Raw genomic sequence first — 288,358 nt, forward strand, 5'->3', positions numbered from 1 at the left:
ATCTCCCGGCCTGACGCCATTCTTTATTGGGATTTTGTTGCTTTCTTTATGGAGGTCTACGGTGGCTGTGGAACCGCTATAGATATCTTTCAGTATTTTTACATACGGCTCGCCTACACTCTGATTCCGTAATGCCTCCGTGACTGCTGAGGTTTCAACTGAATCAAACGCTTTCTCGTAATCAATGAAAGCTCTATATAAGAGTTTGTTATATTCCGCACATTTCTCTATCACCTGATTGATAGTGTGAATATGGTCTATTATTGAGTAGCCTTTACGGAATCCTGCCTGGTCCTTTGCTTGACAGAAGTCTAAGGTGTTCTTGATTCTATTTCCGATTACCTTAGTAAATAGTTTGTAGGAAGCTGACAGTAAGCTGATCAGTCTATAATTTTTCAAGTACTTGGTGTCCAATTTCTGAAGGATTAGGATTATGTTAGCGTTCTTCCAAGATTCCGGTACGATCGAGGTCATGACACATTGTGTATCCAGGGTGGGCAGTCTTTCTAGAACAATGTGCCCACCATCCTTGAAAAATCTGCTGCTACCTGATCCTCCCCAGCTGCCTTCCCCCTTTGCATAGCTCCCAAGGCTTTCTTTACTTCTTCCGGCGTTACCTGTGGAATTTCGAATTCCTTTTAGATTATTCTCTCTTCCATTATCGTAGTGGGTGCCACTGGTACTGTTTAAATCTCTATAGAACTCCTCAGCCACTTGAACTATCTTATCTATATTAGTAATAATATTGCCGGCTTTGTCTCTTAACGCATACATCTGATTCTTGCCAACTCCTAGATTCTTGTTCACTGCTTTTAGGCTTCCTCCGTTCCTGAGAGCATGTTAAATTCTATCCATATTATACATCCTTACGTCAGCTGTCTTACGCTTGTTGATTAACTTAGGAAGTTCTACCAGTTCTATTCTAGCTGTAGGGTTAGAGGCTTTCATAGATTAGCGTTTCTTGATCAGATCTCTCGTCTCCTGCGATAGTTTACTGGTATCCTGTTTAACGGAGTTACCACCGACTTCCATTGCACATTCCTTAATGATGCTCATACGATTGCTTCAACACTAAGATCCTCTTCCGGAGTTAAAGCCGAATACCTGTTCTGTAGCTTGATCTGGAATTCCTCTATTTTCCCTCATACCGCTAACTCATTGAACGGTTTCTTATGTACCAGTTTCTTCCGTTCCCTCCTCAGGTCTAGGGTAATTAGAGTTCTTACCATCCTATGGTCACTGCAGCGCACCTTGCGGAGCACGTCCACATCTTGTATGATGCCAGGGTTAGCGCAGAGTATGAAGTCTATTTTATTTCTAGTCTCGCCGTTCGGGCTCCTCCACGTCCACTTTCGGCTATCCGTCTTGCGAAAGAAGGCATTCATTTCCGCATGTTATTCTGTTCTGCAAAGTCTACTAATTGCTCTCCCCTGCTATTCTTAGTGCCTATGCCGTATTCCCCCACTGCCTTGTCTCCAGCCTGCTTCTTGCCTGCCTTGGCATTGAAGTCGCCCATCAGTATAGTGTATTTTCTTTTCACTCTAGCCTTCACCGATTCCACGTCTTCATAGAAGCTTTCGACTTCCTGGTCATCAACAACTGGATGTAGGGGCGTAGACCTGTACAACCTTCATTTTGCACCTCTTATTAAGTTTCACAACAAGACCTGCCACCCTCTCGTTAATGCTATAGAATTCCTGTATGTTACCAGCTATATTCTTATTAATCAGGAATCCGACTCCTAGTCTTACCGCTAAGCCCCGGTAGCACAGGACGTGCTCGCTTTTTAGCACTGTATATGCTTCTTTTGGCCTCCTAACTTCACTGAGCCCAATTATATCCCATTTACTGCTCTCTAATTCCTCCAATAGCACTGGTAGACTCGCCTCCCTAGATAATGTTCTAGCGTTAAACGTTGCCAGGTTCATATTCCAATGGCGGCCTGTCCGGAGCCAGGGATTCTTAGCAGCCTCTGCTGCGTCGCAGGTCTGACCGCTGCCGTGGACATTTGCTTTGCAGCTGCTAGGGACTAAGGGCGACGGTTTGATTGTTGTGTCCATATAGGAGGTTGTGGCCAAGTACTGCACCAGGGTGGCCAATCCTGCTCTGGTGAGGGAGTGCGTTACCGGTTCTGGTCACCGAGATCAGGCCACACTCCAGGCCTGTTTATGCGATTTTATCAACAGGCGGATTTTTTTCTTTCTTTTTTAATCCGGTGGAAAATTGCGCGGCACCGGTATTCGAACCCCGGACCTCTTGCACGCGAGGCGTGTGTTCTACCTCTACGCCACCGCTGCACCCACTTCCATGAGATGCTCAGGCGCCGGAGCGCGCAAATGGCGGACGCTGTGACCGGTCTATGCATGGTAGAAAAGCCGGAAAAGGGGTTTCTTTTTCACGTCAAATTACAATCCGGCGCTATTATGTCTGTAGGTTGTGTGTAAGTCATACTTTACAATTTTTCCAGGTATTTTAGCCTGAGAAAGTCAATTAGTTCAGTGGCTTCCTTGCACCACATTATGGGTGTGGGTATGAGTGGTTCGAAAATACTTTGCTGGAACGATGTCCGACGCCGCATTTTCTTCGACACAGGGGCCCTTAACGCTTTGGTATTCAATCTGCCACTTTTTACCAGGTACGTCTCAGTGCTCTTGTGGCACTGACTTATACTGATAGTCACGTGTTATCCTGCAAAGCGCGAAAAATCGTGCGGTGCTCGAAACAAGACAAATACACAAGCTCGCCGGCTCACGCGCGAAATCGTCATCGCAAGTGCATGGCGCAGCCAAAACGGCCCCCGCTTTTCAAAAAGCAAAAAAGAAAAAAAGACGCCGCAAGTGACGAGAGTGTCAAGTTGGCAGTGAAGCCCACCTCCTGAAAGCATGGGTTCGCGACAATTCAAAATATTGATATCTCTGCTATTTCGCAACCAATTTGAAAAATGCTTGCAATAGAACGCTCCTTAGAGGGAACGTAACAACCTGCAGCGCATAACCTAAATTTTTGCTATGTGGCCTGGTGAGGGTCCCATGAAAAACCTTTTCGAAGAAGAATAAAGTTGCCTTTTAGGCCATTTTGAACGCACCACCTAGACTTTAAATCTCACAAAAATAAACCCCTTCAAATTCGTCTTCACTTCCCTTGGCTACAGCCAAAGTCGCCTTGCATTACTGCAATGTTAGCAGCGCCACGATGCTTCTATTTCAATGTTGAATTTTTGTTGTATTGCAAGGTTTCTTGTGCCATTGTTTTTAACAAGATTGTGTGGTAGGCATGACGCGCTTTTTGGCCTCTGCGATTGCGTCCGTGTACTCCCGTAGCTGCTCGAAGAGGTGGGTGCGCACCCCTCTGGACGTGCTGGGCGGAGGACGTGGCTCGATGCATTGCTTTTCTGGCCTCGGACGACGCGTCCTTCGTCACTGGAAGCACGATGCCCGTCGACGGAGGAATGCTGCTCACATCCAGCCTTTCGGGAGCATGGAAAGTTCTGCATGGCTTCAGCGCTGAACAGGCACCGTCAAATGGCATAAGTAGTAACAAAAAGGAAAAACGATAGCTTGCTGGTGTGGGCTGATCAAGTGTGTCAAACTGTTCGCAACTTTTCCGCCCGTGTGAACCTCACGAAACGAGACAGAAGCTTGAGCTAATGACACGTAAGTACAACGTGAGCAGGCGGAGACCGACCGGTGAACGAAGCCTCCTAGATCCGCCTGCTGCGCGCACTTGGCATGTCACACAAGCTAGTCGCAAGAACGAGGCGAACAGATAGGCCTGATTTTTGCTTGTCAATCATATGAAGCGAACAGGTAATGAGGTCAAGGAAAGCCATAGGGGAAATTATTTCTAGTTTCCATTGACGTGTAGAAATGATAAGCTAAAGGGAAATGAAAGTGGGCGAAAAAACAAAATGCCACCGCTGGGATCCGAACCAATTGCAGTACCAGTGCTGTACGCGTGCACTGCAGTACCTGTGCTACGGCGGCGGCTGTTCCCACGCCTATATTTTCGAGTATTTACGTATGTGTAGGCGATAAAACCCGCAAGTGTTAGCGAACGCCACTGAAGGTCATGGCAGTGTTTGTGGAACATCCTTTCGACAAATGGCGTCATGTACCACGTCAACTTCATGAGCCAGCAGCTGACCAATAAACCCTCGTGTGCGTCGTGCTAACTTGATGCCTTCATTGTCACAGACATTAAAATCGTGTCAACTAATGGCCAATAAATGCTGACTGCAATAAATAATAGAAAGAAGAATGGAATCGTAGAATCGTAGAATAGAATTAATAAAATTGTAGAGAACAATTAGACATCTGAAGATAAATTCATATCGCTTATAAAGATAACCTAGTTAGCCAAATGATATGTGTTCGCGACCAAACCAGACATGCGTGTCATCTGCAGCTATGGCACAGTGAAAACGAAGTAATTGAATTTTCATAGTTAGAATGGTGGTGGCAGCTGGTGCCACTATTTTAAGTGTCGATGCATTGAAACATCATCATCATCCTATATTTCTGTCGACTGCAGGACAAAGGCCCCTCCAAACGATCTCCAATTACTTCTGTCTTGCGCTAGTTGATTCCAACTTGCGCCTGCAAACTTCCTAATTTCATCACCCCACGTTATTTTCTGCAGCCCTAGACTAGTCTTCTTTTCCATTGGCACCCATTCTTTAACTCTATTGGGCCACCACTTATCTACCTTAAGCATTACATAACTTGATCCTGCTCCATTCTTTTGTCTTAATGCCAACTGTAGACAATCGACTATCCACGTTTGCTACCTGATCCACACCGCCTGTCTGGTGACGTTACGCTAAACATTGCTCTCTCTATCACTCTTCGCGCGGTCCTTGTTCTCGAGCTTCTTTGTTAACCTCCACGTTCCTGCTTCATATGTTAGCACCAGTAGAACGCAATGACTCTACACTTTTCATTTCACCGACAGTGGTAAGCTCCCAGTCTGTATTTGGCGATGCCTGATCTATGCACTCCAGCCTATTTTCATTGTTCTATAAGTTTCCTTTTCATCGTCTGGGTCCCCTGTGACTAAGTAACGTAGAATAGGGAGTCCCTTGCGAACTTAAAGCTACTTCTGTACAAAACGCTAATACGTCCTAAGCTTGAATACGCCTCTTCTGTCTTGGACCATGGCTTAGATTTAGATTACATAACAAATGGAATAGAATCTATACAAAATCGTAGGGCATGTTTCATTTTTACAATCTATTCTCGGACATCAAGCGTAACATCTATGTAGGGTACTTTAAACCCCCTCTCCTCTCATCCCGTAGGAAGTTAGCCCGCTTATCAGTGCCATGCACACAATTTATTACTATGATCTCGAATTGAAAAGTGAATTTTTGTCCGAACCTGCATGCACATCATCTCGTACTGACCATCACCATAAATTGAGCGTTCCACATTGTCACACGAACCTATTTTTCATTCATTTATTCCTAAAACTACCAATGAATGAATCATCTGCCGGCCTCAATTGTTAACATAACCGGTACATCTGCTTTTAGAACTACTATTGAAGAACACTCTTGTTAATCGGCACCTTTTATTTATTTTTATTAATATTAGAATAAGAATGGGCTGGGGTGTGTTTGGCAGGCATTGTCAGATCATGAACAACAGGTTGCCATTATCCCTCAAGAGAAAAGTGTATAACAGCTGTGTCTTACCAGTACTCACCTACGGGGCAGAAACCTGGAGGCTTACGAAAAGGGTTCTACTTCTATTGAGGACGACGCAACGAGCTATGGAAGGAAGAATGATGGGTGTAACGTTAAGGGATAAGAAAAGAGCAGATTGGGTGAGGGAACAAACGCGAGTTAATGACATCTTAGTTGAAATCAAGAAAAAGAAATGGGCATGGACAGGACATTTAATGAGGCGGGAAGATAACCGATGGTCATTAAGAGTTACGGACTGGATACCAAGGGAAGGGAAGCGTAGCAGGGGGCGGCGGAAAGTTATGTGGGTGGATGAGATTAAGAAGTTTGCAGGGACAACATGGCCACAATTGGTACATGACCGGAGTAGTTGGAGAAATATAGAAGAGGCCTTTGCACTGCAGTGGGAGCAACCAGGCTGATTATTATTATTATTATTATTATTGTTATACCCTATGATCTGTACATGCTCTGTATTTCGCTACACTCCCTTCTGTAACGCGTTCGGGCCTTGGAGGTACAATAAATAAATAAATAAATAAATAAATAAATAAATAAATAAATAAATAAATAAATAAACGGACCCCAGACAGCCTCTGGAGGCTGACTTGGCTCGTGAATTTTTGTTCACGAGAATCTGACTAATGACAATATGGAAGCCGCTTTAAATGTCAGATCGAAGGCGTTCGGGACAGGGCTGCGGGCACCATCCATACTACATACCAGCAGGTTCCTTGATAAGTTCTTCCGCCTTGCTGGCATACTGGCTTAGGCATTGCACTGCTAAGCCAAAGGTTGCGGGATCGAATTCCGGCCACTACGGCTCAATTTCGATGGGGGCTAAATGCAAGAACGCCGGCGTAGCCTGTATTTGGTGCCCGCAAAAGAACCGCAGATGGTCAAAATCAATCGGAAGTCCCCCACCACGGCGTGCCTCATAATAATATCGTGTTTTTAACATGTAAGACCTCGGAATTATTTTTCCCTTTATGAAATCGTCCACCTTCTTTAGCATTGCGACCAAGCTCGGAGAGCTTGCAAATGTTCTTTCGCTCTGCGCGTTGGTGGCATAGCTTCTTTGTTCACGTCGGGGTCAACTATAGGCGACGAGCCATGAACTCGCTGAAAAATTCCCCAGCACCCATCTCACGGTTAAGGCAGAGAAACACCCCGATGCCAGAAGCCGGGCTCTTGTCTCACGCTGCACATCGCGCCATCGAGGGGTCCACCTGTGGCGTGCATTCGGTTCCCGCCCGGGCACTACTTGAAGCACTGATGCTCGAAGCATTGCCGGAAGAAGGTCGGATTACTTGCATGACAAACTGCAATGCCCTGGTAGCTAAATAAAAATTTTTGCAGAAAATACTTTTCATTATAACATTGAAACAAAATTTGGTATTGCGAAATTAAAGCCGAGCAGTAGTGAAGCCATATCTGTATAGTACATATTTTAAGGCCACTTGCGAGGCACCAGTCCAGAAATCTGCAGGAGAAACGCATTGGCGTTACAGGTAAGATCGGCCTGAACTGCTAGACAGACGCTTTCGAGAAGTTCAACTGGTACGCCAGTGTGTTTCATAGCACATCTTTAGGACTTGTATCTCCAAAGTGGTGCTACTGTTAGGATTTCTGCCAACCATACATGACTTCACGACTGCTCGTCTCAAATTTCGTATTTTTACCATGCGTCTCAAAAAGGAAATAAATATAGTTATTGAACCTTCCTTATTAGCTATAGAGAAATGGCGATTGTTGATGGAGGTAATTCACTTTCTTTTGCTGAAATGGATCTGAAAAGGAGGAACCATAACATCGGTAACAACAAAGCTTTAAACATATCTGTGTGAAATAAAAGCTGTTGGTATTTCACAACAGGATCCTACAGGCAACCAAATTATGAGCGATCTTTGTCGTCTGTAAGTGTGCAAAGTGTGGCGCACAAAGGACACGGAGAAGAGAAAGGACGATACACACGAGGGCCCTCGTATGTGTCTCACTGTTCTTTCTCGTGTGCGTGTACTTGATGCGCAGCACTGTACATGCCAACAAGAGGCCCAAGTCGACACCTCTGTCGTCTGCATAGAGCGGACGTAGTAGTAATGCTTTCTCTTATTATTTCGCGTTTTCTTTTGCTGCAACAGCATTGTGCAGCTCTTTCATTAAAGGGGGAGCTTTAATTTCCCATTTCTTTTTCTTGATTTCAACTAAGTTGTGATTAACTCGCGTTTGTTCCCTCACCCAATCTGCTCTCTTCTTATCCCCCCTTAACGTTACACCTATCATTCTTCTTTCCATAGCTCGTTGGTTCGTCCTCAATTCCAGTAGAACCCTTTTCGTAAGCCTCCAGGTTTCTCCACCGTATGTGAGTGCTGGTAAGACACAGCTGTTATACACCTTTCTCTTGAGGGATAATGGCAACCTGTTGTTCATGATCTGAGAAAGCCTGCCACGTGGCGTCACTTTATTTTTTTGTTGACTTTCACTGGAGACAGCGCCAAACAGAGTGTCGAAGCGCAGGAGCAACGTGCTTCGTACTGAAGCATTGAGAATGTGTTCTTTCTAAAAGGCGACAGCAGGAAAACGAGCAGCTGGCAGTTCTCGTCAGGCAGAGGGCGAGAGGTAGCGGCGTCGGGACCCTGGTGCGGCATGAAGCGTGAGCGTCACGGGCCGCGAGGGCTTAAGTAACCGAATGAAGGGACAAGCAGCGACCCTTCATGCCTTGCTTTAGGTATGCGAAAGAACCGTCGCTTTGTGCAAAAAGAATTCGGTCACATCTGCATTATGTGACTAAATAGGTATCGTAAACGTCGCTGTTACTTATCATCATCATCATCAGCCTGGTTACGCCCACTGCAGGGCAAAAGGCCTATCCCATACTTCTCCAACAACCCCGGTCATGTACTAATTGTGGCCATGTCGTCCCTGCAAACTTCTTAATCTCATCCGCCCACCTAACTTTCTGCCGCCCCCTGCTACACTTCCCTGCCCTTGGAATCCAGTCCGTAACCCTTAATGACCATCGGTTATCTTCCCTCCTCATTACATGTCCTGCCCATGCCCATTTCTTTTTTTTGATTTCAACTAAGATGTCATTAACTCGCGTTTGCTCCCTCACCCAATCTCCTCTTTTCTTATCCCTTAACGTTACACCCATCATTCTTGCCATAGCTCGTTGCGTCGTCCTTAATTGAAGTAGAACCCTTGTCGTAATGCTCCAGGTTTCTGCCCCGTAGGAGAGTACTGCTAAGACACAGCTATTATACACTTTTCTCTTCAGGGATAATGACAACCTGCTGTTCACGATCTGAGAATGCCTGCCAAACCCACCCCAGCCCACTCTTATTCTTCTGATTATTTCCGTCTCATGATCCGGATCCACCGTCACTACCTGCCCTAAGTAGATGTATTCCCTTACCACTTCCAGTGCCTCGCTACCTATTGTAAATTGCTGTTGTCTTCCGAGACTGTTAAACATTAGTTTAATTTTCTGCAGATTAATTTTTAGACCCACTCTTCTGCTGTGCCTCTCCAGGTCAATGAGCATGCATTGCAATTGGTCCCCTGAGTTACTAAGCAAGGCAATATCATCAGCGAATCGCAAGTTACTAAGGTATTCTCCATTACCTTTTATCCCCAATTCTTCCCAATCCAGGTCTCTGAATACTTCCTGTAAACACGCTGTGAATAGCATTGGGCATAGGGTTTAACAATAATAATAATAATAGTCGTCATCATCAGCCTGGTTACGGCCACTGCAGTGCAAAGGCCTCTTCTATATTTCTCCAACTACTCCGGTCACGTAGTAATTGTGGCCATGTCGTCCCGGCAAACTTCTTAATCTCATCCGCCCACCTAACTTTCTGCCGCCCCTTGCTACGCTTCCCTTCCCTTGGAATCCAGTCCGTAACTCTTAATGACCATCGGTTATCTTCCTCCCTCATTACATGTCCTGCCCATGCCTGCCCATACTTATAAAGACTTCTCCAATACACTGCTAGACACCAGCGTGGGATCTCGCATAAAATGTGCCATATGGAAAATCTGGTGTTTATTTCATAAAAATACTTCGCAATGTGTCACCGATTGATAGACTCGTGCAATTGCTATCACTTAGCATCTCACTGAAGTCACAACGCGAGAATGATGTGGACATGTTGCGTTGTGCGATACAAATTATTGGTCACGTACAGCAAACAAACATAATGGACTCTAGGTTTTGAGGCTTTCTGTGGATCTTCTGAGTTGAGCAAACACTCGGGTACAAAGCGCGACAGGTCCTGGATAAAAGAGCAGGAAGCACTGTGGTCGCCCACGTCTTTTTGCACTTTCACCTGGAAGAAAGCAATTTACCGTCGCTGTCGGATCGTTCGCATTGTTTTGGTGCGAGGCGGCGAAACACCTCTCGCAAGGCACGAGCGTCGTGTGCTTAGAAGGCGAGTTGCTTGGCCTTTCCGAACAGGTGCAACCAGCGTCACAGCACGCCCGCGTACGCGGCTCCTCCGGGCAGAAGCGCGCCGAGAAATCGTGCGTAACGCCGGAGCAGCTGCGGGCTGCCCGTCACGTGGCCGCCTCCTCGACGTGCCTTTGTGTCGTCGTGGCGCGCAAGCTTCTCCCTGCCGCGGCAAGTGGCGCTTTCACACGGGTCAAAATCGCTATGTGACACGGATGAGCGGTCTCTAAGGATCGGGTCAACGACGTCGCGGCGTACCGCGCTGGAATACTCCCTCGCGTCGACAGCAGCGACAAGCATTTTGTTTACATGGGCGCCGCAGACTCTACAAGCTTCCCGGCACCCACTGTGCGACGCTCCTTCGAATCGAACAACTCCGGTGAGCAACGTTTCACGCACCACGTGTTCGCACGGCGTGACCGCATGGGGCCACGCCTGCGCTTATCGGGGAAGAGAAGTGACGTGTGCAATCTTCGCGCTTCACTTAAAGCATTGTTGCTTTGCTATAATGCCTTAAAATGGCCTGGAACCTGAACGCGAAATTCCTACTACAGCCTTAAACACGCGAATAAGTGGTCCTATGTGGACTACCGCCACAGCTCTCAACCGTTACAAAAATGTCAATTTCAACGACACAAATGTCAACTACTTTCAGACTCTTCCTTTCATAGTGTTACGGAGATGTTCGATTTAGGGAATTAAATGAATTTCCATAATTAGTTATTGTATTGGTCGCTGATAACACAAAAGAGCCTCGCTTCCCATTTACATACGCATTTCTAAATGCATTTTCTCAAAGCATATAACTACCTTTGCCTTTGACTACCCGTTGTATTCGCAAAGCAATGCTCAACGATGTCTGGATCGATCATACATTCGAACCTTGCTACAGCTCTGCTACTGTAAGCAACGTGGCGATCAACTCTGTTGAAAAATTGTTGTTACGTTATAGCATCGTAAGCAGTTCGTAATTCCAACATTACGGAAATTCAATAAACAATAATATCTAGAAATTAGCGGCGATGAAACTCTCATGATCTATTATATAGGAATCTAAAAAATCGGTTGGATGAAATACAATTCCACTGTTGACTTTAAAGAAGCACACGCAGTTTCTGTCAGAACGTCAATTGAGTAAATCGAACATGTTTTAGTGCCACAGGAGCACATATTATATGTGGCCATATATACGTTCTGGGGATACTGGCACCACTAAAAAATAAAAAATAAACATAAGCGCTACTCCGTTTACAGATAAATGTAAATACAGTAATGTTTTACCGGCGAAGCCAACCATTCGGTGCTAAAATAGCAGATCTACTTTTCGGACGTAAAATAGATTGAAATAATATTCGCAACCACAAAGAAAAATATACACGCTGTTGCACGTACATCGAATGTGTGTGCAGTAGTGTGCAATGACTGGACAGACAGACACAGCTGTTCTAAAGACAGAGTTGGCGAAGCGCCCTAAAATTATTAGCCTTCTCACTATCTTTATGTCTGAGCAAACTACGAATTAAAAATACAAATTATTAATTTATCAGGGTTGTGTTCGTCATCCTTGCCTTTGTATGAAGTCTTGTTTTCGCGCTACCAAGAATGGAAAATGGACTCGACCACCTAATCACCCTCCTTCCTAAGTAAATGAGTAATTTGCGTTTTCATTTTTCATAAACTAACCCTGGGCTCTTGTTCGCCCTAAATTCCGTGGGCGTGTGCTGCAAAAAAAAAAAAACCGCAATGTCTTTGGCATCCTTTGCAACAGGTCTTGGGCTTGTGCAACTCACGTGAAAATAAAGTTAGCTTTGCCAAACTCATCATCATCATCATCAGCCTGGTTACGCCCACTGCAGGGCAAAGGCCTCTCTCATACTTCTCCAACAACCCCGGTCATGTACTAATTGTGGCCATGTCGTCCCTGCAAACAGCTTAATCTCATCTGCCCACCTAACTTTCTGCCGCCCCCTGCTACGCTTCCCTTCCCTTGGAATCCAGTCCGTAACCCTGAATGGCCATCGGTTATCTTCCCTCCTCATTACATGTCCTGCCCATACCCGTTTCATTTTCTTTATTTCAACTAAGATGTCATTAACACGCGTTTGTTTCCTCACCAAATCTGGTCTTTTCTTATCCCTTAACGTTACACCCATCATTCTTTCCATAGCTCGTTGCGTCGTCCTCAATTGAAGTAGAACCCTTGTCGTAAGGCTCCAGATTTCTGCCCCGTACGTGAGTACTGGTAAGACACAGCTATTATACAGTTTTCTTTTGAGGGATAATGACAACCTGCTGTTCATGATCTGAGAATGCCTGCCAAGCCCACCCCAGCCCATTCTTATTCTTCTGATTATTTCCGTCTCATGATCCGGATCCGCCATCACTACCTGCCCTAAGTAGATGTATTCCCTTACCACTTCCAGTGCCTCGCTACCTATTGTATATTGCTGTTGTCTTCCGACACTGTTAAACATTAGTTTAGTTTTCTGCAGATTAATTTTTAGACCCACTCTTCTGCTTTGCCTCTCCAGGTCAATGAGCGTGCATTGCAATTGGTCCCCTGAGTTACTAAGCAAGGCAATATCATTAGCGAATCGCAAGTTACTACGGTATTCTCCCTTACCTTTTATCCCGAATTCTTCCCAATCCAGGTCTCTGAATACTTCCTGTAAACACGCTGTGAATAGCATTGGAGAGATCGTATCTCCCTGCCTGACGCCTTTCTTTATTGGGATTTTGTTGCTGTCTTATGGAGGACTATGGTGGTTGTGGAGCCGCTATAGATATCGTTCAGTATTTTTACATCCGGCTCGTCTACACCCTGATTCCGTAATGCCTCCATGATTGCTGAGGTTTCGACAGAATCGAACGCTTCCTCGTAATCAATGAAAGCTATATATAAGGGTTGGTTATATTCCGCACATTTCTCTATCACCTGATTGATAGTGTGAATATGGTCTGTTGTTGAGTAGCCTTTACGGAATCCTGCCTGGTCCTTTGCTTGACAGAAGTCTAAGGTATTCCTGATTCTATTTGTGATTACCTTAGTAAATAGTTGGTAGGCAACTCACAGTATGCTAATCGGTCTCTAATTTTTCAAGTCCTTGGCGTCCCCTTTCTTGTGGATTAGGATTATGTTAGCGTTCTTCCAAGATTCCGGTACGCTCGAGGTCATGAGGCATTACGTATACAGGGTGGCCAGTTTCTCTAGAACAATCTGCCCACCATCCTTCAACAAATATGCTGTTACCTGATCCTCCCCAGCTACCTTCCCTTTTGCATAGCTCCCAAGGCTTTCTTTACTTCTTCCGGCGTTACCTGTGGGATTTCGAATTCCTCTAGACTATTCTGTCTTTCATTATCGTCGTGGGTGCCACTGGTACTTTATAAATCTCTATATAACTCCTCAGCCACTTGAACTATCTCATCCATATTAGTAATGATATTGCCAAACTCAATTGGAGCTAAACTGTCCGACTTGGCGACAATGCGTGGATGGCGATTAGGGCCGTTTGATTTGCTTTGCCGTAGTCCTTAAGAAGTTAAGGAATGAAATAGATGAGGCGCATGAAGACGCAGAGAGCCTACCGCTGACGCAAATGGACTGGTGCCTGCTCATTCGAGTGCAAATTAATTTATTTATTTCAGAATACAGCCGGCCATTGCTTGGCCCAAGCAGGAATGAATATACATGCTTACCTAACCAAGAGAATAAAATTTATACAATATTAGCAGCACACGTATATCCAACAAATAAACCAAAAAAATAAAACTATACAATATTAGCAACACACGGATACCAAAAGAATAAACCAACAGAATAAAATTATAAAATATTAGCAGCGAACAGATACAAAACACATTTTATCAGGAAAGTAGACGAAGTAACGCATCAGAAAAATTTTGTGAGGAAAAAACAGATGCCGCTAACGAATTCCAATCTTTCACTGTTCTAGGGAAAAAACTGTATTTAAAAATGTTAGTGTTGGCGAATAGGGGAGCAAGTGAATGTTCATAAACGCCCCGAGTCCTTGGCACTAAAGGACGCATAATGCACTCTGGAAGCTGGAGCTTATTTTTTTCTGTTAAACTATTGAACAAGAATATCAATCTATTAATCTTTCTGCGGGTTTCTAGTGTATGAATGTTATTTGAGATCATTAACTGCGAGGGAGAGTCTTCCCTTTTGTATTTTCCGTATATAAACCTAACCGCTTTCCTATTGACTTTTTCAAGGATCATTATATCTTTTTTCGTGTATGGGTCCCGCACTACTAAAGCATATTCAAGTAAAGACCGTACACAGGTTTCGTAAGCCAATTTTTTATGTGTGTAGGGGCAGTTTTTAGCTTTCTTCGTAAAACCCATAGCTTTCGAAATGCAGCTGTAGAAATATTAGTAATATGAGCCGACCATTTTAACTTATCGTCAAGTGTTATACCTAAATATTTCTATTTCTCAACTTCCAAAATCATTTAGCAAAGCAATGAAGGGGGCTAGTTGGTGAACGTTCATGGTTATATTGCGCTCAGTTTTACACAGACGATATAAGTGAAGAACGGGACGTGGACTGACTTGCGCTACGTCCGTCCACGTCCCGTCCTTCACTTATATCGTCTGTGTAAAACTGAGCGCAATATAACCATGAACGTTCCAAAATCATGTTGCCGCGAAGAAAGTAAGGAAGCAAACTGGGAGACGTTTTTCTAGTTATACGTAAGAGAACAGTTTTTTCACTATTAAGTTCCATAGCGCATTTCAGACACCATTCTTCAATGGCAAAAACTGCTTTTTGTACAGAGCTGTGGTCATGTTCTGATAAAACTTGTTTAAACACAACACAGTTGTCTTCGAATAACTTAACAGAGACATCTTCAGGAACAACCGTAACTAAATCATTTACATATATTAAAAACAACAGGGGTCCCAGCACACTTCCCTGAGGAACTCCTGAATTAACATTAACAACGCTAGAAGCGGTGTTATTAATTTCCACATATTGCCGTCTGTCTGTAAGGTAGGCTTGAATCCATCGAATGATAAAAGATGGTGTGCCCATACATTCCAACTTATAGAGAAGTTTGTCATGTAGCACCTTATCAAAGGCCTTGCTAAAATCAAAGAACACCACGTCCGTTTTCCCGGACATATCAAGCACCCGCGCAAATTCATGTACAGACAAAACAGTTTGAGTAACTGTGGATAACCCCTGCCTAAACCCGTGCTGATTATCAGACAAAAGATTATGATCGCTCAGGAACTTTCGCAGTAACCGGCTACAATATGTTCCAACATCTTACAGCAACTGTATGTTATGGAAACAGGCCGATAATTTGAAACTGACAATCGATCACCTTTTTTATATACAGGAGCCACACGTGCTATTTTCAAATCTCAAGGAATTTTTCCATTTGCTAATGAGAGTTTAAAGATGTCTGTGAGGCAACCTGATATTTGTTCTGCGTAACGCCTCAAAAATACATTCGGAAGACCATCGGGTCCAGCGGATATTTCAGTGTCCAGTTTCAAAAGCATCGCCAGGCACCCTCACGAGTAACTTCAATGCCATCCTCTGGTGGAGCCACTGCTTTTATTTCATATTCATCTAATTCTGAAAACACCTCGTAGAAATACTGATTAAAATTCTCACCTATTTCGGCAGCATCAGTGATAGTCGTGTCCCTAACTTTTATCTTAGTAAGTGCATCTTTGGGCTCACTCAAGTGCTGCCAAGATTTCTGCGGATCAGTCTTTAGAAACTCTGCTAATATGTGCGAAAAATATTTAGTCCTGGCGCAGCTCACTTTTGATAATAGGTCACCTTTGATTTCTATAAACAGTGGCGTTGACGTCCCCAGCTTCTTACGATATCTCTTAAGTCTACGCTTAATGTGTATAATTTCACAAATAATCCAAGGATGTTTCCGCTTTTTAAGTATTTTTCCGTTTGCAACGTATATTGTCACGTGGTGCTGACGTTGAATAACACAGTAGCAATACTGTGAACGACAAAACAAACTTTTATTGGGCGAACCTGTGCCCAAAAAACAGGCTACACTTATAGCACAACGATAGCGGCGAACACCCTCGGCGATCGTCGAAAATCTGATCAGCGGGTCAAGCGCGTCGGCTTTTATACAACAGTCGTCGAATGTTCCAGTCTAATCGTTGGGACCCGCATGCCTTCCACAAAGTTCTACAACATTCGAGTCACGCGATGAAATCAGATAACACAAGGTTCGGCGACAACAGACAGCCGGGTAGAAGCACCGATAACTTTCCAGAAACGTCGGATACATGAAGGCGCGTCCCTCGCTGTGCGATTACAGTTGTTAAGCGGCGAAACGTGGTCGACCGATAGAGATAAGCACACGTGTCAATACCCCCCTCTTAAAAAGCATCGACCCGATGCTGCAAACAAACGAAGTTAATAAACAAAAGCACTCATAGCCAAGAAAAGAACAAAAATAACGAAGTTCGTCAGCGTCCGTAAAAGGGTTTAAGGCGCACCACGTGGATCACTTCAGATCGTGCGCGGCGCCGCTGTGAATGCGAAATGCCGTCTGGCACGACCTCATAGTCCAGAGCGCCAATACGTCGGATGACCTTGTACGGTCCGAAATAGCGTCGGAGTAGTTTCTCACTGAGTCCTCGTCGGCGTATCAGGGTCCAGACCCAAACACGGTCGCCAGGCTGGTACTCGACGAAGCGTCGTCGGAGGCTGTAGTGTCGGCTGTCGGTCCTCTGCTGGCTCTTGATTCGCAGGCGGGCGAGCTGTCGGGCTTCTTCGGCGCGCTGGAGATAGCTAGCGACGTCAACATTCTCTTCGTCAGTTACGTGCGGCAGCATGGAGTCAAGCGTCGTCGTCGGGTTCCTGCCGTAAACCAGCTTAAACGGCGTGATCTGTGTTGTTTTTTGCACCGCCGTGTTGTACGCAAAGGTTACGTACGGCTGGATCGCGTCCCACGTCTTGTCTTCGACGTCGACGTACATTGCTAGCATGTCGGCGAGGGTCTTGTTCAGGCGCTCCGTGAGACCATTCGTCTGCGGATGGTATGCAGTTATCCTCCTGTGGCTTGTCTGGCTGTACTGCAGAATGGCTTGGGTGAGCTCTGCTGTAAAAGCCGTTCCTCTGTCGGTGATGAGGACTTCTGGGGCACCATGTCGCAGCAGGATGTTCTCGACGAAAAATTTCGCCACTTCGGCTGCGCTGCCTTTTGGTAGAGGTTTAGTTTCAGCAAAGCGGGTGAGATAGTCCGTCGCCACGACGATCCACTTATTCCCGGATGTTGATATCGGAAACGGCCCCAACAAATCCATCCCAATCTGCTGGAATGGTCGGCGAGGAGGTTCGATCGGCTGTATTAATCCTGCTGGCCTTGTCGGTGGTGTCTTGCGTCGTTGACAGTCTCCGCATGTCTTGACGTAACGGGCGACGTCGGCGGTCAGACGCGCCCAGTAATACCTTTCCTGTATTGTCGACAGCGTCCGGGAGAATCCCAGGTGCCCAGCGGTTGGATCGTCGTGTAGGGCGTGCAGTATTTCTGGACGCAGCGCTGACGGTACAACAAGAGGGTAGCTGGCGCGGACTGGTGAGAAGTTCTTCTTCACGAGCAGGTTGTTTTGTAGCGTGAACGACGACAACCCGCGCTTAAATGCCCTAGGGACAACGTCGGTGTTTCCTTCCAAATACTCGACGAGGCCTTTTAGCTCCGGGTCTGCTCGTTGCTGTTTAGTGAAGTCTTCCGCGCTTATTATCCCAAGGAAGGCGTCGTCGTTCTCGTCGTCTCGCGGCGGGGGATCGATGGGGGCGCGCGATAAGCAGTCGGCGTCGGAGTGTTTTCTTCCGGACTTGTATATTACCGTGACGTCATATTCTTGTAGTCTGAGGCTCCACCGCGCCAGCCGTCCTGAAGGGTCCTTTAAGTTAGCTAGCCAACACAATGCATGATGGTCACTGACGACTTTGAATGGCCTGCCATAGAGGTAAGGGCGGAATTTAGCTATAGCCCAAATGATGGCGAGGCATTCCTTTTCAGTCGTAGAATAGTTGCTTTCCGCTTTTGATAGCGACCGGCTAGCATACGATATCACCCTTTCAAGTCCTTCTTTCCTCTGGACTAGGACGGCACCGAGTCCTAGGCTACTGGCGTCAGTGTGGATTTCGGTATCGGCGTCCTCGTCGAAGTGTGCAAGTACCGGCGGCGACTGCATGCATCGTTTGAGTTCTTGAAATGCCTTGGCCTGCGGCGTTTCCCACTTGAACGCGACATCACATTTGGTTAGATGTGTTAGCGGCTCCGCGATGCGTGAGAAGTCCTTGACAAATCGCCTATAGTAGGCACACATGCCAAGGAATCTGCGCACTGCCTTCTTGTCGGTTGGCTGCGGGAACTTTGCGATGGCAGCTGTCTTCTGTGGGTCGGGGCGTACTCCTGATTTGCTGATCACGTGGCCTAGGAACAAAAGCTCATCGTAAGCGAAGCGGCACTTTTCCGGCTTCAGAGTGAGCCCTGATGACTTGATGGCTTCTAACACTGTCGCAAGCCGCCTAAGGTGATCGTCGAAATTTCCGGCGAAGACAACGACGTCATCCAGGTAAACAAGGCACGTCTGCCACTTCAGTCCGGCTAACACCGTGTCCATGACGCGCTGAAACGTTGCAGGCGCCGAGCACAGTCCGAATGGCATGACCTTGAACTCGTAGAGGCCGTCTGGCGTGATGAAGGCAGTCTTTTCGCGATCTCTTTCGTCGACTTCTATTTGCCAGTAGCCAGACTTGAGGTCCATCGACGAGAAGTATTTAGCGTTGCAGAGCCGATCCAATGCGTCGTCTATCCGTGGAAGGGGGTACACATCCTTCTTCGTGATCTTGTTCAGTCGGCGATAATCGACGCAGAAGCGTAGGGTTCCGTCCTTTTTCTTTACCAGGACTACAGGAGAGGCCCACGGGCTTTTCGACGGCTGGATGATGTCGTCGCGCAGCATTTCGTCGACTTGTTGCCTAATAGCTTCACGTTCTCGCGTCGAAACTCGGTAAGGGCTCTGGCGGAGTGGTCGAGCGCTCTCTTCGGTTATTATGCGATGCTTTGCAACTGGTGTTTGTCGAATCCTCGAAGACGTCGAAAAGCAGTCTTTGTATCGTCGGAGAAGACTTCTGATCTGTTGCTGCTTACTCATAGGAAGACTTGGATTCACGTCGAAGTCTGGTTCGGGGACAATGCTCATCGGTGTAGATGCGGCTGAATCCGAGAGGACAAAGGCATTGCTGGTTTCCACAATTTCCTCGATGTATGCGATTGTCGTGCCCTTGTTGATGTGCTTGAACTCTTGGCTGAAGTTGGTTAGCATAACTTCCACTTGCCCTCCGTGGAGTCGAGCGATCCCTCTTGCGACGCAAATTTCACGGTCGAGCAGTAGAGCAGCAGGTCGCCCTCGATGACGCCTTCTACGTCAGCGGGTGTTTCAGTGCCGACGGAAATAATAATGCTGACGCGCGGCGGGATGCTCACTTGATCTTCGAGCACACTCAAGGCGTGGCGACTACGACAGCTCTCCGGCGGTATCGCTTCATCTTGTGACAGCGTTATCGATTTCGACTTCAGGTCGATGACTGCGCCATGTTGATTCAGGAAGTCCATGCCGAGAATGACGTCTCGTGAACACTGTTGGAGGACAACGAAGGTGGCAGGGTAAGTCCGGTCATGAACGGTAATTCTTGCCGTGCAGATCCCAGTCGGCCTAATCAGGTGTCCTCCAGCGGTGCGAATTTGAGGGCCTTCCCATGCAGTCTTAACTTTCCTCAACTGGGCGGCGATGGGTCCACTCATGACGGAGTAATTGGCTCCTGTGTCTACTAAGGCGGTGACTGCGTGGCCGTCGAGAAGCACGTCGAGGTCGGTGGTTCTTTGTCTTGCGTTACAGTTAGGTCTCGGCGTCGGATCACGGCTGCGTCGTGTTGAACTGAAGCTGGAAAGTCGCGTCGTCAAGTCGTCTTTCGTCAGTGTAGTCTTGGCTTCCTGACTTCGTCGGGACGGCGGCGTGTCGTCATTAGGTCGTTGAGATGGTTTCTTCGTCGTCTTCGTCGTCGGCGGCGGAGGATCTTCGTCAGTATGACGAACACCAACCGCACCTCCATCGGTTGCTGCTTTTAGTTTTCCGGATACGGGCTCGCTGACCGGCCCCGGGCTGGGCCAGTGTATGGTCGGCGCAGCTGCGACAGGTAGCGGCCTGGTGATGGCGAACGCGACGGTCGTCGAGAGCTCCACTGAGTAGCGGCGAGGTAGTCGGCGATATCGCGAGGGCGTTCACCTCGCTGCGGGCGCGGAGCATTGACGGCGAAACCTCGCAGTCCCATCTCCCGGTATGGGCATCGGCGATACACATGGCCGGCTTCTCCGCAGTGATAGCAGAGCTGACGGTGGTCGGGGGCTCGCCAAATGTCCGTCTTCCTCGCGTAGGTGCGCTGGGCGACGGGTGGGCGTGCTGGCGGCGGCGGCGGCGGACGACGGAATTGCGTCGTTGTGGGGCCCTGGCGTGGTCGCGGAGGGGACCTTGACGGCGTGCGACGGCGGCGTAGGTCATCGCTTCTGGCTGGGGCTGCGGTAATCGAGGTTGCACCTCAGGAACCCCAAGCGATCGCTGAACCTCATCTTTCACGATGCCAGCGATCGAAGCTACTTGAGGCTGCGACGAAGGCAGGACCTTGCGCAGTTCTTCGCGCACAATGGCCCTGATGGTCTCTTGAAGGTCGTCCGAACCCAGTCCTTGGATGGCATACTGCGGCGTGTACCCCTGGCCGTTATATTGCCGGGCGCGCATCTCCAGAGTTTTCTCGATCGTCGATGCCTCTACAGAAAACTCAGCCACAGTCTTCGGTGGGTTAAGTATAAGTCCGGCGAAAAGGTCTTGCTTGACGCCGCGCATCAGGAAGCGAACGTTTTTCTCCTCCGACATTTCCGGGTCGGCGTGCCGGAAAAGACGGGCCATCTCCTCCGTGAAGATCGCGATCGTCTCGTTTGGCAGCTGCACTCTGGTTTCTAGTAGAGCTTGGGCTCGCTCTTTTCGCACGACGCTTGTAAACGTGTGCAAGAAGCCGCTTCGGAAAAGGTCCCACGTCGTTAAGGTGGCTTCCCGATTCTCGAACCACGTCCTGGCGGCGTCTTCCAATGCGAAATAGACATGCCGAAGCTTGTCGTCGCTGTCCCAACTGTTAAACTTAGCGACCCTCTCATACCTTTCGAGCCAGGTTTCCGGGTCCTCGAATGTTGATCCGCGGAACGTCGGAGGTTCCCTGGGCTGCTGCAGCACAATGGGGGACGCTGGGGCTACCATTGGGGTTGCCTTGTCCACAATCTTCTTGGTCTTCTCAGGTAGAAGTCCGTGCTCCGGGGGCAGCTGTTGAAGACGGCGGCTTGCTCGATGCTCCGGGACTACGTTGGTGTTCTCTTTGCGGTCCGGGCTTGGATCACGGCTTGTCGGGGGCGTCCGGTACATGAACGAAAAGCACCTCCACCAGATGTCACGTGGTGGTGACGTTGAATAACACAGTAGCAATACTGTGAACGACAAAACAAACTTTTATTGGGCGAACCTGTGCCCAAAAAACAGGCTACACTTATAGCACAACGATAGCGGCGAACACCCTCGGCGATCGTCGAAAATCTGATCAGCGGGTCAAGCGCGTCGGCTTTTATACAACAGTCGTCGAATGTTCCAGACTAATCGTTGGGACCCGCATGCCTTCCACAAAGTTCTACAACATTCGAGTCACGCGATGAAATCAGATAACACAAGGTTCGGCGACAACAGACAGCCGGGTAGAAGCATCGATAACTTTCCAGAAACGTCAGATACATGAAGGCGCGTCCCTCGCTGTGCGATTACAGTTGTTAAGCGGCGAAACGTGGTCGGCCGATAGAGATAAGCACACGTGTCAATATTTTATGCAATGCCTAAGCACATTAGCGAACCATTGCCAAGACCTTTCCGCATCATCACATGTAATCCCAATATTTTCTTCAATATAGTCAATAATCGCCTCATCGTCAGCTCTACTAAATTGCTTAACTGTAGCGACATCAAGTGCATGGGCTTTTCATTTTTCAACCTTCCAGGAAAAAGAAAATAACTTATGGTCAGATATGCCGGTTTCAATTGTAACAGCTCCTTCTTTATATCCTTCACTAATGAACAGCAGGTCAAGAATTCATGTTCCGCGAGTACATTCAGTAACTATTTGGTCAAGACCAAGGGCAAGCGTAACATCAAGGATTCTATCGCTCGTATGCGATAATCCAAAACACAGATTGTTCCAATTTAATAAAGGCAAATTAAAGTCACCCGTTACAATCACATTCTTATTTCGTAATAACAACACGCGATCATACAATTTACTCAAAAAGCTTTCATCAGCGTCTGGAACACGATAAACTGCACACAAATGAAACGCCGTTTCCTTCACTTTGATTTTCAAAAAAGCCTTTCATGCTCAGCAATCTGGCTTCCTACGTCAACATCGACAAAGGATTTAACAACCACAGCAATACCACCCCCTCTAGATCCTCGGTTCCACTGATATAACTGACAACCTGGTGGGATAACCTGTTGCGTGGTAGCTTAAGAATGCCGTGAGTTTAGTGACAATTTTTAAATATGTCTAAACTTTTACTTAAGGTGTGTGCAATAGAAGTCGGTGGTAACTCCGTTAGACAGGATACCAGTAAGCTATCGCAGGAGACGAAAGATCTGATCAACAAACGCCAATGTATGAAAGCCTCTAACGCTACAGCTAGAGTAGAACTGGCAGAACTTTCGAAGTTAATCACCAAGCGCAAGACAGCTGACACAAGGAAGTATAATGTGGACAGAATTGAACATGCTCTCAGGAACGGAGGAAGCCTAAAAGCAGTGAAGAAGAAACTAGGAATTGGCAAGAATCAGACGTATGCGTTATGAGACAAACCGGCAATATCATTACTAATATGGACGAGATAGTTCAAGTGGCTGAGGAGTTCTATAGAGATTTATACAGTACCAGTGGCACCCACGACGATAATGGAAGAGCGAATATTCCAGAGGAATTCGAAATCCCACAGGTAACGCCGGAAGAAGTAAAGAAAGCCTTGGCAACTATGCAAAGGGGGAAGGCAGCTGGGGAGGATCAGGAAACAGCAGATTTATTGAAAGATGGCGGGTAGATTGTTCTAGAGAAATTGGCCACCCTGTATACGCAATGCCTCATGACCTCGAGCATACCGGAATCTTGGATGAACGCTAACATAATCCAAATCCATAAGAAAGGGGACGCCAAAGACTTGAAAAATTATAGACCGATCAGCTTACTGTCAGTTGCCTAGCAACTATTTACTAAGGTAATCACAAATAGATTCAGGAACACCTTAGACTTCTGTGAAGCAAAGGACCAGGCAGGATTCCGTAAAGGCTGCTCAAGAATAGACCATATTCACACTATCAATCAGGTGATAGAGAAATGTGCGGAATATAACCAACCCTTATATATAGCTTTCATTGATTACGAGAAAGCGTTTCATTCATTTGAAACCTCAGCAGCCATGGAGGCATTACGGAATCAGGGTGTAGACGAGCTGTATGTAAAAATACTGAAAGATATGTATAGCGGCTCCACAGCCAGCGTAGACCTCCATAAAGAAAGCAAAAAAATCCCAATAAAGAAAGGCGTCAGGCAGGGACATACGATCTCTCCAATGCTATTCACAGCGTGTTTACAGGAGGTATTCAGAAACTTGAATTGGGAAGAATTGGGGATAAGAGTTAATGGAGAATACGTTAGTAAGTTGCGATTCAGTGATGATATTACCTTGCTTAGTAACTCTGGGGCCAATTGCAATGCATGGTCACTGGCCTGGATAGGCAATGCAGAAGGGTGGGTCTTAAAATTATTCTGCAGAAAACTAAAGCAATGTTTAACAGTCTCGGGAGAGAACAGCAGTTTACGATAGGTAGCGAGGCCGTGGAAGTGGTAAGGGAATACATCTACTTTCGGGAGGTAGTGACTGCGGATCCGGATCATGAGGCTGAAATAATCAGAAGAATAAGAAGGGGCTGGGGTGCGCTTGGCAGGCATTCTCGAATCATGAACACCAGGCGGCCATTATCCCTCAAAAGAAAACTGTATAACAGCTGCGTCTTACTAGTACTCGCCTGCGGGGCAGAAACCTGGAGGCTTACGACAAGGGTTCTACTTCAATTGAGGACGACACCACCAGCTATGGAAAGAAGAATACATTATGCAAAACAGAAGTGAGGCGTGCAGACAGGACACAAGAGTAGAGAAGTGGACAACACGACCGCCGACTATCAATTCAAGGGAGCACCGAGGCGAAAAAAGAAAGAAGACACAAAACACATCCGCGCAAGCTCAGGAATGGTAACACCACGTGTCAGTCGGGTACGCCGGCACGTGTACCCGACTGCCACGTGGTGTTAACATTCCTGAGCTTGCGCAGATGAGTTTTGTGTTTTCTTTCTTTTTTCGCCTCAGTGCTCCCTTCAATTGATAGTCGGCGTTCGTGTTGTCCACTTCTCTACTCTTGTGTCCTTTCTGCACGCCTCACTTCGTTTTTGCATCATGATTCTTTACCAACTAGCTCAGCTTTCTGTCGTTCTAAGGAAAGAAGAATGATGGGCGTAACGTTAAGGCATAAGAAAAGAGCAGATTGAGTGAAGGAAAAAACGTGAGATAATGATGCCTTAGTGGAAATAAAGAAAAGGAAACGGGTATGGGCAGGACATGTAATGAGGAGGGAAGATACCCGATGGTCATTAAGGATTACGGACTGGGTTTCATGAGAAGAGAAGCGTAGCAGGGGCGGCAGAAAGTTAGGTAGGCGGATGAGATTAAGAAGTTTGCAGGGACAACATGGCCAGAATTAGCACGGGACTGGGGCAGTCGGAAAAGTATGGGAGAGGTCTTTTCCCTGCAGTGGGCGCAACTAGGCTGATGATGATGATGATGATGATGATGATGATGATATATGCAATGTAACCAAAAGTCATAGACTCAGTTAACATAACGGTATAGCTTGCTGTATGAGGTTCGTCCCACATCTTAGGATAATGAAGTCTATGATTTCGATGGACGCACATCACTGCATGATCAATTCTGTCTCTGCATGATTTTTTTGCGCAACGTCTATAGAACCAGGCCTATCAAAAGTGCAGAGCAGTCATTCGGGCAAGTGGACTTGGAAAAGCTGAAGTGGGAAGCAAAAATTGGACCTGACTTCATTATTTACACTAACACAGCATTGTGTAGGACCAGTGCTCAATTTTCATCTTATTTAACTATTCCACTAGATTGACTGCTATTTCGAATACTTTCAGAGCACACAACAATGCCTTGTGGCTTTTTGCCTTCACACAAATGCGGTGTTCTAAGTTTTGGAGGTTCCTCTAATCAATCCTCTGCATTTAGCTGCTTTTTGTTACAACATAAAAAGGTTACACCAGCCTCCTCACGTTGCAGTTGAAAGCATTACAAACAGCTTCATTTTCTTTTCTTCTTCTTTCTTTATTTGTTCCCATTGCTAAAATACAATGACGCGGGCTTCGTAATCTATAGCGGCTACCATGTCTGAGACTTCTCATACACTTTTTATCTGTATCCTTTGCCACATGTAGTACGCTTAGAAATTTTTTTCGAGTGTGCTGCGCTGCTTCTATTTAAGTCACGTGGAAAGCGATGGCACCAGAGAAATGGTCCTTTTGTTACACTTGAGCTACATATCAGCTGTATGGCATAGCACCATTCTACAACACATTCCCATGAAGGCCTAGATAATTGTTATATTGTACCAAAATAATAATGATATATAAAACCATGTGCAGGAATTACACAAACTTAATTCCGTTTCGCTTTCCCTCTTTCAATTTATAATGTGTGTTTTATCTGTCTTGTTTCTCTTTACCATCATTGTGTATGTATTACTGTTATTTCTTGCAGATAAGTGAAACTGCATTTCTGCTATTTCTTTTGTGACTACTCCGTCGTTGACTGTGATGAGTTATTGTATGAATGAACTTGCAATTTGTATTTCTATCTTGCCTTATTTTTTCTGTGCGTTACATTGTACGCTCGGAATGTGTAATTTTAAATGTGACCATGTATTATATGCCTTTTTCGTCGTTATGTAACTGCCCCGTGTAGGGGGTGCTACGGCTCTTTCAACCTGTAATTGATGACAGTTTTTGCTGCAGGTTTCCAGTGTCGTGTACTGTTACGGGACACAAATAAAGACATTATTATTATTATTATTATTATTATTATTATTATTATTATTATTATTATTATTATTATTATTATTATTATTGAACACACCCGAAAAATCCATTCCGCAGTGCTAGTCAGCACCTTCCCACAGAGCTGTCCTGGAACAGTGGCATCCCCACCACACTAGGGGCAGAACTGTCACCTTCTGCTTCACACTCTTGCCCAAGCTCTACACGACACACAAGACACACTCATGTATGCTTTCATCGGGCGGCCATGACAAAAAGAGACAGAGAGTGTGTGATGAATACAGAGGAAACACAATAAATAATTGTTACATTATGTTATAATTGCTCAAAGGAGCAGCACTCTTACATGCATGATGTAGTAAATATAGTTACATTATGCTTACTGTTAAAGTGGATTGACCAAGTCTGGGATGTTTAGCATGCCATGCTCGCTGACATGTTTCATGAAATCCTGGGCCTTATGCGTCGGCATAGAGAGGCCAGATGGGAAGCCCAGTACTAGGCGCGGTTGTAAGCACTGGTCCCTCCTTGCTAACAGATGCCCTCAGGTGGCATCAACCGTGGAGGTGGGACTCAGACCGGCACATCAAAGCGTCGGGCGATGCTGCTGGACACAGCGCTGACACGTCTTATTTTCGGAAACCCGTCTGCTTGCGCCTATCACGCAACCACGTGCTTTTACGAATGACCATCTTTCTCTTTTTGGTGTCATATTCCCTTAATGAGGTTTTCTTTGTCATGACGCTTTCGTTCATTGGTAAACAGCTTGTCGATCCTTTTGTAGAAGTGTGTTTGCCTGAGCCAAGTAGTCACAGGGGACCTGGATCATGAGGAAAACACCAAATAAGAATGGATTGGAGTACCCAGGTCTGTTATCTTATAAAAGTACACAATCAGTGTATTCATTGCAAGCTGCTGGGCTGAAACTTAGTGGATAACACATAAACTTGAAAACAACCAGGACCGTGCAATGCGTGGTGGATTATACTACGGCAGGTTTATTGAATGCAGCAAAGGAATGCAGCGGACATACTTGTTGAGAATAACATAAGTTGAGTCGTACAGGTCATGCAATGGAAAGGGCTGACAACCGGCACTTTTAACAGTATATCTGCCAATGGGAGGGAAACATGGTCGAGGTCAGTAGAGACCATAGTAGCATGGTACTATTAAGAAATCTTCAGGCATATTTTGGCGTTGGTTGACACAAGGCATGATAGCTAAAGATCTCTATTACCTTATAGTTTCCGTAGAAGAAAACCTACTGTTTGCATAAAAATGAGTAATCTGGGTTTCAATTTGTGCAAACTTTATCACAACTCTGTTCTTTTTCATTTGCTTGAATAAGTTTTTGGCTGTACCGTCGGTTTCCTACTCATCATCGTCTTTCATTGTTTCCAGTTTCCTAAGCAACACTTTCTTTGCCGCTTCCTGGGGTATGACATTTGTAATTTTCTTGCCATATATATTTTTGACACTTGAGCCACTGGGTATGCAAAAACATAGACAACCTGCTGCTGGCTAATGTCCGGCGTAGCAGACAACTTCGGGAAAGGAGACGTGATCCTCGGTATGGGCTCATTCTTGGCTTATCCCCCAGAATGGGTGCACCACTGTTACACAAGCGGTACGAAGCCTTCGATGCATTTATATATACATTTCTCCGTGTATACATCTCTTAAGAAGCCAGCAGACAATGTCACCAAGGACAACACAGGGGAAATTACTTGTATTTGCCAACTGAACTAATGAAATGGTAAATAAATGGGCATGAACGTGGATGAAAAACAACTTGCCGCGTGTGGGGAACTATTCCACGTGTTCGCATTACGATGCTCTGCTCAAGGAGCTACCGCGGCACCGTTCTTCCATCCACTTTCTTGGGTATTTATGTTGTGCTACTAAGACTAACCTTGCAAGTGTTCACCAGTGCCACCACTCACAATCTTTGCCGGCGGAACATCCTTCCTGCTGCAGACGTCGCGAGCACGTGATTTTTTTGGGTGAAGGCAACTGTTCAATAAACCCACAACCCGAAGGCATCATTGTTGCTGGATTTGAGACCCTCGTTATGGAATGAACGAGAAGAAAAAAGTCGACCGAGGGGCCCGACCTTTATTAATCATATCATAAGAAGCCAACGAACAATGGCACCAAGGACAACATAGTGTAAATTACTTGCACTTACTAATTGACTTAAAGAAATAGGTAGAGCATCTCACACGTAATGCGGAGCCGTGGGATCGCTCCACACCTGCGGCAAGTGTTCTTTCTTCATCCACTTTCATTTCCAATAATTTATCATTTCTTTAATTCAATTAGTAGGTACAAGCAATTTCCCCTATGTTGCCCTTGGTGTCATGGCTGGCTTCTTCTGATGTGATTAAGAAAAATCGGGTCCCTTGGTTAACCCCCTTACTTCCAGTTCCTTACATAACGAGGGTATTAAATGCGAGAACATTGATGCCTTCAGGAAGCATGTGTGAGTTTATTTACGAATTGCCGTCACCCAAAATGATCACCTGCTCGTGACTCCTGCGGCAGAAAGAATGTTCCACATCCTTATACGAAGCCGTGGGATCATTCTTCACCTGGGGCAAGTTGTTTTTTCATCCACTTTCATTTCCAATAATTCATAATTTCCTTAACTCACCTAATAACTACAAACGAGAAGAAAGGGGGTTAACCGAGGGGCCCGATTTTATTAGTGATATCATGAGTAGCCAACAAGCACTGACACCAAGCTCAACATAGGGGAAATTACTTGTGCTTAATAAATGGAATGAAGAAACGATAAATTATAGGAAATTAAAGTGGACGAAAAAACAACTTGCCGCAGGTGGGAACCGAACCCACAACCTTCGCATTTCGCGTGCGATGCTATACCAATTGAGCTACCGCGGCGCTGTTTCCCCATCCACTTTCTTAGGTATTTATGTGTACTAGTAGAACCCTGGGAGTGTTAGCCAGCGCCACCACTGACATACCTTGGCGGCGGACGTGGAACGTCCTTGTTACCGCAGGCGTCAAGAGAACGTGATCTTTTTTTGGGTGAAGGCAGCTGGTCAATAAGCCCACATACACTAGCTGAAGGCATCAATGTTGCCGGATTCAAGATTTATCGTTTCTTCATTCCATTTATTGAGCACAAGTAATTTCTCCTATGTTGTCCTTGGTGTCAGTGTTTGTTGGCTACTCATGACATGACTAATAAAATCGGGCCCCTTGGTTAACCCCCTTTCTTCTCGTTTATTACATAACGAGGGTCTAGAATCCGGCAACATTGCTGCCTTCAGGTAGCATATGTGGGTTTATTGACCAGTTGCCGTCACGCAAAAAAAGATCACGTTCTCGTGACGCCTGCGGCAACAAGGACGTTCCACGTCCGCCGCCAAGATCTGTGAGTGGTGGCGCTGGCTAACACTCCCAGGGTTCTACTAGTACACTAAATACCCAAGAAAGTGGATGGGGAAACAGCGCCGCGGTAGCTCAATTGGTATAGCATCCAACGCAAAATTCGAAGGTTGTGGGTTCGGTTCCCACCTGCGGAAAGGTTTTTTTCATCACTTTAATTTCCATTCATTTGTCGTTTATTCATTCCATTTATTGAGCACAAGTGATTTCCTCTATGTTTCCTTGGTGTCAGTGTTTGTTGGCTACTCTTAACAGCTACAAGTAATTTCCCCTATGTGGTCCTTGGGGTCATTGTTTGTCGGCTTCTTATGATATTGTTACGTGTGGAAAGACACAGACGAAAGAGGGTATTTAGTATTTACAGGCTATTTACACTGGAGCCAGGCAGCCAGGCCGACACTCGCTCGCGCCCAGGGCACCGACCAACTTCATTGTCGTTCTCGCGGCGGCTCGTCTCGTGAGCATCGCCGATGATGTCGTAATGCAACCCCCCCCCCCCCCCCCGGCGGCAAAAGCACCGTCACGGCGCTGTTAAATATCCGAGGCGCGTCGAGAGTTGTAGGGCTTGAGTCGGGTGACGTGGACAATGTCACTGGTTGGCACAGCGGAGGACGTGGTGGGCTTGGCTAGAATGATTTCATATGTGACATCGGTCACTTTGCGGAGCACGCGATATGGGCCTGTGTAACAGGAAAGCACTTTTTCAAAAAGGCTGACTTTACGCGATGGTGACCAAAGCAACAAGAGGGTGCCGGGCACAAAATGGACATCACGGTGACGGAGGCCGTAGCGTTGCTTCTGTTTGTCTTGAGACGCTTGTAGACGGGCGCGCGCAAGTTGGCGAGCATGGTCAGCATGGGCTATTGCATCAAGGGATAACCGCTAGTTGAAGCTGTGGCGGATAGAAGCACAGTGTCCAGTGGTAGCGTCCGTTCGCGGCCATACAAGAGGTAAAACGGGGCCAGCAGTTTCCAGATGGGAAGAGTTGTACGCAAAGGTAATAATGTAAGGTAGAGCCAGGTTCCAGTCACGGTAGTCGTCTGAAACTTATTTGGATAGCATGTCTGTAAGGGTGCGGTTAAAATGCTCAGTGAGGCCGTTCATCTGGGGTGGTAGGAGGTGGTAAATTTATGCTGTACTGAGCAGGCATACATGATGTCGTCGATGACTTTGGCCAAAAACGTACGGACATGGTGTGTTAGCAATTGACGCGGAGCACTATGCATCAAAATGATATCATGTAGGAGGAAGTCTGCAACATCACTTGCGCAACTGGTCGGAAGAGCACGGGTTACGGCGTAGCGGATCGCGTAGTCCACCGCGACTGCAACCCAGTTGTTTTCTGATGTAGATTACGGAAATGGGCCGAGAAGGTCTACGCCGACACATTGGAAGGGCTCGGCAGGGATGTCGAGCGGCTGCAGATAGCCAGCGGGGAGCTGGGAAGGCTTCTTGCGTCGTTGGCAAAGTTCACAAGCGGCGACGTAACGTCGTACGGAACAGTCAAGGGCCGGCCTGAAAAAACGATGACGTGCACGGTCATAGGTTCAAGACACGCCGAGGTGTCCTGCCGTTGGTGCGTCGTCAAGTTCTTCTAGAACGGTGGAGCGGAGGTGCTTAGGTATTACAAGTAGGAACTCAGAGCCGTCCGGATGAAGGTTACGACGGTACAGAGTACCGTCACGGAGTACGAAGAGGCGTAGAGCAGCATCGGCTGCTCTACGGTCTCTGTGTTACAAAGTCTCTGTGATACAGAGAATACGCAAGCAGCACTGGTAATATTGGGGGAGTCAGAGTCGTCAACAGGGTAACGCGACAAGCTTCATCGTCTTGGTCCAGGCGGCCAGACTCGTACACCACAGAATATTAAAATCCTTCTAACCTCAAAGCTCATCGACCAAGCTGGCCTGTAGGATCTTTTCGCGATGAGAGCCAGCAGAGAGCATGATGGTCATTGACTACGGAAAAAGAGTGACCGTAAAGGTAAGGACGGAACTTCGCAGCCACCCAGCGACAACAGCTAAGCATTCTCGTTCCGTAATGGAATAGTTGCGCTCCGCTGGTGCTAGGAGGTGGCTCGCATAAGCAATAACACCATCCAGGCCAGGCTGATGCTGGGCTAAGACGGCACCTGCGCCATGACCGCTGGCATCTGCACGCAATTTTGTAGGGGCATCAGGGTCGAAGTGGGCGAGAATGGGTGGTGAATCTAGAAGAGTGACGAGACGAGAGAAGGCGGCGGCTTCTGCAGTACAACTCGAGAATTGTACGCTTTCTTCAAAAGATTAGTGAGGGGTCTAGCAATTGTCGAAAAATCTGGAACAAAACGACGAAAATACGAGCATAACCCTACAAAACTTCGAACGTTTGCGGCTGTCTTCGGAACCCCAAACTCTCGGACAGCGCGAGTTTCATCAGGATCATGCTGTACTACGGAAGCGTCAACGAGATGGCCCAGAAGTGTAATTTGGCGGTGGCCAAAACGACATGTGGACGAGTTAAGTTGCAGCTTCGCCTTTCAAAATACATCAAGTATAGTTTTTAGACGCTCAAGGTGAGTGTCGAACGTTGGCGAGAAGACGATGACCTCGTCAAGGTAGCAGAGGCATGTGGACCATTTGAAACCTTCGAGCAAGGAGTCCATCATACGCTCAAAGGTGGCAGGGGCGTTCTATAATCCAAACGGCATTACTTTAAATTGGTATAGGCTATCAGGTGTGATGAACACGGTTCTTTCTCTGTCCATATCGTCAACATCAACGCCAGGATCCCGAACGAAGATCAATAGACGAGAAATAGCTGGAACCGTGCAGACAGTCAAGGGCGCCATCTATACGCGGGAGCAGGCAGACGTCCTTCTTAGTAATATTGTTCAGATGACGGTAGTTACACAGAAGTGTAACGTGCGATCCTTCTTCTTAACCAACGCCACAGGTGACGCCCAGGGACTCGAAGAAGGCTCAATGATGTTTTTATCTAGCATTTTGTTGACTTCACTTTGAATTACTTGGCGTTCCGATGCAGAAACTCGATACGGTCGTCGGCGAATAGGCGTAGCATCGCCAGTAAGAATCCGATGCTTGACCGCGAGCGTCTGGCCTAAAGGGCGATCGTCGAAGTCGAAAATATCTTGGTAGGACAATAATACTTGGCAAAGGTTTTCAGCCTGTGCAGAGGACAGGTCCATCGCAACCATTTTCTTTATGTTGGGATCGGCGCACGAAGCTGCCGCGAGGGGCATGCTAAGCTCGCGGAAGCTCATTACTTTTTGAAGTGAGATCGGGATGCCTTAGAACACGCACCTATAAAGCGAGATACAAGAAGGAACAAGAAGCATGTACTTGCTGCGGTAAAGCTAGGGAAGCGACGGAGCATGTCTTATTAGAATGTGAAGACGTCTACCAGCGGTCGATTTAGGCACCACTGGCCTCCTTGAAGCACTTGGGTTCAGTGGCAGCAGTGGTAAAGCAAACATGTCCGCAATAGGCATTAGTAAGAGGCGATTGGAGGATTGGTGGAAGAAAAGTAGAGAAACGACTAAAGACGGAGACGTACAAAAGCACAGTTCGCAATAGGGGTTCAGAAAATTTGGGCGTGGTAGTTCATAGTGTTTTTTCTTTTTTCATTGTTTAACCTAGGTAGGAGATTAGGCAGTATAATAGCAAGATCTTGGTGGCGCAACCCACCACCCGGTTCCAAAGGGGACGCTCATAACATCCATCCATCCATCCATCCATCCATCCATCCAACCATCGGTCGATAGCGCTGCCACATGATGGTCGCCGAGACAATCAACGGTGGCAAAGCAAACACCGTGCGGTAGAATTTGCTTTGCCAATCCAAAGTTAAAGACAGGCATGCGATTGCGGTTTGCTGTAATATTATACTGTAAAGCGCGGTACCATCATCCTGTATTGCAATGTCGGGCAGAGGAGTGACGAGCTACTCGCCATCAGGAACTGGTGGGAAATACTCCAGTTCAATGTAGGCTATTGACTTTGGCGGCAGGCGAAGAAAGCCGGTGGGGCGTAAGCGGCAGTGAGGTGCGTAAACATTTTCTACGAGCATCGACAGCTCAAGGCGAAGGGTACTGGAAGAGCAGTCAATAAAAGCAGAATGCGCGGAGAGAAAATGGAGGCTGAGAATGAGGTCGTGGGGGCAATGAGCAATTACGGTGTTGAGGACATGAGTGTGGCGGCCGGCGATCTTGACACGTGCCGTACGCATGCCGATGTACCGCCATCCGCAACGCGGACGACGCGTGCCGACGATGGGGTGAGGGGCTTCTTCAGTCGATGTCGGAAGGCAGCACTCATAATAGAAAGATGTGCTCCTGTATCGATGAGTGCCGTGACAGGATAGCCTTCAAAGTCAAGGTCAAGAAGGTTTTGGTTCGTACGTAACGTGAGCAGAGGATTTGAGGGCAGGGTCGACAACGCATCTCGACCTCCAGAAGCTGCAGCGCCTAGTTTTCCGGCTGGGTCTGGGAGGCGATAGGCGGCGAAGAGAAGCGACGGGGTTGGGGCGAACGAGACTGATGTCGTCGAGGTGAGGGCGAGCGGCTGTACCGGTGGTTCGGAGCAGGAGCATGAGCGGCAGTGTATTCATGGCGGGTGGTATAGGGAACGGAAGCTTCAAAGGTGCGGGAATGAGCGGCGGTGTATGTCCGATGCGGTGGTGGCCATCGGCTGCGGCAGTGACAAGCGACGTGGCCGATGCGGCAGCAGTGGATGCAGATCGGCCTGTCATCATGGGTACGCAATTCGAACGGGTTGCATCGAGATGTGGCAGAAAAGGACTGCCAGGTTAGAGGAGGGCCGCTAGAGAACTGGGGAACGCTGGGTGGAGACGTGGAACACACGGAGTTCAGACCCATGTTCTCAAATTCCTGTCTGACGACGGCCTGAATCATCGCAATGGTGGTTGCTGGCGGATCCGGAGGCGTCGTGGAGAAATCTGGCGAACAGACGGCTTCGAGTTCGCGGCGAACAATACAGGAGGCGTCATCACAGGTGGTGGTCTGGCGCGGTCGACCCTCACATGTCGACGTAGCAGTAGTGTTGGGTAGCCGCGCAAAATGGTGTGAGATACGGCGGCTCTTCGGTTGTTCAAGGCGACAGCATTTTTTTATCATGGCGTCGATGGTCGTGACGTTCCCGAAAACAAGCAAGTTGAAAGCGTCGTCGGCGGTGCCTTTTAGCACATGTGCCACTTTGTCTGCTTTGGCCACATTATCGTCAGTTTTGCGGCATAGAGCCAAGACGTCGATGATGTAGGAAACGTACGGCTCTGTAGATGATCAAACGCGAGACGCAAGAGCCTTTCTCACGGCAACCTTGCGCCCAATGGGGTCGCCAAACAGTTCCCGTACCTTTTCTTTGAAATTGTCCTAACTGGTTATCTCGTCGTCATGCGTTTGGTGCCACACGCGTGGGGTGCCACCGAGATAAAAGATGTCATTGGCGAGCGTAATCCTTGAGTCCCACCTGTTATTAAGACTGGCGTTTTATAGAGCTTGATCCATTCGTCAACATCATGTCCCTCCAGGCCTGAGAACACACCTGGGTCGCGTTGTGAGGCAATTGTGACGGTTGGAGCAGTCGGACAAGCCGAAGCCGCTGCAAAGGCGGGCTGCTCAGCGGGAGGCATGGTGAAAAGCTCGATGTGTCGACCACTTCGGAGTTCTGTGGCGAGGACGGGGATCGCTAACCTCCACCAGAATGTTACGCGTGGAAAGACACAGATGAAATATGCTATTTACAGGCTGTTTTCACTGGAGCCAGGCAGCCAGCTCGACACTCGCTCACGGCAAGGGCACCGACCAACGTCATCATCGTTCCCGCGGCGGCTCGTCTCTTGAGCGTCGTTCGATGATATCGTAATATCATTAACCCTTTTCTGCACAATTCTTTTGTTTCCTAAAAATGTTATTCGAGGAGTTATATGGAAGCATAAAAGTAGCTGTACTCCCATGGAAACTAACTTTAGCGAATATCTGTGGTTTGGATTTGCAGAAAAAGTGTATGTTGCATATTTGCAACAACGTGCAAATAAAGAAGTTGAAAATGAAAGATAGGGCTTAGTGCGATTCATACTCGGATGTTTATTTGCGCGTGACGATCATTGGTGCACGTATGTTTTAGTGTGAAACAAAAAGAAGCAATTGTTTTTGTTTGTGCCGCACAGGTGGCTCCCACACTTCGTGCAGTATGTCATGCAGATCCCCGTGCAGCCAGGAAACAATGCAGTGTTTTCGGTTAGTGTCAAAACTTAGAGCACAGACGTGAGCTTTTGCCGGTGACGACGAGACACGGCAGCGTGCGGATGGACCGCATCCTTTTGAAAAAAAAAAGGATATTCGGCCAGAAAACAGTTTGCACACATATAGTATCGAGACGGACTTACCTTCTTCGTTGTCGTCACTGGAAAGGTCGCTGCCTTCACTGTCAGGAGGAATTGCTTGGCCGCAAAAGTGTTTGGGAAGCATTTCACTTTTCCGAAGAAAGTAAACTATGTACACGTTGTTGCATTTGCGCAACATAGCAAGGTTCCGTCTGCAGAAACAAATTATTCCACGATTACAAAGTTTTTTTGAATCTACAGAGTCAGCAGGATGTGGAGCTTAGCGTAAGGATTTTTTTGCGCTTTGTCTTATGGAGAAATCCATTTACAATTGGCAAAACTTAACTGTATGACTGCTCGCGGGCGCGTGCAGCCTCCGCCACGTTTGTTTTGCTAGAAGATGCGAAGGATGAGCACAGATGGCAGCACAAGGCACCATATTTTTAGACGAATGTTGCGGAAATGTAACAACGAGTACAGGCAGCTCCAAACGGACTTTGCTTCTATTTTTAACGCCATTCATCGGAATGTTGCGTAAATTCAACCAGGCGCAGTAAAGGGTTAATAAAAGTCGGGCCTCTCGGTAAACCCCTTTCTTCTGGTTCTGAGCATACACCTGTCAGTACTGGACCTAGGCATGCTTACTCACGTTGCCTTGCTGCAGACTACCTCAAGATTGGCCACTATTAGTTGGAGCACATGCTGGGATTAGGAATCGTGCATCAATTTTCCAGCCCATGAGCATGTCCATTACACATGTTACCCAAGAAGACTCCAGTTGAAAGACATTTGAAAGTGAGCTACCAGTGTTTGACGCCAGCGTCACCGACCGCTACCCAGTGCCACAGATTGAAGACTGCAGCAACACTCTAGGGAGCTGCTGTCTTCTCCAAAACCTCTCATTTCCTCCTCTCGGGAAAATTTCCTTCTTGAGAAGCATCACACATTGCCTTCAGCTCGGACACAGAGAGCTAACAGCTACAGGCAATGAAGCTGTGCTCATCTGGTTTGATACTGCTGCAACCTCACCAACTCGTACAAATTTTGCGGCATCTAAATTTCAATACTGTTCTGGATCAGCGTATTTCATCGTGATAACCCTTACAGTGCATCAAAACGAGGGTGCATGAGAAGGGCACCTCATTGTAGCGGGTGTCCCAGTTAACTTGGACCAAGATAAAAAAAAAAAACACCAAGAGCTCTAGAGAAATCGTACGGACTGCACAGTAGCCGTAGTCGTGTGTAATTACCGCCAGCATTTTTTTCATCATGCAGTATTGATTGTTATTGCTTTTAATTAGTTAACTGTTCTATTATTGCTTGATTCGCAAATATATAAATTTCAAAGTTGTAGGGCACCTCAAATAACCTCCGAATCAAGCATTTGTATCGTGCTCAGCTTTGTATTGTTGGTTTTCCCGAGAAGCAAAAGCGCGCGTGGCATCCAAAATACGAAATAGATAAGCGGTCGCGCGTCGCTACTTCAATACTCCCATGCGAATTGCCAAGGATGCAGAGCTTTACTAGCGCTGGCAGCTCGATACAGGGCTTCACGCTATGTGATGGTCGCGGAATCATGAGAACACGCCGTTGATTCATTGATAAGCGTAGCGGTTTTGTAGTGGAGGTGGGGGCGATTTCGAAGGCGGGAAACCATGACGGCGTACTTGGGACTGTAATTTTGCGCACTCATCTTGTTAAATAGGCGCAGCTGGAACGTATGTTCCTTTTGTTCCCTTTAGCAATAGGAACAAACCTTGCGCAAGCTTTGTCCATCTAATGCCTTTTGGCAGATCTTAATGGCCAGCATATGCTCTTGTCGATACATAAATCATTTTTGATTTACGTGGTAGTGCGTAGATAATAGACAGTTTTAGAATAGCGTTTGTCGCCTTACGTACATTAAACGCAAGCACCTTTGCGGGACGTTACGGTGCGAGTCCTTTCAAGTCGTTTAGTTTAGCGCACGGAAACACAAACTAAAGGAAATGTTATAAAACAGGGCGCCGTCTTGTGCCTCGTGCTAAACGTGTCGAAGCCAAGACGGTTCATTACCAACCATCTTGCTGTTGCTATGTGGAAGCGTCTCGTTAGGTGTACGGGCGCCAGAATCGCCGAACGATCTGAGAAAATGGCCGTGCTATCCGCTCATGACTAACCTTTCAGGTGAGTTTAGAGAAAGCGAAAGCTCATTGCAATAGTTACTGGCGATCAACGCGAGTGAGAGCATAGCCATCACGAGAATTCACGCTGAAGCGGGAGCCATGGGTGACGCCATGTTCGACAGCTTTATTTCTTAGTGTCTGTAAACATTACGGACGTTCAACTCACCAAATAGGGTACGTTATCATAACGTGCGTAAACCGAACCGCAGAAACCCAATATCACCCGCCGTGGTTGCTCAGTGGCTATGGTGTTGGGCTGCTGAGCACGAGGTCGCGGGATCGAATCCCGGCCACGGCGGCCGCATTTCGATGGGGGCGAAATGCGAAAACACCCGTGTACTTAGATTTAGGTGCACGTTAAAGAACCCCGGGTGGTCGAAATTTCCGGAGTCCTCCACTACGGCGTGCCTCATAATCAGAAAGTGGTTTTGGCACGTAAAACCCCATAATTTAATTTTTTTTTTTAGAAACCCAATAACTTTCGGAGCATGCGCAGTTTCTTTCTACGTACGTAAAACCGTCTAATACACAGTTTTAGTTTAGAGTTTGCGACCGAACGTAAAGGCATTACGTACGTAAAGAAATAGGGTGGTCCTCATCGCGCATGCTCGCAACGTTATTGGGTTTCTGCGGTTTACGCGCGCTATGATAACGATGATAACGTACGTTATTTCGCGTGTTTGACGTTCGTAATGTTTACGGACGCTAAGAAATAGAGTTGCCGAACATGGCGGCACCCATGGCTCCCGCTTCAGCGTGAATTCTCGTGATGGCTAAGCTCTCACTCGCGTTGATAGCCCGTAACTATTCTAATGATCTTCCGTTTTCTCTGAACTCCACTGAAAGGTTAGTTATCAGCGCCTAGCGCGTCCATTTTCTGAGATCGTTCAGCGAGTCTCGCGCACCTAGGCCTAACGCGATGCGTCCGCATGGCAACAGCAAGGTGGTTGCTAATGAATCGTCTTGGCTTGGATACGCTTGGCACGATGCACCAGACCGCGCCCTATTTTATAACCTCTTCTTTGCGTTTGCGTTTCATACGCTAAACTAAAGACTTGAAAGGACTCGCGCACCGCAACGTCCCGCAAATGTGCTTACGTTTAACGCACGTAAGGCGACAAACGCTATTCTAAAGCTGTCTAATAGCGGGAGATCTCAACGGCAATACGCCAGTGACCTGCCCTTCAAGAAGACAGTCATGCCCTTCACGAATGATCAGAAGGCTGTGCCTGGCTCTAGGGGTGGCGCACGGCGACAAGAGCAAGGCAACCAATCTATTCCGGATGTGGCATTGTGGAGGACGCCCTATTCAGTCATCAATACTTAGAACGCTAAAATTATTTATTAAATAAATTATAGGGGTTTACGTGTCAAAACCACGACCTCATTATGAGTGGTGTCGTAGTGGAGGACTCGGGTAACTTGGACCACCTGGGGTTCTTTAACCTGTACCTAAATATAAGCACATGAGTGTATGCGCATTTCACTCCTATCGAAATGCGGCCGCCGGGGCCGGGATTCGATCCCGTGACCTCGTGCTTAGCAGCCCAACACCATTAACACTAAGCAACCACGGCGCGTTAACACTTCGAACGTACGATGTCCTCTGCGAGACGGGTAGCTTCTCAAGAAAGCCACGCAGAGGTGCTATTCTGGACATTCCGCCATTTTCTTTGATGCGTGACGTGGACGCGACGCGAATAAAATGGCGCTGATGGCCCCTTTTTGCTTTCATAACGTGACGACAACTTGACGTTTTGCCTAAGAAACTGAAATGATGGTACGGAATGTAGGGTTATCGGTAAAGCAAAACAGTTTTCCTCCTCAGTAAAACATAAAGCAGCTAGCTCAAAGCCTACGATTACTCCATCGAAAACGCTTCTCGCTTCCGTCGTCTGCTGCGTACAAGCCTCGTATGCTTCGTTAGCTAGGGGCGCTATTCTCGACACGCATGGCGGCTGCACGGCCGCCATTATCCGCCATGTTGACTCTCTGATTGGCTGTGGCGAGCTCACGTGCCTTGAAATTTGTGCCGGGAAACAGAAGTTTTCTGAAATGTCATTTTGCATTTTCATCAAGATGACGAAACGTGACGTGGAGCTGCAAATTTTATGGACTAATACATTTTTTTGGTCCTTGGCAGATATATTGTGATGTTAGCGCTTCAAAAAGAATGTGAGCGGTAGCGTGCAGAAGCCAGTGCAATGCATCTGCAATTGCGCGAATATGTGGTGGCGATCCAACATATGCGCCATGCCAGCTTGCTGATTGGCTGAAGGAACATCTCTTGAGGAGCGTCACAGGAAGGGCTGTTCCGTAAACGTCATTTTGACGCTGCGTGACGTTGCCCTGGGCCGCCATTGCTGAGATTTCCCACCATAATTTTTGCTGCGACGAGCCGCGCGAATTATGCTAATGAGCAGCCATATGCAATGACAGCCGAGAAGAATGCGTATCGCCACATTTTCCCCGCTGTTTGGCGCCACGCAAATATTTTGGTAAGAAAATTAAATTATGGGGTTTTCCGTGCCAAAACCACTTTCTGATTATGAGGCACGCCGTAGTGGAGCACTCCGGAAATTTTGACCACCTGGGGTTCTTTAACGTGTATCTAAATATAAGTACACGGGTGTTTTCTCATTTCGCCCCCATCGAAATGCGGCCACCGTGGCCGGGATTCGATCCCGCGACCTTGTGCTCAGCAGCCTAACACCATAGCCACTGAGCCACCACAGCAGGTAAATATTTTGTTCATAACGCGCGCTCATAGTATTTCAATCGCTCTCAGGTAGTGTTGGCATTTGTGTTTGGGGCCATCATTTTTTAAAAGAACGCGTTTATACGAAATTAATATTGGTTGAACATAGCAAACTTTCGGCAATGTTGTCCACTTTTCACTGCTGCATTTGTATTATAATCAAGAATAATGCCGTTTCACACAACCAAAAGTTATGACAACGGCCTCTTTCTAATTTATAAAAAGAAATGTACGCAAGGCGGCGCCTTGAAGTTTCCTCCCGCGGTGCGAGTAACCAGCGAAATGAGCAAGAGATGGCAGCGCCAGCGCTTGCGTCGCGCTAGTGAATATCTCTGGCGCGCGCAACGCTATCGGTGATATTCGGCCGTTTCTCAGCCAGCCGAGTCGGGCCGAGTCACTTGCGTTTCACGACATAGCGAAAACGTGGCCTAGAACGTGCGCGCATCACCACTGGTAGGTCGCGTATGTTCGCTCAAGCAAGAAAACAAGCGCGTTGGTGCCAACATGCGATGAATCATTCCATTTTCCGGGGACACGCATCCTAGCTATTGAAGCAGACGACGGAAGCGAGGTGCGTTTTCGACGGAATAATCATATGCTTTCAGATAGCTGCTTTATTTTTACTGCGGAGGAAAACTGTTTTGCTTTACTGCAACGCTACATTGTGTGCCTTCATTTCAGTTTCTTAGGCGAAACTTCAAGTTGGCGTCACGTTACGTAAGCAAAACTGGGCCACCAGCGCCATGTTGTTTGCGTCGAATAGCGCCCTAGGGGCGCTATTCTGGGGCCGAATCTTATAACGGTTCGGAATGCGAACCGTTCGCTTCGCCGCTTACGTCACTATATGTGCCACTCCCATGCCGGCGGTGGAAGAAGGGGAGGACGTGACCAATAGATGAGAGGGTGCCACCCCTGAAGTGTACGTCATTATATGAACAGTTAATCGAGGAATTGCATAATGTTTCTGCTTGCTAAATAAATGTAAAATATAAATTAAATATTATACGCCAAGTTCTGAAGTATAAACGTGTGGTGCCGGGCGTTTACGCAATGCAGAAGTAATTTATTAATGTCATTCTTTTTTTATTCTCAGCCCACAGGTGGTATCGCAAGCGTAAATGAGTTAAAGCTATGTCGTCTGCTACCAGGAGCTCGCACGATGCACGCAACAGGAACGCACTGCCGGCACTTCTCAAGTAGCGAGCGCGACAAAACCGTGAACTGGTTCTTAGGGACCCCTTTACTAGCCGACTATATCAATTTTCCATCTTTTTTCGCCCTTCGTCATCGGCTCGGACATGACTCGCTCGCCGCCGCGCTGCCGCTGTCCCTGCGATAAGCCCTACGGCACGTCGCGTGATAAAAGCAATGGAACTTGAAATCGAACATTACGATACACGGGCCCCGCATTGGCTGCGCGAAGTCAAATCGAAGAGTGTGGTGCTGACGGTGCGCGCTGTGCCGTAAAATTGAGTAACGAAGTGCGGCACTCCCGAACCAAAGAAAAAGAAGGCAGCCAAATAAGAGATCTCCGCAATATCTTCCCGTCCTGACTGTATAGTTTTATTAGCCGAACGAAGGAAGTGCTGAACCAGCCTAGGTTGAACCCTTCTGATTGCTGAACGGCGATCTGCGAGCTATTCACGCTGGCGATAGCACTGAGAATTCGATCTCACCATGCAAATATCTCCTTGGCATTGGCTTTGAAGCTGAGGTCACGGAAAAGCTGACCCAGCCCTTCAACCGGCCAACACAGTAATTGCGAGAGCAACTTTGTGGACAGTGTCGGCAGCAGAGATCTAGGTCACTCCGATGAATGCTTCACGTCCGACCGACCTCTGGGAGCTGCAGGCCGGTGGCGATGAACCGCACGCGCAATATTCCTTCCTCTGCGTGGAATGGCCACTCGTACGCTTGCACCCGAGTCCCCTCCATTTGATAGCGTAGCCTGCAAAAGGTTTACTTAGAAAGCCAGCAAGGGCGGTGCAACTCATTATCCGTCACTTCTTCGAACGCGTATCGCGCTTCCAGCCGTGGTCAACACCGAAAGAGGAACGCCAAGCAAGCGACGAAGGCAAGTAATAGCCTCCGAAGCAACCAACGCACGCGCGCGCTAGGCCCGCGTGTCTCCGGGGTCGCGCGACCGGCGCGCGCGGCCAGGGTCACAAGCCAAAGCCAAGCCACAGCAACGGAACCCAAAGCGGACTACCCCTTCGCCGGTTCCTACGACCGGTTCGCTTTGAAGATGATTGACACATGCGTGACGTATTCAAAAATTGCGATACCGCCCCGCTGCCTCTGACGACCTGTGACGTATGAAAATTTCGGCCAATCAGGTGAGGCCAAAGGAACGGTTCCCTAACCGAACCGTTATAAGATTCGGCCCCAAGGACATTTCGCCATTTTCTTCGAGGCGTGACGCAGACGCGACGCGTTCAAAATGGCGCTGGTGGCCCAGTTTTGCTTACGTAACGTGACGCCAACTTGACGTTTCGCCTAAGAAACTGAAATGAAGGCACACAATGTAGCGTTGCAGTAAAGCAAAACAGTTTTCCTCCGCAGTAAAAATAAAGCAGCTATCTGAAAGCATATGATTATTCCGTCGAAAACGTACCTCGCTTCCGTCGTCTGCTGCGTACAAGCCGTCGTCTGCTTCAATAGCTAGGATGCGTGTCCCCGGAAAATGGAATGAGTCATCCTGCGTTCGTGCCAACGCGCTTGTTTTCTACCTCGAGGCAACGTAGACGACCGATCAGTGGTGATGAGCATACGTTTTAGGCCGCGTTACCGCTATCTCGCGAAACGCAAGTGACTCAGCCCGATTCGGCTGGCTGAGAAACAACCGAATATCACCGACAGCTTTGCGCGCGCCAGAGATATCCGCTAGCACGACGCAAGCGCCGGCGCGGCCATCTCTTGTTCAGTTCACTGGTTACTCGCACCGCGGGAGAAATCTTCAAGACGCCGCCTTGCGTACATTCCTTTCTATAAATTGAAAAAGACACCATTGTCATAACTTCGATTATGCAAAAAGGCATCAATCTTGATTACAATACAAACGCAGCAGTGAAAAGTGGACAACGTTACAGAAAGTTTGCTATGTTCAACCAGTATTATTTCGTATAAACGCGTTCTTTAAAAATATAATGGGCCAAAACAAAAATGGCAACACCACCCGAGAGCGATGAAAATACTATGTGTACGCGTTATGAACAAAATATTTTCATGGCGTCAAGCGACGGGGAAAACGTGCCACTACGCATTCCTCTCTGCCGCCATTCCATATGGCTGCTCATTAGCATAATTCGCGTGGATCGTCGCGCTACAAATTATTGCAAAAAATCTGTGCAATGGCAGCCCAGCGCAACGTCACACAACGTCAAACTGACGCTTACGAAACGGCCCTTCCTCTGACGCAGCATATTCCTTCAGCCAATCAGCGAGCTGACATGACGGCTATCTTGGATCACCACCACATATCCGCCATATTGCAGATGCAATGCAGTTTCCCCACCACGCCTTCCCCGTCGTTTGGCGCCATGAAAATGTTTTGTTCATATCGCTGCATCTGGCTTCCGTACGCTACCGCTCACATTCTTTTTGAAGCGCTAACGTCGTAATATAGCTGCCAAGCACCAAAAAATGTATCAGCCGATAAAATTTGTAGCTCCACGTCACGTTTCGTCATCTTCATGAAAACGCAAAATTGGGTTTCGCAAAACTTCCGTTTCCCGGCACGAATTTCAAGGCACGTGAGCTCCCCTGCCAATCAGAGAGCCAACATGACGGATAATGGCGGCCGTGCAGCCGCCATGCGTGTCGAGAATAGCGCCCAAGGATGCGTGTTCCAGGGAAACGGAATGAGCCATCGTACGTTCGCGCCAATGCGCTTGTTTTCTTCCTTGAGACAACGCACGTGACCTACCAGAGGGGAGGCGCGCACGTTCTAGGCCACGTTATCGCTATCTCGCGAAACGGAAGTTACTCAGCCCGACTCGGCTGGCTGAGAAAGGCCGAACACAGAATAAAGAACCAACTTTAGAGAAGGGAAACTGTAGCTTCCGCAGTGTGTCGAAAATAAGCAGCGGCAGCGCATGGAACTTACTTAGGTGGACGCCAGATCGCGCTGCTCTACCAGGAAGCGGAAGTCTTTTTTTTTTTTGGAGCGAAATCTAATATGGCCGCTTTTTGCCGGTAGTGTACGCTGGTACGCGCCCTGCTTGCCCTGCCGGCTATGCAGCATGCCTCAATGCCTTGGCTGCCACGTAGCTGGTGCGTTCTAATTGCCAGGAGACCAAAGAGCCTCTACTGAAGCCAATACAAACAAGCCACGAGTGAAGGAACAGAACGTGCGACTTTAGTGGCAGAAGGCAAGCAGTGTACATTCTCGTGGAATAGCAAAAATTGAATTTCCATGTCGAGATACGCTAGAATCATTGACGCGAGCTCGTAAACGGCTCACCGTCGTCATCGCACATGGCGATCTGGTAACGAGCGACAACCAGCGGCGCAAGTAGATTGGACAGAGTGTCCGACCTCTTTGTAGCGGCAGTCGCCGTTAAAGATGAGCAACTTGCATTGCGATGCTATCTGTTGATGCAGGCATTCCGCTGCCGCAGCCAACACTGCGACATGAACTACTCGGCATTTTAGCGTTGACTCCTTTCCAACCCGCACGTTTTTTTCTTTCGGAGGCCGCTGATGTGTAGCTCACAATTCGTGTCCCACTTTGTCTCAATATGGACAAGTCGCTTTCGTGGGCATCACCTTCATCAGCCACATTTGCGGGCCTTTCCACCCATGTGGCTATCAACTTCATACACGTCGGACCATGTAAGCCCGTATGCTGGCCTCCGTTTGTGCTTAATCGCAGCCGAGAAAGGCCACAGGTGCCATTCTCCCACGGCTACAACAAGAAAGGGTGAACGGAGAGCACTAATCACGGTGTGTAAATTGGGAGTCTATGTCGCTGTGCAGACTGCAGGATCAAATGCTCACTTCCAGAGACTGCTTCAAAATGCAACTGACCAGGCCGCCATATTCTAAAAACATAACACGGCGACCGTAACCACGTGAAATAACAGCAAAATTAAAGAGCAATCAATTATCGCATGAGGTTATGACAATACATTATACATTGGCTACGAACCATATGGCAACAGTGAGCATTCACATACACAGGTTTTTTAGGATTCATTCAGCCGCCTATTTACAGACATAATGCTTGCCTTCGTCGCATGTGGTGGTCTGGTAACGATCACCAACCAGCGGTACAAACAGATTGGACCGAGCGTCGCACCTGTTTGAACCGACAGTTGCCGTTGAAGATGTCGAGATGTGCATAACAAACACTTCAGAAGTAATTTTACTGTTCTCCGCACTAAACAATAGCAATTCCTGCGATGCTGATAACATTAAAATCAAGCCTGTGAAATTTCTAATAGATATAATCGCTCCAGTACTAGCCCATATTTATAATATATGCCTTTCTACCGGTGTGTTCCCGTATAAAATGCAGATGGCAAAAGTAGTTGCATTGTTTAAGAAAGGTGACAAAACTGCCTTACCTAATTATAGATCTATTCTCCCTATATTTTCAAAGTGCTTGGAAAAAATAATTTTTTGCAGAATATCAGACTTTCTGGACAAGCACAACTTGATAACTAAGCATCAGTACGCTTTCCGGAAAAATATGTCAACACAGCTAGCTTTGCTTGAACAGAAAGAACTAATTCTAAATAATTTTGAGAAACGTTTGCTAACATTGGGAGAATTTGTCGATTTTTCAAAAGCCTTCGATTCTATAAATCATGATCTCTTGCTTAGTAAGTTAAACCACTACAGTATACGCGGCAATGCACTTGACTTGATTAGGTCGTATCTTAGTCATAGAAAGCAGTTTGTACAAGTAAATAGCTTTAAATCTGAAGTTCGGCCGGTCAATGTAGGTGTACCCCAGGGCAGTATTTTAGGGCCCCTCCTCTTTAATATCTTTATTAATGATTTAGTAAACATTGATGTTGATACGCGTTACGTTGTCTATGCTGATGACACTACGTTATTCTTTTCATCTAACCGCCCTGCGGAAATGATTTTAAGAGCTAATGCAGTTTTGAATAAACTATACACATGGTCATTTGACTACGGTTTGACTATCAATTCACAAAAAACTAAGGCGGTGTTATTTCGCGCTAAGAATATACAAATTACTCTAGAGGAAGATTTGCTAATGAACAATTCTAAAATTGAACTTGTACACTCGGTAAAATCGCTAGGTGTATTTTTTTATCATACTATGACGTGGCAGAGCCATATAGATTTTCTTGCTAGTAAGCTTTCACAAATCACTGGAATATTTTATTCCTTGAACTATTTTCCGCGTTCTATTAAGTGCTTGTTATATAATTCACTTTTTCTCAGCCATTTAAGTTATTGTTGTTCTGTCTGGGCTTCTGACACAAATATCAACAGGCTGTACATACTGCAAAAGAAGGCTCTTCGCGCTATTTGCAATAAACCATACGATTTCCCTTCAGCTTATTTATTTCATAAACTTAACACACCGAAAGTACAGGCCCTTTTAAAGTATCGTTTAGTGCTTGCGTATAAAAATGAACAGAAAAAGAACATAAACTACATTACTTTTATGGCTAGCTTAAAGCTACACGAAACTCCATACAGCACAAGAAAGCCAGAGTACTGGCACGTACCAAAATCGCGCACAAACTATGGATCACAAATGCTGTGCTCCAGGCTACCTCGGTTATTAAACGATCTTATTGTTAATAAAATTGATATTGCAACTTGTTCTCCTCCTGATATTCTTGATTTTTTCTCTCATATGTGAGTTGTACAATGCCTATGTGCTTTTAAAGTGCAGTGAGATTTCGTGTTTTTGCTTGCTTGCTCACATCTTGCTTTTGTTGTATTTTTTTTCCTCGCCTGATTTGCGATGTGTATGCATGATATGTTGTAATGCTTGAATATATAAGTACTTGGGAAAACTGTATTTCCGCTCTGCTGCTCCCTTATTTTCTTTTTGTATTAAGGGTATTTGGGGCTGGTCAAGCTGCTACGAGCAGCTTTTTTCCCCACTTTACCCCCGCAAAGCTGTATTTAGTTTTTGTGGAAATAAAGCATACATACATACATACATACATACATGAGCAACTTCCTTTGCGAAGCAATCGGGTGACGCAGGCATCTGCTGCCGCAACCAACACAGCGACATGGACTACCCGGCTTTTAAGCGTTCACTCTTTTCCAACCTGTACCTTTATTTTCTTTTGGAGGCCGCTAATGTCTGGCTCACACTTTGTGTCCCACATCGTCTCAATGTGGACGAGTCGCTTTCATGGGCATCACCTTCATCAGCTACTTTTGCGGGCCTTTCCACCTATACGGCTATCAACTTCATACACTTCAACCATGTAAGCACGTATGCTGATCTTGGTTTTGAGCAAATCATGGCCGATGTAGGCCACAGGCACTATTTGCCCATGGCTGCAGCACGAAAGAACGAACGGGGAGCCGTCAGTTATGGTGTGTGTTGTTAAGGACGGCCCGCTGAGGTGCAAGTTTTGCCAACCACTTGGGACAGCGGCGTCCACTTTTCCTGGAAAGCCACCGTCATACTCTAGGCAAACGGCGTCACTAAGTCTACTGTGTACCAAGGACAATGCGCTCCGTTCGCCACTCAGCGTCGCGGGATTGCCGAGATCAGTTCGGCGAACCAGGCTTTGTGACGGAACACGCCACCGCCGATCCGCTCTGCTTTGAGCAAGGGAGGTCCCGAGGGAACGTAGTTGGAGGCCCCTTCCCACACACTGTTCCTGAAGTAAGTCCCGAGTTCTGCGAATACCGTCTAGCCTCGGTCGGGGACCGTGAACCTGTGCGGAAGTGTGTGTGCGTGTAAGCCCTCTCGCAAAGAGGCGGCTCGTCTACTGGTCGAACGTTTCCCTCACCTAGGGATCGAGGGAGGACCGAGTGTTCATAAACCGCTGCTGTGCGGCTGCTCAGAGTACTTTCTCTCGCAGTCATGCTAGACTGATGAACTGCAACGTCCTTCTGTAGATACTGTAAATAAACCCACATTCCTAGTTCTCGATGAGAATCAGTCCTTCCCTTCAACATCATCCTCAGCGTGGATAAGTTGGACGACGGCATGGGCCAGCTACCATCTAATTCATGCCCTACTCCAATCTCGACAACTGGTTACGAGCGGTGGGATTGACCTCCCAATCCTCACAGTGTATACTGGGAGTCTATGTCGCTGTGCGGACTGCAGGAGCAAATGCTTACCTCGAGAGACTTCTTACCAATGCAAGTGATCAGGCCGCCTCATCCGAGAGACGTAACACGGCTACCACAACCAAGTGGGGCAGCGAAACAAGATTCTGCAATCAATTACATCAGTGTAGCTTGCGCAAAGACCCAGGCTATCGAGGAAGAAGAGCAATCATCAACGAGACTAGGAATATGGAAATTGAGAATGCTTGCATTCAAGAGAGAAGCCACTCTGCTCTGCAAGCATTGAAGGCTAAAAACATAAATAAAGTAATATGGTGCATAGCACACGGTGCGTAGGTTAATGCAAGACACATGCCGATGCTGCATGCTGTTTCAGGAGAGGAATTGTGCATAACATAAACTAGAAGATACTGCTACAGATATGTTAGGTTACTAGACAGTGATTGGTTTAAGTATCAGGGAGGAATCGGTTGACCTTTATGTTTGGATGAGGAAGAATGATCTCTAACGAGAATGGGCAATGAAAAAGCCTACATTTATAGAAGAAAAATTACACTTGGCACAAATGGAATCGACATGGCCAGGAAGCTGATAAAGGGCAAACTGACGGAACTCTTTTAGCCAGCGTCGTCCGTGCTTGGTTAAAAGTTGCATGTGCATCTGAACACGGAGAATTTCTAGAAAGTCCTTTTTGAGTTACCTGGATGACTCGGCCAAATGTTCGTGCTGGTGGAATGGCGTGTGTGTGTGAGAAAAATTTTATTGTAATGAGGTCCGGAGGCTCGACTTCTTAAGCCAAGGCGGGCCGCGCCCACGTTGGCACTGTCAAGCCAAGCCTTTCAGCGGCATCATGGGCCCTCTGGACTGCCCTTAGTTGGTCCTCAAACAATGGGCTTTGAATAATTTTCTCCCACTGTGTCCATTCTTCAACGAGGTTGGGGAGAGTCGCGGGATACCCCGCCAGCATATGTCTGATTCCAATGAAGCCATTACAATCGTTGCCGTCCATCTTAGTCTCCCTCTCTGGATATATTTTATTAATGGTGTACTGTGTGGGATATGTACCTGTTTTTAATAAGCGCAGTGAGACTGCCTGAGCCCTGTTCACTTTTGAATGTGGCAATGGGAATTTTCTGCGCCCTAAATAGTAATGTTTGGTAACGTCATTGTATGTTATTAAATGATCTCTAGATTTCCTGGTTTGATGGTGAACGACTCGGTTGTGACTGTCACGGTTAGCAAATCCTCGTGCCACGTCATGAGCAACCTCACTGAGGTTTACCCGAGTCTCCTCCACTTTCCCCATATGTGCAGGAAACTATCGGATTTCCGTTCTCATAATCCCAATGTTTTCAAAAAGTTTACCTGCAACTACGTAGCATTTATCAAAACACTTTACAGCGGATTTCGAATCACTGTAAATGCAGGCCCACTTATTACTCCTGACGGCTAGAGCAATTGCCGCTTGTTCCGCCACCATGGGGTCCTTGGTAAAAATAGTGAGAGCGTCTTGCATCTTCCTTTGATAATTTGATACAATTGCCGTATATGCTTCTTTACCTGTCACCGAGGCAGCATCAACTATAGCTGCCAGTTGGTTCTGCTGCTCTATTTCCTGCAAGAGTGCTTTAGCTCTTGCCTTTCTCCTTTCGACATTATATCCTGGATGTATGTTTCTGGGGAGAGGGTTGGTTCTGATCTTGTTCCTAACTTCAGTCCTTAATTCTACTTCAGCCTCTATTGGGCTGCTTGATGTATTCAGTTCTGCGCCTATTGCCTGTAATATGTTCCTGCCAGCTCGTGACTTTGTCAATCTTTCGTGTTGCGCTAGCTGTTGGGCCTCCGCGATTTCTTCCATTGTGTTGTGCACCCCTAGACTCATGAGTTTGTCGGTTGCAGCGTTACTGGGTATCCCTAGGGCTACTTTAACGAGCTTCCTGAGCATCACAGTAAGTTTGTTTAATTCTGCCTGCTTCCATTTGAATAATCCAGCCAAATAAGTGAAATGACAGAGAGCAAAGGCGTGTATTAGCCTCAAAGCGCTGTCTTCGCCTAAGCCTGGTAATTCTCCTTAGTAACCAAATGGCTTCATCTGTTTTATTCGAGATATGTTGTGCTGTTCTATAGTTAGCATTGTTTCCGCCTATGTGAAACCCAAGAACCTTGATTTTTCAACTAGCCTAATTGCGGATCCTTCATGAGTGTATAAGCACACTCTTGGCTCATCTTCCGGAATGTAACCTCTTGGTTTACGACCTTTTGCGATGTTTAATGACTAAGAGTTCTGATATGACTGCCGAGCATTTCAATCCCATGTCTTTCGTGTGTTCTCTACAACATACAAACTTTCCTGTAATCTGGTCTCTGTCTGTCCTACATTACCCTTGTCACTCCATATGGTTATGTCGTCGGCGTATATCACATAATGTATACCCTCAAGTTTCTCCAGATTTCTTGCAACCTTGCACATTGGTAAATTGAATAGCATGGGTGAGAGCACAGCCCCTTGTGGGGCGCCCCTATTTCCCAAATTCTTAGCTTCTGATTTAAGCTCACCCAGCATGAGTTGTGCAATTCCATTTCTAAGAAATTCCTTAATCATGTTAAAAAGTCTTTTACCTAAGCCCATCTCCGAGAGAACGTCAAGTATTGCCTTATGCTTTATACGACCAAAATCTTTTTCCACATCCAATCCCAAAAGAGGTTTCGTATGCGCTGGGCTGGCCTGTATAAGTTGGTGTTTGATCAACAGCAAAGCATCCTGAGTTGACAGCCCGGGACGAAAGCTGATGAAGTTGTATGGGAGGTTGTCGTTCTGCTCAACGTATTTCGTGAGTCGATTTAAGTTGACATGTTCCATAGTTTTGCCTAGATATGACTTTAAGGAAATAGGACGGAGGTTGTCCAGAGTGAGTTGTTTGCCTGGCTTTGGTATGAGGATAGCATTAGCCACCCTCCATTCTTCTGAGTATACCCCTTTCTCCAACATTCATTGAAGTGCTCAGTTAGATAAGAAATTGATTCATCATCTAGATTTGTTAATGTCTTGCAATTCCGTCAGGTCCAGCCGCCGATCTACCATCAAGACTGTGCAGAGCCGCCCTCATTTCACTCTCAGTGAAGTCCCGGTCAAGTTTTTCACATCTGCCTCCCCTATATTCGGGGCTCTCGTCTCCTTCGTTTGGTTGTTTAAGTGGGAGATATTTGGCTGCGAGACTATCCATGATTCCCTCTCTGGTTTATCTTGGCTTTCCTGATAAACTAACTTAGCTATAGCTGTTCTATTGCTTGTCCTTGTTTCATTCTCTTTGAGCAAGCGCTTGATGAGGTTCCAGCTACCTCCATGCTTGAGTCTACCATCAGCCGAATTACAGATCTCATCCCACTGTTGCTTCACGAGGGTCTTCGAATGATCATCAATTTCTCTGTTTAATTGTGCAATTTTTTTCCTTAGCCTTCTGTTAAGTCTGCATTTTCAATCTCTGTAATATAGCCTGTTTGGCCTTAATCAGACGCGCCAGCCTGATGTCCATAACTTGAATATTTTCCTCTGTCCTGATTTCTTTAGTGGCCTCTTTGACGTCCTCTCTGAGCTGGATGACCCATGTCTGAAGGGGCGCCTGCTCGGCATCTAGAGGCTCCACTTTCCTTCTGTTCTCCCTGATTTTTCTGAACTGATCCCAATCAGTGAATTTGAAGATTCTAGTTTCCTGTCTTGGTATGCGTATGGTTATGTGTATGATGTAATGATCGCTGCCGAGATCCAAGTTTAAATTTTCCCAATTGGCACCTCTTGAATTGTTTACAAAAGTAAGATCTGGTGTGGAGTCCCTGCTTGTGGACGTGCCACAACGGGTGGGATACGCCGGATCATTAATGAAGCATAACCCCAGATCAATGGCCAGACTCCATAGCTCCTCTCCCTTCTTCGTGTTCCAATTGTATCCCCATGTGTTATAGGGAGCATTAAAGTCCCCTCCAATAAGGAGCGGGGAGTTTTTGGCAACCGAAAGCACCTTATTGAAGAGTGCTCTTAACCTCTGCCTCATGTCGTTAGGACTGCTGTAAATATTCAAGCAGAAGATGCTCTGCTTCTTACCTCTGTTCCTTTTAAGTATTATCTCAACTAGATAAATTCAAACCTGGAATGTCTAAGGTGAATATCATGCTCAATGTATGGCAACTTTTTGTCAATGATGGTCGCCAACCCCCTCCCCATTTTTTTTGTCTCTACATATAACTTTGTACCCAGTAAGAATAATTTCGTCCGCTAAGGTTTCCTGCAGCATAATTACCTTTGGACTGACCTCAGATGACCTGATCACCTGTTGCAGTGCTGCTTTTTTGTGTTGGAACCCACGACAATTCCATTGCCACAAGTTACATCCATGATTACTGTCCATTGTTATTAGGTGAGGCTGCCTTTCTTATACCCGCTATTTTCCTCTTTGTGATGGCCCCCGACAATCCAGGAATGGACTTTATACTATCCGCCTCCGATGGCAGATACTCATCGTCGTCATCCCCTCACGCCTCCATTTTCCTAAGTCTTTGATCCACCGTTAGCCTCCATTTCCACAATTTGTCCACATTAAAGTTGGTCGTTTCCACTGTCTCTCTTATCGCTTTAATTGCCTCTTTTATTTCTCCGAGGGCTGAGATGACTGAATCATCCTCGGAACTCACCACTCTCTTTTTAGGGCAGGGGAGCTGGATTCCCCTGGATCGTTGCTTTTGCTTACAGGTCTATCTATTTCTACTCTAGCAGGGCTCGACTGCTCTTTTTTACGAAGCTCTACTACCTGCCTGGTCAATTCTTCATTAGCTTTTCTTAAAGAAGTTACTTCTTTAATTAATTGCTCTATTTTGGCATCATTGTCGTCACCCACAGCCGCTGAGGCGCCCCCAGCAACCCTCGTAATATCTTTGACTTTGTCAGTCCAGGTGGTTCCTGACGTCGTCTTCTCGCCAGGTATTGAGTCCCTTTGCACGAAGCGCACCTGCGCTTCCCTTGACTTGGAGCGTCTTCTCTCCCTAGATAGAGAACGGTGCCTGGATCTGGTGCGAATGCTGGAGCGTGAGTGCTCCCTGTCCTCGGGGCGACGGTTGGGCGCCAGCTGTTGCGCCTCCGACTGCGCTCTTGTTGACGACCGAGTCCTGTTGCGCTCTCTTCGACCGAGTCGTACGACGTAAGGGACTTGAAATCTTTGCTTACAAAACTTGTCGCGGGTAGGGTGATCGCCTTCACAAAATTTACACCTAGGTACACACACATGTTCATCTCCTGGGTTACGAGTTCCACATCCCCCTGCACTGAACAAAGTCAGGTGTTGGACACACATCAAAGCGGTGCCCGACCCTTGCGCAGGTGAAGCACACGTCGAATTGTTTCGTATAAAGGTAGCATCTCACTAGTGTGGATCCATACCTGACAAAATTGGGCACTTTGAGTCCATCGAAAAGTACTATGACCGATTCCGACGTCTTCATGCGCTTAGCAGCCAGCGCAAGCGGGTTCAAGTCATGCACAATATTTCTTGTTATCATAGCTTGGGAGTCTCTGATGCCCACTCTTCGGATGACGCCTTTGCATGTGGCATGTGGTGCCACTTCGTATACATTTACCTAGTATTCCGCTTCCATAATCTTGACAGACTTGATTCTAACGTACTTCGCAGCATGTTCGGGCTTAGGTGTGCTGACTACGATGACATTTTGAGTGAAGATCGGGCAGACAACATCTGCACGGGCCTCCTCTTCCATTAGGCCGGACGCCTCGATGACTGCGGAACCAATCGTGGTGGTGCTCACCTTGTTCAAATTGAGCCCTCCTCGAGGCCGTATAATGATCTTTGTGTGCTCCTCAGGCAGTGGAGGCATCCTCGAAGCTTTGATAATCCGATTCTTAACCATTCCACCGACGGCAGTTTTCTTGATGCCATGCTCTCGCTGATTACGTGGCAATCTGCTCTCCTCCTCCACAGCATTTGTGCTAGCTTGTGCTTTTCGGCCAGCCACTACTTGCCAGCCGAAGTTGTCCTGAGCATTGTTTCTTTCATTTCCAGCAAAATCTTCATCTTCCATGTCTGTATCTGCCATGCCTGCGGGCAGGTGGGCTTACTAGGCCCAACAAAGGCCCTACTCCTCACTAAGCTTAGCTCCGCTAAGCTCAAGTCGGCGTCTAGGAGCAGAAAAGGTTCCGTAAAATTGTGAAAATACGAGCCCCATCTCGAATCTTGGTGTCAGTCGATTCGCCGTCGCTTCGCGGATCCAGTGGTATGCTTCTATTCGTTGTACTCTCAAAATTGGCGAGCGAAGCATGGAAAAAAACTGAGCCGATGCTTCCACGTCTGCACTTCTCGGCGCTTCCTGGTGGAATGGTGGCTGAAGCTCTTTTCAGTCTTGACACAGTCCTCTGCAGACTGGATATCTCGTCCAAATTCTTCTGCATGCGATTTTTTGTTCGTGGTGTAAAAGCCTTGCAAATTCGGCTCCAGCTCCTTCCTGCTGATGTGTTGATAGGGGCTGCTGTGATGACCAAGATGTGCTTGGCACAGACTCTATTGGGGCAGAACGGTGACACATGAGATACAGCACAGATTAGCCAAACTCATGTGTGTTTTCTTTTATGTTCGAACCAATTATACTGAACCATAAATATGAACAAACATTCATATCTGCTGCAAACAGCAAGCCATTACAGCATATATAACGCATATTTATTTCTTAACCATGTGATGATTACCTTGCAGCAGTAGCCAACGTCCACACAATGGCCTTGTTGTAGCAGGCAGCAGCTTCTGTTTAGTGCGTGGAGTGTGTGGCTTTATACTGATGCCGTCCTCATTACTGCATGTTGGGAACAGAAATTTTGGCTGAATCCGCAATGGAAAAAGCACACAATTTTGCAATATGAAATGTAAAAAGGTGTGACATATATATTGTAATGGTTTGCGACTACAGAAAACATGGAAATGTACACTGTCTGTTCTAGGGTGCTTAAGCAGGATGTTAAATAAATATTGCTATTGTCCATAAAATTGATGTCTCCCTAACTAGAAAGCATGCCAACAGTTGAAGCATTATTAAGATCATAAATGAGAACATTTGTGCGTTCATTTGTACACTAGAAGAGATCACACTGCTGGTTTCACAAGCAAATGCATTAAAGCCACGAAACTATTAGAACTGATGCATTACTTGTTTTTTGCACGAACGTGATGCACCGCGTCACTACTGCAAAAATAAATGCCGTACGGTAAACCAAACTGAACAGAAACAACATTTGGAACGAACAAGTAGAAATATGGGTGAATTATCATGCAACTGTTTAATACGTTACATTCTGTGCTTTCACTTTATTTTACCAAAGGATTATTCGGTTTCGTGGACGAAAGAAGTTGCCGGCGGACTTGAAAAAAAGTTTTATATGTATATTGTTAAGGCTACCGAGTCACCTATGGCCACGGCTACAATAAGATGAAAAATGAGACGCGCGTTCCGGTATCGCACTTTCTTTCCTGATTGTGTGTATAACGACAGCCTCGCAAGTAAATGTTTATTCAGGAAACACCAACTGAGACCCTGACTGCCCATATGTAATGCAGGATCTAGTTCGTTAACTTGTCCCCGCCTGTAAGTTAATGAGACGGATATTATACAACGATTCAGGCAGCGGTGTTAAACGACTCAGCGTCATTGCCGTTGTCAGCCGCAGCAGAATCCAGCTCCCGTTTCGATGCAGACCTGTTCCGAATGGCTCAAGACTTCAAGGCGCCGCCTTCCGTACATTCCTTTTTTATAAATTAAAAAGGCGCCGTTGTCATAACTTTCGATTGTGCGATAAGGCCCTAATCTTGATTACAATAGAAACGCAGTAGCGCAAAGTGAACAGTTGCCGAAAGTTTGCTATGTTCAACCAATATTATTTCATATAAACGGGTTCTTTTAAAAAATGATGGCCCAAAACACACATTGCAACACCACCCGAGAGTGATGCAAATACTATGAGCACGCGTTATGAAAAAAAAAAAAGGATTTTCATGGCGCCAAACGATGGGTAAAATGTCGCGATACGCATTCCTCCCGGCCACCATTGCCCAAGGCTGCTCATTAGCATAATTCGCGCGGATCGTCGCACCACAAATTATGGCGGAAAATCTCTGCAATGGCGGCCCAGCGCAACGTCACGCTGCGTCAGATTGACGCTTACGAAATGGCCCTCCCTGTGACGCGACAGGGCTAGGAGGCTTGACCTCCCGGTCCCAACATGGGACTAGCCAGGCAGGTAGCAACACCTTGCACAGGACAAGAATAAAGTTTTTTCCTCCTCCTTCTTCCTGTGACGCTCCCCACAGCATATTCCTTCACCCAATCAGCGAGCTGGCATGGCGGCTATCTTGGATCGCCACTACATATTCGCGTAATTGCAGAGGCATTGCACTGGCTTTTGTGCGCTACCGCTCACTTTATTTTTGAAGCGCTAACGTCGTAATATAGGTGCCAAGAACAACAAAAAAATATATTAGTCCATAAAATTTGCTGATCCGCGTCACATTTCCTCATCTTCTTGAAAACACAAAATTGAATTTTGCGAAACTTCCGTTTCCCGGCACAAATTTTAAGGCGCGTGAGCTCTCCACAGCCAATCAGAGAGTCAACATGGCAGATAATGGCGGCCGTGCAGCCACCATGCGTGTCGAGAATAGCGCCCCAGGACTGCGGCCGTAGTTCAGGAAGCGGGAAGGAATGTTTTCGCTGCTAAACCCTCACGGTAGTTTGCGCGATGCCAGTGCAGAGGACGGAACTTATAGGTCATCAGTGTGGAGGATAAACGAAAAATCATATGCACCCGTATTATGTACATCTTCAATAAAAACTTCCGAGGTGTTGAAAACAACTTGACTTTGCAAATTGTATTTTCCCGAATTGTGATGAAGAACCGGCCTTTCTCACTCGCGTGCTTTGGACGGATGGTGCTGTCTTCAGAAACCCACAAGTTAATCTTCACAACGTGCACTACTGGAGTGATAGGAATTCCCACTAGCTGGCAGAAACACATCAACACCAGTGGTCGTTTATTGCGTGGTGCCGTATATTTGATGACAACATCATCGGACCCATATTATTTGACAACACGCTAACGACGCCACGCTGCGTCGGTGACATCCTCAAGGGCCCCGTGAACGACATCAGTTGCAACGTTCCACTTGCGCAACTTCGGAACAACTGGTTTCAACGCGATGGTGCTCCTGCGTATAGGAGTAGCCAGTCTCGAGCGTAGCTCTTCAAGCTTTTTCCTGGACAGTGCAATGGCCGGCACGGACCTGTACCCTGGCCTGCAAGGTCGCCGGACATGACAACGCCGTTTTTCTTCGTGTAGGGCTACGTGAAAGATCGCGTGTTTAGCAGCGAAAGGACCACACGGGACGCCCTAAAGCAAAAATAAGCAGAGTCTGCCGGGAGATACCAACGTCATTGGTCAAAGAGGCAAGAGCATAAGTGTTCAACAGAAGCAAGTACTGTATTGCTTGAGATGGTGACCTGTTTGGTTACGTGCTATAAGTGGCAGTGGAAAATTTTATTTTTATTTATTTCACAATAACCCTAAGGCCCTCTAGGGAGGGTATTACATAGGGTAAAGGTTACATCGGTGAGGAAAACAGTGCGTAAATGTAAATACAATAGAAAAACAAAACTGGGGCAAAGTAATTACAGTGCATCAACGTATAAATAGAAAAAACCAAGAAATAAAATATAAAGATAGTTATCAGTACAGCAACTGTAAATGATTTGTACAAACTATGAAAACGTCGTGGAGGCTTTGGTTGTCGGCGCATTAAAAAAAACAGTTTAGAAAACAGAGAGCGAAACGTGGTGTATTAGGTATGCATGGTACTGCGTAGAGCATCTGTAAATTTCTAGGCATTTGTTTCCGTGACAATGTGCGGTGGCAGATTATTCCACTCTTTCGAGGTGCGAAGTATAAATGACACCAAATGCGAGGGAATGACACATGATGAATTTGACATTGCAAGAATGATCCTGACACGGAAAAATGGCTGAGGGTTCACACATGAACTCATTATGAAGAGATGCGTGATAGTAAAGCTTATGGAATATTGTGAAACGAGATATATTACGGCGAAGGGACAAGGCTTCAAGCTCGGCGCGATTTTTTAGTGCTGTTACACTGGTTTCCCGTGAATAATCTGAAAAGATGAAGCGTACAGCACAGATATGCAGAGCCTCTAAGTCAGTTATTAGGTATGTCTATTGGGGATACCATATGGCTGACGCGTACACTATTTTAGGGCGTATTAGTGTTGTGTATGCCAATTTGCGTAAGTGTACGGGAGCATGTTTGAGGTTATGTTTAAGGGAACCAAGCGAACGGTTTGCAGAAGCGAGGATATAGTTAATGTGATTATTCCACGTCAAGTTAGGGGTTAGGTGTACGCCAAGATATTTGTAGCTAGAAAACTTGTTCAACAAGGTTATCGTTTAGAATGTAAGCTGTTGATGTACGGGGTGCTTGATTAGTAAAAGACACGAATTTAGTTTTTGCAAGATTTAGAGGCATTAGCCAAGTTGAACACCATACGTTTATTGGGTTTAGGTAAGATTGAAAAATGTCATGATAACAGTTAGAGTGAATATTACGATATATGACGCAATCATCAGCAAATAGTCTGATAATGGATTGGATGCCGTCTGGTAGATCATTAATATAATTTAGAAAAAGTAGGGGCCCAAGCACACTTCCCTGTGGTACACCAGATGCTACGGGGACTAGAGATGAGTTGTGTTCTTAAACGATGCAAATTGCATCCTGTTAGAAAGAAAGTATTTTATCCATTTGACAACAGTAGAGTCAATGTTCAGCTGTGGAAGTTTGCGAAAAAGTCGACGATGAGGCACACGGTCGAATGCTTTTGAATAATCTAGGAACACGGCATCTACTTGAATTCCGGTGTCTATTGATGAATGCATGTCGTGAATAAAGCCAGCGAGCTGAGTGTCACGTCAATAGCCTCTGCGAAAACCATGCTGTTGCTTAAATATGTGGTTATGTTCTTCAAGGTAGTTAATGACCTGGGAGTGTATAATATGTTCGACTAACCGAAATAACCTACTAACCGAAATAACCGCTCAATACTCGTATAAAACGTGACTAACGCACCTTCATGATGTTACCTTGTCTGTAAGGACAGGGTAACATCATGAGTAACATGGTAACATCATGGTAACAGGGTAAAAAAAGCTTGCGATAAAGAGAAAATTGCTTAAAAAACTGCTTTGTTTTGCCTCTTTTCCGGCGTTAAAGCGCCAGAAAGGCTAAATGTCTAAACCGGTTGCCCTTTGGGTGTATTTTTGTGGGCCGCTGTCACGCCTTACGTGCTTTTGGTTTATTTTTTATTGAAATAAACGCCTGAGCAGCTCTTTTCTGTTCTTCCGAGAGCTGCCTTATTTCCTTTTTCGTGCTCTGTAGCGCACTGTTTCTTTTAACTTTGATTGAATTTCTTTTGTAGCTTTCTTCAATGATACACGAAGGTTAAAGCTATCCCGAGTGCCTCATGCTCGAACAAAACATTCTTGTGTCCACAGATGTTGACGCTTATCGCACCATGCTAGTTGGGTCGCGAAACCTTTCGAGCCATCCTCCACGGTGAAGTCGTGTACAATGTGGCGATAAACGAATGCAGCCGTACGCCTGTATATCCTTCAAAAGTTGCTTAGAGGCGCTTGAGTAGCAGCGCGCGAGCGCGCATCTATTTGATATATCGCGGGCTTTTGTTTCTTTTATCAGCCTGCTCCCTTGGTTGACTAAAGTCCAACGTTGCCGTTATTTTGTTGGAGATTACTTTCGTAAATATTTTATGTAATACTGGGAATAAGCTAATGGGCCTATATTTTTTTAGTTCTTTAACGTCACCCTTTTTGTGGATTAGTATAATGTTTGCGTTCTTCCAGTTTTCTGGGACCCTAGCAGTCGATGGACACTTCGTTTAGAGAGCCGCCAGTTTTTCTAGCATTATGTCTCCTCGATCTTTGATTAAATCGACTGTTATTCCATCCTCTCCTCCCCCTTTTCCGTGTTTCATGCCTTCCAAGGCCTTTCTGACCTGATCTCTAGTTATAGGAGAAATTTCTGTGTACTGTTCATTATTGTTTCGAATAGAGTACGCCTGAGTCCTCTGGGTACTGTACAGGTCAGTATAGAATTCTTCCGCTGCTTTTATTATACTGTCGGGATTGCTGATGGTGTTGCCCTGCTTATTATGCAAAGCATACATCTTGGTTTGTCCTATGCCAAGTTTCCTTCTCGTTGATTTCAGGCTGCGTCCAATTTTTACAGCTTTTTAAATCTTTCTCATGTTATAGTTTATAATATCCCTTATTTTCGCTTTGTTGATCAGTCTTGACACTTCTGCGAGTTCTATCTTATCTCTTGAGTTGGGAACTTTACTTCTTTGTCATTTCTTTATTAGGTGATTTGTTACTTGGGAGAACTTGCCTACTGGTTGCCTTGGTGCCTTGCCTACCACTTCATTTGCTGCCTCTGAAGCCAGCCTCGTTACGGTTTCATTCATTACCTCTATGTTATCATCATCATCTCTTTGTTCTAAGGGTGCATATTTGTTTGCATGTACCAGCCTAAATTTGTCTGCTTTAACCTTTACTGCCTCTAAGTTAACCTATTTTTTCTTGACCAATTTCACCCTTTTTCTGTTCAAAATGAGGTGAATCCTAGCCCTCACTAGCCTATGATCACTGCACTTTATCCCAGGGGCGTAGCCAGGGGGGGGGCGCTTATGGGGTTCAGCCCCCCCCGAAATTTTTTCGTGCTGTCAATGCACCGCCGACCAAAGCGACGCCCGGTGCCGGAAATCATTCTGGATTTTGTTTAGAATGTCTTTCTGGCGCTCGAAAAGACATTTAACCGCGAAGATTGTGAACTTGGGCTGAATTTCGCGGGAACGCCCATACACCTCGAGTCACATAACGCCAAGCAGTCCCATCCGAGCGCAAAGTTTCAAGGGCCTTTTGATAGCGAGCGGGCTCGCCGCCGCATCTCGCTGAGGCCGCATAATCTATGGAGCGCATGAATATCAATTGCGAAACTTTATGGGTATAAATCTCATAAGCTCTTGATGTGAAAGGTGCATTGACATTTTCAAAGTTGTGCTTTAGATTTTCAATTGCGGAACTTTGTGGGTTTAATGTTGTTATAAAAATTTGACGCCAAAGGTCCATTGACTTTCCTAAAGTCTTACATCGGAACATACAACGAGACAAGCCAAATCAACACACTAGCAGACAAGTTGAGCAAGTACGCAGCGAGGTCCAATGAGACGAAGCGTTGTGGTGGTTGATTCGTGTCGTCATGTCGCATAAAAAAATATCGACATTTTTTTAACCTACGCCAGAACATCCATGTCAAGGCGTTAGCGCCAGCCAAAGTAACTACGTTCTTATTTTTGTTCTACTTTGACTTGTATTCGCGAGGACACATTGAGTCTCTTCAATTTTTTTTCTCGCTACCCTACCCGCGGGGTGCCAGAGCCAGTCAGAGCGCATACGTACGTTTTTCTCGTATGGCCCCGACCACCGCGCGGCGCACTTCGGTGCGCGTTCGGTTTGCTCTGGCCGAGTGGATTTTCGCCTGGCAGAGTTTTGGACGCTTTCTGACTAGCAGACGAGAAAAAAAAACAATGGTCGCCCGCCACCATCCCTAAGGGGACTCGAAGGATTGCACCGCGTTCGCTTCAGCGGAACCTCTCCGGAAAGTCTTGTTTCGCCGGTGTAGGATACTGAGCAGTATGCGTATGGTTCTCAGTGGGCCAAGCGTCTCATGTTTTCTTCGGTATTCCTTGCGTAGCCCCATTACGTGCCCAAAGTAGGCATTCGATTCTGGCCAACACACTTTCCTATGCGTCCTTTCTTTATCATTTCGGTGCCCCCGCCCCACAGAAGAAAAAAAAATACATTGTTGCGGCGCAGCTAATGCCGCATGGTGGAAGTTCGATTTTGTTGCTTCTTTTGCGGAATCTGCGACGGGACGCTTCGGTTGCCGGATACGTTTATTATATTACTGCGATAGCAATTACATGGACACTCCAGGTGCATTCCTGCCGTCGCCGTCGTCCTCATGTTTCGTATAAAGTCCAAGGGTGATAACATCGTGACCGCGCGCTGCATACTGTATGTGCGAGTGAAAGCGTAGAAGAGGAGGTGGAATGGGTCTGCCTACGATGGTGACTGTCTTGTGTGCGCAAAGTAGAAAAGCGGAGAGCAAGCGCGCCGCCTTCCGTCGCGCGCGATACATCGGGGGGAGTGGATGGAATGAGGGCGGAATCTAGGATTCTGTGAATCTATGATTGCTCAACATGTTTATTTGCCTTGTTTGACGCATTATATACAGTTAGATTTTCTTACATACACAGACTCATTGGAGACGTATCATCATCATCATCATCATCATCATCATCATCATCAGCCTAGTTACGCCCACTGCAGGGCAAAGGCCTCTCCCATACTTCTCCAACTACCCCGGTCATGTACTAATTGTGGCCATGTTGTCCCTGCAAACGTCTTAATGTCATCCGCCCACCTAACTTTCTGCCGCCCCCTACTACGCTTTCCTTCCCTTGGAATCCAGTCCGTAACCCTTAATGACGATCGGTTATCTTCCCTCCTCATTACATGTCCGGCCCATGCCCATTTCTTTTTCTTGATTTCAACTAAGATGTCATTTACCCGCGTTTGTTCCCTCACCCAATCTGCTCTTTTCTTATCCCTTAACGTTACACCTATCATTCTTCTTTCCATGGCTCGTTGCGTCGTCCTCAATTTCAGCAGAACCCTTTTCGTAAGCCTCCAGGTTTCTGCCCCGTAGGTGAGTACTGGTAAGACACAGCTGTTATACACTTTCCTCTTGAGGGATAGTGGCAACCTGCTGTTCATGATTTGAGAATGCCTGCCAAACGCACCCCAGCCCATTCTTATTCTTCTGGTTATTTCAGTCTCATGATCCGGATCCGTGGTCACTACCTGCCCTAAGTAGATGTATTCCCTTACCACTTCCAGTGCCTCGCTACCTATCGTAAACTGCTGTTCTCTTCCGAGACTGTTAAACATTACTTTAGTTTTCTGTAGATTAATTTTCAGACCCACCCTTCTGCTTTGCCTCTCCAGGTCAGTGAGCATGCATTGCAATTAGTCTCCTGAGTTACTAAGCAAGGCAATATCATCAGCGAATCGCAAGTTGCTAAGGTATTCTCCATCAACTTTTATCCCCACTTCTTCCCACTCCAGGTCTCTGAATACCTTCGGTAAACACGCTGTGAATAGCATTGGAGATATCGTATCTCCCTGTCTGCCGCCTTTCTTTATTGGGATTAGATTGCTTTCTTTGTGGAGGATTACGGTGGCTGTGGAACCGCTATAGATAGCTTCCAGTATCTTTACATATGGCTCATCTACACCCTGATTCCGTAGTCCCTCCATGACTGCTGAGGTTTCGACTGAATCAAATGCTTTTTCGTAATCAATGAAGGCTATATATAAGGGTTGGTTATATTTCGCACATTTCTCTATCACCTGATTAATAGTGTGAATATGGTCTATTGTTGAGTAGCCTTTACGGAATCCTGCCTGGTCCTTTGGTTGACAGAAGTCTAAGGTATTCCTGATTCTATTTGCGATTACCTTAGTAAATACTTTGTAGGCAACGGACAGTAAGCAGATCGGTCTATAGTTTTTGAAGTCTTTGGCGTCCCCTTTCTTATGGATTAGAATTATGTTAGCGTTCTTCCAAGATTCCGGTACGTTCGAGTTCATGAGGCATTGTGTATACAGGGCGGCCAACCTTTCTAGGACAGTGTTCCCACCATCCTTCAACAAATCTGCTGTTACCTGATCCTCCCCAGCTGCCTTCCCCCTTTGCATAGCTCCCAAGGCGTTCTTTACCTCTTCCGGTGTTACTTGTGGGATTTCAAGTTCCTCTAGACTATTCTCTCTCGCCTTATCGTCGTGGGTGTTACTGGCCCTGTATAAATCTCTATAAAACTCTTCAGCCACTTGAACTATCTCATCCATATTAGTAACGATATTGCCGGCTTTGTCTCTTAACGCACACATCTGATTCTTGCCTATTGCTAGTTTCTTCTTTACTGCTTTTAGGCTTCCTCCGTTCCTGAGAGCCTGTTCAATTCTATCCATATTATAGTTCCTTATGTCCGCTGTCTTACGCTTGTTGATTAACTTAGAAAGTTCTGCCAGTTCTATTCTAGCTGTAGGGTTAGAGGCTTTCATACATTGGCGTTTCTTGATCAAATCTTTCGTCTCCTGCGATAGCTTACTGGTTTCCTGTTTAACGGCGTTATCACCGACTTCTATTGCGCACTCCTTAATGATGCCCATAAGATTGTCGTTCATTGCTTCAACACTATGGTCCTCTTCCTGGGTTAAAGCCTGTTAATACCTGTTCTGTAGCTTGATCCGGAATTCCTCTAGTTTCCCTGTTACCGCTAACTCATTGATTGGTGTCTTATATACCAGTTTCTTCCGTTCCCTCCTCAAGTCAAGGCTAATTCGAGTTCTTACCATCCTATGGTCACTGCAGCGCACCTTGCCGAGCACGTCTACATCTTGTATGATGCCAGGGTTCGCGCAGAGTATAAAGTCGATTTCATTTCTAGTCTCACCATTCGGGGTCCTCCATGTCCACTTTCGGCTAACCCGCTTGCGGAAAAAGGTATTCATTATCCGCATATTATTCTGTTCTGCAAACTCTACTAATAACTCTCCTCTGCTATTCCTAGAGCCTATGCCATATTCCCCCACTGACTTGTCTCCGGCCTGCTTCTTGCCTACCCTGGCATTGAAATCGCCCATCAGTATACTGTATTTTGTTTTGACTTTACCCATCGCCGATTCCACGTCTTCATAGAAGCTTTCGACTTCCTGGTCATCATGACTAGATGTAGGGGCGTAGACCTGTATAACCTTCATTTTGTACCTCTTATTAAGTTTTACAACAAGACATGTCACCCTCTCGTTAATGCTATAGAATTCCTGTATGTTACCAGCTATGTTCTTATTAATCAGGAATCCGACTCCTAGTTCTCGTCTCTCTGCTAGGCCCCGGTAGCACAAGACGTGCCCGCTTTTTAGCACTGTATATGCTTCTTTTGGCCTCCTAACTTCACTGAGCCCTATTATATGCCACTTACTGCCCTCTAATTCCTCCAATAGCACTGCTAGACTCGCCTCACTAGATAACGTTCTAGCGTTAAACGTTGCCAGGTTCATATTCCAATGGCGGCCTGTCCGGAGCCAGGCATTCTTAGCACCCTCTGCAGCGTCGCAGGTCTGAGCGCCGCCGTGGTCAGTTGCTTCGCAGCTGCTGGGGACTGAGGGCCGGGGTTTGATTGTTGTGTTCATATAGGAGGTTGTGGCCAAGTACTGCACCAGGGTGGCCAATCCTGCTCTGGTGAGAGAGTGCGTTACCGGTTTTGGTCACCGGGATCAGGCCGCACTCCAGGCCTGTTTGTGCAATTTTCTCAACACACGGTTGTTGTTTTTTTCTGGTATTTTCCGGTGGAGAATACTGCGGTCCGGGATTTAATCACGGTCCTCTTGCACGGGAGGCGGATACTGTACCGTCCCCGCAGGAGTTAAATTTAAAAATAAATTGTGGACTTTTACGTGACAAAACCACTTTCTGATTATGAGGCACGCCGTAGTGGAGGACTCCGGAAATTTCGACCACCTGAGGTTCTTTAACGTGCACCTAAATCTAAGTACACGGGTGTTTTCGCATTTCGCCCCTATCGAAATGCGGCCGCCGTGGCCGGGATCCGATCCCGCGACCTCGTGCTCAGCAGTCTAACACCATAGCCACTGAGTAACCACGGCGGGTCCCGCAGGAGTTGTACGCCTCATTTAATATACAGTGGTGCCCTATTTGATCCGTCAAGGTGGACCAATCTGAGCTCGGTTATACCGCACGGTTGGCACTCGGCTAGAGAACCTGGTATATATGACCTGCACATGTGAGGCCATACATATTTGAAGATATATATCTTTCTTGTTTTTTTTAGGAGGGTTCCCGTACAGTGATAAAATAAAGGAAAAGACATTAAAAGAAAGAAAAAAGAAAGAAAAAGGGGCGAAAAAAAAGGAACATAACAGGTGATTTGAACTCGTGACCCTTCGATGTTGCCCGAAAAGATAGCTCAGTCGGTTGGCTCGTCAGGCCACAGGCTACTTTAAAGCGCCACAGCTCCTGCTCCGAGCATGACACTTACGTGGAAAGGGACTCATGTCCGCGATAGTCATACTTTCTTGGAAAGATGGCCGCCCGAGGAGAAGAGTGAACTCGAGTGGCTTTAGAGACTAGGAAAACTGCCTTAAAATATTTAGACTTGAGGGACAGCTTCGTTATGAAACGATAGCAGGGCAATCAGAACTCGAATACGACGAGAGAAATTATTGAGACGTGGAAAATTCCCTTGAAATAAATATGGTTTGCGAGACAAATGCTTGTAAGTATTGAACCTCTTAAAAGATGAGGGGGAAATATGCGCTCACCGAGAGGTCATCGTCTGCACGGGACCACCACCAGGCACCTTACTGAGATGGGGGTGGCTCTGTGGGCCGGACACAAAGCCTCCCCTCTCCGCCGTCCAAGAGCGGAAAACGCGCTTTCCGATCGCTCAAGGTTGCGCGGACACAGTGTAACTCTGGCGTCTAGGAGAAGCTTAACCAGGTGCGATGGCGGCACGCATAGCGTGGGAAGCTAGCCGCCAGAATAACAATCTCAAGGACTGCTGCTGATGAGGGCGAAATACCTTCGTGTAATTATAATAACCCTAATAGGACTACTTTCGAAAGAAAAAAGAAAAAAAAGAGAAAAGAAAAAAAAGGAAACGGCCCAGAGGGCTAACTAGGAGAGCTATGACTGATAGTTCTCACTCTCTCTCTCTCTCTCTCTCTCTCTCTCTCTATATATATATATATATATATATATATATATATATATATATATATATATATATATATTCATCTCATCTATGGAATTGCATCATGCGCGCGCTGTTGCTTTGTCTCTGCGTGTAGTAGTTAAGAGAGCCAGTTTATGGGCGGAGAAGACGGAAGGAAAGGAAAGCAAAAACTGCAGCGCTGTGGTTTTAAAGCGCACCCGTGGTAGAGAAACGGAAGGCGATATAAGCGTGCGTAGCCATGATACGCACACGACAAACTGCCTTAAAATATTTAGACTTGAGGGAAAGCTTCGGTAACAAACGGTAGCACGGCAATCAGCACTCGAATATAATTATAACCCCATTATTAATTGTAAATATTCATCTCATCTATGGGATCTAATGCGCGCGCTGTTGCTTTGTCTCTGCGTGTAGTAGTTAAGAGAGCCAGTTTAAGGGCGGAGAAGAAGGAAGGAAAGGAAACTCTCTGAAGCAAAATTGCAGCGCCGTGGTTTTAAAGCGCACCCGTGGTAGAGAAACGGAAGGCGATATAAGCGTACGTGGCCATGGTACGCACCCGACAAACTGCCTTAAAATATTTAGAATTGAGGGAAAGCTTCGTTAACAAACTATAACACGGCAATCAGAACTCGAATACGACGAGAGAAATTATTGAGACGTGGAAAATTCCCTTGAAATAAATATGGTTTGCGAGACAAATGCTTGTAAGTATTGAACCTCTTAAAAGATGAGGGGGAAATATGCGCTCACCGAGAGGTCATCGTCTGCACGGGACCACCACCAGGCACCTTACTGAGATGGGAGTGGCTCTGTGGGCCGGACACAAAGCCTCCCTTCTCCGCCGGCCAAGAGGGGAAAGCGCGCTTTCCGATCGCTCAAGGTTGCGCGGACATAGTGTAACTAGCGTATAGGAGAAGCTTAACCAGGTGCGATGGCGGCACGCATAGCGTGGGAAGCTAGCCGCCAGAATAACAATCTCAAGGACTGCTGCTGACGAGGGCGAAATACCTTCGTGTAATTATAATAACCCTAATAGGACTACTTTCGAAAAAAAAGAAAAAAAAAGAGAAAAGAAAAAAAAAAGGAAACGGCCCAGAGGGCTAACTACGAGAGCTATGACTGATAGTTCTCACTCTCTCTCTCTCTCTCTCTCTCTATATATATATATATATATATATATATATATATATATATATACATATATATATATATATATATATATATATATATATATATATATATATATATATATATAGGGGTTTTCTTCAAAGTTCAGCACGCAGGACCCGACGTAGCATACGCAGGAAAGAGACGACGAACTTTTTGGAAGACTTCTTTTACTTAACGTTTTCGGCTGGTGGACCAGCCTTCGTCAGAGTAGAGTACTCTGACGAAGGCTGGTCCACCAGCCGAAAACGTTAAGTAAAAGAAGTCTTCCAAAAAGTTCGTCGTCTCTTTCCTGCGTATATATATATATATATATATATATATATATTCATCTCATCTATGGAATTGCATCATGCGCGCGCTGTTGCTTTGTCTCCGCGTGTAGTAGTTAGGAGAGCCAGTTTAAGGGCGGAGAAGACTGAAGGAAAGTAAAGCAAAAACTGCAGCGCCGTGGTTTTAAAGCGCACCCGTGGTAGAGAAACGGAAGGCGATATAAGCGTGCGTAGCCATGATACGCACACGACAAACTGCCTTAAAATATTTAGACTTGAGGGAAAGCTTCGGTAACAAACGATAGCACAGCAATCAGCACTCGAATATAATTATAACCCCATTAATAAGTGTAAATATTCATCTCATCTATGGGATCTAATGCGCGCGCTGTTGCTTTGTCTCTGCGTGTAGTAGTTAAGAGAGCCAGTTTAAGGGCGGAGAAGAAGGAAGGAAAGGAAAGTCTCTGAAGCAAAATTGCAGCGCCGTGGTTTTAAAGCGCACCCGTGGTAGAGAAACGGAAGGCGATATAAGCGTACGTGGCCATGGTACGCACCCGACAAACTGCCTTAAAATATTTAGAATTGAGGGAAAGCTTCGTTAACAAACTATAACACGGCAATCAGAACTCGAATACGACGAGAGAAATTATTGAGACGTGGAAAATTCCCTTGAAATAAATATGGTTTGCGAGACAAATGCTTGTAAGTATTGAACCTCTTAAAAGATGAGGGGGAAATATGCGCTCACCGAGAGGTCATCGTCTGCACGGGACCACCACCAGGCACCTTACTCAGATGGGGGTGGCAAATATCTTGTTGCGAGGTTTTGTGTATACATGCAGTGAACTTTGTTTCCAGTGACACTTTTTTGTCCTTTGCCAAGCCGTATTTTCGCATTTGTATATCCCATTGTATCTTTGCATTTCTAATGTACGAGGGCGAGTCAAATGAAAGTGAGGCTGCCCTAACCGCGCAATAATGGTTCGGTTCATTATCTGCGAGGCATGCGCGTAGGAGAGCGGCATGTCTCATTTACAAAAGTGACACGCAGTTGTGAGGATAACTATTCTTTAATGCTCTCATACACTGGGTTGAATATGGTTGCGTGACATAATGGACACTTCAAAAGTTGAACAGCTGGGTGTCGCGAAGTTTTTAAAGCTGAAGGTGTTTGCCAAAAAGAAATTAATCGCCGTGTGGCTGCCGTGTACGTTGAACATTGCATTTCATTGGCCACTGTGAAGCGTTGGAGCAAAGGGTTCAAAGAAAGACGGGAATTTGCAAACACATTCCAAGACTGGGCCAAAACCATCGTGCGATCAGTCCCCACACAATTTCAAAGGTTGATGAGCTGATGAGACAAGAACGGAGGATAAGCATCGATGAATTGGCAGACCGCCTGAACGTCAGTCACGGTTCGGTTCACGCCATAATTCATGAAAACCTCGGTTATCGGCTCTTGTGTGCGCAATGGATCCCCAAGATTTTGATCCACCGCGAGAAGACGGAGAAGTTTCGCGCTGCCTTGACTCGTCTGATCCGGTATCACAATGAGGATGACGACTTCTTGTCTGCAATTGCGATCGGGGACGAACCATGATTCCACTACTACGAGCCTGAAACACAACGGCAAAGCTTACAGTGGAAACATTCGAATTTACCACGGCCAAAGAACGCAAAGGCCGTCATTTCCGCCGGGAAGGTGTTGACTTTTTTTTGATCGTCAGGGGCCATTACTGATAGAATTTGTTAGATCTTGAGAGACTATCAATTATTTCCGATATTGTGAAACGCGGGAACGGCAGCGTGTCGCAATCAAGAATAAACAACGTCGAAAATGGACGAATGGGGTCATCTTGTTCCACGATAATGCCTGTCCCCACTTCCACATTTTGGGGCAACCGAAAAAACAGCTCAAGGGAACCAGATTCGTGCCGGACGATGACGTGAAAGAGTCAGCTACAGACATTTTGAAGCAGCAACCCAAGGAGTTTTATAAGAAGGGAATCACGCAACTCGTTAGCAATGGAACAAACGTCTAAATTCTCATGAAGACAACTTTTAAATAAAGTGCCCCATTTGTCACATATTCAAATTGGCTCACATTCATTTCACTTGCCCTCGTATATCTTGCAGAACTCCTGCTTTTTATACGCGTTCTCTGTCGCGACTATAACTTCGGTGCAATTACTCACGATACACGACATGGGAGAGCTGCTCCTGCGTAATACATTCGAACAAACGACAGCGTCATTGAGATTTTTCACTGGCTATTGCTTATATACAAGAATGTAAACACGTTTCTTGGTTGACAAAGTTTCATTAACATATTTGTCCTCAACTTGTTCATTTCATCGCCTTTTCATTTTTCATATCAGTGGCATGCACTGCTTTCCTGGTTTCGAACTGATATAGTTCTAAAGTTCGTGCGATATTTTCTTTACTTAATAAATAGACAAAAAATATGGAAGCATTGATATCAGTTATTTTGGGCACAATTTTTGGTACATACGAGTATTCTTTTATGAAAAAATACAAATTTTACTTGTTTTTGGCAGTGCGTAGCGTTCAAGAATTCGTTTGCAGCATCTTTGGCAATGGCAATGCAGTTATTATTCATGTATTTGATCCCTCGACAAATTGCTTAAAAGGAAGCTTTAGCTCGGGCCCAATCCGACGCGGCCTATTCAAATACATGTAAAACGCAGAAACGCTTTTCTGAGATAATCCTGCTAATCGCTTTTATTGAAATTTGTTGCATTTGAGAGAGAAAGTTAAATCCTAGTCTGTTGGAAACAGAACTTCAATTTAGGGCGTGAATTTTGTTTGTAATATTTTGAAAAATTCGAAAGTGCGAAAAGAAAACACAGAAGCACGACGTTTACAAACTAATAGCTTTGAATCAAAAACAGATATTGCGGTCCTGTAAACGGCATCTATTATAACAGTCAAAGCGGACAAGTTTGCTCTGTCAATTTGTATCTTACGTGAATTGGTTACGTTGTGTACAAGGGTTCTGCAAAAGCCGTATTTCTACAATACTAAATTTTTATGAGGTTCATGTGTAACATATCTATTCTGTCCGACGTAGATGTACTATTAGATGCAATTTACAGAATCGTGATATCATTTTTCATTGTTGAGTCACAGAGTTTTAAACTTGATAGTTTCGTTTTCTAAAATTTTTCGATCTTGGCCAATTTTTAATAAAGGATTGACCACCTAAACGAAAAATTCGAAACCAGCAGTCACTAGAATTAAACTTTTTCTTTTAAATGCAACAAACCTCGTAAAATTTGGTGCAGTGGTTGCAGGGAAAAATGATTTCCCCTTCTACATGTATTTAAATAGGAGCACTCGAGCTAAAGCTTCCTCTTAAGGAGGAGGCCGAGCTGCAACGTGAGCCCCCCCCGAACGAAATTTCTGGCTACGCCACTGCTCCTGTCCCTTAAAAACGAAAGGAAGACTCGTTCGGAGACCTGTACAACATGTTTACACACTTGAAGGTTGCTTCCAATGATGAGAAGAAAACGTTTCGCGGCCGGAAGCTAGTGAAACTCATGGGAGCGTACAAGACGACAAGACGGCGGGCTCCAAAGGCGCGCGCGCGCTAAAGAAAGCAATAAAGAGAAGATAAAAAAATAGGAATCTTGATTTCGTTCGCATCGAACTAAGTTGTCTCCTCTCGTTTCTGCGACAACAACCTTACTTGGAGCATTGCTGTGAGAACTATAAGTAGCTTCGCAGTAGCATTGCACATGTACCCTCTGACCACGCCATAGACATGTTTCTGTAGATACTAGAGGCTTGCCACAATCAGCATAACTTTGACATCTAGAGGAACTGGGCGCAAATTCACGTGTATCAATGTCCGCTCCATTGAGAGGCTGTGTATTTGTGTGCGATATAGTTATAGCACTTATTATGGCAGAAGAACAGAATACATAAAACAACAAAATCAATTTGTTTCTGAAAAGCTGCTTTTTTGCCACTTATATGCAGCAAAGTAAGACTTCAGGAAGCACAACTATGGCTTGGGCGCATCTTTGCGCATTGTATAGGAAGTAGAGGTGGGCGATTGTTAATTTTTTCCAGACACAAATCGAACAAAATAAGTAAGTAAAAATATTGCAGAGTAACACGACGACATTAGTACTTGTGGTAGCAATATTTATTTCCATATATTTAGGTACTACATATTAACCAACTAGTGCAAAAGAGAGCTAACTATTGAGGACAGAGGATAAGTTTTAAATGCAAGACTACTAATTGTTATATTAAAAAAAAAACTACCTGAATAGTCTATCAGCAACTTTAGAGCCTCGTTGCGAAGAAGCTCTCCAAGAAAGAATAGCTGCTACATGGAGAGCTTCCAAAAGTGCACAATAAGTTGTTTCCAAAAAACACGAAGGTTGTAGAAAAAGTAAACCTAACGAAGGTTTTGCGGACACTTGTAGAATGACTTGCAAGGAAAACGGCACAGACCTGTCGCATAAAAGATAAATCTGCTAGATATAATCTACATATCTGTATATGGCTTTTTATCAAAAAATGCTAATTAGTCAAGAATCGTCCAGCAGAACTTATTGTTGGGCTAGTTGGTGCATGTTACTGAAGTTCTATAGCGCCAAACAGACGACAGACATTGAGGTCACACATCACACGTCGTCCGTGTCTCTTCTTGTGTCGTCTGTTTGGCGCTAAAGTACTGACGTAGTCAAGAATCAGTAGGGAGTATCTTGATTTCGCACATTACATGCTCATCCTGCCGCGCCACTGGTGTTTGCACAAAAAGTATGTACTCGGACACTAATAACAAGACGGCCGAATTCCTTGCACATGCAAGGCCCTCACATCCCTGAGTATATGACTGCAGACTTTGCTTAATCTAGAAATACGCCTCAGGATTTCTGCTGTCCACACCTATGTCCACAGGAAAAAAATGAAGAGGGCCCGAAATTTGCGGTCATGAGAACAGTGCATAAGCGCGTCCACATTTCCCGACAGCGCACATGTACGCATGTAACTTTTAAGCTGTTCCTTATATTGCCCTCACCGATTATAAATACCTTCATAGCACAGAAATCACTTCTGAAAAACACACAAGATACGTGAACGAGGCAGAAGGGCCGGAACCCTGACTCGGCCGCAACGCTTATGCACGGTTCACGTCAGAGCACATGCATATTGCATAAAACGAACACTTATACGCGTAACACCACTGTGACACATTGCACGTACACATCACAGTACACTTACACTTCGTAAAAGTAAAAACCCTAGCGCTCCAATGTTCTGTACGTGTTCGCGCTCACCAGTGCGCATCACAGCCCGTAAAACAGCTGACACGAAGCAAGACACAAACAGCACATTACGAAAGACTGCGATGACACGGTAATGAAGCTCATCGCTACACATCGTGTCATCACATCTCAAACACAAACCAGCACTGCACAAACATACAATCTTCGTATCGATGAAGCGCGCACACACAACACCTACGAACACCATACGCTGAGGTGGGCGATCCCAAGTTTCATTGTGGCGCGTACCGAACATTTGTCATGCTTAGAATGCAGGTGTATGCGATGGCCTTCGCGTTTATAATGCACACGCAGAAAAGAACCTAAAACACACGAGATCGGCGGCTTCATTCCTTCCGACCCTCGCGTAAACATAAGACACATCAGTCTGTTTCCTTTGGCGATTGCACATACTGAAGTGGTGAGGAAGGGTACAACGGCTAGCTGCGTTTGACAAATATCTTTAGGTGCTGAATAGCTCTTGCAACGATCACAATAAACCAGACAAAAAACAAACTGCCGCTGCAGCCTAGGGGCCTAGGCCTCGCGCTCCGCTTCGCTTCTAACCAGCGCCATGTTTGTGCGGTCGCCACACGGAGGCAAAAGTTCGCGACCGCCTCTCGTGACGTCAGTTCGGCCATTACTGGCCGACCGTTCGCTTGCTGTGCGGCTTGCGGCGATGGGCGGCTCGAGCGTAAATCGGCCCTAAGGGTTGCGGTGTAGGAGGGTAGACGGAGCTCCACTGGGTTGTCCACCTCTGGCTGGTGCTGCGTTTTCTGTACACTATAGTTTTCTGTGTGTGCTATGGACGTGCCGGGTTGTTACTTTACAATTGCTAGTAAGTACCGTGGGGCTTGGCACTTTCAGGGGCCCAGGAAGTTCGCGCTTGCGCGAGTAAGAGTGCGTGCGCGAGAGAAAATTTGTGGGATTTTGCTCCTTCTGCCTAGGCACTACGGAGGAGTTTCATAGCGCGTGCTCTCTTAGTTGCAGGTAGAAGTCGCTGGGCGCGGTATACTGAACTTAGCGTCGCAAGTCGGTGGCTGAACGTAACTATATTTATTCAATCGTGTTTTTTGGTAACTGAAACCACGTGCCATTATTTCGCATTATTGGCGGCGCCTCAAGGACACCAAATCGGCAACTGGGACACCAAAGCTAGAACGAGGACTGGTCCGTGGGTCGGCGCTCGGCGAGGCATGCACGGCCGCAACCCACGGGCCGCCCTGCTTCCAGCTTTGATGCCCCTGCTACCGTTTGGATGCCAAGGAGATCCTGCGCCACCTGCTTTATTATAAGCTCAGGTGCTCTCCTGAGGCATCCGTTTGCTGGTTACATGTGCTCTCCGGGAGCAGTTCTTGTAAAAATGTAATCTATCATCGTGACGAAAAAGGCGACGCGCGACTTATACAATACCAGTGAGAACCTTGGCCCTTCAGACACAGCGATCACGAAATGGGGCATCCCTTCCCACGGCCTCACCACGCGGGCAGCCAGCGGCGAAGCGTAAACAAACTCAACCGCACTTAGCAATGCCGTCATTGTCTAGGGGACAAACGCATACTACACGTGCTAATAAGCCTCCTCCGTAGTGCCTAGTCTGAGTCACATATTCAAGAAGCAAAGGCCCCCAGAATTAATCTCTCGGATACGCTCTTACTCGCGCCTGCGCCGACACGTCGAGCACCACGAGAAACACCACGATCCGCTGTGCCTACTAGCAATTGTAAAGAATGCTGCCAGGTTGCGGCATTGCAATTGCTAGTAAGTACAACGGGGCGTCGCACTTCCGGAGGCGCCGCACGTTGCTACCAGTTTGCCTTACGATGGAGAGGGCGAGCGCCAAGCGAGAAGGATGGAGGAACTACGGAAGTGGCGTTAAACCGAGCGCGAGTCTAAGCTCCTGGAGAATTTTGTGTGGCCGTGAAGGTAAAGCAACGCGGGCGGAGCTTTTGCAGATGTGTTACCACGCCAACTAGTCTGTCAGCGTTTGACAGTGCTTTTGGTTGCTCGGGACAGACGGTGAATCGACGCAGCTTCCACGTGCTACGGTTACGCGTTTGCCGAGACGCGGAAGTCAAAAGTCTTAAAATAAGTAAACTTTTACATTCATTGGTGCGTTTTGTCTTACTTAACTGTTGCTAATAAGATGTGTATGTTTTCTGTTACCCAGCTTAAACTAACGTGGATGAAAACACACGACTCTTTTGAAAAGCGCTCCCACTTGTGCGCGCTTGGCCTCCGTAGCTTTCCCTTCATAGCCACAGAAAATTGTCTGCTAGTGTTTCTCATTATGTGCCTCGATGCCACACTTCTACGCATAGTGGTGACAAGTCTGGCTACGCTGCCATATGTTGTCGGAACACTTAAAGGCGCCTTATGATGGCCAGGGGGAATTTAGGTTCTGTGCTCGCTGGCAGTCTAGAGATTTTATTTACCGCAGTATGTAGGATTACGTGCATTGCAATATGTGCAGCTCACCTTAAAAACAGGTTGAACACTTACAGTAAAGCAATACTAGAATAAGTTTCAAGCCCAGCGGATAACTAGGGCGCCTATAAGGTAAAACTATTTCAAACTCTTCTATTTCAATTCTTCAATCAGCGCTCCAAGATTGGTCAAAGCGTTTTTGGCCTGTCCGTCATGCCACATAACGAAAACCGCGATAGAACCCAATCTGACACGGCGCGTACACACTCATTATGCATGATTCGACCGAACAAAAGAAAAATAACGATTTATGATTGGACACCTCTTTGCCTTTAACCCTCTGCTTTTGGTCAAAAGGTTTCAGGCTTCACCGAGGCACCTGTCTGTCGACTTCACGCCAGAAAAGTGCGAAACCTAATTACGCCAAAGTGACGTGTACGCATAAAAGATACATTAATATGGCGAAAAAAACTGGATTTTTTCTGAATAGCCAGAAGCTGCCCCATTCCGAAACGAATAGAAGATGGTTGCCGCCGATCACTCCGGCACTGGCTACTCGCCCCTGCCGGAGAGCATGGGTTTATTTGTGCAAAGCAAAACCTTCTGCCTGACCATATAACGTCATCGAGCCCTTTCGGCTCGTATACGACATCGCTCTGCCAACTCTTCTTTGTTGAGGATCAGCTTTAGCGGCATTTTTAAGTGTCCGTTGCATACAGCCGCGATTTTAGGCAAGCCACCCCAAACTAAGTAAAGGAAAGCGGACCAATCGCAGACGCCCGCATCTCCCTCCTCACTCGCCCGGCCCCAACGAAACCCTGTCCACTTGAGTGCGCGCCTCCCCTCTTATCAGCTAATTACATAAGAAAAACCGATCAATGCAGGTAATGTTATTCGCTTTGAAAGCAATCAAAAGTGACCTCGTTTAATCAAGGAGAGCGTTTGATTGGGCTGTTCGGGCAACGCTGCGGGTTACCGCCCGATGCTTGCGTCTGCGGTTACGTAAATTTGACTTCAAGAGATATAAATAAAAACCTATATGGAATAGTTTTACGTTATCGGGCTCCTTATCGCTTTTTGCTGCGCTTTCACTAACAACTTTGTTTCAAATAGAAAGTTGGCACCTGTGGTGTACGCTAGAAGGTTTGGGCCTTGCCCTTCGAAAACACTGACGCATCTTTCGACCCTAAAATATTAGCTGCGTCATGCTGGGAAAATATATAGGAGAAAACAAGGTGAATAATTACAGCAGCGTTACCAATTCCTAAATTTACGGTATTCATCGAGATAGAACTTGTCCGTGTGAAAGGTAAGAATGATAAAAAGCACGTGGTCTGAAACATTCTTACATTCGGCGAGACACACTATGCGAGTCTCCAGAAAAATAACTCGAGCACACGGCTTCGGTCACGGCCCTCGCCGCCGAATTTCAAAGCAGGCAAAAACGGTCGTGTAGTTAGGCACCCCAGGTGGCCAAAATTATTGCGAAGTCCCTCGCAACGAATAATATTCACATCGTGGTTCTGGCTCGTTCAAACACATTCTGTTTAATAAGTGGAAAGCAAAAGCACAATAAATATAGTGCCTATATATTTCGCTGAAGAAACATTTTTCTTAGTTCTAAAATGCAATGACCCGTGATGAGCACAACAATTTGAGAAAGAGAAACATAGTGACACAACTCACTAAAAGAAAGGACTGTTTATTGCCAAAATATACGCGGGGATCGTTTTTAGGCTTTCTGAAATTTTTGAAAATCGTGTCTTTCATATAACATACTTTTAGTCACTGACGTGTACTGCTCAGATAGGGGGACATTACTTGAACAACAAATAAAAAAACCTCCTTTTAATAATTTTTTTAAAAATCCGCTAATGAACTTTTTTATTTTACGGCAAACATTGTAATTTGCGAATTATAGCAGGTTAGTTTGCAAGGCGTATCCACTTCGAAGGAATTTCAGAATTACACCAGATTGGAGATGTGCGCCATCAAACTAGCCATAAAAATGCCCTGCTGTTCCATTTAATTTTTTAGCAAAATGCTATTTTGTGCATTGAAACACAAACTCACTGGAACGCCCATTTATTTCGTATCACACTTTGGGAAATATCTCGAGACTGGGGGTCATCGTGGAGATTCATTACAATTGGATTCGTCTTTCCTATCTAGCCTACAATTAGTAAATTGCAATATGTACGGTAAGTTATTAAGTATTAGCTAATTAGTGAACGCTTGTCACTCTTGGAATACATGTTTTGATTTCTCGTGCTATTATTGTCCGACTTTTCGAATAATCCAGCTCAAAGACTAGAAGCCTGCTATGGGCCTATGGCGTTATTTAAATATTCCGGATAACTTAGCATTGGTCACCCCGTATAGCTGTCACTTCAGTTAAACCAGCCAACCTGAAAACCAAGTGTAGTTAAAGACAGCTCACCAAAACGTTCAGGCTGCCCGAAGCCACTGGAGGCCATGTACAAAAACTCGAGAGCATTGGCAAAGCAAAGCTCAAATTTATATGCCTATTATGAACATCGAAGCAGATGGCTTTAAGTTTACGCCTGCAGTGGTTTTACTTCCATATTCCATCTTCCTCGTTACATCGGGCTGGTACAATCAGTGCAAGTATAAATGCTGACGCATGACAAGACAAAATTGTCCAAGGACATTTTCCTGACATTAGGATGCTCGGTGTATTGGATTGTTGGAAATGATACATTTATTTTGAACAGGCTTCTCATCACCTTGATTAAGCGAATTTGATTAGACGGCAAACGCCCAGTGCATCAGAAAATTTCCCCAGACCGTTTCACATGAAAACATCAACTTAAATATCATGGCTCAGATGAAGAAGGTTCTTGTCGACATTTTGTTTCGTTCTGGGTCGCGGGGAAATAGAGGGTGTTCCACTTAAATTTGGCCAAATATTAAAAATATGCGAATGCCACGTAGGTGGACAGAATGAAAATAATGTTGTTTGCCATGGCTCGAAGATACTGAAATTATTTTGTTGTATTCCATTTCAATACATAATTTCTCATAATTAATTCATCATCTTCTCAATTATTATACTTAAATGAAAAGTGTCAACGAGAAAATTTAGAGCGACGTTAGAAGCTCTAAATAAAGCTTTCTATTATATTTCCACATTTCTATACGTGCTCCACGAACGTGTTCTACCGATCGTGAAAAACACTTGGTGGTCAAAATTAATGCGCATTCCCCGCGTGCCTCATAATGCAACAATGCCTCCTTTGCCTCCGTAATGCATAATACCTGCTTTGCGAATACACGCAAAGTGCTTCGAGCGGCAATTTTGTATGCATTTCTCTCACGCTCTAAAAAGCACTTTTATGTAGCACGCATGAGCCACCGAAAGCAGTATCAGGAGATTTTCATGTTGCCCTACAATCTTCTGTGACACATCAACTATAATAATTGACAAGTTGATCAATTACCTCAGACTAATTATCTAATTAGGGGCCATATCACGTAAAACTATTCCAATATGTTTTTATTCCAATCCCCTGACGTCAAATTTGCGTAGCCACCGACGCAAGCACCGGGCGGTCACCCACAGGGTTGTCTGAACAGACCATTCAAACGCTCTCCTCGTTCATAGGAGGTCACTTTGCTTGAAAAACGAATAACATTGCGTACACTGAGTGGTTTGTTGTATCTAATTGGCTGACAAGAGGCGAGGAGCACGCTCAAGGGGAAGGGATTTGATGGGGCCTAGCCAGTGCACTGAAAAAAGGGTGGTGCCGGCGTCTGTGATTGGTCCGCTTTCCCTTACTTAGCTTGCGGTGGCTCGTTGAAAGCCGCGGCGGCATGCAACGGAACCTTAAGAGTTACGCTAAAACGGATCCCAGCAAGGAAGAGTTGGCAGAATGAGGTCGTAAACGTGCCCAAAGGGCTCGAAAACGTTACATGGCAACGCAATAAGTTTTATTGTACGCTAATAAACCCAGGCTCTCCGGCAGGTGCCAGCATCCAGCGCCTGAACGATCAGCAGCAGCCATCTTTTATTCCCTTCGGAACGGGGCAGCCTGTGGCTAGTCAGAAGAAAATTTAGTTTTGTTCGGCATAATAATGCATTTTTAACGCGAACACGTCACTTTGACGCGGTGAGTTTTCGCGGTTTTGTGACGTCGCGTGACAGGCAGGTGAAGTGGGTGCTGACCGAAAACTCTTGACCCATAGCCGGGGGCCAATGGCGAAAAGGCGTCGAATCAGAAATAACTGTTTTTCTTTTTTCGGCCAAATCATGCATAATCAGTGTGTACACATCATATTAGATGGAGAGCTATCGCGGTTTTCGTGACGTCGCGTGACAGACAAGTGAAGTGGGGGTGGTGCAAAAAAGTTTTTGACCAATCGCGGAGGGCTGATAGCAGAATTGGAACAGAAAAGTTTGGAATAATTTTACTTTATAGCACCCTAGGTGTAATGCAAGAAATAATGTGAATATATCCAAGCGACGGCGCACAACAATACGATGGTTCTGCGCAGCTACGTAGGATTTGCATACTTTTAATGTTTGGGCCAAGTTAAGCGAAACAGCCTTTATAGGAAATCTGTGTCGTTTTCCCGTTTAGCTGGTGCACAATGGGGCGCATCAAACGGGCATGATGGTTATATTTAGCGATAAAATTGTCAAGCACCTTTCATCTCCCGTCGCGAGCCCGGAAAGTCAACTTGGCAAACATGTCCGCAGCAATGTGGAATTTGCAACCACCAACGCGGAAACACGATCGAGCGCGGCGCACTGACGCGCACATGCACAGCCGTTGCAGCGACTCCTGCACCATACGGCGTGGTGCGGGCCTTGTCAAAGGGCGCCACCACCCGGCGGGAGTGGCGCTGACATCGAGGCACCCCAGAGTCGACCGAGCCCTAAGTGGTCGTCAAGGGCCGGGCGGAACAAGTCTTCGGCGTGATCTTGGCCTGCCCAGGAGACTCCAGAAGAGGAACGAGGATAAGGGGAAAATGAATAGTATGAATAGCACATTCTCAAACTGCTTGAAATAATACTGTGCATTTGCTTACAGTGCCTAACCATTTATTCCAATGGTACTTTACGCCTTACAATAAAAGAGAAACGGGCTTAAAACAAAGAGACTAAAGAATACCCCACGGGAAGCCACAAGACACAATCAAAGCATTTTTAAAGCATTCTACGTGCCATGCAGAGAAAGGGCACACATAGGCTTGCACGTTACCCGCGTTCCCCAAGCGTCTGTGTAACATCGTTGGTCGGTGGATAAGCAGAAAGCGTAAGTATTATTTTTGACTCAGATTATGCCCATCGCTTACGCCTAATTAAGGCTCAAATATACTTCTCAAGCATTGCGTATTCCAAACAACGGGCAAGAACGGTAACTGCTAACATGGAGCCGTTGTGCAAATCAAGCCATCTTTAGACTGATTAAAGATGTTTTCGCTCTGTCACTTGTACGATGCCGTTGCATGTGGCGCGGATTCTCGCGCCGGTCAAAGGCCCGGAATCGTGCTGCACATCGGAAACGTTTCGCGCTCCTCTGCGTGCATTGATCTGCTCTGGGGCGTCAGGCGTGCGTTCAACCATGCACCCGAAGCAAATGCGGAACTGGCGTGACCGCCCCGCGTTACTCAGCGTTGACGACACTCACTCGCGACGGCGGGATTACTATGGTTACCAGAGCTGCTTCCTCTCGTTGACTTTCCCTGCGGTGCTCACCTTTCTTCTGCTCAGCATGTTTCCGTGCGGGATTGTTGCAGGAGTTTTGTGGTTTTTGCAGTCCATTAATATATTGTTTTCTTTCGCTCTGGCGTTCGAGGCGGCTGACATAACTGCTGAGTCGCGAAAATAGGTACGCGTGGCCTTGAAGCCCCTCGCAGAGGCATTACGGCCGCGAACGCCAATTGCCTTGTTTCGATGTGCAGTATTTTTTATCGAAATAGGCCTTGGAGCCGTCCCTCAATAAATACATTTTGTCATCATCATCATTGAAATTCCAGTCGTTTGAGTGCGATAGCAATTATTCGGATGCTCGAGGTGCATTTGCCCCGGCGCCGTTGGCAGTGGAGTCGCCGTTGTCGTGCTTCTCTACTATCGGCATTACATGCGCGGCCAGGCGTGGAGGAAGGCGCGAAGCGTGCTTGGCCCCGAGAGCGACGAGGTCACGTGGCTCAGTGGGCTGTGTCAGAAGAGCTGGTGCGGGCATTGCGCGCGCATAGGTGGTACACGCACAGCAGCTGTGTGCACCACGATGCAGCGAAAGATGCATCGTTGTTTCTTCGCACGCTGGCCGTCGCATTTCCTTCGCTCTTGCGGCGCGACTCGTGCTACGCCGCTGACACGCTTTTCATCGCGCCAGCGTTGTGCGACACCTTCGTCGCAATGTGACACCCTGCTATCGCTTTTAATAATTCTCCATGGGGCGAAACTGACATTTTTCTTCTTCTTGCATATGGCCAGTGTTTGTCTGTAACGTTCGCTTAATACGCATCTTTAAATATACCTGTCTGCTATATTTACATGCGTTTCTATGCTTGGCCAACGAGAAAGCCGTCCGCCCCGCAATAAGAAGACCGCTTTCGAGGCGGCGGCGAATGAGTTCGCGCTGCCTCCAGCGCGGAGATCTCGCCGTCGCAGATCGCCTTCGAAGCGTCTCTCTTCAACGCGAACTCAGCGGAATTCAGCGCGTAGAAGCACCCTTTGGCGGCATCGCAGATGTCTTTCAAGGTGCGGTCCACGCTGCGTTGCCATATGAAGCCGCCGCCTGAGCACATTTGTTCGTTGTTCATAATGGACGGCGCAGATGGTGAGGCGCTAAAGAGCGATGACGGCTTACATAGATCGGATCCTCATCTGCGCACTTGGTGCCGCCAGCTGCAGTACTTTGCTTGCGTCATCAGTGCTCATTTCGTTCCGTCCTTACCAGTTCGTGCCAGCGCTGCCGTTGGTGCTGGCCTGATCAACTTTCATAACTTGATAATGACACCAGGCTGTATAAAGATGAGTAAGTGGAGCAATGCTTACGCATACTTAGACTACTCCCAAGGGTGTTTCTGCGTGAATTCCTTTTGATTAGGTTACATCAAAACAGCACCAGGAAAAGATTGACGCATTCTCTCCTCTACGGGTTCATTTCTTAAACAGGCGAAAATTACTTACACCACAAACCACGACACTCACGTAGCCTATTGAAAGAAATCCGGAAATTAACATTTTATCACTTTTTATGAGGGCGCAAGTTGCGACTTGGAAGTAGAAGCCGAGATATGATGTCTACTTATGAGCAATCCTATGAATAGCACCACTGTCGGGAAATGCGTGCACAAAATCTGCATTAGCGTTCCAGTTAAGATCAGCCTTTCTGCTAAAGCGAGGCTATCGAGGGCTTGTGTGAAGCGGATGTCCAGAAACTGTAAAAATTGTTCTGCAGTATTAGTGTAGTTTTCTGTACTGACGTAGTAGTTCTGCGGAAACCCGCAAGGTGGAGAGAAGTAATTAATGAAGGAAAAATCGGGTGGATGTCTGATTTTCTTTTATTAATTACGTCTCTTCAACTTGCGGGTTTCGGCAGAACTACTACGTCAAACTCTTGCCTTTGCTTCGTGTGTTGTCGACAAATGCGACTTCGTCCTGCCATCTGCTAGCCGCCTGGCTAGCTCAGATGGTAGAGCGGCTACCCCGGAAAGACGGTGGTCCGTGGCTCGAGTCCCGGACCAGGACGAATTTTCCTTCAACTCTGAGGCTTTTCTTTCGAGGAACCCGTAGGGGTTTCTTTTGTAGCGATTGCTACGAACGGGCGGATGTCTAATTTTCCCTTTATTAGTTTTCTGTACTATATTCATGAGGAACTCATCATTGATAGTTCGTCCCGATTTAGCTGTTATACTATGGGACCTTATATTCTGTAATATATCGGTCTTTGCATTATACGAATTATTGCATTATTGTTTATAAATGAAGAAATAAATTTTGTGGTTATAATGAAGTTCTGTTGAAAGAAGTGCGCGTGGTGCCATGGGAGCGTGCAACGTAGTGGGAGCATCGCTCTTGTGAAACAAAACTGAATCGATTATTGAGTAAAACTTGTGTTTGCAAGCTATTCACAAATTGAATGAAATAAAAATAGTTTTTAAAAGAATTCTATACGCTCTCAAATTCGAAACAACGCGCAATATTGCGTGAATCGCTTTTTCCACATTCTCTCATTTAGGGCTTTATCATGCTGAAGCGAAGGAGTGCGCTGAAAAAAATGAGCCCGGTGCTGATGTGTGAAGGAATCTAGCTATGTCATAAAAATTTTGGTGAACATTATAAACAGTGCTTATTTGCGCACACCCCTATTACAAGAACAAATGGCGTATTCTCCGAATCGGCGACATGTACGGAGCCGGCACTTGGATTACATTCATGATAATCCGTATGCTGCGTTCGCTTGAAAGTACTTTATTTGCAAGAAGTTTCTGAAATTGTTTAAGCGTGGAAACACGAAAGATTATTAGTAGAGTCCATTGCAAAAAAGTGAAAAGTATATTTGTCCACTGGAAAGCGACTTTTCACAAGTATGAGGCACAAGCATGGTATATTAAAAGAAAAAGAAAATGTTTGCAGCATGTGATAAACAAGACACTACATATGAAGCATATCTGATGGCTCTGCTGCCTAGGTCCTTGTTACAGCAGTACGCAAAAAGACCTGTGCGTGCACGCGTCATTGCTTATAGGTGAAAAAGTTTGATTACGACCACTGGAAGAAATGTTACAAATCTAGGTTCCTACAAGCGCGCCGCTTCTAGGAACTTCTTGCTGCTCCACTGGCCACTCAAGGCACATTGCCTGTATTCGCGGGCTTCTATCACGCTCGGAAAGACACTTTTCTGTAGCAACAGAGAGCTGTATGAGGAGTATTTATGTGCTGCTCTACGATTTTTTCATTGCCACTTTTCATGTAATTATATTATTTGGTAAGGTTATTAATTAATATAGACTAATTATCTAATTAGGCGGAATGCAAAAATATATTCTGCGCATTTCCAAGCGACGACAAAAAACACCACCTTAGTTCTGTCCACCTACGTGGCATTTACGATTTTGCAATGTTTGGTGCAAGGTACGTGGGACGCCCTATATATATATATATATATATATATATATATATATATATATATATATATATATATATATATATGTGTGTGTGTGTGTGTGTGTGTGTGTGTGTGTGTGTGTGTGTGTGTGTGTGTGTGTGTGAGTGTGTGTGTACATTACCAAACGTTACCACTATGTGTCAGTGCTTCGGAACTCACCTCCACTTATCCGCAAACTGGCATTTCAAACATTTGTTCGCCCTCGACCTGAGTTCGCCGCTCCAGTCTGGTCTCTACACCATAATTAATTAACATGCTGGAATCAATCAAAAAATAGAGCCGCACGTTCCATTTCTCGGAATTATGACTACCATTTTAGCGTGACTCAAATAAAGATTCACCTTTCACTTCAGCTTCTAAGTAATCGTCACGAAATAGCCATTTTGTCGTTATTTAATAAATACGTCCACCACACTAACAAACGTTGCCTACACCTAGAGACGTCATCGCACACGTCGCACAGATTGCACAATCATCATAGCTTCATGCGCATCTATGGCAAAACAGAAGCATTTAACTCGCCTGCAATTCCCCGTGCCGTTCGGCTCTGGAATAGCCTCCCCGACAACATAGTTGCGGAAACTGATCGCGAAAAATTCAGGCACTCACTCAACTCGCTTGCCCTTTGGTAACCTTTGATATCACACTTACTGTTCTGTGTTGTATTTCCTACCTTTTTCTTGCACTGCTATACGTTTGTTACAAACTTATATAATTGTTTTTTATTGTACTCATATACACCAATATGCAGCTATTATGTTTCTCTAACTTTTTGGCTCTGCACTGGGCTGGCGTTTGTTTTTAATTATTATTATTATTGTTGTTACTAGATTGTGCGTACTTATTTGATTCTATGCCCATGTAGGGGCCTTACAAGGTTCTTTACAAATAATATAAATATATATATATATATATATATATATATATATATATATATATATATATATATATATATATATATATATATATATATATATATATATATATATATATATATATATATATATATATATATATTATACCATGATGTTTAAGGGATTGTAGGTGCCCACAATGGCGTGAGAAATCGGCACTAGATCACACACAGTAGTTTTCTGCCGCAGACTCGAGCGGCCGCGCGCGGGCGCGGACAGTGACGCAGGCAATGCGCCGCACGTGCGAGCTCCAAAGCAGCGCGCATCTTCAGTTCTAAAGACATCAGATACTGCAACCACTATTACGGAGGTTTTAGAGCACGATAGGGAATAACAACAAATGCAGCATAATGGCACACAGGAACGTTGAAAGAAAGGGGAAAGTACGATACAAGGTTGGTAGAGAAAATATTTCCTTTTCTGCAGCTGGAACGACCTATGCTTATATGTTGTTAATACATGCGTTTGGGCTTCTCGTGCACCGTCGGAATGTAGCGTCAGCGCGGCCAAATCGCCACCGTCGTGGCAGCTCACCGTGCGATGAACCCTTTAGTAGTTGAAAACAGCGGAATGCTGCAAAACGTTCTTCGCTGCCAATACGATAGTGAGCTCAACTCTGCAAAGCAGATCAATGCCTGATGAATAAATTGTTGCGCTAACAGGAAAATAAACAAAAAGAATCAGTTCAAATTAAGCTCTCGACCTATCGTTTCTTACTTGCCCTCTTAAGCTTCTATTTTCCTGTTAGCGCAACGATGTATTCATTAGATCTCAACCAACTCGCTCAGCAACAAGTTCTACTCAGAGCAATGTTTATATAAAAAGAAGAATGAATAACATTAGTTGCTAAAATTAATCATTAACATCAAAACCTTTAAGCTGCGCGCTACAAGTTAACTTTCTCAAAGGAGTGCGTGTGCTCACCAGAGTGGATCGCTTTCACGCCACGAAACTGAGAAAAGCACCAGCGTGGGCGAGCGGCGGCGATCGCGCCCCGCATTCTTCGGCCGGAGGTGACGTCACCGCTCCAACCGCTGCCAGAAGTGAACCCGTTCACTTCTCAACTACGCGTTACGAAGCACAGCAGGCGAGCAGTTTAGGCGGAACAATCGCAATTTTCTGAAAAAAAAAAAAAAACACTTCTTGTGGGAAATACATACGACCAGCCTCAACTACCTCACGTTGCGTACTAAGGCTGTAATTCATTCACACATTTCAATTTGCCTGCTGATCGGCCATACAGCTCATCTGAATTTCACTAAACTTGATTTGGGTGGCAGTTGTAGTCCCGTGGCAGCGGGCCTGCACTTGCCAACGTAGTCTAGCGCGAAGGCAGTGCCCACACATTCCAACTTTTCGTGGGAAGATAGCTGTCCCTTTACCAAATATACCAAACTGGTTTCACCAAACCAGTTGCCTCGTTTAACTGGACGCCGGGGAACGGACTAGGGGCCTCGTGGAAAGCATGAAAATTAAATAGCCAAAATTGAGTGATTAGTAATAATTTGCAACAATCATAATTATTGCTGTTAAACTGTTCCCATACACCACCGAATGTGATCTCGGTATCAAGTACACATCCCTAAGACACTGGCAAACGTTGCAGATAATGGCAGTATAGAGGGTTCGGGGTTTCCCTAGGTCCCTATTAACGTTGCGCTCTTAAGGCTTTGCCCACTCATAAATAACCCTATTATCTCTAAATTTCAACTTCGTGGAACGTTGAGTTATTTTAGGACGCAAGGGCGAAATTCCTACGTGGTTCGTAAAATAACTTCATAAAGCGCGACACGTTTATAAAATTTGTTCCGATTATAGAGCAGAATTTACGATGCAAGGTACACAACTTAGTTAAAATTATTCGTGTACACCAAGTATAACCCTAATAATGTCCAGCTTAAACATACCTAATTAATTTGTCTCAAAATAGCACGTTTATCCTTCCTTTATAGGTTCTTTCACCAGTGAAAACTACGCGATGATTTCATTTCCCCGCCGCACCATACCTTTCACAACTTATCGATCATGTTTATAAGGTAGGCATTGGTGCATTCGGTAATAATCCATAATTTCAATCATTCCTGCCTCGCACGTCGCGATAGTAAACTGATATTAGCGCCGATACAATCAGTAACAACTAATATTACCACGATGTATTAACATTACATTAATTAGCAGGAGCATTGTAAGTGCGCCTCTAATCAAGTTCGGGTACAAATTTCCGTTGTTGTTTCTTCTGCATTAGATTTTTTTTTTGCGCGAGCTGTACCCACTTCACATTTTAATGCCCTTGGTCCCTGAAGGCAACTGAAACAAATAATTACATTTGCACCAGAGACGTACTCAATCAACGCAATGCAAACTTGTTTTCTTTATCTAGATGACGATTGATATTTAACAAAATGTAAACAACGTGTACGTCGTTTAGTCAACTGAAGTTAAAAAAATTTCGCGCCTCCTACGGCGCCAGTAAATAGAGAGAGAACGGGTATTCAACATTTTCAAAGCGTATAATCACTGCGATTTTTGGTTCTTCGAGGTCAGTGGGAAAATTTTGTAAGCGTTTCATATAACGGCTTTTAGCGGGCAGAAAAATACGGTTTAGCAATGTTAAATTAGCCCTTGAAAAATTTGCCAGGGCCTCACCCCTGACATATGCCACATTTTTTCTAAATATATTTAAACTCGACGAAAGATGTCGATATTTTCGGACACTGTGGAAACAGGCATAATGCGCTCTTGAATTCTTCCAGTAGCATGAATAGATTAGATCTGATGCTTGGTGCAAGTAATAATAAACTTCAGATACAGCTACGTAAAGCTGACTGCATAGGCATCCGTGGGGCAGTCACCGCGAACCTATACAGAGTAAAAAAAATTAATACATAAACGTTTGCCCCACGGCTAACAGCCTAATCCGTCAGGGGCAAGGTCGAGTAAGGACAAAATGAGTTTGTATTGTCGACAACATAATTTTTTAGAGGAAACATGACAGCTACGACAGACGACAGGAAAAGTTCCCGACGTAAGTTTTAGTATAGCTGCTGCTGTCGAACCGTGGTGTCCAATATTTTTATGCACACCAGGTTGTCAGAACTCCTTCAACGCAGAGAAACGTCTGAAAAAAGAAAGCAGCCCGCCTAAGCACTCCATTACAGTAGATGTAGTTTTAGCTCGCTGTCTTGTATAATAATATTTTTTAAACTTCACAGGGCAAGGGTCATGAAACAAGCAGGCACTGTTAAGGGTATTTTCAGACTCTGCAGCCACCGCATATTCAGCTCAATTAGTAAAAACGAGGTTGCAGGTTCGGCGCCCGTGCTCGGCAGGAATGCATGAGTTCATTGGATACGCTTTAGAAGGGCTGATTGTTAATGCCAAATGTACAGTACACGCTGTAAACGTTAAAGAAAAACAGCCCGGGAAAATTTTTCTGAGCCCCTCCCGCACGGCGCCTTTCGTATCCCATGCGATGACATAGAACATAAGACCCAGTTATTCAACATCAATCAACCAATATATCAATCAATCGATGTATCAGTCAATCACCGCGAATTGTTAAATATATAGCCATAGCCATGTTCATTGGAAATGCGTGCAGCATAATTTTCTTTTTGTTCACCTATACAGCAGCAGCAGCTGACAAACACTGCATCGCGAGGCATCCAGCAGCGAAGCGCGGGCCGCTGCCGCATTGCTCGCGTTCGGGTCAGCAACCTCCCGCTCACCTTCAACCACACACCGCAAATAGACTCCCGCTCTGGGAGGCCTTCCGTGCGCCACTTTCTAAGCGTCTTTCAGGAGGGTCCACGAGCATTACGTAGTACATAGCCGAGCGCTAGGAGCTATTCCTCGGACACAGGACTCTCTGGAGCCCGCGCCTATAGCCTAGCCTTGCTGCCGGCCTCGTGCCCCCGACGTCGCTTTACAACTTTCCTTCTTCCTTGCCTCTTCTTTCCTCTGCTGGCCGGCACGGCGTTCACCGTTACTTTCTGTGCCTCAGGAAAAACTGCCTTACCTGTAGCTAAGTCACATCTTTGGCCCATGGAATAACGTTGCCAGCGTATCTCCCGCTACAATGGCACTTATAAACTTTCTCAGAGACACTGGTCTCGATAACATACTTTAGTTTGTAAAGAGTTGTGTTTGTGTTTTGTGTAGGTTGTGCACCAGTCGTGAAGTCTGCATATAAGTTCATTCCATTTTTCATAGTACCCATCTGGAGTAGCAGGCTGCTCGAGCCGCCAGGGAAACACCTAGGGCATTTGCATGTAAACTACGCATAGAATATATATGTATATATATATATATATATATATAGCGTATAAGCGTTTCCAGCTAGCACGGACGCGAGCACGAGTAAGAAGAGACGGACGACACAAGGTTGGACTTACAAGTGAAGTTTATTTTGAATACATTCCACAAATCTCCACCACGCATGCATATACACCCAAGAACAATAACAAGGTTCATAGTCAAATATCAACAAAAGATATACACGTACACAAAAGCCAAGTCAAACCCCCTCCTGACAAGGTGAACAACACTTGAATTAACATGATAAATTTAAAAATTGAAGTTCTTTATCATTGATATGGACCGAGGGTTCACTCACACATGCATGCGCGCCCATCTTTTTGATGTGGAACGCTTGGCTTATTTCTCTTTCTAGCTTACTGCGCTCCCTCCGCACAATCGATACACTATCAAAAACTGGTCGGCAATCGTGCCTTTTACAATGCAATGGCATGCTCAGTCCTGTACCGGTAGGTACCAAATGGCAATGCTCACGCATGCGGTCACTAATGCAACGACCTGTCTGGCCGATATAGGACAGTCCGCATGAGAAAGGTATGTGATATACCAACGAAGATGCATAGCTTTTGTTAGAAAAAGTGGCGTGCTTTTTTCCACAGCCACTAGTCACATCTTTCTTTTCTCCTCTGATGCTTTTGCACAACCTAACCAATTTGCTCGGCGCCAAAAACACTAGTATGACGCCATTCCTATGGCCACCCTCTTAAGATTATGAGACAAGCCATGCAAATACGGCAACACTACGACCTTTTTTTGTTTTTGAAGATTAATTGTCGCCTGCGGTTTCCAGGGGTTTGATTTTTGTCCACTTTCTAAACGCAGATTCAGCCACAGCCATCAAAAGCCATCAAATCTCGCCTTCTGGGCTTCAAAACTCTCCTGCAACGAGTGGATGCAACTCTTGTTAAAAGATCATTCGTCAAGCACAAGGAAGCTATGCCACGTTTTATTAACTTGGAGTGGGATGATTATTAGGGGAGAAGCGAGTTTTTCTATCTAGGGCAATTACGCGAAGACACATGACTCTCACTTATATGTTTAATTTCCAAATCAAGAAATCTGATCAAGTTTTCTTTGCAAAGTTCGAACGTGAACCTGAGTTCCGGGGAGGACTCCTAGAAACACATTAAAAGCCTTGTTGCATTCGATTCAATGCTATCATCGGAATTGAAACTTAAACGCACTAAAAATCATCCACATACCTAAAAATTCGCACAATACGTTTGTCCTGCAGCCTGTGAATTACATTACTGTCAAACTTGTATAAAAATGGGACACAGTACAGAAGGAGCCTTAGATCCGATGCAAATGCACTTTCTCTGAATGAAGACATCCTTGTTAAAGGGCACTACAGTGGTTGACAGGTAAAACGTGAGAAGTTCCAGAAAAGGCTCAAGTGACAAAGCGCATGAATTCATAAAAGCTATTTCCCCTCTTTCTTCAATCAGATCACCTACAGTTGTACACAGATGATCGTGTGGGATAGAATAGAACATTTCCTCAACATCTACAGACATCGCAGCATTCGCACAAAGCTTACTTGACTAACCAGTCCACAACTTCCAAGGAGCTCTGGATGCCAAAAGGATCCGAAGTATCCAGAGTTTTCAACGTACGCTGAAGTAACCCACTAACGACTATCTGCCATGACCCTCCTTCTGTGGCTTGCGTGTCTTAGCCGCAAAAAACACCCGTACACATCTGCTTACTTAGTTTTACGGCTTTTTCTAAGGCCTCAAGCTTCAGTTTCTTGAGAAGTTTTATTGCTAGAGCTTCCGACTTTTTGGGCGACACATATACTGGCGGAAAATCCTTCTCAATGACAAGGACTGCCTTTTCTTGAAAGAGAACCTTTGGAAGCATGACAAACCCACCTTCTTTGTCGGTCTGTACCAGGTTCATCTCCCCGCTGTTGAAGTGCTGAACGACATGTCGCAGAATTTTGTCATCACGTCCCCTCTGTTTTCCGTGCCACCTCAGCAGACAGTCAACTCCTTCAGAAAGCGCGCTGTCCTTTTCATCCATTGGGGCCTTTTCCGCTATTTTATGAACGCTGGCCAGAATGTGAGGCCCGGTGACCTGCCGCACAAAGCTGAACTTCGGACCTTTACTAGGGAGCCTGTCAACCTCATCCGGTACTTCAGACCCTTGCAAGTACACGACAGACACACGATAAAGTTTTTTTTCTGAGGTTTCTTCGGAAAATTCATGCTAATGTCGTTCTAGTACACCTCTGTCACCATGTCAACTAGGCACCTCGTGTGCCGCAATTTGGCAGCTCCCGCGAAGTCGTTGCTATTTGAAGGCAAACTACCCGGGGCCCGTCGTGTCAATTTCTGACCAATGCTCCGACTTCAGGATCTGACACATCTTCTTCCAGTGGCATGTTGACGGCTGCAGGATACCAAACATGGCTCTGACGTCTTCTGGCGGTAGGCCATCCTTGACGCATTTCGAGAAATACCAAGACTTGCAAGTTGAAGCTGCTATGGCACTAACACAAATGCTGGCGGGATCCGTACAACAGGAAACACGTAGAAAGGAGCCCAAGGTAGAAGAAAAGCAGTTTAGTAGAGTAATTTGCTGGGCCAGTTGGTGCATGGTGAACATATAAGGGGTTCGAGAAAGTACGGACGAGAGCACAAGTAAGCAGAAACGGACAGCACAAAGCTGTACTTACAACTGAAGTTTATTGGCAATACATTCTACAAATTTCTGCCACGCATGTGTATACACCCAAGAACAATAACAAGGTTTATATATATATATATATATATATATATATATATATATATATATATATATATATATATATATATATATATATAGTGTTACGGTTAATGTTAAACCGGCTTTATTTAAGGGACGAGATTGATGGTGAAGTCAAGATGGCGTCCCGAGGCTGCACCAGCTAACGTCCTTTTTCTCTTCTGCTCGCCAGGCTTATGCTGTAGCAATCCCCGGTTGCCAGACGAAGCCCGTTGGGCAAGTCCAAATCACTCGGAAAGCGTAGGGTGAAACCGCTTAAGACGGGCAACATGTACTAACTGGGTCCGGTTAGACCGACGACCAGCGGACGTCAAGCGTGCCAACACGTACGTCAAGTCGCTCAAGCGATCTACAATGACGAATGGACCCGTGTACTGGGGTAAAAACTTTTCGCATAAGCCACGTTTACGTTCGGGAGCCCACAACAACACAAAGTCTCCTTTAGCTTACGAGACAGACTGGTGTCGGCTGTCATAGCGCTCTTTCGATCGGTGTTGCGATGCCACAGTACGAAGACGAGCATAAGCCACGTTTACGTTCGGGAGCCCACAACAACACAAAGTCTCCTTTAGCTTACGGGACAGACTGGTGTCGGCTGTCATAGCGCTCTTTCGATTGGTGTTGCGATGCCACAGTACGAAGACGAGCGATACGCCGGGCTTCTTCGGCAAGACAAAGCGTCTTGGCAACAGAGTACTCGCTGTGAAAGTCAAACGGTAGTATAGTGTCAATGCAGCTTAGCGGTGAACGTGCGTAAAGGAGATAAAAAGGTCTGTAATCGGTTGTCTCATGCTTTGCAGTATTATAAGCATAGGTGATGAAGGGGAGTACGTCATCCCAGTCCTTGTGATAGGAAGATACGTACTTGGCCAGCATGTTAGTTAGACTTCTATTCGTACGTTCTACAAGCCCATTTCACTGAGGGTGGTAAGGCGTTGAATGACGGAACTGCGAACTGCAGAGACGGAGCAGTTCTTCTACGGCATCCGCAACGAACTGAAGACCGCGATCGCTAATGATGACACGGGGGGAACTATGTCGAAGAATAATGAATCGAAGCAAAAACGTCGCAACATACGCAGCCGTTGAAGATAGTACGGCTGCCGTTTCCGCGTAACGGGTCAGATTGTCGACGCATACGATCACCCATCGGTTGTCGTTAGATGATCGGGGAAATGGGCCCAGAAGATCGATACCCAGTTGTTCAAATGGCAGGCGAGGCGGCGGCAGAGGCTGGAGAAGACCTGGCGGAGCGGTCGTAAGGCGCTTGTAGCGTTGACATTGTTCGCAACTGGCGACGTAGTGCTTGACTGTGTCCCGCATTCTGGGCCAGTAAAAACGCTCCCGTGTCCGGTTCAAACTTCTGATGAATCCTAGATGGCCAGAGGTCACATCGTCGTGCATGGCTCTCAGTATGTCCGTTCGCAGACTCTGCGGCACCACCAAAAGGAAGCGTGCGCCTTTAGCCGAATAATTGGTCTTGTAAAGCAGGCCGTCACGGACACAAAATCGACCGGTGGCTCCAGGGCGCCATGCGGCTACAAATAGAGATTCCAAGCTAATATAATTTTCCTGCTCTGCTTTGAAAGTCATCGAGTCTGGGAATGTAGGAGAAATGGGAGCAAAACAGTCATCAAAATTGTCTTCGTCACACTCCGTCGTCGTCAGAGGAAGGCGGGAGAGACAGTCCGCATCTGCGTGGCGACGCCCGGACTTGTAGGAAATAACGAAGTCGTACTCCTGCAGTCGAAGAGCCCAACGTGCCAGTCGTCCACTCTGGGTCACGGAGATTCATTAACCAACATAACGCGTGGTGGTCAGTAACGATAGTGAACGGGCGTCCGTAGATATAGGGCCGAAATTTGTGGGCAGCGAAAACAGCTACCAAGCATTCTTGCTCGGTCACAGTGTAATTGCGTTCCGCCTTAGTCAAAGAGCGACTAGCATAAGCTACAACGTGTTCAGCTCCTTGATGACGTTGCACTAGTACCGCACCGATGCCGATGCCACTGGCATCAGCGTGCACTTCCGTAGATGCGGATGCATCGATGTAATGCAATATGGGCCCTGACGTCAGTAGAAACTTTAGGTGGTGGAACGCGTCGTCGCAAGCCGATGTCCAGTTGAAAGGGACGGCTTTTTGGAGAAGACATGTTAGGGGGCACACCGCGTCGGCGAATCTTGGGACGAAGCGACAAAAACACTAGCACAGGACCAAGAAACTCCTCAACTCCCCCACTGACTTCGGTGCTTCGAAGGAGCTGACTGCCTAAATCTTCCGTGGATCTGGCCTCACATCGTTTTTGTCGACCAGATGCCCAAGTACTAACGTCTCGGTTTCCCCGAAACGACATTTCTTTGAATTTAGGATCAAGCCGGCTTGTTTGACACAATCCAGAACAAGGCTGAGACGGCTGTTATGTTCGCTCAACGTGCTGCCAAAAATCACCACATCGTCGAGGTAGCACAAACAAATTTCCCATTTAAGTCCTCGTAGGATAGTATCCATGAATTGTTCGAATGTTGCTGGCGCGTTACAAAGGCCGAACGGCACAACGTTAAATTCATAAAGACCGTCTGGTGTCACGAAGGCCGTTTTCTCCTTATCGGCTAGGTGCATGGGTACCTGCCAATGCCCTGATCGCAAATTCAGTGATGAAAAGTAGGCAGCGGAGTGTAAACAATCTATGACATCATCAATTCTAGGAAGTGGATACACATCCTTTTTGGTGACCGCATTCAGTTTCCTGTAATCAACGCAAAACCGCCACGAGCCACCCTTCTTCTTTACTAAGATCACTGGTGCTGCCCATGGACTAGAGGACTCTTGAACAACACATTTCCGCAGCATGTCTTTCACCTGTTCAGCAATAACTGTCCTCTCTGTTGAAGAAACGCGGTAAGGCTTTTGCCGAATGGGGTGCGCAGATCCGGTGTCAATTCTGTGGCGAGCACGAGAACGCGGAAGTGAAGCCTGCTTGTCGCCTTGTGTGAAATCGAATACAGAAAGATGTGCACACAAAACTTGTGCGAGAGCGTGGCGCTCATTTGAGGGCAGCGCCTTGTTGATCATCCATGGGATCTGCTCTTCAGAAGTGCTTTGGTGAGGATCGCTAGTATGAGACTGCTCCTCCTCGCTTAGAACTGTAATGGAGCTGTAAGTAATCTCGTCAAATTCAGCGAGCTTCATATCACGCGGAAGAACAGCGCCGGACGCAAGAACAATTAAAAGCCCACAAATTTGAGGCGCCATTCACTACTTTCACGACAGAGCGCGGTACAAGTACATCTTTCTTTGCGAAGCCACAGCGCGTCAAACGTGAAAGGTCGGCAGCAGCGAAGTTGACAGGGATACGTGACAGCGACCAAGGCGGTAGCGGCAAATCGTTTGAAACAACACAATAGTTTTTCACTGGTAAGGATGTGTCAGCAAGGGTGGCGAGAAGCGCGCTATTCAAAGTAATTTCGCCTGTGCCACAGTTAACGGATGCACCACAATCCTGAAGAAAGTCAATACCGAGAATCACATCATGAGTGCACTGTGGTAGTACGAGAAATTCTGTTTTAAGATCTTCTCCTCCGAACAAAACACTTGCAACACAAATACCAAGGGGAACTAGGCACTCTCCACTGACACCACGAAACGTCACATCACCATTCCACGGGAACATAACTTTCCGACCCAGCCTCTCTTTGAAAGTCACACTCATGACGGAAACGGTAGCACCAGTATCCACTAATGCTGTTGCAGGTATACTATCAATTAACACACGCACTTTGTTCTTCACCATCATAATAGGCAGAGGAGTATTTCGCAGAGACGCAGACTGTCCGGCGACCTTACCTCCATCGGCCGCGCCGGCTAGTTTCCCGACGGCGGTGGTGACGTAGCACGTCGCCGTGGTGACGGTGAACGGCGTTGTCGACTGGTTGGGGGAGCCAGGCTGCGGTCTGAAGCTGGCGAGCCACTCCTTCTACTATATTGACGGAAGGTATTCCGGGGTGGAGCGCCTGTGGTGCTTGCGGTATCAGGATCTGTCGGCCAACGGTCGCCATAACTGTCACGTTCAGAATTAGGCCAAGTTGGTGGTGGGCCATATGTTGTTGTCTGTTGGCGCCGGCCACAAAAACGAGCAATGTGTCCTTAGGCGCCACAGCTGTAACACACAGGCCATGCGCGACCGACGTTGTAAGCCTCGGGGTCAACCTAGGACGCTGCGAATAATAAACGCGATCTTCCGAATTCAGATTCGTGGTGGTAGATCGACGAGTTCGTTGATCGTGCGTCATGTCGCCGGGAAAGGTACGTCGGTGCTGTCGCAGCTGATGGACTCGACACTCTGCAACGCCTGGCATGGCAGACAATGCGGACTCAGCAGATGCACGTTCTTGAGGTTGGTTGGAAGTGCAGCCAAGCTGTTCGACATCCGCCCCTTTAGTGTATCGCTCAAGTTCTTCGCGAATAATTTGTCTTATAGTTGCCGCAAAGTCAAATTGAAAACTGTAGCTGTCATTTTCGTCAATGCTTGCCACTGTTGTGACATTTGCTAACCTGCTGAACTATTGCGTGATACGGCGCAGCTTCAAGGCCTCAAATGTGCGGCAATGCTTGATGAGGTCGGCGACCGAGGCGAGACTCTCCTTTCCGATTAAATAATTGTACACATCCTCGGCTATGCCTTTGAGAAGCTGTGCAACCTTGTCCTCTTCGGACATTCGAGGATTGACCGTTCTACAAAGCTTCAGGATTGCCTCTATGTACGTAGTACAGGTCTCACCTGGGACTTGAGCGCGCTGCAGCAATGTCTGCTCCGCCGGCTCTCTTTTAGTGGTGGAATCGCTGAAGCACTCTGTGAGGTGAGTAACGAAGCTGTCCCATGTTGTGCAGGTATCTTCATGGTTCTCGAACCACACTAGCGCAGTGTCTGTGAGGAATAGAACCACATTGTCGAGCTGAGCCCTGGAGTTCCAGCCGTTGTACTTGCTTACACGCTTGTAGTGGGTTAGCCATTCCTCCACGTCCTCGCCAAATTTTCCTGAGAAAGGGCGGGGCTCCATTTGATGCATCCAGACGCCGGTTGTTCGTACTGGAGCAGCCAGAGAAGGCTGTTGGTCGCCGCTGTGGGACATCGGGATCTCAAGTGGTGTTGGATGCAGTCGAACGAGACGTCGGCTTCGGCGTGGCACTTGCTGCAGCAGCTCCGTCGTCTCGGTCGGATTACCCCGCACCTCCACCACAAAACTGTTACGGCTAATGTTAAACCAGTTTTATTTAAGGGACGAGATTGATGGTGAAGTCAAGATGGCGTCCCGAGGCTGCACCAGCTAACGTCCTCTCTCTTCTGCTCACCCGGCTCATGCCATACCAATATATATATATATATATATATATATATATATATATATATATACCAATGTCAACGCAAACCATTGTCCTCACGAAGAGGACGAATCGAAACCTTACCAACATGTTATCAAAGTATGTCGCTGCTGACCACAAGAACTGGGACGCCGTCTCAACTTTTGTAACGTAGGCGTACAGTAGTGCCACCCACGAAATTACTGGATACGCGCTGTTCTTTTTGCTGTACGCACGCGCTCACCAGAGCTTCCTGGACACAATTTTACCTTTATCGTGCCAAGAAGATCCGTCCATCGCCTAAACTCTGTGTCGTGCTGAGGAAGCACGTCGACTGGCGCATCTTAGGACGCTGTCCTCTCAAGGTAAGAGCAATATTCGCTATAATGCGCGGCATATCCCCGTCAGCATTACTCCCAGTGATTAAGCTTGGTTTTGGACGCCTGCTCGCAAAAGGTAATTGTACCGCCAGTTTCTCGCCACTTACACCAGAATATTCCGTGTACTCCCCCGCTTGAGTGATGTGAACTATGTCGTCGCCAAAGTGATGGCGAGTAATCGGCGTTCACGTGCGACGGAAGTTTTTCACGTGGCCAGACCCACGCAGTACCATCACAGGTCCCTTTGACTGGCTCAGCGAGCTTCGTCTGCCCCAAGGGGAAATGTCGCAGCACTGCGCAACTGAGGCAGAGAAAGAAGTAGAGTGTGCGCGCGTGATCTCGGGGTACCCTGCGCCGGTTGGGCCTGGCCTGTAGCTTCCTCTCGGAACTCGTTTCACCCTGTAAATAAACATCATTCGTAACATCTTTATATATATATTGTGTCGAAGAAGATCGGCAGGCTGAAAAGCATCGTTGCCATCGCGTGGCACGTACCCAGTTCGTTCGCTGGCTGCGCCCTACCTGCTGGTGCTGAGTTTGTCGCTGCTGCTCTACGAGCCAAATCAACCCCCCTTTACAATTGGTGGAGGTGCTGGGTACAACCAGAATTCTGGAACTTCGTAATCGGCACTGCAACCTGTCTTCATAATGCCGGAAGAAGGACCACCACAACCACAACCCGCTGCCCCGGTGACTACCGTGGTCTGCACCGGCCCGTTGCGGCAACGCGACCCACCCATCTTCAGTGGTACCGAAGACCATGACGTAGAAGACTGGCTCGCTGACTACGACCGGGTGAGTATCCACAACCACTGGAACGACACCAAAAAACTTAATTACGTGTCGTTTTATTTGAGCGGTGTCGCCAGCGTGTGGCACCGCAACCACGAACGTGATCTGACGACGTGGATGGCCTTCAAGACCAACGTGACACAGGTATTTGGGCGCCCCGCGGTTCGCAAGCTTCGCGCCGAGCAACGTTTGCGTGGCCGTGCGCAACAGTGCGGGGAGACATTTACCAGCTATATAGAAGATGTTGTCGACCTCTGCAACCACGTTGACGTCGCAATGGCTGATGCCGAGAAGATCCGCAATATCTTAAAAGGCATTGAAGACGGCGCCTTCCTGATGCTGTTGGCGAAAAATCCCTCGACAGTCTCTGAACTCGTCAGTCTGTGTCAAAGCTTCGACGAACTGCGCGAACAACGCGTAGCCACCCGCCAATCTACACCTCAGGGAACTTCAATGTCGAGCTTGGCTGCTGCCCCGGATAACACTTCGCTGCTGCTACAGATCAAGGAGTTCGTCCGTGAAGAGGTGGCTCGTCAGGTGGCTTGAAGAGTTGGCTTGATTCCACTTGCACATGGCCAGCCGAGTACTCCGTTGGCGCCGCTCTCCAATCTGTCATTAAGGAGCAGGTAGCCGACCACATTTCGCCTTCTCTTCAGCAGGCTCCGACAGCTGCTCCCCCGACGTACGCCGAAGTCGCGATGTGGCCTGCCCCACAGACCTACGGCCCCCTTCGCCCACCTTTGCGCCCACCCGTATCCCCTCCAGTCCGTCCACTGCTCCACTATGTACGACCTCAAGACCATTGGCGCACGGAAGATAACCGTCCGATTTGTTTTTAGTCTGGCCGTGCGGGACAAGTGGCACGTCACTGTCGCCTGCTTACAGCAAACGTCCGGAACAATGTGCGTCCGTATGCGCTACGTTTCCAACAACGCCGCAACTATTCTCACGCCTTTGAATCGCCTTCTGCCGTCGACACCGCGTTTTCCGCCGCTCGCCGTTCAACTTCTCCTCGCCGCCGCTCGCTTTCCCCCATGCACCGGCGGCGGAGCCCTTTCCGCAAGGAAAAGTAAATATGGCAGTTCAGGAGGCGAGAACTCCGGTGCCAGCGAAATTTATAAGGCCTCACACTTCCCCGAAGAACGTTATTGAAGTCGCAATAGAAGGAACATTGACGCTAGGAGTTGTCGACACCGGCGCTGCACTTTCGGCGATAGATGCCGGTATTTGCCGCAAGATAGGAAAAGTGATGACGCCGCTTTCTGGACTGTCTCTTGGAACGGCCAACGCGCAGCACGTCGAGCCATCCGGCACCTGTACTGCTCGTGTCGTAATTCAGGAGGTCCTCTATATAATAGAATTCATCGTGTTGCCATCATGTTCACACGACGTCATATTAGGTTGGGACTTTCTCTCAACACATCATGCGATCATTGACTGCGCCCGCGCTGAAATCAAGCTGTTTCAGTTTTCGACCGATATTATCACTGACCATAAGGACTATTGTCGCAAGATCGCTGTTTCAGAAGACACCGTTATACCTGCCTGGTCTTCAACTCTTGTCAGCATCTCTTGCGAATTTGTAGATGACGGCACAGTACTCTTCGCTCCATCCGAACTCTTAGTTCGCCGCCGTTCACTACCACTGCCGTTCGCCGTCCTCGAGTTCAAAGCTGGCGCCTCTCTCATGTGTGTCTCAAAGCCATCGGCTGAACCAATTACTTTACGCCGCCGTGAGAGCCTTGGCAGAGCAGAGCCACTGACGTCATCTTTAATCAGACCTCATCAGCAGACCTCATCTGCTTCTTTGCAATCACGGCAGACCGAACTTGAAGATCAATCACGACGCTGCAACCTCATTTTTTATGGATTAGAGGACCACCGGGAATCGTGGGCTGAATCGGAAGAAAAAATTAAAGTAGTTTTGGCTGACGCACTTGACATCCTTCCGGATTCAGCCATTGAACGCGCTCATCGCCTAGGTCAATATTCGCCAGGAAAACAACGTCCGATCACTGTAAAATTTACTAACTTTAAGATAAAAGAGATAGTCCTCTCTGCCCGGAAAAAGCTGAAGGACAAAAACGTCGCAGTTAATGAAGATTACTCACCTGCTACACGTTACGCTCGAAAGAAATTAACCGAGTTTGCCAAAAGTGCATCCGGCGGAGGTCCGTATCAGCTCCGATATAACAAATTACTAATGAATAAGAAATACTACATGTACGATCCCGAATCTAACTGCGTTACCGAGCATACGAAGCAACCGCCATCACATGATAGTCATCCTACTAACTCTGTTAAACAGCACGCGCAGAAACCGCCCTCAGCTGATAATCCCGCCAGTTCGGCTCACGGCAGTCCGTAGGGACGCGCGAGGGGATGTGGACGCTCTTTTTCGCAGATATCCGTTCTTTTTACTAACGTCCGCAGTATCATCAGCAAACGCGACTGCCTTAACTCCACCATCGACACCTGCAGCGCTGATATCATAGTATTAACTGAAACCTGGTTACGTCCTGAAATTCGAGACCACGAACTCTTTCTTATTGCAAATAATTTTTCCATCTATCGCTGCGATCGCATTGGGCGACAAGGAGGAGGCGTACTGCTCGCTATCACGAAAAATTGCGCTTCACAGTGCATTCACGTCAACACCCCTTTAGAAACTGTCTGGGCATGCGTCGCCCTAAATCATAAAAAAAGTTATTATTGGGGTCTGTTATCGGCCCCCTGCCTATACACAGAACTTCGTAAATGAATTACACGATGTTGTTAAGATCGTTTCATCCCGTTACCCAAACTGCCCATTACTTTTGCTTGGTGATTTTAATATGCCAAATATAACCTGGTCTAACACTGTCCCCACGATACTCCCACCTTCCACGCTAGCTAAACAATTTTTAGAAATGTGCTCCGTTTTTTCTCTCGAACAGCTTGTAACTGAACCGACTAGAACCACAGACTCTGCTGCTAATACCCTTGACCTTGTTCTCGCTTCACAGCCCGACCTAGTTTCCAACATCACTCACGTCCCAGGAATGAGCGACCACTCTTTACTCTTTTTTCACTTAAATCTCGCACAACCTAAACATATCAAAAGGACTGTAACCATTCGTAATTACAATAAAGCAGACTTTGACGCGATTAATAGAGAATTATGCTCATTCCTTGATGTTTTCCTCCAGGATTTCGACAGCCGTACAGTGGAAACTAACTGGGCAATCTTCGCAGAAAAAGTTACTTACCTAACCAACAAGTACATTCCCATTCGCATCGTAACTCGCAAGTCAGACGCTCCCAGGTATAATGTTCATATAAGACGGTTATCAAATAAAAAGAGTCGATTGTACACGTCGGCGAAGTTTTCCTCGAGTTAAGCTCGTTGGAGCGCCTACCGATTGGCTTCAAGCGAATATGTATCAGCGCTAAGAAACGCCAGAAACAATTTTTTATGTCACACGCTGCCGTTCATGCTAACAAATGATACCAAGAAATTCTGGCGCGTTATTAACCAAAAAGACGATCACACCATAACTCTTGTAGATAACTCTGGGAATGCCATACCCTGTGATTATATCACATCCGTCCTCAATGAAACATTTATCCAAAACTTTTCTGTAACCTGTAATGTTTCCCCACCCACTGCACCTTGTTATGATTACCAGGCTATGTTTACAATTACAATTGAACCCTGTGGCATCGAAACCGTGATTAAATCATTGCGTCTCTCCTCTGCTCCTGGCCATGACCTAATTTCCGTGAAATTTTTGCACAGCACTGTTGTTTATTCATCTATTTTACTAGCAAAACTTTTTCAACAGTCGCTTGACACAGGATACCAGCCCCTTGATTGGAAAGTCGGTAAGGTGATTCCACTTTATAAATCAGGTGACAAGCATTCTCCTCTCAATTATCGGCCTATTTCACTAACCAGTAGCCCATGCAAAATATTAGAACATATCCTATATTCACAGCTTGCTAACTTTCTTGAGTCACATTCATTTTTTTCAAGTTCACAGCATGGCTTTCGAAAAACATATTCTTGTGAAACGCAGCTGGCTTCCTTCATACATAAGCTACACCTAATTCTTGATACTCGTTTAATGGCGGATTGCATTTTCCTAGACTACTCCAAAGCTTTCGATAAAGTGTCTCACAAACTGCTACTTCACAAACTACAACTCATGAACATTGACCCCAAACTTCTTGCTTGGATTGAGTGTTTCCTTAAAAACCGTTCACAATACGTGTCAGCTAATAATCTTAACTCTCACTCAAACCCTGTCTATTCCGGCGTCCCACAAGGCTCCGTCCTCAGGCCTCTTCTTTTTCTAATCTACATCAACAACTTGCCTTCTTCTGTTTCCTCTCATATCTATTTATTTGCGGATGACTGCGTAATCTTAAGAGAAATAACAAGCAGTGACGATGTAACCGCTCTTCAGACTGACCTGAACGCTATTTCGTTGTGGTGTACAATGTACCTTGGTGTACACATCACTTCCACTCTCACTTGGTCTGCACATATCACATACATAATTAACAATGCTAATCGTATGCTTGGTTACATCCGCCGCAACTTTTCTAAAGCGCCCTCTTCCCTCAAACTGCTGTTGCACAAAACATTAATACGTCCGAAACTAGAGTACGCCGCATCCATCTGGGACCCTCATCATGAAAACCTAATACATTCACTAGAAATGGTCCAAAATAACTCGGTTCGCTTCATTCTTTCCAACTATAACGGGACCGCTAGCATATATTTAATGAAATCAAACCTTAATCTACCATTCCTAGCCTCACGTCGCAAAGCGTTTCGTATCTGTCTGTTCCATAAGATGTTTCATCATCCACACCTGCGTAGCGAATTAATCCCTCCCCCACGTCACCTATCATCTCGATTAGGTCATGCCTACAAGGTCGGTGTCCCATTTTGTAGAACTAACGCTTTCTTCCAGTCATTTATACCTCGTACAGCAGCAGAGTGCAATCACGTTCCCGCACTGACAGCCACCATCAAAGATTACCAGCTTTTCAAGAACGCCTTAGCTAATATTGTATGAGTAAACACACTTGTTAACTTTTATTGCAATATTCCTATTCGTTGTATCACATTTCCTATTTTTTCTTGTTTTGTATGCCTGTAACCACTCCCCTCTCCGATGCCAATGGCCCTGAGGGTACATGAAATAAATAAATAAATAAATAAATATTGCACACGATGGACAACGCCACGTATCTTGCTGCTCTCGAGGCATCGCCGCCTCACTAACTGCCGCAATATATATATATATATATATATATATAGGGGCGATCTCGTTTGCGTTCACAGTTTCCGCAGGGCAGCTAGATAAATCGTAAAACACATTCATGAGGCTCCGGATCGCTTGCATGCGTAGTTTACTGCAAATATTGCGATCTCTCTCACTTTGAGAGACACTCACAACATGCTGGGTTTTAGATCCGCACTTCCCACGCAGGATGCCATGCAGCAAATTAAACACCACATACTCAACGGATATTCTTGAAATATTAAGGACATACTCGGATTAGACTTGCAGAAAGTGTTCGAAAGCATCAAGCATGAGTAAACCCTCACAATGATAGAAGACATTGGACTCGGGTTGAGGTTGTTTAAATACATCAAATCCTTTCTCGAAGCACGCACTGCGAAGAGAAAGGTCGGCGACACAAACTCGGAAGTGGTCCAGCTCGGAGATCGAGGAACCCCCCAAGAATCGGTGATCTATCCCGTCCTTTTCAACCTGTGCATGATTGGTCTGTCCAGAAGCTGGGCAACATTAAGGGCATTGACCATACCATATATGCTTATGATGTCACTGTATGGTGTGCTGGTGGCAGTGAAGGGCAGATACAGGACGCAATGACTGAAGCGATCAAGACGGTGGAGGAATACCTGAGACCCACTGGACTCAGGTGCTCCCTACATAAATCGGAGTTGCTACTTTATAGACGTGAAAAAGGGGGCAGCGCTAAGGGCTGGAATTCTTTATCGGAAAGCAATATACACCTAGATACAGAAAATGGTGTCGATATACCCAGAGTCAACGCGATCAGGGTACTAGGCTTTTTCATTGATCCAAACGGTGGAAACCATACGGAAGTCAAGAAAATCACCCTTAAAACGGATAACGCGTGCAGGATGATCAGACGCTTGGCAGGAAGACACAAGGGCATGAAAGAAGATAACATCATAAGGTTTATCAACTCTTTCGTATTCTGTCATATTTCATACGCCGCTGCCATGTACAACTGGACGCAGGTTCAACTCAAGAAGCTTGACGCAGCGATCAAGAAAGTTGTTAATAGCGCATTGGGGATCCCAATTCCAACCAGCACTGAAACATTGTTCAAGTTAGGAATGCACAACACGAACATGGAGATCACGGAGGCTCAAGAAACATCACAAATAGCGAGACTATCGACAACCAGCACGGGAAGATCAATTCTAGACAAGATCATGATCAACCACATTACGGATCCCGCAAAGTACACTAAAGTTCATCAAGAATTTGCAGAAAACATAATTTAGGCACCGCTACCCAGGAATATGCACCCAAAACATAACATCAAGAGGAGAGTTGCACGAGCCAGGGCATTAATCAAGAAAATGGATAAAGCGGGCAGAGGAACCTGCTTTGTTGATCCGGCCGCCTACAAGCATCGAACTAAGTTCGCGGCGGCGGTAGTGGATCATCAGGGCAAATGCACCAACTGCGCGACGGTCTACACTAGCAAACCTGAAGTCGCTGAAGAAGTTGCCATTGCATTGGCACTAACAGACTATATATTCACAGAAATATATAGTGACTCGAAAACAGCTACTAGAGCTTTCAATAGGGAAAAGATTGCCCGGCAGGCTGCGAGAATAATTAATCAAAGGCAAACAAATGTTCGGCGTTACATTTATTGATTCCCGGCGCACCTTGGTTCATTAGATGCTATTTCTGTCAATCCAAATTAATCGGCCAACAGCATCGCCCGCGACCTTACGGACCGGGCCGCTTTTACATATGGTTTTGATTCTGCTGGATTGGAGAACCTACAGAGAGAGACGCTCATTACATACATTGAAATTACAAAACATTACTACATGGAAAGGAGGGAGTTTCCACCCCCTCACTATCTTACACAGTCTTAATGGTAGATCGGCGGCTGGACCAGACGGAATAACTAACAAGATATTAAGAAATCTAGATGATGAATCAATCCATTATCTAACTGAACACTTCAGTGAATGTTGGAGAAAAGGGGTATACTCAGAGGAAAGGAGGGTGGCCAATACTATCCTCATACCAAAGCCAGGCAAACAACTCACTCTAGACAACCTCCGTCCTGTTTCCTTAACGTCATGTCTAGGCAAAGCTATGGAACATGTCATCCTAAATCGAGTAACGAAATACGTTGAGCAGAACGAGATCCTCCCATACAACTTGATCGGCTTTCGTCCAGGGCTGTCAACTCAGGATGCTATGCTGCTGATTAAACATCAACTTATACAGGCCAGCCCAGCGCATACGAAAGCTCTTTTGAGATTGGATGTGGAAAAAGCTTTTGATCGTATAAAGCATAAGGCAATACTTGACGTTCTCTCGGAGATGGGTTTAGGTAGCAGAGTTTTTAACATGATTAAGGACTTTCTGAGAAATAGAACTGCACAACACATGCTGGCTGAGCTTAAATCAGAAGCTAAGAATTTGGGAAATAGGGGCACTCCACAAGGGGCTGTGCTCTCACCCATGCTATTCAATTTAGCAATGTCCAAGGTTGCAAGAAATCTGGAGAAAATTGAGGGTATACATTATGTGATATATGCCGACGCCATAACCATATAGAATGCAAAGGGCAATGTAGGACAAACAGAGACCAGATTACAAGAAAGTTTGTACGTTGTAGAGAACACACTGAAAGACATGGGCTTGAAATGCTCGGCAGCCAAATCAGAACTCTTAGTCATTAAACATTGCAGAAAAGGTCGTAAACCAAGAGGTTACATTCCGGAAGATGAGCCAAGAGTGTGCTTATACACTCATGAAGGATCCGCAATCAGGCTAGTTGAAAAATTCAAGGTTCTTGGGTATCACATAGACGGAAACAATACTAACTATAGAACAATACAACATATCTCGAATAAAACAGATGAAGTCATTAGATTACTAAGGAGAATTACTAATAGACACAGAGGCCTAGGAGAAGACAGCGCTTTGAGGCTAATACATGCCTTTGCTCTCTGTCACTTCACTTATGTGGCTGGATTATTCAAATGGAAGCAGGCAGAACTTAACAAACTTAATGTGATGCTCAGGAAGCTCGTTAAAGTAGCCCTAGCGATAACCAGTAATGCTGCAACCGACAAACTCATGAGTCTAAGGGTGCACAACACAATGGAAGAAATTGCGGAGGCCCAACAGCTAGCGCAACACGAAAGATTGACAAAGTGACGAGCTGACAGGAACATATTACTCGCAATAGGTGCAGAACTGAATACATCAAGGAGCCCAATAGAGGCTGAAGTAGAATTAAGGACTGAAGTTAGGAGCAAGATCAGAACCAACCCTCTCCCCAGAAACATGCATCCAGAATATAATGTCGAAAGGAGAAAGGCAAGAGCTAAAGCACTCTTGAAGGAAATAGAGCAGCAGAACCAACTGGCAGCTATAGTTGATGCTGCCTGGGTGAAAGGTAAAGAAGCCTATACGGCCATTGTATCAAATTATCAAGGGAAGGTGCAAGACGCTCTCACTATTTTTACCAAGGACTCCACGGTGGCGGAAAAAGCGGCAATTGCTCTAGCCATCAGGAGTAATAAGTGGGCCTTCATTTACAGTGATTCGAAATCCGCTGTAAAGTGTTTTGATAAAGGCTACGTAGCTGGAGTTGCAGCTAAACTTTTTGAAAACATTGTGATTATGACAAGTGAAATACGATGGTTTCCTGCGCATATGGGGAAAGTGGACGAGACTCGGGTAAACCTCAATGAGGTTGCTCATGACTTGGCACGAGGACTTGCTAACCGTGACAGTCACAACCGAGCCGTTCACCATCAAGCCAGGAAATCTAGAGATAATTTAATAACATACAATGACATTCCCAAACACTACTATTTAGGAAGCAGGCAATACTGATTGCCACATTCAAAACTGAACAGGGCTCAGGCAGTCTCACTGCGCTTATTGCAAACGGGTACATATCCCACACCGTACACCATTAATAAAATATATCTAGAGAGGGAGATTAAGATGGACTGCAATGATTGTAATGGCATCATTGGAATCAGACATATGCTGGCGGGGTGTCCCGCGACTCTCCCCAACCTCGTTGAAGAATGGACACAGTGGGAGAAAAGGTTTCAAAGCCCATTGTTTCAGGACCAACTAAGGGCAGTCCAGAGGGCCCATGATGTCGCTGAAAGGCTTGGCCTGACAGTGCCAACGTGGGAGCGGCCCGCCTTCGCTTGAGAAGTCGAGCCTCCGGACCTTATTACAATCAAAATTTTCACGCACACACACACCCCCTCACTATAGGCTAAACAGAGCACAAGCAGTTACACTTAGGCAATTACAAACACAGTCTTATTATTCACCTGCACAAATAAAGGAATGGTATGACATTGCAGACATGAATATTATATGCAAAGCATGCGAAAAGGAGATATGCACGCTCGAACATCTGCCCTGAGAGTGTGGGTCGCTCCACCCTGGCATTTCCCGGAATCGGTCTTTAGGAATGGTCAGATCTCCATATCATATCCGTCAAGTCCTGGCTGTCCAGTACTCCCGTGCGTGATAGGGCTAGGAGGCGTGACCTCCCGGTCCCAACATGGGACTAGCCAGGCAGGTGGCAACACCTTGCACAATACCAGAATAAAGTCTTTTCCTCCTCCTCCTCATCACTTTGAGCTTTACCTAGACATTACCTATAACGCACCCATTAATATCTCCTGTGTGCCTTGATTAGTTCGCCGGGGCATCGAAGAAACAAACTACGAACGTATGGGAAAAGAGACGAGGGCTCAGTTTTTATTTGCGACGCTTATGAAGGCTGAGAACGAAAAAAAATTGTCACACATTGCCCCCTCCTTCTTGCTCGGCATATCAACCTACAGTAACATAAGGTCATGTCGGGACATTGGAAAACATAGCTAATAGTGACCATGTAACACGTTGAATATTGAATAAGATTTTTTTTACACAGGCTACGTTTAATCGAACCGCATCTAATTTCCCGCAGAGATTTTCCTTAGCGTATCATCCATAATCGCTAAATTTAATATCGGGGACAAGTGGCCAGGGTAACACATTGATAACGCTCTAGAGCGCTTTTTGCATATTTAAGTTATTGCCGAAGCCCCAATTACCCACCCACTTTGCGCTTTGCCTACAAGTCAACCATTACGTGGTCCTTACTATCACCAAACGCAATGACACAGCCTCGTTTAGTTCCCTGATGACACCAGGTCGATCCCCATATATCACACATTAAAAAAAAAGCGAGGGTTCATAAATTATTCGTGACGCTTTTCAATAAGTCAGGAAGGCTAAAATTTCCCGACAGATTGCACTTCGAATGCTACCCATTCGTTTTCAGGATAAACTCTCTGAGACCCAGGCTTCTCTTGCGACATTGGGAAACGTAGCTGATAACGGCAGAGTAACACTTTCGAACACTTGCCTACAATTTTTTTTTCAGAAGCTGCATATGATCAACATGCATTTACCATCGCAAAGAAAGTAAGAAAGACAGAGACAAAAAAGAAAGCTTCCTTCTTGTCAGCAAAATTAGACCGGTTGTAGTTATTACGCTGGGGCAGCGGTCCAAGTTTCACGCCACTCGTAAAACACAGTAATTAAGCTCCGGACCACGTGCAAGCGTAATATATTTCAAAAGGTGCATTTAGCCTATGTATTTCAAACCTTGCCTACAGATTACCCATAGCGTACCCTTAATTTCCCCAAATATGAAAAGGTGTCTTGCTTAGTTCACCGAGGACAGCGGAGAAACAAACAAGGGTCCTCGAACAACGTACGAAAATAGCGGGAAAAAAGGTTCACTAATGATTTGCAGCGCTTTCAGTGAGAGCAAGAACGTGAACGTGTGGCAAATAATTACACTTAAGTTTCTCCTATTTTCTAGAAATTCGACGTTATTAAGTTGCTTTAGAGGTCTGGGAAACATTTAAACATGCGCCAGTGTGACACTTTGAAACGCTTGAATAAGGAACTTTTTACAAAGGATGTAGCGATCGAACCTAAAAAAAGATAAACACATATCAGAGATCATTCTGAAGGAGCGTCCTGCTTTAATCAAATATCGATGCGTTGCTTGCAACTTAGCTTACCGACGAATCGAGAAAAGCAAATAAATGCCGTCTGTGGAGCCGCATGACTGTTTTTTATACTTTCGCAGTGTCGCGAGCTGCCCACGTCTTATGCGTATGGTCCACAACCTTACGCATCCAGGCGGCCACCGCTTGGGTATCTGGTTGCCGAGACGTGGTGTCGGGGGGTGACGAGTGCGCGCCACGGGAACGCGCTCTCGTGGGCACCGCATTCCACGCGGACAGACCTTGAGTCCGCGCTGGCCGATGTTCATAATGGCCAGGCGGGTCCCTACGGGCGGCAACCGTTGGTGTGTTTTAGGGCCCGCGTGGTGTCGAGTGCCCGCCGTAGCGGGGCGGTACGTTACGAGGAACGCATTCGGAGAACATCGCCTTGTAAACACCGAGTTTGGATGCCGCCGACGGTCGTCATTTTTTTACGCAGACAAACTTTGAGTGGGAATGCGCTACCCGGTGTTGTGGCACTAGCTCCCGAGTCCTTTGCTGGCTAGGAACTTTCCAATGAGGCTGTCACCAACTACGTTGAAATAGGAAAGGGAAACATTGTTGTAGAAAGAACGAAAACAGTTTTATTTCCAAACCATTTAAAGAGTAAGCTCAGCGCTTTGGTTTGTGGTCTCCCAAACATTTGACTCTCATTTGCGATTGCATGTGTGGGATGGGCCAAGAGACATACCGTACTTCTTCTTTGTCTCTTTGAGCTACATCAATCCAGGCGATGCCCTGTCCGTCAGTTTGGGCGGAAATCAGGATAGTTGATAGATCAGAGAGGCACAGGGCTCTAACAGCCATTGAGCCAGCTGAAGTGTGCTTGCTCTATAGTTCAAGTTGAAGTTCATTTGTTTTATCCGGCATGTATCAGCATCGAAACGCTTACCCATAAACATTTCTTGTCCATTTGATCTATATCGCTTCCTGCCTGCGTTTGATCACTGCCGATCATCATCCGAGAAACTTCATGTTCCAATGGAGAAGCAAGAAGAACAGCCGACGACGAAAGGTTACTGCGTCTATGACGCATAAAACTTGTGAGAGGCTAGTGCTAAGTATTTATTTTCAAAGCACATAAATAACCTACACAACCTTTAGTGTGCGTCAACCAAAAGGGGGCCCCACTTCTGAAAATACGAAATCTCCGCTCTTATTGCTCCTGGCAGGGAACCTGTACTACTATGTCTAATGTAGAAGCAGCCTAAACTTGAAAAGGGCAGCAGACACCGTCAAAACGACACATGCCTGCAGAAAGAGTTTTCTGCGTTTTCATGGTATAATGGTTCTCCACATTCAGTATGGACGTTTTCCCCAACACATCTAGGATAAATTTTGATTATACAATGAAATGTTAGGGCCAGAACTATACGCCGTTTCATTTGTTTCCAGGAGGTGATAAGAAACTGAGACTGCAACGCTATGTTGACTATTTCAGGACAGTGATTCAGAAGTTCCTGTATTTCGTAATTCACTGTCAGGCCGCAAGGCATGCACTGGCTGGACGTATTATAATACTATACTGAGACCTCTCCTCGCCCTTAGATTAACTATAACAAGGTCATTGTGAGTTTCCGAAAGTGATTGGTCGGATCCAAGAAGCGCCAGCTGAAATTGGCGCCAGCCTTCTCCGCAATGCGACGTTGTCGGCGCATTCCGCGCGCATCCGCTACACGATGTCCCGGGGAGGCACGAAAGGCCCCGAGCAGGTAATAAAGAAAAGCATTACCAGCAAGGCCGCTGTATTGAAAAAAAAATAAAATTTGACCTAGGCTGTTGTTTTTGTTCATTTTGCGCCGTGCAGCTGGCAATTCAAAATACAGTGTGGGGGCATAAATTGGCCCTCCGGTTTTCACGATGTGCAGGGGGACCTAGTGCCTGTCGCCCCCTTTCTTTGCCCTCCCGGTAAATATGCCTATGGTTTCGCGGTGTCAGCGTTCCAACTGTGGCAGCTAAGTTCAAAATACCTCCACCGATTACCTCTTTCGGCCCTGAATCTTTTCCTTTCAGCAGATTTTTTTGCTTGGCATATTTGACTGAAAGAGTTCTCGGAAGTATGATACGAAACGATTTTACAATTTTTCGTGAAGTTACGGATATGGTGCCCGATGACGCCACCAGGGCTCAAAGGTTGTCGATTTTTTCTACGTATTCCAGGTTACGGCTCTGCTGGCAAAGTGCGAGCTTTTGTTGGGCGGCCGCACTGCAACTGCATCGTGGAATCACGATATAGGACGGCTTCACATCCCGTTACCGGATCCTGGTGACATGTGCCACGTCAACAAGATATCGAGCCCTGGCATAACAGCATACACACGGGATGAGCCGTGGAAGACGTCGACTCACGTGACCCTGCAGGAGGACTTAAAAATGAAGCCAGCACCGTGCTACTCCAGCGGGCAACGCAGCAGCGAAATGAGCAACATGCTCAGGAGCACTTTTTTCTACGTATTCCAGGTCAGTAGATATTTGCCCACGGCCTGCTATCGTAGCGATAATAGGTTTTTACTGCAGCTGCCTTGCCCACTGTGTCTTGAATGCCTTTTTTCTCGACTTAAAAATATTCCGGTAAATCTTTTCCTTTGTGGTGACGTTGAGGCCAACCCTGGCCTTACCAAGAAGGAAATATTGATGAAACTTCTTGTCAGTCAAAATTCATTGATAACAGCTTTACAAGCTGTACAGGCGTCTCAGAAATAGATTGGCAAGCAAGTCAGTTCACTAACTGATCGTGTTGATGGTTTAGAGCGCCAACTGAGGAACCTAAGTGTAGTTACTAAGCGGGTTCAGGATATGGAGACTGCGATGTCTACGGCTAGAACAGATCTAGCCTCCATTGTTGAAAAACTAGATGACCTAGAAAATCGTAGTCGAAGAAACAACTTAGCCATTTACGGTCTTGGCGAACCAAGCAATGAATCTTCTCAGGATCTTGAAAGAGTAAAAGATTTGATTCACAGCAAACTTGGTACTTCTGTGGAGAATATAGAAAAATGCCATATAATTGGAAACAGAAATGTTAGCCATACACGACCGGTCATCCTTGGGTTGCAAAATTATCTGGAAAAAATGTCAATATTGAAGGCTGCATTAAATTGAAGGGTACAGCTGTTTCAATATCGCAAGATTTATTACGTAGAGTGCGAGAAATTAGAAAGAAGCTTTGGAAAAGTTCTACTCTACAAAGAAATAATGGCTCGAAAGTCAAACTTGTACACAATAAACTCAGCATAGATGGCGTAATCTTTGGCTGGGACACAAAGAAAGGTACACGGGTCCAACGAAAGAAAAATCAAAATCGACGTTTTGTACAAAAGCCTCAGGAGCTTAATATACTTAACGTGAACTGACGGAGTGTGGTTAACAAAGTCGCAGAACTTGAGGGCATATTGGGGACCCATAACCCTGAAATAATTCTTCTCACGGAAACATGGCTAAATGATTCTAACAAAGATAACGAATTTGTTCCTCGTGGGAACAATGTGCACAGGAAAGATCGAGGGAGCAAAGGTGGAGGTGTTGCTTTGCGGTTCAAGGAGCGTTCTAAAATTTTGAGAATGCTAATTTACCGAACAATGAGGGCATATTCTGTAAAGCTTATCATGGCGCAATTATATATGTATTGGGAGTACTTTACCGACCTCCTCATTCCTCTCCTGATTTCTTTGCTCATTTGCAAAATTACCTGATTGCTCATGCGAAGCCTGGTGATCGATTGATTCTGGGCGGAGACTTCAATATGCCAAACATGGATTGGTCAACCTTCACACTAAACGCTTCTAATGACAAGCTACAAGAAGGGTTGTTTGATATGATTTTTTCTTTTGATCTACAGCAAGTAGTTGACAATTTCACTAGAATGCAAGGTAAGTGCTGCTCTATCCTTGATCTGTCTTACTTAAGTGCATCTATTACGGGGCAAGCAAAGTGCGTAGTACTGCCTGGAATTTCCGATCATTCTGCTGTGTTTTTGACCCTTTCGGGTGTCTCTGTGAAGAAATTCGTTGATGTGACTTCCGTGCTCAACATCTCGCGCGCAGATGATGTCGCCATATTGGATATGCTTTCGTTTAATTTTGACTCATTCCACGGCAGCAGCGCAAACATTCACACACTGTGGAATCAATTTAAAGCCTTGTAAATGATTGCATCAAGCGCTTTGTCCCTTGCATGCTAAAGAAAAGGAAAGGCAAATTTCCTTGGATTTCTCGGGACACATTGCAATAAAGAAGACGATTAAAGTGCCTGAATACAAAAAGAGGTACCGCAAGAGACTTGGACGCTTTGCTTACTAAAATTTCCGAACTCGCCTCTGAGATAAAAATGAAAGTTTCTTCAAATAAGCAACGCTACTTTGGGGATAAACTGCCTAAGTTTATTTCAACATCTCCTGAAAAGTTCTGGGGGCTAATTTCTCCCAGTAAGCAAATTAATGATGCTTTCGTCGTAAATGATGTTTTGAGTGATGATAGCACTGTGATAGCAGATGCATTTAACTTACATTTTAGATCTGTGTTTATACAATACAATGGTTCATTGCCTCACTTTCATGTTTCATACCCCCTTATGTCTGACATTACTATTAATAAGAATGGAACACTTAACATGCTCCTTAACCTTGATATTATGAAATCACCCGGTCCTCATGGTTTGCCAAATAAAGTCTTAAAGCGTTATGCGCCATGTGTCTAAATATCTGAGTGTACTCTTTTCTAAATCACTAAATGAAGGCGAGATTCCAATCGACTAGAGAACTGCAGCAGTGAAACCTATCATCAAAAATGGTAATAAGCAGCACGTCTTAAACTATTGCCCTATTTCTTTGATTTCAACATCATGCAAACCTCTGGAGCGTATAATCCATAACCATATTACTGAGTTCCTTGCAAAGAATAAAATATAATCATGTCATCAGCATAGCTTCAGAAAGGGTTTCTCTACATGCACACAATTAGTAACTACTGTACACGATTTCCCTAAGGCAACAAATTCAGGTAAGCAGGTTGATGCAATCTTCATGGACATTGCGAAAGCCTTTGACAAGGTTGCTCACAAAAAGCTACTTCACAAACTTGATGTTACTATGGGTAATGCCAAAATTGCTACTTCGCCTTCTGCGTGTCTTTCAAACCGATGTCAACATGTTTCGTTTAAAAACCATGTCTCTCGGAGGCTTTTTGTCGAGTCTGGCATTCCACAGGGTTCGGCGCTCGGACCACTGTTCTTTCTAGTTTTTGTTAATGATATCGTTTATGACATTCCCGTGAAAATTAGACTATATGCTGATGATTATGTAATGTATTGAGCAATAGATAGCGTCAGTGACCAACTACGACTAAATGAAGCCTTTGAAATAGTTGGGAAATGGTGTAGTGACTAGCAAATGGCTATCAATTTTGACAAAACTGTATTTATGAAAATTTAGCGCAAGCTTAGTAGTCCGCACTTCCTGTACTCGGCGTGTAATATCGTGCTATCTGAGGTAGACGACATAAAATGTCTTGGATTTGGAGTTCTTAGATGGAACAAACACATCAACACTGTGTGCAATTCCGTCAATCGGAAGCTTTTCTTTCTCAGGAGTGCTCTGAGATCGACAACACCTGAAGTTCGCCTTCCTGCATTTAACGCAATTGTGCTGCCGCTTTTAGATTACGCATCTATAATATGGTATTTTTTCACTAAAAAAGACATTACTAAAGTAGAAGGTATTCAAAAGCGCGCGGTTCGTTATATATATAAGAGCTTTGGGCACAAGTCGAAGACAGCCTTGCTAAACAGAGCCAATCTGCCAACTCTAACCCAAAGGAATCATGTTCTCAGATTAAAATTTTTGTTTCAGCTCATCAAGGGATACTACAGCGTAGATATTTCCGAGACTATTTCCTTGTGAACAGGTTATGCTACAAAGCAACGGCATGCACTAATAATTACCAACTTCACTAGTCGCAAAAATTGCTTTAAATACTCATTTTTTCCCAGGGTCGTAACTGAATCTCATCAGCTGTCCAACGATGTGGTGTTGCAGCCATCCCTGAATTTGTTTATGTCCCATATTGTATAATTTCCTTATTTCTTGCTCTGTTAAATTGGCACTTCCAGTAGATGCATTGATTCAGTTGTACTCGAATCGTGCCTTTATTTCAAGATGTCTGTGTTGTCTTTTTACTAGTACATGTAATTTTTCTTTTGCTTGCCCTACTAATCATGTCATAATGATGTATCCCCATCATGCAAAAAATTCCGTAACTGCATTGGAGTATATGTAAATAAATAAATAAATAAAAAATAAATTAACATATGATGTAATAACAAAAACGCATAGCATTATTATATATTTCAGCGGCTGAAGAAGTTGGATTTTATTACCGTCAAACATTATGCAGGCTCTTGTAACGTTCAAACAATGAAATATGACTGCAGCAAATAATAATCTCACTTATCACAGGTGCTAATACCTCCTGTTCTATGTCGCAATTCGCGCTCAGTTCTTGACGTTCTTGAAGTTTGTTGAAGTGACCTTCAGTTTCTTTGCTCTAGCAAACAGGTTCGCCACGCGAGTTAAATGAGTCTTCTTTTCTTTGTTCTCATTGATGAATAATCTACATGCAGCTGAATCCCATGGGGAGTCTTATCACTTCTTCAGCTAAGTAACAGTCCCAAATGATAAATATGTCGAGAAACAACAAAAACGCCCACTATGCCTTAATAAAACGCTTAGGGAAACATATATAGGAAACCAAATTCGCCACTCCCAAACTCAATTTTACCACCATGGAGCCCTGGTGGCGTCATATTCCCACACCACGAAATGAGCTAATATATGACTCGCGAAAAGCACTTTGATCATTGTTTTTTTCTTGAGCTGATATTCAGCATATTTTTATCGTGCAATGAAATTCTGAAACTAAATGCCCAAGTTGCATAGCGCTGACGACGTCCTAAAGTGAAAAGACGAGTGTTACTGCTACTATTCATTTTCTGAGTTTTATTTTTCCGCGGTACAATTGCTGTATTGCTCCATTCGAGCTCAAATTTTGGCAATTGCCTCAAGACTACGCTGACATCACGTAAAAGGCTTCACTTTTAGTATTTACATGATTTGACAGTTGTGTAGGCCGTTTTATGCAATGGCGGCAATCCGCCTCTTGCGGTGCATTGTGGCGCCATCGTGCGGTGGCCACGAGAAACAATTTGGCAGGCGCGTCTGCGAACCGCGATAACGAGACTCGCGGCCAAACAAGCAGCGTGTGAGACAATACCGAAACAACGTGTACGCGCCGTCATATTTGGTCATTGTGAGCTAGCCATCGAGCTCGCTGGTGAATGTTTTGTACCAGGAGGTTTCTTCAGCGTGACGAACGGCTGGAAGAAGAGTTTCGGCGACGCTTTATAAGCTCTTCCTTGGCACCTGTGGCGTAAAGTGAATAAGTAATGAAACAGTTGGAGTACAGACATGAAAGCATGACTCGAATAGGGCATGAGGTGTAGTTCTTAGGGCGAATATCACGTTTCACCACTTATGTCTTGCGCTATGGTGTGCCATATGCTAGGCGCACATACATACACAGGCAGTGGGAAGGCCCACAGAATACCAAGTTGCATACGTTATTTACCTACATAAAGTATGTGTACATCTAAACAAATGCCAAAAGATGGTTAGTATGACCAAAATCGCTGTTACCCCCTGTTTGTCGGGCGGCTGTCTTCCTCTTAGAACGCGCCGCGGTACGAAAATAGCGGTCGACCACGTCTTTTTTTTGAACTGGTGCGTGTACACAAACAGCGTCAGTATTGTCGCGTAGTAGTGAAGGCAAAGAACACAGTAGCAATACAGCGAATGACGAAAGTAACTTTTATTGACCGAACCTGTGCCCACGAAAACAGGCTGCGCTTAATGCACGGTGATAGCGGCGAACACAGTCGGCGATCGTCGAAATCTGATCAGCGGGTCAAATATAATAATAATATATGGGGTTTTACGTGCCAAAACCACTTTCTGATTATGAGGCACGCCGTAGTGGAGGACTCCGGAAATTTCGACTACCTGGGGTTCTTTAACGTGCACCTAAATCTAAGTACACGGGTGTTTTCGCATTTCGCCCCCATCGAAATGCGGCCGCCGTGGCCGGGATTCGATCCCGCGACCTCGTGCTCAGCAGCCCAACACCATAGCCACTGAGCAACCGCGGCGGGTCAGCGGGTCAAGCGCGTCAGCTTTTATACACGAGCCATCGAACGTCCGAGTGTAATTGCTGGTGCCCGCGTGTCTTCCAGAAAGGTCTACGCCATTCGCGTCACGCATACATGCAGTATGATTACACAAGGTTCTGCGATGACAGACAGCGGATAGAACAATCGATAGCATTCGAGAAACTTCCGATACATGCGGGCGCGTCCCGTGCTGAGCGATAGCGTTTGTTTGACGGTGAAGAGTGGTCACCCGAATAAAACGAGTACACGTGTCACTATGGAGTCCAGATGTCTGAGCTACAGCAAAAGCGCCTATGAAATGTATCAGTTACACAGTAAGACGCGCCACTCGACTCCAGAAGATGGCGCAAAGGAAAATGAGCCTTAGTACCTACCGTACTACACCCCGATTCACTAAACGAACATGAAAGCCTTCTGCAAGTAAATGTTACTTTAATTGGTGCCGACAAGAATGACGAAATGACAACTAGCAACGATTGCTAAATAGGACTATATATATCAGCTCCTTCACAGTCCACGCTGTTTCCCACGTCAGCCCGGTAGTGCAGATGAGCTTGGCTCCGACACATAACTACACCGACATCACGAGCATTCGCTGAGCGTTTATAAAGCTGAAAGTGTGCACGATGTGAAGTTCCGAAATGACGGCGTTCTACCGATGGACGCACAGAGAGGATAGAAAAAGAAAACACTTCGCAACCAGGTCGCACGAGCTCAGAGATTGTTTGTTTCGCTAGCTCAAACACACATTTGCGTCTTCGTCGAGATTATTCGTTAAAATTAAATTATGGGCTTTTACGTGCCAAAACCATTTTATAATTATGAGGCACGCCATAGTGGAGGACTCCGGAAATTTCGACCACCAGGGGATCTTTAACGTGCACCTAAATCTACGTACACGGGTGTTTTCACCCCCATCGAAATTCGCCCGCCGTGGCCGGGATTCGATCCCGCGACCTCGTGCTCTACAGCCCAACACCATAGCCACTGAGCAACCACAGGGGGTCGGATTATTCTTATGAGTCCGCAATGACAAAAACAGAGAGGTAAACTGCGTATGTCAATACGTATACCTGTCACAAAGTGCAGCCCTAATTCTGGCTTCACGGCGCTGTCGATCGCGTTTTACCGAAGAAAATCAGAAAATCCGCATTTCCCTGCTGGGATGGTTACGTGAGGTGCAGCCGTAAACGAGACACGAGATTGGCATGGCGTCAAATTTCTATGGCAATAATGTTCTAAAGGCGTTCCGTGTGCACGGCAGCGAGAATGGCAAGGCTGACAAGTGAGTGAAAGAATTTTATTGGAGTCCTGGCGAGGACGCGAACTTGTAGCGCACCCGGCTAGTCCCACGTCGCGACTGGCAGGGACTGACCTGGTCACGGGCACGCCTGACAGCCAGGATTTTCTTGTCTAGAGCGGGGCTACGCAAACGCGAGTCCCACTCCTCCTTGCTGAACTTGGGGTGTCTCGACCCGCACTCCCGGAGCACGGGTGCTAGAGTGGAGGTCTGCCCGCCGGAGGGGCAGGCGTCGTCGCGATATACGTCGGAGTGAACCGTGTATTAGGGCAACATACGGATATGTGCCGTCTGTAAGAGTTTAAGAGAAACGGCTGGCGCCCTATTCTGCTGACAAGTACAGCGCCTGCCACGGCCGTACTCCACTCACTCGGAGGAGAAAGTCGAGTCCGGCCGTGCGCCTGCCAAATTGCTTCGGTCGTCAGCCGCTAGGGCGCTGCGCATGCGCAGTTCGGCGTTGCAAAAGCTGATTGACACCACCAGTGAACAAAGCGTATGTTAATCATGACTCAGTGGTTATAGCGCGCCAGTGCCGTGCTCGAGGTCACGAGTTCGATCGCCGGTCGCGTGAGAAGTGAACCCGCGGGAGGTACGATAACGCTCGTACTTTGATTACGCGTTAATGTGACCCAGGTGGTCAAAATTAGTCGGAGTAGCTACTCATAACTCACTGTGCACTTCTGGCATGTTAAATACTAAAATTTGACTTCATTCAACATCAGAAACATTTTATGTGCCAAACAAGCCAACATATTGTGTGCCAACAGCATTTGGTTCCAAATAAGCACGCGCTGAGATTAGCTCGGCGCATGCTTGTTTTTAGCTCGTTGAATTTACTACGAAGTTCGACAGAGTTAGGTCGACATTCTCTCTAGCTTTGATGGTTTAGAGTTTCGCATCTGGATGGGGTCAAAATGCAAAAACGCTCGTGTACTCAAGTTTAGGTGCATGTTAAACAACCGCAAGGGGAAAAAATATTCCGGCATGCCTCAGAATGGGATCAACGTTTCGGCACGTAAAATATTTCACATTTATTTGTTCCCGAGTTCCCACACCAAGACAGACTGATGAAAATCCCCTTACAATGAAAGCTTGTTCGAAAATGCGCAGAAGTAGGTTCATCGACAGTACCGTTGCTTGCTTGATGTTAAATCTCGCTTCACACCGGTGCCTAAACCTTTACCGATTCCCAAGTGAACAGATCATTCTGGAATTCCCTCCAAAGCACACGCACTCCCGAGTCGCGACGAATCCCGGTGGTGCTTCACAGGGTGAAACCCCTACGACACGTCGCTGTCTGCCTAGGGTTCCGGGTGCTTTAACCTTAGACATTTTTCGCATACCTCGGAGTTTGAATCACATGCTCGGCAAGAGACAAGCAATAGTGCACTGCGGAATTACTGTGCAAAAATATTTGTGCCTGCTTAAAATATTGTGAGAGAACCGAGTTACAGCTGACAGCTTATAAAGTATTCTTTATATCTCCATAATCAAACATAGCTCCGCCATTCCGCCACTTTGACGACTGTTAACCTCTCGAGGAATGCACAAACAGATTTTCTACAAGCAATCCTACGCAGGGAATGTGAAGGAACGGCTTGACAGGTCATTCGAAGTTTGACGGTTACTTAGCATCCTTGTGGCAACGGAAGTCGGGTCCGAGTTGACTTAAAAGTTGGGATATATAGTTTCTTCCAGTATTCCAACGCGGCCGTTCTGATCCTTCACTACCTTGTGAGTGTTTTATTTTTCCGCTGGCTCTCTCTTCCGATTTCCAAAGCTCTCCCAATTTAAGAAGAATACTGTAAAATCGCCTGACCCTACAGAAAAAGAAATATGTAGATGCTGCGTACCGCGAGAATCGATGTCACGCGTAGCATGTTACAGGTAACCAGCTCCTCGGCATCCTCTTGTGTTCTGCTAAGTGTTATCAGATTATTCAACGTGTTTGTATGAGGCGAAATATTGTGTACGACGCGAGCATGTGTATGACGAAAGAAGCAAGGCCCCCGAGACTGCCCTGCGCCACTCGAGCACGCCGCAATCTTAGACCATTGGGGTTCCTGCGCTTGCGATCTTTGCGGAGACGGACCTTTACCGCCGCGGTCGAAGGCGTTAGACATCTCTTTGTTTGGCTGCCTGAATCTCTTTAAGGCATTTCCAAGTGTTTAGCGCAAGGGCGCATAGCCGCGCATGGAAACAAATTTCTGCAACAAACTGCACACCTTCAGGCCTTATAAGTCATGATGAATACCAGTATCAGTTTGATAAATTATACCTACTATGTCATAATGAGCTCTCACAAATGCTACCATTGCTTCTTGGATGAACAAATATACTGCCTAGCTATTCCGCCGTGATGAACATGTTTTGCGACAGCTAATCTAGTGGTGCCTTCCTCCACTCAAAGGCCTTCTTGTTATTCTCGGCATCGCAAGTAAGAGCTGTAATGCAGTGATTTGAGCTTGTTGGTAAGACATCGTGAGGCATATAGCGCGGAAAAAGATGAGGACGCCTTCCTTTCGTCCTGGTCTTTTCACGCGCTATAAGCCTCACAAAGAAGAGAGAGAGAGATGCAAATGAGACAAAGGTTGGGAGGTTGCTACCTTGCACTAGTTGAAGGGAAGAGGGAAGTAAAGACGGTAGGAAGAGCGGTGACAAAAAGAAAAACGTGAGAAAGAAAAAAAAAGGACGGGATGGGATCATTATAGCCTTTCTAATAGATCATCATCATCATCATCATCATCATCATCATCAGCCTGTTTATGCCCACTGCAGGGCAAAGGCCTCTCCCATACTTCTCCAACTACCGCGGTCATGTACTAATTGTGGCCATGTTGTCCCTGCAAACTTCTTAATCTCATCCGCCCACCTAACTTTCTGCCGCCCTCTGCTACGCTTTCCTTCCCTTGGAATCCATTCCGTAACTCTTAATGACCATCGGTTATCTTCCCTCCTCATTACGTGTCCTGCCCATGCCCATTTCTTTTTCTTGATTTGAACTAAGATATCATTAAGTCGCATTTGTTCCCTCACCCAATCTGCTCTTTTCTTATCTCTTAACGTTATACCAATCATTCTTCTTTCCATAGCTCGTTGCGTCGTCCTCAATTTAAGTAGAACCCTTTTCGTAAGCCTCCAGGTTTCTGTCCTGTACGTGAGTACTGGTAAGACACAGCTGTTATAAACTTTTCTCTTGAGGGATAATGGCAACCTGCTGTTCATGATGTGAGAATGCCTGCCAAACGCACCCCAGCCCATTCTTATTCTTCTGATTATTTCAGTCTCATGATCCGGATCCGCAGGCACTACCTGTCCTAAGTATACGTATTCCCTTACCACTTCCAGTGCCTCACTACCTATTGTAAACTGCTGTTCCCTTCCGAGACTGTTAAACATTACTTTAGTTTTCTGCAGATTGATTTTTAGACCCACCCTTCGGCTTTGCCTCAACAGGTCAGTGAGCATGCATTGCAGTTGGTACCCTGAGTTACTAAGCAAGGCAATATCATCAGCGAATCGCAAGTTACTAAGGTATTCTCCATTAACTCTTATCCCCAATTCTTCCCAATCCAGGTCTCTGAATACCTCCTGTAAACACGCTGTGAATAGCATCGGAGACATCGTATCTCCCTGCCTGACGCCTTTCTTTATTGGAATTTTGTTGCTTTTTTTATGGAAGACTACGGTGACTGTGGAGCCGCTATGGATATCTTTCAGTATTTTTACATACGGCTCGTCTACACCCTGATTACGCAATGCCTCCACGACTGCTGAGGTTTCGACTGAAGCAAACATATCTCGTAATCAATGAAAGCTATATATAAAGGTTGGTTATATTCCGCACATTTTTCTATCACCTGATTGATAGTGTGAATATTGTCTATTGTTGAGTGGCCTTTACGGAATCCTGCCTGGTCCTTTGGTTGACGGAAGTCGAAGGTGTTCCTGATTCTATTTGTAATTACCTTAGTAAATACATTGTAGGCAACGGACAGTAAACTGATCGGTCTATAATTTTTCATGTCTTTGGCGTCCCGTTTCTTATGGATTAGGATTATATTAGCGTTTTTCCAAGATTCTCGGTACGCTCAAAGTGATGAGGCATTGCGTGTACAGGGTGGCCAGTTTCTCTAGAACAATCTGCCCACCATCCTTCAACAAATCTGCTGTTACCTGATCCTCCCCAGCTGCCTTCCCCCTTCGCATAGCTCCCAAGGCTTTCTTTATTTCTTCCGGCGTTACTTGTGGGATGTCACATTCCTCTAGACTATTTCCTCTTCCATTATCGTCGTAGGTGCCGCTGGTACGTTATGAATCTCTATAGAACTCCTCAGCTACTTGAACTATCTCATCCATATTGGTAATGATATTGCCGGCTTTGTCTCTTAACGCATACATGTGCTTCTTGCCTATTCTTAGTTTCTTCTTCACTGCTTTGAGACTTCCTCCGTGGGATTTCAAATTCCTCTAGACTATTATCTCTTCCATTATCGTCGTGGAAGAATAGAATAGTCCATTCCATTATCGTCTGATAGACCACTGCCACGTAAAAAGGTCAGCAAAGCCTTGACCGACTTTCGGCGCGACGAGAGTTCATGTCGGCATTCCAAGACTGTCTGTTCTGGAAGAAAATGGTGATGCCGTTTTTCGCCCTAAAACAAACCGTACTTTCATTCCTGCATGAGGAGCACAAAGAACGCATCCACGTTTGCACGGTCGCTTCTGTCTCCTTCAAAAATTCGGCTGGAGGAGTGGTAATTCCCGCGAAATCTATCATCATCCAATTCAAGACGCCTCAGACTACGTTATCGTCGTCTGCAGAACTCGCAGCTATCGTGCTGCTCCGGAGTTTATTGGTCATGAATCACCACAGTCATGACCAATTTTTTCTGACTCGAAGGCAGCTCTACAATGTCTGTTGTACTCTTTCAACCATGGATATAACATGCATTTACTCGCAGACATCCGACTACTTCTTGATCACGCAATCGATAAGGTCCACAATATCATCTACCAGCGGATGCCTGGTCACTGCGGAATTTCTGGAAATCACACTGGGTATGACAGGGCCACCGAATCTGCTCACGACGGTGACCATATTATACCGATACCACAGTCAAGAACAGATGCATGCACGAGGCTTCGCTCCCTCGCACACTAGTTCGCGAAACACCAGTGAATGCACCAACACACGTCTCCACAGATTGAATCCACATCTCCAACCTGGTCTTCCATCACGGTTACGATGTGCGGAAGCAGCACTTCTGTTCCGCCTGTGGCTCGGCGTGGCATTCACGAACGTCTATTCCATTCGCAGTGGAATGACGCCCTTCTTGCGATATCTGTGGCTGCGAAGAGGCAATCAAGCACCACCCTGTGGTTGTTCCCATTACGATATGGCAAGTGCTCGAAAAGCTCGACGATCACCCCTTGACAGAGCTGATCAAAACCTTTCACAGTATGTTGATCAATAGCTATATCGTCAACAGAAAATGTTTTTCTTAGTATGACAGCTTCCCGTAACAACAAAGAGTGACTAAATGTTGGCTACAAAAAGCTACACTTCAAATTTTTTTAACATGCTTCTAATGGAAGCGTGCTAGAAAACTACGAGTCACTTTGTTCGGCTTATTTTATTTGCGTGGTACCGGCTGCATGCTATGAGGCTGCGCTTCTATTACCTTGTAACTTACTTTGAAAGTTTTCTATATTTGTAATTTTCTGCTTCTACCTTTTCATACTGCAGTGTGTCGCTGCAACGAGCGCTTTCTTCGCCTCTTCTGTACGAAACGATCTCTCCCTTGTGAGCTTTGACACATTCCGCTCGAACATCAGCAGCGAACTGCTACCTTTCCATGGCAGCGGTTTGTATTGGAAGGAGTCATGAAACTTAGGCATGCACGCTCAAATTAGCAATACAATTATTTTGCGACATTTTGTCTCAGTTTGCTATGGAAGCAAGATAAAGAAGCATCTTGCGACAATTGTAGTTTGCGAGCACAAAGGGCCATGCAAACGACAAGGAAACTACAGCCAAAAACTTCTACGATCGCCACCATGTTGCCAAAAGGTTGTTTTTTTTTTTGTATGACATAGTATTCACCATCTGTTGGCCTTCAAGTCGTTGATAACATGCTCCGCAAAATTAACTGATCGTCTAGTGGGAAAGGACCGCTGGCAACACTTTTCACTTGTTGTTGCAGACAGAGTTGAGCAACTTTTTGCCCATTGTGAATGGGCCTTTACGGGCCTCACTATTAGACCATGCCCGCACCCCGTGTTCGCAATAGTATGAACACAAGATGCACTAGGGCCCGGCAACGGTTCACGCTGATGAGTATTTTAGACTGTATGCGGCTATCTTTCGAAAATGACCCGCAGGCTCTTGATACACTGGCACCAGTGGGCTACTAAGAGTTGGCGCCATAAAGACTGGCAGCCAACAATGCTCGCTTCAGCGAGGCCAGCTGCGCTACATGTGCGTGCAGTAAGGATTTCGCGCGGTTAATGCATTGCCGCGCCGCATCTATTTTCTTGGTGGGCAACGTGGCGAAAGAAATTACGCTGTTCTTACCACTGTCAGGGATAATGGAGACAGACGTTGACAGAGTTCGAACAGTGCTAAGGACAGGAACACATGCTATAGGTACTCCAAACGGGCGCTGAACTTTAAAGTAGTATTGATTTTAAAATACAAGATACTTTATACAGGCTGCGCATCAGGCACACAAATAACTCATGAGCACACCAATATCAAAGTTCCACGATTCAATAACATTCACGTGCCACCTTTTGCTATGCAGCGCAAAGATGCACAGCTGAGACACTTACATCCTGCTTTTACAGCGAAGCTGTATAAGGCTAGCCGATTCGTCCATTCTTCCGTCCGTCGGTCCGTCGGTCGCCTGTACGCCGAATACTCCTTCGGCGCAACCCCATGTGCATGCGCGAAAAAAAAAGAAAAGTGAGCAAGAGAGGCACCCGATTAGCCAACACCACCTAGATAGCACAAGGCCTGTTTAGTACGATCCATGACGAAACTCTACCTGGCTCGAAATTTCGATTGTTAAGGCTGGCGTCATGAAAGCGGTGACGTCAAAATCACTGTTGCCTATTCGAGAGCATTCCCATTAGATTCAATGGCAGTCGGGCCAGGTAACATGGCGCAACGGATTGGAGTGAACAGGCCTTGTGCTATCTAGGTGGTGTTGGATTAGCTGCACCAGTACTGATGTCGTCGCTCTCAGTCGCAGCCGAGCGCGCGCAGCAGTTCCCAGGTAGCACACAAAGTCTTGAAAACGTCGTATTAAGGGATTCAACGTCTGAAACGGATTTTTGACCAAAATCTACGCATCAAAGACGTTCCAAACAAGATAGCTTAAAAACGAGGGGTGAATACGTTTTGATAACGTTGGAAGCCAGGCAGCTTAAAAACGAGGGGTGAATACGTTTTGAAAACGACTAAGGGCGCCACCGCCACGCCACGGCGCGTCAGCCTCTTTATTCAACAACCCATCAACGCGATCCAACCTTGCGCAAGGTGGCGATACCGTCGTCAAATCATGTGACCAAGGTGGCCACGTGATTCGTGATGCCGGGCGAGCCGGGCATAGTCGCGTCGTCATGGCGTCGTCGCGTCACCGCACTCGCATTGCGCTGTGGTGTGTTTGCGGCTGTTCTGAATGTGCTGCCGCTGCCCTTTGCTATGTAAGTGTTGCAGTGTTTTGCTGTCAAGAAAACGATATTCTGTGATCAGTTTGGGTTGTGCGATATGTTTGTGTGGTTTTAATTTGGAAATCAGTAGTGTTTTCAATTGTTATGTGACCAAGGCGGCCATGTTATTCGTGAAGCCGGGCATAGTTGCGTTATCGCACTCGCATGGCACTACGGTCTGTTTGCGACTGTTCTGAATGTGCTGCCGCTGCCCTTTGTCATGTAAGTGTTGCAGTGCTTTGCTGTCAAGAAAACGACATTCTGTGATTAGTTTGGGTTGTGCGATCTATTTGAGCCGGGCATAATAGCGTTATCGCACTTGCATTGCGCTGTGGTATGATAGCGGCTGTTCTGAATGTGCTGCCGCTGCCCTTTGTCATGTAAGTGTTGCAGGGTTTTGCCGTCAAGAAAACGACGTTCTGTGATTAGTTTGGGTTGTGCGATCTGTTTGTGTAGTTTAATTTGGAAATCAGTAGTGTTTTCAATTGGAGCGCGCGGAGTGGAGGGCACTAATCAGCTCTTCAAGTTCATTGTCATGTTATGTGAGGCGCCTTTTCACTGACGCTGTAATTAAGGCGTTAAGGGCAATATAAGGACGAAAGTTAGAGGGACGAAATCGTGCCTGTGTGTCCCTAGCGTCGGGATCGGCCGCTATGCGTGATCCTAACAAGAAAGCATTTTGCAGAATGCGAAGAAAGGCGGCAAAATTTCTGTCTGTGCGCACCTTGCCGATCTCCGCAATAGAGCCGTCATCGTGGTATTTTAGTCTCCCGTTTAGCAAGAGTGTTGCAGACAAGGGAACTGGTTCAAACAGGCTTTTTTTTTTTTATGATTCAGTACTAGTGCGGTATCCCAAAAGGTGAGGTCAAGTGCTCGCCCTATTGTCTTCCCTCGCGCTACAGCGCACTGACAGAATTTTGCGTGCACCATGCCGTGCTTTTATCGTTTGCGCTTCAGGTTCTCGATTGTGTTTTCGCCCCCTTTACCCATGTGATGGGTATTTCATGGTATTACCGGGTACCACATGTGTCCATATATTGTGTCCAATATATGAAACGGCCAAATTCGATTTTATTTGACGCCTCAAATGGTAGTAATGTATTGAGTCCCTTGCAGCTTTGTGCTTGTTATCAATTTTACTATTTGGCGAATGGATACAGCATCTACGCTGCATAACTCGCTTGTGGATACTGCATACGTGAGTCGAGTATGCCCTTGGTATAAAATGCTTTAGGTAGTACGATTGTTTGCAGTTTGGGACATGTGTCGGAATGTACGCTGTGCGCCCTTCGCGCTTTACGGCGGCCTGCCGAGTTCGTGCGGGTGCCATGTGTGCGCATGGAGTTCGCGAAGCGCTCTCGCAGTTTTTATATATATATATATATATATATACATATATATATATACATGTGTTCTGTTCGCGCGCTTCGCACAACAGGGCATGTCGCAGTTCTTTGTCCTTGTGCAACAAATTTTCCTAGCGTACGTCTGTGCATTATTTGATACCGGTTTCACACGGGGCTCTTTTAGCCGCTATCCAGTCCGTTACAAATCGAATTTCTCGGTCGTGATTGGCTCCTCTGCGCAAGCTACGAGAGTGAGCCAGTCGCATCGATAATTTTGATCCGGATCGGGCGTGATCGCGATCGAGAGTGGTCGTGTGACACCGGTTTCACACATGGCTCCCACATAGGAACACTTTAAGTTCAATGCTACTGAGTGAAGAGCAAGTGCATATATATGCCAGTGGTGGTATGTGGGCAAGCCTCTCTGGTGAAGCCAATACTTGTGCATTCAATACATTTCAATTACCAGCGTAGTGCATCAATGTGTCTACTTCGACAAAATGGAGCACCAGTGCAGATATCTTGAGCATACCTGTCCAGGGCAGCAAGTGTGTCTACATTGAAACCACTACCAGCATGTGCGGCAGTTCTATTTCCAGCATCGGGACTGCACAATAATCAGTAGGGTGCTCTCAAGCTGTTTATCTATGAAGCTCTGCCTGAACTGTGTGCCAAATATTTTTGGACGTGAAAGTGGGGGTGAATTGGTAAACATCAGTGGAACTGTGCCTGAACTTTGTGGCAAATGTTTTGGGATGTGAAAGTGTGAATGAACTGGCAAAGAATTTGCTCTGGGCTACATGTGTTAAACGTTTTTCTCATTCAGAGTGCTTTTTTTTACTTTAGAAGACTGGAGATGTGCGCAAAGTGTGACATGTCAGTGTGCTAATTAATGTATTTGCTCGTTTGCAAATTATTCGTTGCAACTTTGTTTTTGCGAGAGAGGTACAACTTTGCCTCTTATAAAGGGCTTTTTAGATAAAACACATACTATTTATTATGACCATTGCTTCCTTTGTTACACAAATGCAGCTTCCAGTGCATTCCAGTTTATTTCGATGTTTATGTAAGTTTCTAATATGAGGCTTGCATATTCATTTCTCACGTTCTGGAGTGGCAAGATGCAGCATTACTGTCTCATCGTTCGCTGTACTACAGTTGTGTTCACTTGTTACACTGAATCCCCCGTTTAAGTATTCTGTACTAATTTCACTTTTTGCTTTTTTGTTGTATGGTTATTTTTTCTCGCCATTACCTTCTTTGATATATCCTAAAGGCAATATTTCCAATTTTGCATTGTTCCCATTTTTTTTATTTCTGTCACAGGAATGGTATGCGGTGGTATTTATTTTTGTGCTCTCTTCAAGCTTCCAGCTGATAGGTAACATTGCTTGGAGGCAGTTACCATCCGATTCATACTCTTGCATTTTTCAGTCTACTTCTTCCATTCCCTCCGATGTCACTTCTGCATAATTCTAGTCCATCTAATAGCACGTGCACTTTACTATGATAAATTAGACACTTTAGTACACTCCAGGTTTTTCTGTTCATTTTTGTATGTGTACTTGGAATTTCGTTTATGTGCTAGTGAATGTTCACTTTCGAGTTCATTACGAATACTTTCTGCGACTTTTGTCATTGTTGATGTACTGTAAGGAAGAAGTGCGCCGTGCCGAGCTCCGCAGCCGGATCGCCAGCGCTACTGAAGTGGGGCTCGGGCTAGACGCTGTTCCTGGTTTTTGACTGGCTAAGCCTACGCTGTTGCGTCTTCTTGTCCGCGTCCTTCGTGTCGTCCACAACCGTGTCGGACTTCTTTACCATAATTGGTGGAGGTTTGCTGGGTCTCCTGCAATCCTGGAATTGCGCAGCCGGACTCTCCCTGCCATCATGACCACCGAAAGCGCCACGAGCTTCCCACCACCTGCTCCCCAGTCTACCGTCTGCCCCGGCACATTCCGCCAGCGGGACCCTCCTATCTTTAGCGGCACTGACGACCACGACGTTGATGACTGGCTCTCCTCATACGAACGCGTCCGTCGGAACAACAAATGGGATGACATCACGAAATTGACCACCGTCCCTTTCTACCTCACCGGAATTGCCCACTTGTGGTTTCGGAACCACGAAAGCGAAGTCCCAAGCTGGACGGTGTTCAAGACAAAGTTCAGCGAGGTCTTCGGCCGCCCTGCTGTACAAAAGCTTCGTGCCGAGCAGCGTCTGCAGTCGCGCTCTCAGCAGCCTGGTGAGAACTTTACCAGCTACATCGAAGATGTCATCGATCTCTGTAAGCGCGTCGATGCATCCATGACTGAGGGCAATAAAATCAAGCATATCATGAAGGGTATCGACGAGGACGCGTTTCAGATGCTCATTTCCAAGAGCCCCTCTACTGTTGCCCAAGTTATTGAACTGTGCCAAAGCTATGACGAGCTCCGCCGTCAACGCCTCCTCACTCGCCGTCCTGTTCCCCATCAGGAATCGTTGTCCGGCTTGACCTCTCCTTTTCCAGATGCCACCCTCCTCTCGCAAATCAAGGCATTCGTCCGGGAAGAAGTTGCTCGCCAGCTCTCCCTGATCTCCAACCCACCGGAGTCCAGTTCGTCTCTTAGTCCGACCCTACGACACGTTATAGAAGAACAAGTGTCCGAGGTCCTTCCTCTGGAACGGGCGCCTCAACTCACCGCCCCATTGACTTACGCTGACGCCGTCGCACGACCACGACCACCGACCTTCCGGGCTCCGCCTCCAATGCCTAGCCCTGTTTTTACTCCCACGCCGCCACGACCTCCAGTCCATCGAGTAATTAATCCCTGGCGTACAGCGGATAATCGGCCCATCTGCTATTCGTGCGGTATTCCCGGTCACGTTGCACGCCTGTGCCGCCGCCGTCCACTTCATCCACGTGACGACCCACGCACAACCGCGTACGACCATCCGTTGCCTTACGCTCCAGACCGCGATTTACCCCTTCCCCGCCCAAGCCTTCGCCCAGTTTCCGACCGCCGTTCTCCTTCTCCTCGTCGTCGCTCGCTCTCCCCGATGCGTCGACGTCCCTCTACCGCTGACACGGAAAACTAAGTGGCGCAGTTCCAGTGGCAAGAACTGCGTCATCGTCACAACGCTCAAGCCCTCTTCTTTCGCCGCCGAACGTTATTGATGTCGCTTTTGAAGGAGTCTCTGTGCTTGCCCTCATTGACACAGGTGCCGCCATATCTGTAATTGCCGAAAAACTATGCCACTCATTACGAAAAGTCATGACGCCTTTCTTCGGTCCTTTACTCCGCACGGCCACAGCACAGCACGTCCAGCCGGTGGCTGCGTGCACCGCCAGACTTGAAATTCAAGGAGTGCTCTACACAGCCGAGTTCGTCGTTCTTCCCCACTGTTCCCACGATATTATTTTAGGTTGGGACTTTCTCTCCCGTCACCAAGCTATTATTGATTGCTCCCGTGCAGAAGTCGCCTTCTCTTCGCTTGGCAATGCCATATCTGATGACGTTTCGCTTTCCGGCACCAAGTTGTCCCTCACTGACGACATCCATATACCTCCGCATGCATCCGTTCTGGCACCTGTATCCTGTTCCGTTGCCTCCGACTCTACCGTACTCTTCACGCCTTCCACTGCTTTTGTTCACCGCCACCTCTCACCACTCCCAACTGCGTTGCTTAGCCTTAAAGCTGGTGCTACTCACCTTCCTATACAAAACCACTTCCCATTCCCGATTGCGTTGCTTCGCGGCGAATCTCTCGGCTCTGTAGAGCCTTACGACACGATTACCACGTCGGAACTTTCTGTTGGATCGTCAGAGGTCAACACCCTCTACTGTAGTCCCGTTCCTGCCACATCGCCTGAAGACGTTTTCAGCCACGTCATCGACAACGCCTTAAGCCCCAAGCAACGCCATCACCTTCTCCGTCTCCTCGAGAAATTTCGCCCTGCTTTTGACAGCCATAGCACTTCTCTGGGCCGAACGACGACTGTATGTCACCGTATCGACACCGGTTCTCACCCACCGCTACGGCAGCGACCCTACCGCGTCTCGTCGACAGAACGACGCGTCATTGATGAGCAAGTAGGTGACATGCTAAAGCGTGGTGTCATTGAACCGTCCGACAGCCCATGGGCATCGCCAGTTGTTTTAGTTAAAAAGAAGGATGGCTCGATCCGCTTTTGCGTGGATTACCGTCGCCTAAACAAAATAACCAGAAAGGATGTTTATCCATTGCCGCGGATCGACGACGCCCTCGACAGCTTACAAGGTGCAGAGTTCTTTTCCTCCCTCGATCTACGCTCTGGTTATTGGCAGGTGCCTATGGCTGCAGAAGATAAGCCTAAAACTGCTTTCATCACACCAGATGGCTTATACGAATTTCGTGTGATGCCATTCGGACTTTGCAACGCGCCCGCGACTTTTGAGCGGATGATGGACACTGTTCTTCGAGGTCTCAAATGGAACACGTGCTTGTGTTATTTGGATGATGTAGTAGTCTTCGCACCAGATTTTCCTACTCACCTTCATCGCTTGGAGCAGGTTTTACGCTGCCTCAGTGACGCTGGCCTCCAACTAAATCTGAAAAAATGTCACTTTGGGGCACGCAAGCTGACAATTCTCGGACATGTCGTGTCGAAGGACGGCGTTCTCCCTGATGCCGCTAAGCTCCGTGCTGTTAAAGAATTCCCGAAGCCAACGTCTCTAAAAGACTTGCGCAGTTTCATTGGCCTCTGCTCGTACTTCCGCCGCTTTATTCGCAATTTCGCTTCGATTATGGCACCTCTGACAGAGCTTCTTCGGGGAGACCCCAATCTTTCCGCGTGGTCCCCGACTTGCGATGATGCCTTCGCGACGCTACGTCGCCTGCTCACAACACCACCGATACTGCGCCATTTCGATCCAACTGCTCCCACGGAAATCCATACGGATGCTAGCGGGGTTGGTCTTGGCGCTGTGCTCGCGCAGCGCAAGCCCGGCTGCCAAGAATATGTTGTTGCTTACGCAAGCCGTACTCTGACGAAAGCTAAAGCGAACTATTCCGTCACGGAAAAAGAATGTCTCGCGATCATCTGGGCCATCACAAAATTTCGCCCATACCTGTACGGCCGGTCCTTCGATGTCGTTACCGATCACCACGCACTTTGCTGGTTGTCGTCTCTCAAGGATCCCTGCGGCCGCCTAGCCCGGTGGGCACTGAGGCTCCAAGAGTACGATATCCGGGTTGTCTACCGCTCAGGCAAGAAGCACGCCGACGCCGATGCTCTTTCGCGCTCGCCTGTCCACGCCGACATTGTCAGTGTGTCTGTCCTAGACGACCCACTTCTCCCATTCGCTTCTGTCGACATGGCTTTGGAGCAGCGCAAGGACTCCTGGATTTCATCTTTGATAGATTCCATCTCTAATTCACCTGCACGCCCACCATCCCGAGCGTTGCGCCGACAAGCTCCGCACTTCGCCATCCGCGACGGAATTGTCTATCGCCGTAACTACGGTTCCGACGGCCGCAAATGGCTGCTTGTAATACCTCGGCAGCTCCGCACTGATGTATGCGCCGCTTTCCACGCCGACTCTCAGTGCGCACACGCTGGTCTCTTCAAGACCTACACCAGACTACGCCACAGGTTTTATTGGCGTGGTATGTACACATTTGTGCAAAAGTATATTCGCTCTTGCACAGAATGTCAACGCCGCAAGCCTGATCCGTGCCGCCCTTCTGGACCAATGCAACCTCTGCCATGCCCTTCGCGGCCCTTTGACCGGGTTGGCATAGACTTATACGGACCTCTGCCATACACAGCTGCTGGTAATCGCTGGGTCATTGTCGCTGTAGACCACCTCACGAGGTATGCAGAAACGGCCGCTCTACCAGCCGCGACGGCTCGTGACGTTGCTTCCTTCCTGCTTCACCGCTTCGTTCTACGTCACGGCGCGCCCCGCGAACTCCTGAGCGACCGAGGTCGCGTCTTTCTCGCCGACGTGATTCAAGAACTTCTCGCTGAATGCCGCGTCATTCATCACTGTACCACCGCATATCACCCGCAAACAAACGGATTGACAGAGCGCTTTAACCGAACTCTTGGCGACATGCTTTCGATGTATGTGGCCTCCAACCACACCAACTGGGACCTCATCCTTCCCTATGTCACGTACGCCTACAACACGGCACCCCAGTCAACGACGGGCTTTTCTCCCTTCTTTCTTCTATATGGCCGCGAACCATCGTTTCCCATTGACACTATTCTCCCTTACCGTCCCGACTTATCAGAGGGTACACCGGCTTCCGAAGCCGCCCGGTATGCAGAGGAATGTCGGCAACTAGCTCGCGCCCTTACAACGCAAGAACAAGCGCTACAGAAATTTCGTCATGACGACGGGCGCCCCCACCACCAGTTTTCGCCTGACGCTCTTGTTTGGTTGTGGGTGCCTCCTACTTCGACACAAGGTGTCTCTTCCAAGTTTGTATCCCGATATCATGGACCTTACCGGGTTCTACGCCAAACTTCTCCGGTGAACTACGTTATCGAACCTCTGACGCCCCCTACGGACCTGCGCCGCCGAGGCCGGGAAATTGTGCACGTAGATCGGCTCAAGCCGTATCACGAGCCCTTCGTCCTCACGACGCCTTAGGCCTCCTGTGCGGCTTCGTCTTCAGCGAGGGGGGAAGTTGTAAGGAAGAAGAAGTGCGCCGTGCCGAGCTCCGCAGCCGGATCGCCAGCGCTACTGAAGTGGGGCTCGGGCTAGACGCTGTTCCTGGTTTTTGACTGGCTAAGCCTCCGCTGTTGCGTCTTCTTGTCCGCGTCCTTCGTGTCGTCCACAACCGTGTCGGACTTCTTTACCATAGTACCTTTACTTCTATTTGCATTTCTCACACAGTTTGTTCGAACCTTGCATAAGCATAACATTTTAATAAAGTGTTTTTGCTTTGGCACAATGTTCTCATTTCGTGCACTCTTGGCATGAAGGGCTTGGTCTGGCCACCTGCCAAGACGTGGCCATTTGTTCTTTGCAGGATGTCATTCCCATTGTGGTTGTAAGCATCGTAGCTTACTAAAGGCGGTATTAAGGATTTATTATTCCTAACAGGCTCATTTTCGTGCGACTTGGTAGAGGATGCGCCGGCCATGCGGGGAACAGTGCTTGGCACTGCGCCGTGGCTCTTACAGTCAACACCGACGCTTCTACTCATCTGGGGCGCGATTGGAGATCGTTGTTCGAAACGCCCGATCAGTTTCACCTCACGCCATTGGCCTAGGTCGTGCCAACGGGTGCGGCTGACGACGTCTGCGCGGCATAGGCCAGTTGCGTGAGGCGAAACTAAACGCGTGTTTTGAACAACGATGTCTGATCGCGCCCGTCACCCGCGAAAATTAGCTTCAGATGATCGTAAACCTTTCAAGACCGCTTCTAGACCAGCTTTTTGATAACGTCCTAAAAACGTTTAGAAATTGGTTACGAATAGTTTTGCCAAAGGGATTACTTGTGTCTTTCCCAATCCTATTTCTAGACCAGCTTTTCGAATACGTCTTGCAGACCTGTTCTAGATCGTCTCAGAAAAGTAATTAAGCCGGACATTAGCAGAGATATACGACGTTTTCCCGCCGAAGTTCCCTCATTCGTGTCTTCTTTAATCCGTTTTTATCGTCTTGGATAAACGCTACGAAAACGTTACGTATCTCCTTTGTGCTACCTGGGTTTCTCTCGGGCTCCGAAATCGGTAGGCTACGCGTCATACGTACTCCTGAGCAGTAGGCAGCTTTCGATCAGCAACGCCGCGAGCAGAACCGGGAATGAGCTCGTCTACGCCGGGCCGATGCTGCAGCTCTGGCATAAGAATAGGCTCGTGCAGCCGAGCGCGAGCAGCAACTGTGTACCGATGGTTCCGGCAGCCTACCAAGCCGCCGTTTAATGAACCGTCTGGATTAACCTAGTGATAAACAATGGGGCCGCACCTTTCAGCATCGCTGGATAACCATCTGAACGGAGTGCTTGTGCGGTGATGTTTATTTTGTATATAATACTTTTAAACTCTTGCAACTTTAATTGTTTAACACGCTGTGTGGTCTTCATTTGTGTACTAGTTACATTAAAGCAAAATTTGTCACCTAGCGCTGCCTTATCTTCACTAGAAAAATGGCGGCAGAGCCCATCGCGCGATAACTGCCGACATTAATACAATTAGCATTCAGCAAGAAGCAACACACGGTATTGCTGAAGACACTTTATTTGGAATCTTCAGTGGTCATTCTGACATTTCCATTGCTTCCGTTATATGCAACTCACACTGTCTTCGGGATCTGCCTACTTCGTAATCACCCTCGCCTTGGTCGACATGACGACGATAAAATGACGAAGAAGGAATGATGTCGATGGAAGGGCGAAGGTAGTATGATGACGATGGCATGACGATATTGGAATGATATGCTCAATGATGACAATGGTATAACGAGAACAGCGTGACGACAGCGGCTTGAGGACAACGGGATAACGACACTTGCATGTCGACGATGGCGTGACGAAAAGGGTATCACGAGGATCGGATGACGAAGCTGGAATGACAGCGATGGAACGACCACAACGGCACCATGGCAGCGAATACGTACTTATTGTGGACCAAGCTAGTAGACAACCTGGGTCACTGGATTGGCGTAAGTGGTTAGAAAGGGGTTCGAATTGCCCGAAGTAGGAAACAGTGCTAATCGCATGCAAATTAAAAACAATGAAGTCAACGAGTAAGTCAGAGCCTTCGCTGTTGTTTAGTTGCTAGGCAATGCACACGTTATGCAAAAGTCGTGGTTTTTATTCTCGCCCGTTGCCGAAAGTCCGATGTCTTTCGGCAAGGTATCGCAGTGAAAGATGTTATACGTGCTTACACGTTTGGGAAATAGCAAGGATTTCGAAATGTTAACACTGACGCAGTAAAAAAATATAAGGAAGTTACTTGGCATCTGAGAGTCAAGCTGAGAAAAACACGGGATATTTCCATATGTGGAAGACCTTTGCATGTATTTAAGTTGCCATTTTGTGCATTTTATGGGTATTAGTCTTACAGCAGTATTATGGAATCCAAACCAATGAGAACAGACGTGAAGCATGCGGTTGCTAATAATTAAGCCAAAAGTACGCTCAGCTCCGGGCTGCATAAGTGTGACGCCTTGGCATTTCAGTGTACTAGTCGGAGACTAATAAGCGGGCGACCTAATGCAATTTCGTCGGGCTTTTCCGAGTAAAAGCTGCCGCTGAAGTGGATGCTCCAATTATATGTCAATTCTTGTGCCCTATTCCAGCCTATCGCCCTAACAGTCTATAACGCGGCAATCGACATTTGTGGCTGGCTCATCTGAATGCATTCGCCAAGCAGCATCAGCACGACACGTGACGCTGTGTTTCACTTAACGTGGAGGTAGCACTGCCGAAACAATTGACTACGCACAAAAATATGCGACAACACCATCAGCTCCTGCGTGGCCTATACATGCACCTAGCCCTGTTGGCAAGACTGTTTTGGCGACAGACACCACGGCATCTGCTAGTTCTCTTATAACATTGTAGGCAAGCTCAATCATTCAAATTAACTATAGCCAATCTTGTTTAGATTGCAGTACACAATCCTCATAAGCACAACCGCTTATGACCATGGCTAGACGCTACACGATAGACGCACAAACGCAAAATCAACGCACCCCACAGTTACAATGGCATACAGGAACAGTAGCTCTCAAAGCAAAGGTCTCTTATATGACCGTAAGTCAATTCACTTAACTGTTGTACTTCTGCAAATCAATTTTTTTGTTATGCTGGTGCACAGTTTCATGCAATTTTTTGTATGTGACAGACTAACGTATTCCACCAGAGCGAGTGAGCAAACAAAGACAGGAAAGGCAGGGAGGTCAACCACATGAGCTTTCATGTTGATACCTTACACTGTGGATAAGGGTAAGGAGGAATAGAAAGAGGAAAATAAATTATTACAGAATAATCCAGCTAACTTATTCCGCCTTCCTCGTTTTTAACTCTTCAAGCGGCTAGGCATGCGCTCGCCGCGGTGGCTAGGCGGCTATGGTGTTGCGAAGCTAAGCACGAGGTTGGGGGATCGAATCCCAGCCACGACGGCTGCATTTTCATGGTGGCGAAATTCAAAAACGGTCGTGTCCCGTGCATTGGACGCACGTCAAAATCAATCTGGAGTCCCCAACTACGGCGTATATAATAAGCAAATCGTGGTTTTGGCACGTAAAATCCCGGATTTCCTACGTCTGGGGATGCCTTTAATGTCAAGAAAACTCAAAGGAAAAGGAAAAGCCAACTTGGAAGACTCAAGTTTAGTTGTCATTTACGTAATGCGAAACATTGCGAGATTGGTTACAGAACGAGACGCCGACGCGGCGTCGAGCCGGTGGGGCCCTAGCAGGCCCAGACACGCTTTGTCGTTTTCTTATTGGCCAGAGTTTTAAGGCATCGAACGAACGAACGAACGAACGAAGGAACGAACGAACGAACGAACGAACGACGAACGAACGAACGAACGAGCGAGCGAGCGAGCGAGCGAGCGCGCGAACGAACGAACGAACGAACGAACGAACGAGCGAACGAACGAACGAACGAACGAACGAACGAGCGAGCGAGCGAGCGAGCGAACGAACGAACGAACGAACGAACGAACGAACGAACGAACGAACGAACGAACGAACTTTAGTCTCCACAACATTCGGGATCAACTCGCGAAATCTCAGGAACACATGCCAAGAACTGCGCTGACTCGGAGAAAAATACCTCGCATTTAAAGACCTGCGGGTTTTCATGGAAAAGAAGTTTTGAAAAGATATAGGGTGCTTCTCCATTGTCGAAGGTTGATCCGTACAATGCATTCCGCAGGGGCGAGGAGAAGTAATGATTATGTTGATGCTGGTGATGGTAGAAAAACCCCTTTGAATTAAACGAGCTGGTGGCATACCCCCCCCCCCCCCCCAACCCGCCATCCTCGCGATGTCACAAAGGTTCATCTTCAAAACTTTCTGGTGCATAAAAATTTTGAAAAAGATTTATATATTTGAATAAGTCTATTCAGGAGGTAATCAGAAGTGTGGATATCCAAAAAATAGACAGGATGTATAATTCGCTCGTTCAACACTTATGCGGCTCATTTAGTCATATTATAAATTGTGAGCTTGGTATTGCCTAGTCACGTTAAACAAGGACACCTTGGCACTGGTGTGGCAGCTTCCTTTCGATTGCTTCCTCAATACATATCAGCTGTTGAAAATAAAGGGCTGCGCTGTGTCACATTGAGGTAGCGGACAGTCTCGTCTCACCTAAAAACGACTGTTCAACAGAACGAAACGGCTTTATGCACTTACCAATATTCCCTCCAGTTTGTCTCCTCAGATGCAATTATTTTAAACAAGTCATAAAATGAAGACGCAAAATAAATTAAATGAAATGTATTTAATACTTGTTGGAACGCTTGCTCTAGTAGCTCAACTGCTAAAGCATTCTGCTTCAGTTCTATATGCTCAGTGTTCGATTCCTAAAGGCTGAAGGCGCATTTTCTCTTGGTGGAATTAGAAATGGACTGTACTGCTAATTTCACATACTGGAAGGAAGGAAAAATTCATACAAAGCGCAACAGTTCACTAGTCTTTGTAACCTAGTCATCGCTTTGCTGCATAGTACTTCAAATATTATTACTGAAGTAACATCAAGCCCGGCTTCAAAAACAGCAACAAAAATTGAGATATTTCACTTTATGGCCCAAAGTAAGAGACTGGCCGGGAGGGGCACGGTGGTGCTGGGCACCGAATTAATTTTGACCATCCATGGTTTCCATAGCATGCAAACAAAGCTGACCACACGAGTGCTTTTGGCTCTCCACCGCCATCAAAATGTGGGGCTGGGAGTCGAACCCCGACCTCTTAATCACCAGCCGAATGCCGTAGCCTTTTAGACACCATTGCATGTTAGGGAGAGCATTGGTTTCCCTAGTAACTCTTCCACTAATGTAAACAGGCAAATAAAATTTCTAGAAAGAGACTACTCCCTCATAAAGTAAACTTGAGGGAGGGATGCTTCCGCAAAATGAAACACCACTCCGCCTCCTTGCAAACTAGACGTCAATGCAGCAGGCAATGCTTCAATGCTTCGTCAGTGCTGCAGGCAAGACAAAACTCGCATCTGAGAAACGTTTCGACGAACCTCGAAGCTTTCTGCTTATCTGGCATAAAACCACGAGCCACAACAAAAGCCTTGCCCCTTGCCCCCCACCCACCAGGTCAAGTACTAGATCACCATCTACTCCCCGTCCGGAAGAAACTTTTTGGCTACGCTACTGCCTTGAAACAGGCGACACCATTCACTGGATGTGCGCTTGGAGTAGTTTGTTTATTTCCACTCAGCTGTTGCAAAGATAATAAATGGTCAGACAGGGCAATATTTTAATGACTCGGCGCGCCAACATAGGCTAAACATTAAGGTTGGCCAGGGTAGCCACCTGGCCTCACATTGCAAAGATTTCGGTAACATCCATTGTCTCCCCAAACCATGTTCATTGAGCAATCTATGGACAATAAAAAACACGAGTTCATCGAAGAATACCCCATTGGGCTAAGGCAAAATTGCATCACACCGTCTTCATCGTCCATTCCTGAAAACACATTTTTAATAATTTATGGACACCATCAGCACAGAAGGTGACTTCCGGCATGAGGTCTATTTCAATAGGTAATACGTTTAGCATTTAGCAATATAGCAGCACATGGTAATGCATAAGATGCCTTTAGTCAGAATCTGTAGTGGTCATTCTGACAGTTCCATTGCTTCGGTTATCTGCAACTATCTTTGGGATCTGCCTGCTTCATTATCACACTCGCCATGGCGCACACTGAACAAATTCAAGATTCTCACTTTTAGCTCAACTTTCAACCATCAAAACGACTCACTTCCACATGACCCTAACGCAACTCGATAACCAAGGAGGTCACACCCTTTTACCCGTCCGGCTCGTACAACAGCTGCCCTCACCAGCGAGGCGGTATCAACCAATCATGGCCAGCAAACCTCAAAGGTGCACTACCACCACCCTCCGGGCGTGGCAATGGAATTGTAGAGGGTACCGAAGGAAGAGGGGTTCCCTCACACAGTTCCTAGCCACAGATGTTATAGCACTTCAAGAAGTACATTGCACTCCCACACTCACTGGATACAATGCATACACCGACAAGCATGACACCACAAAACAACCACTAGCTGCCACCCTTGTGTCCAAACAAATCACATTGATCGAGCACACGCTCGACAGCTCCCATATTCCGCATGTGCTCTTAGAAATTGTACCTAGGAATCGATATGAAACCAGCTTGTTTTTACTTAATATCTACAGTACACCCAAATCGCGACGAGACGACTTCGGACAACTTTTTTCAGCCGCCAGTAAGCAAGCGAAAAAATTGATTATTCTGGTAAATTTCAATGCGTCCCACATAGCCTGGGGGTACCAAACAGAAACTCCAAAAGGCCGCCGTTTAGCCCACGCTATGAACCTTCATCAATTCACTCTGCTGACACTACCTGACACACCAACCAGAACGGGCAACAGCGTAAGCAGGGATACCTGCCCTGACCTAACAATGGTCAAGGGGTTGACTAAATGCTCCTGGAACCACATAATGGAGAATCTGGGCAGTGACCACAGCATTCTAGCCACAAAAGTCCAACTGCTGGCCATACGCACCCCAGAACGTCCAATTAAAATAACGAACTGGGACACTTTCCGGCGCAACAGAACCAAATCTCAACAACACGACCCGCCATCTCTACACGAGTGGAAACAACAGCTACAAGCAGATTTTAAAGCAGCTACTAAGCAACTTACTGCAACAACGGAGACACCGGATGTGGACAGACATCTGATCCAACTCTGTGATGCTCGAAGAGGCCTGACCAAACGATGGAAGAGGCAGAGGCACAACCGTAGGCTGAAACAAAGAATCGCCCGAATCACAGCAGAAGCTGAAGAATACGCCACCAGCCTCCCTAATAGCAATTGGAACAACCTCTGCGACCGCCTTAATGGCACACTAAGTAGTTCCAAAACGTGGTCCCTCCTCAGAGCACTACTCAACCCAACGCACACAAAAACGCACACAACGAACACAGTCCGCACTATCATCCACAAAGAACTAATGGATGATGACGCGCTCCTCCAAACACTGCAACAGAGATACATTGCTACTGGCCACCAACCGGAGTACAAAGACTATCCACACGAGGACGAAACCCAATTGGACGGCGATATTACAGAGACAGAAGTGAGGGCAGCCCTACACGGCCTAAGACGAAACACGGCGCCCGGAGCAGACGGCATTCATTATGCACTGCTACGCAACCTCGACGACCAGGCCATACGGCTACTCACTGCGTACTACAACGACAATTGGGAAAACGGTACGCTTCCGCAGGAATGGCGACACGCCGATATCACCTTAATTCCAAAACCCCGGAAACCGCTGTCCCTCCAAAATATCAGACCCACTTCCCTGACTTCGTGCAAACTCTTCGAGCACGTAGTTCTAACTCGCCTCCAGCCTCACCTCGAAGCGAACCAATTCTTCCCCAATACCTTATTCGCCTATCGACCAGGTGTGTCTGCGCAGGACATACTCCTACAACTTAAGGAGGATGTTGTGGATAGTTCAAGTAAAGCTCAAACAAGAGCTATTCTGGCGTTGGACCTCAAAGGAGCCTTCGATAATGTCTCACATGACCTCATTCTAAACAGCCTTGCATTCTCCCGATGCGGAAAACGCATCTATGGTTATGTCCGAGCCTTTTTATCTTACCGCACAGCTGCCATCGGCCTAGGGGATATTCGGTCGCATATCATAAAACTTTCCGGCAGAGGGACTCCACAGGGTACGGTTCTCTCACCCACCTTCTTCAACGTGGCGATGGCAAAGCTACCACCGCTCCTCGACAAATTTCCGAACGTGCAGCACGCACTGTACGCCGATGATGTTACAATCTGGGTGACCATCAGGTCAGACCGCGCCATTCAAGACGCACCACAGGAAGCCGTAAATATAATTCAAGAGTATGCAACAGCCGGAGGACTCACATGCGCAGCTGAGAAGTCGGAGCTCCTGCTTGTATTCGAAAAACGGAACAAGGCCGATATTCCATCAGCTATCACATTGCATCTCAACGGCAACGTTATTCCAAGGGTAGACAGACTACGTGTACTAGGCCTTCAAATACAACACAATGGGAAGGCCACACATACCGCCAACAGCTTACCCAAATAACGCACATGATAAAGCGCATTACAAACCGCCGACAAGGACTCAAAGAAAAAGACGTACTCCGAATCGTGCAAGCCCTCATAATTAGCCGATTAACCTACCACCTCCCCTATCATAATCTGACTCAGACTGAGATGCACCAGATGAACACCCTCCTCCGTACGGCACTAAAGGCACCGCTGGGACTACCCAAACATGCGTCTACGCAGCTCCTACTACGACTGGTAGTGCACAACACCATCCGCAAACTAGTTGAAGGTCATCTTAACAGCCAGTTGCAACGTCTGCATCGAACAATGCAAGGTTCCCACATTCTATCCCGGCTAGGATACCAAACACCAAGAAAACCACAACAGGAAAACCGCACACTTCTTCCGCTTAGCATTCGCAACAAAATTCACGTGGCCCCAATTCCCTGGAATATGCACCCTCAAAAGATAGAAGAACGGGAAAAGCACAGGCCCTGGCTCGACCCTTTGGCGATGACACATCAAACACACCAGTCCTATACACCGAGGTGGCGCGCTACGCACAGAAACGTGCCCTATGTCTAGTCGTACTAGATAGTGCAGACATTCTGAGGGTTTCCGCCACGCTCAACACTGTGGACAGTGGCACGGCGGAAGAGGCTAATATCGCCCTAGCCATCGTACACGCTTCAACCATGCCGGCGCCCGATGGACCTATCACAGTGGTCACTGCTTCTCAGACCGCCTGCAGGACTTCAGCACAAGGGAGGGTGACACCCTCCACACACCGCATCCTTACATCATTAAACCCCACAGCGTTACACAGGGTGCGTATCGTCTGGACACCTGGACACGCCTCTCTCCATGGTAATGAACGCGCTAATGCGGTAGCCTGAGAGCTCGCTAACCGGGCGCTATTGGAAGAGCTGTCCAACCCAGACGACGCACCGACAGAACCAATGAACTACACTGAAACTCTACAATATTACAGAGATACCAGGAGACACTTCCCTCCACCACATAATTCCCTTAATCGCGAAGATGCCATCGCGTGGCGACAGCTTCAAACTAATTCATTTCCCTGCCTCTTTTACCTTCACCTCTTCCACCCCACACAATATCCCTCATACTGTCCCTATTGTGGAGCAAAGCCCACAGTATATGATTGCACCTGGGAGCGCCCACACCCTCCGGGCTACTCCCCTATTTCTTCACCTTCACCTCACCTTCTTCCTGGGAGACTGCACTGACCAGCTCAGACCCGCAAGAGCAGCGACGGCTGATCCGGCGGGCACGCGGAGTGGCGCGAGCCAATGGGGCCCTGAACTAAGGGCTCCACCTTGCGAGGAAGTCGCCCAATCTCGTGACAAATAAATGTTTTCTCTCTCTCTCTCTCTCTAATCAAGTGTACACGCACTCTCCAAATTGATCACGCTTTGGTGAATGCGTACGTAGTTTGTGTTTCGCTCCCTAAACACTTTTTCATGTGTAGAACATGCCTATTGTGTCAATCCGCACACGTATTAATTTCATATTCTTGTCATCGTGAAACGGGGATGTGGGGCTACTCGAGCTGCTGTAATGCTGTTATACCCAGTCTCAGCCGCTTGTGTAAGGCTGTATGTATGCGCCGTATAAACTTAGCGCAATCTCAAACTTAACTCAAACGCAGCAACGCTCTTACATCTAAGTTGTCGTGTCCAATATTGCATTAAACTTCTTACAAAGGAGCAATATGTGCCTCGAAAAGGAAAGTCCGCTGTTGAAGAAGAAGATCATGTTCGCATAGAGTAAGTCTACACAGCAGTCGACGGCAGCGTGCTGTCCCAACCAAAGCGAGAATTACTTCAACTGCGAAGTCTACTGTTCGAGACACACAAAATGGCTGTTTTGTTGCAGTCAGTGGCACTTTTTTGTCGGTTGGTTATCGCCATGGACGTTCCCATGCACAGCGCTCGGCATCGAATTCGCTTTTCTCCTCAAAAGTGATTCTATTTCTATCTAAATAGGAGCACCTGATAATATACTCATTTGATGTCGCCATAACCAGGAAAAGCGGCAAAACGAACAGGCCAGGCCAGCATACAAAAGAGTTTAGCTTTAAGTTGAAAGAACCACGTGTTTGATTTCGACAAATGCTATATGTAAGAACCACTTGGTTGTACGTGTATCAAAATGACGGTGTTAGCAGCTTGCCGCGTATGAAAAAGTTCATGGGTCAGGGTGACAGAACAGGATGACAACAAGCATGATTTCTCGCTTTGGTAATCAGGAATAAGATATAATAAAGAATTGCATCGTCATCGTTATCATCCGTCATGTGTAACGGAGAAGAATTTGCAAGTTACGTGGCTGTTAGCATGCTCAATAAATTGTGGAACACCCGAAGGTCTCGGAAAAAACTGAGGCACTTAAATGTAATGAAAACACATCATAAAGCTCCTTTAGTGAAAATTCATAGCTATCAAAGTCTGGCTGGAATTTCATGTTTCACCAAGGTTCGTAGCGCGAGCAAAGTGTTTCTTAATGAGATCTGTCGGCTAACTGGGTTTCATGTTTAGCCAGAAGCAGAGTCTCAACGGCTACCATTTCTAATAAGCATATTGGTATTTCTGCTTGCTCATGTTCTTTTGGATAGCAGATGCATGGTTTGCTTACATTTGAGTGAAAGTCAGCAAAATATTTCAAGGGGCTTTATCACAGGCCGGTTTCTTTTCCTACAGCAAATTGACCATTTAATGGCTAATGGCAATGTTCGCGGACAGTAACGAAAACTAACGTAGCAATATCGAACACTACTGCTGTAACATTTTACTTGAAGTTCATGCAGCCTAGAAGTTTGAGCACTTTACTCGTTTCTCGTCATCAATATACGTCAGAGAAAAAGTGTTAAGCTACTAAGTAAAAACGCGATTCGACCCTCGGTATTATCGGCTAGTGGGTTCTTTAGCTTGTGGTTCGGTAAAAAGCGGTTCTTAAATGGGCCTCACAACTTCACTTCAGGACCCAATACATTCATCGCGAAAGCTGATTTTCTAGCAAGCCACAAAATGTGGCAGACGAAACCGCGAGGCGTCAGTCTGTCGAGAGGCATGAGGCATGAGCTCCGAACAATGGGAGGCGAGGAATGCGTCTGGCGTGCCGTCGCGGGGTGCCTAGCGCCGATCCGCAGAAGCTGCGAGCATCGCCACGACACGTGGCTCGGCCTCGCTCGGCGTAATTCCTGGGCGTAGTCCAATGTTGTGGGCCCGACGGTGAGGGGGCGACACTGCCAGGCGCGTGTTTATTTTTGGTGGGCCCGGCACGCTCTGTCGTCGGCGAACACAACGAACCCGAGTCGGTGGCGGCGGCGCGGCTCGAGCATGCGAGATGCTTCTGCGACAGTTCCTTGACCGGCGCTCCTGTGTTCCAGGTGCGGAGACCAGGATAAAAAGTCTGTGGAAGTATGAGCCCGGCGTGGCGCGATGTCCCTGGTGAACCTGTTCGGCGGTCTTCGGCGGCTTCTGCGCCGGAGGCACGTGCACATCGACAACTGCGTCTTCAGGCTCCACTGGCTGGTCACGTCGTCGCTGCTCGTCGCCTTCAGCCTGCTCGTCTCGGCGCGCCAGTATGTGGGCGATCCGATCGAGTGTGTGCCGCCGACGAGCGACTTCCCGATGGATGTGCTCAACACGTACTGCTGGATCCACTCAACCTTCACCATGCCAACGGCGCTCGACAAGCGTGTCGGGCTGGACGTTCCGCACCCGGGTGTCGACAACTCGGGTGGTGCAGAACGCCGCTACACCGCCTACTACCAATGGGTGGCCTTCACGCTGTTCTTACAGGCAGTGTTCTTCTACATTCCATACTATCTGTGGAAAAACTGGGAAGGAGGCCTTCTCGAGGTCATAACGATGGGAATGCACGTCGCCATCATGGAGGAGAAGGACCGCAGCCACAAGAAACGAGTGCTGACCGAATACCTGCACAGGCACATGCGCCACCACAGGCTGTACGCGCTCAAGTACATATTCTGCGAATTTCTCAGCTTCGTCAACGTTGTCGGCCAGATGTTCTTTATGGACAAGTTTCTCGGTGGCGAGTTCTGGAACTATGGCGTCCAGGTGGTCCGGTTCACTCTCACGGACCAAGAGGAAAGGCGCGACCCCATGATCTACGTCTTTCCGCGAATGACTAAGTGCGTGTTCCACTCCTTCGGCTCATCGGGAGACGTGCAGAGGCACGACTCCCTGTGCATCTTGCCGCTGAACGCGGTGAACGAGAAAGTGTACGTTTTCCTCTGGTTCTGGTTCGTGACGTTATTAGTGCTCACCACGGTGGTGTTTGTGGGCCGGCTCGTGATCCTCGCGGTGCCCCTGTTGCGCTTCCAGGTGTTAAAGTCGAGGAGCCCGCTGCTAAACTCGGAAGACCTGCGGACATTGGCGCAGTTCGCCGACGCTGGCGACGCCTTCCTTTTTTACATGCTCGCACAGAATCTCGACCCCCTGGTGTACAAGGAGGTGGTCGCAGATCTGACGCTTGTTATGAACCAAAAGTCAACCGAGGACAGATTACCGCTCAACACGATTTGAGTTGGCAAAAGAACTAAAAGGCGCCTCCGCACACCAGCCGCCTGCCCCAAGTTTTTTCTGCGCTCCGAGTTGGTGAGGACTGTACGAAGCAGGAGACAAACGGTGCAGGCATCGTATGAATTACTGCCCATTACCTCTACAATCACACATTAACATTGATTTTGTTGTAGTGATTGTCACTAATTTATTCCAGCTCTTCCAGTTAATTACATAATATTGTAACGGGGATGTCGCGAGTATAGGAGAACTATATTTACAGTATATATACAGGAAGAGTCAGAGCTGTTAAGATGGCTGACCACCAACAACACGCATCATCCAGCCAGCGTCTCCGATCTTCTTTTTCCTCTCTCTTCCTTCATCCATCGGTAACCATATTTTTAGAGTATTTAGCTCAATATTTTTTTTTTCATATTAAAACTGCCTGATCATGAATTTACGGTGCATTTGTGGAAAGCGCCTGCTTTTTTTTTTCTTTGTATGCAGCACTGCTGTGTTGATTCTGGAGTGGTGCCAGTGTGTAAAAACATCGCGCAAAGTAAATTGCAACACTCCAGATCTTGTGTCTGCACCGGGGATTCTCTGATAATTGAGTACAGGAGAGAAATGCTAGGAACCTAATCAAAACAGCTGCTAAAGTAGCCATCCGCGTATACTGTCACGTGTTTTTCGACGTGTACAAGCACGTCTAGATATGCGGAAAGAAGAGCAAGCAGCAGGCAAACCTCACAGGGAACTGCCTAGCGCAGTTTTATTTCTTGCGACACAGTTATCACGTTCACTATTATTCTTCCAGGTTCAACTATATCGCGCCGAACCAACTTCCCTTGTTGTATTGCGCTAAGCTAACAAATGCGAAAGTAAACGTCGTTGGCGTTCTTAATTTACCAATTGCAATGAACTTTCAAGACACCGATTCCGAGTTCTTTTAGAAAAGAAAAAATGGTTACAAAAATGAATCAGTGCTTTTTACGTGGGCTATAAATTTCACCATGACATTATGAATTCAAGCACAAGGACGTCTCATGAGCATGACAATTGATGCGCGAACTTTTATAGTGTACATAATATTAAGTAAACACGTAAGTGAGACTCTCCGAACAATCGAGGAAGGGAGTGAGAAAAGTTCTACATGGTCATGCTGTGCAAATCAAACTAAACATGTATCGACCAGGCAATTCACTATTTCGCATTTTAAGATTGTACACTCAGTCTGAGAGAATGTTCAACCAACGCAATGTTTACAACGAAAGCTACCCGGGTGTGAAGCATGACTTCAATTCTAAGCATATGCTACTTAGAAGTTTAAGTGCCAACCATTAAACATTATTTGTGGCGCATGAGTCTTAAGGAAATTACTTGTCTTCGTTACACAAAATCGCGACGCGATATGCAACGGCAATATATATTGTAAGATATATTGTAACATGGTGACTTGTATTACGATAAGTTCTCGTTAGAAAGGCAAACGCCATCAGATATCGCGATAAAAAAGCACACAAAAAGATTGTTCATTGTAGAATGGTGGGTAATGTTGTGCAGCAGTAAAAAAATTCTAAAATTATACACATTCTGTGAAAGAATTCAGCCCGTTGTCAAGATGAAGCCACTATAAAAAGAAACAAAATGGGGGATGTAATTCAAGATCTACTAGGTGAAGCATATGTAGGCTAATTTGTTCGGGGGTAAAAATCAAGATGGCGCACTGTTGTAATGAACTAGAATAACTGAGTAAATAACTTAAGGCTTCAGCCACTCTTACATTTAGGGTAGTTGTGGATCTATTATGAGTTAGGTTAGCGGTGGCGAAAGAGGACGCAGTAAAGAAACTACTGGCCACAACGCAATTGCGTCTAAACGCAATATTTTCCTTTCTTAAAATAAAATTTTAGCTTCCAGTTAGATCTTGTGGTGAAGCTTCTTTCCCGTGTTCCCGACCGCGGTGCGACAATAACATTGTCGCAAGTTGCATAAAACGGCTACATAAACCACCAGGGAGATCATGCAGGATCTTCGTGGTTTGAGTGTTGCAAGCACAAATGTGGGCATTAACAACAATTATAACCTATCAAGGTTTGTACTGGTGATGGATGGCACATCATCCGAGCTGTTCGATGCAGTTGAAACCCGAAGTTCTAAAATTCTTATAGTACGTACCTGCTGCTGCCGAAGAAACAAATTTTCTTCTAATGCTAACTGTCATGCCAGATGCAAGCATTTTAAGGAAGCCTGCTTCAAGTGATTCTTAGTGGCTTATTCTCGCCATGCCCAAATTTTCGTTCACGCCCTAGTTGTGTGGCTTGAGCAGAAGAAATGCTTAATTACAGAATAATTATCTTCAAAATACAGTGTTAAGACCGTGGTAGTATATACGAATATATTTCGGTGCTACAGATCAATATTGAAAGCAATCTTTAATATCATATAACAACTTAGTTTTGGACATGAGAAAAATATAAAACTTGATATACATTGCGATTTACGTTTAGTGTGCAGCGGTGGCGTAGAGGTAGAACACCCGCCTCGCGTGCAAGAGGTCCGTGGTTCGAATCCCGGTGCCGCGCAATTTTCCACCGGATTAAAAAAAAAAAAAAAAAAAAATCCGCGTGTTGATAAAATTGCATAAACAGGCCTGGAGTGTGGCCTGATGCCGGTGACCAGAACCGGTAACACACTCCCTCACCAGAGCAGGATTGGCCACCCTGGTGCAGTACTTGGCCACAGCCTCCTATGAGAGTGAAATAATCAGAAGAATAAGAATGGGCTGGGGTGCGTTTGGCAGGCATTCGCAGATCATGAACAGCAGGTTGCCATTATCCCTCAAGAGAAAAGTGTATAACAGCTGTGTCTTACCAGTACTCACGTACGGGGCAGAAACCTGGAGGCTTACGAAAAGGGTTCTACTTAAATTGAGGACGACGCAACGAGCTATGGAAAGAAAAATGATAGGTGTAACGTTAAGGGATAAGAAAAGAGCAGATTGGGTGAGGGAACAAACGCGCGTTAATGACATCTTAGTTGAAATCAAGAAAAAGAAATGGGCATGGGCAGGACATGTAATGAGAAGGCAAGATAACCGATGGTCATTAAGGGTTACGGACTGGATTCCGAGGGAAGGGAAGCGTAGCAGGGGGCGACAGAAAGTTAGGTGGGCAGATGAGATTAGGAAGTTTGGAGGGTCAACATGGCCACAATTAGTACATGACCGGGGTAGTTGGAGAAGTATGGGAGAGGCCTTTGCCCTGCAGTGGGCGTAATCAGGCTGATGATGATGATGATGAATGCTTTCTTCTTTCAGAAACTAAGCCCAGCCATCTTTAGTTTATAATGGTGACTTCGCCTTTTATACCTTGGTGTAAAAAACAGCACACATTTTTCGACCCTGTATTTGCTACCAGACCAATTATTCTGTGGTGTAGAAATAAGTGATGTGTCTACACTCCTGCGCATGGAATCTGTTTCTTTGTGGCACAAAAGGCAACTTCCTATAGGATGTAGAAGGGTTGAAATCCGGGCCAGTTGGTACGTACAAAAACCAGTCACAAAACACCAAGGACAAAAGGAGAGGTTCACACAACAACGTCAACAGGTCGCTCACGATAGATGCGAAACCTTGTCTTTCCACACTCTGTGATTAGTGATGCTGTGGTTGCGCATGCACTGCTGGCCTTGCTGGGACTACGCCGTTTCTTATAAATCTCAGTTGATAGTCCAGTCGTTGTGGTGTGAACCTCTCTTCTTGATCTTTGTTTGTTGTGACTGGTTTTTTTCTTTAAAATATCGTATGTAATCCCTTTTGCAACATATCTATGTGAAATGTTCACGTCGTGATTATGAAATTTGTTTCAAACAAGAACTTGAATGCAGATAAGGTTCATCATTGTTGCCTTCTTGATCCCCCGTGGTAGCGTAGTGACTCTGGCGCTGCGCTGCTAAGCTCGAAGACGCGGGCTTGAATCCCGGTCGCGGTGGCCGCATTTCGATGGGGGGCGAAATGCAAGAACGGCTTTGTACAGTTAATTGAGTGCACGTCAAATAACATCTGGTGGTCAGAATGATTTCCGAATGCCCCCCCCCCCCCCTCCACCCCCTTACGCCATGCCCCATATTCATATTGTGCTTTTGGCACGTAAACTCTCAGAATCTAATTTGGTTGCCTTCATATTGCTAGCTGAAGTATAGAAAGCGTTCTTAATTTGTTTCAGAACAAACACCTCACGAAAAACACATTGGCCCGCAAGCTTCCTACAGAATTTAGGCCTTATTAGCAATTGTAGCATGCTGTTAAGCTATTAGGAACCCTGCAACTAAGTAACCTGATGGAAGGTAATTTTGACGATGTGCGACGAATGAAACAGGTCATATTACGATGCTAAACCTCGATACACATACAATGCACAACATCACAGCAGGCCCTTTTTGTATTAGAGGTTGGATTGCGCAACATTTTGACGAGACACACAGAAGAGACACATACCTCTGATAAATAAAGAGTTATTATGCTCCCGAGGGATCTACGGCATTACGTGCATGTATACAACACAAACAGGTATCTCTCCTAATATCCGCAACTCACTTGTCGGACAGTGATTATACAGTTTGCCAGAACACAAACATCCTTTTTCTTGGAGCAGTAGAGCATGAAAGAGCTAGGCAATGGAGAACGCCTGAACTTAGGTATAAAATTTGGGGGACGCTCAAGCTTCGTCTTTAAGAGTGAAACGCGATTGCATTCAAAGACCCTTGACTGTTTTTCATGCTGGCCGCAACTGCAGCTTACGTAAGCATAATGTTCACCGGGAAACGCTGGCGACGAACGCTATGCACGAAGGCAGTCTTTCTGGTAGAAACACTGCCTCTTGCGTGGGTCGATCTCCTGTTATTGTTTCGCACTTTTACTATTTCAGTCTGAGAAGAGCTAACATAAAAGTCATGCGCTGTAGGTGTTTCGTTTTTTTTTATTACACTTGTTTGGGGGCTGCCGTTATCAAAATTCCGAGGAATAACTTTGTAAAGAATGAAAGACAAGGTAATAGCAACTTTGGTGGTAGAAGAGTGGTTGTGTATGCATGGTTAGGAATATGATTCGAAGTGCCGAAGCGAAGTCCGACGCTGGACTTTCCGCGACACCAGGCCCTTGACGCTATCGCGTTGAAAGCTCGCAAGAGATGCTGAGCGCACACAATAAATCAGTGAATTCATTAGAGACTCGGAGAAATTCACCGCACACTTTTTTTACTTACGTAATTATTGAAGGTCACTGCCAACATGGAGTTGAGTTTGTTGCATTGTGGAAAATATCTTTATGTGAACTAAATCTTTACAAGTTACTGTAGAGAATATAAACAGCTGATTATCTTCCTGGAAGTACATTGGCATTTATTCCGCACGTAAGGCAGGCAAGCCGTTGCTAGTGCTCTTTAAAAGAAGCCTGTAATCCCTTTTGGTAGCATGTCCATGTAAAGCTTTCACGCTACAATAATAAAATTATCTGCAAAAGAAAGCTAGGATGCAGGCGACTGCACAAAACAAATAGCATTTGAATTGCGAATTTCTTGTTTTTTGACTTCTGTAGTGCGAAAACGGTAAAATTGTGGACAACATAGCGTGGTGTCGCAGTTTTCGCAATATTTTCCCAGTTATCGGCCACAACTCATATACTAGCTTTCACAACCAAACATGGTTTATGAAACCTCATAAGTTAGAAATACCCTGTCGGCAACAGCTTTGCCCAGAAGGCATCACTGAACGTACTGGCAGCATTGTTCATCGATGCCCGAGCTATTGATGTATTCAATTGTAGTGCAAATCGTTCACCCAAATAAATGGTGCCACCTCAATTTGTACATGTTTCACTGCTTGTATATGCACAGTCAGTGTCACGGAATGAAATTTTTTTCGTTCATCTACGAAATAGCGCATCTAATCGCTGTTGCGCAGGCTTATGGAACTGTCTACGCAGAAGCTGGCACACGCGGGTAGTGCGTACGTAGGTAAAGGCATGGTTGCTTGAAACTCGCTGTTAAGTGCAGGCACGCTTCTCAGCGCACACATGTCGAGTGCGTCTAAACACATCCCGCTTGTACTGGCGCCTACGCAGAAACGGCTGGCGATTCCCGAAATGAAGGCACACGTGCAAAACCCAGCCCGCGCACACTGAAGAGGTTATCGTTTCGTTTACTACGGGCACAAGGCTTTGTTACCGAAGTTTTATCGTTTGTTCATGCTAATTTAGCTTTGTTTTATCGGAACAGTGGTCTCGCATTTCAGCGAGTGTACTTGATGACGTGGTACTTCTTAGATCATGCTGAGTGACTTCACTCAAGTCACTGAGCACGGCCTCAGAGTTCCTATAGTTTTTGTCAATACTTCGCTTCGAAAATATTTGCATGCGAAACTAAATGGTTACGAATCGTTAGGGATATTTTTTTTTTCGTTCCTTAGATGAAACCAAATGGGACGATTTTCAGGGAAACGAAACTAACACCAGAACGACAAACAATTCGTTCCGATCCCCTACTGCCGAGCGTCGGACGTTAACATCACACGGCTAAGTAAACCCAGGTGACCGAGTGATGATGTCACGTTCCCGGCTCTGGACCTACTGCAGTTCGCACTGCGAAATGCCACGGTGAACGGCCATGGCGTCGGACGGACGCCGTGGCCCATTCTCGAAAATGGAGTAGTGGGGATTATGGTGGGTTAAGGCGGATTAAGGTTGATTAAAGTCGGTGAAGGTGGATTTAGGTGGAATGAGGTAGACTAAGGTTTACTACGGTGGATGAATGTTGGTACAAATGAGAGCAAAGTGGACTAAAGGGGGATGAAAGTGGATTAAGGTGAATTAGGGTAGATTCTTAATTTAAACTGTTATCTTCGAGAAGTCCTAATTATTTCCCATTGAAATCACGTATGTAAACTTAAGTGACTCTCAAAAGGACTTCTTCTTGGGCAAGTTGGTGCTTAGATTTCTTAGGTATAATTTGTGGCGCAAAATACATTTCTTCAAAAGGGACAGAAGAAAGGGAGACAATGAAACGCCAAACTACCAGTTGTTTAATGACAGCCTGAACAAATGTATAGAAGAAAGTACAACTTCGGCTCATGCGCAGGGAGCCAAGGTGTGACAGAACAACATGGTCATCATAACATACTTTGGATGAAGCACATTTCTGCGGAATAAATTACGATAGATGTATCGCTGACACAATCAGACCCTTTCTTTTTAATATAAAACGCTTACAACTCCCTTAAGGTTTGGTCCCTACTTTTGCCAAGAATCAATACTTGTTCAAAGCATGGCCTACAACGACAGGCTTTACAGTGCGCAGTAAGATGCGCGTTGTCACACTTGCCCATGCTATTAGCGTGCTCCCTCAGTCTGTCATTAATACAACGTCCCGTTTGTCCGACGTATGACTTGTCGCAATCTAGGGGTATCTCGTAGACGACCCCTTCAACGCAGTTCCTGAAATGTTTGGCGTGCTGCTTCTGGCAGCCCCGCGGCCCCTCGCGTGTGATCCGGGGGCACAACTGAGCTAACTTTTTGGGAGCCGAAAAGACAACCGGAATGCCATATCTGGTAGCTACCTTCTTGAGGTTATCGCTCACACGGTCCACATAAGGTACTACTTCCGGTTTTACCCGCTCTCTTTCCTTCGAGTGCGTTTTCCCACTCGCAGCGGTAGTTTTCAGCTTCTGTAGAAGGGACTCGACCACGGCATTTAAGACAGACTGAGGGTAGCCCGCTTTTTGAAGTATCTCAAGTTGATGGAAAAAACTCGCCTGCATTACATGCACACATGACTTGCGCAGAGCCGATTCCAGGCAAAGTAAGGCGATTCCACGCTTCACAGTCCTAGAGTGCGCTGAGTCATATTGCAGCAATTCTTTTTTACCTCGAGGGAGGTACGCACAGCAAACGTGATCACTCTTAAGTGTTAGGTTAAGGTCTAAAAACTGCAACGAACTGTCCTTCGGAAGCTCGTTAGTAAAAGTTAGTCCTTTTGCGTTTGCTCTAAAAACATCTTTGGAACATCTTTCTCGTACAGTGGGCTCCGGGTCTCTCTTCCCGGGTAATTCTTCATCAATTGGCTTCCCGATGTGAACAAGGTGACACGGAACATCGTGGCAGCAACATGCCAAGCGCGCTATCTATGCTTCTGCATAAGAAAAGGACTGCCACCACGTGAAATCACCGCTATCTTTGGTTCTGTGTTTCCGTCCTGGGGCCACATCAAAAGAATATGCAGGATTCTACGTTCGGAGCTGGGCCGTCAGATCCAGCTTTTCAACGATCTTCTCAGATGCATGTGCTATACCAACTTCCCTGCGTGGGTTGCTGCAAGAAAACTAAGAGAGTACCGGAACGTGGTGAGTACTGCCATAGAAACCACATGGAACAGTATGCTATCTTGCCTACTGAGGAGTGTGAACGCGGCAACCACAAAGAAGAGGCGCACAGAGAGACTGATGGTTATTGGTGAAACCAGTATTCCAAACGAACTAGTCAACCTTCTCAACAAGGGACCGAAATACGGACTTGAGCCCCAGGTTCCAGCACAAGAGCTTCTGGCATGGAATCGGCAAGTCGCAAGAAAAGCGCCCCAGGAACAGCGCGAGCGTTGCCTACTAGATGGTGTAGAAAGCCTACAGAGAGCTGCCCCCAAGGCCGGAACTGGTCGACAGGTTCGAATGTTGCAACGTGTGGTGTCTTTTTTCGAAGACAATGAACTCTGTCTAATGCAGTCCGATAAGGAAGGTGCTTTTGTAGCTCTTCCTAGGCAAGCCTTTAACGAAAAAGCATTAGAGGCAATCAAAAAGAATTTTAAGCCTGTAACGTCAGCTTATCAAAAGTTAAGAAAACCATGACTTCGTTCTGTGAAGAAATTGGCTGTGAAAGATTAGCTAAACAGATCAGAAAGAGTAAAAAAGATTCTCTTCGAGCTTTTTTCAGTGCCAAGACCCATAAGGTTGATGTCCCGTTACCAAGTCACTAGTTTTTTGTTAAAGTCCCCGCAGCTTCTTTAACTCAATGGCCCTTTCTTGACTAGAAACTCGGATGAAGTTTTTGAATATTTCCGTGACAGCCAAGAAATAGGCTATATGTTCTCCGTTGATGTAAATGACCTTTTTTACTCGGTGCCGCATACTGAACTTCTATAAGCCGTTAAACAGTGCATTCAGGAAAGTGGTGAAGCTAATTTTGTTTCTAAAATGGAGATGTCGGCTTCGAATTTTGTAATTTTGAATTTTTGGAAGCTTATCTCAACCGCACCTTTGTAACTTTTGAACATGGCATATTTTTGCAGAAAGAGGGCATCTGCATTTTTTCACGTGTAGCACCCATTTTATGTTACATCTGTTTATCCTACTTTGACCACGCACTACAATGTGTTTTCACTTCATCTCATCCTAATGTTCTTAAAGTTTTTAGGTACGTAGACGATTTTTAGTTGTTATTGACAATAGATGCCCCTTGCCATGCCATGAAATGGTTGAGCAGCTTTTAGATGTTTTTAGAGCAAACGCAAAAGGACTTCCTTTTACTAACGAGCTTCCGAAGGACAGTTCGTTGTAGTTTTTAGACCTTAACCTAACACTTAAGAGTGATCACGTTTGCTGTGCGTACTTCCCTCGAGGTAAAAAAGGAATTGCTACTATATGACTCAGCGCACTCTAAGACTGTGAAGCGTGGAATCGCCTTACTTTGCCTGGAATCGGCTCTGCGCAAGTCTTGTGTGCATGTAATGCAGGCGAGTTTTTTCCATCAACTTGAGAGACTTCAAGAAGCAGGCTACCCTCAGTCTGTCTTAAATGCCGTGGTCAAGTCCCTCCTACAGAAGCTGAAAACTACCGCTGCGAGTGGGAAAACGCTCTCGAAGGAAAGGGAGCTAGTAAAACCAGAAGAAGTACCTTATGTGCACCGTGTGACCGGCTTCATGAAGCCGTCGCTTGATTGTCCTAAGGCCGATGTTTCCGAGCCCAACTTCGTTCCTTCTTTCTCTGGAGCTGAGGTAAGGATCGGTTACAGCTGCTGTCACGATTAAGCGGTCCTCATCTTCTGATCTCACCCGCTGTCGACTTGCACGAGGAGCATCACTAATTCGTCCTTCATAATAAGCAGCCTGAAGGACCCTGTGCGCAAAGGGCGCCGGGTAGCTGCACATATCGCTCTTTGGGACATTGTGCGCCCCATAATAGCAATTGCGCGTCGCTCATCCGCTGTGAGTCGGGGAGCCATTGCGAATAAATTCTGCGAAAAGGTTTGAGTTCTATGTCTAATATAGGGAGCACGCATGCGATGTTGTCGTTTCATTGGCCGATAACGTTATCTGGGATTGGTGATGACAGTTTTTCGTATCAAGTGCCCTGACAGAATCCCACACGCTATCACTCGCGTGCCCAATTCTCTTGTCATCGCGCGTAGTAAGATGGAGCCCTCGGGCAATGCGCACAACCGGCAAAACACGTGCGCTTACCAACATAATTTCTGGTTTAAAGCAGCGTGCGCCGACCTGCATGTATATTAGGCCGCGCATGCTCCTGGGCACAGTGCGTCAGATTCCGCAATTGCCGCACGGTGTCGCCCCGCAGAGCAAGGCCGTCTGCTCGCGCGCTCTACACAGACGTGGCCGCGGCTGTACATACGAGTATAGACAAGTAGTCGTTGACGACGTCGTAATCCACGTTTCTCTCACTTATGCTTGTCCACTACCTAGGTAGCACACAAGAATGGCCTCGTTGTAGGCTCGCGTGAAATGGCTGGCGTAGAAATCATGACATTGCCGTCATACGATCGTCTACAGCGTTGCTGCCGCTGTGTTGCTCTCGTCACACATATGCACGCACGCTTTCGACCCGCATACACAACTACTGAACTTATAGGAACACGTTGGTCCACCGGGTATCGTTTTGCTGAACACCATACAACGCTGGATAGCCAGGTACCTGCAAAATGCTTCGCAGAATATCGTACATAATTTGCACAATACAGACTCTCACATAGCTTTGAACCTGCACCATTTCTTGCTTTGTTTTGTTTCGTGAAATGTACGCCTTCTTACGCCTCTGCCAATTAGAAGATACAATCGTACTCTTTTATTTATTCACTTCCAGAAAATGCTCTTAACATCCAGTAGCATTGCCCAAAGGAATTGTTCTATTACACTAACTAGATCATAAACCAGTGCCGTGAATAACCTGATCAAGGCTGCCGGTGACAAAGGCGGGTAAGTTTTCCATCCGCAGGTTAGAATCAGTGTAATGCGCAATGCTAAGGGACATTGCCTGCTAGGCTCGATACAATTCTTGGGAACACAATCAATGGCAAGAGTCCATTCGTGCGTGTCTACGTGATGAGCAAATAGGCGTTTCAATCCACATTTGCTCGCGAAAGTTACCATTGCAGCGCGGCACACATGCCGATTCCACACACGTGCAGTGCCGCAGATTCTTTTTTTACTGCATGCCTAGTACGCCAGCGTCGTGTAAACGTCACAGCCAAGCCTCGCAGCACAAGTGTTCATCTACGAACGAACACGTGTAATCGCATTTGCGCAGGCTTCTACAGCTGTGTACGCAGAAGCTGGCATATGAGGGAAATGTGTGCGTAGGTAAAGACGTGATTGCTTAAAACCTGCTGCTAAACGCAGGCACGCTCCTCAGTACACACATGTCGAGTGCGTATCAACGTAGAAGCTAAGCTCGGAGAACAAGGGCTTGCAATGCGATTTTCTCGGGAGAAACAATATGTATACGGCGTCGGGGGCGCTGCGAGACGCAGATTGCGTAGACGTGAAATGAATTGAAATGCTTTTGTACATTCGTCACTCGTAATTTTCGTTTTTCGTGACTGGACGCTTCCTATGCAGGGCACCGGGGCCGCAAACCACTCTGGCGCGACTGGCAACCCCATGTCGGCGAAATATGACGACGGGCTATCGTGCAGCTATACACCGAGCACACCACGCGATGTGCCTCGGAACGATTACATAGCACCATAATACTATTGCCGCAGCACCTACGCTTGCATTCCCATTATTCCTATTTATTCATATTTAATTTGAATCCAAGCATGCTTCGGAAGTTAAAATGCACGAACGTGAGCACTCCCTAGGCGCCCATTTCAAGTTTGACCGGGGGTCGAGTCAGCTCAGCGGATGTTAGCCGTATCGTAGTCGCCAACTTCATGCATTTGGCGCTGTTAGACATGCATTGCACGTACGCCAATAGGATGACAAAATCTACATGCCCTCAGGAACGGAGGAAGTCTCAAAGCAGTGAAGAAGAAACTAAGAATAGGCAAGAAGCACATGTATGCGTTAAGAGACAAAGCCGGCAATATCATTACCAATATGGATGAGATAGTTCAAGTAGCTGAGGAGTTCTATAGAGATTCATAACGTACCAGCGGCACCTACGACGATAATGGAAGAGGAAATAGTCTAGAGGAATGTGACATCCCACAAGTAACGCCGGAAGAAATAAAGAAAGCCTTGGGAGCTATGCAAAGGGAGAAGGCAGCTATGGAGGATAAGGTAACAGCAGATTTGTTGAAGGATGGTGGGCAGATTGTTCTAGAAAAACTGGCCATCCTGCAAACGCAATGCCTCATGACCTCGAACGTACCGCAATCTTGGAAGAACGTCAACATAATATTAATCCATAAGAAAGGAGACGCCAAAGAATTGAAAAATTATAGACCGATCAGCTTGCTGTCCGTTGCCTACAAAGTATTTACTAAGGTAATCGCAAATAGAATCAGGAACACCTTAGACTTCTGTCAAACAAAGGACCAGGCAGGATTCTGTAAAGGCTACTCAACAATAGACCCTATTCACACTGTCAATCAGGTGATAGAGAAATGTGCGGAATATAACCAACCGTTATATATAGCTTTCATTGATTTCGAGAAAGCGTTTGATTCAGTCGAAACATCAGCAGTCATGCAGGCATTACGGAATCAGGGTGTAGGCGAGCCGTGTGTAGAAATACTGAAAGTTATCTATACTCCACAGCCACCGCAGTTCTCCATAAAGAAAGCAAGAAAAAGAAAGAGAATGAAGAGGAAAGGCAGGGAGGTTAACCAGATATGAGTCCGGTTTGCTACCCTACACTTGCACACATGGAGACACACACACAAAAGGCGTTCCAGTTAAAGTCGTGCACACAGGCCTGTAGATCGCAAAAAGCGCAATAGCGCTTGCACGGCCTTCTTCTGTGACGGTAGGTGCTTTCGGTGTTGTAGAATTCCTTTTTCGGACAGCCGTTGGTCGTCAAATCCCAATAAAGAAGGGCATCAGGCAGATAGATACGATCTTTCCAATACTATTCACAGCGTGTTTACAGGAGGAATACAGAATACAGAATGCAGGTACTTGACCGCTTTACAAGAGTGAATGTTGTAGACTTTTGTCTCACCTCGGCTTCAAAGTGCTTGAGCTATCTCGGCGGTCTCCTTGATATAGGTTCTCCATATCCCAGCATGAAGATTAAGATAGCAATGCTTATGGTAACACAGCAGGTGGCTCGCCATGTCACTAGCTTAGACTGGCTTCAGGCCACGCACAGTGCATTTGCTTACGACAATCGAACGCTTTACTTTGGGCTGCACGAGCGCCGGCTCCTTTCCTGGTATACAAGATAGCTTGCACCTGAGCATGCGCCACGAAATTGGTGGAACTATCTTAATCCTTATCGCCTTACAGGTTACCGAGGTCATAAACTTTCATGCAATAAATACTAGGCAAGGCTCTGGCGCTAGCGCCTGCAGACAGGGCGGTTTGCCTTATACTATCGTGGTGCCATGCAACGGTTTCGCAAGTCTGCAAGCTTGTCATTTTCAACCAAGCACTGTGTAAGAGATAAATAAATGGATATTATTAAAATTGACCAACGACGGGATTAAAACACAGGATCTATAGAGGAGAAGCCCGATATTCAAACCATTACGCCATGGTCACATTGTTTTCTGGCTTTATTGCAGGTAAAACTCAATGCACACAAATAGATGCCCCAAGTGAAAATGGCAAAGATATTACCAGAAACCGGATGTGAGCAAAGCATGATCTGAGCTTCTTGAAATTAGAACAGTTTTATATGCGGTACAGTTTCTAAACGCAGCACCCACTCAGCAGCACAACTCTGTGTTCATGAAGGAATTGCGGTCACGGACCAAGTCAAGGTGAAAATAACACAGAGACGTTCTGTTTATTTTCACCTTGACTTGGTCAGTGACGGCAATTTCTTCATCATCATGTTACCTGACCAGACGTTCTTTTGTCGAACTCTGGACTACAGCTTTGTGTTTTATGCAATTCGAGAAATATTATTATAGCCTCGCGAAAATAATCGCGAGCAGCTAGGTTTTGCACCAACATCATTGTGGAAAAAGCAAACCGATATCTTCATTTACTGTGCAGGCCCAGTAACCATAGTAGATCAAAAGGTGCAGCATCTTCATTTTTTACTGCGAGAAAATAAAAAAAAGAACGTTCTCCCATGCATGCGCATGTAATGGCAGGTCTTTCTTGTGCGTATGCTAGAGTATATCCCAGAAGAAAACCGCGTCCCTACAGTCGAGAAAAACGCGCCCAATCGTCTCCGGCGTTCAACATAGCATTTTATACCTCAAGGAACGACGTTTCTCTTCCATCCCTGTTTTTGCGAGTAGCATAGCAGTTTGCAGGTTAAAGAAAATTGTCTGCACACCAGATGGTACGAACATTCTTTTAGCATGTTTTATAACTTCTGGTCCAGGGCTTGCGTTGTACACAGAGCGATACAAAGGCAGAGAAAACAGACTATACTTACAACGCCCTTATATTACTTCTTAGGCGATATCCCGTTTAGATACACATAAGAAAAAAACGTGAAGTTAGGAATTAAGATGAAAGAACAGCCTCTCTGTAATAACCACGTAGGGCTTCACGCAAATGTGTAGAAGAAACGTTGAATTCAAGTAGACCATCATAACATAAGCCTATTTTACTTACAGTACGCCGAAACGAGTCCTGGATATCGTAAAAAATAAACGAAAAAATCCGATGACATCTTTTAGCACTTTTTATGCGTTATGAATGCGAAAGCATGTATGTCCAATTGAACACCGCTGTGCTGTCCATAGAGTTCCGAATTCCTCCTGGGCAAGCAAGCGCATTAAGACGCTTGGCGCGTTTTTGATTTGGTCTCACAGAGTCCACGGTGTAAAATATTTATGGTATGTATCTTACACAGTAGCCGAGGCGGACCTAATACGCTGGCCATAGCTTGCGCGGCGAATGAACGCGTGGATAACACAGCTTCCGAGGGTGACGTGGCGATGCCCCTCACGCGGCAGCAGGTTCGCCCTTTCGCCCGCTCCGCCGAGGCCAGCAAGTACGCGTCAGGGGCGGCGTCACAGCTTTCGCTGCTATAGACGCCGGCGGCCTTTTCGCTCGACGGGCTATTGGCGCTTTCGCATCAAAAGCGATTGACGAACTGTATCGCAAAAAAGTGCGCCACACCAAGCCCACCATCGCGGGCGCGCCGAAAGAGTGCAGCTTGTGCTCTCTCATTTTGGACCCAAAAATGAAAAGGGCAAGAACGCGATGCAGCTTTTGAACGTTTAGAGACGAATATTGTAATACTTGTATCTCGTACCAAACCTCGCTTACAAAATACATATTGCAAGCCTTTTACAAGAAACATATGACAAGGTCCAAGCGTTTTCACTTTTCCAATTGACCTCATAGCTCTGCAGTTTGTGCTCGCTACTACAGGTTAGCATCGCCGTAGTACTGAAGAGGGAGTCCCAGGTACTTGACTAGTTTTGTCTACCAGTTGACGCTAAGAAAAGCATTTAGAGTTAACGCCCACTGCCCACGACAAAAACTAGACATTTATTCGAATTAAGAGCAAAACGGCTTAGTAAACAAAAATGCTTCACTATTTTCGCAGTTTCGGATATGCTCTCGCGATTGCTGGAAAAGACGGTAATATCGTCCGCGTAAGCTAAGACTCGTACTTCTTATGAAATAAATTTGAGACCTGTTTTGACTCTACTTTTTAAGGCATTCAATATAAGGCATTCAATGTAATATTATGACCCTCTTGCGTGCATAGCGGGTTCACGCCTCAACAAACAGTATGCGGGGGCACCGAAGGGTGGTGAACGAGGAAGACGAGGTGTGGCTGGCTAGCTGAATATCGACAGGCGCTCAGCTGATGAAGGCCATCGCATCTAACTCTACCCGGCTTCAACGTAACGCCTTTTGTGGGCGTAACAGAGTGGTGGAGGTGCTGGGTAGAGTAACAATACGATGCAAATACAAGTAGCGATACGGGACATCGCTGCAGCACGGACTACTCGACGGCAGTTTCCAGCCATCTTATTACTCTTGTCACACACCGGCTGTACGCGATACGTGCCCCGTCAAGTATTATTGATCCAACGTAATATCTTCTAAAACTGACATTAATACATCGTGAGCAAACCTATTAAAGACATTTTTTTTTTCTGAATGTAACTGTAGCATTGTGACCTGTCAGTGCATTACACCAAAGCATTTATTCACACTTCGCGCTTTATGAAAGTTTGACAGAATGGCCCTGCATTTAATGCGGCATGTTTGGTGCGGACCTACTATTTCATCAATTACTGTCTGTAATCTATAAGCTAATATATTCATCAAAATTTCGTAGTTAACGTTAGTAAGGCATATAATTCAAAACGGTTTCCACTTTGGCTTGTTGGTTTACCATTGTGAACGTGTAGCGTTGCACGTAAAACACAGACAGCGTAATTAAATACGTAAATAAGAAACGCAGTTACAACATTTCTGCAATTTCATCGTCCAACCATAAAAGAGAAATTCACTTTGGATGCTTTCAATGTCAACTGCGCTGAAAGAAAACAAATTTTTATAATATTGAAAACGGCCTGTTCAATTCTCAAGTGATGCTTGGTGAATGTTTCATTGAATTATACTTCGACTATTACGTTATTCTTATGCTGCTCCATGCCTATGGCATGCCATGCCATGCCTATGGTTTCGTCGGTGCTTCACAAAGCATCGAACCTTATGCTCTAGCCTTCAAAAGTGCCCCTTGATAACGCTCTTAACTTAAAAGTTTATTTTGACCGAACAAATGTCCCTAAGTGTGACGGGCGCTTTAATTTCCTCTGGTAACAGTTCGGACAAATTCACACGCCCTTATAGTTCTCGCTCTTTCCAATACTCGCTCGTCCTATTGCAACTATTTTAAACTATTGTCCACATTCTATAGTGATGTGAAGAAGTACACACAAAGTACTGAGCGCTAGAGCAGACGACATTGCGGCCGTCCTCAACAAGAGGAAAAGAAAGACAAGGGAGGCTCGTGCAGCGCATGAGAAAGGGGCTCGCGCAACGGAGATCGTTGGAACGCCGGCGCGACTAGGGTCGCCGGGCCTACGGAACCCACATCTACCGGTGAGGTTCACCTGACCGAGCGTCCGTCTTCGGGACAGGGAACGCCTCGAGTCGTTGCACGGCACGAGACCCCGGAACGGCCTGCTGCAGCCTCGAACCCGCATCTACGCGCGAGGTTCGGGTGACCGGGCGATCGAGTGGCCTGTTCTTGTCTACGGAGCTGTGGGCCGTCCACCATTTCCTGCCCCGTGCTGCTGCGTCTGCTCTTCCACGCCGGTCATCACTCTACGAGCGAGTGTTCCACCTCAAGGACTCGACTCTACGTCTCACCACACTCCGGACTTAACCGCAAGCTCGTGAGACTACATTTTTTTCTATTTACGAACAACCTTGTATGTGTGGGGGCCAGTTTAAGATATTCTTCATGTTTACGTGCCGTCCAATATAATTGTCGTCTGTTTGCTCATCATGCACCGTCTCCTCCATCTTCCTCCCGTCACACGCTTTGCAACGTGACGGTCCTTAACCAACATCACAAGTGAGTTCAGCTTCTCAATCAGTATTCATTTTTATATCATTAATTATTTTCAACGTGTGAAATTCACCTCACAAAAGAATATGATTCAGCTTCCACATTTCCCACGTGATTTTATTTTACTAGCTTCTTTCTGGCAACCCATGTCAAACACCACCAGGCAGTGGTCTCTGACTACATGATTACAGGGACAACATGATAATTATAACACAACGGAAGCATTTCTAATGAAACGTACGCCCTGTTCAAGGAAGCATGGCTAGTCCAGTTGTACTTGCATCCCTGAATGGCAATGACTAGTCTTGGCTTCCTCTGCGTTCCTCGGCCAGAAAGAGTAAAGTCCACTCGCCACTACAATTTCGCCTAATATCCTCAAAGAAATCGCGACGTTCTTCGGTTCGTTTTCGTACTGAATGCACAATGCACGCCACTGCATAGAATAAAATATAAAATCACATGCAATGAAACGTCCCAACAAGCAAGTTATTACTTCTTTTATCGTTATGCCTAAGCACCGTCGCACAAAAAGAACACACACCCGCAGACCTGTCGACTGCATGCGATACACATGCGTCAGAGCGTGCCTTGAAGCGTCCTACCATGTTTTCGGTCTGGTCATCAACCTCGATTTTCGTTTCCTGAATTGCGATACCGGTCCTTCTCTCTTACAAATCGACACAACTGACTTCTTTTTAACTTTAAGGCCTTGGACATTTAGCATCGCAAATCGTTAGAGTCTCTATTGTTGCCGTTATCATAGCATGACCAGCCCAAGCCACCAATTTGGCCCTTCATGCGGAGAATTCCTTTTCGAACAATGCCTACGAAGTCAGCCACTCGTCGTGCGACAACCACCGTCACGACACGTTTCCTTTTGCGTCCAACCACTGCGGTTTGAGCTGGGCACGACGCCGTTCCTCCGAAGGGACGGCGATGCTTTGACGTCGACCTCCATTGCAGGCTAGCGTTCCTTGGCTAGACAGCTCCGCAGAACAAGGCAGCCTTGCGCGTGGGATTTAGGAAGGCGGTGCACTTGTTCACATCGACATCTACAGCCGCAGATCATTGCTATATTGAAATATTGTGGGAAAAGTGCATTACTGATAACAAATAATCTCATAACGTAGTAAAACATACATATCTGCGCATATATTCCGCGTTGTTACACCCTAAGTCGAGTCAATCTGAGCGGCCGAACCACTTAAACAACGGCAACTGTGATCCGGATACATATATTACGGGCTATTATTACTGATTCAAGCTTTTCTTTATATCCGTAATACTTACAGTCTGCGCGTGCCATAAAGCATTGTTAGAGTAAACTGTACACGCATAAGTGCACATTTGCCGTGTTCTTCTCTCGCAAAAACGCGCGGATGCCATCGCTCACACAGCGTTGGTATAACCGAGAGAGTTTATGCTTTTGTATACTGAATACAAAGTCTCTTGTTTGCCGCTTGATGCAGAGGCAAACAGTGCACCTCTCAAATTGAGAAATCTGTCCGCAAAGCAACACGTACAGTCCCACCCATATACGCATAGCGAATGCGACCGACAGCCTACAGGTACGGTGAAGTACAGATGTTGGCACAGCGCTGTGTTGCCGCTCGCTGCTTATTGTGTAGGCGCTGTGCGAAGGGAAGTGTCGCTGATTTCAAATCGCTAAGGCCAGAACTGAACTATAGAAGCAGTTTCGTTCGACTTAACTGCTTACATTTCAGTTCCGGTCCGCCGGTAGCGGGTGCACGAACTCGACAACGCCAGGCTTAACCTCCGCTGAACAGGATCGACAATGGCTCAAACTTCATGGGCACGGCTTGAGAGGGTTGACGCTTGTGCATTTCAACTTGGAAGGCGTGTTTGACTCATTTTGAGCACGATTAATTATATACAAGCGAAGAAGCTGTCGCTATCGTGTTAGTTCGACGGCCGATCGCGCGGGGATCGGTAGAACGACAGTCGGCAAGCTGATTTTGTCGGTGCCGTTGACAAGAAAAAGAAAGCCAGTCCAAAACGGGAACTCACGCTTCTCAGTTGCGTCGTTGTCAGCCTGGTATGATAAAACGGTCTCAGCAACCCACTGTGCCGTACAGTCGGCGAATTGTACGTCGGCGTAAGCATCTTGGCGGTCTCGTAGCTCACTCTAAAAAAAGTTTGCACCCTTTGGAGTGTATCTCTGCCACACAACAATAGTCGTTATCTGCCTTGATGCGTTTACTTTTTTGAAAACGCCGCGCCCGCTACTTTCCTGTCGGGAATGCAATGTCAAGCTGATAACGCGCATGCCGTTCGTTACTGGAAAGTATCGGGCTCGCCGCGTTAAAAGGAAATGCGGACAAGACAGATGGAAATTATGGCTGTGTGGCAAATATACACCCCAAAGGGTGAACTGTTTTTAGAGTGCAGCGTTACCGTGCTTTAGACAAGTGCGTTAAGTCAAACACGCGCTTCCACCATGGGGCTCTTGCATTGCCCAGGGGGCGCTGCGAAAAAGGTGCTAAAAAGCGCCCTCTGTCCTAAAATGGGTCGTACCAAGCTCGGTCGTCTGCTTCGGAAAGCACGTTTACAATATGGACCCGTCACTTTCGGTTGTGTTGTATCACGGCCTGCAGCGAATATCGGGCGCCGAAGATTTTTTCAGGAGTGGCACGCTGCGTAAAGGCAAGAAATTATGCAGTGCCGAATACGTGTATGCCGTTGAAGAATTAAGCGGCGAAGTTTTAGCGCGGTGTCAATCGCAAGTGAAGCGAGTCGCGTACGAAGTGGAACTTCAGGTAAGGTTTGCACGCTGCTAGATTCAGGCGCACAAACGCGAGGAAATGCTTGCTATAAATGAATCCACAGCCGCGATAAACAGACATCATGTGTACGGAACTGCTCGAGCACACGACGGTACGCGCCGCGACGGCAGCGGTCTTTCAGCATGCCGCGATGTACGAACTGCTCGAGCGCACGATCGTACGCGCCGCAACGGCAGCGGTCTTTCGACATGCCGCGAAACGGCGGGTCTCCTGCAATCTTTGTTGACTGCATGCCGCTAAACAAGTAGTTATGCCTGCGTTGTAGTAGCGGCCATATGTCCCTTTTAGTAACTGGTAAGAACTGATGCAATGCATATGAGTTCCCACGTAGGTGCGAATCGCGCTGCAGCGCGAGCTCGTGCGCTGCTCGCTTGATGTAGCTTTTAATGACAACGCTCGAAAATCGATCTGCTGTAATCAATACTATCTTGCTGCGCTGCCTCAACATGCTGGCTTGAGGTCAAGTATGAGCACATTTAACTCTCTAACCTGTGCTGCTCGTAGTGGGGTAGTGAATTGTTACCGAATCAGCCCGGCCGTTTGTGGTCATTTGCACACACCTGGATACTTCACCATTTCGCACCGGTCGAATTGTTAATTGTCGCTGTGGCCGGGTTTCGCATCGTGAATCACCAGCCATGCCTGCTGCTATGTCGGTCTGCCGTCGGGACTGTAGGTGCAAAAGCCCTTATTAGAACGCAGATCTATAATCAAGCAAGCTGCAAGACAGGTGAAGCAGTCAGCATGGCGCGAAGTTTCGCTTACCCAGCGCGACGAACTGCAGTTATACAGCGCGCCCGACGCTCCTTTTCGTGAGGCCTTGAAGGGAAACGATAGAATCGGATGTTGGGATTCAGGCCTTCTTGTTCATGGCAGCCCACGACGCAGCAGTATCGACGGTGGCGCTTTTTCGATGCTGAGCTAGGTCCCTCCGGATCGGCGTCGCCGATTCCTTCTGCTTCCAGCATTACGTCCCACGGCACACGGAGAGTCCGTTTTCGTTAAACTATAGGCTGCGACCAGCTCGCAGCGTGGTCGACGTGGTCTGTGGGAAGTGACGAGCTTTTTCGCACTCGCAACAGGGCAGAAAAAAGTGCGAATCGACGCAAAACTCGGCCTAGAAACGTGCTTCGCCACAGCCAGGGCTCAATACGACCCAAGCTGGTACGACCCAGATGTCGTTTCCCGCGCCGCCACCAGGCGCCGCTACTATACCTCAAACTCCAGCGCAAGACGCCCATCCTGAGGGCAGACGCTGCAAGAAGAGTTCGTCAGCAACGTCATGTATTCAAGTGTCGACCAAGTGTAACGCACCGGTTTTCGTTAAATTTGCTAGCCATCATTGAAAGGTGGCAACGTCTTGGAAGGGTCGCGCGCGTGGCAGCACTTCGGAAAGTCCCCCGAAAAAAAACAAAACGGAAGTGCTCGTACGGGCGCTGCTGCAAACACTCGTGCCGCGTACCGCGTTGAAACTACACTAGTAGCTCGACGTCGGTGTGGTGCCGAAAACGTGTGTAGCGTAAGACTGCATCACCATTATCATCATCAGACAGACTACGCCCATTGCAGGGCAAAAGCCTCTCCCATACTTTTCCAACTACCCCGTTCATGTGCTAATTGTGGCCATGTTATCCCTGCAAACTTCTTCATCTCATCCACCCACCTAACTTTCTACCGCCTTCTGCTACGCTTCCCTCCTCTGCGAATCGAGTCCGTAACCCTTAATGTCCATCGGTTATCTTCCTTCCTCATTACATGTCCTGCACACCCGTACAAAAAAAAAATATTGAGAAGGCATTAAAATATCGTTGGTCAATTTTGAGTTTTTTATTGGGGAAAATTGAGAGTTTGTTGGACAATTATTGAGTGTTGAGGGCTCTTGAATATTTGCCACTGAAAGTTAATTGAAACACCATTGGGAATCTCAAAGTTCAATAATTGTTAAGTTACCATTGAATGCCCATTGTGCTTAGACGGCCGGTTGTGTTCGTTTTGTTGAATGGTTCTTGGGTTACCATTGATTCTGCGTTCAACTGACGTTGTGGTAGTTCTGTTGACCTGTTGTTATTATTGCCACAGCCCCGAAAAGTACATTGTGGCCCAGTTGAAATGCCATTGAAATATGATTGACGTTTGCTTGGGCTCGTGGTTTTTTATTCTTATATTGAAATTGCTTTGCTGTTCACACTTGCATGCACCGGTGCCGGCACATAACTTTCCCAAACACAAACAAAAGGAGAGATTGATCAATTTGAAGTACCTTTATGTGCACTAAAGATGCGTGCACATGAACCACTATTAGAGTGCATAAGGCACCACTACATCGAACCTGGAGACATAGGCTAGTACCTACAGCACCCTAGCAGTGTGAATACATCTGAAAAAACCTATACATGAATTAAATCAAAATGATCATTGTGGTCTTCACTTTCGACATAAGTTTATGACTAGAAGGCAAAGCGACTCAAAAGGCAGGGCTCAAGCATACCCTTGTAACTAACAACTTTGAACACATGAACACTTGAAGCTGCTTGCGTGTGACTACACAAAATACGTCTGAATATGTTACATTAAAATGTTTCGTACACTAACACATCACAGGAAAAGCTACGGCTGACTGTGAGAAGGGAAAAGAGACTTGAAACAAATGACTTTACGTAAATATATACAAGCTTTAGCACCACGTCTTTCACCGCGACTAAAATTTGATGAAGTACCAAAGTAGACTTGCCTGAGCTTTTTGTCTTCGAGATGTATATATTTTCATGTTGCCCAATTATTTTATAAAATAACATTACTCAACTTAGCTATTAATGGAGGAGACATCATTTAGAAAGTTGTAGGGCATGGTGAACACCTGAATCATGTTTCTGACGAGATAGGTTTGCTTTCTTCAGAAATAAACTTGCAAAACATTTGTCTAATGAATGCAGCTTATCTCCCTGGCACAAGTCAAGAACAAACAGTACACCATTTGATTATGTTAATTTGGGGTACAGAAGAGTTTGTTGGCGGCATTTCCTCAATTTAGTGAGCTCATTTTCAAGTAATTTTTTTGGACTTGCACAAAATAATTAGAGCGCTTTTTGGGGCCTTTTTCCCTATACCCAGCAACTAAGTGGTACCTCAGTCAATAAAGAGAAGGCATGGCTAATACCTTGAACGATAAGAGAAAAAATAATTATTTAGCACAGAAAATTGGTAGTAACACGCGGCTAACACAATTCCAAACAGCCAAATAAATGGTCGCCTGCACTTGCAGTGTCAAGTACCCCAGAAATAGTCATAAAGGATGAGGAAAGGTTCCAATGACTGGACAGACAGATTGGTGAGACAGGGAAAAACGCAAATAAATACGTATAAGAAGCACCAATGACCTCAATTGAGCAGGTAAAATGTTATTAAAATGCTACCAGAATTTTATTGCATAAAATACATAAAACTTGCATAAAAATTGGGACAAAGCAGTAACAAAGACAGAGGGAGATACAGCACCCATGTTGAAAAAAAATACAAGTGATACACATGCACGTTTAAGCTCACGACAATTTTTTCTCCAATATATACAAAAAGAACACATGCACTTACCGCATAAAAAAGGTTCCTGCGCCTAGAGAATGCAGCACAGTACAAAGCAGCGTCATGAGAAACGAAAAGTAGAGCTTAGTATGTTTAAAAACTACGAATGCTTGCATACTTACAAACAGGCATGTGGCATGTCATGCCTTGAATGGATGAAATTCATAAATCTTACACACAAAGGAAGTTACCATCACTCTTATTGGCTTCCTCAGGGGCTCCTTAATGTTGAACTAGAAAAATGTACATCAGTGTTAAAAACAAAGAGAAGATAAGACCCCTATAGCGTTCTTCCTGCAATAAACAGCGCAAATAACTTCATGTATCAATTCTATGGACACTTCGCCAATTCGGTGTACATTTATGTTTGACAACAACCTAAACATAGACGAGAAGGATGAATTAAGGTAGGAACACACATGAACGCTGACTCAACTAGAAGTTTATTCGTGAAGACAAAGATTTTAAACACAGTGGCCAACTTCAGAAAGAAAAAAGCCATGGATGCGCAGCAGAAACAGGCCGGCACAACAAAAGAGAACCGAAAGACGTCCTGTAGAATAAACATGTGCGTCAAAAACTAACAAAAACATGAAAACTGAAAGGTTTGTCCTGTAAGTGACATTAACGAGAAGTACCGCAGCAACTCTTTCCCACTAAGGGTCACAGAAATATTGCTTATAAATTTTTCTTCGTGATCAATAAATAATACTTCCATAAGTCCTCTTGTGTTCTGGTCTTTGTGATGAAACAATCGTTCATTCTGCTCTATACCGCAAGACCAGAGGAGATCCAGAAGTAATATTTATTGATGGCAAACGAAAGAAATGCATAACCAAGTTATCTGTTTCCCTTAGTGGGAAAAAGTTGCAGTTCTCAAAAGAGTATTTCTCGTTGGGTAGAATCACTTATCGGACGAATCTTTCGCTTTTTCGAAAGATTTTCCAATAGTTCTCGTTATTCACGCACGTTTATTCTACATGACATAGCTTATTCATATTTTTTTCTTGTCGCACGTGGCTGTTTTTTCCACGCATGCACGGCTTTTTACCTTTGTGAAGTTGACCAGTGTCTTTAATACCTGTCATCAAAAGTAAACGTTTAGTTGAAATTGCGCTCGTGTGTGTTCCTACCTATTTCGTCGTCCGTCGTCCGCCTCTGTTCGTGCTGCTCTTTACAGTACGATCGTATCACTTGGTTAGGCTGGTAAACATTCTCACAAACAAAAGTAAATGTCTCCCCTCAAAAGGTACCCCATCCTTTACGACTAAACGCCAGAGCAAATCGAAAGTAAGCCTTCACAGCGTCGATGCGGCAGCTAGTTCACCACATAGCAGCACAAAAAATAGTTGAAAATCCCACTTGATGGAGAGTGGCAACAGAGATGCGAGCTTGCTAGTGAATCAGCCACATATCAACGGGTGTCTCTTGCACGACGTCAAGGTTCTCTTGACGTAGAACACTTTAGCACCTGGGAATTTGCTGCATGCGTAACCTGTGAGAAGGGAATGCGGACAGAAAATGAGATTACGCGGATTAAGAATCTGCCACACACTGCACATAAGTACGCACGAAATAGAAGTACACACTATACTGGCAAATAAAAATTTGGGACTCTTTACTAGTGCCGTCGTGATAAGGAAGAAATGGGTTGCTACGGTAAATGTTAGCTAAAACACGCACAGCGATGTTTCACAGCGGGGAAAAATATTCCCGGCTCTCTCGCAGAACCAAAGACCACGCGACAGTGCATAGCCGATACCAAGCAGATATGGAATCTTTGTGTAGAAGTCGAGCAGAAGGAATGACCTAAAGATACGCCGAGAGCGATGCGAGCGTGAGCGCACGTGCCTGTACGAGTGAGAACATGCACCGCTTCTTTGAAGCTAGCCGCTCCGGCGTGGCTCCGATCATCCGACGCGATTTGTGTGCAGAACGTCGCGTACACGCCCTTGCGCGAATTGCGCGGTAGCGTCTACGCAGTGAGCTTGCTTCATGCACGCGTCATTCTTCGCCGCGCAAACAGTGCTCGAGTGCGACACAACGCGCCGATTGGCGCTCATTTCGCTTCTGCAAGCAACGCACATTCGGATCGGTCCAACTCCAAGAGGCAGCACAGAACGGTTTCATCTTTTGGTTATCGCCTAATAAAATTGTACAGTACGCCTTCAACGGCAATCCGCCGCGCTAGATAAAGATGCTTACTGCGGTATTTTTGGCGGTGACAGGCGATAAGGCGAGCCTGTCGGCGGCTGTGTCCTTTACCGACGTAGTTACCACACATCTGTTCATTTGCGCTGTGTATTCGTGTACAGTCACCGCGCGGAAGCTGTGACTAATCGGTTGGCCGTTCTCCGCAGATCCCAAAGAGGTGCGCCGCATCGTTGGCCGCAACCTAAATCGAGGCGCGCATAACCGCTACGGCAGAAAAGGTGATCACACTAGCCGTATGGTATACGATGGGCCACTACGGATAAAAAAATAATAATTCTGATGTCTTACGTGCCAAACCAACGATCTGATTATAAGGCAGGTCGTAGTTGGTGACCCCGTATAATTTTGACTTCCTGGAATTTTTTACGTGCATACAATGCACGAGCGCTTTTGCATTCTGCTCCTTTGGTATGCGGCCGCTGCAGGGATCGTGTCCACGACCTCGAGCCCCAAATTACCACGGCAGCCGCCATAGTTACGAAATGCGTAAGCGTGAAACACTGCCTTTCGGTACGAGTGTGGTGCAAGCGTAGCACAGCTGCACACCTGCTGCACAATTATTTGTCGCGGTTCTCCTGAGCTCTTAGTGCCTGCCTAAACACCTTGAAAGGCAGCGCGACTCTCACGTATCGGAACGCGATAACAAGCGCTTAGACGGCCCACGTGAGCCCCTATGAAAAATGACGTGGCCACTGTACAAAATTATCACTGCGCAGAGAAGGCGATCGTTATGTTGCAATTGTGTTCTCTCATACAAATTAAGGAAACGCTATTAGACAGGGACAAATGAAGCAATGCAATTTTACGCACCATTGTTTCAAACAAAGTGACGGTGGCAGCGAGAGTTAGTATCGCGCGCTTTTGCTCCGGGGCATGCGGTTTGCTTGAAGAAAGTGAACGGTGTGCTTAACATCTCACGCTTGTCAATGTCAAAATAGAAAAAAAAGGCCACGTGCTCAAGAAAACGAGATTACTTACCTATCTGCAGAAGTTCGGCTGCGACTGCTTCGGGGTGCCTTCTCACCAACAGGCATCATGACCTCTGCCGCGCCACTCATCAAAACAACCAGGCTCGCACATCAGTCGAAGACTAGTAGCTGGGTGAGCCAACGACTTCAACGCATAAGCGTCCCACTTATCGTCGTTAAAGCATTTCACTAAAATGTGCGTCATGATGTCCGAAAACAAAAAAATACTTTGATCAAAAAGCACGAGGCGTGAACCACCGCACAACTGCAACCACGTAACTGAGTCCGAAAGCCGTTCACAGATTCACTATCGAATTGAGTTATAAACACCTTTCAAACACGAAATAACGGCACTGAAAAACCGCTAAGTAATTAACAATAAGTTTTCATCCGCTAATCTTCACAAATTTCTAAGAACAACCTAATTTGTAGCGTAAGCAACAAATACTACGACCAAAAAATGCGACTACGAAACTAGCGGTAACCATGTGTACTGTCGCAAAAGTGTGCGCAAAACGAAGCTACAACGGTTGCAACCGCGTGCGCACGCACGCACGCACGCACGCACACACGCACACACACACAGGAACGCTACCTTGACGTTTGCAGCGCCACCTAGAAATAAAAATTACTACTAATTTTCCTATTTTTACAAAAGGAATGGCTCTAAACAAGTTTGTAGCGCCTTTGCAGATGACAATGTGACAAGCACGGTATGATAAGAATCCGTTAGCTCTATTTCTTTCATTTCGCTTTGGCGTTCTATTTGACTGAACATACGAGACCTGCAGGCTTGGGAGATGAGAGGACGACAGTTCGGCGAGGCTCAAATAAATCGCGTGCTTCTTGCAACGCGGGAGTCGAGAGCAGCCGCAGATACAGCGATTAGCTGTGATACAGTTGCGGCTGTTGCTGAATCCGAAGCTGTTTGAAGTCAATTGTAATAGCGGCTGCGCGTTCGTTCTTTGATCTCTAGTACCACGGACATTGGATAAAAAAAAATATATTTGCTTTACCGACAGAGAGTACGTCGCAGGAAATTCGAAGACCTCACACGTGTATGTTTGTAGCATGTGCGCGCTTGCATCCTACGGTTCCGACAGCGCGTCGGATGCTCGAAGGTAGCATCGTCGCGTGTCAGCGCCTGTCTTATCGCCGGCCGCGCTGCCGCCGTGTCTACTTTTGGGGAACTCCACATGCGCGTAGTCACCGTGTTTGCAAGTGAATTTCGCATTCTTCTGCTCCCCGAAACGTGCTCATTTGGTTCGTACCAATGGCTATGTCATCTAGTGTATGTTACAACCACGATAGCATTTGTACAGCGGTGAGGAAATAAATCGTTATGAACTCGGGCGGTCATGAATCTAGTCTAACGTTGCAGTTTTTACGTAGCGAAAACGTGTACGAAAGTGGGGTGGTCCCGGAGATAGGCGCTTCAAAGCGCCAGCTGTAGCAACAGCACGAGGAAGTTTCCAGGGTGTCTACCCTGGAAACTTCCCAGGGTGTCTACCAAGTTGACATTTCCAAATTCCCTGAGTTTTCCAGGTTTTCCCTGAGTGCCGTTGCACACTTCCCTGAGTGATGCAGAACTATGTTTTATGTCAAGACGGGCTGAAACCATATCGCCTGATGCTGTAACTCTCTAGGAAGCACACGAAAAAATAAGAAAGTGGTTTAATCCAATTTGAATACTAAGGAGTAGTGTTTATGTTATTCAAAAAGAGAATAGAAGGCAGGGGTTAGTAAAATGCACAGCAAATAAAGTGTCTTCGAAAAAAATTGCAAATGAAGTCGGATATTCACAAATATACGAATAAAAAGGAGATGCACATAGTAGCAAATATATTCGAATATGAGCTATTTCTATGAACTGATAGCAAGCTCAGTGGTATGAGGCCCGAACCCTGTCACAATTGAGATTCTCTCTCAACCGCTCGTAAGTCAGCCTCAACTATCCTGACATACTCTCAGCCCGCGCATGACGCCTGAGTGTTGTGTTTCACTGCTCTAAAGAGTTTATTTTGCTTTGGATGCGGGACACCTGCATCTCAGCATCAGCCAAAATTTTGTTTTTTGAGCTCAAACTTCTTCAAAACGGCGGCAGCAAGCTTCCTTTCCCGCTTATTCCTCAATGCATACATCATTTCTGTTCTTGTCCCCCTTTGGCCACTCGTTCACCCCAAGGACCATTTGAAGCATCTTGGCCAGTTGCACAGTCCACGACCGATTTTTAGAACTCCCTAGGGGTCGGGAAAACGTTCGAAAAATCGGCGAGTTGGAAAAAAATAAATGCGGGTCATTTACTGCCCTTAGGGGCTCTAACCGCGACAGGCACGTTCGAAAACGCTCTGAAGCCCTATCGGTACACTTATTAGGCATATCGGCGCTCGTACTGTGACAGGAAATACAGGGTGCACGCGTGTATATTTAAGGAATGCATATTGTGTTCCGTGGCAATATCCCCTTCTAACGCTTGTTATGCTTCACTACAATACTTAAGCGTATGCTTCACCATGTAACATTTCTGTACAAAGGCGAAGCTGACTTTCGGGAACCGGCATTATGCAACGCATCGTGTTTTCTAAGTTCCTAAGCCAATCACGAGGACCATAAATTCGGAGTCCGTGCCATTGCTGACAGCAGCTAATTCTTTCAATAAAAAACTCGGCATCCAACGGCAAGAGGCTTCAGCGCGAACGTCGAAGCAGCTAGGCCTTGCGTTGCCGCAGTGGTGGCAACGGCTGCCAGCGGATCTACGTGCGAGAGTGCCGGTTCGAGGTGGCGAAGTAATCAAAACAGCAGCGGTGGTACCTTTGATTATTGCCGTTTCGGACCCGCGGTCACGGCAAAACGTCCGGAAAATTGGACGGCGAAGAGTTCTTGCGTCCGAAATTTCACACGTTCCGATACGTTGACTCTATGGGTTACGTGGCGGTGCCGCAAAGCCGTCCAAATTATCGGGAATCCGGAAACTCGGTCGTTGACTGCACACTGGCAACTCCTCCAGCCGACGACAGCGCGTTAAAGACGAATCATTACCATTCCTGTCTGTTGCTCGAGCCAGCATTACGGCGACTTTCGACCCTTTTAATAAGATTGGCGCTAATTTTCCCTGATAGAGGCCCAAATTCCCTGAGTTTTCCCTGACTTTTTCCAGACTACTCAAAATCCCTGAGAATTCCCGGTTTTCCCGGTTTTCCCGGTTGGTAGACACCCTGATTTCAGACCTTACTGGCTTTCGAATGAGAGGAGTATGTGCGCGCTCGTGGCCAATTGGTTAGAGTACCGGGCTCGACGGCCGACGTTCGATTCCACCCCGTCGGTCACACATTATTTTCTTTTAATGAAAGCGAAGCGAAAGAAGAACCTACCTGCCGCAAGGTGACGGGAATGAGGTTGGAACGCTTCGCAATAAATTTTTGGAATATCTTCATATGCGAGTTCTACCTAGAAAATTCAACACAAATTACCCAATAAATTGCTTATTGAGAACACTAAACGGTAATATTGTTGTGCAAGGATTGAGTGAACTCAATTGCTCTTGAAAATTTGTTGAAAGTCCTTTGTTTCAACAATTGCCCAACAATATGTCAATGGTTTACCAACAGTCATTTTTGCACGGGCATGCCCATTTCTTTTTCCGGATTTCACCTAAGACCAGATTGGGTGAGGGAACAAACTCCCGTTTGTTCCCTCACCCAATCTGCTCTTTTCTTATTCCATAACGCTACACACATCATTATTCTTTCCATAGCTCGTTGCGTCGTCCTCAATTTAAATGGAACTCTTTTTGTAAGCCTCCAGGTTTCTACCCCATAGGTGAGTACTGGTAAGACATAGCTTTTATACACTTTTAGTTTGAGGGATAATGGCAACATGCTGTTCATGATCTGAGAATGCCTGCCAAATGCACCCCAGCCCATTCTTATTCTTCTGATTATTTCCGTCACATGGCCCGGATCTGCCGTCACTACCTGCCCTAAGTAGATGTATTCCCTTCCACTTCCAGTGCCTCGCTACCTATTGTAAATTGCTGTTCACTTCCGAGACTGTTAAACATTACTTTGGTTTTCTGCAGATTCATTTTTAGACCCACTCTTCTGCTTTGCCTCTCCAGGTCAGTGAGCATGCATTACAATTGGTCCCCTGAGTTACTAAGCAAAGAAATATTATCAGCGAATCGCAAGTTACTAAGGTATTCTCCATTACTTCTTATCTCCAATTCTTCCCAATCCACATCTCTGTATACCTCCTGTAAGCACGCTATGATTAGCATTGGAGAGATAGTATCTCCCTGCCTTCTTTACTAGGATTTTGTTGCTTTCATTCTTGTTGCTTTCTTTTCGGTGACTGTGGAGCCGCTACAGATATTTTTCAGTATTTTGCATACGGCTCGTCTACACTCTGATTCCGTAATGCCTGCATGAGTGCTGAGGTTTCGACTGAATTAAGCGCTTTCTCGTAATCACTGAAAGCTATGTATAAGGGTTGGTTATATTCCGCACATTTCTCGATCACCTGATGGATAGTGTGAATATGGTCTATTGTTGAGTAGCCTTTACGAAATCCTGCCTGGTCCTTTGGTTGACAGAAGTCCAAGGTGTTCCTGATTCTATTTGCGATTACCTCAGTAAATACTTTGTAGGCGACGAATAGGAAGCTGATCGGTCTATAATATTTCAAGTCTTTGGCGTCCCCTTTCTTTTGGATTAGGATTATATTGGCGTTCTTCGAAGACTCCGGTACGCTCGAGGTTATCTGGCATTGCATATACAGGGTGACCAGTTTTCGAGAGAAATCTCCCCACCATGCTTCAACAAATCTGCTGTTACCTGATCCTGATCAGTGGCGTCCCCCCTTTGCATGGTTTGCAGGGTTTCCTTTACTTCTTCCGGTGTTTCTTGTGGGATGTCAAGTTCGTCTAGACTATTCCCTCTTCCATTATCGTCGTGGGTGCCACTGGTACTGTTTAAATTTCTATAGAACTCCTCAGGCACTTGAACTATCCCATCCATATTAGTAATCATATTGCCGGCTTTGTCTCTTAGCGCATACATCTCATGCTTGCCTATTCTTAGTTTCTTCTTCACTGCTTTTAGGCTTTCTCCGTTAATGAGAGCGCGTTCAATTCTATCCATATTATACTTCCTTACGTCAGCTGTCGTACTCTTGTTGATTAACTGAGAAAGTTCTGCCAGTTCTATTCTAGGTGTAGGGTTTGAGGCTTTCATAGATTGGTGTTTCCTGATCAGATCTCTCGTCTCCTGCGAGAGCTTACTGGTACCATGTCTAACGGAGTTACCACCGACTTCTGTTGCACACTCCTTAATGATGCTCATAAGACTGTCGTTCATTGCTTCAACACGAAGGTCCTCTTCCTGAGTTAACGCCGAATACCTGTTGTGTAGATTGAACCGGAATTCCTATATTTTCACTCTTACAGCTAACTCATTGATCGACTTCTTAGGTACTTGTTTCTCCCGTTCCCTTCTCAAGTCTAAGCTTATTCCAGTTCTTACCATCCTATGGTCACTGCAGCACACCTTTCCAAGCACGTCCGCATCTTGTATGTTGCCAGGGTTAGCGCAGAGTATGAAGTCTATTTCATTTCTAGTCTCGTCATTCGGGCTCCTCCACGTACACTTTCGGCTATCCTGCTTGCGGAAGAAAGTATTGTAAGGAAGATAACCAACGTGCGCACAGAGTCAGCAGCATCGGCAGCATCAAGTGCGCGGCAGAGGCTCGAGCTCGGGAACTGCTCGGTGCATGTTAGAACCTGTGGTCGCTACGAACCCCAATAAATTTCCTTTATAAGTGGTGGAGCCGTGATGGGTAACGTTCCATTCTACCATACTGGAACTCCGTTCTCGGACGCTACCCTCCGCCATGCCGCACGCCGACCAGCAGACTCTTCCATCGCCACCCGTCCCTTGCGCTGGCACCGTTCGCCAGCATGAGCCTCCCATCGTCAGCGGAACCGACGACAACGACGTTGAAGAGTGGCTGTCGTCCTACGAACGGGTGAGTGTTCACAACAAATGGAATGACTCGGACAAACTGACTTACGTATCCTTCTACCTCGCAGGCTTGGCCAGTCTCTGGTTCAGAAATCACTAGAGGGATATGCGAACGTGGTCGGTGTTCAAGACGTCGATTACAGAAATATTTGACCGACCCGCCGTCAGGAAACTCAGAGTCGAGCAGCGCTTGCGTACACGCGCAAAGGACACGGGTGAGACATTCACCACCTATATAGAAGACGTTCTAGATTTGTTCAAGCGCGTGAACGTTGCCATGACGCAAGCGGAAAAGAGCAAGCACGTCATGAAGGGAATCGATGATGACGCGTTCCAGACGCTTCTGGCCAAGGACCCGCGCACTGTTGGCAACGTCATGAGCTTGTGCCAGAGCTATGACGAATTACGTAAGCAGCGAGCTCTGACAAGGCGACATCCCACTCCAAATGCGGCGTCACTCTGCAGCCTGACCATCGGCCAAGAACAAGCCTCCTTGATAACCCAAATCAAGGATTTTGTCCGCGAAGAAGTCGCACGACAGCTATCTCTGGTGTCCGTTACTCAGGAGTCTGCCAGCACTTTGCAGTCTCATCTCCGTAACGTGATCCATTAAGAGGTCGTGGAAGCGCTGCCGGCTGTTCACCAGCAGGATGTCGTGACTACACCAGCCACTTATGCTACGGTTGCTTCAATGGCCCCTCGCACTGTGCCCGTGCGTCGCTTCCAGCAGCCTGTGCAACGCCCTCCCCCTCCCGTCTCCTGGACCAACACAGCCGTCGCTAACCCGTGGCGTACGCCGGACAATCGCCCTATATGCTTCGCATGTAGGTATCCCGGTCATGTCGCAAGGTTCTGCCGCCGCCAATCGCAGGCGTTCCATGACGATCGCCGAGCGCCCTATGTGCCGCCTGATTCAAATGCGCCTTACGGACCCTTCGACTCATCACCAGCTCGCTCCCAGACTGATCGCCGTCCTCGCTTCAAACGCCTCCGTTCACCCTCTCCACGTCGCCGATCGTTTTCCAGATGCGTCGACGACCCATCGCTAACGAAGAGGGAAACTAGACGACGCAGTTCCTGAGGCAAGAACTGCGCAAGTGTCGACATGCCGAAGTCCTCCTCCTTTACCTGCCAATGTCATTGATGTGTTTATCGAAAATGTCGCTATAGTCGCCCTCGTCGATACCGGCGCCGCTATTTCAATTATGGATGCCAGGTTTTGCCGTTCGCTTCGCAAAGTGACGACGTCTCTGTCTGGATTGTCGCTTCGAACGGCGAGTGCTCAACCCATTTGCCCTACCGCTGCTTGTACTGCCTGTGTGGCCATACAGGACGTTTTGTACACGATTGATTTCATAGTTCTTTCATCGTGCTCCCTCGCCGTTATTCTAGGATGGGATTTTCTCTCACGCCACAATGCCACCATCAATTGCGCTCGGGCTGAGATTGAATTTTCCACCTTGGTGACCTGGCCTCCGTCGATGCTCATCCTGCCGCTAAAATTGTCGTGAAAGAAGACACCTGTATTCCCCCGTGCTCTTCAGCATTCGTACCAGTCTTCTGTAGTGCCATATCCGACGGGACGGTCTTCTTTATGCCCTCTCATCACTTTGTTACCCGAAAAGCGCTTCCTTTGCCCTTTGCAGCTCTTGATTTTGCCGCCGGTGTTAGCACGATGCCCACTTACAATCATCTTTCATCGCCGCTATCACTGCTTCGCCACGAATGCCTTGGTTACGTCGAGTCAGTCGATTCAACACGAATTGTCGCCGTCCTCGACGAAATGCCTTCTACTGCCGTGCATGAACTGAGTGCCCTCTCCGTACCCGACTCAACATGGACTGGTGTGTTCATTCATCGCCGAAGATCTGACGCATTCGCAGCGATCTCAACTTCTCGCAGTCCTTCAGCACTTCCGCCGTTCTTTCAACGTTGCGCAAACATCTCTTGGCCGTGCATCGACGATCGAGCATTACATCGACACTGGCTCTCACTCACCGCTGCGACAAAGACCATATCGCGTGTCTGCTACGGAACGTCGCGTCATTGCAGACCAGGTCGATCACATGCTCCGTCGAGGCGTCATTCAACCTTCCCGAAGCCCATGGGCCTTTCCCGTCGTCCTCGTCACAAAAAAGGACGGTTCTATCCGCTTGTGTGTTGATTTTCGACGGTTGAACAAGATCACGCTGAAAAACGTCTACCCATTACCACGCATCGATAATGCTCTGGATTGTTTGCAGGGAGCCGAGTTCTTTTCTTCGCTGGATTTGCGGTCAGGCTACTGGCAGGTTCCGATGGCAGAGGCTGATCGCCCAAAAACTGCCTTTGTTACACCAGACGGCTAGTATGAATTCACCGTCATGCCTTTCGCATTTTGCAATGCACCTGCTACGTTCGAAAGAATGATGGATAATGTTCTGCGTGGCCTCAAATGGAAAATCTGTCTTTGCTATCTTAACGACATTGTGGTGTTCGCCCCTGATTTTGCAACGCACCTGCTCCACCTCCAGCACGTACTCGCTTGACCAACGCCGGGTTGCAACTTAACCTGAAGAAGTGTCGATTTGCTGTTCGTCAGCTCACAATTTTAGGCCATGTCGCGTCAAAGGAGGGCATTCGCCCGGATCCCGAGAAGCTACGTGCTGTTACTGCGTTCTCAAAACCTACCACTATGAAAGAGCTACGCAGTTTTATCGGCCTAAGCTCTTACTTCCGGCGATTCGTTGGAAACTTTGCGTCAATTATATCGCCTCTCACGCAGCTCCTTGGTGGCGCTTGAGAACTCTCATCATGGTCTCCAGCGTGTGACGACGCCTTCACAACCTTGCGCCGTCTTTTCACGACGCCACCCATTCTTCGCCATTTTGACCCTCAAGCGCCAACCGAAATCCATACTGATGCAAGCGGTGTAGGTCTTGGCGCTGTGTTGGCACAGCGTCACGCTGGCCACACAGAATACGTCGTCGCATACGCGAGTCGCACGTTAACTAAGGCGGAGTCCAATTACAGCGTTACAAAAAAGGAGTGTTTGGCCATTGTGTGGGTGCTTGGCAAGTTTCGCCCATATTTATACGGCAGATCGTTTGACGTAGTGACCGAACACCACACACTATGTTGGCTGTCGACGCTCAAAGATCCATCGGGCCGCCTTGCCCGCTGGGCATTGCGAATCCAAGAATATGACATCCGCGTGGTTTACCGTTCCGGGCGAAAGCACTCCGACGCTGACGCGCTATCCCGATCGCCACTTCCCCCGAAGGCCAGTCACGACTCCTACTGCGAGTGCACATTATCCTCTCTGGACGTTGACACTATCGCTGCTGCACAGCGTAATGATCCCTGGACTGCATGTCTGCTCAACCTTCTCTCGGATACGTCGAAAGCTCCGGCGTCACGTACGCTTCGGCGCGAAGTTCCTCATTTTGCGATTCGAGACCAGCTACTACATCGACGCAACTATGCCCCAGAAGGACGCACCTGGTTACTCGTCATTCCGAGAATCTTGCGATCAGAGCTCACCTGCTCGTTCCACGTCGACCCTCAGTGTGGCCACGCGGGAGTCTTCAAGACCTACGAAAGACTTTGACACCGCTATTACTGGCGGGGAATGTACTATTTCGTTCGAAAGTTCGTCCGCTCTTGTCATGAGTGCCAACGCCGCAAAGCGCCACCGCACAACTCCGCCGGTGAACTCCAGCCTTTACAATGCCCATCCCGACCCTTTGATCGCGTGGGCATAGACCTCTACGGGCCACTTCCGTTGACTCCTACCGGCAACAGGTGGATAATCGTTGCGGTAGACCACTTAACCCGTTATGCGGAGACTGCTGCTGTACCAAATGCTACAGCGCAGGAGGTCGCCAGTTTCATACTTCGCCGTTTTCTCCTTCGTCATGGAGGTCCACATGAACTTTTAAGAGACAGAGGCCGCGCCTTCTTATCTGATGTCATCGAACGATACTTGCTGAATGCGCTATTGTTCATCGTAAATGCACTGCTTATCACCCACAGATTAACGGTACCACGGAACGCTTTAATCGAACTCTTGGTGACATGCTCGCCATGTATGTCTCACCTGATCACTCTAATTGGGACCTAGTTCTTCCGTTTGTCACCTACGCCGACAACACCGCGACTCAGGCCACTACCGGATTCTCACCCTTTTACCTTCTTTACGGCCGTCATCCTTCGCACACAATTGACACCATTCTGCCCTACCGGCCGAATGCCATCCGAATGCCTGCCGATCGCGGAAGCCGCCAGACACGCCGAGGAATGCCGCCAGCCGGCCCGCCGATTCACCTCGGACGATCACAACCGTCAAAAGCCGTCCACGATACCCAGAACTCTACTCCCACTTTTCTCCCGGGCGCTCTCGTCTGGTTGTTAGTGCCACACCGCACGCCTGGGATCGCTTCAAAACTCCTTCCGAAGTAGGACGGGCCATACCGCGTTCTCGAGAGAACATCACCCGTTAATTACCTGGTTGAGCCGCTAACGCCGCCGTCCGACATGCGACGTCGTAACCGCGACGTCGTTCACGTTCAGCGTCTCAAGCCGTATCACCATTCTACCGTCCTTCCAGAAAACTAAGTCGCCAGGGTGGATCCTTTATTTCCGCGGGGCCACTGTAAGGAAGACAACCAACGTGCGCACAGAGTCATCAGCATCGGCAACATCAAGCGCGCGGCAGAGGCTCGAGCTTGGGAACTGCTCGGTGCATGTTAGAACCGGCGGTCGCTACGAATCCCAATAAATCTCCTTTATAGTATTCATTATCCGCACATTATTCCATTCTGCAAACTCTACTAATAACACACCCCTGCTATTCCTAGATCCGATGCCATATTCTCCCACTGACTTGCCTCCAGCCTGCGTCTTGTCCTGCCTAGCACTGAAGTCGCCCATCAGTACAGTGCATTTTGTTTTGGTTTTACCCATCGCCAATTCCACGTCTTCATAGAAGCTCTCGACTTCTTGGTCATCATGACTGGATGTAGGGGCGTAGACCTGAACAACTTATTAAGTTTCACAACAAGACCTGCCAACCTGTCGGTAATGCTACAGTATTCCTGTATTTTACCAGCTATATCCTTATTAATCATGAATCCGACTCCTACTTCTCGTCTCTCCGCTGAGCCCCCGTATCACTGGACGTGCCTGCTTTTTAGCACTGTATATGCTTCTTTTGTCCTCCTATCCTCACTGACCCTATTGGAAAATCCTATGTAAGTTCAAACTGGGTTATACAGGTTTAAACTGGGTTTAACAGGGACCTGTTTAGCAACAAACAGGTATAAACAGGACCAATCTACACACGAACAGGTCTGAGCGGGGTTCCGTTTGCGATGCAAACAGGTTTAGGCACGACCAGTTTACGCAGAAATAGGTCTTAACAGGGGCCCAATTTGCAAATAAACTGGCTTATACTGGACACACTGGCAACATACAGGCGTGCCTGTGTGGCACAAAAGCTGGTTTAATCTGGAGCTTTGCGGCAACCATGCTGGATGGTATCGTGCATACCAGTTTAATGCTTGAATAGAACTGGGGAGGAGCTTTGTTATTTTTCGATATCCTGACAATTTAGCCCCTATTGCTTAGTTGGAACCATTCTCAAGCTCTACAGAAATTGCGTGACCAATGGCTGGCACTGTAGCTTTCAAATAAAGCTACATTCACGCACACATACACACAAACAAAGCGATTTCGCAAGCCGCGTCCTTTATTAACACATAGACTTTAGAAAAGCTCTGACACTCACGACGCATACAGCACGCGGTTGCGCACGCACGCACACACATGCAAACAACGCAACCCGTGTACTAAAGCGCCAGCGACAGACAGTACGGACGTTCATATACCGGTGTCACACGTACATTTATATCGCGATCAAGCCCGATCTGAATCGTAATTCTCGACTGCGATTGGCTCCCGCGCGCAGCTTGCGCAATGGAGCTAATCCCAAACAAGAATTTCGATTTGGATCGGGCCTGATCGTGATCAAAAAAAAGTGCGCCGTGTGACACCCGTAGAGTAGCAACACGTTTACAATAAAGCAAGAAATCAAGCCACCATGGCGGCAACGTCCGAGGCATGGAGGGCACTACTCTTGAACAGTACACAGCCGAAAAACGACGCACAAGAAACAAAGCGATACAATGCGTCGATGACACTACTCTACTCCAAATGTGTCGTTAATTACGCCTCGGAAAACAGGTACACCTCAGAAAATTCACAGACGAAACTGCAATATGCTGCGAATTTCAAACCGATTCCCGGTCCTGTGACATCTATATGGCCGCTATGCAGATTGCTATCCTCTCTCTTAAAAGCAACGTCGCTGAAACACGCCCTACAAGACGGTGTACGGCTCGCAATACATCGAAGTATAACGCCGTCACCATCCATGAGATCACCGAAAGCATGGTCGCTTTCGGTGGTGGCCTACAGGTAGTGGCACCGGTAGCGCCGGTAAAGTTACAGAGGATATTATATTCCCGTATTCAGCGGTCGCTACATGTGAGTGCACGCTGCATTGACGCCGGTCGATGTGGTTGTTTAATCGTGTGTACGCTGTGCCGAGAGAAATTGTGGTGCATTTTGTATGCATTGATAATCAAAAAACCCTTGGGACCGCGTAATGTAGCTCGCAGTACCTTTCGTGTCGCGCGCCGATGTCGAATATTATAGATATGACCCTTCACGCTTTCTTTGTCCCGGGCTCATTAAAAGCCTCTGCCTTAAGGATCTCCTCCTCCGGCACTCTCGCATCGTATCAGAATGTATGGAAAAATTTGGCGAAAGTTGTGCTATTACGTCCTGTAGTCGATCTGCAATTCAACAGTGTATGCGGCAGTAGCACTGTCGGTGCAGACGATGGCGCGGCACCTGTGACACTAAAAGGAGCGTTTCCTGAGTACGCCTAGAAAGGCAAGTCTGGCGCATGCGCGCATTCTTCCCGACTATGCTTCGTGAAGTGTGCGTTGTTGTACGTATCAAAAGATCCGCGCAACAACCGAATCCGGATTAGTAAAGCAACAAGAATTATAAATCTGCTTTTTAAGTGCTCGTTCTTCATCTCGCAGTGCACATTTAGCAAAAAGTCGCATGGAACTTGCCCTCAAACGTATTGATGTTTCCAGCAGCTTTATCTATGGTTTATTTGCTTTCACCTATGAAGCACGCTAGCGCGGGTGGTTCTTTGATCTTAATGGGCACAAAAATTCAAGCAAGGAAAGTTAGTGTTTGCGTACATAATTTTTAATTGAGAAATGGTGTAGGCATTTATAGAAGTAGTACGTCGATCTGTCATCACAGCTACCAGCTGCGCGAGATATCAGCCGATTGCTGTATCGACGCATGGGCAGATATTTAGCTTATATATAAATTATTCTGTTTATAGAGTGTCGACAGATGGTGTGGATTAGTTTCCTGTGTGTTCTCGTGTGCTTGTAAAGGTTTCCGATTTTGCAGAGAAGCCGAAATTACAACAGCAATGTTACTTTTTAATAGAAAAATCTTTCCCTTTTCTGTATTGTCTCTACTGAAAAAAAGGTGGTCAGTTATAATGTTGAACGCATCGTCCTTTGCGACAGTACTTTGTTCCGCCGCATAAACAAATTAGGTTTTGGAATGCTTCTCATGTCCTAAGGAATTTTCTTTATAGTACAATTCCCATTTCACTTTATACAGAGGTAGGCTTGTGTGAAGCTTTTCATAGTAGATTCATGTTTGCTACAGTTCGACTTACGTGTTATATAACCACATGTGATGTCAACATCATCATCATCAGCCTAGTTACGCCCACTGCAGGGCAAAGGCCTCTCCCATACTTCTCCAACTACCCCGGTCATGTACTAATTGTGGCCATGTTGTCCCTGCAAACGTCTTAATGTCATCCGCCCACCTAACTTTCTGCCGCCCCCTACTACGCTTTCCTTCCCTTGGAATCCAGTCCGTAACCCTTAATGACGATCGGTTATCTTCCCTCCTCATTACATGTCCGGCCCATGCCCATTTCTTTTTCTTGATTTCAACTAAGATATCATTAACTCGCGTTTGTTCCCTCACCGAATCTGCTCTTTTCTTATCCCTTAACGTTACACCTATCATTTTTCTTTCCATAGCTCGTTGCGTCGTCGTCAATTTAAGTAGAACCCTTTTCGTAACCCTCCAGGTTTCTGCCCCGTACGTGAATACTGGTAAGACACAGCTGTTATAAACTTTTCTCTTGAGGGATAATGGCAACCTGCTGTTCATGATCTGAGAATGCCTGCCAAACGCACCCCAGCCCATTCTTATTCTTCTGATTATTTCCGTCACATGGCCCGGATCTGCCGTCACTACCTGCCCTAAGTAGATGTATTCCCTTCCACTTCCAGTGCCTCGCTACCTATTGTAAATTGCTGTTCACTTCCGAGACTGTTAAACATTACTTTAGTTTTCTGCAGATTCATTTTTAGACCCACTCTTCTGCTTTGCCTCTCCAGGTCAGTGAGCATGCACTGAAATTGGTCCCATGAGTTACTAAGCAAGGCAATATCATCAGCGAATCGCAAGTTACTAAAGTATTATTCATTACCTTTTATCTCCAATTCTTGCCAATCCAGGTCTCTGAATACCTCCTGTTAACACGCTGTGAGTAGCATTGGAGAAACCGTATCTCGCTGCCTGACGCCTTTCTTTATTGGGATTTTGTTGCTTTCTTTATGGAGGACTACGGTGGCTGTGGAGCCGCTATAGATATCTTTCAGTATTTCTACATACGGCTCGTCTATACCCTGATTCCGTAATGCTTCCATGACTGCTGACGTTTCGACAGAATCAAACGCTTTCTCGTAATCAATGAAAGCTATATATAAGGGTTGGTTATATTCCGCACATTTCTCTATCACCTGATTGATAGTGTGAATATGGTCTATTCTTCAGTAGCCTCTAAGGTATCCTGCCTGGTCGTTTGCTTGACAGAAGTCTGAGGTGTTCCTGATTCTATTTGCGATTACCTTAGTAAATAGTTTGTAGGCAACTGATAGTAAGCTGATCGGTCTATAATTTTTCAGGTCATTGGCGTCCCCTTTCTTATGGATTAAGATTACGTTAGCGTTCTTCCAAGATTCCGGTAGGCTCGAGGCCATGAGGCATTGCGCATACAGGGTGGCCAGTTTCTCTTGAACAATGCCCACAATTCTTCAACAAATCTGCTATTACCTGATCCTCCCCAGCTGCCTGCCCCCTTTGCAAAGATCCCAAGGCTTTCTTTACTTCTTCCGGCGTTAGCTGTGGGATTTTGAATTCCTCTAGACTAATCTCTCTTCCATTATCGTCGTGGGTGCCACTGGTACTGTAAAATCTCTATAGAACTCCTCAGCCACATGAACTATCTCATTATTAGTAATGATATTGTCGGCTTTGCCTTAACGCATTCATCTTATTCTTGCCAATTCCTAGTTTCTTCTTGACTGCTTTTAGGCTTCCTCTATTCCTGAGAGCATGTTCAATTCTATCCATATTATACTTCTTTATGTCAACTGTCTTACGCTTGTTGATTAACTTCGAAAGTTCTCCTAGTTCTATTCTAGCTGTAGGGTTAGAGGCTTTCATACATTGGCGTTTCTTGATCAGATCTTTCATCTCCTGCGATAGCTTACTGGTATCCTGTCTAACGGAGTTACGTAATGTGATGTAACAATTCATTTGCACAACCAGATGCAGCTTCATGTTACTGGTTGTATGAAACTTTTCAAAATATAACGTGATCTTGTTATATCACAAGTTTGCAGTTTCACCAGGGATTACAATAAATTAAACATTTCCTATTGTTTAGGGATGTCAAGATTCTGTGAACCAGGGGAACCTCACACGTATGTACCTGCGGCACTTCTGCAGCCTCAACAGCACGGCAAAGTATCTGATCGGCATGCTGCGACAAGGTGTGTGCAAAGTAGTCGCTGCCACTTACGCGAGCTGGAGATTTTGTTGGTATCATCCATATTTGGAAACTCTCCTGGATTTTTCGTGGGTTTACAAATGTGGGTGCATTTTGCAATTTTATGAATGTCACTTTAGAAAGATAATGAAGTTGAGTTGGTTAAGATGTTTCAAAGCTGTTGAGAGATGGGTGGCATGACCTTGTTAAAATGCATGTACAAAATTAATTGTAATGGTAGTTGTACTGCTTTATTATTAGCAATGCAATATTTTTAACAAGAACATCAGTGGGGCACTTGCTTTGGGGAAGTTTGGTCAGAAAAATTCCTTAAACAGCCTAAAGTGGCAGCAGCAAACACACTGAAAAAGCTCTGTAATCTAAAAAACAATGTTGTCAGTTACGGGTTTCAATTTCGCTGCTGCTTTTTGGGCTGCAGGACAAGTTAAATAATGATTGATAATGTGCGTCTGACGCAATGGTTCTGCGGAAGCCCATGAGATGGAAAGAAGTAATTAATAAAGGAAAAATCAGACATCCACCCATTCGTAGCAATTGCTACAAAGGAAACCTTATGGGTTTCTAAAAAGGAAAGCCTCACATTTGAAGAAACATTCGTCCTGGCCAGGGACTCAATCCCGAGACTAGACTTTCAGGGGCTGCCGCTGTAACATCTCACTTATCCATGCGGCTGGCAAATGGCCGGGGGAAGTCGAATTTGTCGACAACACGAACAAAAGGCAAGGGTTTGACGTAATTTTTCTTCCCCTTTATTATTACTTCTCTCCACCTTGCGGGTTTCCGCAGAACTATTACGTCAGACCTCGACAGTCATGGAAAGACCATTTCATCATTTTGTCTGCAGCATACTTGTACGTAGCTTGATCTCTGGAGTTGACTGATTATTTTTTACACAAAAACTAAGGTGCTTTTCAATGATGCCACTTTTCCACAATACTCCATGCCCACCCGTTTGTCGAAGTAATTGAACAAATGCAATCTTCTGTAAAACAAGCTTGCCTTGCACAGCAAATCGAATAAGCCTTTTCCGCGCAGTGGCCTGTATAGGATATTGGTAGAAAACTGTTTCACCAAGATGTACTGCATCAGAAGGTATGTTTCTTACACATTCTATCCAACATTGCATTATCTGGTCTTTATGTTCCTTTCAGTTCTATTCACGGAGCACACACACTAAAGTTATAAGAGGCAGCAGATGTGGTGTTCACAGTAAACACATATCGAGGAAATACCAATCAGACAGAGATTGAAAGAGCACAGTGCTCTTTCACTTTCATTGTGAGCACCGTGAAAGTGAACTCTTGCCAATTTTCCCAAGCTTCAACTGTTGTGGTTGGTGTTCTCGGTCTACAAAATGCTCATATGCAATTCATATCACTGGTGATATTTGTATGTACGAAAAAGGCTTATGCAATTCCAGAATAATTTCGCATGTTCAAAATATGCTAAGAAACTTGCCACTGTTTGTTTTAAAGGCTGAATTGGATAGGAAGCTATTGTGGTATTCTTTATGGTGTCCTGGTGCATTAAGCTTGTGCAGATGCTTAAAGCTTGTACTATGTTGATAAAAACTAGGTAGAAGCAATAGAAGGATGATTATCGAAGGTTAATAATGGCATCCAGGTACACACGCTGAGTTATGCTGCTCGGGACACTTATCGGGTAATACAATTAGCCTTATGGGTGCTATAATGTTGCAGTGCCTGCAGGATGGCCAGCATTAAACTACATATTAAAATAATTGTACAAGTCTTGCAATGGTATTGGGATTGGCCCACCAAGTGACAACATTTGATTACACTATACCTGGGATCAGCCCATCTTACTCAGCCAGGGAGACATCCATGCATAATGGGAGGGGCATGGCGAAAAGAAGGCGTGCGATTAATCTTTCTCACATAGATAGCTCATAAGATAACCTTTCTCAACCTGGATGCTTTGTTGCTCACATTGAAGTTACTTATGCGCATTACGTCTGCATTTCGGTCCTATTAATGCCTAGCGAAAGTTGCTTTATTCAGTGTCACATTTTATATTGTTTTGCTTGTGACACTAAGCTTACTTGCATTATAGCTGCTATAGTTGTTGCTGGACCTGGAGAAGAAGTGTAAGCAGACCATGCTATGTTGCTGATCTGCGGCCATCTCCACATCGAAGTTGGTCCCGCGACAGTTGGGCACCACCGTGCCTTGCTTCATTGACAAGGTGATATAAAATGGCGACCTTGTATCACAATATCGGTATTTAAAAATATGTTAAGGAAAAAAACAAGGGTTGGCCATTATTATAGATACACTCACGTTCTTTTTTAAGGCGCTCTTTTGACACTGTTCTGCATGGCCATATATTTAGAGAATGCTAATAGTCCTTTACTGCAAACTGCCATGGAGCTAGTTTATGCTTAAACTACCAGTCTTTTACCAAAAAAAAGCCTTATTTAGCACACAATTCACAAAGAAGGAAAGGAGGCGACGGCACAGAGTGCTATCAATTGTTCAGTTTTATTACTCGCACAGTGATATTGTGCGAAAGGTGAAAGGCGGAGATCTGAAGAGATGCTGCTCGCACGGAAACGAAACGGACACATCGCATGGCTTGCGTAGCACTTCTTTTACAATGATAAGCAGTCTCACTGTCTAGTAATTCTTTGCATGGGGAGCTAGTGTTAGGTTCCGCGTCACGCATATAGGAAAAGCCTCGGATATCTCTCCAGTGCTTTTGCCTTTATATTTTGGCACAATCAAGCAGCTTTGAAACATAGGTGTATGTACACCGAGAGCGGTGCACTACCACTCCTAATTGACCCACGCATCAAGTTTGCTTGGCCACGCTGCCAGTCATTTATACATTGGCTGGTTTAGCCGATGTAGCATTTACTGTACGAAATGGTATGTGATAGAAACCTGTGTACTGTACGTGCTTTGTTGCATGCTTTTTTTTGACAGATAGTGATGCAGGCCTTTTCATTATTTTTATGCGTACACAACAAACCAAGTGTTATCAGTGCTTAGAAAGAATTGTAGGAAAATCCAGCATGAGGCAACTGTTCTCAGCACGAAACAAACTTGATTCGTTGGTTTTGGTTCATTGGCGCGATGGCTTTCGGAGCCTATGCAGATTCATTGTTCAATGTAAGGCAGACGAGCTCGCAGGCTGTGCTTCTGCAATTTGTACAGCACACTGACAGAACTGGTGTGGGCCTCATCTGTGGGCTGACTACCGGCGCCTTCCACGGCACAGATGACTTGTGTTGGGCGAGGCACCACGGTTAATGATTTTTTTTCCTTTTGCAAAACAGCAGTCTTAGGTTTAGAGTAGTTGTAGGAAGACAAGGTAAACATAAATTCCATGGCTTGTGTGGGCTCACTTCTCTTGGGGCATCGAGCTTTTTTTTTTGCAACTGTGCAGAGGTGCTTCCCTATGGTCGGCGTTAAAATGGCATAGAATTGTGCATTCGGGAACTCCTGAACGATGATCTGTTGCAGTTAGTGCTTCTCGGAAATGCACTGTCTACCAATTGGTATTAGCTGCGTTCTTCAGCCACTGATTTTCGTTTGGCATGCTTGTACTCGTGCTGTCAGTAATTTCTTGGCTTGCCAAATTATGAAGGCATCCAACCGATGTCTTCATGTGCAGACTTTTCAGGATGAGGTTTTTTGCTTTTCAAGTGTCGTTGAAGGTTAGGTGGCGCTTACAGGTAGCTGTTCTATATATTAGTGAAACGAACTGGCCCATCTTGCTTACGTCTTATTCGTAGTTTTGTGGGAGTTAGTCAAAGATTTAGAAAATTTATCTCACTTGTAACATGATAGTCGCTTGGGAAATGACCACAACCTTATCATCATGTTACTAGAGTAGATGAAATTTAGGCAAACCTTTGGCAAGATCTCCTACAGCACTTATAGATAAGACGTGCTGAGCGAGGCCGACTGGTTTGTCTCAGTGGCGTCCAGAATAGCCACCTGTATGTGCCACCTTTCCTTTAACCAGACTAGCAAACAAAAACTTAGTACCGAGAAGTCTGTGCTTGAAGATGTTGGTAGTGTTAGTGCGGGGCCTAAAGATAATTCGGCCTGCCAGGAAGAAAAAACTTGAATCAGGGGTTCAAGATCTCCAACAAAAAATCAAGCGCTTGAAAACTGTCGCATTCTTCACACGGCGTCAACTAGACCAGGCCACTGTTCACGTCTTTCAGGTAAAACAGCTCCATATCAACTTCCCGGCAACGCTAAGGCACCACCTGTACGAACAGTCGCAAGCAATTTGACGTATTAAAATCAAAAGAGCATATTCAAATCAAGAAGATATATTCAGCTCATTTTCCGCAAGCTCACTAAATCTGAAACTGCGATTCTGTGCAAAGGCGTGACTTTAACACCGCAGAATGCTTCACCCGATCCTGGCAAAAGTAGTATTTACCGTAGAACATCCATCAGTCAGCTCCTTCTGAAGGAATAAAAAGGCCCGCGAGCTTACCTGCCCTGGTGTAACCCAGGAATCTATCTCTGCTCCGAGATCTGAGTTTTTTTCGCCTTGGCTTGGTCAGTGGGCACAATTTCATCCTTATGAAACAATGTAATAACAGGTTCAAGCTCGGGGTAATGTTTTAATCTGCATGATTTTGTGGACAATGATTGCGAAATGCATGATTTTGCGAAACAATACCATGCACTCTTTCAAAGAATGGCATAAATCTTTTTAGCTGTATTCAGCACCATGGATGTACGCTACCCTTATAATTTTGGGTAAAGGTAAAAAAAAGGTAGGGCAGAATAGGCCATTTATGACTAGTGGGAGTAATCTAGACTTTAGTAGATCGTTGCGCGAGAGATCTCACAATTTCTTGTGTTAGAAAGTAAGAAATTATTGTAACTTTAGCTGCTGTCAGCTCATTTGCTATAAACATTTTGTCTTATGAATATTGTATTATATTAAAAAATTTATGTCCTTGAGACTTACATGCTAGTCACAATATGATTACGAGGCGTGCTGTAGCGGGAATCTGTATTATACGATAAGCACTTCGTAACTCAAACCGATATCTCGAAATATCAGTCAAGTCAAATTTTTTTCCTGGCTTGCTGTTAACTCTATGTATATTTCACTTATTCGAAAATGCTTTGGCACGGTGCTCCCCATATCTCGAAATCTTGACTTCGAAAATGCTGGGAAAATGTCATCCCCCAAAGTTTTTCATACTTTGTGCGCAACTGTGACATTGCCAAAAAATGGCAAGATCGCAAGTTTGTAGAAAATTGCACTTCATTCTACGCCACCCTTATATACTGTTCATGTGCGGCTCCGATATCATTGATAATCTTGGCGCAGTGTTCCTCTGACCCCTTGAAAATAGCGATGAGCACAAGAAGGCACACGTGACCTCCACAACATGCATGCTCACATGTGCGCGGCGAGTTGTCAGCTTGCTGTGCGCTGTGCTGATCAGCGTACTACTCCATCCTTCGCGCTGCACCAAATGGTTGGTATGTTATAGGTATTTCGTTTATTAACGAGTTCAGGGCTGCAGTTTTGTTACAATACCTCTTCTGATGCCCCATCTAATCGCACTTCGTCAGTGGTCATAGTGATCCCCACTCACGTTATTAGTATGGGATCCCTACTAGAATATCCTATTTGTTTTCAAACAGGTTTCATCTAATAGTGCTATAGAACGGGACCCCGTTTGATTCTGTTCAGTCCTGTCCTGTTTAAATCCACTTTAATCCTGTTTAATACATGACCGGGGTTATTGGAGAAGTATTGGAGAGGCCTTTGCCCTGCAGTAAGCGTAACCACGCTGACGATGATGATGATGAATCCTGTTTAAACCTGACCCGCATAAATTCTGTTTAATCCTGCCCCGTTTATACCCTGCTTAGTGCTGTTTAATCCTGCCCAATCTAAATCAGACCTGTTTGCCCCTGTTCAGACCTGTTTTTTGCTATATTCATACCAGGTCGTTTCAGAATTGATTGATGTTGCTTATTATAGTTTACACTTTAAACCTATTTTGTACACTTGTGTATTTGCGATCAGCATTGAAGACAAGTAGGTCTGCACTTTGTTTGCTACAAGAATGCCACTTTCACATGTAGGTTTGCCTGGTACATTTCTTGATACCAAGATGAACACAATTTTTGGTATGAATTGATTAGCACTACCAACACTGATGGGATAAATCACGAACGAGTTTTGTATGACCCACGAGTACGTTCTCTATGTATGACCTAATAGAGAATGCACCCTGAAGACTATACCTCACTTTCATATTTACTACAACTATGCAAATGTAATTCTTGCAAGTTAAGTACTTGTTTGATTACTTGTACTCGTCTTACTGCAGTGTTTTTTGCTGTAATGGTTTGTTCACAAATGCACAGTAAACCGTAATTTTGGGGTGAAAATTGTCAGGCAAAGTATCGGCATGTACTTGTAAGTAAAAAAAGTATATTTCACGTAGGTATTTCGGTACACCCACTCGAGCTTTAATTGAGCCTGAAGTCCTCCGGCTTAAGCAAAAGCGTGTCATAAATGTCACAAGCACTGTTTATTAGACCTTCTAATAGTATTTCGATGCACCTAGTATGCCGAGAGAAGACTGCTTGAATGTGTTGCTTGGGTGAGAGCGAGCACGGCACCTGAAAAAGTAAAGCCAATAATTTATCTTCACTCATGCAACAGGTTAACGCATACGCAAATTTGCCTATGTTCCCACAGATAAGAAAGGTTCAGCATTCTGATCATAAGAGATAATGAAAAATATGAAAAATATTATTGAAAAATATGTGGTTTCATGCAATGCCTATGTTTCAAGTGTACATGGGCGAATAAGCTATCATAATTAGCAGGCTATGGAAACAAGTGTTATAGGAATAAGATGGACACATCGTTTGATTAACAATAATTACTAGTATTGAAGCAACAGAATACAAGCCTGAAATACCATTAAAACCAACACCGACAGCTTTAGATAATAAATTAAATTATTCAGAAACTATACCCTTCTGCCAGCAAACTAAATACCATAGTGTACTGGCTTTGACATTGCGCTGCTCAGACAGAGGGCATTGGGTCAAATCCCGGCCACAATGACTGCATTTCGATGGCAGGGAAATGCAAAAACCACTATGTAAGGTCTATTGCACCATGTAAGGTCTATTGCTTGGGAACTATGCAAAGGGGGAAGGCAGCTGGGAAGGATCAGGTAACAGCAGATTTGTTGAAGGATGGTGGGCCGATTGTTCTAGAGAAACTGGCCACCCTGTATACCCAATGCCTCATGACTTCGAGCGTAACGGGATCTCGGATTAACGCTAACATAATCCTAATCCAAATGAAAGGGGACGCCAAAGACTTGAAAAATTATAGACCGATCAGTTTACTGTCCGTTGCCTACAAAGTATTTACTAAGGTAATTGCAAATAGAATCAGGAACGCCTTAGACTTCCGTCAACCAAAGGACCAGGCAGGATTCCGTAAAGGCTACTCAACAATAGACCATATTCACACTATCAATCAGGTGATAGAAAAATGTGCGGAATATAACCAACCTTTATATATAGCTTTCGTTGATTGCGAGAAAGCGTTTCATTCAGTCGAAACCTCAGCAGTCATGGAGGCATTGCAGAATCAGGGTGTAAACGAGCCGTATGTAAATATACTGAAAGATATCTATAGCGGCTCCACAGCCACCGTAGTCCTCCATAAAGAAACCAACAAAATCCCAATAAAGAAAGGCGTCAGGCAGAGAGATACGATCTCTCCGATGCTATTCACAGCGTGTTTACAGGAGGTATTCAGAGACCTGGATTGGGAAGAATTGGGGATAAGAGTTAATGGAGAATACCTTAGTAACTTGCGATTCGCTGATGATACTGCCTTGCTTAGTAAATCAGGGGACCAACTGCAATGCATGCTCACTGACCTGGAGAGGCAAAGCCGAAGGGTGGGTCTAAAAATAATTCTGCAAAAAACTAATGTTTAACAGTCTGGATAGGGAACAGCAGTTTACAATAGGTAGTGAGGCACTGGAAGTGGTAAGGGAATACATCTACTTAGGACAGGTAGTGACTGCGGATCCGGATCATGAGACTGAAATAATCAGAAGAATAAGAATGGGCTGGGGTGCGTTTGGCAGGCATTCTCAGATCATGAACAGCAGGTTGCCATTATCCCTCAAGAGAAAAGTTTATAACAGCTGTGTCTTACCAGTATTCACGTACGGGGCAGAAACCTGGAGGCTTACGAAAAGGGTTCTACTTAAATTGACGACGACGCAACGAGCTATGGAAAGAAAAATGATAGGTGTAACGTTAAGGGATAAGAAAAGAGCAGATTCGGTGAGGGAACAAACGCGAGTTAATGATATCTTAGTTGAAATCAAGAGAAAGAAATGGGCACGGGCAGGACACGTAATGAGGAGGGAAGATGACCGATGGTCATTAAGAGTTACGGAATGGATTCCAAGGCAAGGAAAGCGTAGCAGAGGCCTGCAGAAAGTTAGGTGGGCGGATGAGATTAAGAAGTTTGCAGGGACAACATGGCCGCAATTAGTACATGACTGGGGTAGTTGGAGAAGTATGGGAGAGGCCTTTGCCCTGCAGTGGGCATAACCAGACTGATGATGATGATGATGATGAAGGTCTATCGGGTACACGTTAAAGAGACTAGGGATCCCGCCAACTTGAAGTTATAAATACCGAGGTAAATTTTCAGATAAGCTAACTCACAAAAGTTGAAGGCCCTGGCCATGGGAAGACCATATAAAGCTTTTCAAGGTAGGTGCCAGCAGCCGCTAAATTTCTTACAAAATCGAAATATAGCAGACGCAGTATTTTTCGGTAGGTCACTTTTGCTAGGTATTGTACAATTTGGTACCCGACATGTTGGACATCTACAGGCAAGAGCAATTCTTGCACAGATCATAGCAAACACTCTTGCACATAAGTAATGACACGTCCAAAGCCTCGTTACACAATATATTGCAAAACGGCTCGTATGACAAAAAGTAATCAACTGGTAATACTGCCCAAAGGCCGAGATGTTGTAGCCATGCCTTCCGCGTGATTATGTGCCACTCTTTCTTCCGCTCTTCTTGGCTGGCTTATCCCGTACTGAAACGCGGGTGGAGATCAATACGACCACTGACGAAGTGCGATTAGAAATGGCATCGGAAAAGGCATTGTAACAAAACTGCAGCCCTGAACTCGTTAATAAATAAGATACCTATAGCATACCAAACATTTGGCGCAGCGCGAAGCGTGGCATAGTGCACCGGTCCGCACAGAGCACAGCAAGCTGACAACTCGCAGCGCACATGTGAGCATGCGTGTTGTGGGGGTCAAGTGTGCCTTCTTGTGCTCATCGCAATTTTTAAGGGGTCAGAAGAACACTCCGCCAAGATTATCAGTGATATCGCAGCCGTACGTGAACAGTATGTAAGGGTGGCGTAGAATGAAGTGCAATTTTATACAAACTTGCAATCTTGCCATTTTTTGGCAATGTCACAGTTGCGCACAAATATGCAAACCTTTGGGGGATGACATTTTCCCTACATTTTCGAAGTCAAGATTTCGAGATATCGTGAGTACCGTGCCAGAGCATTTTGGGATAAGAAATGAAATATACATAGAGTTAACACCGAGCCCGGTTAAATATCTGACTTGACTAATATTTAAAGATATCAGGGATTGAGTTAAGAAGTGTTTATTGTATAATACAGAGTCCCCACTACAGCATGCCTCGTAATCATATTGTGACTTTAGCATGTAGAGCTCAAGCATTGAAATGTTTTTAATACAAATACTATATTCATAAGACAAAATGTTTATAGAAAGTAAGCTGAGAACAGCTACATTTACAATAATTTCATACTTTCAAAAACAAGAAATTGTCAGATGTTCTGAGCAATGATGTACTAAAGTAAAGATTACTCCCAATAGTTTTAAATGGCCTATCGTGCCCTACCTTCTTTACTTTTAACCAAAATATAAGGGCAGTGTTCATCCACGGTGCTAAATACAGCTAAAAAGATTTATGCTATTCCTTGAAGAAGTGCATGGTATTGTTCCAAGCAACAGCAGAAGTGTGCCTTGTGATCATTAGCCTATGCAAAGGGGTTTCAAACTTCTTGATGACACAGACCCCTGTACAGGTTCACTAGTCACTGTGGGTCTCCTTTCATCAGTTTTTGTCCGCAAAACCACGCAGAATAAAACATTTACCCTAGTTTGAACCTGTTAATACGTTGTTTCACAAGCATGAAATAATGGCCCCTGATCAAGCCAAGGTAAAGAAACAAAGATTCCGGAGCAGAGACAGATTCCTGTGTTACACTATGGCAGGGAAGCTCGTGGGCATTTCTTCTTCCTTTAGAAGGAGCTGACTGATGACATGTTCTACGGTGCAGGTTACTTTTGCCAGGATCGTGTGAAACATTCTGCAGCGTTAAAGTCACGCCTTTGCACAAGATGGCAGTTTCAAATTTAGTTAGCTTGCAGAAGACAAGCTGAAGATAACTTCTTAGTTTGAATGGGCTCTTTTGATTTTAATACGTCAAGCTTGCTTGCGACGGTTCGTACAGGTACTGCCTTAGCGTTGCCGTGAAGTTGATATGATGCTGTATCACCTGAAAGACGTGAACAATGGCCTGGTCTAGTTGACGCCGTGTGAAAAATGCGACACTTTTGAAGCCCTTGATTTTCTGTCAGAATTCTTGAACTCCTGATTTAAGTAATTTCTGCCTGGCTGGCCGAATTATCTTTAGGCGCCACACTGACACTACCAATCTCTTCAAGCACAGACTTCTCGGTACAAAGTTTTATGCTTTGCTAGTCTGGTTGAAGGAAAGGTGGCGCATACAGATGGCTATTCTGGACGCCACGACACTAAGACAAACCAGTCGGCCTCCCTCAGCGCGTCTTATCTATAAGTTCTGTAGGAGATGTTGTTAAAGGTTTGACTAAAATTCATCTAGTCTAGTAACATGATGATAAGGTTGTGGTCATTGAACAAGCTACTATCATGTTACCAGTGACATCAATTTTCTAAATCTTTGACTAACTCCCACAAAACTATGGATAAGACGTAAGCAAGATGGGCGAATTCGTTTCACTAATATCTAGAATAGCTACCTGTAAGCGCCACGTACCCTTCAACAACACTTGCAAACCAAAAAACCTCATCCTGAAAAGTCTGCACATGAAGACATCGGTAGCATCAGTGTGGGGCGTCAAGATAATTCGGCAAGCCAAGAAATTACTGACAGCATGAGTACAAGCATGCCAACAGAAAATCAGTGCCTGAAGAATCCGCCTTAAACCAATTGGTAAACAGCGCATTTTCGCAAAGCACTAACTACAGCAGATCATTGTTCAGGAGTTTCCAAATGCACCATTCTATGCTATTTTCACGCCGACTCTAGGGAAGCACCTCTGCATTGTTGCAAGAATAAAAAGCTAGCTACCCCAAGAGAAATGAGCCCACTCAACCCATGGAAGTTTTGTTTACATTGTCTTCCTACAACTACTCTAAACCTAGGACTGCTGTTTTGCACAAGGGAACAAACGTCAACATTGGTGCCTCGCCCAACACAAGTCATCTGTGCCCTAGAAGGTGCCGTCAGTCAGCCCACAGATGAGGCCCCCACCAGTGATGTCAGTGTGCTGTACAAATTGCAGAAGCACAGCCTACAAGCTTGTCTGCCTTAGTGTGAACAAGGTAGCTGCATGGGCTCCAAAACCCATTGCACCAATGAACGAAAACCAACGAAGCAAGTTTGCTTGGTGCTGAGAACAGTTGCCTCATGCTGGATTTTCCTACAATTATTTCTAAGCACAGATAACGCCTGGTTTGTTGTGTACGCATAAAAATAATGAAAAGGCCTGCATCACTATCTGTCAAAAAAAAAAGCATGCAACAAAGCACGTACAGTACAGAGGTTTCTATCACATACCATTTCGTACAGTAAATGCTACATCGGCTAAACCAGCCAATGTATAAATGACTGGCAGCGCGGCCAAGCAAACTTGATGCGTGGGTCAATTAGGAGTAGTAGTGCACCGCTCTCGGTGTACATACACCTATGTTTCAAAGCTGCTTGATTGTGCCAAAATATAAAGGCAAAAGCACTGGAGAGATATCTGAGGCTTTTCTTATATGTGTGACGCGGAACCTAACACTAGCTCCTCATCCAAAGAATTACTAGACAGTGAGACTGCTTATCATTGTAAAAGAAGTGCTACGCAAGCCATGCGATGTGTCCGTTTCGTTTCTGTGCGAGCAGCATCTATTCAGATCTATTCTCCCCCTTTCACCTTTCCCACAATATCACTGTGCGAGTAATAAAACTGAACCCTTGGTAGCACTCTGTCCTGTCGCTTCCTTTCCTTCTTTGTGAATTGTGTGCTAAATAAGGCTTTTTTTGGTGAAAGAGTGGTAGTTTAACGCATAAACTAGCTCCGTGGCAGTTAGAAATAAAGGACTATTATCATTCTCTAAACATATGTCCATGCAGAACAGTGTCGAAGAGCGCCTTAAAAAAAGAACATGAGTGTATCTATCTTAAAGGCCAACCCTTGTTTTTCTTTCCTTAACATATTTTTCAATGCCGATATTGAGGTACAAGCTCGCCATATTATATCACCTTGTGAATGAACCAAGACACACTGGTGCCCAACTGCCGCGGGACCAACTTCGATGTGGAGATGGGCGCAGATCAGCAACATCGCATGGTGTGCTTACACTTCTTCTCCAGGTCCAGCCATCCCTATAGCAGCTATAATGCAAATGAGCTTAGTATCACAAGCAAAACAATGTAAAATGTGACACTGAATAAAGCAACTTATGTTAGGCATAAATAGGACTGAAATGCAGACATAATGCGCATAACTAACTTCAATGTGAGCAACAATGCGTCCAAGTTAAGAAAGATTACATTATGAGCTATCTATGTGAGAAAGATTAATCGCACGCCCTCTTTTTGCCATGCCCCTGCCATTATGCATGGACGTCTCCCTGGCTGAGTAAGATGGGCTGATCCCAGGTATAGTGTAATAAAAGTTTGTCACTTAGTGGGCCGATCCCAATACCATTGCATGACTTGCACAATTATTTTAATATGTATTGTAATGCTGGCCATCCTGCAGGCACTGCAATATTAGAGCACCCATAGGCTAATTGTATTACCTGATAAGTGTCCCCAGAAGCATAACGCAGCGCGTATGCCCGGATGTCATTATTAACCTTCGATAATCATCCTGCTATTGCTTCAACCTAGTTTTCATCAACATAGTACAAGCTGTAAGCATCTGCACAAGCTTAATGCACCAGGGTGCCATAAAGAATACAATAGCTGCCTATCCAATTCAGCCTTTAAAACAAACAGTGACAAGTTCCGTATCATGTTTTGAACAAGCGAAATAATTGGGGAATTGCATAAGCCTTTTCAATACATACAAAAATCACCAGTGCTACGAATTGCATATGAGCATTTTTCAGACAGACAACACCAACCACAACAGTTGAAGCTTGGGAAAATTGGCAAGAGTTCATTTTGACGCTGCTCACAATGAAAGTGAAAGAGCACTGTGCTCTTTCAATCTGTCTGATTGTTATTTCCTCGATATGTGTGCATTGTGAACACCACATCTGCCTGTCCCTTATAACTTTAGTGTGTATGCTCCGTGAATAGAACTGAAAGGAACATAAAGACCAGATGATGCAATGTTGGATAGAATGAGTAAGAAACATACTTTCTGATGCAGTACATGTTGATGAGCTTTCTACCAATATTCTATACCTGCCACTGCACTGAAAAAGGCTTATTCGATTTCCTGCGCAAAGCAAGTTTGCTTTACGAAAGATTGCATTTGTTCAACTACTTCGACAAACGGGCGGTTATGGAGTACTGTGGAAAGGTGGCATCATTGAAAACCACCTTAATTTTTGTGTAAAAAATAATCATACAGTCAACTCCAGAGATCAGGCTAGGTACAAGTTTGCAGCAGACAAAATGCTGAACTGGTCTTTCCATGACTGTTGAGGTAAAACAAGTGCTGAAGCATTCCAGGCACACTCAATATGTTTTGGAGAAGACAGCATACCAGAAATAAAAATGTTAAAAACAAATATTTAGAGTTATATAGTGCTTTTATACTTTTCTACAATCATACTGGAGTACTGGTTTGTCACTCCAGTGCGATTGAGCTTACTGCTGAGTATAATAGATCCTCTTTATGGATATTCAGCGAATGATTACAATGAGGAGCCAGTGATATGACTTCTATGAGCGCCTGAGGACAGTGCTGGTGATTATATATCACAAACTGCTGACATGCAACTGAACTTTCGGGAAGTGTCATCTCATGGCACATGATTCATCATCATCATCATCATCATCAGCCTGGTTACGCCCACTGCAGGGCAAAGGCCTCTCCCATACTTCTCCAACTAGCCCGGTCATGTACTAATTGTGGCCATGTTGTCCCTGCAAACTTCTTAATCTCATCCGCCCACCTAACTTTCTGCCGCCCTCTGCTACGTTTTCCTTCCCTTGGAATCTATTCCGTAACTCTTAATGACCATCGGTTATCTTCCCTCCTCATTACGTGTCCTGCCCATGCCCATTTCTTTTTCTTGATTTCAACTAAGATATCATTAACTGGCGTTTGTTCCCTCACCCAATCTGCTCTTTTCTTATCCATTAACGTTACACCTATCATTCTTCTTTCCATAGCTCATTGCGTCGTCCTCAATTTAAGTAGAACTCTTTTTGTAAGCCTCCAGGTTTCTGCCCCGTACGTGAGTACTGGTAAGACACAGCTGTTGTAAACTTTTCTCTTGAGGGATAATGGGATAATGATACATACATGATTCATACAAACCCTTAAAGAGCACTACAGAGAAAATAATTATTTGAGCTGCATTAGTAAATTACTCTACCACGAAACCAAAAAACTATAGTTACCAAGCGAGGAGGCTTCATATGCCAAAAAATACAGGATGAAAGATGGACGGTGAAACCACAACAAAGTTGCCGCACCAGCTTGCCGTGATGACTTCAATTTTAACGCAGCCTGCTAGGAGTCTAATTAATTTGACTTTGGCAAATATTGATAACATTGCATTATAAATGAGCCAGAAACTGAACTTAGCAAGTTTTAAGAAAGTGAACTGAACCGCAATAGCCAGAATACAAGAAAATACTCTGGAATGCATTACGTGCCCCTAACATGCCGGCAGTGAAATCCTGGCACAAAATTTCAAAAATTGAATTTTTACCGTCATTTTCTCTCTATATAACTAAAGTCTTATTACAAGATTTAGTAGAGCAAGCGTCCTCGGAGAATACTTAATCCATCTAAAATAATTTAGTGTATCTTTTTAGCATTATTTTAAAGCGAAATTTGCAAACTTGTTTACCGACTCATGTGACCATAGTCATCCTATACGCATTCAAACTGTGCGCTTATCCTTGGCCTCGTTTAAAGTACCTTGGTATTCCATGCAACATAAAACTGAATAACAGGAGTCACTGTTAAGGGAGGAACAAATGGGATGCTCTGTGTGTGACGCAACAGCAGAGATTTAAAGGGACTGACAACGAATTTCTAAGGAGCCGGGTCATTTGTGGCATAATTAAATGCTCATTCTCGGAAGTAGTTATACTTGCAACGGTTCCAATATCACGTACAAATTTCTTCAGCAAAATTTTTTGATCAGGATTGCCCCTGCCGCCCAAAAATAAGAACCCCTAGGTCAGCAACACAGAAGTGAAACCAATGCGTATAGCCTACTTCACTAATTGTAAAAGCAGAATGATGGGTAGCTTTCGCAGGAACGAGTTCAACTTTAATTAACCATTTGCAAAAACCCCCTTGGAAAATTAAATGCTACCATAATATGCTGCTGCATCTGTGGTGCCCTATTTCGGCTATGAAGTGGTCGAGGATAAATTTTTCTTGGGTAAGTTCATGCTTACTTAACATCTTGCTGTCTAGCGCTAGAAACTCGAAAAAAAATAGGACAGTGAGAGGCAAAAGTAATAGAAAGACGAGCGCAACACTTACAACTGTTTGTTCCAAAAAACAGAGCGTCCCGTATATACACAAAAACGCACATGCGCAATCACATAAAACAAGCAAAGGACGTCAGTCAGCCGAAGACATTGTCATCAATTTTTATACGCTTAGCAATCTGAATTCCGAATCATAAAGCGTAACAGAAGTTTGACTCACGCAGGTTGACCAGTGGTATGGATATGGAAGGCCTCTAACAGTTCACGTGCAGTTTTGTCTTTGCTTCTAGCTACGATCCTGTCGTTAAAGAACAGTGGTCAGTCGCATCTTTCTTTCAAATACTTGCGCGCTCTCTCATTCGGTTGTTGCCGCAACACCCAGTTTGCCCAATTTAGCACTTGCCACAGCTGAGCGGAATCAGGTAAACCACTCCAATGGAGCAATGCACGTAACACTTAACGAGCTGTACTGTACACCCATTCATAGGGCCACCCATGATTCGGGGGCAGAGACGGGCTAGTTTCTTCTGGAGGGAGAAGACCGCTGGTACTCCATACCTATACGCCACTTTCTTGAGACTGTGGCTAACCCCGTGAAGGTACCTTCACAGAATAAGGCCAGAAAATTTTCTGGCCTGATTGGAAGGCTGTCTCAAAAGCATTTTTATTCTTTTTGACAATCAACTGTACTTACAGTTCAATGTACTCACGTAGCGCCTCTGCTACGTGAGCTATTTCTTTTTGAAATAGATATAACCCTCCGCAACTGCTTTAAGAACACGCACGTAATAATGGTCTTTAAATTAAGACGATATTGTAGTAATTTTGGACAAACAGTGCTCTTAAACTGACAATAATAAAATCAGCATAGTTTAAAAGCTTTTTAAACATCCTGACAAGGGCCTGTGTTTTACCGTTTTACCCATGAGATTCCGCTGGAGAACGAGCTGCAGTTTTGAGATTTAAATAGGATGTTTTTAAAAGACCATTTTTGTAGGTGCTACTAATGCTCAAAAAGGAGCTGTTACCATACGATTCCGCCCACTCGAAAATTGTAAAACGAGGGATCGCAACCACCTGCCTGGGGTCTGCGCTTAAAGTATGTGTGTTCGTAGGATAAAGACGAGTTCTGAAAATCAGATCGAGCGGCGTATAAAAGCCGGCTACCCTCGCAGTAGCCGGCTTTTAAAAGCCGGCTAACCTCGCTAGGTGTTCACGTCAGCAGGGGAACATTTCTCCGGAAGCTGAAAGGCAACAAAAAGCCTAAGGAGAGCAACGATGTTTAGCGTAGCACTCGAAAAAAGGCACAAATGATCCTGTACCTTCACAGGGTTAGCCAAAATCTCAAGAAAGTGGCGAACAGGTATGGAGTACTTGTGGTTTTCTTCGCCCGAACAAGATGGCCCATCCCTGCCCCCGAATCACGGGTGGTGCTACGAACGGGTGTGCAGTAGAGCATGTTAGATGTTACGTGCATTGCTCCACTGGAGTGGTTTACTTGATTGCGCTCAGCTGTGGCAAGTGCTACATTGTGCAAACTAGGCATTGCGCCAACGAGTGAATGGGAGAGCATGCAAATATTGACGCAGCCTAGTAGGAAACGGGAAAGCCGGCGTAGAGGACGTATGAAAGCACTTCATCAGAGCAGTCAACGAGACGTCGTTGTCGTCTCTATTTTTCCACTCGCGCGCTACTTCAGCGTCGTTCTCATCGCCTGGCGCATACCCGCGGCGACCAATAGGATGTGGCATTTGCCCCCCCCCCCCCCCCTTTGCAAAAAAAAAAGGCGTCATCCCGATGCACCAACCGCCGAAGGCTGTGCACAGACTGTGCAAAGTTGAGGTCATGAGGAAATGTATGGCTTCATACGAAGCACGTGCACAACCTCGGGCAGATGCCGCCGGCGTTTGGAGCAGTTATGGCTGTCGGGGACAACTTCATAATTCACATCGCTGATGCGGCGCAGAACTGTGGGCGGGCTGAAGAATCTTCGCAGGAGCTTCTGAGACAGCCCCCGCCGTCGAATCGGAGTCCAGACCCACACCTTCTCACCGACGTTGTATGTGACGGGTCTGTGCCGAAGATTGTAGTGTAGGGAGTCGTATTCCTGTTGTTTTTGGATTCGCAAACGCGCAAGCTGCCTGGCTTCCTCTGCGCGTTGCGTAAACTCCTCGGCACCAGTCCCGTCGTCACCGCACTCGTGTGGCAGCATTCCGTCCAACATTGTTCTCACTTCGCGTCGGCAAACGAGGTTGAAAGGCGTCACGCGTGTTGTCTCTTGGCGAGCCGTGTTATACGCAAATGTAGCATATGGTAAAATCTCGTCCGAGTTCTTGTGGTCGACGTCGATGTACCTCCTCATCATGTCTGCCAGAGCCTTATTCATACGTTCTGTCAGCCCATTGGTTTGGGGATGATAAGCCGTGGTCTTTCGGTGAGTGGTACCACTCAGTCGCAACACGGTATCGAGAAGTGCAGCCGTGAACGCAGATCATCTGTCTGTTATGACCACTGCGGGAGCGCCATGCGTTAGGATGACGGCTTCGACGAAAAATCGCGCTGCTTCGGCGGCTGTTCCCCGTTGGATAGCACCTGTTTCGGCGTATCGAGTAAGATAATGCATGACGACGATTATCCATCTATTTGCGGCAGTAGACAGTGGAAACGGACCTAAAAGGTCCATGCCAACTGAACAGGATGCAGCAGTCCAGCTGGCTTACCGGGTACGGCTTTGTGGCGCTGGCAATCCAGGCATGTCTCTGTGTAACGTTTCACGATCGACGCAAGTCTTGGCCAATAGTACTTTAGCCTAATTCTTGCCAATGTGCGGATGTATCCCAAGTGACCAGCGGTCGGCTCGTTGTGACAGGCATGTAGGACTTCGTCGCGAAGAGATGCGGGAATGACGAGTAGGTAGCTGCTGCCATTAGGTGAAAAGTTCTTTTTATAGAAAACGTCGTGGCGTAAGCAAAACGGAGGCGGCCCTCTCGCGAATAACCTCTGCACGCTGCTTGTTTTTCCCTCTAAGTAATCGTAAAGAGGAACCAGTTCTGCATCCTCGCGTTGGTGGCATGAAACGTCGACAGTATCTATCACGCCTAGAAAACCCGCGTCATCATCGTCGTAGACTGCAGTCTCAACAGGAGACCGAGAGAGGCAGTCGGCGTCGGTGTGTTGCTTCCCCGATTTGTACAGAACCGTGAAGTCGAACTCTTGGAGCCGAAGACTCCAGCGCGTAAACCGACCAGCTGGATCTTTTAAATTAGTCAGCCAGCAAAGTGCATGATGATTACTGACAACGGTGAAACTCCGACCATACAATTATGGCCGAAATTTCAGGACGGCCCACACCAGTGCGAGACATTCTTTTTCTGTAGTGGTGTAGTTAGCCTTTGTCCTTGATAGCGTCCTGCTGGCGTAAGCAATCATTCTTTCGGTGCCGTCCTGCCGCTGTACAAGCACTGCACCAAGTCCGACATTACTAGCGTCGGTATGAAGAATCGTAGGAGCGTCTTCATCAAAGTGTGCGAGGACGGGAGGCGTCTGCAGCCGTTGCCGTAGGTTGTGAAATGCCCCTTGTTGGTCTTCACCCCACACGAAGGGGACATCTTCTCTGGTGAGATGTGGTAATGGCCATGCGATGCGTGAAAATTCCGCAATAAACCGTCGGTAGTAGGCGCAAAGGCCCAGAAAACGTCGCACGACCTTTTTTGTCTGATGGCGTTGGGAAATTAGCAACGGCAGAGATTTTATCAGGGTCAGGTCGGACACCTTCACGACTAACAACGTGACCGAGAAATTGAAGTTCTTCAAAGCCAAAATGGCACTTTTCAGGTTTGAAAGTTAGACCAGCTGAGCGTATTGCTTCAAAGACCGTCTTTAGTCTCCGTAAGTGTTCCTCGAACGTGACGGAGAAAACAATCACGTCGTCGAGGTACACCAGACAGGTTTGCCATTTGGGGCCTGAGAGTACCGTGTCCATTAGTCGCTGAAACGTTGCTGGCGCAGAACACAAACCGAAGGGGAGAACCTGAAATTCATAAAGTCCGTCGGGCGTCACAAAAGCGGTCTTCTCGCGGTCTCTCTCATCAACTATTTGCCAGTAGCCGCTTTTCAAGTCCATCGACGAAAAGTAACGTGCGTTTCGTAGCCTGTCCAGTGAATCGTCGATACGCGGCAGCGGATAAACGTCTTTCTTTGTGATCTGGTTGAGTTTTCGATAGTCGACGCAGAAGCGCAGGCTACCGTCCTTCTTTTTCACCAACACGACAGGCGATGCCCAAGGACTCTTAGATGGCCGAATAACCCCGTCCTCAAGCATCGTCTTCTCTTGGGTTTGTATCGCCTCGCGCTCTTTTGGTGCTACACGATAAGGATTCTGCCGAATTGTTCTGGCGTCGGCTTCGGCAACAATACGGTGCTTAGTGAGCGGCGTCTGGCTGACTCGTGACGTAGATGAAAAGCAGCTCTTAAACTCATCGATGAGCTCAAGAAGGCTGTTAAGTTCGACGGGCGATAAGGTGGGATTGATATCAACCACAGGGACAGGCATAGCCACGGTGAACGTCACGTGCTCCACTGAGAGGCAGTCCTCTATTGAGGTAAATTCGTCGAAGTAAGCAACAGCCGTGCCTTTAACAATGTGTCGACGTTCCCTGGTAAAATTCGTCAGCAGGAGTTCAGCACGTCCATCGTGTACGTTAATTACGGCCCTGGCGATGGTAATGCCTTGACTCAGTACCAGTGTGTCGATGTGTTCAGCGACGCCAGTCCCAGTGTTCAAGTTGTCGCAGATTACAGGCACGAGGCAACAGCTTCGCGGCGGAAGCATGACGTCGTCGTAGGCGATACGTAAGCGGGGTCGCTGGTGTTGCTGCGGGGTCGACGTCGTCTGAACTCGTAGAAAATGTGACGACGAGGTCACGGGCATTAATCACTACACTATACTCTTTCAAAAAATCCATCCCCAATATAAGTTCTTTATAACACTCAAAGAGAGTGACGAGGGTGGCGACGAAGGTTGCACCGGCGATTACTATTCTGGCTGTGCATTTTCCAATCGGCGTAATCAACTGGCCGCCGGCAGTTCTGATGTTGGGCCCGGTCCACGGCATCTTCACTTTTCGCAGCCTGTCGGCCAGCTTTTGACTGATTATCGAAAAATGGGCCACTTCGTGGCCGTCAATGCAAACGACAAGGTTTGCGCTGACGTCGTTGGTTACAGGGGGTGTGGTTGGATTCGTCGGAATTTTAGAGTCGTCGGTCGTCGATGATGGGGGCTGTAGGAAAGCTAGATGGTTTGCAACCTCACCCCCGAAGGTCGCTGCCTCTAGTTTCCCAGGCGCGGGCTAGGGGACCTGCCCTAGAGGCGTCAGAAAAATCGCGATGGGTCGGTGGGGCGTAACGAGCCGGAGAAGGGAAACGCGATGGAGGCGTCGCTGAACATCCCGGCCGAAAGTTTGCAGAATTTTCGTCGACGGTACGTGTAGCATCAAAGGAGTTTTGTAATTGTAGTTGGGAAGCTTTGGATACCCAACTGCGCGGTAGTGGCACGCGCGGTAAACATGTCTTGCTTCGCCGCAATGAAAGCATGGCAGCCGGCGGTCAGCGGTGCGCCACAAATCGGTCTTTCGAAGCGGGTAGCCGGCAGGGAATTTGGCGTAAGACCGTGGCGCAGTGACCGGCTGGCGGCAATACGGCGTAACTGGCGGCGGCTGTGAATGTCGAAAATAGGGCGTCGGGGGTGGCGTTGATGGTTATGTCGTACTGGTTGATGGTGTGAGCAGCATCAAAGTGGCGGGAGGTGGATGACAGACAGCTTCCGCGTAGGTCAATCGTCGCGGTACTGCCTGCCATTCGGGCGACGAAAAGGCCTGTCGAACTTCCTCCCGAATGATATCAGTGACAGAAGCCAGCGCTGGTGCCATAGGAAAAATCCCGAGCTGCCGGACCTCCTCTCGCACAATCTCTCGGATGACTGCACGCAGAGACGTGCCGCCGCTCTCAGGTAGAATTGAAGCATTCACCGGCGATCTCTTGCGATCATATTGGCGGTATCGTTGCTGTAGTACTCGTTCTATAGCGGTAGCCTCCTTTGTGAATTCGGCAACTGTCATCGCTGGGTTCCTCACGAGTCCGGCAAACAGTTCCTCCTTCACTCCGCGCAAGAGATAGCTTCTTTTCTTCGGCCATGTCAGGGTCTGCTCTGCGGAAAAGGCGGGCCATGTCTTCTGCAAACATGGCAACGCTCTCGTTTGGTTTTTGAATACGGGCTTCGAGTAGGCGCTGCGCGTTGTCTCTTCTGTCGGTACTAGTGAACTTGTCTAGCAGCTGGGTGCGGAAGGCATACCATATGGTCAAACTTCTCTACCGGTTCACAAACCACGTCCCCGCACTGTCTTGAAGCGCAATAAAGACATTAGACAGCTTTTGCTGGGAGCCCCAGTCATTATAACTGGCGACGCGCTCAAATTGGTCCAGCCAATCTTGGACATCTTCAAAAGCGTCGCCATGGAAACTTTCTGGTATCTTAGGATTCTGCAGGTTCACCTGCAGTGGAGTTGCAGTAGCCATGGCGGAAGTAGGTAGGCGCGTTCCAGCAGGTTCCTGCAAAGGGTTCAACTCGGGCGTCAGGCCTAGCAGACGGCGACTGTACCGGTGAACAGGAGTTTCGACGAACGAAGGTGATTCCGCTTTCGAGGTATGGCTCCGCGAAGGGGTGCCGAGCATGAGGCAGTCCTACCCCGCACCTCCACCAGTGTCGCAGCCTAGTAGGAGACGGGAAAGCCGGCGTAGAGGACGTATGAAAGCACTTTATCGGAGCAGTCAACGCGACGTCGTTGTCGTTGTTGTTGTTGTTGTCCTGAGTGGCCGTGGCACATACCCACAGTGGGGGATTGGCCAAGAATCGGGCGGTTTAATTAGGTGCCTAAAAATAATAATGATAACAAGGGAGTTAACAATTTGGGCGTGTGAGCCTAAAAGTAAACGTTTTGTGTCTGGAGAAAAAAATAGATAATCAGATGAAAACCGGGTATAAAATAATAATAATAACAATAATAATTACTAATAGATAAGAAATAAAAGAAAGCTATGGTAGGGAGGGAGAACGATCAATCTAGCATGGAAATCGATTGGTTTCAATTAGGTAATTTTGGATCGCCAAGCAAACATTTCTGTGGCTGAACCCAACAATGGTGGCTCCAAAAGATAGGATCACAGGCACTGATAAAGTTAGACCAATAGAGCGAAGCGGCATTTCGAGTAGTCGTTTTCTTATAATAGAAAAACGTCTGCAAGACAACAAGAAATGGTCGATTGTCTCCGCTTCGCCACAGAATGAGCATAATGGTGAGGGGACCAGACCAGACCTGTGGAGGTAGAAGTTCAATGCAGGTATACGACAGCGCAGCTTCGTGATGGACACTTCAATTTTCCGTGTTCGGCAAAAATCTCTGTTCCAAGGGTGCAGGAGATGTCCGTAATCCTCAGAGTTAGTAATTGCGGAGCCTGATACGGACTGTATAATGATACTCCTGCGAAATCTAGCTGCAGTAACATAAGCAGTCAAACGGCAGCAAGGAAGAATCGGGCCACTTATCGATACCTTGGCTAGAGAGTCTGCAATTTCATTAATGATTAGTCCTTTATGGCCAGGCACCCAAATCAAACGCACGCTTCTCAAGTAACCAGGTACCAATGATTGAAATGTCCTCATCACGCGAGAATCACTAGAAGTAGTAAGGGATGAGCACAATGATAAAGAATCAGTGACTATCACGGCTGACGTAATTGATGGTCCTAATTTGCGTAATGCCAGCACCACGGCCATGAATTCAGCTAAAAAAATCGGTATGAAATCTGGCAGCCGAAGAGAAAATGTCCAATCGAGAATCGGGGAAAATATTCCTTCACCTGACTTTTCTTCACATTGTGAAGCATCTGTAGCAATTACAACGTTTGTTTGAAGGTATTTCAGATGATCTTGTAATATACCGTCTAGAATACGGTGTGGAAGTAATTTTGCATTATTAGGAAAGATGTCATCAAATTGAATATCCGTGGCAACAGCTCTGTCGGTAATAGGAAGTACATCGCATATGCGCACGCCCAAAGAGTCAAGTAATTGTTGCACGAATATAATTTGCGGTTTATGCAGTCCCGGCCAGATGACACCAAAAAACAACGCAGGTTGTGAAATAAAGACTATTTGGGGATGACGCAGTGGTGATTCGTAAATCCTTAAGAACGTCTGCACCGTCAAAAGCCGGAACCTGCACGAAAGTGGCGGAACACGGGATTCTAGATAAAGAATAGAATTTGCAACAAATTTAGGAAGACCTAAACACAGACGTAATGCTTCTCTTTCTAAGAGGATTAGAGGACGGGACATGTAGGCTGGAGCTCCAGAGAAGAGCACGCAACCAAATTCTAATACAGGGCGAACGTACATACGCCTCTCTGTTTTTCCACTCGCGCGCTACTTCAGCGTCGTTGTCATCGCCTGGCACATACCCGCGGCGACCATATAGGATGTGGCAATATTTTAAAGAAAGCTAAGACTGCGCACCTGTCTGCACATTGCAGGTCTTGTCGCGACTGTGAAACATGGTGTTTTTATGTCAGGATCCTAGGCAAAAGCAAAAACATAACCCCACGTGAACTGTTAGACGCCCTCCATATCCATACCATTGGTCTAGCTTGCATGAGTCAGACTTCTGTTACGCTTTTTGATTCGAAATTCAGATTGCTAAGCACGTAAAAATTGATGACAATGCCTTCGGCTGTTTGATGTCCTTTGCTTGTTTTATGCATTTGGACAGGTGCATCTTTGTTTATGCATAAGATTCTCTCTTTTTTCGGAATCAACACTTCTAAGTTTAGCGGTCGTCTTTCCTTTTCTTTCGCCTCTGTCTTCTTTTATTCAAGTTTTTTGCGCTAAAAAGCAACACGCAAGTTCTCACAGTGCCACTATGGTCTCCGAGAATGGGCTACAGCATGCACCACCCTGCTTCAGAACCTGTGACGACATTTTTCTGCTCCTAGGAATTTAAGATTTCGCTGCGTTTTGCAAATTACAGAAAAAAGGTCACATAATTGGGCATCATCATCAGCATCATAATTGGGAATACATCTATTTAGGACAGGTAGTGACTGCGGATCCGGAAAGTGAGACGGAAATAATCAGAAGAATAAGAATGGGCTGGGGTGCGCTTGGCAGGCATTCTCAGATCATGAACAGCAGGTTGCCATTATTCCTCAAGAGAAAAGTTTATAACAGCTGTGTCTTACCAGTACTCACGTACGGGGCAGAAACCTGGAGGCATACGAAAAGAGTTCTAGTTAAATTGAGGACGACGCAACGAGCTATGGAAAGAAGAATGATAGGTGTAACGTTAAGGGATAAGAAAAGAGCAGATTGGGTGAGGGAACAAACGCGAGTTAATGATATCTTAATTGAAATCAAGAAAAAGAAATGGGCATGGGCAGGACACGTAATGAGGAGGGAAGATAACCGATGGTCATTAAGAGTTACGGAATGAATTCCAAGGGAAGGAAACCGTAGCAGAGGGCGGCAGAAAGTTAGGTGGGCGGATGAGATTAAGAAGTTTGCAGGGACAACATGGCCACAATTAGTACATGACCAGGGTTGTTGGAGAAGTATGGGAGAGGCCTTTGCCCTGCAGTGGGCGTAACCAGGCTGATCATGATGATGAATTGGGCATCCTATTTTTTGTTATGCTTTTGCCACATGAGGGTGCCAAAGGTCATTTTTCACTACTTGTCAAGTATCAAAAATACAAATCCTTGTCTAATGAGAAAACAGTGCTCGTTTCAGACAATATGAGACGCAATTTTTTCATCAGCGAGGCTATCTCTATTTACGTCCTGAATGGTTGTCTTTCCCTTTGAGAGAAAAGTGGTTTCATGGCCTAAATGGAAAAAGAAACGAAACCTTTGGATGGGGCGCAGTATGGTACTACGTGAAATCTTAACAAGTGCCTATTCAATCTGTAGTTATCCCAGAAGCTAGCTAATGACATAGAGCTCCCTTTGTGCCAAAATGGTGTGTCTACGACAAAAGGGGCTAAGGCTAGAAGTTAGGCAGTCACACACATTTTATTCGTCAAATTAAAGCGTGTTATGACCTTTGTTTGCCACTTTTATTAGCATGGTTGACACAACACGTTATATTATTTTTTAAGAAAGCATGGCTTGAGCACGGCGTGCCCAACCACTTTTGTTAGTTAAGGAAATATTGTTTCTGGTCCTTTTTAGGGGACTGGTTATACATTATTCACAGCACAATACGTTGCTTTCCTAAGAATGTCAGAGACAATTGCATATTTTATGTTGACCATATTAACATGCGCGCAGTGTACAGCATTGCTTTAAGGGTACTGTTGTAGCGGATGGCAGAGTGATGGAGACGATCCAAGAGTGCGTACCGCACTGTTTTATTTCAGTGACAGCGAACTATATATATAGGCTGCTTGCCGTAACATAAAAAAAAACGAATCATGTTTGACACGTGTGGCACAGCACTTCATATCACTTGTCCCTTTCTTTTAAAACTGCAGTCTTTGCGCGGGTCTTCGTTGTCGGGTAGACCTCCTGTAAGACCGGCGGACTTGGGGGACAGAGAGCCTGTTCGGCTGGGAGGGACGTTGGAGGTGTTGCCGAAGGAACAGGCGCAGCGCCAGTTAGTTCTGGAGTGGCCAGGCTGCACCGGCCTTCTGGCGATGACGTGGGCCGATTCTTGTTTTCCAGGCTGGGTTGAAGCGAGTCGGGAGCCTCCGCTTTTGGGGTCACGGGTGACACAGGCACGTGACGGAAAATTTGGTCGAAGTGACGTCTGGCTAGGCCATCTGGAGTGTAGACCGTTACCAGCCGTGAACCCTCTATGCTCTTGACGATGCCTGGACGCCAACGCTTCCCTTGGCTAAAGTCGCGCACCCACACCTGGTCGCCGGGCTGGAATCTGGGAGGCTGCGAGTAACTTCGAGGTAGAGAAGGGACGCAAGTATCCAAGCGCGGACGAATTTGGTAGTTCAGCAGCATCTCTGAAGGAGACTTGCCGCATGCTAGTGGGGTACGTCGATAGCCTAGGAGCACTCGCGCTAGTTTTGTTTCGAGATCGTTCACCATCGAGTGCTTAAGAAGGTCATCCTTTATTGTGCTGACCGCACGCTCTGCCAGACCATTAGATTGTGGGTGGTACGGCGCACTACGTAGATGAGTTATGTTGTTGACAGTCGTGAACTGGGAAAACTGCTGACTTGCAAACTGAGGCCCGTTATCTGATACAACTGTTTGCGGCAAGCCAAAACGCACAAACAATTCTCAAAGCCGCGCGATTGTGACTTCTGTGGTCGCCGACTTGACGGCAAGTGCCTCAATTCATTTAGTATGCGAGTCGACGACTATCAACAGCATGCGTCCCTCTATCGATCCGGCATAATCAATGTGACGCCTTGACCATTTGGTTCCCGTTTCTGGCCAACAGATAGGAACCTGTCGATGGGGCATTGGCTGAGCTTGTACACATGAGATGCACGAACGTGCAAGGCTTTCGATCTCACCATCCAACCCAGGCCACCAGAACAGCGTCCGAGCCAGTCTTTTCATCGCAGATGCACCCTGGTGTGACCGATGTAGCTTAGCGAGCATGGAGACTCGCGCTTTGCGTGGTACGACGATGCGATGACCCCAGTAGAGCAGGCCTTCTACACTTGACAGCTCCAGTCTTCTGGAAAAATAAGGTTGAAGGTGATTGTGATACGGTGACAAGCGTTTAGGCCACAAAGTGCTGCACAACGCTAAGGTTTTCATCTCCGTTCGTCAGCGCCCGTATGGCATCCGCTGCCACGAACGAGCTGTCAAGGGTCTCCGAGGACAACACGTATTTTGGTAAGGTGCCCGATCGACAAACGTCTGTTATCGGCACGGGCAAGCGGCTGAGTGCGTCCGCGTTGGCCTTTTCCTTGCCGGCCTTGTACTCTATGCGGTAGCTATACTGGCTTAGCAACAGAGCCCATCTCTGAATACGTGCCAACGCCATTGGGGGCACAGGTCGATCTTCTCGTAGAAGTCCCTCCAGTGCTTGGTGATCCGTGACTAATATAAACTTGCGGTCCAGCAGGTAGTCTCGAAACTTTGTTACACCGAATAGCAGTGCGAGCGCTTCCTTCTCGAGCTGAGAATAATTCTTGTCGGCAATGGGCTTATCCAATTTTCCAATTCGGTGCGAGATTACGACACCTAAACCCGAAGGTGACGCATCGCATTCCAAACGCACTGGATGGTTGGTATCGAAATACGTCAGAACAGGCGAACTCAGAAGTGTTTGTTTAGCCTTGAGATATGAATTTTCCTGCACCACTCCCCAGTGCCATTTATGCTCTTGTTCAAGCAGAAGATACAACGGGGCCAGCATCGTTGACATGTGTGGCAAGAAACGGTGATAATAAGTCAACAGACCCAAAAACGAGCGCAGTTCGCTCACATTCGTAGGCCGTGGCGAGTCGCGTATTGCTGCTAGGTTCTTCTCAAGTGGATGTCAGCCATCTTTGTCAATGCGATGGCCCAGGTAGACGATTGAGTCTTTGCAAAAATGGCATTTTTCGGCCTTCAGCTTGATACCATTTTCTTGAAGCCTGCGCAAAACGTCCCGAAGCACTGAGCCAATATCGTCTTGACGTTCCGCTATCAATACATCGTCCAAATACAGCTGCGCGGCTGGAAGACCGGTCAGGACCGTTTCCATGCGCCGCTGAAGAATCGCGGGAGCCGAGGCAACTCCAAACGGAAGACGGTTATAGCAGAATAACCCCTTGTAAGTGTTTATCACAGCCAAGCTCCTCGCCTCCTCATCCAATGGGAGTTGGTTATATGCATCCTTAAGGTCCAGTGCTGTGAAAAATGATCCCCCACGTAGTGACGCGAAAATGTTTTCCATGTTTGGTAAAGGGTACTGCTTAGTTATGCACGCAGCATTGATTGTGGTTTTGAAATCGCCGCAGATGCGAAGGGACCCGTGTTTCTTCAGTACTGGTACGATTGGCGCCGCCCACTCAGAATGTGCTATGGGCGATAATATGCCTTGCGCTACTAAACGGTCCAGCTCAGTTTCCACTTTTTCACGAAGAGCATAAGGAATTGACCGCGCCTTGTGGAACTTCGGTTGGGCGCCTTCTCGAATGTGGAATTTCACAGGTGGCCCCTGAATGTTTCCAAGTCCTGGCTCAAAAAGGGCAGGAAACTCGGTCCTGAGGCTGTCGGGATCTGCTGACGTCGATTGAACCGTAGCGAGAAACCCGGACGGCAAAAGCGAGAACGCTTGGATCAAGTCCCTTCCGCAGAGGCTGGGACCCGAGCAACCTGTAACTATCAGTGTGGCAAGTACAGTCTTCCCCGCAAAATGGGCTTCAAGGTGCAGTTCACCGACAATGGGTAGCTGGCCCAAGTAACAGCTGAGCGTGTGTTTGGATTTCGATAAGCGTGGCCAACTCAGACGGTGCCTTAGATGCACCTCCTGCGGAATGATAGAAAACGGTGATTCCGTGTCAATAATCGTGTTCAAGGGCACGCCACCCCAGCGGATAACTCTGCGGGACGCCTGGAGCAACGATTTCTTTTCCCGTGATTCCTGCAATGTGAAGACTGATGAAATATCGCCTTGCTCCGTTTCGGATACAGCGCTTTCATAAGGAGCTGCGTTAACGACCCCATCGCGTCTACGACCAGCCCGGAGGCCCGATTGGGAGCGCCATTTTCTTGCGAAATGACCAGTATTCCGACAGCGAATACACTGCTCCTTTTTGTGCGGACAGTCGCTTGCTTCGTAAGTAAGTAAGTAAGTAAGTGTTTTTATTTACAGTAAGCAGTATACAAAGCTCACTGCAGGGGCAGGGGCAATCAAGCCTGACAAAGGTCCCTGTCCCTCCGCAGTTCGTGGCAGCTCACATGCTTCGAATTCAACAGAGTCAAAAAAAAAAAGTAGTTTCCGCAGCGTGCGCACTCAGTTTGGCTTTGCTTATCTTTGGTGAAGGTCTGATATCGGCGCGATTTACTCGCTACAGTGCACACCGCAGCCTCATCATCAGGTCTAGCCATGGCGCTTACTTCCAGTGCGGCTGTCTCTGCCGCTATGGCAATCGTTTCAGCTTGGGCAAGTGTGAGCTCAGTTTTTTCAAGCAGCGTCAGCTGCACCGCCCGATTTCGGATGCCACAAACAATGCGGTCCCGTAACAGAGGGTCCAAACTGGTGCCAAAGTGACAATTATCCGCAAGCTTGCGTAGCTCAACAAAATAGTCCCGGACAGATTCGCTTGCAGCCTGATCCCTTGTAAAGAACTTGTAACTTGCGGTAACCTCATTAGTCTTCGGCGCATAGTGGATATTTAGGATGGTAAGTGCGTCCTTGAAACTCAGGTAATTTACTTTCTGGGGGGCGCAGTGTCCAGCAAAAACGCCTACCGTCTTCGTTGACAGTGTCGAAACCAAGAGCGCCCTTTTCTTATCATCTGTATTACTATCATTTGCTTCAAAAAATGCCTCCATTCGAGTCAAGTAAATATCCCACTTATCTTGATTTTCGTCGAAACTTGGGGTACCGAGGTTCGTAGCCAGGGCCATGACCGCCGATGCTCCGTAGACTCGATTACTTTCAGCACCCAGCAAGACTCCCAGCGCTACCGAGACGCCACTGTTCGTGGCGGGGGTTCCGCGGGGTGGTCACCCTCGTCGCCACTGTTGTAGCGGGTGGCAGAGTGACAGAGACAATCCAAGAGCACGTACCGCACTGTTTTATTTCAGTGACAGCGAACTATATATATAGGCTGTTTGCCTATGACGTAGCATAAGAAGAACGAATCATGTTTGACACTTGTGGCACAGCACTTCATATCAGGTACCACTATCTATTCAGGCACACATAAGCCAAGTTCTGCAGTCAACCTCATAACCAAGTCTCTATAAGTCATGCATATTGGCAATTAGACAGAATAATAAGAGGGAAAGCTGAGGGGGATGCTCCTGTTATAAGAGAAGCAAAAGCAGAGTTGAAGCTTTATCCTGTGTCATATGGGAAAGAGCCGAGCACACCCAGCTTTCGGTTTCATTCTCACTTGTGGTCAATGCAACAGGCTGACTGACATGCGTAACCAGCAGTTTGTAGTACCACATTTTCATACAAAAGGATAGGCAGTTGGGCGAGTTGGTACGGTTACATGGTCTTGGCTTGTAGCGCGAAGTGAACACGGACACGTCCTGTCTGCTCCTTTCTGTGTCCGTGTTCACTTCGCGCTACAAGCCAAGACCATGTTCACATTTTCATAACCTGCAACTTTCTTTACATCTGAAGAGATCAGCCTCAAGCTCCATGCTGCGCTGCACTCGAGAAGCATTCTAAACTGGCAACATTTATATATTATGCTGCATGGTATTTTGCACGCTTCAGGAATTTACTTACTTATCATACACATAGCTCATAGGCTTCAGTTCGAGTATTGCGTTAGGTGGCAGGAAAAAAAATCCTGAACTAACAAGGAGAACATTCCAGCAGAACTTTTTGTTCGGCTAGTTGGTGCATGTTACTGAAGTACTATAGCACCAAACAGACGACAAGTTGTCATCTGTTTGGCAAACAGACGACAAGTTGTCGTCTGTTTGGCGCTATAGTACTTCAATAAGGAGAACATTCAACAACACAAGTCAGACAAAAGAAGAAAAAGTACCATACTCTAATAATGGGACTATGTATCTGGCAGCTGGCTTATAAGAAAGGCAATTAGGAATGTTTTACTACTGGTAGCACTTTAGGAGATGAAATGTAGAATTCCAAGCTTCATACACTTCTAAGCCACCTTTCGTGGCTTTTCTTTTGTTTTGAAGTCCCTTTCTCTGTAGTATTATAGAAATGAATGCCCCCCTCCAAAAGAAGAGAAAGAAATACATGTAATACACAGTAATGCAATACACAATAATGTGATACACAATAGTGAATACTTAGGAAAATGTAATTAAGAACATAGTCTATCTGGCCACAGATGTTAGAAGTCTACATGACAGCATAATATTAAAGGTGGGCAAAGCTTTTCTGCTTTTGTCGGGCAACCTGTAGCAAGACATAGAGGTAAAAAGATATCCATGCCTCACAACACAGTCCCTAAAAATATCTGTCACAATGCAGTGAGTAGGTATATCATGCACATCTACAATATCCCCTAATTATATTTAACTCAGAGAGGGCTACCTATATAGCTTGATCAAACCGAACGTGGGCCAACTTCTAAATATACGATTCTAGTAGACCGAAAATGGACGTTATGAGTATGGCAGCTACAGCAAAAGTGTTTTAAATTATTGTTGTACATTATGTCATGCCTGCCAACCTGTGAACATAATATTTTGTAAAAATGCTGCAGACACTCAATTCTTCGTTGGGGACATAGCACACATATTTTTAAAGCTTGCTCTCAGCACCTCCGTTGTTGCATACACGCACGCATAATTAATAAGGGAAAATCAGACCTCCACCTGTTCGTAGCAGTTGCTACAAAGGAAACCCGTACGGATTCCTCGAAAGGAAAGCCTCAAAGTTGAAAAACAAAATTGTCCTGGTCTGGGACTCGAACCCGGGACCACCGCCTTTCCGGGACAGCCGCTCTACCATCTGAGCTAACCAGGCGGATAGCAGATGGCCGAGGGAAGTCGAATTTGCGAAGTCGGCTGCCCCGCAAAGGCGGTAGCCCCGGGTTCGAGTACCGGACCAGGACGAATTTTTCTTCACCTGGGAGGCTTTCCTTTTGAGGAACCCATACGGGTTTCCTTTGTAACAAATGCTACGAACGGGTGGATGTCTGATTTTTCCTTTATTAATTTCCTCTCCATCTCATGCGTTTCTGCAGAACTATTACGTTACACACACATTATCAACCATTATTTAACTTGTCATGCAGCACAAAAAGCAGCAGCGAACTTGAAACCAGTAACTGACAAGAATGTTTTTTTAGATGACAGAGCGTTTTCAGTGTGGTTCCTGTTGCCGCTTTAGGCTGCTCCAGGAATTTATCTGACCAAACTTCCCTAAAGGAAGTGCCCCTCTGAGGTTCTCGTTAGAGATATTGCATTGCTAATTATGAGGCAGTACAAGTACCATTACAATTATTTTTACATGCATTTAACAATTTCATGCCACCCATCTCTCAACAGATTTAAAACATCTTAACCAACCCAACTTCATTCTCCTGCTAAAGTGACATTCATAAAATTGTAAAATGAGCCCACATTTGTAAACCCACGAAAAATTCAGGAGTTTACAAATATGGATGATACCAACAAAATATGCAGCTCGTGTAAGTGGCAGCGACTGCTTTGTACGCATCTTGTCACAGCATGCCCATCAGATACTTTGCCGTGCTGTTGAGGCTGCAGAAGTGCCGCAGGTGCATATGTGGAGGTGCCTCTGGTTCACAACATCTTGACATCCCTAAACAATAAGAAATGTTTAATTTATTGCAATCCCTGCTGAAACTGCAAACCTGTGATATCACAAGATCAAGTTATGTTTTGAAAAAGTCTCATACAACCAGTTACATGAAGCTGCATATGGTAGTGCAAATATCCGATTCTTACATCACAGGCGGTTATAGAACACGTAAATCGAACTGTAGCAAACATGAATCTTCTATAAAAAGCTTCACACAAGCGTACATCTGCATAAAGTGAAATGTCAATTCTACTATCAAAAAATTCCTAAGGACATGAAAAGCGTCCCAAAACCTGTCCGAAACGCACTGTCCGAAAGGAAGATGCGCTCAAAATTACAACAGACCACCTCTTTTTCTGGAGAGACAATACAGGAAAGAGAAAGATTTTTTGATTAAAAAGAAACATTGCTGTTGTAACTTCGGTTTCTATGCAAGATCGGAACTTTTTACAAGCACACGAAAACGCACAGGACACTAACCCACGCCCATATGACGACACTCTATAAAGAGAAGAATTTCCATACAAGCTGAAAATCTGGGCATGCGTCGACACAGCAATCGGGTGCTATCTCGCGCAGCTGTTAGCTGTGAAGACAACACATCGACGTAGTACTTCTAGAAATGCCTATACCATTTCTCAATGAAAAATTATGTACACAAACTGTTGCTTTCCTTGTTTGAATTTTTGTGCCCATTTAGATCAAAGAACCACCCGCACTAGCGTGCTTCAAAGGTGAAAGCAAATAAACCACAGATAAAGCTGTTGGCAACATCAATACGTTTTAGGGCAATTTCCATGGTTTTTTCTATATAAATGTGCACTGCGACATGAAGAACAAACATTTGAAAAGCACATTGATAATTCTTGTTTCTTTACTAATCCGGATTCGGTTGTTGTACGGATCTTGCGATACGTACAACAACGCACACTTCTCAAACCATAGACTGGAAGCATGCGCGCAAGCGCCGGACTTACCTTTGTAGGCGTACTCGGGAAACGCTCCTTTTAGTTTCACAGGTGCCGCGGCATCGACTGCACCGACGGTCCTTCCGGCGCACACAATGTTCAATTGCACATCAACTGCAGGACGTCATAGCACAACTTTCACCAAATTCTTCCGTGCAGTGTGATACGATGCGAGACTGCCAGAGGAGGAAATCCTTTTCATGAGCCCGGAACAAAGAAAGAGCGAAGGTTCATATCTACAATATTCGACATCGGCGCACGACACGAAAGACACTGCGAGCTACATTACGCGGTCCCAGTGGTTCTGTGATTATCAATGCATGCAAAATGCACCACAATTTTTGTCGGCACAGCGTGCGCACAATTAAACAACCACATCGGACGGCGTCTATGCAGCGCACACTCACATGTAGCGACAGCTGAAGACGGGAAAATAATATCACCTGTAACTTTACCAGCGCTACCGGTGCCGCCATCTGTAGGCCGCTACCGAAAGCGACCCTGCTTTCGGTGATCTCATGGATGGTGACGGCGTTATACTTCGATGTATTGCGAGTCCTACACCGTCTTGTAGGGCGTGTTTCAGCAACGTTGCTTTTAAGAGAGAGGATAGCAATCTGCATAGCGGCCATATAGATGTCTCAGGACCGGGAATGGGTTTGGAATTCGCAGCATATTGCAGTTTCGTCTGTGAATTTTCCGAGGTGTACCTGTTTTCTGAGGCGTAATTAACGACACATTTGGAGTAGAGTAGTGTCATCGACGCATTGTTTCGCTTTGTTTTTTGTGCGTCGTTTTTCGGCTGTGTACTGTTCAAGAGTAGTGCCCTCCATGCCTCGGACGTTGCCGCCATGGTGGCTTGATTTCTTGCTTTATTGTAAACGTGTTGCTACTCTACGGGTGTCACACGGCGCACTTTTGATCACGATCAGGCCCGATCCAGATCGAAATTCTTGTTTGGGATTAGCTCCATTGCGCAAGCTGCGCGCGGGAGCCAATCACAGTCGAGAATTACGATTTCGATCGGGCTTGATCGCGATTAAATGTTCGTGTGACACAGGCATATCAACGTCGGTACTGTCTGTCGCCGGCGCTTTCGTACACGGGTTGCGTTGTTTGCATGTGTGTGCGTGCATGCGTGACCGCGTGCTGTATGCGTCGTGAGTGTCAGAGCTTTTCAAAAAGTCTACGTTTTAATAATGGACACGGCTTGCGAAATCGCTTTGTTTGTGTGTATGTGCGTGCATGTAGCTTTTTTTGAAAGCTACAATGCCAGCCATTGGTCACGCAATTTCTGTCGAGCTTGGGAATGGCCCCAATTGAGCACTAGGGGCTAAATTGTCAGCATATCGAACAATAAAAAAGCTCCTTCCCAGTTCTATTCAAGCATTAAACTGGTATGCATGATACCATCCAGTATGGTTGCCACAAAGCTCCAGATTAAACCAGCTTTTGTGTGAAACAGGCGCCGCTGTGTGGTGCCAGTGCGTCCAGTATAAACCAGTTTAGTTGCAAACAGGGCTCCTGTCAAGACCTATTTCTATGTAAACTGGTCGTGCCTAAACCTGTTTGCATGCTAAACGGGACCCCGCTCAGACCTGTTCTTTTGTAAACTGGTCCTGTTTATACCTGCTTGCATTCCAAACGGGACCCCGTTCATACCTAGTCGGGTGTAAACTGGTCCTGTTTATGTCTGTTTGTTGCTAAAGAGGTCCCTGTTAATCGCAGTGTAAACCTGTGCAACACAGTTTGAATTTAAATAGGATTTTCCAATTTAAGCAAGCCAAAAACAGTGGAAGAGTGGCACATAAAAAAGTGGAAGGCATGGCTACAAAATCTCGGCCTTTGGGCAGTATTGCCAGTTGATTACTTTTTGTCATACGAGCATGTTTCACGATATTTTGTGTGACTAGGCTTTGGACGTGTCAATACCAATCTGCAACAATGTTTGCTATGATCTGTGTAAGAATTGCTGTTGCCCGTAGATGCCCAACATGTCGGGTGCCAAATTGTACAATACCTTGCAAAAGTGATCTACTGAAAAATACCGCTTTTGCTGTATTTAGCATTTGCAAGAAATTTAGCGGCTGCTGGCACCTACCTTGAAAGGCTTTAGATGGTCTTCGCATGGCCAGGGTCTTCTACTTCTGTGAGTTTGCTTATCTTGAAGTTTCCCCCGGTTTTCACAACTTCAAGTTGACGGGGTCCCTAGTCTCCTTTAACGTGTACCCAATGGACCGACCTTACATAGGGGTTTTTGCATTTCCCTGCTATCGAAATGCAGCCATTGTGGCCGGAATTTATTCCCATGGCCTCCGCCTGAGCAGTGCAATGTCAAAGCCAGTACACTGCAGTATTTACTTTGCTGGCAGAAGGGTTTAGTTTCTGAATAATTTGTTATCTCAATCTGTCGGTGTTGTTTTTAAAGGTATTTAATGCTTGTATTATGTTGCTTCAATACTAGTAATTATGGTTAATCAAGAAGTGTGTTCATCTTTATTCCATAACACTTGTTTCAATAGCCTGCTAATTATGACAGCTTATTCTCCCACAGTAATCCATGTTCCCGTGAAACAGGGATTGGATGAAACCAAATAATTTTCGATAAGATTTGTTCATTATCTAATATGATAGGAATGCTGAACCTTTCTTTTCTTTGTGAACATAAGCAAATTTGCCTATGTATTAGCCTGTTGCATGAGTGAAGATAAATTATTAGCTTTTCTTTTTCAGGTGCCCTGCTCGCTCTCACCCAAGCTACATATTCCAGCGGTCTCAGCATTCCTCTCAGCAGACTGGGTGCATCGAATTACCATTACAAGGTCCAATAAACAGTGCTGAAGACATGTATGACATGCTTTTGCTTAAGCCGGAGGACTTCACGCTTAATGAAAGCTCAAGTGGGCGTACAGAAATACCTACTTCTTAAATTACAAGTACCTGCCAATTCTTTTCCTGACATTTCCGATAACGAAATTGCACTTTACTGTAGATTTGTGAACAAACCATTACAGCAAAAATGTACTGCAGTATGATGAGTACAAGTAATCAAACATTTACTAAACTTGCAAGAGTTGCAGTTGCATACTTTTAGTAAATAAGAAAATGAGGTACCATCTTCTTCAGGGTGCATTTTCTTGTAGGTCATACATAGAGAACATACTTGTGGGTCATACAAAACTCGTTCGTGATGTGTCACATCCGTGTTGGTAGTGCTAATCAATTTATGCCGAAAATTGTGTTCATCTTCGTATCAAGCAATGTACCAGGCAAACCTACATGTGAAAGTGGCATTCTTGTTGCAAACCTAATGCAGACCTACTTTTCTTCAATGCTTATCGCAAAATACACACGTGTACAAAATAGGTTTAAAGAGTAAATGATATTAGACGATACCAATCCATTCTGAAAGGACCTGGTATGAAGGTAGCAAAAATAGGTATGAACAGGGGCAAACAGGTCTGGGTTAGATAGGGCAGGAGTAAATGGGTCAGGATTAAACAGGATTTAAACGGGTCAGGTTTAAACAGGATTTAAACGGGTCTGGTTTAAACAGAATTAAATAGGATTTAAACAGGTCAGGACTGAACAGGATCAAACGGGGTCCCGTTCCATAACCCTATTTGATTAATCCTGTTTGAAAACAAATAGGGTTTTCTAGTAGGGGAGCCCTATTATATCCTGGTGTACATCACGCTAATTCATCCAATAGCACTTCTAGACTCGCCTCACTAGATAGCGTTCTAGCTTTAAAGGTTGCCAGGTTCAGATTCCAATGGCGGCTTGTCCGGACCAAGAGATTCTTAGTATCCTCTGCTGCGTCACAGGTCTGACCGCCGCCGTGGTCAATCGCTTCGCAGCGGCTGGGGATTGAGGGCCAGGGTTTCATTGTTCTATGTGCTGCATTCACACATAGACAGCGGCCAGGGCATCGTCCGTGCGGACAATGCCCTGGCTGCTGCCTGTTTTAAAGTGGAGTTGCAGTCTTATGCTACGCACGTTTTCGGCACCGCACCGACGTCGAGCTGCCAGTATAGAGTTTCGACACTGTACACGGCACGAGTGGCTGCAGCAGCGCGCGTTCGAGCGCTTCCTTTCTTTTTTGGGGGGAGGGGGGGGGGGGTTGAGGGGGACTTGCCGGCGTGCGGCCACGCGCGAAACCCTTCCAAGACGTTTGGCGACTAATGTGCTAGGGCAGGATGCGTGCGCCGTCGCGATATGAAAAAGGCGGATTGAGGTTGTCGAGCATGCTTCAGTACAGCACACTGGAATGAACCATGCTCGATGCAATCGGGCTACATGGATACGAAGGTGCCGCAGAAGCACCTTTGTCCAGGAAAGATCCCCTATTGAAAAATTTGTATGAGAAATTGAACGAGATGTATGCATGTCGTACAGATTTGACGAGAAATTGAACGAGATGTATGCATGTCGCACAGATTTGACGAGAAATGAACAATATGAAATGCATATTGAACGAACTCTCATAGAAAACGAGCGAGATCTGTATGATGTGTTACGCAGACTTTTACGCAGTGCACGAGATTTATGCGATGTGCGATAAGAATGCGTAGAGCTTGTATGACGTGTGCGATGAGTTGCGTAGACCTGACGAGATTATGTATGACGTGTGTGAGGTGGCGTGTGATGTGTACGCACTGTAGTCGTATGAGCAACGTGATCTTTGATGATGACTATGAATTGCATACAAAGTGTGTGTACTCAAGTCGTAGTGCATACAAAACCTCATTAATGACAGTGAGATTTATGATGAGTTGTTTGTAGTACATGCAAAAGCATGATCACTGTGCTGTATGATGACATTGAACCATCGTGACACATATATACCAGCATAAACTACAGAGCAAATGAGATGTTCAGAGTTCAACTTCTGGAATTTCATGCAACGAACACATATACATCCCCATCAAAGCTGGTGTCGGTACTTTTGATGCAATGATTTTCACTTGGGGACATATTCTCGGATGAACACTTATGACGATACTACTGCCTTTGCATGACGCATTCCTCGACCAACCAATAGGCACTGGATAGCACCATGATATTGTCGAAAGCTATCATCAAAGAATGAATCCTTTGTTCAGAGCAGATCTGCCTAAGATATTATTGCAATATAGGAGTCAGGTACCATCAAAGTTTCATAATAAAATGCTGTATGTTTGTTTGTGCACGCAATAAAATAATCTGGCAATGTGATTATCGCACATTGGAAACACTTCAAACAAGGGCGAGTTGGCAAAGTTTATTGCAGGCAGTTTGATCAGTGACAAATTATGCATGAACTTTGTCACATCCTAATAATATTGCTTTGCATCAGAGATATCAGTCAGAGGTAGTAATGGGCGAACTTGAACCTGCATATTTTCCAAATAGCCAAGTGCGTCAACCACAATACTGTCAAATACAAATCTGCTAAGAGCATGTTAGTGCCTGTTTATGTCAAATTGTAGAAGGTAGGCATGAGATTGGCCATGCATGCCCACATATAAAAATAAAAAGCACAACCACAAAACAGTGTAATAGGTTGGTGAACAGATAGGCAAAATAGCAGTCAAAATCCATCGCACTTTGTCACAAATAAAAAAATATGGTAATAACAATAACAATCCCTAAAAATGTCATGTGATCAATTGTGGTCATGATCGCAGTTACGGCTGTGAAAAATTATTTGCACTAAGTGTTTCACAACTTGCTAAGAGAGCTTGACCTAGTAAAAAATCCTCATATGTGCACAGCAGTGGCAAAAAACGAGATGAGCGTCGCAACTTGGTGACCATTATCTGCCTACATACTACACAAAACTGAATTTGAATTTAAAGGAGAAATGACAAAGGAGTTCGTGTGCCAATGATGGTTAAGCGCACTGCAATGCCTTGCCATGTGTTGAAAGCTGACCTCCAAGCAACCAAAATGTAAGTGACCCTACACTGAACCAGGGTCTTTAAATGACGAACGTGTATCACATCCTGGCGTTCGCGGACGCAGTCACCAAATGAAAAACACCTTTGCAAATCGCAATGACGACGAATGTCACGCGCGCGCACACAGACAGAATGCGAGCAGTTTCCGAAAGCACTCACGAAAGACTGTACGGACGTTCCTACGCGTTCGACGCATATCAGCAGAAGCGCGCGCGTGCGCGCGCACACACACACACACACACGCACACGCACAAAAGGCGAGCAGTTTCCGAAAGCACTCGCCAAAGACGGTACGGATGTTTTTACAAGAAAGGAAATCCCGCCGGCGTGGCACCATTTCCCGAAGCACAAACAACACCACTCATTAACAGTACACATCCGTAGAACGGCGCACAACAAGCCTGAACAAAGTGTACACCACTCGACGCCAAATCTGTCGTCGATTACGCAGCTGAGAAACACGAAGACCTTCTAACATTCACAAACCAAACGACGATGTACTGCGAACTACAAACAGATTTTACGGCCCTGTCCGTTTGATAGGGCTGCTCCACAGGCTGTCCTCGCTGTTGAAAGCAATGTCAGCAAAGTTGTTGAAAAAGGTCGCCTAAAAGACGCAAGAACGTTGAAATAATACGCCTGTACTACCCACGCTACCCATGCGATCACGGTTACCGGAACCACAGACAGCGAAGTAAACAAAAGACGTCATTTCCCCTCATTTCACATAGCGTCCTCGATCACCTTGCCCCGGAGTTGCCCCGAAACCAGAATGGTGCGATTTGCACCGCCGTGGTGGCGCACTGCGGAGGGTCAACATCGAGGACAAAACTGCACCCCGTGCAGGGTGCTTGCCTGCAGCGCTACATTGCCCCTGGCGCGAAAAACGTGCGCGAACACGCGCGCGCGCACATTTTATTGTTTGCAGGTGCTGAGCATCTGCGGCAAGCGCTCGAACCTTGTCAAACTGCGTGCTCCGACATACCTGGTTGCAAGCAAACACCAATGGATTTTATAATTAATCCATACGACCCGTTCCTGACGACCCGTTCAACGAACCTGTCCACTTTGGGCCGCTCTTCACCACATTGTTTTTGGACGCGAGGTCGATCAGCATGTCGTCTTCGCTGTCAGACGAACTTGAAAAAAGCTCATCTATTGCAGCAACTAGGAGCGCTTCCTTTCTCATTGCCGACATCTCCACTAGCTAACTCCGTCAACTTCGTTGCAACCGCAGCTTGCGCAGCTATCGGGCCAGAGCGTCCGCGGTTCTGCAGTCGGCAGTGCGCGCGCGCGTCGCACATCCCGCAGTGCTTGCTGGGATTGCACCCCGGCGCACCTCCGATTTTCTCGGTGCGAGACGGGGCAACGGAAAACCGCCCCAACAGGGTGCGCTTCCGGTGATCGAGGATGGTCGGTGCGCACCAGTGCGGTTGATCGAGGATGAAAGTGCGCACCAAGGCGCCCCGGTGCGCACCGGTGCGGGTGATCGAGGACGCTAACAGTTACTTTCACAGTCGCACGACTCTCCCTTTCGAGCAAGGCGCGACTTCTTCCTCGGACTGTGAGGGCGCTGCGGTCGAGCTCTGCACCAAGTGAGCGGTGCTGCTCTGCTGACATGTGCACGTTAGTTGCGGGTGTTTGCGCTTCTTGTGCTGTAGCCGATTTTATTTTCTGACTGCGTGTGCCTTGTCACTGTCCTCGTGCACGTGGCTGGCGGTCGAGGTCTTTTGCGTCCGGTCCAAGTTTTGCGCTCACGGAGACGCCAGTACCGGCGAAGTGTGGGTCACCGAGCGTTAACATTGCGTGCGCACTTTGGTTTGTAGGCCTACTTTTTTTTCCTCTCAATCCTTTCTTCGGACCTGCACCCCCAGGTATGGGGTGCGATCTTGTACGCGTTCCAAAATAGAACGGAGGCAGACCGTTCCATCGAGCCGCACACGATTGGTCAATTTGAACCGCGACGAATGCCATGACGTCAATTGTCACGTGAGCCGTGACGTCTTGCTGCTCATAATTATTCCGTGTCGTCTGCTAACGGACGAACGCCACGGAACGGACGGAGAGTCCGTCCGGAGCGATAGAACGGATTAGAACGGCTACCAGACGGCTTGGATTGGATTAGAACGTAAGTGCTTGGAACAGTTAGCATCTTTCGTATCCGGGTCGATCCGATTCCGCGTTCCAACAGTTGGAGAACATGGCGTTTTTCTCTGCCGTGCCTTTTCGTGTCGCCTGTGCGGCTGCTGCAGTCGCGCAGAGACGACGACCCGAGGTAGATGATGCATTTGAAGAGTTGACGGAAGAAGAGTTCCGGCAGTATTTTCGTCTGTCCAAACGAACAGTGCGTAGCTTGTGCGACGAGCTTGACCCTATCATTGGATGCCAGCGAGCCAGTGGCCTTTCTACAGAAAGGAAGGTGTTGTGCGCGCTGCGATTCTTCGGCACCGGAAGCTTCCAGAGGAGCGTTGGTCGCGAGGAACACGTAGGCATGGCACAGTCGGCCGTGAGCAGCACCATTCACGAGGTGACGGAGGCCATCATTTCCGTGTCTGCCCGGCGAAAGTTGGTGGACTTTCCATTGACACCGGCTGCCAAGGATGAGGCAAAGGCGGCGTTTGCGCGACGCGGCGCCATTCCAGGCGTGCTAGCGTGCGTCGATGGCACATTGATCGCCATTATGAAGCCAGAAGGACTCAGCCCGGCTGACACGGCGAGCTTCATGTCGAGAAAGGGTTATTACGCCCTGAACGTCATGGTCGTAAGTACCGTTGGAATGTTTTACTTCAAACTGTGGTTGCCATTTTTACTCGCCCATAGTTGCAATTGTTCGGTTTGATGCCCAAGCTGGCATAACAAGTAATGTAACGATTAAAAGAGGACATGCGGGGAACTGTTTACGAGCTCGTTGAAATCTGACATGTCGGGAGTAATGATGAGTGCCATGTGTTGTGCATAATCAGTCTGCCGTTCCAAAATTGTGTTTTAAATGGGCAGCAGTCGTAGCAGAAATGGATACACTGTAGGGAAGACACGATGGAAGCATTTTGAACACGGAAGTACTTACAACCATTGCATGGGCTGGCTTTGGCTCGTATGGGGGTTCTTGCGCAATATCGGGCCTCGAGTTTTCATTTAGCTATCAATTAGTGCGAACCATAGGCTTCCACATAAGGGGGGTGGCGCATTGCCCCCCCCCCCCAATTGCAAGACCCTGTGCACGCCTATGGCTGAAACAGTCTGCTACTTGTACCAGCGTACGTGTATTCTTTTGTGCATATGAATGGCAAAACGGATTTTGAGCATATCTGCAGCGCTATTTTGTATTGCTCCCCATTGCAGGTTTGCAACGCGGAACTTCGCATTCTTGTTGTGGACCCCCGGTTCCCTGGTTCGTGCCACGACTCTTGGGTGTGGCAGCGTAACCCACTGCGTGCACGCCTAGCCGCACAACTGCAGCCTGGCGAGTATCTGCTTGGTTAGTATTCGTAATGCGTACCCCTAACTAGGGCAGAGCACTCAGCTGTCCCTTTCTGCAATAGGAGACTCAGGATATCCTCTCGAGCCATGGCTGCTTGTTCCAGTACCTGGCAGCCATGCCGGCACCAGCTCTGAAGGCCACTACAACCAGGAGCACGCATCCATGCGCAATGTTGTGGAGAGATGCATCGGGGTGTTGAAAAGCAAGTTCCGCTGCTTGCAGCGCTTTCGGACACTGCTGTACAGCCCCGATAGAGCAGCGCGAATCATTTATGCATGCGTTGCTCTCCATAACATTGCCTTGGACGCGGGCGACTGGACATTGGAGGATTATGGTGGGGAAGTGCCACCAGCTGAGGAGCCAGAGGAGCCAGGAGACATCCAGGTGCTGGCACCACAAGACGTGTTCCTCAGAGGAAGGCAGCAGCGCAGCGCAGTTGTCAACCTTTTCTGAAGGACACAGGAATGGTGAGTTTTCATAATACATAATTTATTTATACAAAGTGCAGTGCCCTTAGGCTATCACAGGGGTGTGTTTGTACAGCGGAAAATACATTTAAAAATTTGTATACACGACAAGTGCACCTCCATACGAATGGTCAGTGTTCCCAATCCACACATCCGACAGATGATAATTTAAACACAAACGAAGTACACTTCGTTTCGCCAAAGACTTGAAAAATTATAGACCGATCAGCTTACTGTCCGTTGCCTACAAAGTATTTACTAAGGTAATTGCAAATAGATTCAGGAACACCTTAGACTTCCGTCAACCAAAGGACCAGGCAGGATTCTGTAAAGGCTACTCAACAATAGACCATATTCACACTATCAATCAGGTGATAGAGAAATGTGCGGAATATAACCAACCATTATATATAGCTTTCATTGATTACAAGAAAGCGTTTGATTCAGTCGAAACCTCAGCAGTCATGGAGGCATTGCGGAATCAGGGTGTAGACGAGCCGTATGTAAAAATACTGAAAAATATCTATAGCGGCTCCACAGCCACTGTAGTCCTCCATAAAGAAAGCAACAAAATCCCAATAAAGAAAGGCGTCAGGCAGGGAGATACGATCTCTCCAATGCTATTCACAGCGTGTTTACAGGAGGTATTCAGAGACCTGGATTGGGAAGAATTGGGCATAAGAGTAAATGGAGAATACCTTAGTAACTTGCGCTTCGCTAATGATATTGCCTTGCTTAGTAGCTCAGGGGACCAACTGCAATGCATGCTGACTGATCTGGAGAGGCAGAGCAGAAGGGTGGGACTAAAAATTAATCTGCAGAAAACTAAAGTAATGTTTAATAGTCTCGGAAGGGAACAGCAGTTTACGATAGGTAGCGAGGCACTGGAAGTGGTAAGGGAATGCATCTACTTAGGACAGGTAGTGACTGCTGATCCGGATCATGAGAGTGAAATAATCAGAAGAATAAGAATGGGTTGGAGTGCGTTTGGCAGACATTCGCAGATCATGAACAGCAGGTTGCCATTATCCCTCAAGCAAAAAGTGTAAGAGAGCTGTGTCTTACCAGTACTCACGTACGGGGCAGAAACCTGGAGGCTTACGAAAAGGGTTCTACTTAAATTGAGGACGACGCAACGAGCTATGGAAAGAAGAATGATAGGTGTAACGTTAAGGGATAATAAAAGAGCTGATTGGGTGAGGGAACAACCACGAGTTAATGATATCTTAGTTGAAATCAAGAAAAACAAATGGGCATGGGCAGGACACGTAATGAGGAGGGAAGATAACCGATGGTCATTAAGAGTTACGGAATGGATTCCAAGGGAAGGGAAGCGTAGCAGGGGGTGGCAGAAAGTTAGGTGGGCGGATGAGATTAAGAAGTTTGCAGGGACTACATGACCGGGGTAGTTGGAGAAGTATGGGAGAGGCTTTGCCCTGCAGTGGGCGTAACCAGGATTATGATGATGAAGTACACTTATACAAAGAATCCTTTAAATAGAATGCCACGGCCGTGGAAACAATTGTACCCTCGCCACTATGCAAGAGTCTCCAAGGCTGCCACTTATTAACAGTAGTACTCACGAAGCAGTCGTAAGGCAATGCTTCATGCCCCTTCATCTGTGAAGAACTGCATTCGCTGCTGCTCCCAAGCTAGCATTGTCTTATGCAATATGCACATCACAAAGTACTTCTTTCCTAGTGGAACATGAAACGCGGTAGCAACGTGAAAGTGCAGCCTTTTCTTTAAATATCACATGAAATATGAAATAAAAACATCCCTTGACCCATCATAGTCATGACAGACTTGATGGAAGCAATGCATATGATTGGCACTCTGTACTCCTGGTCACCATCAGCAAAAGGTGCGAAAAATGTTCATAAAGCACATCAGAATGAACGCAACCGCCGCATCCTGTGCATTTTGACACTCAGTGTACGTTGGTAGGAGTGAGGCAATATGCTTGCTAGCCATCTCTTGTGCTAGGTGTATCAAAACTTCTGTGCAAGCATGAATACGCAGGCGAGGCAAGCAAGTAATGCGTAATGAATGCGGATTCAAACACAAACAAAATGTAACGCCGAGTGTAGTGACAGCATTATACTCGTCACATCATGTCCAAATGGGTAGATGTAAATTAACGTAAAAGTGCAAAAAATAGATAGGTCAACTTTATCACACTCTATGATGACAAGTACATCACAAACCTTGTAGTACAACATGCTTCAGGTAGCAAAGCATGTGACAACATTGCAACATCAGCATCACACAATTCTTTTTCACCACGGCATGTAAAAATTGCAATTACATTTACGTGACCTTGCAAGAAAGTATGACTATCCCAGGTATGTCCATTCCCTTGTCAGTGTTATGAGTCACTGACTAGAAGCATTCATTTCTCGGCAGCAATTGTAGTGCGATGCTAAACAGGTGAATCATAATTGTAAAAAGCTGAGTGCACTTGCCAGCTGTGATGAAACATGTTACATAAAACATGAATAATTGGCTCTGCAATCTCACAGCACCCAGAAAGTGTCATGCGTGAAAGTTATTCTTGCAATGACTCCCTTGGAACGAAGACTAGAGGAAACCAATCACTGGTGTGGTGCAATGATGGTCATTTTCATTTTGAAACTATGCAACTTAAAGAGTGACTAGTTTGGTGCTCTGAAATAAAGACATTGTAGTCGTTGCACCTTAGCCTCACTGTGCCGAAATGAAAATATCACAGTGCAAACACTATGCGGTAACGCTTCATAATGAGTGCAGTAAGCTACAACACAGTGAAGCAATATAAATATCGCATTACAAAACCCATACACAGAAATCGACAACTATTTGTAACGATTCCAGTGTGAATAACTAGGCGCCTTCGAAATGTGTAAATAAAAAAAGCACGCTGGCATTGCAGCTGGATAAGCATAAATAAAAAGAGGCAAATACAACAGAACAAAAATGGGTGCGCGCATTGCACCTCTCAACTAAAAAATCCTCTATTACTCAAAGGAAACTCAAACAACAGAACAAAAATGGGTGCGCGCATTGTACCTCTCAACCAAAAAATCCTCTATTACTCAAAGGAAACTCAAACAACAGAACAAAAATGGGTGCGCGCATTGCACCTCTCAACCAAAAAATCCTCCTCTATTACTCCAAGGAAACTCAAACAATAAATAAACAAAACAAACGGAACTGGTGAAACAAATGAATAAAATGATAAATTAATGTCTCGCTTGCTGCAGGTGCTCAGTGATGTCCTGCGCTATGGCGCGCACCTGCTCCAGGATCCCCTCCTGGGCTGCTGCCGTCCGCTCTGCCGCGACAGCGAGGCGGGTTGTGGAGGCCTCGATTCTGCGCAGCACCTGGAATGAATAATCATGGTGGAACTGTTCGCATCAGTTGCTGATTACTCGCAACCAGCTCACGGCTGCAAGCTGCTGTTGTGAAGAATTGCAACGTGCACAACTATTCCCTCTCTGCTGAAGAGCCACTGGCCTGATGGCATCCTTTGGCAGTGTCAAGCGTCGCGTACAAGCTATGCCCTCTTCGTTTGGACAGACAAAGACCTGCTGGAACTACTCTTCCGTCATCTACTCTAATGCATATCTCACCATCAAACAGCCCTTTTCAGGGCTAACCAACTTTTCGTCCGGCGGCTGATCGTTGGCAAGACACGTTACCGAGCCCTCTATACAACGCATATTTCTTGTTTACATCCCAAGCTGATTTGTTTTTCAGATTCATGATTTACTTATAACAAAGCATAAAGAATATTTATGTCCTTCATGTAAAATGACACCAAAGGGCCTACCAACCTGCAGCACCTCGTCGCCCTGTTCCAGGCTGCGGGCGCACTGCGACGACATCGTCGTCAGGGTATCCACCCGTCGCGGTCGCTGTCGACGTGGTGGCCGAACAGGTTGCTGCAACACTGAAAACATACAGCATTTTCTAGAGTTGCACTGCATTTTACGGTACGAATAAAAGTGGCTATGGCCATGTTATGGCTTATTGGGCTAGTTCAGTAAAATACAAGAGCTCATTTTATTTAACAGCTTGAGGATCAATAACTTACCAGGTGCAGCGGCCACCCTTTCGGCAGGCGCCGCGCCGCGCGGTGGATCCTCTGCCGCTGTAGAGTAAACACATTAATGTTTACGAACTGCACACACAATTGGCGATAATTAAAACACTCATTCCTCTGATGCTTACGTGTCGCTGTGCTCACGCCCGCAGCCTCGTCTTGGACGACGACTTCCATCGCGCAGGTGGGGACGTCAGCCTGCTGGAAAATGTCATAAGCGTGGCTATTTGTTACAATGCCTACGTTGCAAGTTTTCGTACTAATTTGCGAAAATATTGTGCAATTATCGAGTGCTTAATGATCCCATGTGTTACCGTCCTCGTGCACTTCCGCGAAGGCATTTTAATTCTGTGTTAATCACTTAACCCCCCATTTCCCGAAAACGCAGCCAACTGAGATTCTAGTTGATTAACCTACCTGCTTTTCCGTTCTCTCCTACGCTATTTTCCTGTTCACCAACGGTGTCGCGTTCTGCTAAAGGTAGCACTTACAGATAATGGCAAACTCTAAACCGGCACCATTCAGGAACCCATGATATTACGGCGGCAGTGTGCTTACCTCTTGGTAGGGGAGGTCGGTCACACCGTGGAGGCGGACCGTCCCGGTGAGCTCCAGGACTCGGCCATGAAAGCCATGTAGCCGCCCCCTTCCTGTGCTTCTGAAAATACACGCCAATGTCGAAGGACAAATCGCCCAGGCCATTGGACGGTCACTCACATTTGTTCTTGGGCAAGTGCGGCAGCGTTGCGGCGGGCCTCGAACACCTGCTTCCGCCACCACTCTTGCCACTGCTCGGTGGTTTTCACAACGGGGCCTTGAGTGTTGAGCTGGTCGGCTAGCTGCTGCCACAGCCGTCGGCGGTCGCCAGCAGTGAAGCGCGGCCCCAGCTCGCTGGATCTTATAGCCAGCTGGGGATGCGCTTCCATGAAGGCGACCACCGTCTCTCTCTGCGCCTCCGACACACGTGGCCCCTTCACCGGTGCTGTCACGTTTAGCGCCATGGCTTCCAGTGCTCGACTGAACGACTGAACCAACCGCTTCAAAATTCGCGCCGTGTGCTTGAAACGGGGTGGTGGCTAGCGCCATCACTAAACGTTTCGCAAAACTGCGACACCACCTAGCGCCATTTGAAGACATTAACCGCAATATTTTGTTTCAGTCGTTTTCCATTCCAAATTGAATCTTTGAAAAGCAACACCAACACATTTTGCTACTCACTCATAATAGCAAAATATTTCTCAACATGTTGCAAACGCTTCTCAATATATTATACGGTCCCCAAGCAGACGTCAAAAGCGTGACGCAGGCTTCCACTTCGCTCATTGGCTGTTTGCTTCCTCTCGTTCTCGCGAACACTGCGAACCGCCTATTTCGTGACGTTTAGAACGGAGGCGGTCCGTTCTATTTTGAAACGCGTACAAGATCGCGCCCATGGTGTCTGTAAAATATTATACTTCAGCTTAAACAACAACAGAAAGAAATAACGGCTGCTTTATTCAGCGAGCACCATGTAAATGCCGAGTGCCGCGACAAACACCCATAACCGTGCCAGGCTATAGCAGACGACGCTCGGACGCTTGGCGCGGAGGTCGATGGCAGCGCTGCGGTGGCGGGAACGGCAGCGGGCTAAATGGTGCGCATAGGCTAGGAGTTTGGGTACTTAAAGAGGCACTATAAACGTTATTGCGGCGGCCCGGGCGGTCGATGTGGTACCGATCGTTTGATCATATTTACGCGGTGCTTAGAGAACATGTGCTCCTTTTTTGTGTGAATTAACGATCACTAAGCCCTGGGTCCTGTACAATGCTATTAGCTCGCTGTATGTTTCTTGCGGTGCGCCGTTGTTGATTATCGTAGTGCGGTCCACACGCGCTTTCTTTGTGCCCGGCTCATGAGAAGCTGTTGTACCGGTTGTACTCTCGCCGCTCCCGCATCGGCTCACAGTGCACGGAAGAATGTGTTGATAGTTGTGCAATCGCGTGCTGTAGTTCACCGCAATTCAACACTACGCTGGACGGACTGTTGGTGCAGTCGATGCGGCGTGAACGGACACGAAGGAGCGCTCGCCTCAGAAGGTAAGTCCGGCGCTTAGCGCATTCTTATGGTTCATGTAGTGTACCTTGTCATGCGCAGCAGAAGATGATTAGTACAGCTACAAAAACAGTAACAGTGATTCCCTAATGTTCGTTCGATATCATAGTGCACATTTAGCAAAACGTTTCACGAAAATCACCCCGAGATTGATGTTGTTAAGAGCTTCATCTATTGTTTATTTTCTTTTTGTTATGAAGTATGCTAGCGCCGGGGCATCGCGTGGTCTGAACGGGCACAAAAATTCAAGCAGGGAATGTCACTGCTTCTGTACGTAATTTCTCAGCAAGAAATCGTATAGACAATTCTAGAAGTACGTTGATGTGTTGTGCAAATGTTTTTACAGCTAACGTCAACGCGCGACGGCATCCAAATGATCTGGCTCGTGAGAAGATTTTAGCTTGTATGCAAACTTTGATGCTTATAGATTGTCGCCAAGGCAACCTGTATTTCTTGTGTTTAGTGTTCTGTTTGTTTTCGTGCCTTTGGCACGTTGAATAACCGCCTGTGATGTAAGAGTGAAATATTTAATTTGTCTAAGCGGATGCAGCTTCTTGTACGAGCGGATGGCTGTACGAGAGCTTTCCAGAATTTGATGCGATGTTGTTAAATCACAAGTTTGCAGATTCAGCAGTGATTACAATAAGCTGAACATTTATTGTTTAGGGATGTCACAATTTCCTGAGACGTAGGCATCTCTGCACCACAAAGGAGACTGCGGCACTATGCAGCCTGAACAGCAGGACAAAGCATCTGATCTGCCTGCTTTGACAAGGTACGTACAAAGCGGTCACAGCCATTTATGTGTTCTAGGTTCTGTTCGTGTATTTGGTACCTGCCAACATTCCCGATTAGTTTCTGCTTTTCCAAGTGTGCTGTTTGTGTACAGCGTGTCAAGGTAAATAATGGTTAATAATGTATGTATAGAAAAATGTGGGCGCTGAGAGAAAGCTTTAGGAAAGTGCGTGCTGTCTTTCCAACACAGGATTTCTGTCTAGAATTTTTGCAAAATATGAAGTGCAGAGGCTGGCAGGTTTGGCAAACAATGTTCAATACTTTTGCTTTAGATTTTAATGTAGCCAGTTCATTATCTGTCCCTAGTATAGCATAGCGTCAAGCTTGAAGCTGATCTCTGATGTCACGTCAGTTGCAGGATGTAATAACGTGGTATCACAAACTGCTTGTTACGCATGCCAGTCAACATGGTGCAGTGGTCACAGGTGCGAGTATAAACAAAAGCTGGGCATTCTTTGCCCTTCTGCACATGATGTGGGATAAAGCTTGAACTATGCTATAGCGGCACCATCTCCCTCACCTTCTCTTCCTCATTACTCTGTTAACTTGCAGTAAAATGCACAACTTCTAGAGGCTTAATTATGGTGTTGTCTGCTGAACTTGGCTGATGTGAATTTCAGTAGTCTGGGGTACCCTCAAAGCCATGCTGTACTTTGCATGCATTTTAAAATGGTCAATTTGAAATATGTGATTGGCTGTGGCATTCTCAGAGAAACAAGGCCTCTTGTGAATAATGAATACATGCATTATTCGCATTTTCTAATACTCTTTGAAGAAGCAGCCTATAGGCTCCTCCCCGAAGAAGTGACCACCTTTGCTTACCCTACGTGGCAGTCTGGCCCAGTTTATTTAACCTGTCTGCCATCTATGCACGAGGAGGACAGAAGCAAAAAAAAAGGGACCTTCGATTAATGTTTTTGCGCAGATGGCTCATACATTGCACTTTTCTTATCTTGCAGGCTTTGTTAACTCAAGGCTTTCTATGGGCGAATATCAGCATGTCATTCCTATTTATACCTAATAAGAATTACTTTGTTCATAGTGTCACTTTTTATATTATACTCTTGTGAGAATAAGCTCACTTGTTTTAATGCAGATGCGGCTGGGCCTGTAGAACGAGTGTAAGCAGACTACTGTGTTGCTGATCAGTGCTGGTGCTGATCTCTACGTCCGAGTTGGCCTCACAACGTCCAGGCACCACTGTGCTTTGCTTCATTGACAAGGTAATATGATATAGACACCTTGCACGTCAGTATCAGTTTTGAGAAATATGCTGAGACACAAGGGTTGGCCTTGGTGATAAATACACTCGTGTTCTTTTTTTAAAGCGTTCTTGCAGTGTTCCTCATGTACATGTTTTCAGAAGATACTTAAATGCAAACCGCCATGGAACTTGTTTCTGACTTAAAGTAGCACTCTTTCACCAAAAAAAAGGCCTTATTTAATGCACAATTCATAAGAAAGGTGAGGAAGTGACAGGACATAAGTCTAACAACCATCCAGTTTTACTGCTTGCACAGCACTATAAAGCGAGAGGTGAAAGGGCAAGAACAGATAAATCGAAAATACATGTTGCTCACACAACTGCGAAAAGGACACATGGCATGGCTACTATGACGCTTGTTTTACAATGATAAATAAGCAGCCTTGCCATTTGATAGTCCACTGGAGGTGGAGCCAACTTGCAGATTCCCTGTCACACATATAAGGAAATCTTAACGAATTTCGCCAGCACTATGGTCCTTATACATTGCCACAGTTGCCCAGTTTTCAAACAAAATAATGCACGTGAGCTTTGCACTACCAAGTGATCACGAAATGACCTGAGCATTCAGTTAACATGGTTGCAAATCCAGTCATCTATACATTGGTCTGTTTTGCCGACGTAGTGTCTACTGCACGACAGTGGTATTTAATATCCATCAACACCCCTGTGCTCTACGTACTCTTTCTTGCATGCTTTTTTTTCGCAGGTAGTGGAAGATTACTTGATTCCAGAACAATTTGGTTTGTTCTACACATGATAGTGAACTTTCCAGTCTTATATTAAACATGGAATTGGGTAGAAAGATGTGGTATTTCTTATGGTGCCCTGGTGCATTCAGCTTGTGCAGATGCTTCAAGCTTGTATTGACAAAAATTGGGATGAAGCCATACGAGGAGAGTTGTAAAAGGGTAACGAAAGCTTCCTGATATGCTGAGCTGTGCTGCTGTGGACACTTATTGGTTATCCCTACTGGGTAACGCTGTTAGGGTTATGGATGCTTTGACACTGTAGGGCGTACGAGATGGCTAGCATTACAGAACACATTAAAACGACTGTAGGGATGCGTGTCGTGCTATGGTATCATAATTGGCCCACAAAGTGACCACCTTTGCTTACACTATGTGGTAATCTGGCCCAGTTTACTTAACCTGACTGCCATCTATGCATGAGGAGGAGAAGGGACTAAAAAAATGAAGGGACCTTCGATTAATGTTTTTGTACAGATGGCCCATACAGTGCATTTTTCTTATCTTGCAGGCTTTGTTACTTAAAGCTTTCTATGGGCGAATATCAGCATTTCATTCTTATTTATACCTAATAAGTATTGCTTTGTTCACAGTGTCACTTTTTATATTTACCGTATTTAATCACATAATGATCACACTCACGTAATGATCGCAGCCCTGAATTTTGTCGTCCAAATTCGATTTTTTTAAATTTCCTGTGTTGATCACACTCCGAACTTGCCGCAGCGATCTGTCATGTGCCAAGTCTAGCTATTAATGATCGCGCTTACCATCTGTCGGATGCTACGCGAACAACTCTTCAAGACAAACCAAGCAGTCTGCACGCACCAAACATTCTTAAGCAGATGCCCGATTTCATTCCTTTCATCACTTTCCGCACTTCCATGACAAGAAAGCTACAACCAAAATTGCCGTTATTATGTGTAGGCTCTGTAATGGTTGTGTTCAAGAACAACAAAAAAGGCACCTTTCGATTCTTCTCATCTGCACTCGTGGGCACGCAACAAATCTTGTAACACTTGTAACACAGCTAAGGTATTCGCCCACCCTTAGCGGAAACGTGCTGTATTAGGATAGTAGTGAAGACAAATGCCGCAGTTTCCGCAGCATGCCCGTCGTGTCTTTCTATGTCACCGGCAGCTAAGCGCGCCCATCTGTTTCTGCCCCCTCATAGTGGACATGGCTACGTTATTGCCACAAACTTACTGATATTAATGATATTATTCATTCCGGATACGGAAGAAACTGTTTCAATGCATGTAATGTACTCACGAGAAAAAAAAATCGCATTCGGCGCATTTGGTGTGTTCAGATTGCTGCGCCGGCCGCCATTTTTGTTGTGGTGTCCCGCACTACACTCAGTGGCAGCCACCTATTTGTTGACCTGTTGCCATCCCGCAGCAAACGCGGGATAAAAAAAATTCTTTTTGCGGGAAATTTAGCTGGCGTAATGATCACACATCTGAATTTGCGACCATTTTTTTACAAAAAAGTGCAATCATTATGCGGGTAAATACAGTACTCTTGTGACACCAGGCTCACTTGTTTTAATGCAGGTGTGGCTGGGCCTGCAGAAAAGCTGTAAGCACACTGCAGTGTTGCTGATCAGTGCTGATCTCCACGTCCGAGTTGGTCCCACAACATCCAGGCACCACGGTGCTTTCACAAGGTAATATGATATGGACACCTTGCACCTCAGTATCAGTTTTGAGTTTGACTTTTGATAAATATTTAAGAAGACACAAGGCTTGGCCTTGGTGATAAATACACTTGTGTTCTTTTTTTAAAGTGCTCTTTCTGCAGTGTTCCTCATGTACATGTTTTCAGAGGATGCTTACACTCCTTAAATGCAAACTGCCATGGAGCTTGTTTAGGCCTTAAACTAGAACAAAAACTATCATTTAGTTTCTTTAGTGGTATTAAAGGTGCAATAATCTTTCCTATAAACAATTCTGCACTGGCATCTATGCAGTGTTTTCCGTCTGCATATTCCGCAGTGCGGTAGCAAAGAGCTGTGCTATCTGTGTATTCACTTGCATTAGCTTGTTATACTTGTTCATTTAATGTAAAATACTTGTGGAAGAGTTTTAGACTATTTCTGTGGTCTTGTATTGCAATTTTGCAGCCATTTATATTGTTTGTAAAACACGAACATTTAATAGAGACAGGAACAAGACAATGCGAGGACGAGCACTTGCTTTCAACTGCTGCGGTTTTAATGTTGAAATATCAATTTACATAGGTAGAAAACTCATAAGCCTCCGTGTTCTCTTTTTCCTGTTTCTCTGTGAGATTTTCACGCTTTACACACAATATCATGCAAGAACCAGCCCATTCAGTTATGCAGTGGAGCCACCTATTGTGCATGTCAGTTCCAATGGCTTGTTAGAATCTAACAGGGCCGTCTGCTTTGTTTACATTTTTTTGCAGAGGCATACGAGCACTTTGTGTCAAAAATGCCGAGCACTGTGGATACAGAGGCAAGGAGGCTGAAGAAACTGAACAAGCACCTGGCCACCATGCTTTGGGATGCAAAATAAAGATGGTTTGTGTTAATTGTGTGCCCTAAAAAGTGTCCTCTTTGTCTCCGAGCTGGCACATTGGCCGACTCACGTGATAGAAATTAACTCGCTGTAATGTTGGCAGTAGATGTTACTGTGTGGAACTTGACAAAAAATATTGCATGAACAAAAGAACTCATTCAACACAAATGAGAACACTTGTAGAATGCAGCTAAACAAGAATAGTGTCATTTTGCATAGCTGAACGAGAACATTTTCATGTAGCATACACAAACGAGAACGATATCGTTGAGCATAGACGTGCGAGAACTATCTCGTCAAGCATAGCTATGCGAGAATAATCTCGTTTAATATACCCATACGAGAACGATCTCGTTCAGTGACGATGTCCTCTCGTACACATGTGACACACGACATCGTTGAGTCTACGGAGCAATAATAGCGTAGAGAAGTTCTCGTGAAATTCTCATACATATTTTTTCAATAGGGTCATCATGCAAGCTCTGCCGTCGCTGCGCACAATCCGGCGGCCGTCGAGCTGCCCAGCACAATGTAGCGGCACTGACTTCACTTGCACAGTGCCCCCTCCACTCCAGCAAATCGGCTTTGCGAAATCGTGCCTACATTAAATGTGGTCTAGTTTTACGAACCAAGTTGGACGCCTTTTGGCAGCTGGTTTCCCTTTGACGGTCGTCAACGCTATAGTAGAGTCTCTTCTGCGAAAAATAAAGCTTGGAGCACGAAGGGCGAGAGCAGAGATCAAACGACTGAAGGTCAGACCCGAGGTTATTCCCTACGTACACAAGGTGTAACACAACCTTAAAAAGGTTAGTAACCGTCATGGTATCTCTCTGGTTTTTTCTGCATCCAATAAGCTTTCGAAGCAGTGTTCTCGAGTTTGCTGTAAGAGCAGGCGGGGCGGTCGCACGAGGCATGAGAAGCCCTTTGTTGAGTGCTCCAGAGGGGTTGTTTATGCAATTCCCTTGCACCCTTGTGGGCAGCTCTACATTGGTCAAACCGAGCGTTGTGTGAAAAAATGGCCGTTTAAGGAAAAAAATGACCATTTAGGGAACATGCGCAAAAACTAAAGACAAAAAGGATAAGGGCGCAAATTTCGTGGCTCATGTTAGCGCGTGTGGTTGCGACGCTCGATTTTCTGCGACTACTATTCTTGGCAGGAGCGGCAACGCCTCTTCCAGGCTCGCTTTTGAGGTCATCTTTATCAAGAAGAATAGAGATACTTGTGTGAGTGAGCCTTCTATCACAATACTAGATGCCGAATTTAACTTCTTGCGCAACCGCCTGTGACGTGCATGTACCGGCTTCTCTTCTGCTTGGTAGGCGCATGCGTGACAAGAGGATATATATATGTACTATCCTTCCTTCCATTAAACAGTTGTGAGTAGCGCTTGTCCTTGTCCTTCTTTCTTCTTTCCGTGGTTTTATTCGCGCTAAGCTACTACTTCAGATAAAATGACTAGAGCACGTTAGAATTTTCATCGTCCTGTGACATACTGTATTTTCATTTTGTTGACATTTAGTCAAATGGTACACCCAAAAATACCCACATTCTAGTTTTCTTGTCCTAATTGCATGGCCATGTATTTTGATTCTTTGGCGTGCGCTCTTTTGCAATCAAGGCAGAATGCTGGGCTAGTTGGTGTGTCATCATTAATCAAAAGACTAGCGCAAATAACAGGGACACAGACAGAAAAAGTCGTCCTGTCGTCTTCTGTGTCTGTGTCCCTGTTATTTGCGCTAGTCTTTTCATTATTGCTCCTCTGCACTACGCGAAGTCGCACTGGGCTGGCTCTTTGACATCCTTGTGCCCTTGCCGCTGCCTTCTTGCGTCATATAAAGCGGGTACCTGAAAAATACAGTGTACGAAAGTCAACACGAGCACATGGTGTAAACAACATCAAGACAGTCAAGGTCATGGTACCAAAAGAATGCCTTAGCTCTTACTCTTCCTACTGAAATGCATGTGAAACATCTAACTGACTGCAACAGTCTACTGCTAAAATAACTTCAATTTTTTGATTTAAAGAAAAAAAAATAACGGACAGTTCAACCTCGTTCGGCACCAATGTTAAAATACTCCTGCTATTGAATAGAATATTGGTCATTGTCAGATGTCATACCTCTGTCATTAGTCTGGTACGTCGCAAAGGCCACTTGTGACACATCCTAACCACGCGCCCAGTGTGAGCCCCGCATCATCTCTGGTTATGCCAATGCTCAAGCCATAATTTTAGGATCATATCGGCAAGTATGATGCTCAGTAAGAATTAAAATATGGTCCTAAAGTTCAATGGATATGACTGGACGTGCCTTTAATAAAGAAAGAGCGAAATTTATTTACAGAAAGGCAGAGAGGTTGGCCTGAGCTATAACTTGCTCTGGCCTGCTACTCTACAATGGGGAAGAGGGACGGGGAGGGAAAGGGCTGATCAATGATGATGGTATAAGGAAGAGATGCGTGTATACAAATTCGCAGAGTTGTGGACTCTCTAAAGTCGTGCGTCCAGCCCTGTGGCTTTGAGAAAAGCTATCGCGGCTCTTGTTACCAGGGCTGCGCAGTTTGCATTAGGCCAAGGACCTAAAAGCAACTCGTCCGATAGCGGTCTCTCGTGGATCTTTGCAATGGAAGAGACAAGTTGCTGTCGTTCTTGCGCGTAGGCGGGACACATACAAAATATGTTCAAGTTTGCTCAATATCTCAAAAAAGATATGTTGAAGTGTTTCTGGCACCTCACAGCATTCGCAGTTTGGGCTAGTACAATGGCACCTATCATATGTCTATAACGGTTTGTGAATGCAACACCAAGGCGAATCCAGCGCACCTTGCTCGTGTGGCTTCTTTTGAGCTTGTGAGGCATACGAAATTAAATTTCTTGGTCCCATTTGTGTAATCGCTTGTGTCGTCGATCTGGTTGGGTCCAGTGTTCTAACGCAGAGTTGCGGTTTACGCGACGAAGTAGGGCGTTTGTGTCTGTACGTGAGAACAGAATGCGTACTTCACAAGCATTATCTAAAGAAGTTTTCGCTACAGCGTCTACCTGTTCGTTCCCGATTAGGCCACAGTGTGAGGGTATCTACTGAAAGGTGACATTGTGGCCACTTCTAGTTGCGTGGTCGAGGCGTTTTGTAATTTCTATAGCCATGGAATAATACGGGCCCCGTCTGAGGACACAGTCAATCGTTTGAAGAGCTGGCTTGCAATCGCAGAATATCGTCCATGCGTGAGGAGGCTCCTCGGAGAGAAATCGAAGTGCCTCCCGGATAGCAACAAGTTCTGCGGCAGTTGATATTGAGCTATGGTCTAGTTTAAACCGCCGAGCGGTGATCATATGTGGAATGACGAAGGCTGCAGTGGAGGCATATCATGTGACAGAGCCATCGGTAAACACGTCTACAGTATTTCCGTACTTTGCAGAAATGTGCCACAGGGTGAGCTGCCTGAGGCCAATAGATGCAACGGATGACTTTTTAGTAATTCCAGGTATCTGCAATGTAACGACAGGTGTAGGCAGAACCCACGGTGGTATTCTTGTAATACAGGTGGGAGAAAATCTCGACGGCAAAACGCTTTGATGGCGCGATATAGTCCTAGAAAGGCTGGAACCTGGGTGGGTGGTAGGGAGCGATGACAGAGTATGGTGCCTGTGTTGGGTCAACACGCGAAGGTACATTCGAAGAGGCTCGCAGAGGAAGTATACCCCAATAGGACAAGCACGAGCTTCCGCTATTGTTCCATTGGTTGACGTGCATCGTGGGAGGCCTAAACATGTGCGCAATGTTAGAGCTTGAATGCTCTCCAGCGCGCGCACACAGCTAGGTCCCGTGCTTGAGAGCGCCGGAATGCTGTACCGTATATACACTACGAATAGTGCTTGGTACAATTGGAGTAATGACGACTCTGAGGGGCCCCATCTTCTTCCTGCAACGACGCGAAGGACGTGAACAAAACTCTTCAGCTTTGACTTCAGTGCGGCGACGTGTCTTGACCAAGATAATCCTCGGTCTATGACTAAGCCAAGGAATCTGGTGTGTAACCGTAGGTATCGCTACTCCGTTAACGATTATAGGATACCTGCTCATTTGTTTTCGCGTGAATGTGATCACGGAACATTTTTCTGTTGAGAGTTGGAGGCCTTGACGCCGCAGATACTTAGCTGTGATTGTCAGTGCACGTTGAAGTCTAGCACGCATTTGGGGATGGGTGGCTCCAGATGTCCATATGCATATGTCGTCTGCATATGCGCTAATCTTCACCGTGCTCGGAAGTTCGGATGCAAGGCCAACCAATGCAACATTGAAAAGAGCCTGACTGAGAACTCCTCCTTGTGGAACACCTCGATGTATATGGTACTGTCCGGTGTCCCCATCAGTTGTCGACATATACACCGTGCGGCCACTGAGGTAGCTAACAATCCATGCATATAGCCGGCCACCGACGTCTAAATCTTCCAGTGCATCAAGGATTGCATAATGGAGTACATTGTAGTATGCAACCTTAATATCCAGAAAAACAGCTCCAACTAACCGACGGCGACTTCTTTCTTGTTCAACAGTGGAGTAACAGCGTCAATGGAAGAACGGCTTCTTCTAAATCATGCATTAAATCAGGAAAGCAATTATTTTTCTCTAGAAACCATTCCAGCCTTGACAAGACCATTCTTTCCATTAATCTGCCGACGCAACTGGCTAAAGCCTGTTTCACATGATGCGATTTTCGTCGCACCGGAAGTGCGATTTCCGTCGTTTGCGATGAAAATCGCAGTCGCAGTGCCAACCCCCCGATTTTCGGCTGCGACCAACCGGTTGGTCGCACAGTCGCACCGTCGCACCGATCGCTGCGATTTTCCGTCGAAATTGCGCGGAGAGCTGTCAACGAGGCTATTTCGCCGGTTTGTTTTGGAAAATGGCGTCTCGCACGGCGAGTGCAATGCGCGGAGACGTGGATCGTCGAATTCGGTACGTACGCGAAGGGAGAATAAAAAACTTGTACCGCACATTCGATTCTCCCATTTATGTACGTTTGTTGACACGTTACGCAGCAAATAAAGTGCATTTTCAGGTTTGCTTCGTACGCCTTTGCGAGTTGTCAGTGCTAGGAGGTGTTCGATCCCCAGCAGACGACGAGGTCGTCACAATTTCCTTTTGTTGAGTAGCATGCAAAAATCGTGCTTACGGAGCAGCTTGAATTATTTCAAACTCGGCAAGGGCAAATTACAAGACAGCAAAGTACCCGAAGTTTCAACGTTGCGCTGAACACGGTACCGTTCAGTTGCATTTTCTTGTCGGTTTTCAAGCGTGAATTTCCCGATGCATCTTGAAAGCTTATCTTACCTCTTATTAAATTTGAAAGAGCAAAAGTGTAGGCTATCATAATGAATTTGCTACGATAGCATTAAATCCGTGGCTTGAATAAAATATTACATGCACGTTAAGTTCTCTTCTCTGGAGAATTTTTTTTTCTTGCACAGAAACCAATAAACATTGACTATGTTGCGGACTTTGTATCCTTACTGCACCTATATTAACACTTGCTTTGAAAGGTAATTAACTCTAGAGCTAGTAGATTAAGTAAATTGCTTGCTATAGTGGCACAGTGACAACGTACCCTCCTGCACAATCATGTAGAACTTGTGCAACATTGCGAAAAGCAGGCAAACGGCCTGTTCTTGTGGGGATAAAACAGTATAAAACGATGCGCTGAACAAAAGTAAATCAAAACTGTGCAGTGAAGTCAGCCAGTACAACCAGTTCTTGCACGTTCACAGCTGATCAAGTGTGCAGAAACATTCATGCCTTACATGTTTCTAGTAAGTTTCTAATAAGTTTGTTATCACATATATTAGTGTGTAAGCCCAATAACGATATCCGCTGCGATTACTATCTTTATAAGTAATGAAATGCCATGCTACTTGCAATAACATATATCAACCGAGGATTTTAGAACAAGTTTCTGCATTTCAACTATACACAAAATGTGGTTTATTCAATAAAGGACCACAAGCTGGGCTTTTTTGCAATGACACACTTATTCCAAATTTTACTTACATACAGGCAAGAAAAAAAATCTATCGACAAAAATATTGTTCCTCCCTTTATTCACCTGCCACTGTGGCTCTAGCATTCTGCTGCTAACACAAGGTGAGGGGTTGATTTGCCAGCCATGGAAGTTGCATTTCGATGGGAGTCATAGGTAAAAAAAAAGCTCTTGCACTTAGATTTAGTTCATCACCTTTTATTGAACCCTTAAACTTCAAAATACTATTGCATAGGGGGGCATGCTTATGCAAAATCTAACACCAATAGAAAGCAAAGGGCAGAATTGTAAAACAACCATCTTTCGTGATAATTTGAGCGTGTAAATATTCATTGCATCAATATGTATTGTTCAACAGCACTGCACAAATAAGCATGATCAGGTATAGCAAGTACTCTGTCAGGAAGCTGGTTCTACAGATGTATAAATGTCAAGGCATGAATGCTCATACTACGTCGCACACATAGCACAAAGAAAACCTTTTTCAAGAGTTGTCCCTTCTGGCAGATATGAGTGGGCCATAAGCAGCAGAAACTTTATTGCGGGACATTGTGTAATACCACTTATGAAAGAATGAAGAGAGTGAAGAGCCTTTTAACAGCAGTACCTCATGCTACTCTAATAAGAGGAACGACGAGCAAAAACATTTCTGGAAGAGCACTTAAAGAGTAACTTTCTGAAAGACAGAAAATTCCAGGTGAGAGTTGCATGTACATTTGGCCCACACACACCAACAACACGGGCATACTACAAGAAACAGTACAGCCTATGGTGTATTACAGTCTATGGGAAAGCTATCTTATACAGAAAGCAAGAATGATGCAACAAGCCCTCGACAACACTGCAGACTTTCTTGGCCAGTCTGGCCTCTCGCTTTCTGATAAGTCAGCTCATATCGACATCGGAAAAAAAAAGAAAGACTGGAATCAAGAACTATCCTAGATTGCACATAGTGATCCACATAGCTGGACAAATATGCCCGCAAGTCAACATCCCCAAATCCTCAGGTAGTGTAAGCCCATGACGGCAGAGCCAGCACGTGGGTGAAACAATTATGCAATGCCTGGACGCAACTTCCACACCTGGTGAAAGAATAATCTCGAAATCATGGAAGTGGACGAGTGGATACTGTGGAAAATCGCAGATGCTGTGCTTGTGTCCAAGGTATGGTACGGTATGAATTACCAGCAGCACACAAAGAAGACAACTCATCGAATACAGGCATCGGGTAGTAATAACAGGTCTTTCCAACTTTACCATGCTTGAAGATCTCTATGAGAAAGAGCAAACAAGCAAGCACCTAGACAGAGTAGAGTTGCAGCCTGCAGCACAAATTCTTTGTCTCAGGAGCTCAGAACCTCGTTCCAACATGCTATGCCAGCTAGCACATGAGGTGCAAAGACGACTACCCCTCCCTTCAGAAACACAACCTGGGGAGTAGCTGAACTTGAAACACAACAGGCCCATACCGTGAAATATGGGGGCCAACAATTAGGCCAGGAGACTATATGCAACTGCCAAACACACTGAGGAGGTTGCTAATCATGAAGATGCAAGCAAACATAAGGCACATATAGTACACTGACCTGGCAATAGCAGTGTAACAGTAGTATGACACCACATAAAACTAAACCCCATATAAGTGAGCACCATTCCAGGTCATCCTACACGTAGAAAAGCTGAACTGAAAGCAATCAAAGCAGCACTTGTAGTGCAGATTACACCCCGCACAACACACTGCATGGATTCACCAGAAATTGTCTGGGCCTGCACATCACACAAGATTGTCAGGAAAATCAGGAGATTGACACGCGACTTGTAAGCACATGGCCAGAAATTAAATTACAGGATACATAGCCATGAAGATATTCCAGGACGCAAGCGGGCTTATAAGCCCGACATAACTGAAAACTAGATGAGTTTGTGTGTATTCATTATTACCTGAAGTGCAACAGATAGACAACAGACAAGAAGGAAGTGCTCTGTGTGTTCACTTCGTTCTTGTCCATCGTATTTCTGTTGCAATATAGTTAATGAATTCACGAGGCTGCACAGGAGAAGAATGATACCTCTGCCCAAGGGCCCGATTTCACATCCAAATCCACGCGTGTGCGCGCGCGCACACACACACACATATACACACACACAAATGTTGCAAGAGTGCATAGCATGAAGCAGTATCAACAGGATAGCACTAGATATGGATGAGGACTAACTTTCAACTGAGGTTCATTTGTAAAAATGTGGCGAGTTATACAAATTACCAGAAAAAAATATGACGATGAGCAAAACGAGAACAAGGTGAAAGCAGGAGCCAACGTTTCGACAAGTGGACTTGTCTTCTTCAAGGTCCACTTGTGGAAACGTTGGCTCCTACTTTCACCTTGTTCTCGTGTTGCTCATCGTCTTAAATTTCCATCTCCCGCCTTCCCCAAGTTTTCCCCAGAAAAAGAAAGACATCTTTGAAGGATAGATAAAAATTGGTGCTTCATGCAGCCAAACATAAATAAAAATGCTACAGAAAGAAAATACAGAAAAATTCCAAGTGCAGGAAAAAATCATTACAATTGCCAATCCTGCATGCCAGCACCTTTCAAGAAACACTGTTGTTATTCCAAAAGACAGACTGACAGCTTGCTTATGCAAGCACATTCTTCCAGTTCCATGCCATTGGGAAAAAAATGAGTTTCCTGCAAGGTAGCCACATGCACACTTGGTGATCACAATGTCTTTTTCCCTGGACTTGTATATATATATATATATATATATATATATATATATATATATATATATATATATATATATATATATATATATATATATATATATATGTATTTTCTCCCTTTCCTGCTTTTATGTTTGGTTTCATCCAGCACTAGTCTTTATCAGGTTTTATTGCTGCACTACTTTCTGGTAACCTTTATAAATCACTGCATTTTCACAATAAATCTTTCAACTAGAAGTCAGCGTACCCTGTTCTTACTGCTTCACACTATACATTCTTGCTACATTGGCCAAATACAAGATTTTATAAGGTACACAGAAGCATCATAAGGGCTATTAAAGTGACTTGTTTCAGTCTAAAAAAATAATGAATAGCCTGGCTGCAAATGGCACCAGAGAACACATAGGACGAACAAGAAAACCGAGATGATCTAACTACCAAACGTTTAATGTCCACACCGAGTAAATGCTCGCTGACAAGCAATAAATTGAACATGCACAAAAAGGAGAAGCAAAAATACATGTGCGTTTCCTGGCAGTAAATGCATCCATTTCTAACGGAGGGCGTGCTGACAAGATTAACTCAGCATTTTTAGATCTACAGCTTCCGTAATTTCTCTAGGCAGCCGATCTGCACAGAATGCTAGCTTCTTCCCCTACATGCACGCTCAGATGTGGAGAGTGCATTGTAGAGGAAGCTAGCACTCTGTGGAGATCGGCTGCCTAGAGAAATTATGGAAGCTGTAGATGCAAAGACACTGGGAGAATCTTGTGTCAGCATGGCCTCTGTTACACTTTCAGAGATGGATGCGTTTCTTATTGGGATCTGTATGGACACACATCATATCTTGCTTCTGCTTTTTGTGTAAATTCGATTTATTGCTTGTCGACCAGCATTTACTCGGCATGTTCAATAAACTTTGATTTGTTAATACACTTCATGATTGTCTTGGTCTCTAGCAGAAAGGTGTTCATTCTTTTTACAATGAAGCTGTATATGCCTAGGCAAAACACTCGTGGTCCGATCACAAAAGCCCTAGTGTGGGGGTGTGAGCCATTGCATTCGTCTTGCATGATGGACGGAGAAATTTTTTGTTGGGTAGACATAGAAATGCTTATGCATTTCAAACATACATTTATCTACGTATTATTGCAGGGAAGGGACACAGAGGGGGACGGGGTCAAGACAAGATCATGATGTCATTATCTCGCAGCAAAGGTGTGGTGGGCCATTCACTAGACCGATAGTGACGTCGTTTCTCTCTAGCAGCAGAGCGCGCGTGCAGCAGTCTCTCTCCGACTTCTTAATAGGTTCAAAAATGTGTCCCTGTATTTAATTAAATGAAATGTGCAGCCCCGGTGCGTCACTTGGTAACTACAGTGCATAACTGAGTCATAAACATTATGATTAACGCATTACAAAACACAAGTGCGTAACATAATTCAGAAAGACCTTGATGGACCTGCTGGATTAACACAATGAACCACTCATTGCACTTTCCATGATGGTGATCTTGCAAAGTGCGATGTGTGGCATTCCAAATAAACAATGTGATAAACCCAAGCCAAACATGTGCATAACCTCATTAAGAAACACAGACATAATCAATAATATATAAAGACTTGAATAAACCATTGGAATTAACCCAGTGATAAACACCGGGGCCGCACATTACAGCTTCGCTGGTTTACCGTCTATACAGGGTGCATGGGCAGTAACTTTTTCTGTTATTGTTTGTTAAGTATTGTATAATGTTGTGCCAGTAAAACACGTTGGGCTAGTTGGTGCAATGTATTGGCACTGCTTTTTTTGCTGGTTTCTTTCTTAATGTTGTACCCTTCTTCCTTTTGTAACAACTTTTTATTCCCTCTTGCATAATACTCCAACCTTGCAGTCTGCGAAATATGTAAATAAATAAGTACATAAGCACGTCATTCATTCATCTGCATACACCTCGCACCATTCCTTGCTCAACAAACGCCCCTGTGTTGATGTCTCGCAGCGTGCATCTACATTAACTGCCATTTGTGTTTCGGTACGGTTTGTGAACAGTGTAATGCATAAAGATTACATGACATTAAGGTTGTGACCTATGCGGTGCTTAAACAAACCTTGCAAAAGATGACATGTTGGATTGTTGAAAATAAGACAAATTGTATATATCGCAGTTACTTCAACAGCATTTAATTGACCACTTGACAAGAACATCACTTCGCATAGATTTCAACACGTACACTGAATCTGCAGGTTTTTTTTTTTGCTTATTAATGTAGTCGTTACTACATGGCCACATAGTAGATTTGAAAACAAAGTTAAATAAATTTGTTTGTTGCAATATAACAATACGTGTAGATCACTGCGATTGGAACACCAGAACTTGATATAAACATGCACACTATAGGATGCAGACAAATGCTCAGGGGAAACTCTAGAATGTTTGCATCCTGATGCTTATGAAAGTAAGCGGTTTCATTCCATGGCTGTCAATGAGAGGGAGAGAGAAAACTTAATTGTGTTCGTGAAACAAAAACGCCTTGATAAGCTTAGACATATAGTTATTGCTTAACACTTTCGAAATGAATATTTATAGCTTGCTATCGACATTGAAGCAGCCTTTCGACAGCAAGAAAAGGAATAAGTTTTTCCAGCTCTGAACATTGAATTGCAGGAAATGCAAGCAGGCATAAAACTCTGCCAATATAATTTGTTTAGGAATACCAAATTGGAATAAATATTGAGGCTTGCATTTGTACTTTCTCTGGCTGAGCAATCTAGTTTGAAATGACTCCCATAAGCATGTCGTAACAATGTTGATCTAATACAGGTTAAATGCATGACTAGCTTAAGAAATCTGAATGATTGCTATAAATTACAGTGAAGAAACTATAATATCTAATAACATTATTAATGTAATAATAATATTTATTTCCACAAAACAAGCTAACCGTGAGAGGCGTGCGAGGCTGAGCAGAAAGATGAAAAATTCTACGGCAAGTGTGCCTGCCGTGGGCCTACGATCCTGCAATATGAATAGCGCGTATTGATATGGTCTTCTTGTTAGAAGTTCCGAGTATATTACCAGCGTGAGACATGGGACAACAAAGTGGACGAGAAGCGTCTTTTAGAATGCTATGTTACAACGTACAGGTTTCTGCAAAAGTGACGGTAACTGCTCGAAACATTTGATGCGTCGCCTTTTGCGCCTTTAGAAATATTTAGAGAGGGCCCCCATATATATATTCGCAGCACAAGCACGGCGATGGACGAACCAGGCTAGCGCTAAGGTTGAATTTCACAACACAATTTTCATTCCACGTCGTAATCCCACATATAGTTTGAGGCTTCGTTCAGGGGCACACGCGGGCGTTCGGGTTGATGCTTCTTGTTGCGTTTGGCGTAAGAATATGGCTAGGAGCAGGCACCACATATGCGCAATTACGGGCAATATACACGCATAATTTCTCTAGAAGCTGACGCCGAGCACGGGTAGCGCGAGGATCTTGTTGGGCTGACACGACAACTTCGTGGCAGCCGAATTCCGAATACTGCATATGCGGTGAGGGTAGCTATATGAACTTGTCGATAGGTCATCTTGTAGATTGTTGTAGCGCAGGCAGAACGAAACGGTAATAGAAGGTAGATAAGACAACACACAGCGCTGAACCATAGAATAAAGAACCGCTGAACCACCTGCGAACAGCTGTTTACGTGCGCGATGTCACACTGAACTACAGAAACCGCCGTCGCGCACTCCAAGACAAATCTTAACCAACGTTTTTAAATTAGTAAACGTACATATTATTTGCTTCTAATCAAGAGAAGACAATAATACTATAGTGTAAACGTTTTATTTACTACAATAAAAGAATTATGCAGCGTGTGCCAAGAAACCTGGCAGTAAGCAACCCTGGGCGTCGCACCAGTCGCATTGTTGAAATCGCAATCATGTGAAATGAGCCCTCTAAATATCGCATTGCGACGCGTGCGACAGCACCGATTTTCGTCGTTGCAGTCGCAGCATGTGAAACAGCCATAAGGCGATCGGTCTGTAGGAGGAAAGCTGGTTAGGGCACTTCCCCGGTTTAAGCAGCGCTACAACGCGACTGCATTTTCAACTATCTCGAACATTTCCTGTTTCCCACATCGTATTATAGAAAGATAGAAGAAGACGTCGTGATTCTGTGCCAAGATGGCAGAGTGCAGCGTACGTGATTCCTTCTGGCCCTGGTGCCGATGAGCGTCGAGAAACCGAAATCGCCGCGTCAAGCTCTTGCATCGTAAACGGTACTTCGAGTCGCTCATCAGGTGGCGGGGGCGCGGTGGTGACAAGGGATGAAGTCACTGCATTAGATGCATCCACAATCAGTTTACAGTAGTCCTCTGCTACCTACAAGTCGGTCCGGCGCTGATGTAGAGCCACCGCACGGAAAGGGTGTGTTTGTTGTGGAGTTGCCTGGAGACTTCGTATGACCCGCCAGATCTTAGATAGAGGCTGTCGTGGATCTAGGGATCCACAGAATGCCCTCCAACGCTGTCTATCAAGCTCTCCAGATTCTGAAGAACATGTCCTTGAGCTCGGCGACTGTTCAAAAGATCTGACGGTGACTTTGTTATTCTGTATCGCCGTTCCGTGCGGCGACGGATTGCCCGAAGGGCCTCATATTTTATGTCGACCGATGCTCTTTGCCTCGGTATGCTGATTTTTCTGGTTTTATCCCGCAGGGTAGAAGCAATGATGTCCTCTATTTCGGATGGAGATGTCATACTCTGACAGGCGGTGTCGACAGAAGTCTTAAATAAAATACAGTCTGTTTGACGAATGTTACGTGAGGCTGAACGGCGAAACCAGCTAAAGTGAACGTAAGTGGGGAGGTGGTCACTACCATGAGTCTAGATCCGTCGACCAGCATGCTGAAGGTAGAAGGCTCCTTGATACAAACGTTAGGTCAAGACAGCTGCTGTAGGACGTACCCCGAATAAATGTAGGACACCCGTCATTGAGCACATTTAGTCCCTGACTACACATGAAGTCGGCCAAATATTGGCCACGAGAATTCGTCGAAGTGCTACCCCCTTAGGGGATGGTGCGCGTTAAAGTCACCAATCACAATATGAGGACCTTGCGATGCTTGCAGCAGAGACATCAGGTGCGAGCAACCGATACTTGCTCTTGGGTGGATGTACCCTCCAATCACTGTAACCGTGCGACATCTGTGTTTTATGGTAAGGTATACGTAATCATTAAGTGGTATGCGATGGGACGTCATGTATGAAATACACCAGGTCGTGACGTATACAAACTAACACTTTGCTCGAGGTTTGGTCATTACGAGACCACATCTGGACATATACAGAAATACGGAAAGAAGAATCCATATTAGGTTCACAGATAACAATAAATGGAAATTGGTACTTAAATACCCGCTGTCGGAAATCCGACAAACGACCACGTAGACCTCGAGCATTCCATTGCATAACAAGCGATTGACGCATCCGTTCTTCAAACATCATCGCCATACTTGCTTAGTGAAGAACCACTAGCAGTGGTTCCAACACTTCAAGTAGCTGCACGGCAGCCTTGGCAGCCGGGCTATTAAGGCCGGAAAGAATCCTGCGCATGGAGCCCATCAAGTTTTTCAACATACTCGTGACGTCAATGTCATCCATCCTTTCATTTTCTTCAGTGCGTGTAGGAGCGGTGCAAAAGGGCGTTCCCGCAGGCCTTGATGGTAACGAGGGCCACTGAGTCTCCGATGTGTTTGGGGCCGATGATGAGCCGCCTTTTACTTTCGCAGCATACAAAGGCTTTGAGGCACGTGCTTCTTCATTCCTGAGACGAGGAGGGGGTGGATGCTGCACTTGAGCTGTCGTTCCTCCTACGCGAGGAGGGCTGCGGTCCCGTTGATGTCGGTGCCGTGAACGGCGTCTGCGGTGGCGGATAGTCCTTGCCGCTTCCCTGTGCGTGGAATGATCTTCTTCAGAATACCCATTTCCTTCCTGATCTTTGGGCACTCTTTTGACGTTGCTTCGTGAGCACCAGAACAATTTGGACACTTCGCAGCAACGTTGCAATTGCTGTCTCCGTGAGGTCCACCACATCGTCTGCATGTTACTGCATCCTTGCAAACTGCACTGACATGCCCAAGTTTCATACACTTGTGGCATTGTAAAAACCTCGGCACGTAAGGACGTACCGGATACCTCACATGTCCAACCATGACGTGTGTCGGCAAAATTTCCGACTGGAACACTAATTTCACACAATGGGATCGTCCAAAACGGCGAAAGCTGAGCACAGGAGCCGACGGTGATAGTAGTTTCGCCATGTCAGTGTCTGTAATATCAATGTCCACGTCGTAGAGGATGCCTGTCGTCGCTTCCTTGCCGCATGTGGGGAATGCGCGAACAGGGATGATTCCCAACTGAGTGACTAGAAAACTGAGGAACGTCGTCCTCTGCAATGGGGAACCCGAACCCTGCCCAGCAACTGGGTCCTCAACGGTCAGTTTGTTATGCCGGTGACGTGAGTGAGCGCTTCGACCCCAGCATGGTCCCGATTGAGTCATTTGATGGCTCCTCTACAGATGATATGGGCTAGGACAATGATTTTACTGTGGTGTCAAGCCGACGTCTCAAGAGAAAGATACGAAGAACATCACCGACCAGTGGCCAGGCGACGAAAAAGGCAAGTGGCAAGCAGTCATACACCATTGCATATGTACCAACCACGACAACAGACAACCTCAACACACTGAACAGGCAGAGCCTGTCGGAATATTTTGAATGAAATGCCCATGGTCAAGTAGAAGAAATACGTATAAACGCTCGAAAGAACATCCTCTCGGTGGAAGTCAATACGGCGACAGTACTGGAGACACTGAAAAACGTGCCTATAATAAAGGACAATAAGGCTTGTTATGGCAAGCTTACCCACATTTCAATAATAACAAGAAAGTTCACTGCGGCCTGCATCTAGGCTTACTAAAAGGCATGAACTTATTTTCATTTATGAGGTGTGCAATGGAATTCATTTTGACAGACTCGACTACTGCTGCAGTTTGAAATTTAGTATTTTACATTCTTGAAGGCATGTAAATGTTGCGGTTAGACCGCAGTTATTAGTTTATTACACCAACTCTTTGTTTTGTGTACGGCAGACGACTTCTAACAAGAAATTAAAGCAACGGTTTATTTTGATACTTTATTTCTCTACTAAAATGTCGAAGTGAGCGAGAATGGATGGTGAGGAGAGAAGAGTGACGAGACGAGAGAAGGCGGCGGCTTCTGCAGTACCCCACGAGAATTGTGCGCCTTTCTTTAAAAGATTAGTGAGGGGTCAAGCAATTGCCGCAAAACCTTGAACAAAATGACGAAAGTACGAGCACAGCCCTACAAAACTTCGAACGTCTGCGGCTGTCTTCGGAACGGGAAAGTCTCGGACTGCGCGAGTTTTGTCGGGATCAGGCTGTGCTCCGGAAGCGTCAACGAGGTGGCCCAGAACAGAAATTTGGTGGCGGCCGAAACGACATTTGGACGAGTTAAGTTGCAGCTTCGCCTTTCGAAATACATCAAGTATAGCTGTTAGACGCTCAGGATGAGTGTCGAACGGGGGCGAAAAGACGATGACGTCGTCGAGATAGCAGGGACATGTGGACCATTTGAAACCTCGGAGCAAGCAGTCCATCATACGCTCAAACGTGGCAGGGGCTTTGCATAATCCAAACGGCATTACTTTAGATTGGCATAGGCCATCAGGTGTGATGAACGCGCTTTCATCTCTGTCCATATCGTCAACAGCAATCTGCCAGTATCCAGAACGAAGATCAATAGAAGAGAAATAGCTGGAACCGTGGAGGCAGTGAAGGGCGTCGTCTATACGTGGGAGCGGGTAGACGTCCTTCTTAGTAATGTTGTTCAGATGACGGTAGTCTACACAGAAGCGCCACGTGCCATCCTTCTTCTTAACCAACACTACAGGTGACGCCAAGGGACTCGAAGAAGGCTCAATTATGTTTTTATCTAGCATTTCGTTCACTTCACTTTTGAATTTCTCGGCGTTCCGACGCAGAAACTCGATGCGGTTGTCTGTGAATAGGAGTAGCATCGCCAGTAAGAATTCGATGCTTGACCGCGAGCATCTGGCCTAAAGGGCGATCGTCAAAGTCGAAAATATCTCTGTAGGACGATAATACTTGGTAAAGGTCTTCAGCCTGCGCAGAGGACAGGTCCGGCGCAACCATTTTCTGTATCTTGGGATCGGCGGCCGAGGCTGGCACGATGGCCCTGCTAAGCTCGCAAGAAGCATCGGTCGATAAAGTTTCCACGTGATGGTCGCCGAGACAATCAACGTTGGCAAGGCAAATACCTCGCGGTAGAACATGCTTTGCCAATCCAAAGTTAACGATAGGCATGAAAGTGCGGTTCGCAATAATAGTAAGTACTGTGAGGCGCGGTAACGTCATACTGTAGTGGAATGTCAGGCAGAGGAGTGACGAGGTACTCGCCATCAGGGACTAGTGGGGAAGACAAGAGTTCAATATAGGCTATTGATTTTGGCGGCAGGCGAATAAAGCCGGTGGGGTGTAGGCGGCACTGGGGTGCGTCAGAAGGTTCTGCGAGAATCGGCAACTCACGGCGAAGGGTACTGGCAGAGATGTCAATAAGAGCAGAATGGGCGGAGAGAAGATCGAGGCCGAGAATGAGGTCGTGAGGGCAATGAGCAATCACGTTGAAGAGGACAGGAGTGTGGCGGCCGGCGATGCTAACACGTGCCGTACACATGCTGATGATAGGCACAGTACCGCCATCCGCAACGCGGACGACGCGTGCCGACTCTGGGGTGAGGAGCTTGTTCAGTCGTGGTCGGAAGGCAGCACTCATAATAGAAAGGTGAGCACCTGTATCGATGAGTGCCGTGACAGGATAGCCATCAATGTCAACGTCAAGAAGGTTTTGGTTCGTGTGTAACGTGAGCAGAGTATTTGAGGGCAGGGTGGACAACGCAGCTTCACCTCCAGAAGCAGCAGTGCCTTGTTTTCCGGCTGGATCCGGGAGGCGATAGGCGACGGAGAGAAGCGACGTGGTTGGGGCGAACGAGACTGGTGGCGTCGAGGTGAGGGCTAGCGGCTGTAGCGAACGTTCGGGGCAGGAGCATCAGCGGCAATGGGTTCATGGCGGGTGGCATAGAGAACAGAAGGTCCAAGGGGGTGGGAATGAGCGGCGGTGTATGTCGGAGGAGGTCGTGGCCATCGGTTTCGGCAGTGACGAGCGACGTGGCCGATGCGAGAGCCCTGGAAGCAGATCGGCCTCTCATAAGGGGTACGCCATTCAGACGGGTCGCGGCGAGATGTGGCAGGAAAGGACTGCCGGGGACGAGGAGGGCTGCTAGAGAACTGGGGAACCGTGGGTGGAGACGATGAACACACGGAGTTCAGAACCATGTTCTCAAATTCCTGTCTGACGACGGCCTGAATAATTGCAATCGTGGTTGCTGGCGGATCGGGAGGCGCCGCGCAGAAAAGTGGCGAACAGGTGGCCTCGAGTTCGCGGCGAATAATACGGGTTACGTCGTCACAGGGGGTGGTCTGACGCGGTCGACTCTCACATGTCGACGTAGCAGCAGTGTTGGGTAGCCGCGTGTTGTAATGTGTGATACGGCGGCTCTTAGCTTGTTCAAGGCGACGGCATTCTTTGATAATGGCGTCGATAGTTGAGACGTTGCGGAAAACAAGCAAATGGAAAGCGTCGTCGGCGATGCCTTTTAGCACATGCGACACTTTATCTGCTTCAGACATAATATCGTCGGCTTTGCGGCATAGAGCCAAGAGGTCGAGGATGTATCAAACGTACGGCTCCGTAGATGTCTGAACACGAGACTCAACAGCCTTTTTTGCGGCAGCCTTGCGCCCAATGGGGTCGCCGAACAGTTCCCTGAGCTTTTCTTTGAAACTGTCCCAACTCGCCGTCATGCGTTTGGTGCCACACGCGTGGGGTGCCGCCGAGATAAAAGATAACATTGGCGAGCATGATTGTTGGGTTCCACCTGTTATTAGCACTGGCGTGCTCATAGAGCTTGATCCATTCGTCAACGTCCTCTCCCTCCAGGCCAGAGAACACAGCAGGGTCGTGATGTTGGGAACCGTGATGATTGGAGCAGTCGGAAGCCGAAGCCGTGCTCGAAAACCGCAACAGGAGACATAAAATCAGACATATAATCACACCATTTCAATAGATGAGCAAAACAGTTCAATCTTAAGGCTAAACATCATGAGAGCGATTTAGTGTGCGACCGCGACGAGCGACGGCTTCGAGGGACAAAACGGGCCATCGCTTGAACAGGTCGCTCGGTTCTGGGAATCTAGAAATCGTTGCTCGTCTCCCGGAAATGCTATGAATGACTAGCCAATAGCGTGAAGCCGGAACTGGGTGTACATCGCTCAAATACTGCCGATTGTCGCGCGGAATGAGCAAAGGACTGCAAGGATAAGAACCTACTGCAAGACCTTCGGAAGTATTTTATGCTACTTTTTACAGTAAAATACATCAATGTAAATTACTAAAGCAGGCGTCACGCGAGTTTTGACGCGCGTTTGCAGCCCTCATACCGGCAGCACCGGGGAGGCGTCGCTCAAAATCGTCGCTCTGACGGAGTACGACTTGCAGGCTACGAGCGAACGCAACAGCCATCTCCATCACATCGCTTGTAGCTGTCGAGCGCGAGATTGCTTATATGGGGTTTATATGCTATTCAGCATGGTTTCCTTATTCGTTTTCATTAAGTTCAATATAACGCACCCAATTGACCTCTTCCGGCATGCAGCTGAATGCCTGCGGCAATGTTTGTAACTAGCACTGGTGCTGCACGTAACTTCAGTGGTCGCATATTACCTATTGGCGAGACACCGTAAGACGCTCGGCTTATTTATAATGAAAGCGTGCCGCCAGCAAAATGATGCTGTCTGCTATGTGACTCCTTCTTTCAACAGCATTCCGTACACAGTAGATTGCCAAACTGAATAAATTGAAACACACAAAACGCACGCTAAGCACGCTCTGCATAGGCTCGGAATCATTGGCTGGTGAACAAACCATTCTCAGCATCCTCTCGCCTCACGTATTATTGAATATACTATGGTTCTGACAGGGCTTGCGATTTTCAAAGCTCTTGCGGATAGCGGCAAGTGATTAAATCACATGCAGCTATCGCGACGACTGGCTTTTTCGATCGACATCGAGAGACACAGTGCGCTTGCCTAGTCCGTTGTTTATCGCGTCGGCTAAGCGCCGCGACGACTTCCTGGCGATAGCATGTCATATACGCAGAATGTGCACCTAAGTTAGAATTCACTTACCCTGGAGTATTTGTTCTGATATCCAACGAATGACGAACGACTGTTGTGTTTTCGCGGCAACGCGAGATGGCTAACACACGAGCTCCCTTGGATGGCCTTCGTTGCTGCTCCATAGAATATAGAACAAACTTGTGAGAAGGGAAACTGTACCTTCCGCTGTGGTTTGAAAATAAGTAGCGGAAGCGCATGCAACTTACTTAGGTGGACGCCAGCTGGCGTTGCTCAACCCGGAAGCGGAAGTCTGTTCTTTCAGAGCAAAATCCAATATGGCCGCTGTTTGCCGGTAGCGTACGCTGGTACGCGCCGTGCTTGCCCTGCCGGCTATGCGGCATGCCTCAATGCCTTGGCTGTCGTGCAGCTGGTGCGTTATAATTGCCAGGAGACCAGAGAGCCTCTACTGACGCCCATACAAAGAAGGCACAAGTGAGTGAACAGAACTCTCGGCTTTATTGGCAGAAGACAAGCAGTGTATGTACATTCTCGTGCAATAGCAGAAATAAAATCTGCATGCCGAGCTGGAATCATTGACGCGAGCTCATAAACGGCTCACCGTTGTCGTCGCACATGACGGTCTGGGAATGAGCGACAACCAGCGGCGCAAGCAGATTGGACAGAGTGTCCCACCTGTTTGCAGCGGCAGTCGCCGTTAAGATGAGCAACTTGCAGTGCGAAGCAATCGGGTGACGCAGGCTGCCACAGCCTACACAGCGACATAGGCTACCGGGCATTTTAGCATTGACTCCTTTCAACCTGCACGTTTGTTTCCTTTCGGGGGCCGCTAATGTGTGGTTCACACTTGGTGACCCACAATTTCTCAATATCGACGAGTCGCTTTCGTGGGCATGACCTTCATCAGCCACTTTTGCGGGTCTTTGCACCCAACATCATACACGTGGGACCATGTGCGCACGTATGCTGGTCTCCGTTCGGGCTTAATCGCAGCTCAGAAAGGCCGCAGGCGCATTTTTCCATGGCTGCAGCAGGAAAGGGTGAACGGGGAGTACGAATCACGGTGTGTGGAAATTGGGAGTCTATGTCGTTTTGCAGACTGCAGGAGCAAATGCTTACTTCGAGAGACTGCATCACAATGCAACTGACCAGGCCGCCATACTGGAAAAACACGGCGACCGTAACAAAGTGATATAACAGCAAAATTATACAGCAATCAATCACCGCATGATGTTCAGACAACACATTATACATTGGCTATGAACCATATGCCTAGGCCTATGCCTCATGAACCTATGCCTCATGACCTCGAGCGTACCGGAATCTTGGAAGAACGCTAACATAATCCTAATCCATAAGAAAGGGGACGCCAAAGACTTATAGACCGACCAGCTTACTGTCCGTTGCCTACAAAGTATTTACTAAGGTAATCGCAAATAGAATCAGGAATAACTTAGACTTCTGTCAACCAAAGGATCAGGCAGGATTCCGTAAAGGCTACTCAAAAATAGACCATATTCACACTAATAATCAGGTGATAGAGAAATGTGCGGAATATATATAACCAACCCTTATACATAGCTTTCATTGATTACAAGAAAGCATTTGATTCAGTCGAAACCTCAGCAGTCATGGAGACATTACGGAATCAGGGTGTAGACGAGCCCTATGTAAAAATACTGAAAGATATCTATAGCGGCTCCACAGCCACCGTAATCCTCCATAAAGAAAACAACCGAATCCAAATAAAGACGTCAGGCAGAGAGATACGATCTCTCCAATGCTATTCACAGCGTGTTTACAGGATGTATTCAGAGACCTGGATCGGGAAGAATTGGGGATAAGAGTTAATGGAGAATACCTTAGTAACTTGAGATTTGTTGATGATATTGCCTTGCTTAGTAACTCAGGGGACCAATTGCAAGGCATGCTCACTGACCTGGAGAGGCGAAGCAGAAGGGTGGGTCTAAAAATTAATCTGCAGAAAACTAAAGTAGTGTTTAAGAGCCTAGGAAGAGAACAGAAGTTTACGATAGGTAGCGAAGCACCGGAAGTGGTAAGAGAATACGTCTACTTAGGGCAGGTAGTGACCGGGGATCCGGATCATGAGATTCAAATAAACAGAAGAATAAGAATGGGCTGGGGTGCGTTTGGCAGGCATTCTCAGATCATGAACAGCAAGTTGGCATTATCCCTCAAGAGAAAAGTGTATAACAGCTGTGTCTTAACAGTACTCACGTGCGGGGCAGAAACCTGGAGGCTTACGAAAAGGGTTCTACTTAAATTGAGGACTACTCAACGAGCTATGGAAAGAAGAATGATGGGTGTGACCTTAAGGGATAAGAAAAGAGCAGATTGGGTGAGGGAACAAACACGAGTTAATGACATCTTAGTTGAAATCAAGAAAAAGAAATGGGCATGGGCAAGTGTAATGAGCATGGAAGATAACGGATGGTCATTAAGGGTTATGGACTGGATTCCAAGGGAAGGGAAGCGTAGCAGGCGGCGGCAGAAAGTTAGGTGGGCGGATGAGATTAAGAAGTTTGCTGGGACGACATGGCCACAATTAGTACATGATCGCGTTGTTGGAGAAGTATGGGAGAGGTCTTTTCCCTGCAATGGGCTTAACCAGACTGTTGATGATGATGATGATGAGGCATATGGAAAGAGTTGGCATTCACATACACGGGTCTCTTAGGATACATTCAGCCACCTACTTACAAGCATAATGCTTGCCTTCATCGCATGTGGTGGTCTGGTAACGAGCGACAACCAGCGGTACAAACAGATTGGACAGAGCGTCGCACCTGTTTGAACGGAGAGTTGCCGTTGAAAATGAGCAACTTACATTGCGAGGCAATCAGGAGACGCAGGCATCTGCTCCCGCAATCAACACAGCAACGCGGAACAGCCGGCATTTTACAGTGAACTCCTTTCCAAACTGCACGTTTATTCTTTTTCGAGGGCCGCTAATGTGTGGCTCACACTTGCTGTCCCACTTTGTCTCAATATGGACAAGTAACTTTCGTGGGCATCACCTTCGCAGTAATTTTTGTGGGCCTTTCCACCCATACGGCTATCAAACTCATACACATCGAACAATGTAAGGACATATGCTGGTCTCTGTTTTGAGCAAATCATGTACGAGGTAGGCGACAAGCACAATTTGCCCATGGCTGCAGCAGGAAAGAACGAACGGGGAGCCCCAGTGTGTGTATACTGGGAGTCAATGTTGCTCTGCGTACTGCAGGAGCAAGTGCTTACCTCGATAGACTGCTCACCAATGCAACTGAGCAGGCCCCCACATACAAGAAACGTAACACGGCTACTACAACCAAGTGGGGCAGCAAAAGCAGATTCTGCAATCAATCACTTCAGTGTAGCTTGCGCAAGGACCCAGGCTACCGAGAAAGAAAAGCAATAATCAACGAGCCTAGGAATATGGAAAATGAGAAAGCTTGCATTCAAGAGAGAAGTTACTCTGCTCTGCAAGCATTGAAGGCTAAAAACATCAAGAAAAGTAAAATGGTGCATAACATACGGTACGTAGGTTAATGCAAGACACATGCCGATTGATGATGCAGGAAAAGAATTGTGCCGGACAACATACACTAGAAGATACTGCTACAGATATGTTAGTCTACTAGACAGTGACTGGTATTAAGTATCAGCGAAGAATCGGTTGACCTTTATGTTTAGACGAGGATGAATGATCTCTAACGAGTATGGGCAATGAAAAAGCTTGCATTTAAAGAAGAAAAATTACACTTTGTACGAATGGAATTGACACGGCCAGGAAGCTCTTTTGGCCAGCGTCGTCCGTGCTTGGTCAGAAGTTGCAGGTGCATCGGAAGACGAAGAATTTCTAGAAACTCCTTCTTGAGTTACCTGGATGACTCGGCCAAATGTCCGCGCTGGTAGAATGGTGGCTGAAGCTCTTTCAGCCTTGACACAGTCCTCTGAAGACTTGATATCTCATCCAAATGCTTCTGCATGCGCTTCTTTGTTGGTGGTGTAAAAGGGTTGCAAATTCGGCCCCAGCCCCTTCCTGTCGGCATAGATAGGAACTCCTGCGAGCGATGACCAAGCTTTGCTTGGCATAGACTCTGTTGGGACAGAACGGTGACACATGAGATACAGCACAGATAAGCCAAACTCACGTGTGTTTTCTTTTAATTTCGAACCAATTATACTGAACCATAAATATGAACACACATTCATATCTGCTGCAAACAAATGACATGTATCTATAGACTAACAAGCCAATACAGCATATATCAAGCTTATTTATTTCTGAACTATGTGCTGTTTACCTTGTAGTAGCACCCAACGTCCACACAATGGCCGTGTTGTAGCAGGCAGCAGCTTCTGTTTAGTGCGTGGAGTGTGTTGCTTTATACTGGTGCCGTCCTCATTACGGCATGTCTGGAACAGAAATTTTGACTGAATCAAAAATTGAGAAAGCACCATTTTGCACTATGAAATGCAGAACGGTGTGACGTATATATTGTAATGGTTTGCGACTACAGAACACATACAGATGCACACTGTCTGTTCTAGGGTGCTTAAGCAGCATTTTAAATAAATTTTGCTATGGTCCATAAAATTGATGTTTGCCTAACTACAATGCGTGTGAACAGCTTAAGTATTATCAAGATCATAAATGAGAATATTTGTGCGTTAATTTGTACGCTAGAAGAGATCACACTGCTGTTTTCAGAAGCAATTAAATGCATGAAAATCATGAAGCTATTAGAACTGATGCAATATTTTTTTTTACTGCAAAAATAAATTCCCTACGGTAAACCAAACTGAACAGCCAGAACATTTGGAACCAACAAGTACAAAATATAGATGAGTTATCATGCTTGCAACTGTTTAATACATGCACTTTCTAATACTGCACTTTCACTTCATTTTACCGAAGGATTATTCGGTTTTGTGGACGGAAGAAGTCGCCGGCGGACTTGAAAAAAAGTTTTATATGTATATTGATAAGGCTACTCAGTCACCTATGACCGCGGCTACAATAGGATAAAAAATGAGACGCGCGTCCTGAAATCGCTCTTTCTTTCCTGATTGTGCGTGTATAATGACAGCCTCGCAAGTAAAGGTTTACTTAGGAAACAGCAACTGAGATCCTGACTGCCCATATGTAATGCAGGATCTAGTTCGTTAACTTGTCCCCGCCTGTAAGTTAATGAGACGGATATTATATAAGGATTCAAGCAGCGGTGTTAAACGACTCACCGTTATTGCCGTTGTCAGCCGCAGCAAAATCCAGCTCCCGTTTCGATGCAGACGTGTTCCGAATGGCTCACGACCTAAACCCAACTTTCAGGCTTACATGTCCGCTTGCAAAGACGTCACTTCACCCCAAGTTAAACAACGCGAGATATCGAAGCGCAATAAACTAGTTTTAGCAACAAAGAAGCAACCAGTCTGAGTGTACGAACGAAGGAATCCCTGCCACCGTGCCCTCGAAAATACCGGTAAGAATTTTAAATCGAGCCAAGAGGTCACGTGAAAGATAAGATGAAGCTGAACGCTATTTTCGTTTATAATGACGAAGAAACATTAAACTTACTAACAAAGAGTGCAATATCTAATTAGGAATAATAATTTTGCCCTATTTTTTATCTAATAATCATGCTTCGGTAATTGTGAGAGAAAGCTTGTAAAATAAAATAGCGCTTATTACGGCACCTCTGACGGGATATGGCGGGAAAATTCCGAAGTGATTCTGCCATGTTGGTTTTGTTAGCAGCGGCGCGAGGTCGATTTTTTCGCCCTCTGTGGCTATTTGTTGAACTTGAGAGTGTGCTACCCCGGCTGCTCGCTTGACGGATCACCTTTCTCCGATGCTGTGTTGTTCCGCGATGTTGAGCGCGCGCGCAGTGGAGCAACTCCGGGGGAAAAAGTAGAGCGCTCGCTACGCGTTCCTTTGAACAGTGGCTGCCTGTTCTCTTGGAAGCAAAACGGTGTGTTCTTTCCTTAGCGTGCGTAATACATCGCCATGTTCATGGCCAGCCTCCTACAGTAGAAGCAGAAGATTGCGCTACGTTTTCTTCTCTATTGCTGCAAGAGTAGAACGGGCATTTTACTCTCTCTCTAAAAGGGAGAGGGAAAAGCACATTTACTTCTCTCCTTGGTGACGGAGTGAACAATGCATTTCACTCCACTCGACATTTTGAGTAAGTAAAGCAACGCTTTGAAGAGTAAATCGACCGCTTCATTCCTGCGACACCCTCTCTAGTTTTTAGAGCATGTGGTGTTTTTCTTTCCATTCACTGCATCCAAATCACTGTCTTCGTTTCTTCAGAGTTTGTTTATGGTTACTCCTGGCTGTCTATCCACACGTTCACTTAGCCTGTACTTGGTTGCCAACTTTCTTGACGCGTTCCTTCATTCTGTGTCCACGTTTTTTTAGGTTCAGATACGTCTGCACTTTAGCCGCCCATTTATTGTGATCCATGTTCCTGAGTCTTTATTCTAAACTAATTTCGCTCTGAGCTTCTCTGACTTCAAACAAGGCCAATTGCCTGCCTGCTGCACTGCTTCATTGGCCATCTTTGGTTGACTTCCTAGCCCTACAACACTTCCGATTTTATGTACAGAACGTTATTATCGGACGTCAGCACTGGCGCCATGAATCCTTTCTGACTCCCATGCACCACCTTATGCTCATTGAGGGCTCAAAGTGCCCTATGTTCCGTTATAGCTGCATTACGCTTCCCTTTTATTTTCAGATTATCTTGGTGGGTGCTTGAGTAATTCTTTCTTTCGTTTATGTATACGCCGAGGTCTCCATATCGCTTGACTGTGGGTATGACTTGCTGCTATACCGACACCACGTAATTTCACTCGTCTTTTCAATACAGATCATAATGCCCGATTTCCCTGCGCTAAATTTAAGGCCAACATTTGTCATTGCATTGCAACACATATTGGCCAGTGCCTGAAAATCCCTTGCAGTGCCTGCTATTACCAGTACGTCGTCCGCATAGATCAGTGCGGGGACCATCTGTTGGATCAATGGCCTATTACGCTTGTATGATAAGGCAAATAGTAATTTGCTGTTTTCTACAAGTCTTTCTATGCCCTCAACACAAAGCGTCACCAACAATGGAGATAGAGGGCATCCTTGCTTCAGTCCTTTGTGAGCTTCCAGCACTTCATTACAACTTCGGCCTTCACAATTTGTATCCGATTATCACTATATTGTTCCTTCAGCAACTGAACGAAATCGTCATATAAGCCTTTGTGCTTAAGAATCCCCCGTGAAAACTCCCTGTATACTTTGTTGTAGGCTCCATGAATATCTAGAGATGCTATCTATAAAGGCAAATTTTCAGCTACTGCAATATCTATGCAATAAGTTAAAACAAACTATACAATTTTCTAAGCGTCCACTTGGTCAGAACACCTTCTGCTGTTCCCCAGTACATAATTTGTTTCCGTCGACTTCGAATGTTCTAATTTTATGGCTTGCACTGACATTTTATATAGCACAGATGTTACTGCAACTGGTTTGTACGAGCTCTTCCTAACCTTATCACCTTTGTAGATGAGGTTCATCTTACGAGCGGTGAAAGCAGCGCTAAACAATAGGATGAGGGACACAGACATCCGTGCTATTTTTTGGCGCCGTTCTTGCCGCTCGTAATCATGAATAAACCAGCCTAAACGCGCACTTTTCTGGGGCTCATCTTGCTTTCACTCAAAGCCTTAAGAGCTCTGCTTAAGCTCTTGATGGCTTGTGAATTGCGCCACCATCTTTTAACGTTGTAGCTCATAGCATCGCGTTATTGTGTGAATTTTTGTCACTTTTTTATTTTTTCACCTTTTATTCCCTTTACCCCTTTCCCTAGCACAGGGTCCCCAGCAGGTAGTTACACTGGCTAACCTCCCTGTATTTCCTTCTGACGCCATCCAACTGGAATTTGCTTCGTTTTATTCACTTTTTCAATGGCATCAGTGAGCCCTGCCTTTCTCGTTGGCCCCGGGATTCCGAGTAGCTGTAAAGCGATTTGATCGGGTCCTGCGGCAGTGTAATTAGGGACACTTTCTTCTGCTTTTTTCCAGTAAAAGTTTTTTATGACAAATTTTGATCTCTCAGGCTTCTCTGCTGATGCTGCATCTGTTTGGACCTGAACTAACAGTGTCTGTGATGTACCGCAGCTCATCGTCTCCTTCGAAGATGTTAAGACCTTCATCCCATATAGCCATCTGCAAACATTTAGTTCAAGCTTCGAGTGCTCTTGCATGGTTGCAGAATATTTAGATGTGCCTTGGTGTCTTTTTCAAATGTTATGCACTCCCCGTTTACTTGGCACTTAGTTTTCTCTTGCACTTACTCAGTCGCCACCCTTCTTTTTATCTGTATTTCTTCTATCTATGAAGAACCTCTTCTTCGTGTAATCCCAACTTTTTTTTGGCTTTTCGAGATACACAGGCGCCAGCTTACGCTCTTCTATCATCATCAGCCTGCTTATGCCCACTGCAGGACAAAGGCCTCTTCCATACTTCTCCAACTACCCCGGCCATGCACTAATTCTGGCCATGTTGTCCCTGCAAACTTCTTAATCTCGTCCGCCCACCTAACTTTCTGCCGGCCTCTGCTACGCTTCCCTTCCATTGAAATCCATTCCGTAACTCTTAATGACCATCGGTTATCTTCCCTCCTCATTACGTGTCCTGCCCATAACCATTTCTTTTTCTTGATTTCAACTAAGATATCATTAACTCGCGTTTGTTTCCTCACCCAATCTGCTCTTTTTTTATCTCTTAACGTTACACCTATCATTCTTCTTTCCATAGCTCGTTGCGTCGTCCTCAATTTGAGTAGAACTCTTTTCGTAAGGCTCCAGGTTTCTGCCCCGTACGTGAGTACTGGTAAGACACAGCTGTTAAAAACTTTTCTCTTGAGGGATAATGGCAACCTGCTGTTCATGATCTGAGAATGCCTGCCAAACGTACCCCAGCCTATTCTTATTCTTCTGATTATTTCAGTCTCATGATCCGGAACTGCAGTCACTACCTGTCCTAAGTAGATGTATTCCCTAACCACTTCCAGTGCCTCGTTACCTATTGTAAATTGCTGTTCTCTTCCGAGACTGTTAAACATTACTTTAGTTTTCTGCAGATTATTTTTTAGACCAACACTTCTGCTTTGCCTCTCCAAGTCAGTGCGCATGCAATGCAATTCGTCCCCTGAGTTACTAAGCGAGGCAATATCATCAGTCCATCGCAAATTACTAATTTATTCTTCATTAACTTTTATCCCCAATTCTTCCCACTCCAGGTCTCGGAATACCTCCTGTAAACACGCTGTGAATAGCATTGGAGAGATCGTATCTCCCTGCCTGACGCCTATCTTTATTGGGATTTTGTTGCTTTCTTTATGGAGGACTACGGTGGCTGTGGAGCCGCTATTGATATCTTTCAGTATTTTTACATACGGCTCGTCTACACCCTGATTCCGCAATGCTTCCACGACTGCTGAGGTTTCGACTGAATCAAACGCTTTCTCGTAATCAATGAAAGCTATATATAAAGGTTGGTTATATTCCGCACATTTTTCTATGACCTGATTGATTGTGTGAATATGGCCTATTGTTGAGTAGCCTTTACGGAATCCTGCCTGGCATTTTGCTCGACAGAAGTCTAAGGTGTTCCTGGTTCTATTTGCAATTACCTTAGTAAATAGTTTGTAGGCAACTGACAGTAAGCTGATGGGTCTATAAATTTTCAAGTCTTTGGCGTCCCCTTTCTTATGGATTAGGATTATGTTAGCGTTTTTCCAAGATTCGGGTACGCTCGAAGTCATGAGGCATTGCGTATACAGGGTGGCCAGTTTCTCTAGAACAATCTGCCCACCATCCTTCAACAAATCTGCTGTTACCTGATCCTCCCCAGCTACCTTCCCCCTTTGCATAGCTTCCAAGGCTTTCTTTACTTCTTCCGGCGTTACCTGTGGGATTTCTAATTCCTCTAGAATATTCTCGCTTCCATCATCGTCGTGGGTGCCACTGTTACTGTATAAATCTCTATAGAACTCCTTAGCCACTTGAACTATCTCATCCATATTAGTAATGATATTGCTGGCTTTGTCTCTTAACGCATACATCTGATTCTTGCCAATTCCTAGTTTGTTATTCACTGCTTTTAGGCTTCCTCCGTTCCTGAGAGTATGTTCAATTCTATCCATATTATACTTCCTTATGTCAGCTGTCTTACGCTTGTTGATTAACTTCGAAAGTTCTGCCAGTTCTATTCTAGCTGTAGGGTTAGAGGCTTTCATACATTGCCGTTTCTTGATCAGATCTTTCGTCTCCTGCGATAGCTTACTGGTATACTGTCCAACGGAGTTACCACCGACTTTATTGCACATTCCTTAATGATGCCCGCAAGATTGTCGTTCATTGCCTCAACACTAAGGTCCTCTTCCTGTGTTGAAGCCGAATACCTGTTCTGTAGCTTGATCTGGAATTCCTCTATTTTCCCCCTTACCGCTAACTCATTGATCGACTTCTTATGTACCAGCTGCTTCCGTTCCCTCCTCAGGTCTAGGCTAATTCGAGACCTTACCATCCTATGGTGACTGCAGCGCACCTTGCTGAGCACGTCCACATCTTGTATGATGCCAAGGTTAGCGCAGAGTATGAAGTCTATTTCATTTCTAGTCTCGCCGTTCGGGCTCCTCCACGTCCACTTTCGGCTATCTCGCTTGCGGAAGAAGGTATTCATTATCCGCATATTATGCTGTTCCGCAAACTCTACTAATAACTCTCCCCCGCTATTCCTAGTGCCTATGCCATATTCTCCCCTGCCTAGTCTCCAGCCAGCTTCTTGCCTACCTTGGCATTGAAGTCGCCCATCAGTATAGTGTATTTTGTTTTTACTTTACCCATCGCCGATTCCATATCTTCATAGAAGCTTTCGGCTTCCTTGTCATCATGACTGGATGTAGGGGCGCAGACTTGTATAACCTTCATTTTGTACCTCTTTTTAAGTTTCACAACAAGACCTGCCACCCTCTCGTTAATGCTATAGAATTCCTGTATGTTACCAGCTATGTTCTTATTTATCAGGAATCCGACTCCTAGTTCCCGTCTCTCCGCTAAGCCCCGGTAACACAGGACGTGCCCGTTTTTTAGCACTGTATATGCTTCTTTTGGCCTTCTAACTTCACTGAGCCCTATTATATCCCATTTACTGCCCTCTAATACCTCCAATAGCACTGCTTGACTCGCCGCACTAGATAACGTTCTAGCGTTAAACGTTGCCAGGTTCATATTCCAATGGCGGCCTGTCCGGTGCAGCGGTGGCGTAGAGGTAGAACACCCGCCTCGCCTGCAAGAGGTCCGTGGTTCGAATCCTGGTGCCGCGCAATTTTCACACCGGATTAAAAAAAAATCCGCGTGTTGATAAAATTGCATCAACAGGCCTGGAGTGTGGCCTGATTTCGGTGACCAGAGCCGGTAACGCACTCCCTCACCAGAGCAGGATCTGCCACCCTCGTGCAGTGCTTGGCCACAACCTCCTATATGAACACGACAATCAAACCTCGGCCCTCAGTCCCCAGCAACTGCGAAGCAACTGACCACAGCGGCGGTCAGACCTGCGACACAGCAGAGGGTGCTAAGAATCTCCCTGGCTCCTGACGCTCTTCTATAGCTTGCTTTATATCTTTGTTCCACCGCTTAGGTGGGTTCCCAGGTTCCAATCCAACAGTTCTTCTTTTCCTAATGTGTCTTATCGTCTACATAACGTCTACCAATTCCTTGTATTCCCAGACTGTTGAAAGAAGCACTTTTCTTTTCTATGTTTTTTTCTATCTCTGTTATTTGCTTTCCGTTTATTCTCAGAAATTCTGATGCTATTGGTTCGTGTTTTCCGTTAGTATCTCTCCCAGGCTTTAAGGTCAATCAAGGCAGAAAGCTGGGCTAGCTGGGCAAAAGACTAGCGCAAATAACAGGGACACAGACAGAGAAGACGATAGGACGAGCGCTAAGGTTTTTAATGTCAAACTTTTATGATCACTACCCGGGCTACTTTTCCCATGTTAATCTATCATCATTTGGTGTAGTCTTTCGTAGAGTGTTTCTTAGACTAAGGCATAATCGACACATGGCTACCGGTTCCCGCACTGCCACGTTACCTGTACAAGACACTTATTCTCCCCATTAATTACTACAAGGTTCTGTTCATCGCGCCGATCCAGCACTAGAGAACCGTTGTAACCACTATGTTCGTCTAAATCATCCATATGCGCGTTGGTATCTTCCTCTAATATCACCGCGCCCAATTTATTGAATTCATTAATATCGCTTCTAATGCGATTAATCAATTCCTTATTTTTATTTCTGGTATCACTACATGTCCATACGTAAGCTACTCCCAGCCCCATCTTTTTGCCTTGCCGTGTGCCGCTAGTCCTAAAATGCTCCTTCGTCACTTCAGGCCTCGCCTAACTATAGCCTGCCTACGCCTCCTCGTATCGGTAACTCAGTCATGCTGTCGCACCCTTCCCATACACACTTGTCAATAACGGGTGGCTGCTCCAAATCTCGTAGATGTGTTTTGGTCAAGGCGTACAAGTTAATCGCTTCGTCATTCATCGGCACTTAAATTTCCAGCCATTTTTCCCGATTGCGATCACCTGCATGTTTATGTAACAAAGTTTACTTTCTCGATTCTTATCTTTTGTGCGTCTTTTTCTAAATCCTTGTGGTCTAATTCTGCCTTTTATTGGTATGTCGTCACATTCAATTCATACCTCATCTGCCTTCCTGGTTGCCTGGGGCCCACGTAATAAAGTTACAGCCCGCGCCGCGAATAGACGTACAGCTACAGTTTGGCAGCAAAATTCATTGCCTTAGCTAGCGTCCATATTTCGCTGTTTGCTCCAGGCACCGCCCTTTCAATAGCATACCCCTGCTTTGCAAACGCTGGCACAATGTACGCTGCGATTTGTACTTCCATTGAAACATTTCGCAGGTGCGTGATCCCTTTGGCTATTTGCTTTGTGATCCCGGCCCTCGTCTTCGCAGCACGTCAATCACTCCGCCAATTATCATCACTAGGTGCCTCTTCTCCATTGTGTTCCACATGCGTTTCTTGGCTTTCGCCATCACCCTTTCGGAAGCGCGCTCATCTGCCCGCCTGCTATCACACTCTATATTATCACGGGTTGGACTATTCGCATGTTTGAATCGCCAACAGAGACAACCCGCCTTGTCGCCGACAGCTGCTTGCTTTGTTAGAAACTCTGCACTCGTGACCACAGGCGCCGACTACGGGGGGAAGGGCTCCGGGGTCTGAGCCCCGCCCCCTCCCCCAACGGCGATGCCGAAGCCTACCCCGTTCATAAAGTGCGATTACCGGAGTTCTGTTACACACATCATGAGAGGTTTCTTTTGAGTTACCTATACCTTTTCAGTTAAAATGTTATTGTGACTAAAAGCTTATTGCATCATTGTCGGAACGACGTGCACAGCTTTTAATTCATACTTTCGCTTCATTGCTACAAATGCTATCAACAAGAGGACACGCTCATTAGAAGCACTAGCAGCGGCTACCTTATCCGTATTTGCTGGCTTCAACTTTTTTTAATTTTCGCTGTGAACATCGTGCACAAACACCATACATTGAAATATATAAACAGAACAAAGCTTAGTATATTTTTTAAAGAGAAGGAGATAGCCAACATTCATTTGTATTGGTATGGATAGCATACGCCTAGAGAACGCACATGTTTTTGTATGTTCACCTGGCTTCAAATTGTTTTGCGTGCTTATTGATCATGGAAAAAACCCGCAAACTTCAGTGACCCCTTCTGCAGAGTCTTCCATCAACGGCGTGTGAAATGCACGTGAATGATGTGTATCTCGGTATTGCTTCTCTGTCCAGTCGGCAGTGCTAAGGCTCATGCAACAAGACTTTTCTAATAATTTACAATATTTATTAGGGATGGAAAGATCGCCACGTGCATGCACAGCTCATAAATATATTACATATAATTCACTCAGTAACCGAAATGAGGCCAAGCCTGATAAACTCGAAATCAAAATCCATAACACTCATGCACAGCAGCGCTTTACTCGGACTCGAAGTAAACAAAAGAAGAATAAAAAGAGACAGAGATAGCGAGGTCGCAGTTTCGCCGGGAAGGCGAAGCAGTACTAATGATAGCAAAGTATGAGAGAATTACACAAAGGAATATCCTTACCGTATAAATCCGTGCAAGGGCTGCACCGCTCACTTGACAGCCAATATTAAAAAGAAACCAGCAGAGAAGCAATCACATTCGGTGCGCAGTTTTCGATAATGCTCAACAGGGAATTTTCGGGCGTCGCTACTAGATGGCGAGAGCAGGCGATCACAGAGGTTTACGGAGGACTCCACACACGTAGCTGAATAAATGAGGTCAAATGTCCTTGTCCCATGTAAAGCTTGTCAAAATCAGGACAAGAAAGTGCGGCCCTTAACGTGTTTATACGTTAGGTATTTCGGCCATATAAATTGTAGCAAACATAGACTTACTACATAAAATAACAAACATACTTTAATACACGGACCGTGTAAACCTGTAAATATCTCACTTGATGACTACGAGCACTCGCTGTCACAACGCTGTCATTACGAAGAACGCCGGCAGCGGGGACGAAGGGTTCGCGCAGCCGCGATATTCACCGTGACTCCGCAAATATATTTATCATCATCATCTGCCTGCTTTTATGTTCACTACGGTAGGCCTCTGTCAGCGATCTCCAATTACCACTCTCACTGCAATTAAACTAGGCTATCTGCAACACTGGGGGTGGGGAAAGACACCCCGGGAAGGAAGACAGCGCGCATAAAGTCAGCAGCCATCCCTGCTCCCCCTAGATCGTAGCACCTACCAACGATTACCAACAACTAGATACGGCGCGCGGGCAGCATAAGCCTCAGCCGCGCGCAATCATTCGCAGCTGCGGCAGGGATAGAGGAGAAGCGCACTCTCCTTCCCAAGCACGCGTTTGATCACGTGACCTCCAATTAACCAGAATATTGAGCGCGTGAGAAAATAATGCCCGTCAAAACTGCTATCATTCACGGCTCACTGTTACGTGCTTTATCTCGCGCCCACGATGCATAGGTCTCTCATCAAATCAAATCAAATCATGTTTATTCTTCCAAAGAACATTTGGAAGGAGGCCCGAACAAAAAGTGGAAGCTAGTCCACTTGACGAGGGTTCGGGCCCCTTTTACAAGGCACAGCGAAGGTGATAAATACACAAGCAAACAACAGAATCAAGTATACAGAACGAGATAATAACTAGTGCACAATAACACAGGCGTACAAATGAGAAGAACCATAATATTATCAACACAAGTAAATTGTAAGTTTATTTTGAGGATATTATTCGGCATGTACAAAAAATGTGCGGAGTCTTGCTCTACTACTATTTTCTGTCGTTAGTGTCTGTTTGTGTAGATAATTTATTATCATAGGAAGAGAACATTGAAGCATTTGCTCCCGATAGCATGTTATCGAAAATGGTATTTGCCAAGGTTCCGTGCTACGAGTGTGATATACCGGCATCAGATTCGTCAGATCCACAAGGGAAGCCAATAAATTTCCAGGATTGTTGATGCTTTGCTTATATCTCTTCCCCAGATGATACGAGTAAATATCGTCAGTAGAAACTAAATTAAAACGATGAAAAAGTGGTTTAGTATGAGCGTGGTAATCTGAATTGGCTATATGTCGAAGAACTTTCTTTTGGAGTACGAGTATGCGACTTAAGTTCGTTGTTGTGGTTTTGTCCCAGACAAGGACACAGTAATTAAGATGAGAAAGGAAAAGAACATTGTAAATGTTTTGTTTAACCTCTTGCGGTAAAAAGAATCGAAACTTTGCTACGATACCAATAGACTTTGCAATACCGCTAATAGCGTGATTGATATGTAGATCCCAGGACATGTTTTTATGAAAATGGACACCAAGAGCTTTAACGATGTCAAAAATTTCTACAATGTCATTACCGAGCAGAATATTATCTTCTAGGACAGCGCGTGATTATTTGAGTGAAAACAGGATTGCCTTTGTTTCATTAACATTTATCACCAATGAAATTAACTTGCTCCAGGAGTGCGATTTGTCAAGGCAATCGTTTATATCGATGTGAAGTGTCGTAGTGTGAGTTTCGGAACAGTAGTGTTGAGTCATCCCCATAAATAACAAATGTCGGTTTGTCGCTTATCCTAATTATGTCATTAATATAAATGTCAAACAGAAGGGGACCAAGGATGCTCCCTTGGGGAACACCAGTATTCACATTTTTAAATGAGGAAAGGGAATCACCTGTCACTACGGCTTGTTTACGAAATTTTAGGTAAGAGCATAGAGGTTGTAGGGGTGCGCCTCGTACTCCATACAGCTCGAGTTCTTTAGCACTGTTATGTGGTTCGGGCGATCGAAGGCCTTTGAAAAATCGATATGTACACCAGTTATAAATTCCTTCTCTTCAAAAGCTTTAAAAATTATTTCCTTTTGGTTTAATAAAGCAAGTTCTGCTGATCTGCGCTTACGGAAGCCGTACTGAGCATTAGTGATTAAATTGAAGTTAGAGGTGAAATTTTCGATTCTACAGTGTCTTACTTTTTCCAGTGCTTTTGCAAACACTAGAAGAATGAAAATGGGGCGAGATTTAGACCTTAGGCAGCTGCATCTGTTTGGTGAAATTGCCAGTAATAATTGCTCGGCTATAAATATGTGCGAGAGGGGTGCAATTATATCAATGTTGTACATAACAGGCTTTAATTGTACGTTATCCACATCGCAGACATTGTTACTTTTAAGCAGGTTAAATGTCGTTATAACCTCATTCACACTCGTAGGGTTCAGATATATACCATTTTTATTACCCTCGATTTGACTAACAGCCTGAGGATAGTGCAAAGTGTTCACTAGATCGACAAAAAATCATTGAAAACTTCAACCAGTTTGTTTCCCTTCAAAACCAGACCATTTACGCTTACTTCTATATTACTTCGAGCCGCAGGTGAACGATTCAATAATTACTTTATCCTTTTCCATACTACTTCTGCCTTTGCATTACATTCCAGATTGAAAAAAGTTCGTAAGTTTTCTCTTTTCGCGTTACGAAGGAAGGCGGTTGTGTTGTTTCCATGCTGTCTAAATTGTTCCCAGACATCAGGGCTTCTCGAGGAGAAGAAATTTCTGAAAAGTTTGTCTCTTCTTGATCAGTTTATGGCAGATTCTCGAAATCCAATATTTCTGCGATCAGCTGGATTTTTTATACTAATTAAAGGAAAAGACTCATGGTAGGTTTCTTTAAACAGACATAACCAGACAGACATGACCGCGATGTTCGTATCGGTGCGGGTGTCTTGATCGCTGTTTTCGAAGAGTTTGCTTCCTCAAGTGACCCAGTCATGTCAGCTTTAGAAGTGGTGTGCGTGCGTATTACCATTGACAATAGGGATTGCATTTTTTGCGTATGCTACAGACCCTCAACTGCACCCCGCTCATTCTGTGATGAACTTTATGACGTCTTAAATAACATAGTTACACGATACCCCACATTGCCTTTTTTTCTGTTGGGAGATTTCAACCTTCCAAACATCTCATGGCACAGTGGTACCGCCACTATCACAAAAAATTCTTCGGAATGCGCACTGTTTCTTGGTGTTTGTTCCGATTTCAAGCTCGCACAACTTGTTGATGAACCTACTCGTACTAATGCAGTTGCCGCTAATATCCTTGATCTCATTTTCACTACTACACCTGATCTGGTTTCCAAACTTACTTATATCCCTGGTTATTGATTATTCATCTCACTTTGCGTGCCCATGTTTTTAAAAAAAATTATGGGGTTTTACGTGCCAAAACCACTTTCTTATTATGAGGCACGCCGCAGTGGAGGACTCTGGAAATTTTGAGCACCTGGGGTTCTTTAACGTGCACCTAAATCTAAGCACACGGGTGTTTT

At 46.0% G+C, this 288,358-nt stretch overlaps 2 protein-coding genes and 1 long non-coding RNA gene across 6 annotated transcripts; 2 read left to right on the forward strand and 1 right to left on the reverse strand.

Moving 5' to 3' along the window:
- Positions 1–9,728: 9,728 nt before the first annotated feature.
- LOC126537023 (innexin inx2-like) lies at positions 9,729–231,900 on the forward strand. 4 transcript variants are annotated; one of them, XM_055073179.2, is made up of 4 exons: positions 9,729–10,512; positions 114,704–115,003; positions 149,787–150,554; positions 231,615–231,900. In XM_055073179.2, exons 3-4 carry the CDS (start codon positions 149,839–149,841, stop codon positions 231,808–231,810), a joined length of 912 nt encoding a protein of 303 aa, XP_054929154.1. In that variant the 5' UTR covers positions 9,729–10,512; positions 114,704–115,003; positions 149,787–149,838; the 3' UTR covers positions 231,811–231,900. The 4 variants fall into 4 exon arrangements, 2 of the variants coding, with proteins under 2 accessions (XP_054929154.1, XP_050040096.1); XR_008613457.2 differs by having other exon boundaries at positions 9,730–10,512; positions 149,787–151,061; positions 231,615–231,731; XM_050184139.3 differs by lacking the exon at positions 231,615–231,900 and having other exon boundaries at positions 9,730–10,512; positions 149,787–156,788.
- Positions 200,936–208,562, reverse strand: LOC140216673 (uncharacterized). Its single transcript, XR_011893249.1, has 2 exons — positions 207,051–208,562; positions 200,936–201,045 (listed from the first exon to the last, which is right to left on the reverse strand). It is a non-coding gene; the product is annotated as an uncharacterized lncRNA (long non-coding RNA).
- A 4,788-nt stretch (positions 231,901–236,688) lies between the features above and the next one.
- Positions 236,689–242,976, forward strand: LOC129388271 (putative nuclease HARBI1). Its single transcript, XM_072287442.1, has 4 exons — positions 236,689–237,584; positions 238,166–238,301; positions 238,366–238,771; positions 242,014–242,976. Exons 1-3 carry the CDS (start codon positions 237,024–237,026, stop codon positions 238,755–238,757), a joined length of 1,089 nt encoding a protein of 362 aa, XP_072143543.1. The 5' UTR covers positions 236,689–237,023; the 3' UTR covers positions 238,758–238,771; positions 242,014–242,976.
- Positions 242,977–288,358: the final 45,382 nt, after the last annotated feature.

This window comes from Dermacentor andersoni, chromosome 3 (genome assembly GCF_023375885.2).
Source record: "Dermacentor andersoni chromosome 3, qqDerAnde1_hic_scaffold, whole genome shotgun sequence".
Taxonomy (NCBI): domain Eukaryota; kingdom Metazoa; phylum Arthropoda; class Arachnida; order Ixodida; family Ixodidae; genus Dermacentor; species Dermacentor andersoni.

Bases quoted from the DNA above. Each gene is read 5' to 3' on its own strand.
- LOC126537023 (XM_050184139.3), top strand. From the start codon at position 149,839: ATGTCCCTGGTGAACCTGTTCGGCGGTCTTCGGCGGCTTCTGCGCCGG.
- LOC129388271 (XM_072287442.1), top strand. From the start codon at position 237,024: ATGGCGTTTTTCTCTGCCGTGCCTTTTCGTGTCGCCTGTGCGGCTGCT. The intron at 237,585-238,165 runs GTAAGTACCGTT...TCCCCATTGCAG, and splicing joins ACGCCCTGAACGTCATGGTC to GTTTGCAACGCGGAACTTCG. The intron at 238,302-238,365 runs GTTAGTATTCGT...TTTCTGCAATAG, and splicing joins GCCTGGCGAGTATCTGCTTG to GAGACTCAGGATATCCTCTC.